Here is a 288,358-nt window from a genome sequence, read left to right as displayed (position 1 = left end):
ATTATTCATCCAACAAGCATTTAGGGCACTCCCACAAGCACCTACAATGCACCAGTAATGAGACCAGCTCTTTGGTAGGCACCTGTTGTACTTTCAGGAGAGATCCCAGGAGGCCTTTGCTGCTCAGGACCTTGGCTTAAAGCAGGCCAGTATGAAGGGAAGTATCCAAGACACTTGGCTGGTATCCTACCTACCCCCAGCACACGGGTCTTGCACCTAGATGATCCCAATAGCTCCATGTTGAGGTTGCGCTCCTTCACCTTGCCCCATACAGGCTATTTTCTATGCACTACCCAGAGGAGTCCCTTTAATGTAGATCAGATGCTATCACTTCTCTGCTGCCACCCTGCCATCTGACTCAATCATAAAAAAAAAACAAATACTTCCCATGGCCAACAATGCTACACAGTTGAACTGCCTATTACCTGTCCCTCCCCAGCACTCCCGTTCTCTGATGTGCCCTTCTCTCTCCTTGTCCTACTTTAACACCACCTACTAATGTGATGCATTCATTTATTATCTCTTTCCGTTTAGTAGATGACAACTAACCAGGCTAGAACTTTACTTTGGTCATTACTATATCCTCAGCACATACACCAGAACCAGGGACATGGCAATCATCCAATAACTAATTACTGAATTAACTAAGAGCCATTGAAGACTATATTAGTAAGGCAATGATAACAGACTTGAGCATGGCTGAGCCATCACTCTTCCTTCAGTGTGAAGAACAGACTGCAAATAAGAACATCCAAAAAGAGTCAGGGGGACCACTGGATGTGCAGGCTGGTACAGTGACCCGGGTGTGAGGAAGCCGTGGGCTGAGAAGAGAACTGGCAGCCAGCAGCAGCAAGATTTAGGGAGAGTACAGCTGGAGAGGTAGAAGCCAAACCAGGATGGTGCAGGGCTCAGGAATTAAAAAAAAAGGGGGGGGTGGATATAAATGAAGAATGCAGATTTAAGAATTCTTGAGGTCAGGTCAGATACATAATGAGAAATGACCATTGGCTTTAGCAATAAGAAGACTACTGATGACCACAACAAGGGTCGCTTCATTGGGTGGTGGAGGTAGAAGTCTGACGCCACTGTAGATAGGGAACAGGCAGGAAGCAGAGATCTCAAGGGCGTTCTATCCTTTCACAGCATGGGTGTGTCAGAAAGGAAGGAAATTCAGCAGAAGTTGAGCTGCTGTGTTGGAGGTAAGCATTCTTTTGGAGTTGGGAATGACTTGAGCACATTTAAGTCCATGTAGAAAGAAACAGGTGGAAGATGAAGAGGATCTGGGGAATACAGAAGCCATGTGATAGGACAGGGTCCCTATGGAGGCATGCAGAGCACAGGTCAAGGGAATGGCCTTCAAGAGGAGAACCAGGTCTTTCATTACAGAGGCAGGAATAGATGCTAGGTGGTGTGTATGTTTGGCAGTGGCGGGTACACAAGCCAACCTGGCTCATTCCTCCAGCCAACACGTATAGCTCAATGCCACAGACTCTATGCTGGAGACTGTGTTGCAGCTGGGGACGCAGGGCTAAGGAAGACACGTCCTCCAGAAATGACAGAGTAAGAGTTCCAAGATGCCATTTTCTCATTATTGCCTACTTTATCCTTCTTGTCCCAGATGGCCAGGGATCTTGAGTTTCAAGTTTAATCCCATTAGCCCCATGATTGCCATGTCCCTGGTTCTGGTGTATGTGCTGAGGATATAGTAATGACCAAAGTAAAGTTCTAGCCTGGTTAGTTGTCATCTACTAGACGGAAAGAGATAATAAATGAATGCATCACATTAGTAGGTGGTGTTAAAGTAATCCCAAAAGCCCATTAGCTTTGGTCCCAAATATGCTTCTGCTTCATATAATTGCTTCGCCCCATTCTGCCCCCTGCCATCATGTTTTCCTTATAGTAAATCCCCAGCCTACTGTCTGCTTTAACATTTTTACTCCAGGATTGCTCTGATGGTCTCTATAGAAATTTCCCATAACAAAGTAGTCCTAAGAAGAACTTCCATGATCCTGAGCCTCATCCAGTGCTCTATAGGCAGGGGGCACTTGTTGTTAACTATCGATGAAGGAGCAAATAAATTCATCAACTGCGTCTTCTAGTCTGACTGGTGGGTATCATCCACCAGCTGCCCTGGGAGATGGAAGGACCCGAGCTAGAGAAGCAGCTCCAGCCAGAGATGGATCCAAGTGTGAATCCAGCCCTGGCACAGGACAGCCTTGAGAGCTTGAGTTAACTCCTGATAGCAGCTCTGATGCCAACTTTCTTGCTTTAAAACTGGGCAAAAGAGTTCAAACTTTAGTTAAGTTATTTTAAGAATTGGCAAAGATACCAGAAATGGCCAACAAATGACCAATCTAGCCAGTAAGCGAAGAGATAAAAGCAAAAACAAGAAAATATCTTCAGCTATTAAGTAGGAGGGATGAGAAAAATGATAAAAATGTGTGTGAAGAGAAGTAGGTCCTCTTATGGATTGCTGGTGGGCGTCTAAGTAGCACAGTGTTTCTGGAGAGGATCTGGCAATAGCCACAAAATCACCTGTTTCAAAAGTTGCCCCAGGCGTTCTGGCTAAGACACAAGGATGGATGTGCAAAACTGTCTGTTTTAGAATTGCCTGCATTATAAACTCTGGAAACAACTAAACAGTTAAGAACTATAGAACATGAAAGGGATTCATAATATACTATTGACAGAAAAGGCATGCTATAAATCAGTACCAAGTAATTCCATTTTTGTTTCCAAATTTTGCATTTTCTAACACACACACACACACACACACACAAACTGATACAGAATTAGGTATATAATTACAAAGAGAAGTTCTCAGAATGTTCTGGAAAGTTATACACCCAAATATTAACAATGGATATCTTCTGGCAATGGTTCTCTCAAGAAAAATTGTAAGGCACTATTTTTGTTTACAAATGTATCCCTAACTTTATTTGCATACTTTTGTAATAATCATAATGAACCTTGTTATGAAATCAAAAATACTGTTTTGAAAATGAAAAACATCACATTTAAAACAATACAGTGCCTCGACTATCATGGGTGCCCATTAAATGTCAGCTATTTAAAATTCTTTAAAACAAGAATAGAGAGCAAAATTAGCTGACATCATCAGACCAAAATTATAGATTTGATCCTCTTGTCTCCATTCTCTGACCAAGTTGAAAATAGGCATTTGCGGATCCCTGGGTGGCTCAGTGGTTGAGCACCTGCCTTTGGCCCAGGGCGCGATCCTGGAGACCCGGGATGGAGCCTGCTTCTCCCTCCTCCTCTGTCTCTTCCTCTCTCTCTCTCTCTCTAATAAATAAATAAATAAATAGTAGAAAATTATAAAAAAAGAAAGAAAGAAAATATGCATTTGGGACGCCTGGGTGGCTCAGTGGTTGAGCATCTGCCTTCAGCTCAGGGCCTGATCCCAGGGTCCTGGGATTGAGTCCCACATTGGGCTCCCCGCAAGGAGTCTGCTTCTCCCTCTGCCTATGTCTCTACCTGTCTCTGTGTGTCTTTCATGAATAAACAAGTAAAATCTTAAAAAAAAAAGAAAATATGCATTTTTGATGATCTCATATCTCTGACATATAGCCCAGAGCCTGGCCCATGGGCAGTATGTGTAAACACAGGGAGTGAGAATAACTGAATGCACATCGTCCTATAGAAACAGGTCTTCAAAAAAAAATTAAAGAAAAAACAAAAAGAAACAGGTCTTCACAGGAATCTGGAAATCAAGAGAGAAAACAGTGGGATGACTATTTCCATCATGCCCAGTGCTATACCAGTTGCCCCATTTACGTATCACCTTTGATCTCACAGCACCTGATATCATTACCTCCCTCTCACAGATGAGGAAATGGGGCTCAAAGAGCCTCTGCCACCTGCAGGTGGTCACACAGCCAGCTATGGAGAAGGACTGACACCCTGCTCCCTCTGACTTGCTGACACCAGCCCTTTCCTCTGCCCCTCCAGCTTGGTCTGCCTCGCCTGCAGGTGAGTGCGTGAGTGGGGGTTAAAAATCAGCCTGGCCCTCCAGACGCTGCTGTCTTCAGGGTTTCAAGCTTTGGAGGTCCTGATGGCTTGGTGGCTCGCTGATGAGGAACCCAGACTGTAGAGAGCTCCCAACCCCCAGGTAATGGGGCGGAGCAGCAGCCCTCTTCGGATGAAGAGATTGAAAGAATTGTCATCCAATCCCCTAAATGATCCCTTTCCCCTCTCAGGAGATATAGCAACCAAAGAGACGTGGCAAAGAGAAGCAGTGGGCTTAGAAAGGTCAGTGATACTGAAAAGTCCAGAATCTTCCTCTATTAATGCCCTAATTGTTTTAATCACCCACTCTCGACTCAAACGTCAAACTTCATCTCTGCCTTTCTCCTCTCGCAGGTCACAGATGTTTAATATTCCTGACTAAGACATAATGAGCCTTTTTATGTCACTGTAATATTTGGTCTCTTTAAAACATGATTAGCTTCATCCATTGTGCAAGGCAGGGACGACTAGAAATTTGGGAGATGGGATTCCATTAGGCGGATATTATGACCAAGCCAAGCTGAAAGGGGAATTAAACCAGGTGGCAAAGTTCACTGGTGATAAACTACACCGACAGCCTGGGGTTGATTGTCTGTGAAACTTGGGTCAAAAAAAAAGTAAATCTCTGGGTTATAAAGGACTTTGAAAAGTTAAGATTTTCCAATTTTGTGAAAGCCTGCTTCCCAAATGAATATTTTCTTAATGTTCTAGTGTATGAAAACTTTTTAAAGAATAACTTCAGTCTATGGGCTTCTAAATTGCGGTCCCCATATTGAATGGTTCATTTGGCAAAAATAAGTTCACAAGTCAACGAGTAGGCAATTGCTCATAAAACATCAATGAAAAATGTAAAGTGCATTCTTCTGTTTTCGTGCAAAAAAGCATGAGGGTGCCCCTATCACCTTTCTCTTAGTTCTTGAAATAACTTATGTTGTCCCATGCTCAGGAAAAAACACACAATATCTTTAAAGCACCCCAACACACCGTGAAGCAAGGACTGATAACACCAAGCTAGACATACTCTGGGGCTCTTCATGGCAATTACTCAACTTGTACACATTTCATTCCAGACCTGTCACTTTGATTTCTACCTAGGAGTTCACTCTTGATTTTTGTCTCCCATTTTTTTCCATTGCATCAACGACCTTAAACTCGAGACACCCCATGAAGAGGAATTAGGACCATATCTGACATTCACTGTGAATTGCAAGTAGCAAATGCTATATAGTAACAGGCACAGAGAGGAGGAGTAAAGCATTTTTCTAATAATCAGCCTCTGCTTCTGTCAATTTACCAACATACTACTAATAATTAAATGTTCATAACAGTATTAGAAGGATAAATATTGAAGACTCGGCATCATGGAGATTTCAAGCCCACCCCACCATCATGGGCCAAACTACAAATCTGACTTACTTCACTTCTTAAATATGTTTTAATCCAGGGGCTCCTGGGTGGCTCAGTAGGTTAAGCATCTGCCTTCGGCTCAGGTCATGATCTCAGGGTCCTGGGATTGATCGAGCCCTTCATTGAGCTCCCCTCTGGGCAGGAAGCCTGCTTCTCCCTCTCCCTCTGACCCTCCCCCCTGCTTGTGTTCTCTCAAATAAATAAAGAAAATCTTTTAAAAATATATATTTTAACTCATCTGCTCTCTTTCTAGATTACTGCTGCTCGAGCTGACCCCTCCTCAGCTCTCAGCTACACAGTTTCTTCATGGGACCCTGAGCTAGTCTTCCGTCCCCATGCCAGGGCCCACCATGGGCTTCATTGTCCTATTATGGGTTCCCCATCATGAAATTCAACTCCCTCCACAAGCTGGCCATTTTCATCCCCTTCCTTCACACTTCCTCTCCCAAGGGTGAAGCTTTCTTCATGGCTCTGGAATTTTTGTGGCTGTGAGTTCACAGATCTCCAGCCTGGAAGGATGAGGGTGTGGAGTTTTATCTGAGGGAAACTGGCCTCCTGGAATCAGAATCTTTGTTTCCCTGATGCCTTGGGAGTTCTGGGGAACTCATAGAAGGAATGTGCTCCAAAACATGGAGTGGACTAGACTGTGGAATTTTGAAGATTATCATCTTCCTTCATACATCACAATATGGCAGTTATTCTACTGAGTACTATCTGTGTGTGTGTGTGTTTGTGTGTGTGTGTGTGTGTCCAATCGATGTAATCATTATTATTGATTTTGAATCATGCTATCTTATTGAATTATTTAACTGTTTTTAATTCATTTTAGGTTAATTGCCTTGAATTTTCCAGGCATATCATCATATTATATTTAAGTAGTGATTGTTTCACCTCTTCTTTTCAAATTCTGAGATATATATAACCTCTTTATCTTAACAACACATCTGGTATAATGAGAAATTATAGTCGTGATGGCATCCTTGTCTTTTTCCTGAATTTAGGAAGAATGTTTCAAGTGTTTCCTCATTCATACTGAAAATGCCTTTGGGACAAAAGCAATGTCATTTACTAAATTGGGAACAGTTTATTAAGTTATATTAAGTTTTTTAAAGTTAGGAATGGATATTCAATTTTGCCTAATTCAGCATCTAAGAAGATTATTATCAATTGTTTCCCTTAGATATATCAATATGATAGGTTAAATATATTTCTTATAGTGAACCAATCTTGATTATTGGAGTAAGTGCCATATAGTCATGCCACGCTTTTTTTTTTTCTAATGTGCTATTGAATTATTTCTTAAAATTTTATTTAGGGTTTTGTATTATCACATAGGGTCACAATTCATTGCTGGGGGATTTAAGCACATCTTGTGTGTTACTCCACTGGAAAGGAGTCTTCAAAGCTTGTTCCTGTTCTCTTCCAGATTTTCCCCATGTGCCTTTTCCCTTTGCTGATTTTGCCTTATGTCATTTTGCTGTAATAACTTACATTAATGTTTTGGTATCTGGCCTAAGGGAGACTGAGTTAGGGATGTATTTAATAGGGATTTTTTGAGATACATGTATGTGGTTTGCTATCACTGCCATTTACAGATAACTTATTGCTAGCCTTCCTGGTATATGAATAGCTTCTGGAAGCCTTCACTCATGCTCTGTGTTAACTCACCCTGCACAGCAACTTGAAGATGTAGAGTTTATTCATAATGGGAATGTGTCCTCTGGTCCCTGGCATGAGGCATATGCAGCTAGCTGTAGCAAAACTAGATTATCAATGTACACAGTCGGAAGTTTGATGGCGGAAAATTTTTCCAATCAACTGTGTACAATTAAAAGTTTGGTTCTTCTTGATGTCTAGTCAAAACAAGACTTCTCTCCTGCCAGCATTATGCTCAAATTCTCAGCAGGCATGATTATAAATGCACTGTACATGTTTTTCTTTTGTGATAGGAATTATTTTTTAAAAAAATGAATTTCTCCGAACCCCTGTGCATATAGAGTAGAAACCAGCCTTCAGAACTCTAAGTGGCAGGTGTCTCTGTGTGAGAAGTTGTGTCTTATGCATCACAATATATCAGATACCGTCTCACATTTCCAACACGTCTTGTCCTGATGAAGTCTGCTGGTTCCAGATGAAAGAGAACACAAACTTGTTAGTGACACAGCAAAGCAGCCTAAAGAAAGAGGAGACAAACTCCCACACATTCATCAGGAAGTCAATGGATGCAGAGTAAAAATAATTGCATTACACTATTAAGTAGCTCAGTACAGAGTAGTTGCAGTTTTTAAAAGCATTTGAATTGGTTTTGTGTACACCTTAATTTCAGATTCATTTTATATGTTTTAAGAATTAATGATCAAAGCAACATTCAGACCCATTGGGAAGTATCTTAGTAGAAGTAAAAAAAAAAATGGAACAAAGCAAAACTGACAGGATCTTCTTTTTTCTGATTTTCTTTTTAATTGAAGTATAGTTGATACACAATGTGGCCTTAGTTTCAGGCATATGACATAACAATTTGACAAAGACTGGCAGACTCTTTATGATGTCAAACTCTCTGATTACATCACAATGGGAATCAACACTCACAGTCAAGGTCATGAAGATATAGAACAGAACCCTGAGAGCCAAAAATATATACAAGACATGACAACTGAAGAGATAACACCAAGTATGAGAATCAGGACACTCCCCAGTGGGAAGCACAAGAAGAAGAGGGATGCAAATAAGGATGAGGGGGGGACACCATCTGTACAAGTGACAACATGAGCATGGGGTCAGTGGCAAGCTTGTGGACCTTGCTCAGCTCATGGACCTCAGTCCCTGATATCATCGCTTCTGATGGCCTGAGACAATGAGCTGTGTTTTCCTTCATGTCTGTTGGGCGCAGATACAACTGCTTTTCCAATAGCATGTTCATAGTAATAGGAAGAATCATATTATAAAGGAATACAAAGAATCAACCAAAACATAAAATGGACATAAAAGATACTTTTGAAACTAGTGTTTAAAGAAATCAAGAGCCAAACTGCTGTGATCTTGGGTGTCCTGTGAGATGTTGTATATATACACATATGCCCTATGTGGCTAGGTGCTGTTGCGGTCGTAAACCTTGTGTCATTAAGGGATACATCAAATAAACCAGTCGCTAAATAGGAAGGACTCCATGATTGGAGGTTTTGCATTGAGTATAATAAATGTCAATGCATGGCAAATACTGGGTACTACTCTTTTAACAGAAAATTCTATCAGAATTTTTTTACTTTTTGGGCAACTGACAACTATTTATGACCTTATTCAACAAAGTGAAACCAATTTTGGACTACTGTAGCCTGCCTTAAATGACACTCACAGTTGGTCATAATGAAAACACTGCTATGTTATGGAGAACAAAAGCCTCCACATGCTCTTCAAAAACATTTCAAAAATGGCACGAAATGTGCAATGGACGTTTCATTCCCTTATTCTGTTGAAGGAAAAGCTGCCTCCACTGTGCTGAGCTGATGACAGCTTTGGTATTCTGCTCCATTAAATGTTTTCCTTTCAGGTTTGAATTGTAGATGTGTTATTTTATATACACATGCCAACTTAGATTTTTCTCTAAAGAATTTAAGGTTGATAAGGTGGCCTGGTCATTGTAAAGCTCTTCAAGCCTTGCACATGAACAAAAAGATATTTAAAGGACTCTGACATACATTTCTGAAGATAGAAGAGAAATCTGAACACCAAGAAAATGTAAAAAGAAGAAGAAGAAGAAGAAGAAGAAGAAGAAGAAGAAGAAGAAAGAAGAAGAAGAAAGAAGAGAAAGAGAAAGAAGAAAGAAAGAAAGAAAGAAAGAAAGAAAGAAGAAAGAAAGAGAAAGAAAGAAAGAAAGAAGAAAGAAAGAAAGAAAGAAAGAAAGAAAGAAAGAAAAAGAAAGAAAGGAAAAACTGTATTCAAAAAGTTGATAAAGCTTTAATACACAATTTCAACTGTAATTTTAAAAGGCATAAAGGCATTTTGGAATGTTTCAATAAAACAAATAAGAAATCACAGGCTCCTGAATTGGATGTTTATGAAAGGTACATTCTTTTATCAACTTTAAAGTTATTTGCTAAGGAAATGAGAGGAAATTCAATTAAAAATTAATGGAAACTAAATGAAAATATGAGGGGGAAAAAGCACTAGAAATTAACCTGGCATTTAAAAGCAAATTATAATGAAAATAACATTTAGATCACACTAAATGTGGTAATTGTGACTCTTCTCATAGAAATAATGCATAAGCTCTTGGATTGTTTGATATTTTGATCAATGGAAGAGAGTGAATTGTCTGACTATATTAAGAAGATATTCAAATTTCTGGCTGATTTGAAACAAAGTGCTGACATCAGTGGAGTCAAATAAAATATCATAATCAAATTAAATCAAATCCAAATATACAATCACAAGAGCAAATTATTGACAAGCTGGCTAATGAATGTTAGGAAATCAAAGATGATTTAAGATTTAAGTGGTACAGAAGAAAACCTAAAATCCCCTGCAATCTTACAGAGAACCTATGGTAGAAATTAGATAGACTTTTCCCCCAAACTGATAACAATCCTAAAATCTATATGACATGAGCAACAACAGGTTGAGATGCTAACAAAGAACTTTTCTTAACTATGAATCAAAACTATTCTAATTCCCATGCTAGGAGATAGACTGAATAATCTCTCTACTGTCTCATTAGAAATTCTTAGAAAACTCTGGTCCTGGGAAGAGGCAATAAAAGAGCGTAAGCCCAAAATCTTAGGGAAAACATGTTCTAGAAGTGTGCCCAAAAGTTAACACGAAAAGTAGAGGTTTTTTTTTTTTTCCTGGGCTTTTTGAGATTATTTTGGATTTTATAGATTCTCAGTCTATATAATTTGTTTTCTCATTCTAACTAAATATTCAGTTTCAATCTGATTTTCTGCTCACAATTCTGTTCTTTAAAGAGAGTACCCAAAGTTGCATAATCACAGCCTCGCAAAACTTTAAGAGCAGTAATAACATCTGACACATAAAAACAACAGATCTGAAGATAGCATCAGTGAAGACATGTTTTTTGGGTAAAAATGTTGAGCCATTATTTAAACTTTAATACATCACAAACTACTTTTCTCATTGCTCCACTGTTCACAATCTCCCTCCTTCCTAAATAATTTGCAATCATTGACCTATATATGCTGTAACAAATACTAGCTGTAGGTCAATGGAAAAACGGGAAAAAGACAAATTGACTTCTCAGAGCTGGTTAACAACAAAACACAATGACATGACAAACTATGTTTTCTAAGCAAGGGCCACCAGGTAACTCTGCATTGTAGAGTGATGTCAAGATCTTTAGCTCAAAAAAAAAAAAAAAAAAAAAAAGATCTTTAGCTCATCATTCACAACTCTGAAACATCTGGCAAGTCCAGGAGAACTGCCCTGCTGAGACCAGGAGAGCAGCCCAATTGCTAGCCTATGGAATTACTATAAGCAAATGAAACATGTATTATTTTAAATAAGTATGTTATGGGGTGGTTTGTTACACAGCCAAAGCTGACTGACTCAAAATCTGCTCACAAAGCTCCTTATTCAAAAGACACCTAGCTGTAAGGGTAAGGAAGCTCTGCCCTCTTCCAACTCTGACCGTGAACCTGAACCACATCGCGGTTTTGAGCATGCCATGTCCTCTGTCTTGAATGCCTTTTTCCCTCCTCTCTGCTAGTGATCTCAAACATTTCAACCCTGCTGATATTGCCTTCTCTGTGATGTCTTCTGGTGACACAGGTAGTTAGCATTTCTCTTTCCCAGTGCTTCTAGTATATAACTCCATCATGCAGTCTGGCTCTTCTTCGTGTCTTTAGTAGCGAGCACAGAGGCAGCCATGCAATGCTCTTAGTGAACAAACAGCACTGCAATTAGTGAAATGAGAACTAAGAAAGACCTCATTTCAAATCCCAGCTTTACTACATACTAGCTTTATGACTTTAGCAAATAGACTTGGCTGGGTAGAACAGGAAGCCAGAATGGTGGAGTAAACGAGATGATGACTGTTTTCTCTCACAAAAGTAAGTCTGAGTGGGCCATCCCAGGCTCTGCTCGTGGCTCCACGGTAAGAAAGGGCTCAGACAGGAATGTCCACTTTCACCACTGTTACTCAGCAGAGTACTAGAAGTCCTAGCCTCAGAAATCAGACAACAAAAAGGAATAAAAGGCATTCAAATTGGCAAAGAAGGGAAGCCTGGGTGGCTCAGTGGTTGAGCATCTGCCTTCAGTTCAGGGCGTGTTTCTCATGAATAAATAAATAAAATCTTTTTTAAAAATTGGCTAAGAAGTCAAACTCTCACTCTTCACAGATGACATGATACGTTATGTGGAAAACCCAGAAGACTCCACCCTAAAATTGCTAGAACTCACAAAGGGATCCTGCAACATGACAGGATACAAAATCAATGCCTAGAAATCAGTTGCTCTTCCATGTGCTAACAATGAGACTGAAGAAAAGAAATTAAGGAATCGATCCTATTTACAATTGCATTAAAAACTAAGATATCTAGGAATAAGCCTAACCAAAGATGTAAAGGATCTATAGTCTAAAAACTACATAACACTTATGAAAGAAATTGGGGAAGACACAAAGAGATGGAAAAACATTCCATGCTCTTGGATTGAAAGAATAAATATTGTGAAAATATCTATGCTACTCAGAGCAATCTACATATACAATGCAATCCCTATCAAAATACCATCTACATTTTTCACAGAGCTGGAACAATAATCCCAAAATTTGTATGGAACCAGAAAATACCTTGAATAGCCAGAGGAATGTTGAAAAAGAAAACCAAAGCTGCGGTCATCACAATGCCTGACTTCAAGCTCTATTACAGAGCTGTGATCATCAAAACAGTATGATCTTGACACAAAAACAGATACATAGATCAATAGAACAGAATAGAGAACCCAGAAATGGATCTTCACTTTCATGGTCAACTAATCTTTGACAAAGCAGGAAATACTATCCAATGGAAAAAGGATAACCTCTTCAGTAAATGATGCTGGGAAAACTGGACAGCCATATGCAGAAGAATGAAACTGGTCCATTCTCTTACATCACACACAAAAATAAACTCAAAATGGATGAAAGACCTAAAAGTGAGACAGAAATCCATCAATATCTTAGAGGAGAACACAGGCAGCAATATCTTCGACCTTGGCTACAGCAACTTCTTGCTAGAAACATCTCTAAAGGCAAGGGAAACAAAAGCAAAAATGAACTATTGGGACTTCTTCAAGATAAAAAGCTTCAGCAAAAGAAACAGTCAATAAAAGCAAAAGAAACAGTTAATAAAACTAAAAGGAAACCTACAGAATGGTAGAAGATATTTGCAAATGACATATCAGACAAAGGGCGAGTATCCAAGATCTATAAAGAACTTATCAAATTCAACACCCAAAAAAACCAGATAATCCAGTCAAGAAATGGCCAGAGACCTGAACAGACATTTCTCCAAAGAAGACATACAAACAGCCAACAGACACAGGAAAAAATACTCAACATCACTTATCATCAGAGAAATATAAATCAAGACCACAAGGAGAAACCACCCTACACCAGTCAGAATGGCTAAAATTAACAAGACAGGAAACAAGAAACATTGGCAAGGATGTGGAGAAAGGGGAACCCTCTTACACTGTTGGTGGGAATGCAGCTACTCTGGAAAATAGTATGGAGGTTCCTCAAGAAGTTAAAAATAGAGCTACCCTAAGACCCAGCAATTGTACTACTGTATTTATGCCAAAGATACAAACATAGTGACCTGAAGGGGCACCTGCACCCCAATGTTCATAGCAGCAATGTCCACGATAGCCAAACCGTTTAAAGAGCTGAGATGTCCATTGACAGATGAATGGATAAAGAAGACAGAATATACAATGGAATATTACTCAGCCATCAGAAAAGATGAATACTTACCATTTACGTCGATATGGTTGGAACTGGAAGGTATTACGTAGAGTGAAATAAGTCAATCAGAGAAAGACAATTACATCGTTTCACTCATATATGGAATATAAGAAACAGCACAGAGGAGCATAGGAAAAGGGAGAAAAAACTGAATGGGAAGAAATCGGAGAGGGAGACAAGTCATGAGAGACTCTTAACTCTAAGAAACAAACTGAGGGTCATGAGAGGAGGTGGGTAGTGGGATGGGGTAACTGGAGGATGGGCATGAAGGACGCATGATGTGATGAGCACTGGGTACTATATGCAACTGATGGATTATTGAATTTTACATCTGAAACTAATGATGTACTATATGTCGGCTAATTGAATCTAAATTTTAAAAAGAGAAGGGCTCAGGCTTCCACCATTCCTTCCATCACACTTTGCTTGTGATTTCCATTCTCAAGCTCACCTCATGGTCCAAGACACCTCTAAATACTCCAACTATCACATTCTTGTCCCAATCCAGAAGGAAGATGTAAAGAAGCAGGAAAATGATGTTTCTCTGAGCTCAATTATCTCCTTTTAAAGATTTTCCCCCAAAACCTCAATCAACAATGTCTTCAATATGTCTTCTCAACCATTTTCACCCACAAGAGAATGGAACATGCACTTTCATAACTGAGTACATTGTCACCCACAGCAATACACAGAGGGCTTCTGCAATAAAAGATGAAAGGAACCTGGATATTTAGTAGGAAACTTGGGGTCTCTGCAACATTTTGGACCAGTCAGTTCACCTTTTTTGATCCTAAATTCCCTCATACGTACATCAGGAACAAGTCCCTTTCAAGGTAGCTGTATGGTTTTTGTGAGATGACTCTTGTGGAGGGTTTGCCCCACAGTAGCTGCTCAATAAATGGTAACTCTTCTTAGTGTGACTTTTTATGAAAATATGTTATTTACTATTTTTCTCTCAGTCCATTATATTTTAAATGCTTTAGAAATTCTGAGCCATCCAGGGCTGTTCTTTCTTTTCCCAATGCCAAACACAAGGCCTGGTATACTTGTTCAAATACCTGTTCAACGACAAATACCTGTTCAAATAAAGTCAAATAAAAATTAAGCATTGAAACTACATAGAAAGTATTTCCCAATAGCAAATGCTTACCTGGACAAATTGTGGCTCTGAATTTGGCAATAGGCTTTGCAGAGAGCAAGCTTGATAAAGGATTTTTTAAGCACAATCAGCCCTCAAATGGCCACTCAGCAAATGGATATTCAGTTACTATAAATCACTACTGTCGGCTACAGAGTCCTGAGAAACTCAAGTCAATAAGAATGTTTAATAAACAAGAAGTGTGTAGAAAATGAGCAGGAGATTATGGCCATCTTGGTAGTCTACAGAGGCTATTCCCTTCTCTATTCCCTCCTTAAAACTTAATGCCCTCTTGCCTCCAAATCCTCTACCTGTGAGATAGGTGAACCACTCTTGGCCTTTTTTTGGCTAACAATGGTCACAGAAACTGGAGGATTTACAACAATGAGCAAGAGAGGAAGACTTTTCTAGTATCCCATTGATAATGAAAAGTCCAAGCCCATGAGCCTAGTATCCCATTTGGTCTGGCCCATACCAGCCTTTCCAGAACTAGGCACTCTGCTAGTTTCTTGAGACATGCATTTTTTAAGTGATTTATTTATTTATTTGAGAGAAAGTCTGAGCAGAAGGGGTAGAGAAACTCAAGCAGACTTGGCACTGAGTACAGAGCCCAATGCAAGGTTCGGTCTCAGGACCCTTATATTATGATCCGAGCTAAAACCAAGAGTCCAACTGCACCACTCAGGCACCCATTAAGACATGCATTTAACCCACAAACAGCTGTAAGAAACAGGTGCTTCTTTCCATATTTTACTGATGAGAACATTGAGACTCAGAAATTACATGACAAATTAGTAAGGACCATCTAATTCCAAAAGATAGAAAAATCAGCTCAAATCAACTTACACTAAAAAATAAAAAAATTAAAAGTCTATGTAATTAGGAAGTCGAAGTGTAGGGTCAAGTTCAGGTAAAGCGAGATCCAGGAGTCCAATCACTGAATCAAGACTCTTTCTCAATTCCCAGCAAGCATTACTTGCCCTATCTTGGCTTTATTCTCAGAAAGTGTCTATCTCCACAGGGGCAGGATGGCCCCAGAAGCTCCATATTTACATGGTCCTTAAAGCTCAAGACACCGCGGAAAAAGAAGGCCTACTCCGTGATTTCACTGGCAAAACCTCACAGAGAAACCTGAGTCCAGTTTGACTCATGCATAGCCCTGAACTAAGCAATGTGGCCAGAGAACAGCCTAACTAGGTCCTTGGGACTGGGCAGGGGCTCAGTGACGTTAATCCCACACAAGCCATGTGGAATGAGCAAGATTTGGCTAGAATGAGAATGTGGTTATTCCCCAGAGACAGAAGGTAAATGCTGAGCTCATTTACACAAATCCCAGCCAGATAATAGAGTCAGTCTTTCATTCAGGTTTACCTTTCTCCAAAGCCCAGGGTTTTTAGTATAAAATTTGGATGTCAGATTAAAGATTTAAAAGCTACATGATTTTTAAATTAAATCCTATTTGTAGATGTTTGTTCTTACTAGACCATGTTACACATTTATGTACTGTTTCACTGAAGTCTTCACTATCATGAACTAAGACCACTCCTCAGGGTGGCCATTCTGAGGAGGAAGAAAGTGAGATTCAGGGGGACGAAGGCACCCAACCAAAGCCAACAGCTGGCAAATGAGAGATCTAGGATCATCTGTCTGTTTCTACCTGACCTTGCAGGTATAGAAACCCCACAAACCCCAGTGGACAATCCTCTCCCCAGGCCTGCTTGGCAGTAGATGGCGAGGTAGCTTAGGTGGGAATTCAGCACTTTCCCACTGCTAGAATCCATTCTAAGCAGGGTGAGAGGCTCATCAGACACTGTATCACCACCTCTGGTTGGAAGGCTAGTGAGGCTCCTTGGCCCACTGTGCAGAGTATGGGTCTGGGCCACTGACTTGATGGAGCCACATTTGACCAGTGGATTAAGTGCACTCTCATACGGCTTTCTGCCCTACTTGATCTCTAACTAAAACTAGAGCTCTATCCTACAGCCCCACCTGCTTGGGTGAAACCCCCGAGAGTCCCTCACTAGCCTCCATACAGGGCTTGAGTCCTAGGCTTCATGCTCCCAATGCCTGGCTAGGACCATGTTCCAAGTTGAGTTAATTTTCCAGAAATAGGGTCAGCCACCCCAGCTGATTCATCTCACTCCAGCACTGTGGCCAACTGATTGATTGCAAGAACAGCCCTACCCCTCTGAGTCTGCTTGTGTCTACACCGTTTACTATGCAGTTTGGCATCTTCTACCAAGAGGTGAAGTTTCTATGTCCCACCTCTCAAACCTGGGATGGCCTTGTGACTTGTTTTGGTCAGTGGAATGCAGCAAGAGTAATGTCAGGTGAGGTTCCTACCCAGGCCTCAAAAGGCTATCCTGATGGGAGGTGAGGGACCATGTGGGAAGGGGAGCCCTGGGTAAGCCAAAGCCATTCTACATTGGCCCATAGCAGCCAAATCCCTGTGAGTGATCCCAGAAGACATTAGTAGAGCTGCCTACATGAGCCATAGCTGATCACAGATGTGTGCATGAGCCCAGCTAAAACCAGAAGAAAAGTACAGCTGACCTCCAAACCCCTCAACAGCAATTAGTACATATGGCTTTAAGATGCTGAGTTTGGGAGAAGTTTGTTATACATTAGTAGTGAACTGATCCAACCCCCACAGACACATTGGGGCCACTCAGATTGGGCTGATGTTTCCACACCACTTTGAACCTAATCGAACATCTGGAAAAGTTTCCTTCCTCACCATGGACCATAGCATGCCCTGAAACCATTCACTTTCTCTCCCAGGCTCCCAGATGAGACCTTGGTACAGATACTGGTTGCCCCTGACCAAGTAATGATATGATATTCTAAATCCTAAATTGCCATCAATAGGGGACATGAAAAGAGCATAGGGGCACTTCAGGCCTATAAGGGATCACCATTCACTCAAATAAAGATGATTCACATCTGAAAACAATCCACAAGCAGTTGTCCCAATACTGTCTTTATCACGTATCAGCAGGTGTCAGATGAAAAAGTATCTACTTATCAGTCTGTTTCAAGCACCAAACTGGGAGACCCATGAGGACAGGACCACGTCTAGTTTCTCCATGGATCCCCAATACTAAGCTCTGCCTAGACCAGAGCAGGACACTTATACATTTCCCCCAAGAATGAATGGTACAAGGCAACAGATTCAAGTGCTAATCCAGTGGTTCAGATGTTACAGGATCAGGAAACTCAGTAGGTGGTTGGCATGTGCTAAGGGGTCAAAGACGAATGAATGAAGGAGTGTGTGCATCACATATGATGGATATGTACTATATATCCATCTGTGAACAGCCAGTCTGTCTGTCTGCTGATCCAGTCCTGCCTCTCCCTGACCATAGGCCTGTGGGCTCAAGCACCTTATTCTCATTGTCTCTGTTTTCTCACCATGAAGTAGACTTTAAGTCGGAGGATTTCCATGAGAATCAGAAGTGGTCATCGGGGTGCCTGGGTGGCTCAGTTGGTTAAGTGTCTGCCTTCAGCTCAAGTCATGATCCCAGGGTCCTGGTCTCGAGTCTTGCATTGGGTTCCCTGCTCAACAGGAAGTCTGCTTCTCCCTCTGGCCCTCTTCCTACCCGTGCTTGTTCTTTTGTTCTCTCTCTCTTTCTCTCTCTCTCTCTGTCTGTCTGTCTCTCTCTCTCTCTCTCCCCCACACACACACACATACACACACACACAAAGTAAATAAATAAAATCTTAAAAAAAAAGAAGTAATCATTGGTTCCTCCAATGAATGAGCATCAATCAAGGATCACAAGCAGGGCCCCCAGCACTAAGTGGCTCCAAGCCTGGGGCAGGAGCATCTTGGTAGGGGTGAGAGGGATAAACCTGTAAGCCACAAACACAGCATGCTCCAAGGAAGGGGAGCCACAACCAGAGTCCAGCAGACAAGCATTCACCAAAACCTCAGATGGGGCAGGGTCAAAGTGCACCCAGAAGCCTGTGATAAGAAAGCTGACCTTGGTCACCCTCTAAGCTCTAGCAAGGTGCCGGCATCTGTCTTCTATATTGGTTCTCATCTGTTATTTTCCACCTTTCACTCTGTGTGCTTCTCATTGACTTTTTTCACAGTCCATGGTGTTTTCCTATTACCTTGTTTCACAGCACTGCCCGGGTGCTCTAACCCGTGACCCCCGGTGACACTGGCTGAATAAGGCAGTGCATGTGAGCCTCAGTCCCCAGCTGTGTGTGATTGCTGTGGTCTGTAAGGTGGCTGGCCTGTGAGCCTCACTGGAGCCCTGTGTGCAAGGGGAACCACAGGCTCTGGGGTTTTTCCATCAGCTTTGAAAGCAGGTATGCCAGTGTTTGAATCTCAGCCCTGCCAACCCACCTCTCTGTGTGAAGTTGACCAATTTAACCTCCCTGACTCAATTTCCTTATTAGAATAAATGGAGACAGTAGCACCAATATAACTAGGCTTAAGAATTAAAGCTCTGGCTTATGAGCACCTCGTGTGTGCCTGTTTTGTTCTAAATACTTTCAATGTTTTAACAGCTTAATTCTTGTAATATCAACTCTTAGAGCTCCCATTTTGCAGGTGGAGAAAGTGAAGCAGAGAATAGTTACCTTACCCATGATAACATGCAGCTGTCCATCAAAAGCCAAGAGTTATACTCCAGAGGTACCAGAGCCCACACTACTAACCCTTCTTCATATACCACAGCCTTCTATATCAGGATTCAAAGAGTTAAGGTATGCAAAGATCATGGATTATGTCCAGCACATAGTAGGTATCCTAAAAATAGTAGTTATTTCCCAAGTCCCAAGGTACATGGTGGAAAAAAATTGCCTAAATTCAACTTAGATGAAATCTCAATCCATAGATGAGTGATATGAGAGCAAAGACAAAGATTATGATGACCCGGAGAGCTAACTTCTGGAGCAATGGTTCTTACCTAGGGGTGATGGGTGATTTTTGCACCCCAGAGCCAAAAGGGTATTTGGCAACATCTGGGAACATTCTGGCTGTCACAACGAGGGTGGAAATATTCCTGGAGTCTAATATGTATAGACCAATTATTTTGCTGATCATTTTACAACACACACAGGATAATCATCCACTAACTACTACAAAAAAAAAAAAAAGATTATCTGGCTCCAAATGCCAATCATATCAAGGTTGAAAAACTGTCCTCAAGCCCTGAGTCTGAACCATGTTCACTGTTGCAGGCTAATTGCTCAGTACCCATCCTCATATGGAGTAGCCACAGATAAATACTTATTAGGCAAATTCATACATAAACGAATTAGAGGATATATTTCCTCAGTTCTAAGATGCTACCAGTTGAACTTCATACCATCAATCTAACAGTGATTTTCCGGAGGGGAAATAGACAGCATACATTCACTATAAGATACACTCCCAAGTCAGAAATGTTAAAATCTGAGTGTGTGTGTGTGTGTGTGTGTGTGTGTGTGTGTGAATGTGCTTCTTAGAATTGAGTAAACAGAAAATATCCCTCATGTTAATAATACTGCAATCAAAGAAGAGACAATGTTTCCAATGTGGAGAAAGCCACCAAAACATAGTCTAAGATCCCATTAGAGTCTTGGTCACCCAACAAACAGCACATAAGAGTGTCAGGGTGGCAAGAAGATGTTATCTTGAGCCTCAAGTGCTCAGGCGAGATCTGGGTTGAAAATGATTATGGTCAATGTCTCAATTCAACAGGAGAGACGCCCATGATTGATTAGTGATGTCTGCACAGACATGGGAGGGGTGGTAATGTAATACGTGACACCAACCTGCTGCCAGAAGAAACCTACTATAGTCAAAGGAACAGTGGATTTTGAATTACACTAGATTTGAAGAGCTCTTCAGCTATGAAAAGCTATTTCCTTGCGTAGATCAGTCTACTTCTCTGAAACTCCATCCATCTTCCTATAAAATGTCTGCAATGCATCTTAGTTCCATTACATGGCTGTTTTGATTAGCTCTGTTGAGTATAATGAAAATGCTAATTATTTCAATGAGATTAGAATGCGATCATCTATTCTGTTGTTTATTAATCTGAAGTTCCAAGGTAATATCTATCTAGGAGCTGCTCTGTTTTCTATATTTCAAAACGCACACTGATATCATCCTGGATACCTCCTCACGGGCCATTAGTTAACAGTGTAGTGTGTTGTACAGTAGTTTGGGAGACATGCCTACATTGCTGAGGTTACACTATTTGAAGGAAGAGTTTTAGGCCATCCTTTAGGCTTGTCTCTGTCCTTTTTAATCTAGATACCAGGGATAGACATGACTTCTATAATAGGAAATTGACTACAGAATAAATTACTGGTCTAATAAATGTCCTTTGGGGGACAAAAGATCATCTGTCCACAGAAAAAGGAGGATGCACGAAAGAGCTCTCTTGACTAGTCTCTCCATGCACCTAGCGTCACCAGGCATGACTCTAGTATTCAAACTCTTGCGTAATCCTTGCCCTTGAACTTAAGCTTGTCCCGTGACTTCAGCCAATAGGATGTGGGAGAAAGTGATCCTGCCTGACTTCTGAGGCTGGGTCAGAAGAAACCTTGCCACTTCCTCTTTGGTTGCTTGGAACACTCATTCTCACAGAACCGGATTCCGTGTAAGCAGTTCGGTGACCATAATACTGCCATGATGTGAGGAAGCCCATGTCTCTACATGAAGAGAGAAGCCCATCCACCGCCAGGTCTTCTATCCATCCCAACCAGATGTGGGTGGAGATGCCACCTTGGATGTTTAGCCCATTTGAGTCTTCAAATGACTCTACCCCCAGCTGCCATCCGACTTCAACCATACCAAAGACCAGACCAGAACCGTTTAGTTGAGACCTGCTGATTCACAAAATCATGAGAGGTGATAACAAATTATCATTTTAAGTCACTAGCTGTTAGGGTAGTTCATTAGTTGGTAGTAGAAATCTAAAACAAGAACCATGTTGGTTGTTGCAGATCTGAGAAAGGCTGCCAAGATAAACTACTTATCTTTTTGCCTGGAGTAGGTCACATTCTGAGATAATGAAGGTTAGGACTTTAATATATCTAATATATCTTTGGGTGTAGAGGGGAAATAATTTAACCCATAGCAGTAGATAGAGATTTTTTTTTTTTGGCTGGAGTATAATATCCATGTAGAGGATTAACAGATAAAGCAAAAAGTTAAGTATCTGATCTTGGAAGAATCTGACAGCATGCTAAGGACTTTAGACTTTATGGTCAGAGAAATACAAAATGGTTTTAAGCAGAAAAGTCAGGTGATCAGACCTGGCTTTAGAATGGAAATCCATGCTAGCAACAAAAATTGGGTTAATTCAAGATAGGAAGCTGAGGCCAGTACCAGGGAAGAGGCTATTTCAAAAGTCAAGGTGAACCTCACACAGTACATAAAAATTAATTTGACATGGTTCATAAACCTAAATGTGAAAGGTAAAGCAATGAAGCTTCTAGAAGAAAACATGGGAGAATATCTTCATGACCTTTGGGTAGACAAAGCTTTCTTAAACATGCCACAAAAAGCACTAGCCATAAAAGAAAAGATTTATAAATGGGACTTCATTAAAATAAAGAACTTCTGTTCATCAAAAGACACCATTAGGAGAGTGATAAAACAAGCCAGGGACTGGGAGTTGATACTTGCACTACTTAAATGTGGAAAAGGACTCCTATCCGGAATATACAAATAACTCCTTCAAATCAAAGACTGAGGATTCAATGTAAAAAATGGACCAAATACACACACACACACACACACACACACACACACACACAAGTCTAGCACTAGAAAGTATTGGGGAAGATATGGAATAACTAGAGTTCTCCTCCATTGTTGGTAGGAATGTCAACTGGTTCAATTACTTTGGAAACAAATATTCTGGGACACCTGGGTGGCTCAGTCAGTTAAGCATCTGCCTTCGGCTCAGGTCATGATCCTGGGGTCCTGGGATCGAGCCCCACATTGGACGCCCGACTCAGCCAGGAGTCTGCTTCTCCCTCTCCCTCTGCTTGTGCATGTGCTCTCTCTCTCCCTCCCTCTCTCTCTCTCTCTCTCAAATAATTTTTTTAAAAAAAGAAAGAAATCTAGAAGATATTCTATGATCTAGAAATTTTACTCCTAGCTTTGTCCTTAAGAGAAATGAAAATCTGTTTCCACCAAAAGATAGGTGAAAGAATACTCATAATTTTATTCATAAAAACAAGTGAAGATAGTGGAAATAGATATAAATCTATTAGATATATAATATCTATCTATCTATCTATCTATCTATCTATCTATCTATCTATCCTACAGGCTGAATGTTAGCATCCCTCTGAAATTCATCTCATGAAATCTAATCCCCAGTGAAATGGTATCAGGAGGTGAGATCTTTAGGGGTAATTGGGTGATGAGGGTAGAGCTCCCATGAATGGGATTAGTGTCCTTATAAAAGAGACCCCAGAGAGTTCTCTTGCTGCTTCCACCTTGTGAGCACAGAGCAAAAAGACAGCTGTCCATGAACCAGGACGCGGTCCTTCCCCAGACACTGAAACCGCCAGCGCCTTGATCTCAGACCTCCAGCCTCCAGAACAGTGAGAAATAGTTTCAGTTGTTCATCAGCCACCCATCTGTGGTATTTTGTTACAGCAGCTAGAAGGAACTAAGAGAGTGGAATACTTCTTAGTAGTGAAAAATGAATCTACCGCCTAATACAACAAACTCGATTTATCTCACAGACATCATGGTGAGAAGAAAAAATATCTAGACCCAGAAACTGCATGCTGTATAATTCCATTTATAAGGCATTTGAGGGCAGGTGGAGGTGATCTTGACAGGGGTTGGGATAAGTGTGCCTTTGCTCACCATCCGAGATGGCACCAGGGAGCTGCCAGGTGCTGGACATCTCGGCCTTGACCTTGAGGTTACACAGGTGTAGTCACACATACATCTTCATCGAGGGACACACAGAGCCTGTGCCTTGCACTCCATGCAAGTAATACGTCTGTGATGGAGGAAGCAGGTGCAGGTGAGCCTGGGGGGAGCACGAAGGGGCAGGGTGGGGTGCGTGGGAGCACTCATGAGGGCTGCTGGGGACCCAGGAGAAGTGGGGCCCAGCACCCAGCAGATGGAAAGCAGCAAAGAGGAGGGGAGATGCACAGGCATCTCTTAGCCCAACTATGAGTGTGCAGGAGGGCGGGGAGAGGACAGGAAACACTCAGAGAGTCCAAAGGAAGCGGGACCTTCATCAGGCCCACAGTGATGGCCCAGATTTTGTTGGGGCCCATTTGTGGTCACATGAGGGAACCGGTCCAGAGAAAGGAGAGGGTCACGTGAGAGAGCCAGGGCGGCCCGTCACACCCACTGCAGGGAGGCTACCCATTTTGCCCGTTAAAATCTTTCCAGGTTTTTGTGATAAGGACCCAAAGTTTAAAAAAAAAAAAGAAAAGAAAATCACAGTGTCTGTTTGGCAAAAGGTGACAGAAAAGGCCCCAGAGTAGAAAAATAGCTGCTCTCGTCAAATCATCCTCCCAGACAGAAAAAAAGGTGGGCACTGGGGAGGTGGGGGCTGCTGTATGGAAACTGCATGAGGCTGCAATCTTTCAGGAGAAACGCTCTCCGGATCTGAAACCCACTTTATCACAACTGTCAAAACAGACTCAGGCAGTACATAATTTATAACCCTGGGGTGGCAGCTGGGGGGAAGAAGCCTAAAAGATTGGTTTATTTTTCTTATTAATATTTATTGGCCAAGAAACAGCTCTGCCCCCACTAGACCAGAATATGGGCTTCATTTGAAGCAGACACATTTGATTTGCGTCCGGGAGCCTCCACAGCTGGTGTTCAGGGCTGACTGGGGCAGAGACAGGTGGGTGACGCTCCCCATGGCGGTGGGGACTGAGAATCCAGAGAGGGAGAAAATGTGGGCCCTGCTGATGGCATTTGTCCGGGACAAGGACAGAGACAGGTGGAGATCAGAGCCTTGTGTGGCAGGAAATGAATGCGGCCAGCAGAGTGTGGGGCCGAGGGCCCGAGCCAGACCAGCTGCAGAGCACAGGGACACCGTGGCGGGGCTACACGTTGGAGGGCTGGTGGCACTTCAGTGAAATACGGAGGAAGGATGACCCAGGCAGAGGGAGCAGCACATGCAAAGGTCAGGTGGCATGAATGGATGCTCCTTTGGGAATTATCAGAATTGTCTCCCTTTAGGAACATTAAATAAATATATGATAAAAAAAATTAAAAACAGCCTCTTCCATTGATATTGGGGAAAAAACAGGAAGGAAGCAGATCAGAAAAACTGTCGATGCTGCTAGCTCCTCCCTAGAGGGCCCAGAGTGCAGGTGCGGAGAGGAGAGGGTTTAGACAACTGTGTCTGCAAGGCACCTCTGTAGGATGCGATGGGGAGGATGGGCTGGGGTGGGGGCAGCCGCCAGTTGCAGGGCATTGATGACATCTGGCCTTGAAATGAGGCTTGCAAACTGTCGGGTTCCATGCCTGCACAGAGCGGAGTCCATCACCCCCTGAGGGACCTGGTCTCAGCTGTCACAGATGGTGAGGGCAGGGTTCCTGTCATGGCAGGTGTTCCTGTCACAGCCCAACACAGGGAAAGAAAAGAGGTCCTGACAGAGAGCCCTGCCCAAGTGCCACCCCACATGGTCCAGCCTCAGACTCCAGGCCCCCGACTCCAAATCCAGGATTTTGCCCCCAACACTCCCTCTGCCCTAGCTTGACCCCACTCTTGATCATAAACCTTGGCCTTACAGAAAGAAGGAAGGGTGGAGGAGAGGAGGGGAAGCAGGGGAAGAGAGTACAGAAGGGAGGAGAGGACTGGGGTGGGGGTCTGTCCATCCCACCCAGCTGGGTGAGTTTGAATAAGTGACCTCCCCTCTGTGAGGCTGTGTCCAAATCTGTGGAAAAGAGGAAATCATGCCCATGTCATTAGGTGTTCATGGACTTAAGTGAAGTCATAATTACAAATACCACTGAGCACTTCTCATGTGTCAGGTATCGAGTGGGACCCTCTTCCAATTTATTTATTTATTTATTTATTTACCCTCCAGACCATCTTGTGAGGCAGACTTTATTGTACCCATTTTCCAGCAAGGAGAGTAAGGCCCTGAGTGTGTACAGCCATCTATCTCCCCAAGATGGCCTGGTGTCTAGACCCGAATGTTAACTAACAGGCTCCTTCTCTTTAAAAAAGTAGAGTAGAGGGGCGCAGTCAGTGAAGTCAGTGGCTTAGTCAGTGAAGTATCGGACTCTTGATTTCAGTTCAGGTCACGATCTCAGTGTCATGGGATCGACCCCTGCATCAGGCTCTGCGCTAAGCGTGGAGTCTGCTTGTCCCTCTCCCTCTCCCTCTGCCAATCCCACCCCACTCATGCTCTCACTCTTTCTCTCTCTAAAATAAAATTTTAAAAACTGAAAAAAAAAGTAGACGAGAAAATCAAACCAGTGAAAGAAAGAATGAAAGAAAGAAAGAAAGAAAGAAAGAAAGAAAGAAAGAAAGAAAGAAAGAAAGAAAAGAAGGGGAGAAGCCTATCCCTACAAACCCCACATCTAGAATTCTCTCCCTTAGCTCTTTCCTTCTCAGCTCATGCTACTTTCTTTTGCCTTTTTCATTTTTTCCTTTGCCAAGGAGTCAAGATGGCTAGAGGGAAGGCTTCTGTTTTTAGGTGTGGTTTTTGAGGAGAGCTTTTAGGCCATTGTTTTAGAAATCTTTTCTGGGAAAACTCACTCACTGAGAGAAGTCTTTCTTCGGAGCAAGAAAATTGCAAGGCAGTAATGGATTCTGATCTCATCAGCTCCCCAGGCTGGTCTCACTGATGGCCTCTCATCCCCCAAGCCTTCATACAAATGTTTCCCAGACCAGCCCCACCCCAGGACTCTGTGCTGTGACCACCAGGCTAACGGAATGTCTTTCCTGGTGGAAACCCCCATAGGAAGACCCCAAAGGAAAGAGTGAAGGATTTGGATCAGGACTGGGGTGCCAGCTGGAGAGAGGGACATGCCCCAAGAAGACCTGGGGGTACAGGGGGAGATATGGAGACTAGAGGGCACCCTCATGGTGCACACACCCACTCTGGTAGGTTGAACGGTGTCCCCAACAGATGTATGTCCACGTCCTGATCCCAGGTAACTGTGCAGTCACCTTACTGGGAAATAAAATCTTTGTAGAGGTAGTTAAGAATCTTGAGAGGTCATCCTGGGTTGAGGGTGGGTCTTGTGTCCCGTGACTTGTCCTCGGGGAGAAAGGAGAGGGATTTGAGACCCAGAGAGACACTGCGAGGAGACCACGTGAGCTGGAGGCAGAGCTAAGGGCCTCTCATCGACACGCTGAAGAAGGCTGAGAACTGCCAGAAGCTGCCAGAAGCCAGAGAGGCATGTCACGATGGCCTGGGCTGCCATCTTGATCCTGGACAGTTGGCTTCTGGAACTGTGAGAAAATGAATTTCTGTTGTTGGAAGCCTCCTGGTTTGTGCTGGTTGTTACATCAGCAGAGGAAACTAGTAACCCACCCCAGGGCCAGAGCCACGGGGATGCCCCGTTTGCCACAGGTCTGATTCCCTCACCACCAGGCGAGATGATGAGGCTGTTTGATCCTTTAGTGATAAATGTCGCTGCTCAGTGGCTTCACCTCAGAACTGCGAGCACAGCCCCCACGTCTCCCTGTTACATCCAGGGGGCTGTGCCAGTGGTCCACGGGGGCTCTGGAGCCAGCCCTGTCACTCCCCCCGCCGACCCCCCCGCTGCCCACCTGTGCTGTTGGCAAATGGCCCAGGCTGGGCCAGGGGCCTTGCTGCGGTTGAGAGAGCCACCCCTGGCCATGCAGCCCCCCCCGGCCCCGAGCTATGAGCCTCCCTCCAGGTCTGCACAGCCCCTCTGGAGTCCAGGAGGAACCACCAGGCCCCCGCTCCCCACGGACTCAGCTGTGGTCCCCCCCAGGGAGGAGACACCTCTGGGGGCTTGGCTCCCAGCTCAGCCTTCAGTGCAAACCTCCCTGCCCCCAAACCAACCACTTCTCCAGGCAAATATGCTCCAGCTGAATCAAATGCCCAAAGGCTTGAGAGCTCCTGGATCCAACAACCGTGTCCAGACCCTGGCCCAGCTTCCGCCATCCTGGGTCCCAGCAACACATGCTTTTCCTCCTGGCCACTCCTAAGTATCTGGAGAGCCGGACAAGCCATCATCGGCCAACGTCAATGGAAGATGATCTTGTGTGTGTTTCTTTGGGACTTTTCCCTATTCCAGGGAGAAAGTCCATTCTGCAGAGAAGGTGCTTTAGCTGCTGCCCCCCGACCCCAGCAGGTGCCGTCCCTCCGCCCAGGGCACCCTTCCCGCAGGGCCCCCTGGAGCTGTCACTCAGCACCCCTGCCTTTCCCCGCACCCCAGCCTGGCTCCTGCGCCCCTTCTCCCTGCTTCCTGCAGGCGGAGGAGCCCCACTCAGCAAGGCCCACGGCCTGGGCCAGAGGCACACAGGCAAAAGTGGAGGGCGAGGGCCGGAAGGCCCAGCCCGGGGTGGGCCCTGCCCTCTCAGTTCCCACACTGTGCCGGTGAAGGAGAAGCCGGGGGGAGCCCAGCTCTGGGCAAGGTTAGGGGACTTCTTGGAGGCGTGACAGCTGCCTGAGCTCAGGGAAGGGGCAGGGGTCCTGGGGCAGCAGGTAACACCCACCTGCCCATCAGAAGCCTGGGGGTGGGAGCCCTGAGATGACTGTGGAGCAAAAGGTGGCACATTAAGGCCAATGGCCCAAATCCATTCAGTTGTAAATAAAGTTTTATTGGGACACAGCCGGACACCTTCACTTACCTCGTATCTCTGGCCACATTCCTGCTCCAACGGCGGAGCTGAGTACTTGCAGCCGAGATCTTATGCCCCGGCCCCCAAGGCCTGAAGGATTTACTGCCTGGCCCTTTACCTAAAAGGGTTTGCAAGCCTGTTTAGAGTAAGAGCAAACACCTGTCCCGTTCATTCCTCCAACCGCCGGCCTGGCCTGGCTCAAACTCGAGGTCCCCGGGGGTGTTCCAGCCCAGGAGGCGGATGACTGCAGCCGTGGAGCATGCATTTTGTCCCCTCCCATGTGAGGCAAGACGTTCTGCGCCCCCTCTGGTGGAGGGAGGTGGTTGGTTTTATTCAGTAGTTTGGTTGGATGTTTCTCTTGCATGTTTGGACACCCCATGCCAGGACTTGGTGCAGCACACTATTATCCGAAGGGGCTGATGGGAAGCTCGGCTCTACCCTTCCTCAGAAAGGTTTGAGCAACACCAAGCTACGCACACTCCCTCAGGCCCTTGCACCTGCTACACCCTTGGTGTGATGGTTAATTTTCTGGGCTTACTTGACGGGCCCCTGTGTCCAGATTACACATTACTTCTAAGTGTGTCTGGGAAGGTGTTTCCAGAGGAGATTAGCCGTTGAATCCATAGCATAGATTGCTCCCCCGCAGCAGAATGGGCCACCATCATCCGGTCCCTCAAGGGCCAGCACAGAACAAAAGGCAGAGGAAGGAGGAATTCATCCCTCTTTTCTGCCTCACGATCTCAGCTGGGACATCTCATCTCATCGTCTCCTATCCTCAGACTGGGATTTACACCATCAGCCTCCTGAGTCTCAGGACTTCAGACTGAGACTAAATTATACCACTTGCTCACTGGGTCCCCAGCTTGCAGGTGGCAGATCATGGGACTCCTCAGCCCTCATAATCAAGTGAGCCAGTTCTTCATGATAAATCTGTGTGTGTGTGTGTGTATTGCCTGCTGGCTGTTCCTGTGGAGAACCCCAACTAATATGCCATGCAGCCTTGAGATGCAAGTTAGCAAAGGATGGGAACAAGGTTCAAAAAGATAGTGGTGAGGAGGACCACTGAAGGGATAGGGAAGAGAGAAGGTAGATCATGAACAAAATCCTGGCCAATCACCACTGCCTTGACTTGGATCATTGGCCCCATCCCTGAACCATCCTTAAACCACTCCAGCTCTCCTTTCTGGCTCCCTGACAGACAAAGACTGAGCCAGAGAGACAGAGGATATAGGGGTTGGGACTACTTAGTGCAGACCATGAGCTCTTGGAGCTGGGGAGGCAGTGTTCCCTGGAGGCGATTTGGTCTGAAACTGAGCCAAGGTGACAGGAGATACCAGGTACCAAGAGTGGAGGAGGGCTAATGGGGAGGGCTGTCCAAGCACAGACATGCCCCTCACTGGGGCAGAGGTAGGTGGCCATGGGACACAGCCCATTTTGCTGCAAGATACAAGTTTGCTCATGACCTAGTCCCTGCAAGGTCAGAAAACTCAGGCCAGGCTTCCCCTTGAAGAAAGAACCCAGTCCACCAGGTGATAATTCACCACAGAGTAGAAAGTCTAGAAGTAACCAGAGACCACAGGAGAGGAGGCTACATAGAGCGCCACCCTGGAAGACAGGTCGCAGAAAATGGTCTCAGTTGCCAGAAACCCAGGCTGAAAAGTCATCCACAGGTAACAGGTGGGAGACTGAGCATCATCCCCACTGCACCCCACAGTGTGGACATCCATGCTATGAAGCCCATCACCTTTCCCTGCTGTGCCCGATCTTTGCTGAACCTGGAGGAGAGTGGAGGAGCCCTGGGTGGCTGCCACCAAGGGGCACTGATTCCCCAGGCTGTCAACCGGCTGCCCCTGAACTCAGAGATGCACGGGGACTGGGGACGTTATCACATGGGCCTGAGGAGTCATGGCAGGTGCTCTGCAGGCAAAGATGGGATGCAGGGGGCAAGATGGCGGAAGAGTAGGGTCCCCAAATCACCTGTCTCCACCAAACTACCTAGAAAACCTTCAAATTATCCTGAAAATCTATGAATTCGGCCTGAGAATTAAAGAGAGACCAGCTGGAACGCTACAGTGAGAAGAGTTCGCGCTTCTATCAAGGTAGGAAGACGGGGAAAAAGAAATAAAGGAACAAAGGCCTCCAAGGGGGAGGGGCCCGCGAGGAGCCAGGCTGAGGCCGGGGCGAGTGTTCCCAGGACAGGAGAGCCCCGTCCCAGAGGAGCAGGAGCTGCACCGACCTTCCCGGGCGGAAAGGGGCTCGCGGGGAGGTGGAGCAGGACCCAGGAGGGCGGGGATGCCCTCGGGCTCCCGGGGACACTAACAGGCACCTGCGCCCCGGGGAGTGCGCCCCGAGCTCCCTAAGGGCTGCAGCGCGCACGGCGGGACCCGGAGCAGCTCGGGGGGCGGGAAGGGGAGCGGGCGGAGGGGGCTGCGGGGCGGGAGCAGCTCGGGGGGGCTCGGGCAGAGGAAGAGGCTCCGTGCGGAGGGGGCTGCGCGGTTCCAGGAGCAGCTCGGAGGGGCTCGGGGGCGGCTCCGCGGAGGGGGCTGCGGGGCAGGAGCGCGAATCCACCAGCGCAGGCTCCGGGAGCACAGGGCGCCGGGACACAGCCCAGGATCCGGCCTCCCCCGGGACAGGCAGAGGCCGGGAGGGCCCAGGACAGCAAGGACGCTCCTGACCCAGCTGAGCAGATCAGCGGCCCCGCCCCGGAGCCTCCAGGCCCTGCAGACGGAGTTCCTGCCGGAGCTGAATCCAGGTTTCCAGAGCTGCCCCGCCACTGGGGCTGTTCCTCCTGCGGCCTCACGGGGCAAACAACCCCCACTGAGCCCTGCACCAGGCAGGGGCACAGCAGCTCCCCCAACTGCTAACACCTGAAAATCAGCACAACAGGCCCCTCCCCCAGAAGACCAGCTAGACTGACTGACAACTTCCAGGGGAGCCAAGGGACTTAAAGTACACAGAATCAGAAGATACTCCCCCGTGGTTCTTTTTTTTTTTTTTTTTTCTTTTTGATTTGTTTCCTTCCCCCACCCCCCTTTTTTTCTCCTTTCTTTTTCTTTCTCTTCTTCTTCCCTTTTTTTTTTCGTTTTTTTTCTTCCTTTTTTTTCTCTTTCTCTTTTCTTTCCTTCTTTCTCTCCTCTCTTTTTCTCCTTTTCCCAATACAACTTGCTTTTGGCCACTCTGCACAGAGCAAAATGACTAGAAGGAAAACCTCACCTCAAAAGAAAGAATCAGAAACAGTCCTCTCTCCCACAGAGTTACAAAATCTGGATTACAATTCAATGTCAGAAAGCCAATTCAGAAGCACTATTATACAGCTACTGGTGGCTCTAGAAAAAAGTATAAAGGACTCAAGAGACTTCATGACTGCAGAATTTAGAGCTAATCAGGCAGAAATTAAAAATCAATTGAATGAGATGCAATCCAAACTAGAAGTCCTAACGACGAGGGTTAACGAGGTGGAAGAACGAGTGAGTGACATAGAAGACAAGTTGATAGCAAAGAGGGAAACTGAGGAAAAAAGAGACAAACAATTAAAAGACCATGAAGATAGATTAAGGGAAATAAACGACAGCCTGAGAAAGAAAAACCTACGTTTAATTGGGGTTCCCGAGGGCGCCGAAAGGGACAGAGGGCCAGAATATGTATTTGAACAAATTCTAGCTGAAAACTTTCCTAATCTGGGAAGGGAAACAGGCATTCAGATCCAGGAAATAGAGAGATCCCCCCCTAAAATCAATAAAAACCGTTCAACACCTTGACATTTAATAGTGAAGCTTGCAAATTCCAAAGATAAAGAGAAGATCCTTAAAGCAGCAAGAGACAAGAAATCCCTGACTTTTATGGGGAGGAGTATTAGGGTAACAGTAGACCTCTCCACAGAGACCTGGCAGGCCAGAAAGGGCTGGCAGGGTATATTCAGGGTCCTAAATGAGAAGAACATGCAACCAAGAATACTTTATCCAGCAAGGCTCTCATTCAAAATGGAAGGAGAGATAAAGAGCTTCCAAGACAGGCAGCAACTAAAAGAATATGTGACCTCCAAACCAGCTCTGCAAGAAATTTTAAGGGGGACTCTTAAAGTTCCCCTTTAAGAAGAAGTTCAGTGGAACAGTCCACAAAAACAAGGACTGAATAGATATCATGATGACACTAAACTCATATCTCTCAATAGTAACTCTGAACGTGAACGGGCTTAATGACCCCATCAAAAGGCGCAGGGTTTCAGACTGGATAAAAAAGCAGGACCCATCTATTTGCTGTCTACAAGAGACTCATTTTAGACAGAAGGACACCTACAGCCTGAAAATAAAAGGTTGGAGAACCATTTACCATTCGAATGGTCCTCAAAAGAAAGCAGGGGTAGTCATCCTTATATCAGATAAACTAAAATTTACCCCAAAGACTGTAGTGAGAGATGAAGAGGGACACTATATCATACTTCAAGGATCTATTCAACAAGAGGACTTAACAATCCTCAATATATATGCCCCGAATGTGGGAGCTGCCAAATATATAAATCAATTATTAACCAAAGTGAAGAAATACTTAGATAATAATACACTTATACTTGGTGACTTCAATCTAGCTCTTTCTATACTCGATAGGTCTTCTAAGCACAACATCTCCAAAGAAACGAGCTTTAAATGATACACTGGACCAGATGGATTTCACAGATATCTACAGAACTTTACATCCAAACTCAACTGAATACACATTCTTCTCAAGTGCGCATGGAACTTTCTCCAGAATAGACCACATATTGGGTCACAAATCGGGTCTGAACCGATACCAAAAGATTGGGATTGTCCCCTGCATATTCTCAGACCATAATGCCTTGAAATTAGAACTAAATCACAACAAGAAGTTTGGAAGGACCTCAAACACGTGGAGGTTAAGGACCATCCTGCTAAAAGATAAAAGGGTCAACCAGGAAATTAAGGAAGAATTAAAAAGATTCATGGAAACTAATGAGAATGAAGATACAACTGTTCAAAATCTTTGGGATGCAGCAAAAGCAGTCCTAAGGGGGAAATACATCGCAATACAAGCATCCATTCAAAAACTGGAAAGAACTCAAATACAAAAGCTAACCTTACACATAAAGGAGCTAGAGAAAAGACAGCAAATAGATCCTACACCCAAGAGAAGAAGGGAGTTAATAAAGATTCGAGCAGAACTCAACGAAATCGAGACCAGAAGAACTGTGGAACAGATCAACAGAACCAGGAGTTGGTTCTTTGAAAGAATTAATAAGATAGATAAACCATTAGCCAGCCTTATTAAAAAGAAGAGAGAGAAGACTCAAATTAATAAAATCATGAATGAGAAAGGAGAGATCACTACCAACACCAAGGAAATACAAACGATTTTAAAAACATATTATGAACAGCTATACGCCAATAAATTAGGCAATCTAGAAGAAATGGACGCATTCCTGGAAAGCCACAAACTACCAAAACTGGAACAGGAAGAAATAGAAAACCTGAACAGGCCAATAACCAGGGAGGAAATTGAAGCAGTCATCAAAAACCTCCCAAGACACAAGAGTCCAGGGCCAGATGGCTTCCCAGGGGAATTTTATCAAACGTTTAAAGAAGAAACCATACCTATTCTCCTAAAGCTGTTTGGAAAGATAGAAAGAGATGGAGTACTTCCAAATTCGTTATATGAGGCCAGCATCACCTTAATTCCAAAACCAGACAAAGACCCCACCAAAAAGGAGAATTACAGACCAATATCCCTGATGAACATGGATGCAAAAATTCTCAACAAGATACTGGCCAATAGGATCCAACAGTACATTAAGAAAATTATTCACCATGACCAAGTAGGATTTATCCCTGGGACACAAGGCTGGTTCAACACCCGTAAAACAATCAATGTGATTCATCATATCAGCAAGAGAAAAACCAAGAACCATATGATCCTCTCATTGGATGCAGAGAAAGCATTTGACAAAATACAGCATCCATTCCTGATCAAAACTCTTCAGAGTGTAGGGATAGAGGGAACTTTCCTCGACATCTTAAAAGCCATCTATGAAAAGCCCACAGCAAATATCATTCTCAATGGGGAAGCACTGGGAGCCTTTCCCCTAAGATCAGGAACAAGACAGGGATGTCCACTCTCACCACTGCTATTCAACATAGTACTGGAAGTCCTAGCTTCAGCAATCAGACAACAAAAAGACATTAAAGGCATTCAAATTGGCAAAGAAGAAGTCAAACTCTCCCTCTTCGCCGATGACATGATACTCTACATAGAAAACCCAAAAGTCTCCACCCCAAGATTGCTAGAACTCATACAGCAATTCGGTAGCGTGGCAGGATACAAAATCAATGCCCAGAAATCAATGGCATTTCTATACACTAACAATGAGACTGAAGAAAGAGAAATTAAGGAGTCAATCCCATTTACAATTGCACCCAAAAGCATAAGATACCTAGGAATAAACCTAACCAAAGAGGTAAAGGATCTATACCCTCAAAACTGTAGAACACTTCTGAAAGAAATTGAGGAAGACACAAAGAGATGGAAAAATATTCCATGCTCATGGATTGGTAGAATTAATATTGTGAAAATGTCAATGTTACCCAGGGCAATATACACGTTTAATGCAATCCCCATCAAAATACCATGGACTTTCTTCAGAGAGTTAGAACAAATTATTTTAAGATTTGTGTGGAATCAGAAAAGACCCCGAATAGCCAGGGGAATTTTAAAAAAGAAAACCATATCTGGGGGCATCACAATGCCAGATTTCAGGTTGTACTACAAAGCTGTGGTCATCAAGACAGTGTGGTACTGGCACAAAAACAGACACATAGATCAGTGGAACAGAATAGAGAATCCAGAAGTGGACCCTGAACTTTATGGGCAACTAATATTCGATAAAGGAGGAAAGACTATCCATTGGAAGAAAGACAGTCTCTTCAACAAATGGTGCTGGGAAAATTGGACATCCACATGCAGAAGAATGAAACTAGACCACTCTCTTTCACCATACACAAAGATAAACTCAAAATGGATGAAAGATCTAAATGTGAGACAAGATTCCATCAAAATCCTAGAGAAGAACACAGGCAACACCCTTTTTGAACTCGGCCATAGTAACTTCTTGCAAGATACATCCACGAAGGCAAAAGAAACAAAAGCAAAAATGAACTATTGGGACTTCATCAAGATAAGAAGCTTTTGCACAGCAAAGGATACAGTCAACAAAACTCAAAGACAACCTACAGAATGGGAGAAGATATTTGCAAATGACATATCAGATAAAGGGCTAGTTTCCAAGATCTATAAAGAACTTATTAAACTCAACACCAAAGAAACAAACAATCCAATCATGAAATGGGCAAAAGACATGAACAGAAATCTCACAGAGGAAGACATAGACATGGCCAACATGCATATGAGAAAATGCTCTGCATCACTTGCCATCAGGGAAATACAAATCAAAACCACAATGAGATCCCACCTCACACCAGTGAGAATGGGGCAAATTAACAAGGCAGGAAACAACAAATGTTGGAGAGGATGCGGAGAAAAGGGAACCCTCTTACACTGTTGGTGGGAATGTGAACTGGCGCAGCCACTCTGGAAAACCGTGTGGAGGTTCCTCAAAGAGTTAAAAATAGACCTGCCCTACGACCCAGCAATTGCACTGTTGGGGATTTACCCCAAAGATACAGATGTAATGAAATGCCGGGACACCTGCACCCCGATGTTTATAGCAGCAATGGCCACGATAGCCAAACTGTGGAAGGAGCCTCGGTGTCCAACGAAAGATGAATGGATAAAGAAGATGTGGTTTATGTATACAATGGAATATTACTCAGCTATTAGAAATGACAAATACCCACCATTTGCTTCAACGTGGATGGAACTGGAGGGTATTATGCTGAGTGAAGTAAGACATCGGAGAAGGACAAACATTATATGTTCTCATTCATTTGGGGAATATAAATAATAGTGAAAGGTAATATAAGGGAAGGGGGAAGAAATGTGTGGGAAATATCAGAAAGGGAGACAGAACGTAAAGACTGCTAACTCTGGGAAACGAACTAGGGGTGGTAGAAGGGGAGGAGGGCGGGGGGTGGGAGTGAATGGGTGACGGGCACTGGGGAATTATTCTGTATGTTAGTAAATTGAACACCAATAAAAAATAAATTAAAAAAATAAAAAGATGGGATGCAGCAAGAGAGGGTGACTGATGAGGTGCCCCCCCAGCTGGGGATCAGGGAACAGGTGCCTGATGAAGGGGCGATGGGGCATGTGTGAAGGACAGGGAAGAGGCGGCAAAAGAATCAGGATGGGAGGCGGCCTGCAGGAGGCAGGAGCTAGACTCTGGGGTGTCCCTTGTCAGAGAGACAGAGACAGAGGGGGAAGGAAGGGAGGAGAGAGGGTGGAGAAATGTAGAGGATTGACAGGAGCAGAAGGGGGGGGCGGGTGGGGGGATGGGGTAACTGGGTGATGGGCACTGAGGAGGGTACTAAATGGGATGAGCACTCGGTGTTATACTAAATATTGGCAAATTGAACTTCAATAAACAATACATAAATAAATAAAAATCAAATTAAATTTTTTAAAAAAAGAAAGAGCAGCACCCAAGTGGCTCAGTCCGTTGAGCACCTGCCACGAGCTCAGGTTATGATCCCAGGGTCCTGGGATCGAGCCCCACTTCGGGCTCCCTGCTCAGCAGGAAGCCTGCTTCTCCCTCTCCTCCCCGCTCGTGCTCTCTCACTATTTCTGTCTCACTCTCTCAAATAAATAAATAAATAAATAAATAAATAAATAAATAAATAAAATCTTTAAAAATAAGTTAATTAAAAATAAAAGAACAGGAATATGTGACTTTTGTGTCTCAAAGCTCAAAGCTTTCCCTCCCTGCCTCCCTCCTTCCTTCCTTTCTTGTCTTTCCTTCCTTCCTTCAGTGGCTTTGCCATAGAAAATCAGCACTTGGGTGTTTTCTAAAAGTTTTGGAGGGCATGCTGTGCCCTATGTTCGTTTATGCTGGAGACCAACGGGGTCGATGGGTGGGTGGCCTCCACGAGGGTGTGCAAGGAAGGACACACAGACACTCGGACTTGGTCCTGCACGGCCAACTCACACAGGGCCTCAGCACAGCATGTGCAGGATGAGGGTACTAAGGGGTCTGCAAAGGTCCAGGAGACCCACCTAGGGAGCAGGTGCCACCCTGGGGAGAAGCCCCCGCCTGTGCTCGCTGATCTGTGGTGACACAGCAGTGAGGCCTGGAGGCTGAGAGAGTCCCCTGAAAGCCCCAGCTCATCCAGCACGCTCCCAGGGGTCTTCAGTGGTCCAGGCTCACATCTACACGCTGTTACCCATAAATACGAGAGTGCTACAGATACAAATGACTTCCTATTTTGCTGACCCTCAAGTCCAAAGTAAATCATTTTCTTGCTTAACAATGGTCACCAGAGAAGGAAACTATAGAGGGTAAAATATAAAAAATATATTTTTATACCCTACAGGCAGGTTGAAACTGAGGTAGAACAAAGGAAAGTGCAGCTCCTGTGTATAAAAAGCCAAAACAAATTAAAGCAATAAATCTGGAACAATGACAGAAGGCAACTTAATAAGACTTTCCAACAAGGGTACATTCTGAACAAAGGCGCTCGCGCACGCATCTCCACCGCCACCGCCGCCTACCACTATCCTCAATACCATCAGCATCACCGCCTCAGGAGGGCAGAGGGGTGCGAAAGAAAGCGGAGTGAGAATTAGGGAGCTTGGAATGTTCCTCTTGATTTTCCTGATTGTCTTGTTCTGTCCAAACGCTGGGAAAATGCACAAATCCATTTTCTGGCCCGTAAAAGGTGAACAAGAATGACTGCTTTGTGGCTGTGCCAGACAGTTGGAAAATAAATTTTTGAAACCTCATAGGAGAAATATAACTTGTCTGTAAATACCAGGTGTTTTCATCAATATAATTGTTTATATCAGAATTGAAATCTGATAGCAGCAACGATAATAATAAAATAGCAGGTAACATTTACTAACCCATTTCTCTAAAGAGTATAAAACTCCATTTTATGGGTAAAGATAACAAGGTTCATAAATATTGTGACTTGTCAGGATTGGGGCCGCCATCTACGGTTGTACACATTGTGCACTGCACAGCTCTAAGGATGCCAATTATGTTGGTCATCATGGCCGTTTGGGACACGTCTTCAGCAGAGGGAGGTGGGAAGTGCTGAGAAACAGGCAGCATTTTGTTTTTATCAAAAAGGTGCAGCCGAGGGGCTGGTTGGGAGTTCATTGTAATTCTGACTCCAAAATGCATGTTCTTCCAGTGGACTTGAAATTTGAAAAAGAAACTGTGATCTTTTCCCAAACTAAATGATGTGGATTCTCAATAGCTTAAAACAGACCAAAGCCCTTGCTGCCCGCTCCTTCTTGCCTCAGCCGTCCCCAGGTAGGCGGTCCCTGCGCAGCAGGCTGGATTGCTGGGAGAAAGGTCTGGGTCCTCCCTGCGCACCACCACAGTAGGGATGGGGAAACAACAGGAGCCATGTGGGTGGAGCGTGGAGGACAGCCATGCATGAGATGCAACCAGAGAGTCATCATTTGCTACCATGGAGGAGGTGTGGCAGGTTGTGTTCCAAACAAACCAAGCCAGGCACCATTGGGAGGGGCTGCTTCTGCCCCAAAGAAAGGGCGCCTTCTCCTGAATCACAAAAAGCCATCCTATGGGTAGCTGGGTGCCTGGGGGGAAGGGAGGGAAGAGCACAGGGGAGCGGACAGGGACTCCTGTATTCACTTGCCAAACATGCCTCAGTGGTTAAGAGCCCAGGCCCTGCGGTCAGACTGCCCAGGACCAAAGCCTGGCTCTACCACCTACTAATTGATCTTGTAGGTACCAAGCTCTGTGACTCAGTTTCCCTCTCTTTAAAGTGAGATGAGAACACTGCTCTTTGTCGGGCTGAGGCTTGCATGAGCTAACGGGACGGAGACCGTGTATCCCAGGCTCACAAATGACATGGACCTTAGCTGGGTAAGGGAGTTGTGATGCAAGTCTGGGGACTCAGGTCAGGGCCTCAGGACAGAGCTGAGGCCACTACCTCCCCGACCCCAGCCCATAAAGCCTCTCCCCATCAGCCCCCTGCCCCTCTACAGTTTGGCCCCCGCACAGGCCGGTCACTTACTGTTCCCGCGTCTTGTCACTGCTCTCCTTGGCCCCCTCTCTCCCTTGTCCTGCTCCCAGATGCCTTGGCCCCACTCCCATCTTAGAAGGGTTTTGGAAGCAAAGACAAACCAGCTCAAATCCCGGTTCCACCATGTTCTAATCTGTCCACTATGACACCAACTGGACAAGAGGTTCCATCCTGGCAAGTGGGGCAGGCCAGCCCCCTTCATGCATAAAAGGCGGGTATGGGGCTGGAAGGTGCCTTCCTTCCCCCCTTAATGGCCACTCACCTCGGACCAACTCCTTAGCCTCACCCAGCCTCGGTTCCCTCACCTGAAAAATCAAGGAGGGATGCTAATGGCAGCTTCCCGAGGGGGCTGTGAGGATGGGCAAAGGAGAAGGATGGAAAGTATTAGAACAGGGCCAGGCACACTGCTGGTGCTGATCCAGTGCTATGGTCATTGTCACACATTGATACAAACAATGCACCGCTCCCCGAACCCATTCTCCTGTCTTCGGTGGCTTCTCATTATTCTACAAACAATTTCTGAGTCCTATTGCGTAGCTGACTCAGCTGTATTTCAGATGGGTAAGAGGATGGTCTTTGCCCGTACTGTCCCATTCTTAGTGGAGAAACAAAGTCCTGAGAAAACTCGGATACAATGCAGTCACTATCTCTGGCCTACTGCTCTTCCATGGCAGCTATAACAAGCCACCCAAACCCGGCGGCTTACAACAATAAACGCTTGCTCTGCGGGTGGACCATGGTTTAGCTGGTCTACACTGGGCGTGGCTGGGCTTGGCTTCGGGTTGCAGATCAGGTCCCAGTCTGCTCCGCACCATTCCCATCCTCCTTGGACCAGCAGCTGGCCAGGCCATACTGTTCTCCGTGACAGATCACAGTACAAGACGCGAGGCCAGCCGCGTGAGCACGCTTCAAAGCCTCCTCTCAGGAATCAGCCACTAACGTCCAATCCATTAAAGAAAGTCACACTGCTGAACCCTCGTCAGGGTGTAGGGAAGTACACTCGCTGCATCCACAGAGGTCTGAGCCAGAGCGTGGGTGTAGAGGGTGTGGGTGCCAACCATTGGCACCATGTCCTACGGGAATCTGGACTTTAATTCCTTCTGGACACAGTGGAGATGTGGAAGCAGAGGAAGAAAGATCATGCCAGTTTCATGGTAAAGGAGGGATTGCAGGCTGGAGGGTCTAGAAGCAGAAAGAACTCTTGCAGTCCACCCTCTGGGAGCTCCCAGCCTGACCTTTGTTAGCGTCAGAGGGATGAAGAGCAGGGATGAATTCGAGAAGCAGCTCATACTCCCTAATGCTGCGAGCCAGTCCCAAGTGTTTTCCGATAAATGAAAATAGCTCCCCTAGGTCACTCAATAGCTTCTGCAAGGTAGGTCAGGAGGGTGAAATGATTTTTCTAAGACTCCATTAGCAAGGATCAGACGACCACCAGGATGAGCTTTTCTTTTGATGTCCCACCAGCATGGCTTCCCTACACTGCAAATGCAAATTATTAGTTGCCATTTGAGAAGTCTTAATTATCTGGGTCCACTGGAAACCGTGTCAGTTATTTGAAACCCAGAGGTCGATAGCTCCGATCGATGCTGAGCCATTAAGGCACAGAGCACTCAGTGGAAACAGCCCCAGCTCCACACGAAGAACTCACAATGCCCGGGGCGCCTTCATTTTCTGAAAAGAGAACAGAAAACTTTTAAAGTTGGACAGTGCGGTCGCCAATGAAGCTGTAACCGCAGCTGTCAGGAGGGTACGAAATTAGATTAGGATGTTTCATCATAGATGGTTGGAAAGTTCTTGCCTTTTAGCCCCTTAGGAACTTATTTATTTTCAAGTTGAGCCCAATCTGGGGGTAGGAGGGGGTCCTTCACTCATCTTCCCTGTAACCCCATCTGATTCCAAAGCACCTCCCCAAGGAGGAGAGCTGGGCTCTGCCCTGATGCTGCTCCTATGCCCGGTGGCATGGTGAGCATCCCTCTTGGGTACCCTAATGTGACGCAGACATAGTGTGACCAAGCCAGTCTGCCTGCCATCTCCCCCAACTCAGAAAGCTGCACACCACCACAGGTGGTCACCAACAGGTGTCACCAACAATGGAAACAGTGTGGCACATAATAGAAGCTCAATGAACACTTATTGAGTGAGTGAACGCGTGAATGATCCTGGGGCAGTCATATAATCTCTCGGAGGCCACTTTCTCACCTATAAAGAAAGGCAACTAACAGACTTATTATCTCTAGGAGTTCCTAAATGGCCCCAAATGTGCAAAACCCCTAGCACAGTGCCTTCCTATTGAGCCAGGAGGCAGGCATCTGTGGGCAGTGGGGAGAGCGGGGGGTTTCTCAGAGCAAAGGACAAGCAGGGGATGGAAAGTGCCAGAGTTTCTCGAGCAGGCTTGCAACCAGCCAAGGATCCTATGGACAGAGACATGAGGCGCTCTCAGGGAAAGAAGCCCCAGAAAAGTAACAAGCTGCCAGGCTGAATATATGAGACCCACATGGGCAGCTCGTGATGCCGAAAAATAAAGAAAAATCATTACAACCGGTAGTGGGTCATAAATTACTTATGTGCTGCACGCAGTGTGGATGCTAGGGTTCCAGCCACCACACCTTCATTCCAGGGAGCACGATGGGAAATGGGTAAAGGCAGGAGCATTTCTAAAAGCCTATCCAACAACTTCTGTCACACGGCCAAAGCCAACCACAGGGTCAAGGAGAAATCTAATTTCTCAGCAGGCCACTGCTCCCACTAAAAAAAAGGGGAGATTCTTTTTTTGGGAGGAGGTTGCAAGATTTTCTTAAATTTATTTTTAAGTAATCTCTACACTCAATGTGGGGCTCGAATGCACAACTCTGAGATCAAGAGTCACATGCTCCCCCAAGTGAGCCAGCCAGGTGCCCCAAAGTGAGAATTTTCTTATTTTTTTTTAAGTAGGGAAGAAGGGGAGAATAGAAATGGGTAGGTGACCAGCAGACCCTGTCACAGGTGGCTCTTGCCAGGTAGCTCTTGCCATCATGCCTCTGGTGTGGTGAAGATGACCAGGATCAGAGTGGTGGGCCGGAAGGAAGGAAGGGATGCATGCAGGACAGTCAGGGCCAGGGTGGTAAGAGGGGTGTGCACCCAGGCTGCTCTGAGCCGGGGAGGACTCCAGGAGGGTCGGAACCACAGGCTGATGATAGCTGGCTGGCCCATCTTATTAGAATAGGGAGTAGGGGAGTAAGGGCGAGAAGAGAGCATGAGGCCAAGGGGAGGGGTCTGGGAGGCCGAGGTGCCAATCAGGGGAGCTGGGTTCAGGGGCAGGGCTTCAGCCCCACAGCTGGGGGACTTGGTCTGGTCAGGAAGCAGGACTGAAACGTCAGGGCTGGGGAAGCGTGAGCTCTGAGTCCAGGTGCCATGGTAAGAGAGCAGCATGGATTTAGAATCCATTATCTTCACTATAACGGAGTTTTTTAAATTTTACTTTTTTTTCATTTTTTAAATCTTTAAAACAAAATACTTAAAAAAAATAAAAATAATAAAAAATAAATACTTGAGTTCCTGCAATCTTAAAATAAGCTAATCACAAGTCCTACCGGCCAGCCCTCCTCTGAGCCTTGGAGCTGAGAGGCTCCTTCTGTCCTCCACTCCTCTGCCTCAGGCTGGCCCTCATCTCCTTGGCGCTGGACCATCCCCACTGCCTCCTGACTGGGATCCCTGCCTCGGGCTTCCTTGACCTCCAGGCCATCCTCCATGAACTACAGGAGTGAAGTTTCTAGAAGTGAGATCCTGGGTCTAGCCACACCGGGAGCTTGTTAGAAACGTTGACCTTCAGACTCTGCCCCAGATCTATGAATGGGGGCCTCCGACTTAAAGCAAGGTGTGAGAGGCACTGTGCTAACTACACACCCAACCATGGTGTCTCTGCAGAACCAGCACCTCTCTAGACCCTGAAAGACATGCCTTCCTCTCGGCCTTCCCACCCGCCTCTCCAGACTCATCTTTCCCCACTCACCGCTAGAACCTTCCACTCCAAGTACAGTGAGTTACCGATCATCCCCGAGATATTGTTGTCACAATCTCCCCATATGGCCCTCTCATCCATTCAGCTCTCATTAACCCATTCCTTCCATAAAGATGCATGAATGCTCTGGGCTCAGTGCGAGGATTAGGGAGCACATCTTCATGGAGCTTAGAGTCTCCACAACGAAGACACTCGAGAGGGAGGGCAGGTATTAAACTGTAATCAATTAATTATGCAGTGATTAATGATACCCCTGTGAGTGCTTTGCTGGAGAAGTTCTAGGTAATGAGAACACACAACGGGAGGCCCAACCTTGAAGATGCCTCTGAGGGTAGAAGACAGGCCCAGCAGAGGAAGAGTATATGCAACCATGATGGAAGCAGTCCAGGACTTGGGGGAAGAAAGTGGACAGGGGCCCAGAAGGCTCTCTAGATGGTCCCACGTGGCCTCAGAGGCCATGGTAAGGAAGTCGCTGGACGGAGACATGAAGCGTGCGTAACCGAAGCCCCAACCTCAGTTATCCCATCATTGGAATGACCAGGCTGAGCGTTCTAAAATGCCTCTCTGCAGGAAAAATTTGTAATTCTACATTATTCACAGAGGAGGTTCCAAGTAACTTGGGAGTTATCCCAGGTTTTCCTATGGTGACTACAAAATAGCAGCCATTGCTGCCTGTCACTTGGGTGGAAATATGGCCATATGTATGAAATTGATTTACTCCCCGAGAAAGGGGCATTAATCCAGCTGCAAATTCTCTCTGCGGGGACACGAGGCGGTAAATCTCAGCTGGCCGGCAGCAGGTCCGATTCAGCGTAAAATATAGCGCTTACATTGTGTGTATGTGTTTTGATAAAGGGAATTCTTTTTCAGATTCTTAATTGACGGTCACGTGTTCCCATCTAAAAGCCGTAGCACATGATGAGATCATAAACATGTGAAGCAAAGAAATGCCTTTTCCCTACCCTTATTGGTACTTCAAAATACGGAGTTCATTGAGCAAGACTCCTTACCTGTCGTCAGGACATTCCTGTGTTTTTGAGACTCAAAGGAAATTAAACCAATTAGAATAATTTATTGAACACCTGCTAAATGCAAGGTAGCTTTTGAAGAACAAGGAATAATAATTATTACTATTATTATGACTGTTGCTTATTGAATGGCTACCCTGCAGGGGGAACTGTCTAGAGCTCCCCTTTGTACATCCTTAAATAGCCCTGAAAGGCAGGCTGTCATCACCCCATGCTTGTCTTGAGGAGCAGGATGCTCGGGGGTGCCCTGCCCAGGGCTGCACAGGTAGAGAGCCAGCCTAGTGTCACCCTCCCCCGCATGTTCCCCACGACGTCACATAAACTAGACACAGTTCCCAAGCCTGACACCCCTCCTCGTGCGGCCCACGGACCGGAGGACACCTCCCTGCCCGCCGCCACCTCGCCGGTCCCCCTGCTGCTTCTGGGGCTCAAGAGGGAAAGCAGAACCCCCAGCCGGACGTGCTTTCCTTGAGCCGATGACGGTGGAATCCAGCTGCCTATCAAGGAGGAAATGAGGACGCCCAAGTAGGGAATTGGGGCCCACAAGAAGGTAGATGAAGTGTGAAAAAAGCTCTCCTTTTTATGCATTTATACATGAAAACATCAAAAACCCCACATCTGAGAGAGGCTGCATTTCCATTTGCAGAAGGAACAGCGGGGCGGAAAGTCGGCTGGAGGGTGGTCCCAGCCCCTCTGGGCGCCCAGCGCACCTGCTGGGCCCTGGAGGCCGCTCCCCACGCAAGGCCGGCCTGCCCCCCAGGCTGGGAGGGCTGTGGGCTCCCCGCCGCCCAGGACCGGGCGCCTCCCGCCCACGGGAGCATATTGAGCATATGCTCAATCTCTGAGCCACCCAGTCGTCCCATGTTGGACTCTTGATTTTGGTTTAAGTCATGATCTCAGGGGGATGCCTGGGTGACTGAGCAGTTGAGCATCTCCCTTTGGCCCAGGATGTGAACCTGGAGTCCCGGGATCGAGTCCCACATCGGGCTCCCTGCATGGAGCTGCTTCTTCCTCTGCCTGTGTCTCTGCCCCTCTCTGTGTGTGTGTGTGTGTGTGTCTCTCATGAATAAATAAAATCCTTAAAAAAAAAAAAAAAAAAGATGATCTCCGGGTGGTGAGATTGAGCCCGTCATCGGCTCGTGCTGAGCATGGAGTCTGCTTAAGATTCTCTCTCCCCTTCTCCCTCCTGCTCATGCACATATGTGTGTGTGCTCTCTCTCTCCCTAGAAGAAAAAAAAAAAAAAAAAAGATGATGGAAACATGGGAAGCCAGCTCAGAGGGACCCTCACTGGCCAGTCAGAAGCAGAGCGTGAAGATGGGAGTAACAGACTATAACCAGTAAGGTAACAGGAAGCCGCAAATCCATAGTGACATAAATGAATACACAAATACATTCATATTCGTACAAAATATGAATACACATTTTGAGTGTAACCTCCCCACAAAATGCGTATCACTTGCAGGGGCGAACTCGTTCACGGGAGCAGCTCTGGACATCCCATCCTACTGGAATATTAAAGCGACAGGACAAGTCAAAGCCATGCACACAGCGTCACTTCTGTGATAGTCTCACCAGAGGTGCACACCCTGGATCCGCTGGAGGGAGCCTCAGCCCGCCCGGAGGGACGTCTACAAGAGAGCTGGCCTTTGGTTCTCAAAAGGGTCAAGGCCATCAAGCTCAGGGACAGAAGAATTCCAAGGGCACCTGATGCTTAAAGCAACAGAAAGTCCTTTTGCCCCACAGGATGTTACTGGGACAACCCGGGAATTCCGGGAGAGGCCAAGGCCAGGTGGAAGTGAGGCATCGGGGCCAATGCATGGATTTTTGGCCTTGTTTCAAGAGATACCCGCTGAAGGCCTCACAGATGACAGTAGCAGGTCAGGGACAGACTCTCAGTGGTTCCAGAAATGTGCCCCATACTTCCAACCTTCTCTAAGTTTGCAGTTTCTGAAATAAAACAGAAGAAAAAGTGCACCAGTGGGGCCATGTGAAGGATTGTAAGGAGGCTGTGATGGAGGCAGGGAGGGGGCGACTGACGGCGGCTTCCTTCCTCCCATCCTCCTTCCCATCCATTCTTGTCACTCATCATTCATTTGCTCATTCACTCATTCACTCACAGAAATGGTCATGCCAGCGCTGCATGGAGCGACGGGTGATGGCGGGCAAAAACAAGAAAGATGAACTCCCTGCCTCCATGGCCCAGGGGTGTTGACGGTGGAATGGCAGCAATAAATGCAAAATTGTCAGCGCTTTAACGTTGAGGCAGGTGGAAATCCAAGAGAACTGTCTGGGTCAGGAAGGTGGAGACAGAAGCCCTGCGGAAGGAAGGACGGAATGACTGAGGGAGACTCTGTGTTAAGATTCTGCACTGCCCGGCAACGTGTGTCAGTCAGGCAGCCTGAGCTGCTGTAACAAATAGGCCCAAGGCCACGGAAGCCAAGGGAGCTGCTGTTTCCACCTCGGTCCTGGGCAGGGTGGGCCTGGCGGGGGGCTGCTTGGCTCCACACGAGATTTCAGGGCCGGTGCCTGCCCTCCCCCGCATGCCTGAAGCCAGCCACCCCCACAGCTGAGTTCTAGCTGGAGGAAAGCGGGGGTCAGGTGGCGGGAGGCAGACCGTTCCTGCCCAGAGGTTGGGCCCAGAGGTTGGGCCCAGGGGCTGTATGTACAGGTCACTTCCGTTTTCCCCCATCGGCTGGAGCTTTGTCCCATGGCCCACGGGAAATGAGACGCAGGATGGGGGTTAGTTAGCCCCACACCTGTCCTGTGAGTCTGGTTGCGGGTTGTTTCCAGAAGGAGGAGGAAGAGGGTTACCCCGACCCAGACCTCTGGCCCTGCTACGGAGTCTCTGCTTCCCCAGGTCTGGGGGCGCCAAGGAACAGACAGGTGGGTCTGTGATTAGGCAGGGAAAATGGGCAGAGTCTCCAGGATCTGGGGAGTGAGAGGACAACGCCCGGTGGTAGCATTATGTCAAGAACAGTGGCTCCCATCACCAGATCCCCAGGGAGCGCCAGTGGCCCTGTCACATATGCCTCCCCGCCCCCGGTCCCTCTCTCCAAACCAAGAAACACCAGGAGCTCAGGGCCTGACAACCCAGGCTCTGTCCCAGCATAACCCCTATTCCTGTGCGTCCTTGGGCAAGAGACTGGGTCTTTCTCATACCAGCTTGGTCAGTGGTGAAACAGGACCCCACGTATCTCTGTCTCTGGTGTGCAATGTATCACCCGACAACCCCTGGAACATGGGAGAAGCTTAAGAAGTGCAAGCACCAGCCCCGACCTGTGTACCTGTCATTCATGGTGTTGAGCCTGGGACCTCCTCCCTCCTCTCCCCCTCCCCCGGCCCCCTCTCTCACCTTTACCACATTGGGCCCCACTTTGTGCTTTTGCTTTCTGTTGGTAAACTTGTGTGCTTTAGGGCTCCTTGTCTCACCAAGTGACCATCCTCAGCCCTGCCGCAGGCCCGGCTCTACAGCTACTGGCTCGGAAGCCTCATTTTAACAGGATCGCTGCTGATGTGTGTGCTCGCAGACATGGAAGTTTGAGAAGTTGCCGCTGCCTCCCCAGCTGTTCCCAGCTGTCACCTCCTAGAACCTTCCCAACCTCCTGAGCAGAGGCCTGCCTGCCATCACCGTTTTACACGGGAGGACGTGCACACCGAGCCCAAGGAGCAGAGCAGGGCCTCTCACCTGGCCCCCTGCCTGCCCCCCAGGACCCTCTGGCACACCTTGGCCCGCCCTTCCGGCTCCACGGAGTGCGCACAAAGCTCAGTTGAGCTCCCTTCATGTTCCGATCCACCTCCCCAAAGCCCCCGCGACACAGAATTTAATATCACTGTGGGTCACCTCATCACCACCGCATGCAAGGTCACCAGGGGAACAGGAGAAATTAAAGAGATCAGCAAGGAAAATAATTACTGGGCTGAAAGACCTGATAATTGCCAAATGATTAAAGTTTGCAGAGAGCTGGAACTATGGAGATTGGCTAATTGATCTTCTTGACAAGGGTTAAGGAGCAGCACTACTACCTGTAGCAATAACAGCCGGGTGCTGGGCCCCGGAGGGAGAGGCGAGATTCTGTCCCCAAGGATGTGTGTCGTCACAGAGTTGCCAGTTGCATGTCTTCCCCCCATGCACCGATCCCTGGCAGCGCAGTGAGGCAGGGCAGGTGCAAGCTTGGGGGTCGGGACGACCGACTTTTGAATTGTCGTCATGCCCCTTACTGGCCGCGTAGCCCTGGGCAAGTTCCTATTCTGAGGCTCAGTGTTCTCTTCTATAAAATGGGTTTACTAATACGAGTATCACAAGGTCCTGGAAGTATTAAGTCACGGGTATGTTGAACCCAGGGGTGAGAGCCCAGTGAGGGCAGCACCTCCCTCAGTGGCACCGTTTTGCACCGTCTTCTGACCTTAGAAGCAGCACTGATGAAGAACGAAAGGGGAGTGGGTGAGTTCGGAGGGGAAAGCAGGGCCAACCCAACTCAGGGAAGTCCTGAGGATCATGCAAGCAGTCTCACTTCCTCCAGGAAGCCTTCCCTGGCTTCTCAGGGACGACTCACCAGTGCCGCCCCTCCAGGCTCGCTGGAGCAGATACAGTCTGAGTCAGATGCCCCCAGACCAGGCCACTACAGGGGCTGCTCCTCCAGCACAGAACAAGCCAGGGACCCCTCACCCGGTGCTTACACTCCCCCCCTGGCTCGTTCCAACACTTGCTCAGCCCCCAAATTACTGTCTATATCTTCTGAGCCCGGCCTTTTGGACTAATAACCGGTTTGGCTTCTCCAGGTCAGCCCTTTGGTGCTCCCTTTCTCTCCCCCACCCCCGCCCCCGCCCCCGAGTGTCTCTCTGTATGTCTCTGCATGTGTGTGTGTCTCTTTCTCTTTATTTGTGTCTCTGTTTGAGTGTGTCTCTCTGTCTTTGAGAGGTCTCACCTCTGCTCCCAAGCTCTCGGGAACCCCCAGTCTGGGTCCCCCAGCTCCATGGTGGAACAGTGAGATTTAAGGTACTCTATACCACCACCATGTCCCCCGGAAACCACCCATCACCACCTCAGCTCCAGCCTTGGGGGCGCCGCAGCCCCTGCTCTTTCTTCGGGGACTGAGAAGCCCACTGGACTTGGGATTTTTCAGGAACACAACGAAACCATCCGCCTCTGGTGTCAGAGGTCATGGGATATGAAATTCCCCCCATTTGTGCCTCTGAGATGCTGATACCAAAGACATACCTGCCTACCATGGGCTGATTATCCCACAGACTGTTGTCACAATAATCCCGGACTCCTGATCTTGGGCTCCCCACATATTCCAGCTAGGTGGGTGATTCCCACAGGCCTGTAACTCCCTTTTCAATACTCATTTTGTCATTTTTTTGGACGTATTTAACATGCACTTAATATTTACCAGCCAACATCCTAGTCTCAGTAAAAAACAAACAAATATGGGTCCCGTCCCTGTGGAACTTTCTTATCAGCGCCAGAAACAGATATTAATCAAGTAATCACACAAATCAAGGTCTCAGCACCGGTTCAAAGCCTCAGGAGTGCCCTGGGTGGAACCTGAAACTGGCCCTTGGACATGGAGTTTAGGAAGGAAGAGGTGGGCTGGTGCTTACTCCTGAGGCTTGTGTTGAGCGGAGGCAAGATCCGTCGATCTCTGCACCTGCCTTCCAGAACCTTAAAGGTTTACAGGGAGGCCTGCATGGAGTTCAGTCACATTACAATCCAAATGGTCTCAACACCACCTCACTCTCTGGGGGGCTGAATCCTTGGAACAGCTTCCACTATGGAAATGGGGGGCAGCACACACATTCCAAAGATGGGGCGGGGGTGAGGAGCCTGTGACTGCCCGGGTCCAGCTGACGGGTCAACCAGCTGTCCCGTCTTCTCGATGACCTAACCTCCTCCAACAGTTAGTTTGAAACCAACTTCAGGACATTTCCACTTATAAGGCCAGCACTTTCATAGGGTTCAACCTAAAAATTAGCATGATAAAGCCCCATGTCTTGTTATTCCAGCATTGAGTGATAAGCCAATACAAACGGATGTGCCCAAAGATCGAACCAAAAATTCTACCTGTTTGGGTTTTTCCTGTCCATTTGCGCACTTGTAACTTTTTAAAATAAAAGTGCACGCACACACAAAAACCTGATTTAACATCGACTTTCTCTCCTCTTGATTCCGTACATCCTGGATGTTGCAACCAGCACTGAGATTGAAATCGAAAGAGTGAGCTTGGAAATTCAAACCAGAGCTAAGCAAAAGAAAATAAATAAGTCCCTAAATGTGCCCGGGCTATTTCTGCTGATGTACCTTTTTCCTGACATTTACTGACACCCAGCACTTGATGGCTCTCTCCCTCCCGGCCCCTCCCAGCCCACCGTCAGCCAATTTAATGATGATGTATTAAAACTGTTGCTGACATAAGCAAGTGGGACTCCATGGCGACCGCTCGGGCTCCAGAGCAGATTTCCAGCAGAGATGAGCCACTGTGAAGGTCTCAGAGGGCCCCTCAGCCCCGGCCCTCAGCAAGCCTGGTGGGCACCAGGGGGCCCCCGTGCAAATTCTCGGAGGGAGGAGCATGCCTCTACCAATGGGCTTTCATGCATTCAAGTTGGCTTCTTATTTCTTCTTTTTTATTTTTATTTTTATTTTTATTTTTATTTATTTATTTATTTATTTATTTATTTATTTATTTATTTATTTATTTTTATTTCTTCTTTTTTAATGCCCACTTTCGTTCTCCTTGGGCGAGTAAAATGTTCAGTGCTCCTTTGACGGAGCTGATGCCATCGAGCAAGAAGTGGCCAGGGGCCTGGCTCTCGAGCTTGACCAAACCCTGGCCGTGCCCGGGGTCACTCGCCTGGTGCCAGACGCCCTGTGATGAGCTCTGCAGCCAGCAAGACGCCCCGGACCCTGGAAGCCGCCTCCGACTCAGTGCCGCCGCCCGGGGTCATCCCTCATCGTTACAGCCTGCTCGTCCTGCCCTCGGAAGCCCCGGCCTGGAAGCTTCTGAGAGGAGCCAGACTCTGGATTCCTGGATTGCTCCTAAGGCCCTGGCTGTTCCTTCTCATCAGACAAATGCTGCATGACGCCAAGCTCACCCTTCTTAAGATGCAAGGGGCTTTCTGAGAGGTGCCAGGGTGATGAGGCTTCGGGGCCTGGGCCGCAGAGGAGGGCATGGGGCTCAGTCCACGCATCCCTCCCCGACCTCCTGGCTGGGCCCTGGACGAGGGGTGCCGGGGACAGGGCAGGTGTCCTCCTGTCCCCTCCCAGCCCCCCGTACATGACAGGCCAGGGAGGGCAGGACAGTGGGCATCGAGCTGGGGCCGGGGGTCTGGGGGTGAGCCTGCTTCCCCTACTTCCAGCTCTGGGCCCTCGGCCTCTCAGGATTACCTGAGACAAGGAAAGCTCTCGGCCCAGTGCCTGGCTCGTAGCCAGGGCCGAACAAGTGTATCTAAGAAAACCCGAAGTCGGGCCCCATGTAGGTGAGAGGCCTGTGTCTCCCTGTTGTCTCTGCTCAGGAATCAGGCGATGCATCACCACCGTTTTCAAGACAGGACAAACACCCCAGAGTCCCCCTCGGGGGTTCTCAGCACCGGCTGGAGCCATGCTCAGCCTGACAGTGTGTCGGAGTCACTTAGGGAACTTGGGAAAAATACCCGGGACCTACGACGCAGAGCCTCCCAGGTGGAGCCCAGGCGTGTGCACCCGAACGGTCTACACTGTCAGTGGCTGTGTGGCGCCAGGACCGAGGACCCCACGCTCGAGGCTCAGATGGGAGTTCTGTGGCTTAACCCTGGCCTTGACCTGGGCCGGGAGGGCAGGCGTCTCTGATCTGTTACCCAGCTGCTGTCTCGGGGCCTTAGACCTTCCAGTCCTCTCCTTCCAAATGTGGGTTTCCCGCTCCCCCGCAGGCATCAGGAGGCTCCAGACACCGATGAAGGAGCAAGCCAAGCGCCTGGCCCTGCCCTTGCCCGGGACGGGCAGTGTGGAGTCCAGCAGGGAGGGGCCGCAAAGGCCTAGGGACTCCCCTGGGACATGTCTCAGGGCCCAGGACATGATTGCCACCTTCACATTCGAGAAGGGTCGTCAGGCAGAGAATTGCTGGATGGGTTTTCAGGGCCTAAAGGTTGATGGGTAGAAGCAGCAAGAAAGGGAGTGTTAGGTCAGTAGGAGGAAGTACTGATTTCCCCCTCTGATTCCCTGCCTCTTGGCTCTCTTCCCACATATGTGGGATGAGTGTGTGTTGCGTGCCATACCCGGTGCTGATGGCCGGAGGTGTACCTAGGGAGGAGAGACAGCCCCTACACCCCGGGAGCCCACCGTCCAGCCAGGACGACGGAGCACCCACTCGTCTGGGTTCCTCTAGCTCCCGTACCAGCTGTGCAGCAAGGAACAAGCTGCCTTGGTAGAGAGTGAGCTCCCTGTCAGTGGGGGCATGCAAGCAAAGGCGGAACAGTCGGTCAGTGCTGTTTCCAGAGGAGAGGGAGAGCGGGATGGCAGTCTTACAGTGAAGGTGGGACAGGATGATCACTCCCAAGGTGACATTCCCTTCCCCTTCACATGTCCCCATTGTGGCCATGACAGCTGCCTGGCAAGTAGACCTGGCCTCCCCATCCTTGAGAGCCGCTCGGCTGCTGTAGGAAACCCCCACCCCCGTCTTCATTGGTTCCTAATGGTTCCCACGCTCCCCCTTCGGCTGTGGAGCTCCGGTTCCGCTGGCAGGAGGAGCTGGACACCCTGACCCCCACCCTTTCTCCTCATCCACGCCCTGTCCCAGATGCGCAGGAGGCACAAGAGCCGTGCATTTGGGAGCAGGCCATGTGACAGCTCCCCGGGGACCAGCACCCGGGGGCACAGAGGCCAGGCCTCACCCTCCTGCAGGCAGTGCCCCCCCGAGGGACGGTCCCCCAGCTGCCACCAAACCGCACACCCACTCAGACAAGTGTCACCACCTGCTCCAACCACTGCCCTCCACCTGCCTCTGGTCACCGGCGACATCCCAAGGCCATTCTCGGATATTCTAACAAAGACAAGAAGTAAAAGCACAAGTGGGCAACGCTATGGTGCTCCCTCGTGCCCCGCGAAGACCTGGCTGCAGGCGTGAGCGGGTGACCCGCTCATGCGTGTCATCACCTCTCGGCTCTGAGCTAAGCAGCAGGGGCTGAACGGGCGGCCCCTCCCTCTTCCTTTTCTTTGTCCTTCGCTGGTTGTCGGCCAGGATGGTTTTTCTTTTTTTTTAACTGAGACATAGTTTACAGATACTAGTTACAGGTGTAGGCGCAAGTGATGAAACCATTACGCAGGACTACACGCTCACGGTGCTAAGTGTAGCCGCCATCTGTCACCCCATGGGGTGGTGACAATATCATTGACCCCATCCCCTAGGCTGTACTTTCCATCCCTGGGACACATTTACTTTTTTTTTTTTTTTTAAAGATTTTATTTATTCGTGAGAGACACAGAGAGAAAGAGAGGCAGAGACCCAGGCAGAGGGAGAAGCAGGCTCCATGCAGGGAGCCCGATGCGGGACTCGATCCCGGGACTCTGGGATCACACCCTGGGCTGAAGGCAGGCACTAAACCACTGAGCCACCCGGGGATCCCCCATATTTACCTTATAACTGGAAGTCCGCACTTCTTCGATCCCCTGACACCCCACCAGCCTATGGGAAAGGCCCAACTTATTCTCTGTATTTTTGAGTGTTTCTACTTTATGTTTGTGTGTTCATTTGTTTGGTTTTTTATTTATTTATTTTTAATTTTTAATTTTTTTGTTTGGTTTTTTAGATTCCACCCGCGAGTGAGGTCGTATGGCATCTGTCCCCCTCTGATTCCCCTCGGTCAGCCTCAGAGCCCCCGGTCCCACCGTGCTGTGGGGAAAGGCGACGTCCCTGCCAGGCCCCCGGGGAGCTCAGCAACAGGAGCCGACTTCGGCCCAGGTACCCGGGGCATCGATTTCTCTCTGCTGCTTTTAAATGATCCATATTTTGTGTAGCAGTGTGGATTTTGTTTTTTGTTTTTTTTGGCTTCTTTTATATGTGTTTGAATATTGTAAGACTCCTCGGGTCCCTTCCAAGGGGTAGAGAGACTATAAATGATAAATGAATAAACACATAAATAAGTAAAAAGGACACAAACGTCCTTTCCAAAGCATTTTTTTTGTTTTTTGTTTTCCCAAACCAGTGTTGCCTCCCTCCGTGGGTGTTCGCCCTTCGAGGCAAACGTGCGGCTCGGTGCCCTGACCACTTACGTCGCGGGCCTTTGCTCCGGCGGCAGGTGCGGGGCGCGGGGTACGCAGAGGTCACTGCCCGGGCCCGGGAAGGCCGCGGCTTCCATCCCTCACCCCCCGAGCGTGTGCACGTGTGCGGGGGCTGGGAGGGCACTTGTTCCCAGCTGGCCTTCCTTTTTTTTTTTTTTTTTTTTTTAATTTTTATTTATTTATGATAGTCACAGAGAGAGAAAGAGAGAGGCAGAGACACAGGCAGAGGGAGAAGCAGGCTCCATGCACCGGGAGCCCGACATGGGATTCGATCCCGGGTCTCCAGGATCGCGCCCTGGGCCAAAGGCAGGCGCCAAACCGCTGCGCCACCCAGGGATCCCCCAGCTGGCCTTCTGGGGAGGACAGGGGAGGGGTCTGGGAGCCGGGACACCCAAGGCCGGGGAGCCCCCAGACCTCCTGCACCTGCCCGTCAGGAGGCCCAAGGCCCGGGGACACCAGACGGAGACCGACACAGCCGGCCCCGGCCACTCGCCCCGGCGGGACACGGAGCCCGGAGCCAGGCTCCAGCAGGTGGAGGCCGAGAGGCAGCCACAGGCCGCGAGAAGGCCTTGCCCTTCCTCCTGTCTGGCCATCGGCCGAGGGGCAGGATGAGGAGGCCCCCTCTCAGCTGGACGGGCCGAGGGCCCCAGAGCCGCCAAGCCCGGGTGGGGGTGCAGGGGCTGGGCTCCAAGCCCTGCCTTCTTGTGGGCAGGGGACCCATCACCTCCGATACCACCCACCCTCCGTGCTGGGCTCACTGTGTCCTTGGCCTTGACCCAGCCTCCAGCTAAGAGGGCAGTCCTGGGCCTCCTCTGGAGTCTTCCCCCTCGGGACACCGCTGTGGCAATAGCGGATTCCCCAATGCAAGCCGGAGCCCCGAGAGACCCTCTCACTGTCATCGGGGCACCCCATGATAGAACCTTCCAGGAAGCTAGGAGGCCTCTACCTGAGGTCGCTCCCGACAAAGAAAACCCTGTGATGGGCATCCCGAGGGGGCTCAGTGGTTTAGCGCTGCCTTCGGCCCAGGGCGTGATCCCAGGGTCCCGGGATCGAGTCCCACATCAGGCTCCCTGCATGGAGCCTGCTTCTCCCTCTGCCCGTGTCTCTGCCTCTCTGTGTGTGTCTCTCATGAATGAATAAATAAAATCTTTAAAAAGAAAAAAAAAGAAAGCCCTGTGGTGACCAACGCTTAGGGTCCCTGGGCCTCGTGTAGGAAGGGGCCTCCGGGGTTGTCTAGTCCAGTGGCCGCGCAGCCTGGGCTCGTCCAGGGTGAGCACAGGAGAGCAGGGCCTTCACCAGGGAAGCTCCGATTTCAGTGCTCGCTCACATGGGTACGATTCTGCTTGGAGGAAGGGTTCTAGAACAGCTGGCCACGTGCAACCAGCTGTGAAGCGCGGGAACGGCTTCCCTGGCTGGAGGACGCAGGGAGCAGCTGTCTGAACTCCAGGTAGGAGAGCCCCATCACCCACCCACCCCCACCCCGGGTCAGAGCAGAGCCACTCGGGAACTCGTAAGCAAGGCGAGTGCAGATATTAAAATGGCACCTTGTCGCAGAGGCTGGAGGTCGCCAGGTTCTTCCTCTCCTCCTTCCTTCGGAGCCTTATTTCGGGCGCTCTGTTAAGAGACTGTCCCTCACGGCCAGGAGGGACCAAATTGCTAAGTGCTGGACAAGAAGAACGGAAGCAAAATGCCAGCTCAGGTTTCCAGGACGGTTGTGTGAGAGGAGCTGCCCTTGCTGGGACAGGTAGCCCCTGAGTGCTTCCTCTGCCTTCCGCGGCCGACCGGGAATGTGGGCGCAATGGCTAGAACTCTAGCAGCCACGTTGGTCTGTGAGGTGACTCAAGATGGAAAGTCCCTACTGAGGGTGGAGGAGGGGAAGGTTGAGAGCCTCACGGCCCTGCAGTCGTCACACCAGCCCCGCGTGCCTAGCTTCTTTGAGGACATCTTTTATGAGAAAGAAATACACTTTTATCATGTTTAAATCAGTTATTTGGGGGGCCTGGGTGGCTCAGCTGGTTAGGTTAAGCATCTGCCTTCGGCTCCAGTCATGACCCTGGGGTCCTGGGATGGAGGTCCCTGCTCAGCGGGGATCTGCTTCTCCCTCTCCCTCTGCTCCTCCCCCTGCTTGTGCTCTCTCTCTCTCTCTCTCTTTCACTATCTTGTTCTCTTGCTATCTCTCTCTCTTTCAAATAATAAATAAAATTTTTTTAAAAATCGGTTATTTGGGATTTTCTATTCTATACAACTAAATATTGGTTCCTAATGAGGAAGGTTAACTATTGGAGCATGTGGTCAAACGGACTTGCCAACTCTTTTGCCTCCCTGATGATCCAAGTCTAGAACCCGAGATGGTCCGTCTCCCTCTAGTCCCGCGTAGAGATGGGAGAAAAGAGAGAATGTCCCAATGTGCACAGTCTTCTAACAGAGGATCCCCCAGCTGGGAAAGTCCAGGGGAGCTCCTTCTCATGGGGGTATAAGGAGGGGGACACACGTTCCTCCGTGACACAGCCCTCCCTTCCTCTTGGGAAACCAAATCATTCTGCCACTGGACAACTGGTTGCTAGAAGCTTCCTTATCCCACTGAGCCGGGAAATCTTTCTGGGGGGTGATGCCTGCTGGGGATAAACTCTGTCGGCATCCACGCAGACACGCCTCATCTCTCCTGGAAGGGCCTGGGATGCTCCAGAACAAATGGAGAACCTAAACCGTACCATTGCCAGATGAACTATAGGACATCAGCTGAATTGGAGTCTCAGAGAAACAACGAACATTTTTTTTTTTTTTGGTAAATTATATCTCAAATATTGCAGAGGACACGCTTATACTTAAATCACTATTTGTTGCCTATCTGAAGTTCAAATTGGACAGGGGGCCTCCTGTATTTTTATTTGCTAAATCGGGCAGCCCTAGCCTAGAGGCACCAAATTTCCAGATCCTCAGATGGGCACACTCCAGGGTTGGAGGAAGGATGTCATGTGAAGAAAAATGCAGAGGCAGCTTATCTGTGGCTCCCCCACCCCGCCCCCCGCACTGCTGTCCTCTCCCCCTGCCCACGCTCCTCCCGGCTGAAGCCAACCAGGCCTTGCTCAGAAACCTGAGCCTCCCCTGTAGGCTCCACCAACCCCACAGTGGACGGTCGCCCCTGGCCACCCCCCTTTGGTGGCAGCCTTACCCCAATTTTGCCTCCCCTCAAGGTCAGCCAGACTGAGGGCAGAGCTGCGACTCTTCGTTCTCCAGGCTACAGAGAGTGGAGGGGGGCCGGCAGCAGGCGACCCAAGTCTGACCAAGCAGAGTGGGTCACCGAGCTTTTGCTGGGTGAGGGTGGCTCGCATCTTACCTGCAAGGACCCTGAGCATCCTAGACCCCGTGGACCAGCCAGTCCAGACCCAGCCCCGAGGGACAAGCCAGCTCCACCGCCTGGACTTTTCTGCTTACCGGAATCCGTAATTCCCTTTTGGCTGAAAGCTTGTTCTGGATTTTCCAGACACACGTGCGAAACAAAAGGCCCCTGATACACATCTCAAAAATCGGTGTAAGTGAGAATCCAAAGCACCTGCTCCATCCTCGTATGCAAAACGCTGGGTATGTTGCTGCCACTCAAAGATTTGGGGGCCCTTACCCTACATGGGGTTCCCGGGGGGCTCCCACTTAGCCCCCTCACAGCTCCCCGAGAGTCAGACCGCAGGGGTAGGGAGATGGTAATAATGGAGCCGCCAGCATCGACTTGGCACCGCAACTCCGAGTGGAGCTCTCCGTGTAGCCCACTCGACGGAGGGGGAGACAGGGGTTCACAGATGTGATCCCACCTGCCCACGGCAACGTCAAGAGACCTGAGGTGAGGATGGGGTTTCCCCAGGCAGTCTAGGTCCAGAGCCTGTGCTCTGCGTCTCAAGGGACACACGTCCTTGTGATGGCATCTCTAGCAGTCACGGAAGCCACGGGCGAGGAGTGTGCAAAAAGCACTGCTCTGGAAATCCTGGGGGGGGGGAGTTAGATCCGGGCCCCAGCCCTCTCCGCTCAAGAAAGGCCCACCTGCCCCCCTCTCCTCACCTCTGTGCGCTCCTCTCCCCTCTAGGGGCCTGAAAACCCGTCTCCCTGGATTGGCAACTTTGGTGCATGGGGAGGAGGCGGAGGGCAGGTAGGGGGTAGGAATGGTGCTTGCTCCCTGGTGCCCTGAGCTCGGGGCAGGAGCCCGTGTGGGAGCACACGGGTGGGTTGGCCTACCTTAGGGGGGTGCACTGGCCACCCGTGCAGACCAAGGCGGTGGGGGAAGATGCTCCTTTAGCCACAGAGACCCCCGCTCTGTGGACAGAGCCTCGCGGGCAGCAAGTGGCAGGAGTGTCTGGGGCTGGGTCCCTGGGCAGCCCGGGCTTTCTGAACTGGCCACTGCTGGACAAATGTCCCTCCACACTGGTCTCCAGGAACCAGGCTGAGCCAGGAGGGTTGAAGGAGGGACCTTGGCTGCAGGGCCATGTGTGGGGGTCCTTGCTTATCTCTCCCTGCATGCCCCTTAGATGATCCTGGAGTGGGGGGTGGTGAGAGCAAGCTTTGCATTCAAACAGGTGTTCCTCTCCAGGATTCTTGCTAGAGCCCTGGGCGGCCTCCAGGCGGCCCTTCATCCCCTTCCGCAGGGCGGTCAGCTGCCACTAAGACGTGGATCTTAGATGCTGCTCCCCCAGACTAAACCCCCAGGGGCCCTTCACTGCTTCAGAGTCAAGTTCTAGCTCCCTGGCAAGGCAGCCAGGTGTCCCTGGGCTTCTAGATGGGCCCCTACCCCACCCCAGCCCAGCCTCACGGCCTCCTCCTGCTATGCAGACCTGCTCGTATCCACTGCGCACTCCCCATCTCTCCACATCATGCTCTGCTCACGCTGCTCTGTGCCTGGCTTGGCCTCCATTCTCCCGCCTCAGCCAACGCCTCCCAACCCACGAGATGAAGCTCAAGCATTACCTCTTCCAGGAAGGCTTCCTGGTCCCGCCTTCCTGCTTTCTGCACCTGCCGCCAGGCTGATGGGATGCTCCTGGGTGTTCTCCTCGAAGGTCTTCTCTCTCTCTCTTTTTTTTTAAAGATGTTATTTATTTATTCATGAGAGACACACAGAGAGAGAGAGGCAGAGACACAGGCAGAGGGAGAAGCAGGCTCCCTGCAAGGAGCCCAATGTGGGACTTGATCCCGGGACCCCAGGATCACGCCTGAGCCCAAGGCAAGTTCTCAACCACTGAGTCACCCGGGGGGCCCCTGAAGGTCTTACCCTGCGGTCACTTGAGCCTTGCAGGTAGCCCTACTCCCTTTTTGCCTTGGCTGCTGGGATGCTCAAGAGCCCATCCCGGGCTTCATGGGGTGCGTGTTGCTCTCCAATCTCACCGTCCTCTGGCTGCATCTCATCATCTGGAGCCCACTTGCTCCCCTCTGGGCCCCCCCTACTTTCTCATCTCTTCCTTCTCTCCTCTTGTGCAGCCTGCATGCAGGAAACCGTCCCCAAACCCTTCTAGGTGGAGTGGCACCAGCAACAAAACAAGTGCGTAGAAATTACAGAAATCCACCTGCTTCTATGGATCCAATTACATTCCTAATAGGGACAATACATTTCTCCTGAGAGGCGAGGAGACGGTCGGTGGTATTTAAGGGAAATGAAAAACAAATTGCTCGGGCTCCTTCCTACAGTGCACCCGCCCCCTGCCAGGCGCTCTCCGCAGCAGCCTTAGACACCAGCAGGAGGTCCGCGCCAAGGGGTGGCCTGAGTCGGCCCACAGCTCCCCGCTTGTGAGTGGGGCCCGCACAGCCCGGGTCACAGCTGGGTGCCTGTGACCACACTCGGGGGCCTGGGACCGTGTCAGGGGTGCGGGGTGGCTTCCCGCTGCCGCCCTAGCAGATCTCCGCAAACCTAGTGGCTTGTCGCTGCGAGGCCCGATGCCCCGAAAGCCCGGGCTGAGGTGTCCCCCGGTCTCCCCGGCTACCATCGGGGCCCCCAGAGTTGCTGAGAAAGTTCTCGGGCAGAGAAGCAGTGGCCTTGCTCTTCCGGCCTCCGGAGGCCCCCTGCCTTCGAAGCTCCTGGCTCCAGCCTCTGATCTGTCCTCATGCTCACCCCTCCCCTCCTTCCTGTGACCCGGACACGCTGTCGCCTCTGCTCTGTCCCCCTGACCCTTGGGTTGACCGTGGGTCCCCCGGGCAGCCCAGGATCGCCTCCCCATCTCAAGGCCCTTGGCGGAATCATGCCTCGCAGGGTGATGGTCACAGTCCTGGGGACTGGAGTGTGGGTGTGTTGGGGGGCAGGGGGCCTGTGCCCCAAAGCCAGCCCCAGGAGGGGACTCGGGTGCCGATGGTGGATTGGGAGGTGACCCGGGAAGCGCTGGGGGAGAAGAGGAAGGAAGAGCAAGAGGAGGCCCAGGACGGCTGAGCTACTGAGTGGTAGGGCTCCGTCCCCTGGGACCCCCAAGAAATGGGGTGAAGCAGCCTCATCAGCTGAGGCTTCTCCTGAGGCAGGGGTGCTGTCCCGTGTTGGCTGCGGGAACCTCTGCCATCGGGCCTCCGTGCGGCGAGAGAAAGGGGACGTGTCCAGGGACCCTCCGTGTCCAGGGACCCGCCGCAGGGGGAGCAGAGCCCCAGAGGTCGGGGGGGAGCCTGGGACCCTGAGAGCCTGGGAGCCGGGGAGGAACTGCAGGGTGCGGGCGACACTGTAACCCCATGCCCCGGCCTTCAGGCTGGAAGCTGGCCGGTCTGTGGGCTTGAGCCTGAAGTGCAGTTGGATGCGACAGGTGTGTGGCGATCGCGGCTTTCCACGCGACACCCCCGGGGCTCCGACGCGCATGGCTCACCTAGAACCTTGTAGAAGCCCTAACTGCCCAGGGCGGTCGGGAGAGCGCAGACCTCGGAGCCGCGCTGGGGAGACAGACTGGGAGTGCAGCCCAATGGGTGGGGGGGGCCCTGACCTCTGGGTCCCCAGCCCCGGCCTTGGCTCTGCTCACCCTGGGGCCCCGGGGGCTCGGCAGAGGCTCCTGGCAGCCCAGGCCCTTCTGGATGTGCGGGTTTGGCCTCAGCCCTCTGGCCGGGGAGCTAGGGAGGGCAAGGCACATCTGTCCTTACGTGCCGGGCTGGCGGGGGCACCTGTCACTGTCCCTCACTTGCCACACGCAAGAGCCAGATGCCAGGAGCAGGGGCATGTGGCCCCACCCGGAGCTGGGGGACCTGGGAGGCGCGGACATGAGGTCCCCCCTGGATTTGGTCTGAGCGGCGTCCTACCCCCCGGGCCGAGCAGCACAGGCCCCACGTGGCTCCAGGGCTCCCCAAGTGGCCCCAGGGAAGGGGGCCCGGCTCGTAGCCCTGGGGACTGGCCTGGGGTGGACACCGAGGGGGCCGGCCCGGCGCCCCGCCGCCCCCGCCCCGGCCTCTCGACTCTGCTGCCGAGCGAGTATTTACAAAGCAGGTCGCAGGGAGCGCGCTGTCTAAAAATAGAAAGTCATTATGAGCAGACAAGGGTCTGTGCTCCACTGGGGACAGCTGGGACAGCTCGGTGGCCTTCTCTGTGCGCTGCTCCGCTTCCCTGCCAGGCCCCCTCCTCCTACCTCCCTACCCCCCGGGAGGGCTGGGGACCTGGGCCAGTTGGACCCCGTTAGCCTTTGATGCTCTCAAATCACCTCACGGGGTCGGGGCATCACTCCAGTTTGTCAGCCAAGGACACGGGGTGTCTGGGTGCAGGACTGTCCCCAAAGCAGGAAGCCCGGAGGCCTTAGAGCAGAGAGTGGTGGCGGGTGTGTCTTAGGGGGAGCATCCCTCGCACCGCACACAGCACGTCGTGTCCCCTGGGGCATCGACTGTGGGGACAGATGCCACGCGCCCTGGCACCTTGAAGGGACGCCAGGAAGGGGGGGGTCCCTTTCCTGGGGAGCCAACCCCGGGGAGCTTGGCCCCAGGTTGCTCCCAGGCTGCGCTCAGAGCTCTGCCCGCCCCCGACACCCCCACCCCCCCACACAGCCTGCCCGACACCTGCTGGTCCCAGAGGCACCGGCCTCCCTCGCCCTGCAGCCGCGGCCCGGGCGCTCCCAGGGAGGGCAGCCCTGGGCGAGAGGGCCGCCCCGACGCACATTCCTACCATGCCCGGCACAGCCCCTGCGGAATCTGGAGACGCTGAGGACCTGACCCCGAGTCCTCCCTCTGCAGCTCCCCCTCCTCGCAGCCCCTTCCCCTCCTTTCCCCTCTGAGTCCTGGAAACATCCCGCTGCAGATCTAGGCCTCACGGGCAAGCGCACTGGGCAGTGGCTGGTCCAAGGGCCACACGTGGGTGTCTGCCCCTCGCTCTGGCTGCCGCCCCTTCAGGGGTCCAGGCTGTGTGGGGACCTGCAGCCCAGCCTTTCCGTGATGAGCTCCTTGTCCTGGATTCCGACCCCCCCATGTCCCCAAGCCCAGCACCCCGTGAGCTCCTGCCCGGTGCCTGCTGGAGCCCTTCAGCGGTGGATGGAGGCCCAGCTCCCTCGGATGGGCAATTGCTTCTGGAGCCTTCTGAGCATGAAGCCATGGAGAGGGCCAGAGGCGGTGCTGGGCAAGGGCAAGGAGCGTCCCCAGCCCCGGGAGGTCCTGCCTCCGCAGCTGCAGCACCGGGCAGGACAGCTGCCAAGCAAAGCACAGGAACCAGAGACCTCCAGGGTGCCAGAGTGGTGGAGGTGGGGTGCTGGGTGGCCCTGGGGACAGAGGGTCAGATTAGGCCCTTACTTCGGTGGCGGTGTTTCTCCTGGCCCTAAGCAGGATCCAATGTGGCGAGGCGCCCCTTTCTCACCTGCAGAGGCTGCAGGGGCCAGGTGCCCCGGACAGGCTTGGGGGGCATCAGCCGGTCAATGAGGGGAAGGCAGGCGTCTCCCCTCCGAGTCCAGAGCTGCCGGGGACCCAGGAGTCCGGCGCAAGGGAAACTATTTGCGGCTGCGAGGTCCAATAACCATCGTATCCTGGTGCAGCCAGAGGGTTGCGTTGCCACGTTTTCTGGCTACCTTGTCTCCCTCACGCCACACAATGGCGAGTCGGGGGGATGCTCACTGCGGTGACCATGGATGTCAGAGGCCAACAGTTACCAGCTCCCCCGTGACCAAGGCAGGCTGGGTGCTGGGTGCAAGGGGACGGGGCAAGGGGTGCTGGGGCCACACCAGGGCTCGTGCCTGGGCCGAGCGGCTCTGTGACCCCGGCGGACTGCGGGTCACGCAGAGAGCGGGCTGACGCTGCGGATCATCTGCTCGATTACGAAAAGCCAGGAATTCAGGTATTTAAGGGGAGAGTTGGTTGGTAACAGATGAAAATAAGCCGAAGCACCGCGTGAGCCAAAGGAACCTTGTTGGCTGCGCAGAAGCAGAGGACCAGGCGTATCATTTAATACTGTTTAATGAAAAGAAGAATTTCTCAAGAGCATCTCCAGTTTGACCTCAATTATTCAGTATTATAGATTTGCAGGAAAAAAAGATCTGAGGGAAATAAATATTCCGTAATACAATTGCACCATTTGGTTTAAGATGGAGACATTAAGTCGTGGAAGGAACAGCTCACCCCAATCGAGGCTGCGCAGTCTGAGGGATGATTAATGCAACAAGTGTTTTTCACTATGAAAATAGCTTATGTTGCCCATTATGAGCTCGTATCTCTCCCCGTCCTGAGAGTTCAGGCCCAGAGGCCTACACGGCTCCTCGATCCTGGAATCTTCTGGATTTAAACCACCCCCAAGGATGCTCCGCAGACAGCGCTGAGGCCACGGGGGCCAGAAGTAGCTCGGGACTCAGCTGCCCCAGCTTTGCTGGCCTTCGGCTTCCCTCTTTTGAAAAGTTTGGATCTTGCTCTGTGATCATCTTTTTGGCATTTTGGAAATCATGAGCCTCCCGCCTGCAAAGGGAAGCAGATCCAGGCCCCTGTGTCTACGCGGTTTTGTTCCAGGGATGAGTCCTCTTTGGGCTGAAGCTGCAGGCCGCTGCCCCGGGTGGGGGGTGGGGGGTGGGGAAGTGGGGTTGGGGGGCTGGCTTTCGAGAATGAATTAGCACATCACAGCGCTTCGTTTTGGGGGACTTCATCCTGCATCTTGTTCACCAGAAACACTGCAGTAGGTAGAGAATCTAAACATTCTCTGGGGTTCTCTGGGTTCCTGTTTTTAGAAGATGTACCTGTGACCCTCCTGCCACCTCTCCTCCCTCCGTCCCTGAGCGGCTGAGGCGAGGCCCATCCTAGAGCCTGCACCCAGCACGGCTGCCCGGCAGCAGGTGCGCGGCCCGCGCTGCACGAGGGAACCAGCGGGCCACAGTTAACACTGTCCCTTCGTCCTGCCCGGGGCCCAACTGTATGGCCACCAACCCCACGCTTCTCAGAGTCTCCCGACAACAGTCCGGGGCCCTTAGAGATGAAAGCTCTAAGACTCAGCAGCCCGACGGGGAAGGAGAGAAGGCTGAGAAGGCCGGCCTGGCTCTGGAGGCCCGGCAGGGGAGGGGACGTCAGGGCCTGAAACCCAAGCGGCCAGACCTGGAAGAAATGGGCAGAGGAGCTACTGGCCCAGCGTCCTGCTTCTAGTGGGCTAGATGGTTGGGGGGCAGAGCCTGGCAAGCAGCTCCGGGTGGGGGGGGGGTCCCTGGAGAGAAGAGAGCCAAGAGGAGAGCTAGGGCTTGGGGGGCGGGGGAGCTGTGGCTCTGGAAGCATCGCAGGTGGGAGATGGAGGATGCACAGGGGAAACAGAGGCCAAAGCCTCCCTGAAGGGCCTCGGGGGTGAAGTTGGGGCTGGCGGGCAGCAGAGGCTGAACCCCGCACGCCAGGGACACTGCATGGGTGGCAGGGGGCTCCAGGCTCCCCTTGCTGCTGCCAGGGCAGGCGCTGTGATGGCGGCCTGATGTGGGGGCCTCGGCCTTCACCTGACCGGGCGTCTGCTTGTGTGCTGAGCGTGGGCGATGGGGGGAGCGTGGCCCTCAGGAGGTCACTGTCCCAGGAGGGGATGTGGATGTGATGGCTGAGGCCTTTCGCACCTGCAGAATGGGGAGGAGGGTGTCTACACCACAAGGGCCCGCGTGTGCACGTGTGTGTGTACTTGTGTGTTGGGGTGTTTCCACGGTAGTCATCAGCTGATACGTATCAAGCACTCACAGGGTGCGGGCCTCACTTGGACGGCCCCTTGGGAGGGAGACGCTACCTTCCCCGCGTTGTAGGGGCACTGAGGCACAGGGACTGGGCAGGGTGGTGGCCGGTTTCCAGCATCCCGGCCTCCTGGCGTTCACCCCCTCGTGGGTGTCGTCGCCTCCCACCGCAGCAGGGCTGGCGTGTCTGCCCCGGGGCCTGTGGGGAGGTGAGGCCCTGCCACTTCGGGGATTAGGGTGTAGACAGCTGTGGCTTCATCTCGTGGGCCGCTTGCTCACGTGGGGAGGCCGCGAGTGGCTCTGGGAGGGGCTCTCTGGCCCCAGCCCGCAGCGTGCAGGCCCAGGAGAGGCTGAGTGTTGGGGTCTCCAAACTTCTGAGCCTGGGAGGCCCCGCGGTGGGGACCCCGCTCCCGAGGCCGCTGCAGCAGGAAGGCCGGAGCCAGGGCGGCTCGGTCAAGGGCAGGCCCCGGACATGAGCGTGTGGCCAGGCTACCCGGGGCGGGACACAGGCCGTGGGGACGGCAACCCCTAGAAGTCACCGCTGAGCAGGGACGGGGAGGGGGGCTGAGCTCCTTCTGCTCAGAGCTTCGGACCCTCGATGCCCGGCACCTGCCCGGGGCGCTGCGCCCAAGGCCGCGGGTCACCAGCAGGAGCGGGGCCTCGGTGCAGGTGGCCCTGGGCCAGGCTGGCTTCGGGACCCAGCCAGCCCCGGATCGTCACCCCGAGCCTGGAGGGCAGCGGCCGGGGCTGGGGGCGCCGCTGGGGACAGGAGCCCCACGAGGAGCTCAGGCCAGCAGGCGCCCCAGCCCGAGGCTTCCTGGGCGGTTGGTGGGAGCTGCTCGCCCTTGGCTGCTCCCGGCCCGAGGGGCCCCGCGGGGACACCGCAGGCCCGGGCCGGTCCGGTCACCCGAGGGCAGTGTGTCCTGTGGGCGGCCCGCCCCGGAGCCAGGAGACCCGCGCCCACGGAGCCCCCGCCGCCTCCTCGCGCCCGGGCGCTCTGTGCCGCTGGCACCCTCCCCACCCCCACCCTGCTCCCGGGGAGCCCCGTGCCGCCGGGACCCCGTCCCCACCCCCAACCCGTGCTCCAGGAGCGCCCCGTGCCGCCGGCACCCCCTCCCCACTCTTGGGAAGCCCCGTGCCGCCGGCACCCCTCACCCCACCCCCTGCTCCTGGGGCGCTCTGTGCTGCCACCCTCCCCACCGCTCCACTCCTGGGAAGCCCCGTGCCGCTGGCACCCCCCCACCCCACTCCTGGGCAGCCCCTCTCCACCCCCCTGCTCCCGGGGCGCCCCGCGCCGCTGGCCCCCCCAGGGCTCCCTGCAGCTCCCTGCCCGCCTGCCCTGCTCACTGTGACCCCACTTCTTCTCTATCCCTCTGGGCCCCGCTCCCGTCTCTCCAGGTCGCAGAGGCCTGCGTCCCTGTCCAGGCCCCGGGTGGGGTGGGGGGTGGGGGTGGGGGTGGAGTGGGGGTGGGTGTGGGGAAGTTTCTCAGGGGCTCCGCTGCCAGAGTCTGCGCTCCCCAGCAGCCCCGCCGGGGGAGGACCATCGAGGGCCACCTGGAGTCGGGGTCCCCAGGGCTCACCCCGGGCCGGGCTAGCGGCATTCCCGCCTCCCCTCTGCGGTGGCCTGGGGGGGGGGTCCTCCACTGTCCCTCTGCCAGAAGAGGCACTGGGTCCCGCTGCTCTTCCGCTCAACACCCCCAAAGCCCCCATCAAGTAAAGCTGGGAGGTGGCCGCCACCCCAAGTTCACTGGAGGCTTCCCCGCCCTGCCCCCTGCTCGGTGCATGCTCGCCCCTGGCATCCCCGCTGCTCCTTGGCCTCCAAGCCCGTTGCCACCTCTGCATGGAGGGGGGGATGATGCGGCTCCTCTGTCCGCTCCTCTAGGTCCCCGCTGACTGTGACCTGGTCCTTCCTCTGCCGCACAGGGTAGCGTCTGACCCCCGCCCCTGACCCGTGACTTGGCTCTCATGGTCCTCACCAGTGCTGCGGCCAATGGCCTGTCCCCTGCCCTGGAAAGTGAGCGCCTGCAGGACGGCTCCCCAATGGCTCGGCAGTGCCCGGTGGAGGAGCGGCCTTGACAAGGCCTTGAGTGTAAGTCCGGGAGGCAGCACAGTAAGGGGCCAAAGTTCTGGGGGTGAGACAGGACAGGACTTGGGAAGCTGTGTCCCGGGGATTCTATTTGCAGGTTTAGGGCTAGTGTCCCTGACTCAGTGGGCCAAGGCTGCAAGCAACTGAGGGAGCTCAATTTTTTTTTCCCCATCTACAACAATCTGGCTTCTGTCCTAAAGTTCCTAATTGTTCAGTGAGTTTCACACAAAAGGGTCCCTGGAGCGGACTGTCACTGCCCGTGGGCGCCCACCTCCAAGGCCCTCCCCAACACCGGGCTCTCGGTCCCTGCACTTCTGAGACCCACCCTGTGCATCTGACCAATACGAGGGCGCGGCTGCTGGAGCAGAGAAGGCTTCGAGGCTGCATCACGAGAGGAGGAGGAAAAGCGAGCTTTCTCGGAGGTTATTCTGTGCTTAACACAATGCTCCCCCCATGGTACGGGGAATGCCTGGAGGAAATGCGTCTCCTGACGTGGGACAGTGACAGTTTCACGCCGCACAAGACATTGTCCCGAAATTCCAAGACTAGGAAACATGTTGTGTGAGCTTCTAGCAGAAGGAATGGCACATCCTCCCGGGGGCAGATTGAATTAAAATCCCAATGCACCAGTGTACGAAGAGAAGGAACCGAATAATACTGTCCACGGGGATTATGACCTTTATGCTCCCTAACAAATTACAGAGGCATGAAAATCGGCTTCCTTCCCTGGCAGTGCCACTCTGCTTCCTATAATTAACCTTTTATGTGACAGACGACTTTTGGCCTAACACGTCCCTATTTACCACTCCGTAACTGACACAGATAACTCGCTTTCAAATCTGGAATATGTATGGGCTCCGGGCTTCTTAACAGTGAGTCGCAGCCATACACGGTTCTCAAGTGTGCAAAATTTAGAGCTTGCTGACATAACAAGACTTTGTTTTTCTAGGTTTATAGTAAAGTGCAGGAGATTGAAATGGGCAGCCTTTATTAAGTAACACACAAGTCATCTGTTTGTTGTTGTTAGGAGACCACAAAATAAGATGGATTCTCTTTCCTTTTTTTTTAAAACAGGCTTTCCAAATTAAAAAGCATACCATTTTATAAAACATTTCACAGGACATATAATTGTGGGAAAAAAAATTTCAGGTGATTTTCAAGCTCCCAAGTGAATTCATGTACTGACTAGGCACGTTGGTGAGTTGACGATTCGTAGGCCGTCCAGAATTCGAAGGAAAGCCCCTGAAAGAGAGGAAAATGAAATATATTTGTATACATCAAGAAACTAATAATTATTTATGCTCTGTTGGGGATGGCAGGACGTAGGCAGAGGAAGGAGGCAAGCAGAAACTTGAAATAAGGATATTTATGGAAAACAAGGCAAAATAGAATTATAGAAACTTAAGAACATAAAATATTTGTGTTCAGCGAGGCAGATGAACGGTTGATCAGCATGAGGAGGATCAAGACACTTTCCATTGCATTTATGGGTCTGATTTCGGAATGGCAATGTTTTGTTTTACACAGAGCCTCTAATATCAAAATGTGAAATGGGTTAGTCCTTCCCTTCCTGTCACCTGAGATGAGACTCAACTTTCAGATATATTTACAAGTTTTTATTAACTGACACCAAAGAGTGTATTTTGATGTGCTACCCAGAATACAACTGTTATTACCAAGTGGTAATCAAGAGGGGAAAAAAGCCAACACAACCACAACAGAAGGAATGGCCAGGGCCAGGGGGCCAGGTGGGCCACTGGCCCAGGCTTCGGAGTGCGAGGATCGAGCCGCACAAACAATTTAAAGGCTAATTCTGCAAAAGGTAGACGTGAATGTAGCAAATCTACTAATGGGGGTATTGTCTGGTTAATCGACGCGGATGACATGAACAGTGTGCTGGGCTCGTTCTGGACCTTGGGGCCACCTACGGGCAGTTCCAAGTCAGGTGTTTGCCAATCGAGCGCCTGCAGCCCGTGCTCCCAGAGTGAGCAGAGGAAAGGGTTCTTTTGGCAAAAGAGAGGGAAGGTCCTGAGGAACCGGCAGGAGCTGGGACACAAGAGCACAGCAAAAGAGGATGAGGACCCCGTAAAGTCACACCACGGGCGCCTCGGAGCCGATGCGTGCAGGCTCAGGAGCGGAGGAAGCCCCCTCACCCCCGACAGTCTCAGGAAGGGCCCCGGGACCACCTCTGTCAGCTGTCCCTGTCCCCTCAGATGTCCCAGGAGCTGCTCCCACTGGGCCCGGCGCCCCCGGCTGCCCCCGCATCCACACGGGGATCCGACCCACCCTGTGCCACCCACCTCCCTCTGGGTGCTTTGACCCTTCCAAGCCCACTTGGGAGAGTTTTCGGTGTGGCACAGGTGCTAAGAGCTGACGGTACTGAACGCATGCAGCATGCAGAGTTCAAGTTTCCTTCAGAAGAGCATATTAAGTGATCCCAATACCTCTATGGGGAACAATACAGTAATATTCATAAAAAATGGAAAGGCTCAATGAACCTGCTTCCGAAATTCATTCCTATGACCCAAACCAACGAGTGCCGTCACACAGGCGTAGGGCTATGCTTTCTAGCACTCTTTAATGAGTGTAAAATACTGGAGTGAACTACACATCTGTCAATACTTGTTTAAATTGTAAATCATGTAACTACTATTCAGCCAATGAAAAGAAAACGGTAGCTTTATAGTTTAACGTGATAGAAAATGAATTCCAAGATATACTTGAGGGGGCGCCTGGGTGGCTCAGTCGGTTAAGCATCTGCCTATGGCTCAGATCATGATCCCAGGGTCCCGGGATCGAGCCAAGATATACTTGAAAAAGAAATGGGGCAGGAGTAGAAAACAGTACAGTTTTGTATGTAAAAAAAAATTAGAAAAGAAACACATGCTTTGCATCTGCACAGATGATCTCTGGCAAAATACACACACACAAACCCAACGCAAACAGCTGCCCTACGGATTTGGCACAGGGGTGGGAATGAAGACCGACTTTTCACTGTATACTCTGCTGCAGTTTTGGATTTTGTACCGAGCACGTGCACTACCTATTTCAAAAAGGACATATTTTGGCTTTCCAGCTTCACATTTCTTCCCAAGGAAAAAGCCAGTGGTTGCAGAAGTAACTGTCTCCTTTCCACTGAGAAACCAAACTAATAGTGCAAAGTGCCCCATGCTGGGATTTTACAAGTTACAGGTCGTCCCCTGCTCCTTCACCCACTGCCTCCCTCATTGGTCGCACACGCAACACCTCTCAGCTGCTGCTGCGGGCCAGGCTCGATGCTGGCGTCTGGATGCACAAGTCAAGTAAGACATGGTTCCGTGTTTAGAGAACCTCGTCTTGCAGTTGGTGAGAAAGGCACCTCAACAAGGAGGGGGGGCATCTAGCTCGGGGAAGGTCCCTCCAGCCCCGCTCACTTCCAAGGCATCTGCTCATTTATTCTGTTTCTGCATTTTCAGGCCTGTCAGGTTTGAGGAACTGGTGTTAGGCAGCAGACACGGAGGTGTGAGTAAGACCCAGATCCTGCCGGGAGTGGGGTCAAATGAGATCTTTATGTCTCTCTCTCTCCATCCGAATGACACCATTTAAGAACCAGTCAAACTCTCTCCAACTTCACCTCTAACTCCACCTGGTCAGGCCAAGGATGCCCTGATCCACTTTCCTGTACTATGGAGACCGTGAGCCACCTGCTTCATTTATTCCCTCGCGTGTTCGACTGCTTGTTCATGGACCCCTTCCCGGGTGTCAGACGTGGGACACACGCTAAAGAGGTCTATAGGGTGTGGGTGGAAAGCCCGATGAAGCCCGTTTCTGCAGAATTCAGGCAGCTGCAAGGGTTCTTGGCAGGGACTCACTACCCAGGCCTGATGTGGACACAGTCCCCGACAAAGGGGATGGGCTTCCAGGACAAGGGGAAGCTTCAGAGTTCAGCTCGAGGTTGGACAGATCATAACGCCTAGCTGTGCCATGAGCTGGGTGAGAGGGGTAGGGAAGCATGATTTCAGGCAGGGGACGACACACACACGAAAGCACAGAGAGGGATGCTCAGTGGCAAGGCTGGAGGGGCCTGGAGGTGGGACCAAGGCCACTCGGGGGCTTTGTGTGCAGAGCCAAGGAGCCCCAGCCCCACCCCGAAAGCCACGTGGGCCCATCACTGAAACTGAATCCCGTTGAGACTCAGCTTCAATCGGATGGGATTTTCCATTAGACACAAGGAAGATGCAATTTACATTTGAAAACGTTCTACAGCCTTTCTGAAAGATGGAAACAGAATCGAGGCAAAGTAGACTTTGTTATTTTAAATATAATGATAGGCTTTTTTCCTTTCTATCTGTACAAGACACTGAGTATCAATGTAAATAGTAGATATTTGCATAGAAAATAACAAACTTTATTATTAATATTCATTACCCAAACCCTATAAAGTGGCTGATATTTTGGTTAATTAGACTTTTGATTACATTTTTTTCTCCAAATTATTAGTTTTAGACTCTGGGATTCATTTCTCTGTACACAGTGACCAGAGGCACTGTCTAATTTTGAGTTAAACCAATGGAGCCAGACCAGCTGAACTGCAATCCTATTAACAGGAGTGGGGGCTTTGTTTTTGTTGGTTTTTTTGGTCTCTGCTAACTATTCCTAACCATCCCTGACACTGTGTGTTAGGAATCCTATTGATCCACTGACAATGTCACTCTCTCATATTCATTGACTTGCTGAACACTTACTCTGCTGAGAGGATAAAAGGTTAGGGCCCTAGTTTTTAAGACACTCTGTGTCTGGATAGCAGATCAATAGCCAGTGCAAACAGAGGTTTGTACAAAGTTCTTGTCAGAGCGGAGACCGACAAGGCACTTTCTCTGCCTAAGGGGATGGAGAAGGGCAAGCCAAGAGGTGAGGAGGATGTTAGAGTTGGAAATAGGGTCACTGTGTTTGAGCTTCTTTGCAGGATCTGTGAGACCCATCATTCTGTGCCCCGTGCCTCCCAGACGGCATCATCTGTTGCTATCTCTGATTACCTTAGTACAACCGATGTCTCCTAGATGATCCTACTTTCTTATAATTCCATGTTATCTACATAAAGCAACAAATAAGAGCGAGTACCTACATTAGTACTGGACGTGTTTCTACTCCTCCTACAGCAATCCTGAGGTAGCTAGCATTACCGTGCCATTTGGGGTGGGGAAAACTGCCATCTTGACCTCAGTTCATAGAGGCTGAATTACTTAACCAAGGTTATAAAGCTGGTAAATGACAGAGCTGGGATGCGAATGCTTCCTGGAATGCCTTCCCCTAGATGGTTATCTCCCTCTGGTGCTCATGCTCCTGCTGGCACTTGTCCCACCTCCAGCCACCCGCTGGCAGACAGGTCTGTCTTCCACGTGCCTGCACCTGTCCTACCAACTCCTTCCCTGCCCATCTCCCTGGTAGGCTGTTGTGTCTTCAAGGACAGGACTCTGTCATCAGCATTGTATTTTCAGTGTCTGCGGCACAGCAGATGTTACATCAATGTATCTGAATGGATACTGGTACTGATTCAACCCAGAATATCTTGGATAGAAGACGATTCAGAACCTAAATACAGTCAAAGAATCTCTCCAGGAAGGAATCTGGACCTGGGGAGGAACAGACAGAGGAGGGAATACTTCGCAATCGCAATGTGTTGATAATGCTGTGTTGCAGGAGTTACTTTCAGGGAGACCGGTAACATGAAGATTAGCCCCTGCTCATAAAGAGCCTTTGACCCTAAGAGGGAGTCAGTGCTAGTCCAGACCACGGCTAACGACGACTCTGGATTAAAGTGGATGGTTCAAAATTGGCTCTACTGGTTGCAGGGTGTGTGAGTTTTTTACATAAAGTGATCTCACGTTTTGAGGCTTAAGTGTCTTCCTTTGTAAAGTAGAGACGACACTTACCTTCTTGTAGTTCTGAGGAATCAGTGAAATCATTTATTGAGAGTGATGAGCTCATGCTTGGTCATAATGGCAACTTGTAACAACCTAAGTCATATGACATCCATACTAAAACGAGTAAGTATAAAGTAAGCATGTGGCTTCAGAGAGGGCAGACGTCTCATGGCCTGGTGTAACTGGTGAGGACGCCATGGAAGAGCGGGCACTGGGCCAAGCCCTACGGCGGGCAAGATTTCTGAGGGTGAAGGAACAGGGGCCAGCACGTGTAATTTGTCAGTCTACTGCTTCCAATCCATCCTGAATTACTGCCGTGTAAGGAAGGCCCACACTTAAATAGCACCCCCGGGGCCTCCTTTGTGTCTAGCACAGGACTCATGCTCAGTACATGTTGTAAAAGAAGCGAATCCCAAGGGGGTAGACAAAGGTTAGGGGAAAGATCTGGGAACTGCGTAATGTGCTCTGAGGGGCCGGAGAAGATGGCTCGTCCACAGCAGAGTCTTCTTGTTGAAATGGGAAGAAATAAGGCTTGGCAGGCTATGTGCCAAAAATGGGAAGCCCCTGGAAGCCAAGCAGGAGGATTCTTGTCTAATAGTATTCCTGGTGGTTCCTGAACTTTCTGGCTCACAATCCCTTTTTATAGTCCAATGGAGCTATGGATTCTTTAAAAAATGAAAATAAACATGGGGCATCTGGGTGGCTAAGTTGGTTAAACACCTGCCTTCAGCTCAGGTCATGATCCCAGGGTCCCAGGACTGAGCCCTGCATTGGGCTCCCTGCTTAGCGGAGAACCTGATTATCCCTCTCCTGCCCTCTCCCTCTGCTTGTACATGCTCTCTTGCTTTCTCCCTCTCAAATAAGTAAGTAAAATTTTTTTTTTAATAAACATAACATAGAACAATATTTCCTATGAATGGGCTCTGAAGACCATCTGAGGGTTTAACCTCTAGGGACCTATCTATAACCTCTTACTTAAGAAACCTAAATTATTATTCAATATGCTACTACTCCCCTCCAAAACTACTGAATAGGGATGGAAGTAGTGAAAACTTTCAATGTAATACAACATATTGAAAAAAATGCATGATGTGTCACATTCTCTTTCTGTGCATGGAAAGCCCCCGAGCCTCACCAAAAAAACTCAAAACCAAAAATCTTATTTTGGGCCATGAGAAAAGAAGGGAACCATTTTCTTCTTAACAGTAAGTTAATTATTTCAGGTTAATTTTGGCTATTGGAGGGGAAAACAGCTCAGGTACCCCCCCATACATATTAAATATGGATATTCATCTTGACAATTAAACTTCACATTACTGTTTCACTTTCCAGGTTGCAAAACACTCACAATCTTAGCTCACTCAATTCGCAGTAACAACTACATGAGCTAATAAGCATCACTCTCCCTGTGGTGATGGCCAAAGGCACACAGTCAGGGGCAGAGCTCAGATACAAATACTTTCAAAAAAGCAAGACTCTCTGGAATGTCAGGGCCTAACTAGTGTTTCTGATAGTTTAGAAAAACAAAAAACCGAAAAACAACAACAAGGATACCTTGAGACCAGACTAATGATACATTTCCTTCACATATTCCTAAATTAAAAAAAAAAAAAAAAACTTACGAAAATAATTTTATAAGACACACGTTAGAGTACTTGTCTTACAGAAGTAATAATTTGGTTTGCCAAATGCAGAAAGGACAGCAAAGCACACGCACAAAACCAGGCTCTCACAAGCCTAAGATAATTATTGTCAGAAATCTGCAGCATACCACTGCAGTTTTTCACCTATAAATATAGAGACAGTACACAGAGTCAGTTTTCAAGAAACTGGAGTCATATTATGCATTAGGCTGGGTAAACTGCTTTTGCTCCTTAATAGTTTGGACATTTTCCCCCGTTATTGACGAGGCTTCTATCTGGGTTGCAGAAAGGAATCCTGAGTATTAAGTGCGGTGGTGACCTGCACCTGTGCCCTCCGCAGGGTCGCTGCTGGTGCTGCTAATCGGAACCAGCGTGGGATATCCGCCATGTGACTTTAGATAAGCATGAAATTGTCTTCATCTCCCGTAACACATCACAGTAATTGGAACAAAAGGCGCTCACCTCTGCTTGCTCCTCGGGCACAACCTGTGTCTCTGACTTCCCACGATGGCTGACATTTCCTAACAAAAGAAAAGACCTTTTTACTCAAAGAGAAGGAAATCTCTTAAGACACAAAAATTACACATTTTACATAATCTACAATTAAAAAAAAAAACCTTAAGCCAAATGATTAAAGAATAACTTTATTAAATATTTGTCAGTTTTAAGAAGTGCCCTCAATTACTAACCACAGAATGTATTACAAACGACTAGTTATGAGGTTTTACATTTGTTTAATAGGGAAGAATCGGCCCCAATTAAACTGACTGAACTAAGGCTTTTTAGATTACTAAAACAAATTAAACTTTTTAAAATGAGAATTTAGGTGATCTTAAAACCTCTCTAAAATGGATAATGAAACTTGCCAAGTTGTAATCTCCCTGGTTTTATTAGTTATATTAAGATAAATTAAGTGAGATTAAAATCTTATTTGATTTATTTACCTTTGACAATGAAGACCGTTTAAGGGTTACACATCCTCAGCCTTGGCGAGTGCGACCTCAAATAGTCAAGTCAGAATGTCTTTAAAAGCTTTGTGCTTAGTGCTTCCAGCATGGAGCGAGGTGTTCATTAAGGTACCAAAATTCTCATAAAAAATCCAAAGTTGCACTAGTGAAAAAACGCTCAACAAGATGAAAACTGATCACATCTTTTTCAGAAAATCAGTAATTATTTTAAAACCAGTTTTTAAACAAGATTTGGTTTTGCGTCGTTTTAACGTGCTACTCACGCAGCGTGACACCATGTGGACTCTTTAAACAGCATTTAAATCTACGGTGAGTAGAGAATGGTACATTTAATTTTATACCATCTTTTAAGTCAGTTGTACAATGTTTAGTGTGACCCTTTTATGACAAGCGTTGTTAAATGAACTCTTTCCCTGTTTACAACTATTTATGAAGGCCTTTTTAAATAAGAGAAACATGAAATTGTTAGCTCACACACACGGAATTTCTTTCAAAAGTTTATTTAGTATCAAGCAAGAGAAGACTTTGCTCAACACTACAGAACATTTCAAGACTTGAGTTACAAAAGAATACCACATTATTTGCACTTGTAATTGGCTTCCCTTTTTACGCATGTTGGCAAGAGAAAAAAACTAGCATATGGCTGAAAGATAAAATAACTAAATTGCTATGGAAACCTTTAAAATGAAAGGTGAGGCTTATGTTAAAAGGATGGATTAACATATTTAGTAAACCTAGTTTTTTGTTTAACACTAGTTAATCAAAGTTATTTTTTTTTCCTTTTGATGACCTATTTTTTCATATACAGACTGGAAATAACAAAATTTTACATGTCTTTTTTTTTTTTTTTTTCTGCCCAGGTTGATGTTTCCACAAAGTAGTTTTAAAGTTCCATCCATTCAGATTTTAAGCATTTTGATTTATTTAAAAAGGGATTGTTCATAGAAAAACATTACTTTGAACAGTACACAGGACTGGTGGAGACTGGCTATTTCACAACACCAGACAGTACAATCAGTATCTGCCGTAGGGCTGGTCTCTGTAGACGCCCTTCGCGGTCCTCGCTGCAGGTGCCTTGTGTCTCGAGTTAGCCCAGTCCTCTTGCCCTAAAATCAGGAAGATGAATCACAATTAGATCATTGCCATGGATCCCACTGGCTTCATTTTTCAGAATCTAAGTTAACCCTGAACCAGGGTTATATTGAAGATATACATCCCTGATGTACTGGGGTGGGGGGAAACCAAGGGTATTTACTTAGAGAACAATTACAAACGTGATGGAAAATGGTCATCCCACTAACAAAACCTATCACTATGAGGAAAAAATGACTTTTGTATCTTAGATGGCAACCGACTTGGCAAGAACTTTCCTTCTGGTCACTGGTTTAACAAAAAAGCTCACAAGCTCAAACAGCAAACTGAACTGCCTTTTGCTAAACGGTAAGACATTTATGAATGGGAAAAGGGATCACTCAGATTTTTTTTAACAGCAAAAACAGAGAAAACACAGATAAAGGATTTGTGCAGGCAAAAGGAGACATGGGGATGGGCAGAGTGGAGGAGAATCCTGGTCACCACGTCTCCCAGGTCCTTCCACAGCCAAAGTGAAGAATGGAAGTCATGGTCAGGGGAAATGTGGCCTCAACAATACTTCCTGAATACCACATAAACATAATGACAGGATGTCAAGTTTCACTATCATCATACTAAATCCGTACCGGACAAGCGTACGAACAGCAGAAGGCACCCTGTCATCTAGATCTCCTGAAATTCAACACCTGTTCCATCTCAGCACTTTCAATGAGCCATCCAAAGTCTGACAACAAAGAGTTAACATCTCTGCTGCAACATACAGCAATTTAAAAGCCCGGTGTCCACCGAGACCAATTTAAAAAGGCTGTGAAGGAAAAATACTTAAAATGACCTGGTCTTTTGATACAAACATGCAATCAACGTCATCCCCTCAAGCTAACTTGCATCCATTTAAGTAGACAGCATTCAACAAACCAGAGTAGTTCTCTTAAGTGTTTGTTACAAATAACAACAATAACAACAACAAAAATATCCAAGGTGAGGTCATCACGGCTTGGGGCAGGTGATATAACAAAATGCACTTCAAAAGGAACACCGGAAAATGGTTTTTCAGTTATGTTCAGAGAAATGTCAGAACATCCATTAACCAGAATCCTGATTCACTTGCACTGGGTACTAGGCATTTATCAGAGCTTTGCAACTGATTGAAGCTTCCTGTTCTCTGATCTCTTTGCCCTCCGGCAAAGGAGCTTCTTAGTATCATGTTGCTGCTGCCAATTCTTTTAATTAAACCTGTCCTCCTTCTGCATATTGAGACTTTGGACATGGATTCCCCAGCATCTCTACCAGCTCCCACTGAAGTAAGCGGGGGCTTAGCTGTCTCCCCGGAAGCCGGAGAGCGCCTTACATCCCTTTCCTGGCTCAGTGCTTCTGTAACCTTTATGGAATGACTCCCACTGTAACGCTTTTGGAGGGTTTGGGATTGGAGATGAATTAAAATACGAAGATGGGGGTGGGCCAGTCCTTTGAGAGCTGCAGTCTCGACAGCTTCATTTCCCTCCACTGTCAAGAGGCAAAGACACTTCAAAAAGATCCGAGCTATCAAGTGTCTGCAGGCTGGCAAACGACTCTATAAATGAGAAAATCAGCACACGGCAATCAACCCAAACAGAGAATCTAAGTTGAGGATGTGAATCTAGGCAATCTTCTAAGAGTTTTTAGTCCTCTTTAAATATTAAATTTAAATCTTAGAGGAGTTTCCGAAAATAGCAAGATATGCACAGATGAGCCGGAAGGAGGCTGGTGTTAGAGTCAGAAGGTCTCCCCAGTTAGGATCCCGAAGGCGTTTCTACGACCACTAACCCGCTCCATTCCTGGCTCACGTCGCTCGGCCTAGTTACTCACCGTAGGAATCGTAGGCCTCCTCGCTGAGTCCATGTCCGTAATCATAGTAATCAGCACCACTGCAGTGAACAAAACACACACACACACACACACACACAAAAGATGAAAACAGGCCACAATATCATGACTGTGAGTTTAAATCCTATTCAGTGAAGTATCCTAAAACTTAGAAGAGACAGCTACCCCAGGGCAGGGCTACACACTGGAGGAAGGAACTCCCGCTGATGGCTGAGATCCGCCCCAGAAACCTCAGACCTTAGGAATCACCAAAGGTTTCCCACCCGAATACCTAATAAATGCGTCTGACACGTTAGCCACAGCAACTGGCCGGTGAGCACAGAGTGAGTGTCCCCTGTGCGTGACGGATCCGAGGCCTGCGTGTCGTGCAAGGGCAGGGTCTGCACAGACGGTGGGTGTGCGGTGGACAGCCTCACGCCCGGGGCCCGGCACCCTGGGAGGGGAGAGGAGGGAGAACCACGGGTCTGCCCGACGGAAGGGAGGCCAGGGCTCCCTTCCTCCTTAGCTCCTGCGGGCCCTGCCTCCCAGAAAACCCGCTGCGGTGTGACCTGCGGGCGTTGGGCCCTTTACACCAGGGACTGAGATCTGCTGTTCCGTTTGGCCGGCACCACGGCATTAGCGTCAGGAGGTCAGGGCGATGCCAGAGTCGTGGCCGGACAGCAGGGAGGCTCCCGGCCTCGCCGCGTCTGAGGATGGAGGCTGAGCATCTTTTCAGAGCACAGGCACAGCTACGTCCTTGTGTCCAGCATCCTTGAGATACTGGGGGGGCTGGAGGGAGCCTGTTACCACGGCCATGCTGCGGGGGATGTGACAACAGGCCACACACACACAGTGTATGTGAACCACCCGTGATTTTTTGTAGGAACAAACCTAGGGAAAATCTAGATTACTAAACCATGGCAGGCATAATTAGTTTATGATGCTATTTTGAGTAGCCAAGGAAGAGCTTCCACTCACCCTCTCAGGCTTTCCGCTTTCCCACTCTGCTTAATTTTGTAGGGAAACAATCATCCTGAATGTGTTATCTTGGATTGTCATGGAAATAAACATTCTCATTATTCCAACCTCATGCAATCAAGTAAGAAGTTCTAATCAAAATGGAAAATGATCCAGCTCGCTGCTTAACACCTTAGGAAGTTGCAAGATGAATAACAAAATCCACGGCGTGAGTGGTGCTGTGTGCCAGCTGCCGAGATCCCACGGAGTCCTCCCAGCAGCCCCTGGGGTGAGTGGAACTGTCATACCCATTTTAGAGACAAGGATGCTGCTGCAGATCGGAAAGCCAGGACGCCAGCCTATACCCTCACAGAGAACACACAGGTGTCACCCTTGTTGGTCAAACACGCCTGGCTTTCCTGCCGCGCTTCCTTCGTCAGGTGAGCGGTACCAGAGACTCCTGGCCTCTGCTGACTGTGGCACAGCACGGAGATCCTAGGAGGAAGCGGTAAGCAAGGGGGGCAGGTTCCTTTTTGCCTCAAGCATGTGCGGGTGACTCTTCACATCTGCTCCTCCTCCTGCCAGAAATGTTCTTCTTTCCTCTCCTTCCAAGCTCCCCGCTACTCAGTCTGTAGCCAAAATGCTTCCCAGTTTCCCAGAGTTAGGCTGGCTCCCGGGGCGGCACACCTTGCTTGCTTCTCGCCCTCCTCTGGCTGCCAGGCCCTCATTCTACGTGCACTGAGTGAGTCCACGGAGGAGTCGCATCACGCTGGCTTCCTGGAGAATGTGATGCTCCAGCAGTTCTGAGCAACCAACCAGGGGGGTGAAGCTGAGGTAGAGGTGCAGAGAAGGGGCAGGGGGGTGGCGGCAAGGGCCTTCCAGGCTGAGGGTACAGCACACAGGAGGCACAGATGCACCAGACAGCCTGAACAATTTGAGTGTCTACAGGCACTTCCATCACACAGAGTTAATAAGCACTGATAAAACGCTGAGGCTAGAATATTCCTCGGTACAAAATGCTTCCTCCATGTGCAAAATATAGGTCAGATCTTGTTATCCTGGTTTAATCACATCCTCACTAGTTAATTAAACATCGTGTAACATACTGGTTACGATGGGAGCTCTCTGGCACGGAGATAGAACATAAGCTCTCTGGAATGTGCCATTAAGCTCCTTGGCTTTTTAAATGTTGCCCAGGAAGAGAAGAGCCACTTCTACAAGCTGACCTAGTATATACCACGTGGAAACGTGCGATTTTCCTAAGGAGGCACCTGTAGCTACGGGGTTTTATAAAAAGGTCTCCAGGTTGAGAGCTGATGCTCCTCGGGAACGTGGCAGAGGGGCAGGGAGTATGAGAGGCAGGGCACTCTGCTCAGTGAGACCCTGCATATCTGCCTGAATGGTCACCCTTAATATCTCCCTCAAACTGCCCTCCGTGGGGATGAAACGGTTGAGGCTCGGTGAGGCTGAGCCACCTGCCCAGAGTCACACAGCCCAGAAGGGACAGTGTCTACGCTCAAAGCTCAGGATGCCACCACCCCCAGGTGCTGAAGACCTGTGCTGGCAGCGGACCGCTCACTGCAGCGGGGCCACCATACACAGGCGGTTCCTGTTCACTCTGACCTGCCCCAATACTGTTCCAGAATGTCTTATGTGCCCCCTCTGGGGCTTACAGGATCCCTCCTCGTGCTCAGAAGTCTAAGGATCCACATGAACTCACTGCCGTGTGGTCATGGTCAATTAGCGCCGCCTTACTTTGCTATCTGCTCTCAAGCTCCCTCTCTCCCTTTCAATAGTCCTAATTCTCTCTCGAGGCAGCAAACATACCTGTGGTGAGAAGGAAACACGAGGGACGAGCTAAAGAGGATCACAGAAACACTCACATTAAAAAATTAAAATCAGCAAAAACAATCAATATAAGAAATAATATTGCTTTCCTACCTTCTAAGGCTTTATAGCTTTAAATGTGAGAACTGCCTTTCAAGTAGAACATTTTTTTCATCTTGAGGACAGAAATTCAGCAACTAACCTCTTGATGAAATGTCAGTGTCAAATACTGGTCAAGACACTGGAGTCTGAACCGGGCCCCCACCTGCCGGGCTCCCTGGGAGAATAATCCCACTCACTGTCTTTGTGCTCCGGCCGTCAAACCCTGGGCCTGCTCTAGATGCTGCTCAGACCTGGGCGCCTTTGACATTCTTGATGGCTCGTGCACAGCATTTGGCCACAAAGTAGTCAGAATGACTTCTCATTTTGTTGAAAATAAAGTGGCTAATGTTTCACAGAAACTCAGCACTAAATTAAATGACCCTCAGTCCCCTTTCCAAAGGTCAGAAGTTACAGCATAATGGCTCCTTAGACAAATAAAAACCCCGATGTTCTTGAGAATTTTATCTGTTCCACAAAGTGAGTTACGTCTTCATGGGCCTAAACGAATTTCCTTTACGGAGACAGGTCCCCACTGTGTAACTCAAAGCTGTAAATGGCAGGCACTGAAGTTAACCAACAGAGAGGTCAAACAATTGCTTTTTGACCCAACCAAGTCTTTATTAAACGGACTGAACAGTAATGCACATCAGTATAGACTGGGCATTTGTCAGTGAAGTGCCCTAAAACCGTTCAGCATAAAAAAATCGGAGGCGAAGAATGTTTCCAATGAGTGGGAGGGTAAGAGGTAACATAATTTGGTCCAGCAACGGTCTGGTGATAAGACAATCTCAGTTTTGACAAGTGAAAACTTTAAACTGACATTTGCTATCATTTCACCCAGTTTCTGATTATTTATTGCAAGACTGTCATCAAGCCAGGAAGCTGGGAGCAGCTGAGCCCCATTCTCATACCTGTCAGTTCCACTGAATTGCTTTGCCAGCGCCTCATCTCGTGCACCTCAAATGTCTATTAGCCAAAGATGTGTCCTATTTCCCAAGGATAAACTAAAAACCCAACATACGGCAAAAGGGAAAAGACACTAAAAATCTCTTCACTTGTGCATACAACACGTAACATTAATACAGGTAAGAAAACACAGTAGGCCAAAGAGGCCTCAACTCCATCAAAATGGACCCAGGGAAGCTGCTCCCCGAACAGAGCAAGAGGGGACTGCTCTTATTGGTACTATGGCCACACCTGCCGGGGCCTTTTCTTCCTCCACGCTCCACCCCATCTCAGTGGTGGAAGGAAGTGCAAGGATGCAGTCTAACTCCTGGCTTTCCTGAAGGTTCTTGGTTCCATCGACCAGGACCAAGAAATGGCCCTCTGCACGGAGAGACAACACAGGGAGTAAGGAGCAAACTGTAGCCCTAGGATCAAGTCAAGCACTAGTTAGACCTTCTACTCTCCATTGACAGGGGTCCAAGAGGAGGACAGAAATTCTGAGTCCCCAGCTAACCCTGTCCCCGTGGGATTGAGAAGGCAACCTGACATCTGCCTGTCCCCTGTCCTTTCAATTTCTTCAAGACTCTCCACCAATTTCTACTTTAAAGTCACTGACACCAATCTCATTAGCCCCCTTGTTTATTTATGTCAGCTCAGCAAGTTCTAGAATACTAGGACTCCTAACGTCTTGCCCACCCACTGCTGTCTACCCACATCTCCTACCCAACTCTGCAATCCTTTCACCATGCCCCCTAAAATTCATGGCCCGCCACTGGCAAAACCCGCCATATAGTCAGAGTTTCTAGTTTGCTCAGGGCAAAGAAGGTTGTGCAGTCATTCTTTTCACTGGCTATTCCCTTTGCCTGGAATGCTCTAGTCTCCAGATATCTGTGTGGCATCACCTTTCTCAAGTCTTTGCTCAGATGATGCCATCTCAACAAGGCCTACTCAAGATCACGACTGTAATCCCCCTGGCTCTGGTAACCCGCGTCCACAGTACTCTGCTTTATTTTTTTCTACAGCATGTTTCACTTTCCATTATACTATCTACTTAGTTATTATATTTACTGTTTTCTCTCAGTAGAATGAGAATGTATGCTCTACAGGGAGGGCACTCGAGGCTGTTGTATTCAACAACATACCTCAAGTTCCTTTAGAACAATGCCTAGTACAAGGTAGATGCTCAGTAAAATTTGTCAAATACATGGACTTAATTACAACAAAATTACTGAAAAATTATGTGGCAAGGCAATGCAAGAAAGACAAAGTATTTGCAGTGAATAAAGGGGAACGAGACATGGCTCCTCTCGCCTTAATTCTAAAGGTGTAAGATGGACTCAAAGGACTTAATATTTTTCGGGTGTTGGATAGACTTGAAAAGTACAATTAAGAGGAAGCACTAAGCCCAAGTGTGGTCCTATATTTAGGAAATACTTTTGAGCACTTACTATCTGAAAGACACCATTCTGAAAAATGGAGATAAAGAAATAAACAAGGTGTGTTCTCTACTCTCAAGAAGGTAACAAAGATGAACAGGTACACTTCCACAGAACAGGGTATAGGTGTGGATGAGCATGGATGTGCGTTCAAAATACCTTGGGATCAATCAGAGTCATTTTATTGGGAGGTGAGAGAAAGGCATGCAGGTAACACATGCTTGGCTGAGGGGCTGAACGAGGAGGGAGGAAGTGACATTGTGAGTGGGGGTCAGACTACAAAGTAGTTCATGAACTCTCAAAAAAGGGGGAATTACTCTACTGGTTCACCTGGTACACACAGGTCTCTGACAGTGTGCGCCCCTGTGTATTTTTTCTCATTGAAGCTCATGGCAAATTGTTGAAGTAGGTATTATTCTATCTCTTTTATATATAATAAAATCTGAAGCTCTGAAAGTTACCTAAACTATCCAAGGATGAACATGAACAAGTAAGGCCCAAAGCTGTAAGTCAGGTCTGTCTGCAGCCACAGCAGATCTTTGTACAATGGGAGCTGCCTCTTCCTCCTCTATGATGCCAAGGAGTTTGGAGTTAATCCGTGTGAATCCTTTGGGCAGCAAAGTTAGGATGGTCTGTTTATTCTTGCCCCTAATCCTTTCCTCATCTCGTGTTATGTTCACAGCTCTCTGGGCACTTGGTACGCCCTTCAATGTAAATGAACAACTTGTGTCTTCAACTTCTGATTTTTTTCTTTTACAAAATTCTCTCTCTTCCCCTTAATCTTCTTAGTTTTTCCATCCTGGTCACCCTACTTAGGTTACCTCTGAAGTTTTGGGTTCTGTCTTCCATCCCAATCTATCATACTTGCTGGCACTTTGTCCTTTGGTGATACTCAATGGCCTTCTTTAACATTTAATCCCCGGCTAACCTAACCGGTTTGGCCTTTGTGGCTTCCATGTCTTTTTACCCACATGAAAGTTTAATTACTTATTTTACAATCACCTTCTATTCTTTGAGCTCTGTTCTGTCCAAATGTTAGTTTTTCAGTTTGCTGAGTCCAGTTTTTTTTTTTTTTTAATGTTTAGTATATATTGGATATATTTCATTTTTTTGATTTGAGATTCTCAGTTTGCTTGTCTGGGGATGTTACCTCCTGTTTAAAATAGCTTTCATCTGGTGATTGTGAAAAAGGGACAGGATATATGATTGGGTGGGATATGCAGTCATTTGTCTCCTGTGTCTGGAGCCCCTGGTTGCCCTACAGGGTGGCACTGTCTAAGGTCTGGCTTTGCCCGGCTCCAGCTGTAATTTGGGAATAAATACCACTACCCTGCACCGCAGAGCACCCCTCATGGCAGGGCCAAATGAGCCTGGCTGCTCCAAGTGCAGCTCTCCAATCAATTCTCCTGGTGCCCCTTCTTCACAGTCATTGGACCTCCCCATCACTGCAACACATATCTCTTCCACGGACGGGGCTTTGTTTCGTTTTGCTATCCCATAGATCTCCATCCATTTGCTTTCCCTTCCTCAGGAATCTGTCACTTCCTGGGATTCTGAAAGGGGAGAGTGAGTGGAACAGGTAGGTGTTCTTAGTCCATCCTCTTGATTCAATCTTCCTCGCTCTTTTAAAGTCCTTTTTGGTTTATAATGCATTATAGATTATCCCTTAATCCTCAAAGCCCCTGTCTGAAGCAGACATGATATTTAGTTCTACAGGTGAGAAAAATGAGGTTAGAAGATGGGAACTGTGTGTCCTCTGTCGTGCTGACTCCTAGCATGCAGCAGCATCCCCAAATCAAAGAGCAGAGAAAGACTAATATCAACACTAAGACACAGCACTGTCCATGTCTCAATCAAGAGTCTGTAATAAGGGTATGTTCTTGCGATGGTTGTGACAATTTTCTCGGGTGGGAGGTGAATCTGGAATTCATCCCAGAATTCATCTTTAGTGATTCTCTTCCAAAGTTACATTAGTAATTTCTGTGCTGTTCAAACTTAACATAAAAGGCTTGGTGTTTTTCTGGATTATTTTGGCCCATTCCTTTGAGATAAAATTTTATCTATAATCCTTTTGATAAAAATTAATATTTTAGCAGACATCTAGTCTGGCCCACATTCATTACCTGGCAGGACGAACTACGGGACTGGGCACATGTGGCCCAGGTAACAGCTCCAGACCAGCTGCCCCCAGTCTAGCGCCTCCAAGGTACTCAGAGCCTGTCATCCTCATGTAACTATTAGGAATTTTTACAGATAAAGCAGAATAAATGAAAAGTAATACTCAAAATGAAATTCTGGGAGTACTCTTGTTTTCCCATTATCACAGATAACTGAAATATCTGAAATCCTTCAGGATAAGTGGCTAAAAAACCCTCCAATCTGCTCTCAATGAGGGCCCTACGTCTCAGTCCTTTCATAACATTTAATAATATTTCCCCAGGAAGGTGCTGAATAAATGTTTCTGAACTGGGCTGCACGAGCCAGAGGGAAGACTTCTCGTTACTACCAACCGCTCTGCTACATTGGGCCCTTCCCTGGTGCTTGGTCATTCCAGCTCCTACAGGGGGCCGCTCTCTGAACTGCACTGCTGTCCTCTACGATGGGAGAGATGGCGGTAACGTGACTCCATTCCCATCTTCTATGTTCTGCCAAGTGTGTTGCAGATCTAAATGCAAGGCTGTTAATCTGCTGCCCTCTTCCCCTGAGGACTGCAAATTTGGACAAGGCAGCCTTGATGTGGGAGGGAGGCACGTGCCAGGCCCTCTCCCCACGCACACTTGGAGCTCACAGCATCCCACTGTGGGACAGACACAGGGTGATGACCCTTCTGCCCTCAGGGAGCTTATGGTGTGAGGACAATTCATTGGATGGGAAGGCTGTACAGGGTTAAACTGCTTTAGGGAACTTCCTTCATTCTTCTCTTGCTGCTGGATCCATCTCTAAGCTAACGCTCTCCCAGAGCAGCAATAGAATTTGCGTCTGCAAAATGGCCTAGAGCAGCGGTGTTCAAAGTATGGCCTGTGCACTCCTAAGAGCCCCTGCCATCCTACAGCGGGCCCACCAAGTCAAACTATTTTGACAAAAATAAGCCGATGCTATTCTTCTTTTTCACTGTGCTCACATTTCAAGCAGTGTGGTGGGTAAAACTGTCAGTGCTTTGGCAAGAACAAGGCAGCCGCACCAAAATATACTAGCAGTTAAATTAAGAAAAGTACTTTCATTGGAAAATGTCTTGATGAAGCAGTACAAATGACTAATTTTAATGAATCTCAACTGTTAAGTCCACACCTTTTGATGACTGCATGATGACACGAGTGTGCTTATGGGGGAGTTCCGCTGGCTGCAGCGTGGACTGAGCTTAGGCTCTGCGCACAGCACCTCGTCTATTTGCAAGAAGGAAGCGCGGACAGACCGTGGTTATGCAGATGTACGTATGTGGCAGATTTGTTCTCAAGAAAAACTGACAGTATTTGTTACCAATGATAGAATTCAAGGTTTCAGGTATACACTACAATTCTGAAACATTAGTATTTACCCCTATAAATAGGGGTGGATAGGAAGCCAGGACTTAAGGACATTCTCTGTTGAGACTGCGGGTGGTAATAATGAATATGATTTTTTTCTATTACACAAGGAAATGTGTTCCAGCGTTCTGAAAATATGCACAACTCAGTGAACCAGTATTTCTTAAATGACCCACATGTGATGTTTCCAAATCCACCAAGCATAAAATGAACAAAGGTATTTTAATGTAACTGAGTATGAAAAGTTTATTGACATGGTTTCAGAATCCACATTATAACTAACCTTAGGAAACTACCACCTGCCAAGCTTTGGTGTAGTATCAAAGAATATCCATAGTTACATGGAAAGCTGTCAAAATACTTTTTTTTCTCTTTTCCAGCTACATATTTGCTGTTCCAACTACTTCAACCAAAACAACATGTTACATCAGACTGAATACAGAGGTAGATATAAGAACCTAGCTAGCTTCTGTTAAACCAAATACTGAAGATATTTGCAAAAGTATAAAACAATGCCACAATTCTTACTAATTTTTGTCTTGGAAAACAGTGATTTTCCATAAAAATAGATTACTTAATGTTAACATTAAGTAATGGATTGCAACTGTTATATATTTCATGATTAATAAAGGTTTTTGAATGTTTCTGTTTTAATTTTACATATGATAAATGTTAAAAGATATGAGCCATACATACCAAGCCACCTGCAGCCCTTACTAATTTTTGAGAGTATAAAGTATAAAGGAGTCTGGAGCCCAAAACCTTTAACCACAGGCATAGGATACTTGCCTGTAGGAAGTATGAGGAAGGCAGAGTTACTATTATACACTTGCTGGAAGAATAATTCTTTTATCTGGAAAAATGTCTCACTGTGCATGTAACTATGGGGGAGGAAGGCTCACTCCCAGAGCTAGCCTGGGGGACAGAGCTCAATGTCACAACTGCAGCCCCAGATCTCACACATACCAGGATTAATAAACCAGGTCTTCCGGGCATTTGGCAAAAAGTCGGGGAGACTTAAGCTTCTTATGAGCAAGGCAGATACGTAGATCCCCCCAGACCCATTGGCATGGTTTTAACATGAGGGCAGTTTCAATCCCCTCACTGGTACATGTCACTTTCTATTGCCTAGAATCTAAGAAAACAGAGACAGATGCTGAGGTCTGAAATAAATTATTCTCTTTAGGAATTAAAAATTACATACATTTGCCAATAATTGGAATATTTAAATATTCAATTTAAATGGCCAGATATAATTTAGTTTCATCAGGGAATCCCTCTTTTTCTGAGAGGAAGGTTCAGTAATTCTATTAGCACAAAAACTTAAGGTCTGATTTTTGGAACTCGTAGACCTTTCACAGCTAACATCATTAACCTGACCATCAGATATTCCACTGCTCAGAAGACCCATCACAAGGCCTGCAGGGGAGGGAAAACAAAAGCAGACTTAAAAAATGATTTTGCAAGGTGCCCGGGTGATACAGTTGGTTAAGCCCTAGAATCTTGGTTTTGGCTCAGGTCATCATCCCAGGGTCTCTGGCTCTGTGCTCAGCAGGGCGTCTGCTGTGGTTCTCTCCCTCTGCTCCTCACCCCATTTGCACATGTGCACGCACACGCTCTCTCTCTCTCTTAAATAAATAAACCTTTAAAAATAATTTTACCGCGTTTCTTTAGCTCAGAAATTAGATTTGGCAAAAAAAGTAAGTGGAAAATGGGGCTTAAAACGATGGGGGGGGGGGGAGTTATTCCTGCCCCCTATTCAAACAACTAAGAATTTTTTTTTTAAATATTTTATTTATTTATTCATGAGAGAGAGAGAGAGAGGCAGAGACACAGACAGAGGGAGAAGCAGGCCCCATGCAGGGAGCCTGACGTGGGACTCGATCCCAGGTCTCCAGGATCAGGCCCTGGGCTGAAGGCAGCGCTAAACTGCTGAGCCACCCGGGCTGCCCAAAAACAACTAAGAATTAACATAAATTTCAGTTTACAATGGAATCCTATTTAAAATCCTATTTTAAAAATGGGTTGATACCAAATACATACACCATAAATATATTTTTTAAATTGTAACTGAAAATTTAAAAAATTTTTAAAATTTAAAAAAAATATTTTAAAAATAGGATTTTAAAGATTTATTTATTTATTTGAGAGCAACTGAACAGAGGGAGGAGCAGAGGGGGAAGGAGAGAGAATCCCCAGCAGACTCCCCACTGAGTGTGAAGCCCCACAGGGGACACGATCCCACAACCTTGAGATCATGACCTGAGGTGAAACCAGGAGTCTGGGGGATCCCTGGGTGGTGCAGCGGTTTAGCGCCTGCCTTTGGCCCGGGACGCGATTCTGGAGGCCCGGGATTGAATCCCCCATGGGGCTCCCAGTGCAGGGACCCTGCTTCTCCCTCTGCCTATGTCTCTGCCTCTCTCTTTCTCTCTCTCTCTCTCTGTGTGACTATCATAAATAAATTTAAAAAAAAAAAAAAAAAAGAAAGAAACCAGGAGTCCAACGCTAAACTGACCAAGCCACCCAGTCAGCCCTTAGAGACAAAACAGGATTTAAAAATGACAGATGAGAAAACCGAGGTTTTTCTTCTTCACTAATAGATTAATAATTTTTAAAAAATCAACAAAACTGGTTATACTGTAGTCTGCATTAGTCATCTTATTTTGTGAAACAGGCTATTACAATCTGAATTTTACTGTGACATGAATAGTAGCTTATGTTTCTGTAAATTCAGTAAGAAGAACACATTCACTGAACTTGGCGCAAGTCTTGTCCTTGTTCTGCTCTCCCTCGTAGGCAAACCGAGGCCTGCCCGCTGCAGGCCCAAGAGCACAGGCAGGCAGGGAGGGGGGGAGGGCCAGCCCTGCACACGGCAGCCCCCCTCCCAGGGCAGGCAACTTCTGGTTCTCAGGGTCTTGGCTCTGCCATGTGCAGCTGCTTTGAAGCAAATGCTCTGAGCCAAGCACTCCGGGCCTGCATTCCTTTAGTCACTCATGGATTCAATTAAAAAGAGGAAAAAATCACTACCTTCAAAAAGCTTATAGTCTAACGGGCGGGAGAGACAATAGACAGTTTGTATATAAACACTCCAGACACGGGGAGAAGAGCAACAGGAAGACAGAAACGCCAGGACTACAGCTGTTTCTTGACACGCTGCTCAGAGAACCCTCTTCGCCATGTAGTTCCGGGAGAAGCATCTTGAAGGCAATGAAGGAGGGACAGACACCACCTGGGGGAGCAGGATCCCTGGAGGGGGACTGTCAGGAGCAGGTGCAGAAGGTGGGTGCACTCTGGGACACCTAGGGGCCTGCAGGGCGGGGCGGAGGCGCAGAGGGCCTGGGCGGGGAGGCCAGGGAGAAGGAAGGTCACATAGGGTCACGGGCCACAGAGAGCCTTTGTTTCTGTTTATACCTCAAGTGAGATGGAAACTTACTGGAAGTTTCCCTGGCGTCAAGGAGAACTGGCACCGCCATTAACTGAGATGGGGCAGGTGTGGTAAGGCAGCAGGCCGGGGACACGCCAGATTTGAGCGGCTTCTCTGACCTCTGGGAAGGGAAAGCCCCAGGTCAGGAGACACGGCTGCACCGGACACGTCACCACATAAAAGGTACTTGCAACCCTGAGATGAAGAGCTCACTCAGGGACTACATGCGAATGCAGGGAGTGCAGTTTTGGGATTAAAAAGAATCCTTGGGCAGGTAGCTTACTGAGTTCCAGCTTCTAGAAGTGTCTGAAAACAAAGGGTGCCCCATGCAAACACCAAAGGAGGGAAGAATGAGTGAAGTGTCCGGCTCGCAGCTGCTGCTCAGGAAGGCACGGGGCAGCCGGGTGTCTGAGGAGAGGTGGCAATGGATGAGTAATAATTAAGGGAGTTCACGTCCACACAACACTTCTCACTGGCTTGTCACTTCGTCGGTGTGAAATAAACGGTGACTATTATTCCTAACCCTATTGTTGTAATTACGTTTGCAAAGCCTCATTTCAGACGTAACAATTGCTTTGTCAAATGAAAAGATTTTAAATGCTCACACAGGTTCGCCACAGAAACCAGAGACTGAGTTTGTCATCTGTAGCTGATCTTCCACTTCTCCACCGTGAAACGCTTCTAAATTGGCCCTCACTAGAAAGTCCAGGAACTCAGAGGTACTTCACCGAATCAAAGGGAAGAAATCGACCTTGAGAGATCATGTGGCCCATCCCCTGCCTTCGGGCTAAATTGTCTTAATCATCTGAGAGAAATGATTCCCTCTCAACTTTTCAAAGACTTCCAGAAATGAAGCCTGAATAACTTGCCACAGTAACACACTTGAACAGGCCTGCCAGAAAGTGCTTGTTTTATGTTTAACCTTAATCTCGCGTGAGACACTCAGGTTCTTTTTTCTTTCATTCTGTGCTCCACAGAGCTGGAAAGTACCACCTTCTGTGTAAGAAGGCTCAGGAAGATGGATCTGTAGACAAAGTGGCCAGGAACCCCTGAAGCAAGCCTAAGTTAAGGGAGGACCTACTTCAACAACCACGACTATCTGCAGCTTGCCTTTGGGCAGCCAGACACCAGAGGTTGCACGTAACAGTAATAACGGGCCACACCCACCCAATGTCTATTGTGAGCCACAGAGTGTGCAAGGTACTCCCCACAAATGACCTTTCATCTTTAAAATGAATTAGCCATTGGATATTATCTCTACTTTCAAAGTTTAGGTTCAAAGCAGTACCACTTTTCCACCATTTCAGATGAGAGAAACTCTCGTTACGCTGTCTCTTGAGAAAGATGATCTCAGTAGAAATTCATGAGATTCAGCTACCACCCTCATTGAACATTTGTTCAGCAGATATTTATGGAACATCATCTATGCCCCAGACATTGGGGATGCAGCAGTGAAACAGATTTGGTTTTTGTGATAAAATCCGTTTGTCTGGTGTGCAAATCAGACAGCGTAAGTGGGCAAAGAGATAAGGTGATAAATGAGACACCCAGAGCTCTAAAGGAACTTAGAGGCTGGGTGCCTGAGTCAGTTTTGGGGGACACAGGCATGCTTCCCAGAAGAAGATCTAAGCTGACACCTAGGAGAAGAGCCAGACAAGGAGGAGAAAAGCATTCCAAGCAGAACAAAGACATTCTATCTGGCTTGGTAATGAGAAAGCAGCCAATCAGAGACAGGAAATGACTGCTCTGAAGTCCGGCTCCTACAGCACCACAGAGTCAGGATTGAATCTAGTTACTGTCACCTCCCAGACAGACTCCACACCACTGGCTTATCACCACTATTTGTCTCCCATATTCTCAGAAAGATAGGAAATATATTTGGGTACTTTAAAAAAAAAAAAAGCCATGTAATTCTGAGAGACCAAGAGATGATGGATTTTAGCTCTCCCAGAGCCAAAAGCAAAAGCCAGAGAGCCTCTGGGGGTGCTGGACATGGGTCCTCCCAGTTGCATGGGTGTACACACAGGTAAGCATTCAAAGAAATCATATACTTCAGGTAGGTGTGAATTTATGTGCTTTGCTATATAGACATTATGTCTCAGGAGAAAGAGAAAAATCCTAAAGAACAAAAAACTATTTGCTAAAAGGTAAGAGTCGTTAGGCATTTGTCGTCTGTGTAGCTCACACATTTTTCCATTCTTTCCTATCAAGACTCCTTGTAAGACCGGGGGTGAGGTGCTAGTGATAAGGCATCAGCCCCCAAAACTTCTTTCTCAGACACTTCTGCAGGTGGCATAGAAGCAAACTTCCAGAGTGATGCTTCTGGGAAGTCTCCTACCAGAAGGCTGACTCAGCCAGGAGGTACAGCATTCTCCTCTTCTTCTTCCTCCTTTCTGTACAAACCCCAGTAGGATGGTTGGCACTAAAACAGGCATCTCGAGATGGGGAGGAGCCTCAGGACACAGGGTGGGGGAAAAGGAAGGAAGAGGCCTGGGTACTTAGTAACTGTAAAGATGTATCCCAGAAGTCTGCAGCTGCTTATGTTCTTACATAAGAGAAAATAAACCTCTCATTTGTTTGAGTTTATGGGTAATTCAGAGCTCATCCCAGTCCTAAAAGATAGAGCTCTGCATTCTGAAATAAGGGATGTTGAATATCTCTTTTTCTGATGCAGAGATATTCAACTATGCTTTCTTATTTGAACATCAAAACCGTCTGCTGTGCCACTTCTTTATCAAAAACCTGCTTAAAAGGTTGCAGATGGTTCTCCATAATTAAAAAAAAAGCAACAACTTCGAATTCTGATTAGATTCCAAGAAAGAGGAAAAAGTAAAAAGCAAAGAATTTGTTTACAGGAGTTATATCTGGTTCACATTGTGCCTTTTCTCTTCCTCCAACACCTCTGAGCTGTGCCTGCGAACAGGTCTGTGATGCTGTGTGCATGTTTCGCAGCAGCATACACTAATGCTGATGCTGTGATGTCCACGCACTGCTAACGTTACTTTCTTTAGCGATGTGTACCTTCACCTTCAAGCAGGTATCTTATCTTACTGTCATCATTTTGGAAGAGTGTCTAGAATTAATAGTTAAGAACCAGGCTTTGGAGTCGAACAAAAGTATTATCAGAAGCCAGGCTCCAGTATTTACTGTGTGTGTAAACTGAGGCACAGTTAATCCAATTTTCTCATTTGGAGACAGGTTTTTTTTTTTTTTTTTTTTTAAGATTTTATTTATTTATTCATGAGAGAGACACACACACACACACACACACACACACAGAGGCAGAGACACAGGCCGAGAGAGAAGCAGGCTCCATGCAGGGAGCCTGACGTGGGACTCGATCCTGGGTCTCCAGGATCACACCCCAGGCCGAAGGCAGCGCTAAACCACTAAGCCACTGGAGCTGCCTAGGAGACAGGTTTTAAAACTAAATCTTTCAATGGCTCAGTTGGTCAAGTGTCTGACTTTGGCTCAGCTCATGATCCCAGGGTCCTGGGTCCTCCACTTTGGGCTCCCTGCGTGGGGGGAGTCTGGTTGTCCCTCTGCCTTTCCTCCTGCTTGTATCTGTCTGTCTCTCTCAAATAAATAAATACGATCTTTAAAAAAAAAAAACTAAACTAAACCTTTCATAAGATTGTTATGAGGTTCATATAAGATCATGGAGTTCATACATACCTAAGGACAGTCGCTATTAATATCATTAGAGCAGAGGTTCTTTCTAAACCAGTAATAATTTTCTCAGAGTTCTTATTTTGATGTTACATGATTCATTTTTGCTTAGAGAGGATGTCACCTTCAGTGATACAACTCTAACAACAACAACTACAACAAAAACCCAAAACCCAATAGCTAATAGTTTCCTTCTGTTTGCACAGCACTCCACAATTTCATAACCTTATTTAACTTTCCAGAAGGTAAGTACTATTTTGCCCACTCCCTTTATTAATTAAATATAAGGTTTCATAAGGTTTACTGTTGGCTTGCTAAAATTCACACAACAGAGGACAGAGCTGAGATTCAAAGTTAGACCTTTTTTTTTTGACACAAGCTTCAATATTTGTATTATAGCTATTAATTGCAACAATGAATTACTTTTTCAGAAACATCAACATTTAGAACTAAGATTTCTTATGAATGAACACAAGAAAACAGACTCTTTTTATAACTTTCTTGGGCAAAAGAGGATATAAAAATTGTTACCAATTACGTACGTCAGCACTAGACATCCCAAGAAATTTTAATGAAAATTCTCTGTATGAAGCATCAAGATTGTGTATTAGAATGTGATAGAACATAACTGTCACCAAGGACTGGAGTTTTGAGGGAAGCCCTGCAAAGGCAAAGGGTCGGGGGCATGGGTCCCCAAGTCACAAGGATATTGGGAAGGTTGCTGAGAAGTAATTTCAAAAGAATGAAGTATGTACCTACAAGTTTAAAAAATATAAGATTTTTTTGGACAGCAAACAAAATGAAGGTTGGGTTTATGAGCCTATTTACTTGTATCTGTAAAGACCCAAATCCAACTACACTGCGAGCCAAGGCACATAATCTTCCAGTACTGGTTCCTCTGGCTCTTTCCATTGCATTCAAAATGGTCTATCAACATTTTATGAGCAGTTTACAGTATTTCGTGGCATCATTTGTTAATGGAATTGTTCATGGGATCTTGAATTTGTTTTTGCAGCCAGTCCTTCCATCTGTTATATGGAGGTATCTTTTGGAAGAGATTTCTGATACATTTGATAGTGGGGTATCAAAGCCATTATCTATTACTCCCAGAGAAATTTGATTGTGATTAGCAATACCGATGCATGTGAAATATTATGTGTGTGAATGTGGAAGGAACTTTTTATGGGACTGTCAGCATCCTTGTGAGATGATGTATGATTAGCAAATGGTTTTCTGTGTTTCTGGAGAATCTGGTAGACACTAACTTGCATCAATGTGCATAACAAATTATTCAGTCTCGCTCTTCAAATATGGAGAATTAAGATAATTTCAAGTACACTACCCATTAAAATTGTATTAAGAAATTCACATTGGAATACCTACTCTGTTTTAAAATTACCGATGTAAGTAAAATTCTCTACCTCCCCTTTTTAGTCAATAAACATTTATTGACCATTTTCTGTGTTAGGTGCTGTGCCAGGCAATGGGGGTGGGGGCATGACAGTGAAAAAACTTCAAGCAGACAGACATTGATCAGAGAAATTACTTCAATATAAAATTGCAGTCATGAAGGAAAATTGCTTAATATCATAAGAAAATATAATCATAGCACATTTGAAAAAAAAGCATTCAGCTGCAGTACGGAGAAATGACAGGAAAGCGGTTGCAGGTAGGGGGAGGGCAAACAGCAAGGAGGCTACAGGTATTCTAGAAGTAAGCAAGACATGGTGAACTTGGACCGGCGTGGCAGGTATGCAGAACAGCTTGGTCTAAGAGCCTGGTATTGGGGTCCACCACCAACTGGCCTCTACTGATCTTTCTCTGGACACTTCTGCACCCTCCAGCGGCCTGAGCCCCTCCAAGGACTGCTTATTAGCAGCGCAGGCCATTTCAGTGCCCTTCAGGGGACCACTCACAGGCTTCCTCCCTCCTCCCCCAGCTGGTTTGCCAGATGCCCAGTAAAACGGCCATCTATCACCAGTCACAGTTAAGTACATGACAACTAAACACCCACTCAGACTGGCAGCTTTGTAGCCAGTACTTTTTACACTGATGTTACTGGAGCCACCGTGGTTGCAGTCTGAATACATTACAGTTTATTCCTCTGTGTAAGGGCGTTTGGGTGGTTTCCAGGTTCTGGTTGTCATAAAGAAAGTTACTTTGAACATTGTTAAATAAAGCTTTTTCTGGATACATACTCTCATTTCTCTGGGATAAAACTATTACGAGTAGATTACTGGTTTTACAGGGTAGGTAAATGTTCAACATTTTTAAAGAAACTGCCAAACTTCTCATTGTTGTGCCATTTTATACATGTAGGAGTTCTAGTTGCTCTATAGCCTTACCAACATTTGGTGCTGTCAATGATTTTTGTTTTAGCCACTCTAGTGGGAGCCTAGTGGCATCCCACTGAGGTCTTCCCACCGAGGTCTTAATCTGCATTTGCATTTCCTTGATGAGCCATGACTCTGAGTACTTTGGCGTGTTCTTCATGGCCATTTGAATATTATACTTTTGTGAAATTTCTGGTCTAGGTTCTCGCATATTATAAAAATTGGGTTATGTCTTTTTTTAATGAATTGTACAGTTTATATAGGTTAGACAAAAGTCTTTTGTCAGATGTATGTGTTGCAAACATGTTTTCCTGACTGGCTTATTTATTTATTTTCTAATGATGTCCTCTGATTAGGAGATGTTTGAAGTTTTGATGAAGTCAAATTTCTAAATCTTTTCTTGATTTCTATTTTTTCAATATTTTCCTCTACATGCTTTATAAATTTAACTTTAACCTGAAATTATGAACCATCTCAAATTAATATTCGTAAATGGTGTGAGGTGTGTATGTGTGATCAAAGCTACGTTTATTTATACAAATATCTAATGGTTACAAGATTACTTACTGAAGACAGTTCTTTACCCACTGAATTGCTTTGGTGCTCCTAAAAGCAATTATGTGTGGGTCCATTTCTGGATTTTCACTGGCCTACTACCCACCCTTGTACAGTACCAGAATGGCTTCACTACGGGGCTTTTATAAGTCAGAAAAGTCAATATTCCAAACTTGTTCTTCATTATTATGACTGCTTTGGCTATTCTAGGTCCTCTGCATTTCTATATATTTTAGAACCACCTTGTCATTTTGTACCAAAAAGAACAAAGAGAAACCAAACCAAACCAAACCAAACAAACAAAAAACTGTAGAGGTTTTGATTGGAATTGTACTGAATTTGCAGTTAATTTCAGGGAGAGTCAACATCTTTATCAATATTGAGTCTTCCAAATGCAAAAACATGGGCTATGTATCTCCATTTGGTTGGCCTTCATTGCTTTCTGTAAGCAACGTTTTAGTAACAGTTGTCATTGCAGAGATCTTACACATTTTTGTTATAATTATCCTTAAGAATCCTCACACATCACTGGTGGAAATTTAAAATGGTAGAATCACTTTGAAAAAACAGTCGGGCAGTTTCTTAAAAAGTCAAACATAAAATTATCACTTGAGTCAGCAATTCCACTCCTAGATATCTACTCAAGGGAAATGAAAACACAAGCTCCACAGACTTACACATAAATGTTCACAGTAGCATCATTCGTAAGAGCTAAGCAATGAAAACAACAGTATGAGTCACCTAGTAAAAGTATAAACAAAATGCAGTGTACCCATAAGTGGATAAAACAGGAATAAAACAGGAATAAAATACCAATAGATGCTATGATGGGGATGAGCCTCAACAACATAGTGCTAAGTGAAAAACACTGATATAAAAGATGATATATTTTGATTACATCTAAATGAAATGCCCAGAAAATCTATAAAAACATAAACGAGATTAATGGTGATCTGGGGCTGGGGTTAGGAAAGGGTTTATTTGTAACAGGGATGAGGGAATTTACTGGAGTGATGAAAATGGATCAAAAAAAAAAAAAAAAGTTCCCAAATGGGATTGTGGTGACAGTCACACGACTCTGTAAACTTACAAAAAGTAATTAAAATTTCAATTTAAATGGTGAATTTTCCAGCATGTAAAATATATATCCATAAAGCTGTTTTTTTTAAGATTTTATTTATTTATTCATGACACACACACACATACACACACACACACACACACACACAGAGGCAGAGACACAGGCAGAGGGAGAAGCAGGCTCCCTGCAGGGAGCCCAATGTGGAACTCGATCCCAGGTCTCCAGGATCATACCCTGGGCTGAAGGCGGTGCCAAACCGCTGGGCCATCAGGGCTGCCCCATAAGACTGTTTAAAAAGGATCCCTAAGTAGTTTATGTTTTTTGACGCTATTGCGCACGGTCTCTGGGGGGTTGTCTACCACTTGCTAACTACTAGTCCGTGCAGATACAGGACTTGTGTACTGACTGCTTTACAACTGACAAGTTGATTAGTTTGGGTAGTTTTTTAGTGGGTCCCTTAGGGTTTTCAACCACCTGATCATGATATCAGTGAATAAAACAGTTTACTTCTTCCTTTTTCAATCCGCACGCCTATTGTTCCTTTTCACTCGCCTTCCTGCACAGGTCAGGCTGCTCAGCCCAAGGCAGAGTACAAGTGGAGTGTGAGCAACCCTGCTTTGTCCCAAGTCTTGGCAGGAAGGCCTGGAATGTTCCAGTGAAGAATGATGTTAGCTTGAGGGTCTATGTGTGTGTGTGTTCTGGTAGGTATCTTCTATCCAGTTGGGGAAAACTGCCCCATATTTCTCGTTTGCCCAGAATTCTATTTGTTATTAACCATCAATGTAGGTTAAATGTTGTCAAACATTCTCCCTGCATTTATGGAAAGGATCACATGATTGTTTTCCATTACTTAGTGTGGTGGATTACACGGATTCGCTTTCATGTATTATATAAATCTTGCATTGCTGAGATAGACTCTATTTGGTCATGATAAAGTATCCGATTTTTGATTTGCTATATATTTTGGTAAAGGCATTTGCAAGTATGATCATGAGGGATAATCTCCCCATCTCAAGATCTTTAATCACATCTGCAAAGTCCCTTCTGCCACGTAAGGGAACGTAACCATAGGTTATTGGATGAGGATGTGGATAGTTTTTAGAGCCATTATCCTGAAAACTAAAGCTATCACAGGCCAAGGTATCAGTGTGCACCGGCAACAGTCACCTGTGTCTTCACAGTTTTAAGTTTGCAAGCTCCTTCAATCATACGGAGACTACCAGGAAGAATTATTATAACACATTCTTGGACAGGTAAGACATTTTGCTCCAAGTTATTCAAACATACCTTATTCCAAAGGGAAATTTGAAGTTTCCTACTAGGCAATTTAAAATCACAAATTCAAATGGAAGAAGAGGGACTTTAAGAGTGCCGGAAGACACGAGACAGACTCCCATCAGAGGTCTTTTGCACAGACCACTGCTCCCACAGATGCCCCTCAGGCAAAGGCTGTTACTTCCTTCAAGTCTTCCATCACCTCCTTCAGGAAGCTGAGCACGACTGCCATACTTAAACATGAGCACCACTGGACTTTAAGCTCTACAAGGGCACGATCTTTACCCTTTTTATTCACCGATGCTTATCAAGTCCTGGGATACTTCTTGGAACACAGTAGGTACTCAATAGTTGTGTGCTGAATGAATGAATGGAAGAATAACAGAAATTCCAATATTGCATTTCTTTGGGAAACAAACATTTACTTAGCAACTATCTGCTAGGCACTGTGAAAAGTGCTTTATATATAACACCTCATTATATAACGCTTACTAGACAAGAAGAATGGTTCTCAATATTGGCTGCCCACTGAAATTATCTGTCGAGTTTAAAAACTTTCAGATAGCTGAGCTACACCAAAATCTAGATTAAAAATATTAAATAGAAGATCGGTTTGGGCACCTATTTTTTTTAAGACTGTATCAGTGACACTGCTACACAGCCAGGGTAAGAACAACATGCATTTTCATAGACTTTTTAATGCTATCAGGCCTCTTACTGTGTTTCCAGTAAAGAAAACAGATACAGACTTCTTCAATGGTATCCATTTAACTGAAAACCACAGATAGGTCAGTTCTCTGACCAGTACTGCACTAGGTATGGGGAGGAAGGACAAATACAAAGGGTCCTGGTACTGAGAGCTTCTCTGTATTAAAAGGAAACAGACTCTCAGTAGTCTAGTAGGGTACTGCTGGAGAGTGGAGGCAGTAAGAGTATTTTGAAAACAGAAGGCTGGCTTAGTGCTTGATAGAACGTGGAAGGGATGGGGCATGAAGAGTGGGTCAGGGAAGCTTGCTAGATAGGAAAACAACTGATTCAAGGAACTGCTGCTCTGCTGCAAGCAATGAGGTAAGGATGAAATATAAAGAAAGCAAATCATCCTGTTTGTGCCATTTTGGAAAAGTCTAAATAAAATTCCATGCAATTTTTATAGAAATACATAGCCTAGCCACAATGTCTTTAAAAGGTGTGAGTGAGGAAAATAGTTGAAGGAGCCACGAAGGAATTAAATTTACTCTCATACTTCATGCTTTGACACCTACTTCATGTGTTATTGAGCGAATTACCCACAATTCAATATAAGGTTAGACTGTATCCACGGGTGACCTGACATGAGGCTACAGACAAAATCAGGGCCAAATCAAGAGAAGCCTGGCTACCATAATGGCTTCTACTGAACAGGATGGTCCTCTCCCAATCCTTTAGTCTATCCTTTTTTAAAATTAATTGCTAGCACTAACAAATGTTGCTATTTTGGTAAGATTACAAACTGCCAAGGCAGATCACCATGCCCCTCTTGAGAAATCTTGTTTTTCAATTCACCATATATGTTTTTCATCTCTCTGTAATCATACTTTCCTTGATCATAAACTTCAGAAAATACCAGGGGTAATCGCTACCCCAGAGAAGCGCAAGCAGACTCCCCTGGAGTTGTATAACATATGGTACGTAACTGTATTATCTTTCCAAATTCAAAAATTCTAAATCTAAGACTCTTAGCCCCAAGGGTTTTAGATAATTACAGTAATGATAGCTAATGATAGCATTTACAATGTGCCAGAACTGTTCAAAGTGCCTTTCATATATTAACTCATTTAACTATAACAATCCTATGAGGTGCCTACTGTTACCACCACCCACGTTTTACAGATGCAGAACTGGAAGCGCAAGTTCAGTGATGGGACCCCAGCTGCCCTGCTGGCCAATGCAGAGCCATGATTCCAATCGAGGAGAATGGCCCTCCATCCTCATGGACCAAGTCTTGACTCGGCCTTCATTCAGGCACTGTTTCATGTCTTATTTTGGCCACAGTGATATAGATAGGTTTCCTCCCATACTGAAAAATGTCATATCTCTCTCCCTGAACTTTGCCACAAACTGTTTTTTTCTTTTTAAAAAGCCTTTAAACATACCTCTACTGCTAGGCACTCACTGTATAGTAAGTTCAGGCACTTGTTTGCTAATATTGAGTCAAAGGTTACAAGCACTTTTGAGATTCTTTTTTTTTTTTTAAAGATTTATTTATTTATTCATGATAGACACAGACTGAGAAAGAGAGGCAGAGACAGGCAGAGGGAGAAGCAGGCTCCTCACAGGGAGTCCGATGTGGGACTCGATCCCGCATCCTGGGATTAGACCTGAACCAAAGGCAGGTGCCCAACCGCTGAGCCACCCAGGCATCCCGCACTTTTAAGATTCTTGATGAACACTTGTAAATTACTCTCTGGAAGGAACATATCCCTTCCTGATGACAAATAGAGGAGGAAAATACAATCTATACCATATCTGAATCATTTCAGCCTCTAAAGTTATAAGTCCAGTAAATGAGGTTTGACTAGATGCTGAGAAATTCAAGCACCCTGACATTCTCTATTATAAATCATTCTTCACAAGTAACTTCAAGCTTTGACCTCAAGTCTGTGCTTCCAAACATGTTATGACTCTAAACAATATAAGTTAAATGAAGCCTTCAATACCTATTTCACAAATGGGGAATCAAAACGGCATGTATAATTTTATTCAGATTATTTGTTGGGATTTTACTGACTGGAGTCTTCCTCAGAAAAAGACTACAAGTTTCTCAATGCAGTGACAATACTCCTAACAGCAACAGGTGCACAGACAGGCAGGAGAGCAGAGTGCTCAGACTGTCTGGGCTCACATGCCAGCTCCAGCATTCATTTTCCACATCCCACAATGTCTGTGCCTCAGTTTCCTCATCTATAAAATGGGATAATAACAGCAACCCACTGCCATAAGGCTGTAAAGTACACCGTGTGTGGTGCCCAATCTGTGCTGCGTTAGTGAGTTTACTGAATTTTTGCTCTTTACATCACATCTGCCATTCCACTGAATCACAGTCTTAATAAATCAAATGTTGTCATCATTGCACAGATGAGAAAAGACTGGAACAAGTAATGCAGCCAAAATCATGCAGCTAAGGAAGTGATGGAGCTGGGATTCAAATCCAAGTTTGCCTGGTTTTATAGCCCATGGTGTTTTAAACTAAATCTTATCACAATTTTAAACCATACAGGGTTAGGAAAATTATCTTAAAAATTAATAAAAATAATTTTTTAAAGATCTTTTATTTATTTATTCATGAGAGAGAGAGATTGAGAGAGAGAGAGACAGAGAGGCAGAGACACAGGCAGAGGGAGAAGCAGGCTCCACACTGGGAGCCCGACGTGGGACTCGATCCTGGGTCTCCAGGATCAGGCCCTGGGCTGAAGGTGGTGCTAAACCGCTGGGCCATCGGGGCTGCCCCAATAAAAATACATTTTAAGGATGTGTGAGACATGGCAAAAGGAAACACGGTGTGTGTGTGGGGGCACTGTGCAGATCGCTTTATCTAACAGGCCTTAAAATTTTATAGTGAAGGCTTAAAATCTGGGTTTTAAGCAACACCCCAACTTTTGGGGAACCCTGTCGCATACTCTACATTTCAGCAGTGACCCTCCTTCCCTGTGCGTGCGCTCTGCAGCATCTGTCGCTGCTCTGAATGGCTGATCATAAGCACCGCTTTAGTCTTCTCAACGCTATTAAGCAGATGGCAGCGCTAAATCCAAATGATGTAGTACATCTCCCTGGTGGACTTTGTTTTCACATACTGCCATTATTCTGCAATTCCTCAGTGATAAATCTCATGTATTCTCAAGAACATGAAAGAGTGAACTGACAGTGGCAACTGATTTATTGCCACTAGCCTGTGTCTGCCCCACTCCTGTGTTCCTACGCACCCGTAAAGATCATGCATGAAGATTCCACATGGTGAATGCAAGAGGTGGGTATTCTCCACATTTATAGGGACAGGTTTTTTTTTTTTTAATTGTTGCCTCCAAGTTGAGCAGAAGAGCATGGGCTTGAGCTCTAAGAGGACTGGGTATGAGGCTTGACTTTGGACAGGCTCACATTCTCTGAGTCTCACTTTCCTTATTTGTTAAAGTAAGGCCTGACCATCTGAGAGGTTCTGGGGGATAAAACAAAACGGCAGGCATACGGACATCTGATACAGTAGTGAACACTTCCTAAGTACTCAACTGATATTTGATTTCTTCAAACTGTGCTAATAACTTAATGAATCTGGAAATTCTTTCTTCATTTTTTATTAATTTAATTCTAAGGAATTTTCTGCTGAAGCTATAAAACTTCTTGGCTTGCTTTCAGTACGGTCAAGGTTCAAATTTAGGAACTCCAAGGGAGGCCTGATCATGGCTCAGATTCACTGACCACCCTTCCCATTTCGGCAGTGGCACACTAACGGCTGGCAGTTACCCAGTCAACAAAGGCAGAGTGCAGCGTTGGCCACACTGCAGTCCCTCCTGGACCGCTGGCAGCACTTGTCACCCCTCTGCACCACTCAGCCTACCAGGACTTAACATTACTCTCTGTATTGACTTTATTTCCATTTCAATGCATCATAATTGAATTATAGCAATAAATAAAAAAATCATGTGCTTGACACACTAAGTATATTTTCCTAGTAACTTTAAAATCTATCATTAGAACTGTAAAAAAAAAAAAAAAGGTCTGCCTGTGTGCCATCTGAAACCATGCTGTGAGACATCAGTGGTAGGTGTGTGACTCCTGGAAAGACACTCCTATAACAGAAAGAAAATGGACTGAAATCAATAGTCACCAAGTGGGTAGACTTGGGCCACTTATTAAATCTTTCTCTGGGTGTCAGTGTCCTCAAGAATAAAATGGGGATGACCATTTCCACCTGTTGAGGTTAAAGTTAGTATCTGAGGAGACAGACATCACACACACATGCATCTGTCTTAGTGTAACCAATACTCTGCACTGGAGGGTCAGTGTGTAATGACGATCCTCAGTGCAATTCTTGTACCTGCCAACACTCCTGCCTGCTCCTCCCTTCCCCTTCCCCTTCTAGGCACTGGCTTCACCTTTTCACGACAGTCCTCCCTCCTTTCTTTCTTACCTCAGAGTCCTTGGCTGAGAATTACGGAAGCTATGGGTTTACAGTATAATTTGGGCTGGTATCTCTGCTTTTCACCAATGTCTACACAATACAGGCTGGATGTGTTTGTTTGTTGCCAGCTTACACGGCTCAGTTGGTGCTAAGAGGCATCATCAGTGGTTGTGCAGCAAGCAGACAAAATCCCAGAGGAGCAGACTAGGTAAAAGTATACTTGACAGAAATTTTACGAGGCAGAATTAACAATCTCTTAATCCATGCCAAACCATCACTGATTTTCAAAGTCCAAGACAGGCAACAATGACACCACATGGCAAATGTCTTCTGAAAAACAGTTTTACTGATGTTTAAACGGTGACAACTTAAGTTAAACAACAGGTCACCGTTTCCAAAATGGAAATTCCAAATCCTCTTCCAACCTCTGCAGTCGGCTCTTGAGAAGGCATTGCAGGACATACAATCCTAAAGCTGCCAACAGAAGCAACAGCAGCGAGGTGGCAGGCATATGGCAAGGTTAAATCGTGTCTCATTGCTTTCCTTGGAATAGCTTCTGGCTGCGTTCATCACCCTGCCTATCTGGATAAAGGGGTGAGGTGTTGTTTTACATTGCAATCCTTCAACTTCTGTGGGCGGGAAACTCACCGTGTTGTTGGGCGCTGCAAAAATTGGAGATAACTGTATAGAAAGAACATAGATGCTGAGTGCTAAACTCAACAGATACTCCAAAACCAGCAGCTATTATTCCTAATTCCTTTTTTTTTTTCTTCAGAAATTTTAAGTGCTTTCACAGAGATTTTGGAAGATGGAATGAAATATGTACTTGAAAGTACAGTCAAACCACAAAGCTCTTGGGAAACTGATAGGTCGTATTAAACTCATCTAGAAACTCACTATCCTCACCGCACAGCCATCCACTTATGCTCAGGGGTATTAACACTTTTTTGAAACGCTTTTTGTTCTACTTTCTTTGTGTTCACAGTAGGAAACAAATATTCCTTTGAGAATTTACAATTATTAGACACACATACTAAGATACTGTGATTTTTTAAGGAAAATTATAAGGTTGTAAACATGATGATAGAAAAATGATGATTACATTAAACCTCTTAATGTATTTTCTCCTCACATAGTTACCTTTTTGTGTGTAAGAGCACTTGGAATCCAGTCTCCCAGCAAACTTCCCAAATCCAATATAGTGTCATTACCTGTGGTCATCATGCTACCCAGCTGCAACTATTGTAGGATTATAAATAAAACATCCAATAAAGACTGAATTCTATTTAATTTACAACAAAATGGATATATTTACAAATGGTTTCTGAGAGTTGAAATTAGGACTTCTGTGAAGTCTCAAGTCATGTCAGGGCAGGGGCAGGTTTCTGAAGGCTGAGGCCATTTATCACCTGCTCATTTTATTCACCATAGTGACTCAGGAGGGGTGTCTAAAGAAATCAATCAATAACTATTTCTGAGCCAATGTATATTAGAACAATCCCAATATTATAAAGAATAGTTCGTATTTCTTTTCACAGCAATTGTGTTGACAGCTTGCTACTCATTAAATGTGTGAAGTTAGAGAAACAATGCTTTGTTTTATACTACAATATTAGCACTATCAAGGTCATTACAAAAATCAATGGGGAAATGTAGCTGAACTCTACCGAATCTTCTATCACTCTGCAGGGATTCTCATTTGTACTCTAATTTAAATACAAGGTATTTGAAAATTGGGAGAAAAAATTCCTAATTTGTAAAACCTCCTGAGAGAAACTGCTGTTTCTGCTACAAAACGGTGCCATAAAATGATTACAGCTTATAAAGTTTAAATGTCATTACTGAAAGGGACCCGTGCACACAGCAGGTAACAATGCCCAACGGCCAGCCATATATGGGCCTGCTGTCTTGCCCTATTTTGTTTTCAAGTGGGTTACCGCTGCTCAGTTTGCTAATCCCAGGCCATCCCAGGGGACGCAGCCTCCACAGGGTCCCCTCTCGCTTCTCATTCTCCCTGTAAATCACTTACTCACACATCCTTCCAGATCTTCTAGTGCCTTCCCTACGTGAATGAGAAGCAGAGTGATTTAGAACTGGGGAAGGAGGGCAGGAACTAGGATTTACTAGTACAATGTGCTAACTGCCTTACACACTGCCCTGCCTTACACACTCTGCTACCTTACACACCGCCCTAACTGCCTTACACACTGCCCTGCCTTACACATCACCCTGCCTTACACACTGCCCTGCCTTACACACTGCCCTAACTGCCTTACACACTGCCCTTCCTTAGCACACTATGCTACCTTACACACTGCCCTAACTGCCTTACACACTGCCCTAACTGCCTTACACACTGACCTGCCTTACACACTATGCTACCTTACACACTGCCCTGTGTGTAACTGCCTTACGCACTGCCCTAACTGCCTTACACACTGCCCTTCCTTAGCACACTATGCTACCTTACACACTGCCCTAACTGCCTTACACACTGCCCTAACTGCCTTACACACTGACCTGCCTTACACACTATGCTACCTTACACACTGCCCTGTGTGTAACTGCCTTACGCACTGCCCTAACTGCCTTACACACTGCCCTGCCTTACACACTATGCTACCTTACACACTGCCCTAACTGCCTTATACACCGCCCTGCCTTACACACTGCCCTAACTGCTTATACACCACCCTAACTGCCTTAGACACTGCCCTGTCTTATACACCACCCTAACTGCCTTATACACCACCCTAACTGCCTTATATACCACCCTCACTGCCTTACACACTGTCCTGCCTTACACACTGCCCTAACTGCCTTACACAACACCCTAACTGCCTTACACACCGCCCTGCCTTACACACCGCCCTAACTGCCTTACACACTGCTCTAACTGCCTTACACACCACCCTGCCTTACACACCATCCTAACTGCCTTATACACCACCCTAACTGCCTTACACACTGCCCTTCCTTACACACTGTCCTAACTGCCTTACACAAATTACCCTATTAATTCTCTCACGGAAAAGACACTATGGAGGACATGCTCCCCACATCCTGCAAACGTTCCCAGAGACTGTGGGCTTTCCTGTCTCATTCAACTTTCAGGCTGACCATCTAAAGAAGAAATAGAGGTCTACATTTTAGAAAGTGAGGCTTAGAGAGGTCAAATAACTTGCCCAAAGCCACATAACCAGCAAAAATTAAACTGGGGTCTAAATATAGGTTGGCCAGAAGATATCCAAAAGTTTTTGATAACACATCTGTATCAGAAAGAAAACCATTTTTGATCTTATTACTGCAACTGTTTATATGTAACACATGCACTAGAGTATTAACAGATTATATTTATATACAACACAAAACATGGAAATAGAAATTTTAAAAGATGAATATGGGTTGACCCTCCCTAATTTTCTTTCTGCACCTGGTGAGTTGACTTGCTTACCCCAAGGGGTAAGGGGGTGCCTTAATCAGGAGATACTACACTGTGCTGCTGTGCCAGAGAGTGAGCCAGAGTCTTTAACTCTGCATTATCCAAGAGAGATTTGTAATTTGACATTCTCTAGTAGCCAAAGAAAGGAAGAAAGAAAGAAAGAAAGAAAGAAAAAGAAAGGAAGGAAGGAAGGAAGGAAGAGAGAAAGAAAGAGAGAAAGAGAGAAAGAAAGAAAGAAGAAAGAAAAGAAAGAGAAAAAAGAAAAGAAAGAAAGAAAGAAAGAAAAAGAAAGAAAGAAAGAAAGAAAGAAAGAAAGAAAGAAAGAAAGAAAGAAAGAAAGAAAGAAAGAAAGAGGTAAAACTAATTTTAGTAATAGGGTTATTTTATATTCTTTATATCATGCTCAGTCTTGGACCCTGGTGTGTATCCTGCACGTCCGGCTCATCCCAATCTGCATGAGCCACATTTCAAGGTTCAACAGCCACATGAGCTAGTGGCTACCACGGTGGACAGTGCAGCTGAACCTCTGCTCATGCTCTTTCTTCCACACCATGATGTGTCAAAGAATATTTTCAGAATAGCTCTATACTCTCAAAGCAGACCAGGTAAAGAATTCTGCAGTAATACTGAACCTTACAACTATAGCACAGAATGGGCTTTCAAGTTCTGATTGAGAGAATTATTGAAGTACGAAATTAATTTTACAGAAACTGAAGTGTCAAAATCAAGGAATTGTAGATTACAGATCATTGAGTGCTACAAGGCATTATCTATTAGTGAATATTAAGGCTGCAGGCTCCTTGAGAGTGTGGCAGTTCAGCTATATGCTGAAAAGATCTAATGTAAAATGGGAAAAATAAGGCTCCTAATTTCATTAGTCCTGGTTTACAACATCAATACACAGCACAAATGAAATTTTAGGTTTGATTAAGGTAGTCCAAGTCTGATAAGGCAACCCTTCCAGTTCAGATGGAGGCCTAATTCCTATGGGCTTCTAAAGCATCACAAAGTATCAGATTTTTGAATACTGTATATGGGAAATACTAATAGGAATTCATTCCAGCCACTGAAATCAAAGCCACGACGAGACGAGAGTGGAGAGACAATGGGACAAAGGACAAAAAGAATGTGGGGCCAAGCTGAGTCTGGACCACTGCTCTGTCTTTTGAGTGTGGATGACCCACTTAACTTCTCTGAACCTGTATATAAGGGGATGACATGTTTAGACTTGAATTCTGCAACATTTCAGGGCATGTCAAGAGGGGAGACAGGATGAGAGCAGCAGGCACACAGTAAATGTACAACAGCTGAAGGTGGTGGTGGTGGTGATTTCCATGTTAATATTATCTGTTCCTAGAGAGGATTTGAAAGTTTGCTACCCTAACTGGTGTAGAGTGGATTTCTAATTCTGAGACACAGAGTGTTGTGTTTAAACCAGTGTTCTAATATGTGCATGTTATGGGCTGGATTGGGTCCCCCACTCAGAGCATATGTTGAAGCCCCACTTGCCTCCAGGACCTCCAAATGGGATTGTATTTGGAGACAGAGCCCTTAAAGAGGTGATTCAGTTAAAGTGAGGCTGCATGTGGGTCCTAATCCAATCTGACTGGCACCATCAGAAGAGAGGAAACGTGGACACATGTGGAGGTACCAGGGATGCACATGCACAGGGGAAGGACCACATGAGGCCACACAGAGGAGGTGCCATTCACAGGCCACAGGAAGAAGCCTCAGAAAACACCAAATCCACGAATACCTAGACTTTGGACTTCTACTAGCCTCTGTAACTGTGAGGAAATAAAATTCCGTTGCTTAAGCCACCTGGGCTGTGGTAATTTGTTACAGTAACTCTCGCAAACTCATACAGTGCACAGAACCATCTTTTCAGCCTGCCCCACAGTACAGCCACTTCCCTTGGGTTTACAGTGGACCGGCTGCTTCATGGCACCTGTGACGCTTGGTAGGGGTGAGTTAGGACATGTGCAGCCACAGACCTGGGTGCAAAGCCTGCTCCTCTGCTCATAAGTGGCGTGATCCTAGGCAAGTTCCCTAATTCTTATAAATCACAGTTTCCTTCTTCTGTGAAAAGACTGATGTTTATGTCACAGGTCATGAGGATTAAACGAATACTCAGCATACCTAACAAAGAGTGGCTTCTACATTTGTCAACGTGGGCAATTCTCATGTGATTCTCTGTCCTCCTTCAGGTGTGACGGGTTTCAACACTGAAAAGATCACTTCAAAGAAGGCAGACTGGCTGTCAGACAAGATGTCTCTTTAAGTGAGTCTTCCCTGACATTTAAAGGCCTTATAATGTACCAGCCTCTTAATTGGCCTCTGCCTCTCGGCTTACCATCTGCCTGTCCAGCCCCTCCACTGCCAAGAAATGACTCTGAATCCAAGCGGAAACGTAGCAGCCCTGGCCTGTAGCCCTTCCGGGCTCCGTAGTGCTCCTGCGTGCTGCCTGCAGCCCCGAGCCTCAGTGCCCCATAGGGACTGTGCCACCTCTCACCTTATCTCCCTCCCGTGCAGCACCCTTCCCAGCTCTACAGATGAAGTGCAGTTCCACCAGCACGGCCCGTACCCTGCCATTCCAGCTCTGTGAAATGCCCTTCCCTGTTCGTCCCCCTAGTGACTCCCACTCCCCTTTTGCTTTACTCAGTGAAATGTCCTCAGGATTCTCAGCCAGACTTTAGCACTGGCTTCTTCTGGAAATACTGAATTGTTCCTCAGACCTCTCAATGATAACATCACACTGCTTTTTGAGCGAATGTTTCCTTCTAGCCTATGAGTTTTTCAAAGAAAGGGTCTCTGTCTCAATAATCTTTGTATTCCAAACATCAAGCATGGAGCCCAACACAGATGGACATTTAGTAGTGCAGGCTGAATAAATGATTGAAGGAGTGAATGCTTGTGATCTAGCATATTAATAATGGTACCAACCATCATTATTATTATCATGATCACAGCTTAAAGTGGAAAGGCTATAAGCTTTCTAAGTCTGAGCTCACATTCTGGATTGGTCATTGACTTCTCTGGGCCCTCATCTCATCAACTGTAAAATAGAGATACATTAACCCCTGCTGTTACCATTCAAATTAGACATGTGAGTAAAGGTTCCATGTGGGATTTCTGGCAAATACTTCATCCTGTGCTCTGGGTTCCTTTTCTTCATCTCCACAGGGGTAACAGTGCCACATGCCTGATAAAGTGGCCTGGACACTTACATGCGATACTGTATGTGAAGTCCTGGCTAGCACCAGCTAGTACCAGTCCTCATAGGGTGTCCCAAGACTGTCAAGGATACAAACACAATGTGCCAGGCTTCCATTCCGAAAGACCAATTGAGAGTCCAAGTCTGAAGGTTCTTAATTGTTACAAGTTATATGAGAAAAATTCTGACATGAGCCAAAAAGAACCGTGTCAATCTTGGTACTAGAACTGCATAATGGTAGCTACTGATTCAAAGTTGCCTGGCACCATATGAGTTCAGAGGTGAATTTATACTTCATCAAAACAACCATACAGTCCATATTTTTTATGCTTAATAAAGACAATATTTTGTTTTGTATATATGTCTTTGTCTTCCACTTAGAATTTTGAACATAAAGGAAGAGGTTTCTAGGCATTTAGGAAAACATTCTGAACAGGAATAAACACTGATTTCATATATCAGTGAACATCAAGGTATATTACCACAAGAGGTAACTATCAAGCTCTGTTTTGCCTCTGATAACACTTATTTCTGGGTAAACACCTCTTTAGAAAATGAATTGGAGCTAACTCATTATTCACAAATAGGAATTTGAAATTGTTAGAAAACAGGATCACTGCTGCTAAGAAACAGAAACCTTATCTGAATGCCAAACAAAACTTCTGGGGCTTTCCACCTCAGGCACTGACAATGTAGGATATTTACATATTGCTGATGTGATTTTGGGCCTTAGGACTTGGATGGCCACAGACTTTGTAGACACTGTTCCTCCTTAGAATATATTGAACACTAAGTTAAATTTTTAGGGTAAAAAAAAAATTCAATTTTATTTTTCAAGTCTCATTATTTTAATACTATGATAAATTTGGGGGGAATAATATGTACTAGTTGGTTAAGACAGAGAGTGCTTCTCCAATTAAAAAAACAAAAAACAATGCAAACCAAGTCACATTACCCTTGCTGCCTGGTTATCCCCATTTCCCAGAGTACACATATGTGGATGGGCAAAAGTGGTTAACAGGGTAATCAGAGATCAACTCTTACCTTTGGGCAGGGGTGCTATAGCTGTTATCATAGGAATCATAACTCTGTTCATCATAAGCAGTGCCATATCCATCATCATAGTCCTAAAGTAAAACAGGAGAAGTACAAAGAAAGGTCAGAAAAGTTTCTGGAAAAAAAGGACCACTCTTCTTTTAGTGACTGTTTATTAATCCAGCTAACATTTAAATATATATCTAGGTATAGCGTAAAGAAAAATATAAAACTGATGTCAGTGAAAATGATGAGTAAGAACCTTCAAAATTTTCTCTACTACAGCAAAAAGAAACTGGCAAATATTGTCAGAATCAACATTTTCAAAACTCTGAAAATTAACAAAAGGTTTGCAGAGATCTAAGGAGCACTCATTTTTAAAAGCTTGTCTGAATCTTGGGTGAGCTCTGGGATGTTTTAATGAGTCCTTTTCCCACCCACCACTCCCAGCTCTGCAGGAGCCCTGACCACCAACAGCTGTAACCATAGTGGACCTCAGTAGGCTGGGAGCCACTGGAGGAAGCAGAGAAGGGTGGAGCTCTTTCAAAACCTCATTCTTAGAGGATTGCATTTGACGTGACTTGGAGCTCATTCAGTGCAAAAAGCCTTTTCCCTGGGGGTATTCAAAGAAAATAATCAGAGGCAATTATATAAGATTTCAGCTGCTTGAGGCAGTAGAGCAAACAACAGTCTAATCAAAAGCCAGTAAGAGAAGTGGGAGGATGAGATATCCATTTGCCCTTTAAATAGCTCTGACATACTCCTGGGAATCTAGAAGGCTGTGTGCCTGCACCGTACCAGGTAGATGCCCAGGGCAAACCTGGGAAGGCCTTGAACTCTCTCCTCAGGATGACCTGTAAGTACAACACAAGAAGGAAAGGCAAGGCCAAGGAAAGAGTTGTAAATCAACTGGCTGAGTCTTAACGACTTGTTCCAATATGATAAGGACTTAGTTTCCAGGCATTCAATAAAATCTCTGCCCAATCATTAGCTGACCACTAAGGTAAGAGGAGACACATGTCTGTGACAACACATAATAAACTTTACAATATTAGTTTGGAAAAGTCACTAAATATGAAAGAAAAACAAAAAATACTAGTAGGAAGGAGAATTTGACTTCTACAGTTGCTACATTAAATTAAATATCTCCAGTTAAAACAATTAAGTGATAGGGCAGCCCGGGTGGCTCAGTGGTTTAGCGCCACCTTCCACCCAGGGCCTGATCCTGGAGACCCAGGATCGAGTCCCACATCAGGCTCCCTGCATGGGGCCTGTTTCTCCCTCTGCTTGTGTCTCTGCCTCTCTCTCTCTCTGTCTCATGAATAAATAAAAAAAAATTAAAAATTAAGTGATATACAAAGAAACATGAAATATGATTCATACACAAGAAAAAAGTAATCAACAGAAACTGTCCCCAAGGAAGCTGAGACACTGGACTTACTAAGCAAAGACTTTAAATCAATTATTTGAAATATATTCAAGAAACTAAAGGGATATTCTGTGTCTAAAGAACTAAAATATGAGAATAATGCCTCACCAAATAGAGAATATATAGAAGATAATAAAGAATCCAAATAAATTCTTGAGTTTTAAAGTATAATAACTGAAATGAAAAATACACCAGAGAGGTTTAACAGCAGATACAACTAGGCAGAAGAGAGAATAAGTGAACCTGAAGGTAGATCAATTGAGGTTATCCAGTTTGAGGAAGAAGATACAAAAGGAAAAATGATAAGGAAAAATGAATAGTGTCTCAGAGACCTGTGGGATACCATCAAACATGAACATACACATAATGAGATACCCAGAAGGAGAGGAAAGTAAGGAGAAAAAAAGATTAAATAGAGAAATAATGGCTAAAAAATTCCTAAATTTGATGAAAACCTTTAATCTCCACATCCAAGAAGCTTAACCAATTTCATGTAGGGTAAGCTCAAAGAGACCCACATGTACATACAACATCATCAAAATGTTGAAAGACAAAGAGAGGATCTTAAGGCAGCAAGAGAGTAGTGGCTCATCATGTGCAATAGATCCTCAGTAAGATCAAAAACTAATTTCTCAAGAAAAAAACATGGAGGCCAAAGACAATGAGATTCCACATTCCAAGTACTAAAAGAAAAAGACTGTCAACTAAGAATTGTATAACCAGCAAAATTATCCTTCAAAATGGAAAAATTAATATATCCTTGGGTAAACAAAACCGAGAATTCATCAGTAGCAGAAATGTTCTACACGAAATACTAAAAGGAGTCCTTGAGGTAAAGTGAAAGGTCATTAAAAAGTAACTTGAATCCGTGAAACATGAAAAAGTAAATAACACTGACACAGCTACTTAGGGAAATACAAAACTATAAATACGTTTTTGCTGTAATTCCTTTTTTCCCTTATTTGATTTAAAAAACAACTGCATGCAATTGTATGCTGATAGGCTTCACACAATGTATGAAGCTGCAACTTGCATGACAGTAACAACACAAAGATGGGCAGGTAAGAACAGAGCTAAAGAGGAACAAAGTTTTTGTGTACTATTAAAATTAAGTTGATATAAGTTATGAAAAAGACTGACCTAAGTTAAAAAGTAAATTGTAATCTGTATGGCAGACTAAGAAAATAATTAAAAAAAAAAAAAAAAAAACAGGAAAAGAGAGGCGCCTGGATGGCTTAGTTGAGCATCCAAGTCTTGGTTTCAGCTCAAGTCAGGATTGCAGGGTTGTGAGGCTGAACCTGCATCAGGCTCTGCTTGAGATTTTCTCTCCCTCTCTTTTCCCCTGTACCCCTCACCCACTCATGCATATGTACTCTCTCTAAAATAAATAAATGAAATCTTAAAAAAAAAAAAAAAAAGAAAAAGAAATGACAATGGAGTTAAAGTGATGCAATAAAAAGTATCTAACAACAAAAGGAAATAGAAGGTACAAAAAAGACATAAGACACCATGGAAATATATATCCAAAGAGAACTACCATAGTTACATCAATATCAGACAAGACAGAGTTTAAGACAAAACTTATTACCAGAGTAAAAGCACATATAATGATTAAAAAAAGTCCATCAAGATGAAATTATAAAAATGTATGTATACATGTACACATACATAACAACAGACCTCAAAATACATGCAGCAAAAACTGACAGAATTACAGGAAGAAATAGACAATTCAAGAATAGTTGGGAACTTCAATATCACACTTCCAATAATAAAAAGAACACCTAAAAAAATTATTTAAAAACTAAAAAAAGAAACAGAAGATTTCAACAAAAGAAACCAATTATACCTAAGAGACACTCTACCCAGTAAGGTTGGAAAACACATCCTTCTCAATTATACATGGAACTTCCTCCTGGATAGATCATATATCTTCTCAATTCAAAATTTACTACAAAGCTAAGTAATCAAAACAGTAGAGATGCAGATCAACACAAGAGAACAGAAATAAACCCTTATGTTTATGGTTAATTCATTTCCAACAGGGCACCAAGACAATTTGGTGGTGAACAAAATAGTCTTTTCCATAGATGGTGTGGGAATAACTGGATACCCACATAAAAAAGAATGAAGCTTACACCATATACAAAAATTAATACAAAACGCATCATACATCTATGTATCCAAGCTAAAATTACACAACACTTCGAAGACAACACAGGTGTAAATCTTTGTGATTTTGGATTAGTCAGTAGTTTCTTAGATATACCAGCAAAAGCACAAACAGCCAAAGAAAATAAGGGCAAAATAGACTTCATCAAAATTAAAAACTTATGCATCAAAGTACATTATCAAGACAGTGAAAAGACTATCCATAGGATGGAAGAAAATATTTCCCAATCACATATGGTGATAATGGTCATATTCAGAATATATGAAGAGCTCTTACATCTCAACAACAAAAAACTCCAACAAGAGCAAAAGCCATCCTCCTGGTGCTACTGGAGATAGGCTTCAAACCAAGGACATTCTGCAGATGTAATAACAAGTGCACTACAGTTATTTTATTTTTTTAAAGATTTATTTATTCATGAGAGAGAGAGAGAGAGAGAGAGAAGCAGAGACACAGGCAGAGGGAGAAGCAGGTTCCATGCAGGGAGCCTGATGTGGGACTCAATACCATTTCTCCAGGATCATGCCCGGGCTGAAGGTGGCGCTAAAACACTGAGCCACTGGGGCTGCCCAACTACAGTTATTTTAAAAGCATTGTGGAATTCAAAAAGGTCCAAAGAAATGATCATTTTATAAGACTAAATTAAAGATATTGCAATGACATTTATGCCATGAAAGTATGAATCCTACCCTAAAACTGATTACCAAGTTTCTGGTGTTAGTCAATTACATAGTGACTTTGGATTGATTGGTATTTACTTAATATTTAAATGAGCCTAAATATAACACCTAGGTATTTTGAAACATTGGTATTACCAATGTTAATCAGTGTACTGATTAACACCAGATCTTAGTCAAGGGCTAAGATAACGGTTCTGAAGTTAGATGGGCTTCCATAATTTACTAACAATGATTTCATTAGTAAGGGTCATTCATATATCAGAATCTGTTTCTTTACTTGTGAATTGTGAATCCCTTAAGTTTTTTGAAGGGATGAGAAATTGTGTACACACACATATGTACACATTCCATAAAATGCCTGACATGTATTAAGAACTTTATGAAGGATAGCTCATATAACTATTATCCTAAAGCATTACCCACGAAGACATGGATTTCTAAAATAATACAACTAACAGATGAAGAATATCAGAAGCTACTGCCTGCAAGGGTATGAGCCAAATAACTAACTGGTTTTAAAGTGATTACCTTAGTTTGTTCTCTTTTACAAAGCATCTATGAAACATTAGACCTCGATTTATGTGGCTTAGGAAAACACAAATACCTAAATAGGAAGTTATATTATAATGATTTTCATTTTGTAAAGCAAATATCAATACCAAGAGATGGTACTGTTTCTGTAGGAAAAGGCTTATACATTTTGTACATGATCACCTAATTTTTTAAAAAATGTTCTTTCACAAAGGAGGAACTTAATATTTGTTGAAGAGCTACATGTCCAGTACTTTGAGCACAAGACAGAACAGCATATAAAAAGAATACTCAATAAATAGGGACAGAGGGAGAATAAAAGAATGTAAGAATACAATTAGCACACAGTATATAAACCCCAGTGTTCCTCCCAGTCACCACAGGCAGGTGACTAATGTGGTGATTTCCAATGACCAATGCAAGAAGGAGAAAGCTGTCGGATAGGATACATTCAAAACAACAATAAAATTGATGTGATTTGAATAATAAGTCCTATAATGCAGGTATTACCGATAATTCTGGTGAACTAATAAACTAAAAGAAGCTGGTGTTCCTAGTGGAAAGAATAATGTTAAGTTAAATTAAAAAAAAAATACAAACACAAAACACTTCCACTTGCCACCTACCCTGTTCCTGGCACTCTGTTAGACATGATGAATGGAAAAGGACCATCATCGTCTACTCTGGTGTGAGATGGCACAGGAGAGATGACAGATCATTAAAGAGATAATGGTAACGCGATATGGCAAATGCCATGGCAATGGTGAGCGCTGACGTGGCACAAACTTGCCCAAAGGGAAGCGGGAATGGAGAGGGAAGCCTCCCAGAAGTGCCAATGCTAGCACTTAGTTTCAAAAGCCGAGAAAAGCAAAAGCAGCTGTTGAAATGCATTAAAAATAAAAATCAGGCAGAATGAACAGCAGGTGCAAAACAGTAGAGGTACAGACATCTGAGCAGCCTTCCCATCCAGGGAAGCAAGCAGCTTGTTGTGGGTACACTGTAGGATGCAAGCGGAGGAGCAGAGAGTGAGGAGACTGAGTAAACTGAGTAATCCCATGAACCAGATCATGAACGGCCACGTTAAGGAGCATGGACTCAGATTCTGAATGACAAGATCCACCTCGTGGTTTCAAATTCTTCAATTTCAGAGAAGACCAAGGGTGAATCTGGAGGGCCAGACCTGCAACGAGGTCGTCCTGCTGCGCAGTGTGGCAATGCGGAGCTTGTGGTTCTTCAGTAATTTGTTAGGAGCCTGAAAAGAGTGTGGCTTCACCAAGTGGAGAAGTCTACTTCTAGGCCTAAAGAATCAAGATTGTAAATGAGTGGAACTTTCTTAAAGAACTAAAACGTTGGGCAGCCCTGGTGGCTCAGCGGTTTAGCGCCGCCTTCAGCCCGGGGTGTGATCCTGGAGACCAGGGATCGAGTCCCACGTTGGGCTCCCTGCGTGGAGCCTGCTTCTCCCTCTGCCTGTGTCTCTCTGCCTGTGTGTGTGTGTCTCTCTCTCTCTCTCTGTGCGCCTCTCATGAATAAATAAATAAAATCTTTAAAAAAAAGAAGAACTAAAACATTAAGTGCTATACTATTTTAACCCTACAGTTAGGTCATTCATTCCTTGTTCAATTATTCTGACAGATACGACAATGCTAGAAATTTACTTGAATTTTCAAATTGTTTAGGTCATTGAATTATTGACTTCCATATTCTTACACGGAAAATTTTAAAAGATTAAAATTGCAATTCTCACATAATTTCTTTCATGATGATTTCACAGGTGGCCTTGGCCATGGGGGCACACCTCCTCCCATTACAAAAATTGTCTGTTCGATGGACACTTGAAAAATACCAGGAAATGTGAAGAAGAGTGTGACAGGAGAGAAGGAGGAAAAGCTCAGTGTAGGTGCAAGTACATTTGTAAGTTTCCAGGAGGGAGTGGAGGGAATTCTTGTTGATCACTTGCTACTCTTTTGCAAGGCAGGAGAGGAGGTCATTGCAGACAACAACTGGGGGGTTTAATCAGAAAGGACTCAACATTAGTTTCCATGATGAAGGGCAGTGTAAGAGCCCCTCAACAGGAGGCTTCTTTGTTGGAGGACTGAGATCTGGGAATCAGCAGCTCTCTCTCACTCTCTCTCTTTTTTCTTCTTGAATGCTCTTAATGTTCCCAACTACTGGTTGCTTGTTTTCTTATGTATTTAATTTGATTTTGAGAAATTCCTCTTTGGATTTTTTTTTTTTTTTTCTGAGGCCAGAGCAGGAATTTTAATAGTGAATGCATTATTTGTTGTACGTTAACAAATAATTGAGTAGAATCATAAATCTAGTAGGGAGGAGATGTCACAGACTTAGTTCAATCACACAGCTAAGCAGAGAATCTACTCTAAAAAGCCTTCCAGAACCTGGGGTGGGGAACTCACTATGTCCCTGTTGGCAGTGCTCAGACATGTTGAACGATTTTCTTTACATTTGAAACCTTTGTGTAATTTCTCACATTTCTGTATTTTCTCCTAGAGAAAATTCTCCTTTGTGACACGGCCCAGTCAACATGTCAGCCTCATTTTTTTGACATGTGTCCTGAGCCTCAAGGGCAAAAATTATTTCCAGTCTACGGGCTGCTCCCGACAAGCCTCTGTGCTCGCCTCTCTGCCAGGGGAATATTTCACTGTAAGGCTCAAAGGACTCTCCTCTCCTCCTGTATCCTCCCAGTTCCATGAGACCAGAGTCTACCACATCCATGTGATGCCAACGATGGATCAGATATACACATCTCCATTACTGCATGGAAATGACTCTTGGCCTCTCCCACCACCACAAACACAGATTGTGTCTTGTTTATTGTTTCACACAGAATAAGAACAGTGCCTGGGGTATAGGAAGCGCTGCTCGATACATGGATGCTCACTCCACTGCTGGACTGAGTGTCTGCAGAGGAAAAAGCATGCCAGATCCACCCCCACCTGGTCCTGTCTCCTGCCCTGAGCATACCTTTGCATGTCAGTGCATTCCCCAGAGCCATGCCTCAGGTGACCCAAAGTGAAGAAAGTGGGCATTATGAATTGTTTGCTCTAAGAACCTAATGGATTTCCTCTGGAAGATGCTTAGGAGAGCTCCCTAACATTATTAAAATGCAGTGCAAAAAGATGTTTTATCTCCTTTGCTGCACTTTTAAAATAGGGTCCTGTACCTGTGAGTAGGGCAGTACAGATGATACACATCCCTAATAAAATGCTAAGAAACCACGAGTCTACACAAAGCTCTGAAGGCACCCTCGTCTGGGTAGAATCAGTGCTTCTCGCTTTCCCACCCCACTACCATTCCACCTGGCAGCAAATCTTTAGTTACCTCCTTGTAATCTCTGCATTCCCATGGTGGCTGTGCTACAATCATCCAGAAGTTCTCAGCTGGACTAGTACAATACTCTAACTCATCTCCCTGGAAGTGCTGGTGCTCCCTTATCTAAACCTTCCTCCACAATTATCCACTAAAATGTGAGTTGGAACCTGTTGCTTCCCTGTTTATAAACCTCCACTACCCACTGCTCCTGTTCCTACAAAATAAAGCCATGTGAGATTCTTAACTCTGGGAAACATACTGAGGGTGGCTGGAGGGGAGAGGGGTGGGGGGATGGGGTAGCTAGGTGACGGGCATTAAGGAGGGCACGGGATGTGATGAGCACCTGGGGTTATATGCAGCTGATGAATTACCAAACTCTACATCTGAAACTAAAATGTACTATATGTTGGCTAATTGAATTTAAATAAGTAAAAACAAATAAAGCACATATTGCCAAACCTCTCGCGGGCCTGCCTCAGCATCCCACCCAGACACCGTGCAGGGGAAGCTGTAGCACCTCGCTGCAGACCCTCGAGAAGCTTCACCGTTTCATGCTATAAATTCTCTGTACCTGCTGTTCCCTCTGATACCACCTTTTAGGTTTTCCACCAGAAGACCTCAGGCTGAAATTTCACTCCCTCATTTGTGCTTCCATGATACCTGATGACCTGCCTATACAAGAGACCTGGCATTACCCTCCTGCCTCCCATCTCACCCTTGAGTCGGTAAGGTCCTCAGGGGAAGGCCCTGGCCTTGCCTGTTTTTTTGTACGTATGCTCAACGGCTGGCACATCGGAGGCTCACAGTGACCTTGCTGAATGAACAAATGACAACAAGAACTAAGTACAGACCAAGTGGCAGGAAATACAGCAAAGCTTCTTTAAGATGAATGCAAATTGAGGAGATACTATAGGATCAGATGTAATATTTATTAAAATACTATAAATGTTGCTACTAAGACCTCACCTAAATTCTTCTGTCAAACATTACCAACGTTGCCTGTCCTCAGCAAAAAATTCTCTTTTAAAATTCTGTATTCTGTCTCTTAGACTCAGAATATTATGAACAACAGTGAACAAACAAAGACAGGAAATAAATGTGTACTGATATAAATTCTTGCCTCAGTAACAAAGACTTACTTATTCAACAGGCTACACCTCGGAGTTTTTATCTTTGACAGTGAAGTTGTCTATGTGGAATTTAAATGAGAGGGTGATTTGGACACTTGGTAGACTCTACAGCTACAGAAAGAGAAACATGTTCTCACACAGGTACAGTGTTCATTTGCCATTCCCGACCTATAAAACTCCAACTGACACATGGCCAAATACCAAAGAAATCTTGCTTTGAAAAGAAGAGATTTTCCAGGATAAAGGAAATAGCATGACCTATTTTTAATTCTATTTCTGTCATAAGTAAAATCAAGCATAACATTTGAGCTGGGAAAAGCCATTTTAAACAGAAGAATTTACAAAAGACAGTTATTTTAAAAATAATGTATCAGTTTTAAGTCCTTTTAAAAGGAAACAATTACCCTCTATAACATCTCACTTTAATTATGGTGATATTTGGTCATTTTGAAATACAAAAAGTTTCCATTTATAATATAACACTAAAATTTATTAAAATCTATAGTCTTGGGGTGTCTGGTGGTTTAGTCTATTAAGGGTCAGGTCATGATCTCAGGGTCCTGGGACTGAGCCTTCATCTGCTCTCTGCTCACAGGGAGTCTGCTTCTCCTTCCCCTGAAGCCCCTCCCCCTACTCATGCTAGCAGGCTCGCTCTCACTAATAAATAAAATCTTTTTAAAAAGTCTATACTCTTATAATGATTATTTTGAGTTTATAAAACAAACATTAAGCTAAAAACAGTCTTTTGAGAAATATATTTTCCCTCGGTTTTAAATAATATCCTTGTCAAGTATCACCAATGACCATGAATATATCATATAACCAAGTTGTTTTATAATTAAGGATAAAAATCACAATATTAATAATAATTCTAAATAAGAACATTTTCCATAATCATTTAAATAAAATATTAATTAGACAATTAAATCACATCCCTAGGTGTTTGTTTATAAGCTATAAGGAATGTATTAGGCAGCTTCTAGACTCCTACAAATTCTTTCTATCAGTCTTTGGAGTCTGAGGCCTGTGTTCAAATTCCAGCTCTGCTTCTTACTAGCTGTGTGGCTTTGGGAAAATCAACCTAACCTCCTCAAAGCTCAATTTTATAATTTGCCAAATGGGAAGCATAATCCATAAATCATCAATGGTTGTGTATGGATTAACCAAAAAGTATGTATGAAAGCTGCTTGACACAACACCTGCCCAATAAAGGGGGATTTATTTAAAGATCTATCCCTTTTAACACTCTCAAATTATTAGGCCAGAGAAATATCAGAGCTATCCAGGTATTTGTCTTTTATAAAATGTGATACATTCTTAAAACTGTCTAAAATTGCAAGGTCCGCATGTCCATTCAGCCACTGCTAGTACGAACTGCCGTGGTTTCGTGGTTTCGGATGAAAAAGTGGCTGCCCCCATCAGCTGTGATTCTATCCACAAGTGAACACAGCTTGTGAAAACACAGTCATGTCAGTTATTCACAGAATGACTTCTCTCCTCTCAGTTCGTACCTGAGACAGAATTAGATTCGTTTGAATCTGACAAGGTGCTCAGAAATACAATAAACAAAAATCAGATAACAAAGGGGTTAACCCAGAAATTTCACAAACAAGAGAAGGAAAAACTGTATACAGAAAATTAAAGAAAACCAAATTCAACCAGAAATCCCATGAAGATGGAAGAAAGGGATTCGAATTACTAAATTGTATTCAGGTCACATTATGCACATCATGCGAAAGATTTTTACATCAATTTTTCCAATTTCCAAAGGAGGTGGGCATTTGTTGAATGCCTACTACTTGCCAGGCACTGCTCTAAGCACTGGGGATATTGTCCTGAACAACCAAACCACATCCTTCTTCCCGTGAGGCTGACATTCTGTTGGGAAAGCAGACAGAGAAAACCAAGCATCACAAAGACAGTACCACATGAACACAGAAGAGGTGGGGAGGCAGCGGAGAAGCCTTAAGCAAGGACTCTACATACAAAAGTGAATGAAGGGAGAAGAAATGGGTAGGAAATATCAGAAAGGGAGACAGAACATAAAGACTCCTAACTCTGGGAAACGAACTAGGGGTGGTGGAAGGGGAGGAGGGCGGGGGGTAGGGGTGAATGGGTGACGGGCACTGAGGGGGGCACTTGACGGGATGAGCACTGGGTGTTATTCTGTATGTTGGCAAATTGAACACCAATAAAAAATAAATTTATTATTAAAAAAATGAAAATAAAAAAATAAAAGAAAAAGAAAACAAAAACAAAAAGTGAATGAAGGAGCCATTTATGCAGATTTGTTTAAGGGGAAGGGGGATATTTCAGGCAGAAGGAGCAGCAAGCACAAAGGTCCTGAGGTAGAGACAGCAAGATGGAGTGGAGTGAGCCAGAGGGAGGACAGGTGCCAGGTCATCTGGGGCCTGCCAGGCTTGAAGTGAAAGAAGTGGTCCCTAGAAAATTCAGTGCCTCATGAAAGTTTCTGTATTGTCTAGGATTTGTCTTCCTGCTTCATTTAACTTGACTGCGACACTGTTTCTTCCTTCATCGGCATCTAATCTGCTGAAAACCATTTACTCAGTTCTTTTTTGTATTTTATAGTTCTATTTTGTATTTTATCTGTTTTCTGTATTTCTATATTTCCTATTTTCCTATATTTTCTATATTTCCTAGTTCTCTGCTTGAACTCATCTTTTAGTTTCGGATCATAAAGAACATATAAAGTTTGTATCTGCTATTTGAATCTACTGTCTCTAGTTTTTTCTTAGTTTTTTCTTATGGTGGCTTCAACTTGTACTTACATATGAAAAATTACAGAAAGAATTTAAAGCCTACACTGAGTTATTTCTCCAGAGAGAATCTATATTTGCTTTGGGTGGGAGGCTAGGACAATGAGCAACTCCAGCTTAGCCTTGGCCCACGAGGGACAGGGACTTCCTGGGTGAGTGCTTTTCTGAGCTCCAATGCAAAGCCTAGGGGGGTTATCAACCCTCTGCAACCAAATCTGGGAGCTTTAAACTTCACCTTTTTTTTTTTTTTTAACTTTTCCAAACTCCAGATTTTTTTAATGCTCAACTACCTTCTCTGCTATTTCTTCAGGAACTGGCAAAAGCCCTCACAGGGTTCCACCAGAGAATGAAGCCCGATGCCCTACGGCACCCCCTCTGTACAAAGTGAATTCACTTCTCTCCTAAGCATCTACAAAGGCGGTACTTTCATAGCATCATTTTCTATATTCCATGAATCAGATGAGGAAGCCCAGTTGAGGAAGGCTGCCCCAAGGGAAAAACCAGTGAGAAATGCTGAGCTTAACCTCTTTGGCTCCCCTTTTCTTTAAGATGCTGGACAGTATTTGTTTTGTTTTGGTTGTGCTTTGTTACCTCTTACACTTTCAAATATGTTTTCTTGGGACGCCTGGGTGGCTCAGTCAGTGAAGCGCCTGCCTTCAGCTCAGGTCATGATCCCGGGGTCCCGGGGTCGAGCCCCACAGTGGACTCCCTGCCCAATGAGGAGTCTGCTTCACCCTCTGCCTCTGCCCCTCCCCCATCATGCCTGCTCCTGCACTCTCTCTCTCAAATAAATACATAAAATAAAAATCTTTTTTTTTTTAAAGATGTTTTCTTTGTTGTTTTTGTTTCACCTCTCCTAGTTGCTCTCTGCTCGAAGATGTGGGGCAGATTCTCATCAATGGAGTCTCCCTGAGAACAGGGGCTTCACCTGTCTTTTCTGCTACCCTTGTCCTCCAGTCCCTGGCAGGAGGAAGCATTCAATAAGTCCTTTCTGGATGAATGGATGAATAATGAATGATCAACAGTTATGGATTCATTCGGTCACTCTTCCCATGAGAAGACGGCCCCTCAGTGAATGACAGCAGGAGGGAGGCACCAAGTGACTCTGTGTCACCAGGAAGAAGGGACCCCTGCCCCACAAAAACGCACACCAGACACACAGTGCACAGGTTTCTCTACAAGTAAAACATAAGCCCAGATTATCAGAGTTATACTGTTAAGACTAAGATTACTCCTTGCTTAGCTTTTAGACTAAGAAAGCTTCGGATCATCACCTGGTCTAAGGGCAGGCATGCTCGCAGGAAGATGGGACTGTTCTGTGAGAAACAAGAGTATCGGGTCTGTCTAGTATGGCCTTCTTCATAAATAAACTGGCCATATTTCAAAACCCTTTATCCAAGTACAAAAGAAGGCACAAAATGGTACAGCCCTGAGTGTGCTGCTCAGCAAATGTTCACCAAGTAAGCAGAGCTATGTAACCAGTGCTCAGATCAAGCTCCAGAACACCCCCACACACACACATTGGAGGCATCCCTGGGACCTGTCCTCAGCTACTACCACCCCCCAGAAATAACCACTATCCTCACTCTCAACACCATCAACTTGCTGTTGAGCTTTACATAAATGGAATCAGGGTAACCACTACTCTGTGCCAGCACAGTGCTTGTGCAATCTGTCCATCTTGTCCTGTGTAGCAACAGCTGGTTCCCTTTTGCTGCCTGAAAGCACTGGTCTGTATCTTCATATTGCAACTTGTTTATCCACCCCTGTTTTGATGGATATTTTGCTTTTTTTCTAGTTTTTGCCCACTTGGCTCTCATACCAGTCTTGTGATGCACCTATGTATGCTCCTCTGTTGAGCAGTTCCCAGGAGTAGCATTACTGGGCCTTTGGGAAGCATGTGTTCAGTTTTAACAGGGGGTATCAAGTATTTTTCTGAAGTCATTCTATCAGTCTGTGTTCCAACAGCAGCAGATGAGAATTCCTATTGTACCCCATTCTAGTTAAAACTGGAAATTATCTTTTTAATTTTAACTGTTTTCATGGGTGTGGACAGTCCTGGATATTTGCTCTTCATATAAAGTAATCCCCACTTGGCCAAGATTTAGCTCTCTGTGCTTGTAGTTGCCTACAGTCCACCACAGCCCAGAAGCAGATGGCCTTCCTGGTGACCCCTTGTCAGAAGGTCAACGGTAGCTTAACTGCTAACGCCACATGCCGGCATCATTCCCCTCACTCCATCTGGTCACATGGACCTTCCATCACCTCACATCCTCACAAGAAGAAGGGTGAACACAGCACAGTAAGATATTTTGAGATAAAGAATGACCACATTCACATAAATTTTATTATAATACATCGCAATAACTGTTCTATTTTCTTATTGTTGTTGCTAACCTCTTCCTGTGCCTCATTCCTACATTAAACTTTATCATGAGTATGTGTGTATAGGAAAAACACATAGTGACTATATTGTTGAGCACTACCTGAGGTTTCAGGCATGCCCTGGAGGTTCTGGAACAGATCTGCCCAGACAAAGAGGGGCTACTGTATTAATGTCTGGGGCTCATTTTACAAGGGTCTGCCATGAGAGACAAAGCTACTCGGTAAACTGAAGAATTAGATTTCTGAGCCAAAACCAAAATTACTTATATACCACTTTTTACATGTCAGGCAGTATTTTAAATACTTTCTTTTTTTTTTTTTTTTAAGATTTAGTTATTTGAAAGAGAGTGTGTGAGTGGGGAGAGGGGCAGGGGGGAAGAGAGAGACTCCTCAAGCAGGCTCCCTGCTGAGCATGGAGCCCTCAACTTGGTGGTGGTAGGGGTGGGGGTGGGGGGCTTGATCCAGGCTCCATCCTACAACCTGAAGAACATGACCTGAGGCGAAACCAAGAGCCAGGTGTTTAACCAACTGAGCCACCCAGGCACCCCTAAATACTTTCCGTATGTTAATTTGTTTAATCTTCATAACACTATGTGTTAAATAAGTACTAATATCTCCATTTAAGAATTGAGGACTGAGGCATAAAGCAGATAAGCAATTCACCCAAAATTACACAGCAATTAAAGACACAGCAAAGATCTGAATCTAGTCAGTCTGATTCCTCCCTTTGCTTGTAACTATGGTGATAAATATATTGCTTATCCCCTAAAAAACAGAGGGTCAAACCCTATCCTGTAATCAACTCCCCAGGAGACAGACAATGCCGGTCTTGGAGGACATATCTGGATGGCCAGCTGGCCTTCCTCTTGTGTTACCCAATCTGACAATGTGGTTTTATTTTAAACTGCTTTAGCCCTGAAATATCTTTCAAGGTTCCACATCCTCTTACATACCTTACACTCTGCTAACTAGAAAAGCAAAAGCATAAAGATGATAATGAACCTTGTCAATACAACAGTAGTGTCACACCTCTAAGGGCTATGCCCACATACGCCAGCCCCTCCCAGAGGTCTATGCCTGTGAAGAGCAGCATGTTGGGACCTCAGGGAAAGCCTTCCAGCTCTTCCTGCCTAAGCTGCTAGCACCTTTCCCTGCTTGGTTTGCTGTCTCCTCTAGGTCTTTCCACATTGTGTCAAGCAGCTAATCTTCCTTCATTGATCCTCCTGAAATATTCTGTGTGTAAGTCAATTACAGGTGTTCTTATGCTAAATTGTGTTTTTTTTTTTCTGTATCAAGAAATCAAATATTAATTACTTACTATATGCTAGGCCCTGTGGATAAAAAGGCATGGTACCTTTTACCAATAACTTAAAATGTAAGGGAAATAATTCTATAAATAAAGGGAGTGACCACACTCTTCTAAGAAAAGTATCTTAAGTAGGGTGTATATTCATGGATCCAACAGAGAACAACCACCTGAAACAGACAGGTCATTATGGAAGGATTCAAAGTGAGGATGATAGCAGTGTTTCTTCCTAGACCCTGATCTGCTTGATGGCAAGGACTGAGCTCCAAGAACACTAGTTAATGTCCAAGGAGATAAAACTAAGATGGCAGGTTCTTGTAGGGGATCCACTAGAGGGCTATTCCAATGGTTCTCAAGTCCTCTCCCTGCCTCAGCCTTATTTCACCTGAGGGACATGACACCTCTATCACGGTAGCTCAGACACAACCGTCATCGCTCACTCCCTGCAACGGGCAAGCCTCATTACAGAAACAATGTTCTAGGGCATGTTCTCCATGTCCTAGAGACAACACTGTCATTCCATAGGGCTCCATGCTCTTAAACAAAACACTTTTCTGGTTGTTCTGTTTAAAGTACAGAGAAGAAAAAACAACCTCTAAATACATAAATTTAAAACCTGAAATCATTTCTTAAAGTTCTACGTTTCCAAAATAGGTCAACCTTTCAAGCAATTTAGGAAAGAGATCAACTTGTGACAGTCCTGATAGACATTTCAAGTAAATTGCATGTGGCTCTTATTCTTGCTTCTAGTAAAATGGATGTAAAAAATTATAGAACCTTCATCTTTTTATCTAAAATAAAAAGGTGTCCCTAGGCTTTTCAATTCCCATTTAAAATGCATTTTCATAAATAACCTTTTTACAATCTGTACTCTGTTTTAATTAAATTTCTCACTATGGAAAACAAGATAATTGAAACAATTTAGAGATTAGTTAACTGTCAAAAAAATTATGCCAGTAGTCACTGCATTGGGAAAATTTGCCATCGGTACAACCCCCTTCTGTAATTAAAGTCCCCAAATTCACTATATAATCAAAACCAGGTGAGCTCACAAAAGAAAGAGGATCATGACTTCACTGAGTCTTCTAAACAAAATCTACATTATAGAATTACATGTACATTTACGAAATATATTTGGATTTCCCTAAAGGCCTTCATGGATGTTTCCAGTCACTGAAAATTTGGAAGAGTTGGTTCTTCTGGCAAAGGAGTCAACGGCAGTCCCTGTAGGGGCATGTTTTGGAGGAGGACACTGAGAACAGGAGGAGCAGTGTTGTTCTTAAAGCACATTTCATCTTCCACAGAGAAGGAGCCATGATGCCGGAGAAGAGACAGGAGAGGCCTGTCTGCTTGTGAAACCCAAGGTTTAGATTTCCGCTCCCATTCAAAACTGGCTGTGACTTTTTATTTTTTCTAAAGATTTTATTTATTCATTCATGAGAGATGCAGAGAGAGAGAGGCACAGACACAGGCAGAGGGAGAAGCAGGCTCCCTGCAGGGAGCCCCATGCGGGACTCGATCCCAGGACCCCAAGGCAAAGGCAGGTGCTCAACCACTGAGCCACCCGGGCATCCCCTGGCTGTGACATTTTAAAACACAGAATAAGTTAACAAATGGCAGATGTCCTAGGAGGAAACAGCCCTTGGGGCTGTAGTGGGAGTGTCTTGAGACGCTCCATCTCCACACCTGACACCGTGCACCGGGGGCAGAGCAGGGCTCCAGGAGAGCCCTCATCCACCTGGCAGTCCCTCGCCTCTGGCAAGTGGGCAGCACTGCACCACGTGGATGAGGCAGGATGATCCCACTTTCCCCTCACTACACATCTCAGCTGGATCCTCAGGGCATACCAAGTACCTGCAGAGCTTCCACATTCTGATGAAGGTATACCACTTCTAGAATGTCCTACCATATTTATGTTTAAAGGGGATCAACCCATCTGCTTGGCCTCGAAAGCTTACAGTGATTACACACGAAGTTATCAGGGGACCTCCCCGAGTGGCACGTACTCCCTATGAAGAAAGAGATGCGCAGCACGGTCATAATTAAATGAGTTAGAAAATAGTATGATTAAAATTTCCAAGGCAACTCGAGTTTATATATCTTGAATGGTAAGTATGCATTTGAAAAGAAACCTCATTTTTTTAAAAGATTTTATTTATTTATTTATGAGAGACAGAGAGAGACAGAGACATAGGCAGAGGGAGAAGCAGGCTCCATGCAGGGAGCCTGATGCGGGACTCGATCCCTGGTCTCCAGGATCACACCCCAGGCTGAAGGCAGCGCTAAACCTCTGGGCCACCAGGGCTGCCCAAGAAATCTCATTTTTAAAACATTTTTCAAAACTTCTGTTCTAGAATTCAACAGACTCAGAGCCACACGCTCACTTTCACTTCTAGTTTGTTTCTCTCATTAAAATTTAGTTTGCTTTGTTTATTCTGTAAGTTTCTTTTCAGTATCAAGATTTCTATCTGATGAAATGTAGTTCCTTATTAGAAAAAAAACATCTCTAGGGTGACAGTGAGAACCAAGACAGCTTCAGAAAACAATCAGAGAATTCTCAAGTTGGAAGAGAAGTTAGGACCCTGGCCTAACCTGCTCCTTCACTAGGTGAAGTACCATCAGCACCTCACAGCAACCAAAGTCCAAAAGGGTTAAATAATTTGCATAAGAAAGAAAGGTGATATTGACAAGAAGGGGAATAAAAAACCAGCCATTTCACCTCTCAGAATAACATTTCTTTATTAAATTGTATTGTCTTTCACATTTATTAGTTCACTAAATGAGCCATGTTATGTTGCTAAAATTGGTGCTAGAGACTCAATTTCACTTCAGTAAGTATATTCAACATGCACGAGACACATGGAACGACACAATTAGCTGGTAAGAAAGGCTACCCTCCACGTTTATTTAATTAATTAATTAATTAATTAATTAATTAATTTATTTATTTAAATTTATTTTTTATTGGTGTTCAATTTGCCAACATATAGAATAACACCCAGTGCTCATCCCGTCAAGTGCCCCCTCAGTGCCTGTCACCCAGTCACCCCCACCCCCACCCACCTCCCCGTCCACCACCCCTAGTTCATTTCCCAGAGTTAGGAGTCTTCCATGTTCTGTCTCCCTCCCTGATATTTCCCACTCATTTTTTCTCCTTTCCCCTTTATTCCCTTTCACTATTTTTTATGTTCCCCAAATGAATGAGACCATATAATGTTTGTCCTTCTCCGATTGACTTATTTCACTCAGCATAATACCCTCCAGTTCCATCCACGTTGAAGCACATGTTTATTGTCTCTAAAAGGTCAGGCCCTGTGATAGGCTCTGGGCAAACAGAGATGAGAGGAGGTGAGGGGAAAGGGGAAGGGAGAGGATGGGGAATGGAAGGGAGGGGAGGGGAAGGAAGGGGAGGAGAGGGGAGAGAAGAGAGGAGCAGAAGAGCTGGCATGGACAAAACAAGAAAGGTGCTCCAAGAGAGCGGATAGCACATTTTAGGCGACAGGGCATTCAGGTCCCTGCTGTGTTGAAGGAACGACAGGTCAACAGGATGTGAAACGATCACTGGGGGACAGCAGAGGGTTAGGAGGCTGAACAGTCAGACAGGACTTCAGGCCTTCAGATGTCACTCAGAAGAATCTCAAGCTTTCCTTCTAGAATTCTAAACTAGTTCTTCTGTTCTGGAGCTGGAATTGAAACACTAGAAAGTGCTCTAGAAGTAGTGTGAAGGGAAGGACGCAGAGCCAGGACAGGGCTGTGAGCAAGGGCGTGAGTCAGTAGGCCACGGCAATCACCCACATGTCTGTCTGCACATCCATCCATCCATCCGTCCGTCCGTCCATCTCAACAACCAGTATTTACTGAAACACTGTTGTATGTCGGGTGGTAGGAACAGTCGAGCCAACCAGATGGAAAGCGGGTGACAGCTGAGACGTGGGGACAAACATCGCAGACAGGTGCAGCCGGGGAGAAGGGCAGGGAGGACACGGTCACACCCACGGGCTGGACGCAGCGAGGGAGACCTGGGTGGCTCCGAGGACGAGGATGACAAGCGCCTTCCCCCAGGCTGGGCTGGCCTGAGGAGCTGGAGGCCAAATAGCCTCGCAGACGTGCCAGGGCTTGGTGGGCTTGTGATCACAGACCACGGTCCCCGCCTCTGCGAGCGGCTCGGACGGTGCCTGGGGTGCCAGGGACAGAAGGACACGGAAGCGGGTACTGGAGGGCACGCAGCGGAGAGGCCGGAGTTAGGGAGTTAGGTCTAGTCGTTATGAACAAAATCATGAGAACGGACAACGTTTTTCAGAGACAGTAAAAGATAGTGCTTGGAGACCATGCATCTATTTTGGTTGGTTTTTTTCTGCATGTCGAGCCTAAAGGGATTTATCAAAAATGGTTTCATTTTAGAAATTCATATGTAAATTGGGCTCTGCCAGGAAGCATCAAACATGTCTTTCTGTGTAATTACACCAACATTTTGAATTGTTAAAGTGCTCTCATTGAATGTATTCTGGGTTATGCTAATTACTTTGTCAGTTATTTAATTATTTGGACACAAGTAATGAATCAATGTCATTTTGGGGAAGAGGTACTTCTTGTTCTCAAAAAAGAGATGAGAAGTTACAGTAATTATGTCTAATTTTACGAAGTTAAAAGTGGAGCAGAAGGTCCCAATTTATACGCAAATGGTTGAAAACATATCCATTATCTGTTTTCTTCTTTCCTGGAAAAAAAGCTAATCATGTTGAATTGTCTTGTTTCCTTAGAGTTATTCTTACAAGACAAGCATTCAGTGACGGGAGGATCTGTTCTCCCCGACGGCAAGCCTGTTGCACGCACACGGCTACTGTGTGTCACCTGTCCTCTCCTAACACTCATCTCACGGACCAACAGATTTATTTGCTAACAGATGTTCTTCTCAAGGACACATGCTCAGGGAGTATTTTGTGACAGTGACTGTGATGAAGAACAGTTGGCTCAGATGACATTATAAATGATCAAATATCTTCACAAACACACCTTGAGAAAAATCAGTCAAATTTCAATAGGCACATTTTGACAAGGAAATACCTTCAAATTATCAGGCTTTCTCACTGGGGCTAATCAAGCATATTCTTATAACGGGCATACTGTAACTGCTTACCAACAATTGTAACACAAACCACTCATTGAGTTTTTGAGCCTAACGCTATGCTGGAATACCTTCAGGTTAGTGCACATGCTCTGAAGCATATGGAGTATTTTAAGGCTTAAAACGTGTACGTTCGCAGCTGTGGCAGGATCTGAAGGAATAGGATGTTACTCTCTTTTTTGTTTAAATAAGCAACTGATACAATTTTTGTCTTTTATTCTGGAAATAATGTCTTCAGATAATAAATGTTAAATGGCAGTTAAAATGAAAGGTAAATTGAATTGGTTAGATACAACCAAACAAGTTCATAGAAATAAAGCATTTATCACTATGAATGTATTTCACGGAGGATCTTTAAAAATTACACTTCTGAGTTCCAAGGAATGACAAGTCTTTTTTAGAGTTACAGATGCTCTGAAACTCTTAAAGAAATAGTTTTTCTTTTTGCTAATAAATATAACAAATTGCCATTTATTACTTTTAAAAGTCCAAACCCCATTCTGTTCTTCCTGATTATTCTCAATTTCCATTTATCTAGCTTAAAACCAGCGGATGATTACAGGACAAGGGACCACAGGGGTCATCTAATGCAATCTCCGGTCACCCCTTTCATGCTCCTGAGGAGGGCAACATGCGGTACCCACTGCATTTTTCTCCAAACATGAGAAGAGCCTATAATCTCAGCCACTAGAGCACAGTTTTTAATAAAGCCCTGACTGCTCAAGATAGAATACAGGCCTTGAATTCTGAAGCCCACATCTGCTCCTTCTTCATCAGCCACGTGACTTTAGGCAAGACACTTAACTGTCCCAGCCTTCAATTCTCATTTGTATGATAGGATCATAACATCTCACTGAGTGGCTATGAGAAGAACATGAGAGAACATATATCAAACTGCCTCATGGAGAGTAGTTTCTCATTAAATAGTACATCATTCTGGAAAGTTCGTTCTTATACTGAGATGAGATTTACATTGCTCTACTACTTTCAGGAGCTACACAGAATTAGTCTGATCTCTTTATAACCTGTAACTGCCCTTTGAACATGAGAAGACAAGGATAACTAAGACAAGATGTTTTTTTCAAATGCCAACTATCATACTGCTTCCCACCGGATGATTACAGTAATGACTTGGGACGTTTTCATTAGGAAAACTTACCAGGTCTCTAATCCAGTGAAGATTTACTAAATGCATATAATGTGCCAGAAATGATGCTACTGGCTAGAGATACAGTGTTTTTCCCTAGAAGTTTATAATCTTGTGAGAAACAGATGTATATTAATGATTGCACTATACAGTTATATGCTCATAATTAACTTATACATAAACTGCTAAATGAGTAAAAATGAAAACCACACGGGAGACATCTGGGGTGGGTTCTCCACACATGGCAGTTTTTCCAAACTCAGTATTGAGAGCATTCATTCATTCATTCATTCACCAAACACTTATTAAAAACCTATGTGCCAGATGTTATAGTAGGTGCCGGGAATATAGAGGTAGATGGCAAGCAAGCGATCAATATCCTCAAGGAGTTTAGAAACTACTATATGATCGTTCTGGTTCAATGGGATAATTATTTTAAAGATCAACTTCCACTTTCTCACTTGCCACATGAATAGATAACTATTTTGTAGGGGTTACAAGATCCCAGGCTTTCTAAGTTGGAAATCTTTCAGTACACCCACCTAATCTAATGTCCTACAAACACACAACACATTTTTAAAAGTTTCTTTTAAGTTTGGGTTTTCCCCTTCCCGTGCTCCAAAGCTAAGCAGCTTGTGTGAATAATCTTCAGGATTTCAAACAGTTAGGACTAATGACCAATGTCTGGAAATATGCCAGACACTGCAAAGTTATATTTAGAAGGGCTGGAAGTAAAAAATTAAATTCAAATTGGGTCAGGAAATGAAGGTGAGGTCAAAAGAGCACACCTGTGAGGCAGAGCTACTGAGGCAAGTTGGGGGGGGGGGGGGAGACTGTGTCTCCTCCTCACACTAGTTCCCAACACTGTTTGCTATATACAGTGTTCAGCTACATGAAGCGTTCGCTATAACACTGTAGAGGGCTTGCAAAATGCTAGGTGAAGTGGGGAAAAGCCTTGTTCTTGGCTATTAGTTTTATTTTATTTTTTTTAATTTTTATTTATTTATGATAATCACAGAGAGAGAGAGAGAGAGAGAGCGAGAGGCAGAGACACAGGCAGAGGGAGAAGCAGGCTCCACGCACCGGGAGCCCGATGTGGGATTCAATCCCGGGTCTCCAGGATTGCGCCCTGGGCCAAAGGCAGGCGCTAAACCGCTGCGCCACCCAGGGATCCCTTGGCTATTAGTTTTAATCAATCTTTCTAGGTGTAACAGATACAAATCAAGAGGGAAAGGTATAGCACATAATCCAAACGCTTTGTGACAATAATTTAACTTGGGGAAGAGTGACCACTGAACAGTGCAGGAGTAGGAGCAGTCAATCCCATGCAGTTGAAAATCTGCATATAACATTTGACTACCCAAAAGCCTAACTACTAATAAATGGCCTCCTGCTAACCAGAAGTCTTACCAATAACATAGTTGATTAACACGTTTTATATGTTATATGTATTATATACTATCCTCTTATAATAAGATAACCCAGAAAAAAGAAAATCTTGGGCAGCCCGGGTGGCTCAGCAGTTTAGCGCCTGCCTTTGGCCCAGGGCATGATCCTGGGGACCCGGGATCGAGTCCCATGTCGAGCTTCCTGCATGGAGCCTGCTTCTCCCTCTGCCTGTGTCTCTGCCTCTCTCTCTCTATCTCTCTCTCTCTCTCCTCTCTGTGTTTCTCATGAATAAATAAAATAAAATCTTAAAAAAAAAAAGAAAAAATCTTAAGACAATCCTAAGGAAGATAAAATACATGTATAGTACTGTACTATTATCAGAAAAAATCCATACAGGTGGACCCATGCAGTTTGAATTCGTGTAGTTCAAGAGTCAACCATATTCCTTTTGTGTCCTACTCTACCACCTAGAGCACACTCAGAAAGCAGTCATGTGTGTAGGAGTTGTTATATGAATGTGACAAAATTGCCAATGTTGCACATCAGATGAATTCAAATAAGGATAGCAGGAGGGAGAGGTAAGATGGTGGAAGACCTGGGGTCCTCATTTCATCTGGTCCCCCAAATTTAGCTAGATAACTATCAAACTATCCTGAACACCTATGAATTCATTCTAATATGTAAAGAAAGAATGGCTGGAACTCTACCAATAGAAAAGTGACCATTTTTTGCAAGGCAGGAGAATGGAGAAGAGAAGCAGAGGGGATATATGGGAAGAGTAACTGAGGGAGAGGGAGCCTCTGCAGGCCAATGCAGAAAAGTGATCCAGCCCTAGAGTGGAAAAATCAGGACTTTTAGAGACCTGCTCCTGTGAGAGACTTCCCTGCCTCAAAGGTGTTCAGGTGTGAAACAGGACGGAATCACAGGAGGGGGACAGTGGGGTCTCAAATGAGGATGGCAAACACGGCCGTTGGTTACTTGAAGGCAACACTGCAGGGTGGCAGGAAGAGGACCCCATGTTGGAATTGTGGCCACAGTGACAGTGACAGTGCCTGGAAGAGTGCCAGGTAAGTGTGGGACCCAAACAGGGAAGGCTACATTCTCTCTGAAGGTCTCAAACCCTGCCTGCTCCTGAAAGGACACACGGATTCTGCTGCATGGCTGCTGCCCATTTTCCATGGTAGACGGTGGAAGGGCAAGTAAATTAACTCAACAGAATTCTTTCCAAATCAATTGCTTTAATGCCTTTCCCATCATTTATCAATAAAAAGCAGAGCTACAAATAGATTAAAACAACAACAACAACAACATCTTAAATTTCTCCCCTCTTTCCTCCCCTGGACTTGAACCTTCCAGGAAATGGTTATTTGTATTCACCTAATTTCATCCTAGACTCACTAGTATACACCTAGCAAGAGAGGACACGTGTGTATTGTTCACACAGTGGGAATTCAATCCATCTTGTTGAATGGAAAGGTGAATTAATGTATGGAGAGAAGGTAACTGCTCTTTCTGAAATGTGACAGTGAAGCCAGACAAGCACTTCATGTGACTCGTACCATACTGATGGTGTAGTAGGGCTGAGGATCCGGCTTTTCCGCACACTCTGCTTGACAGTTACGGCAATGCCATCTAGCCAGACCTACATTAATCCAAACCTAAGAGAACTCAAAGTAAGCCCAGCTGGAAAACAGCAGGCATGGGGCCTACCTGGAAGAAACTGAACAGCTCTTTCTTCCCTTTGCAGCCTCTGCTATCCTCAAGAGACTCTGCATTTGTGGAAGAGCGTGAGGCGTGATTATTATTGTCAGCTTGGTCAAAATATTAGGACATAGGAACATGTCAGACCGTATGAAAAACAAGGAGAAGGGATAGAGGCCACATCTTTCCTCAGCTGAATAGCAAAATGTGAAAGTATTATGGGATTTAGTTATTTACTTGGTTCCCGGGATCCATTCTCTGCCATTCATTGAGAGAGGGAAGCTAGCCATCCTTGTCCCTCCAGGAGTCCCAGTGTAGGTGGGAGAGAGACATGGGACTCCAATAGCAGTGCTCAATATGGCAGCTCTACCTCCTCTGAGTTTCCCTGGGGATAGCTGACCTAGGTGGACAAGGACAAACAGGAAGTGTATGAGGTGAGACTCTGGGCAGAGAGAGCAGCAAAAACAAAGGTCTGGAAGCCCGAGAGGACACAGCATACTCAGGGAATTACACAAGGTCCAGTACAAAAACTTTGATCTTTCCAGTGGCTGCTGCTGAAGACAACGTTCTCTGCGGTCCAGAGAATGAAGGCAGCCTTCCAGACACCAGGCAGAGAGGCACCAAGCACTCAGCAAGAGATCTCCCCAACGTGAAACATGAAAACCCATCGGAACTTGCACTTCAGCCCATCACTGCTTCCCTCTGACAACAGTTCATGTACAGTTTCTTGAAGACTTTCAATTACTAATATGAAACATCTACCCTGCACTTATTTTCTTTATTTATGTTAAATTCAAAAGTCACAGGAAGAATCCCAGGGCGCTTGTATGCTTGTTCAAGAACTCCTCTGCCCTTTCCCTCCACCCAGTTTCCACGGATATATTTTCTTTCTCTTACGTTCAGTTAAGTCTATGAACCGTATCAAAGACTTATTGAATGGTAAATGGAAACACTGACTGATTTGCATTAACATAAAAAACTGGGAACTTTTGTTTTCTTCACTGAAAAAAAATTCAACTAAGAATCCACATTCAGCAGCAGCACTTAAGAGGAAAACACTTCAGGGTAAAAACAACTTGGCATCTGTAGGTGATTCTTTTTTAAATGACTGAATTACTCAGAGGCAACCTGGAGTGGAACATGAACGAATGTTACATTAAAACCTGTTAGAGCTTGATAATATGTCTCCTTGATCCTGGGCTCGAACCTCCCACCACCCAAATGCATCTTCCCTATCTTAGATGTAAGCTACTTGATGAAAGAGGCTATTTCTTTCTCATTTTTTATGCTTCTCATATCACACCTTATTTAGCACTCAATAAATGTTTGCTGAACTAAGGTGGAATATTTGAGAATAACAGCAAGTAAGGGCAGGTACTTGGTTACAACATCCAATGCTATGTATGTATGGACTGGCTCGATCAGATCAGCACAGCTGCTGTGTGACCTGACTTGACTTACATAATCTCCATAGGTCTCTTGTGTTGGGGGTGGTGGTGGAGGTCTGTACCCAGTTGGGGGAACTCCTCTTGCTCTGGGAGTGAGAAGTCCTCTTCCCCGACTCACTGGCCCTCGGGTGGAAAGGACTCCCCTGGAAGCTGGCGTCCCTCGTGGTACACCAACTCCAACTGGCCGGGTGGTGACTCCTCCCCTTCCCCTGCAAGCAAGAAGGTCAAGTTAGCAATATTCATCATATTCTCTACCATTCCATGGTTCACATGAATTTATATTTCAGAAAAATCAACGTTCCATATTTCTGTAAAGAGAAATAAGGAAATCATATGCAAAGTGAAAACTAAAACAAGTGAGAAACAACTACATAGCAAAAGGAATTTAAGTCATTTCGGTGGCTTATCCAGCAGCAATAAATAAAATAACAACAAAGAAACCCCAAGACTCAATTTCTGGCTAAGAGAGAGTAGGAAGCTATGACACGTGGGAAGGCTGCAGCACCTACTGAGGATCTCTCTGTGATGCCAGGTCAGGCTCACAACCAACCTTCATGCCAGCACTATGAAGTGGGCTGTATCTGCTTGTCTGTGGACAAGGAAACCGAGGCTACAGAGATCTTCAAACCGAGGACACACCACTAGCAAAGCTAGGGACCAAAGCATACATCAGAGTTCCATGAAAGAGAAAATTAAATGTACCTTCCCAAATAATGTACTGAACATTTAGTAATTTAAAATACCATTCTTAAGTTAAATAAACACAGATACTTTCTGAAGTAGAATTCAGCATATTTATGTATTTCTAACATAAAATATAAGATTTCAAGTCAGAGAGGAAGGAAGAAAGGAGCTGTATCAAGAAGAGCTCAACATAAGCAAAAACTTGAGAAAATGTGCAAGGCTTATGAAGAAATGAAGATGGAAAAATGCAGCTACACCACAGAATAAAGATTTGGCGTGATCCACCTGCCACAACATCCCCCAAATAAGGAGAACTGTCACAGATAATGTGGATGCCTACATGTCTTCTTCAGTTTGATTGGGATAACAAATACCTAGCTAAAAACAGAGAAAATTATCAAAACCAAAAGCTGTTTCTTTGAACGGATCAATATAATTGATAAACATCTCGGTATGCTAAACAAGAAAAATAAACAATATCAGAAATGAAATTGGGGTCCTCACTACTGACTGAAAGGGCATTAAAGGATATAAAGAAGATTACAAACTCAAGGCCTATAAATTTGTTAACTTAGATGAATTTCACTAATTCCTTGAAATATACAAATGACCAAATCCAAACCCCACAAATGGGGAATTAAGCAACTGGAATAAAGTTCTATTAAAGAACTTCAGTGAAAAAGTAATTACTAACCTTTCAAAACAAAAAAGCACCAGGGTCCCTGGGTAGCTCAGTCAGTTATGAACCCGACTCTTGATTTCAGCTCAGGTCATGATATTGGGGTTGTAAGATCGAGCCCCACATTAGGCTCCATACTGGCCATGGAGCCTGCTTAAGGTTCTGCCTCCCACTCTGCCCCCCTCCACCCCTCTATTAAAAAAAAAAAAAAAAAAAAAAGAAAAGAAAATAAAAGAAAAAAAAAGAAAAGAAAAGAAAAGCACCAAGCCCAGATGGTTTCACTGGTCAATTCTTTTATATATTAGTCTAGGGAAGATGCCAAGGGACTGGCCTAGCTGATATCTGACCTCCCCAGGAAGGGACATGTCATCCAAAGGGGAAAAAGGATGAGGCCTCCTAATAACCAAAGACATTATGAAATGAAACAAAACAAAACAAAACAAAATCCACATCTTTCCAAGAACAAAGGTGCACAATTCCTCAATAATAGTAGCGAATTAAATCCAACAATATATTTAAAAGGTATATACCATGACCAAGTGGGATTTATTCCAGGTATGTAAGGCTGGTTCAACATTAGCAAACAAATGTGACCTACTACATCAACAGGCTTAGGGGGAAAAAAAATCATATAATCATAAAGAGCAGAAAAAAACATCTAACAAAATACAACATCATTCATGATAAAAATTCTCGACAAAGCAGGAATAGAGGAAAATATCTCCAAGTTGAAACAAAGATCTACAAAAACCTACAACTACTATCATACTGAAAGGTAAGAAACTGGATGCTTCCCCCTTATGACTGGGAATAAGGTAAGGATGGCCATTCTTACTACTCCTATTCAAATTTTACTGGAAGTCCTAATTCAGTAAGAAAAGGGAATAAAACTTGTAAGATTGTGGAAGAAAAAATAAAATTTTATTTACAGGTGACATCATTTCCATGTAAAAATTCCCAAAGAATTAATCAGAACAAAATAAAACAAAGCAAGCAAACAAATAAAAACTCCTAGATCTTATTGCACAAACCAAGGTCTCAGAATACAGACAATAACTCAACAATATATATCATACAACAGCAATGGACAACTAAAATTTGAAATTAAAAGATAATTTAACAGTATTTGTTTTGGCAAGATATATACTAAAATTGTAATAATACCGAGAAGATTAGCAGAGTCTCTGCTCAAGGACAACATATCAATTTGTGAAGTATTTCATATTTCCCTATGCATGTCGGCGGGGGTGGAGGGGCAAGGGGCCTTTGGGAAATCTCTGTACCTTCCTCTCCATTTTGTTGTGAACCTAAAATTGCTGTAGAAAAAAAAAAGTCTTTAAAAAAATACACAATAAAAAAATTAAAAATACAAAGTAATGATAACATTTATTAAAGCAAGGAAATAAATGAAATGTTTTGGTACAAATCTAACAAAATCTAACTGTACAACTAACTATTCTATGTAGAAAACCATAAAACTCTGATGAAATAAATCAAAGGAGAAATATCCCATGCTTAACGTTTATTACAGTCAATACTGTTCAGTTGTCAATTCTTCTCATCTTGACCTACAGACTCAATATAATCCCAATCAAAATCCCAGAGAAATACTTTGTAGACTGACGAACATATTCTAGAGCGTATATAGAAATGCAAAAGAGCCACAACAGACAACTTAATACTGAAGAAGAAAATTCTAGATGACTCACAGCATCTGACTTATTATGAAGCTACAGTAATCAAGGTAATAAGTATTGATGGAAAAAATATACACACAGAACAGTAGAACAAAAGAGAGAGCCCTGAAATTGATTCATAGAAATGTAGTCAAGGAACTACTGACAAAGAAGCAAAGACAATTCAATGAAATAGTGCTGGAACAAACAGACTTCTATGTGTGCCACAAAAAGAAAAAAAAAAGAAACAGAAAAGAACCTAGACATATCTTTCACAAAAGTTAACTCAAAATGGATTTTAGACTTAATATAAAATATAAGACTTATAGAAGAAAATTCAGAAGAAATCAAGAAATCGGTGTGACTTTGGTTTGATGATGAGGTTTTTTTTTTTTTTTTAAGATTTTATTTATTTATTCATGAGAGAGAGAGAGAGAGAGAGAGGCAGAGACACAGGCAGAGGGAGTAGCAGGCTCCCTGCAGGGAGGTCAATGTGGGACTTGATCCTGGGTCTCCAGGATCAGGCCCTGCCTGGGCTGAAGGCAGCGCTAAACCGCTGAGCCACCTGGGCTGCCCTGATGATGAGTTTTAGATACAACATATAAAACGTAATCCATGAGCTAAAAATTGGTAAGCAGGACTTTCTTAAAGACTTCTCTGAGTAAAAAAAAAAAAAGACTTCTCTGAGAAGGACACTGTTAAAAGATGAAGAGACAGGTCACAGAAAAGGAGAAAATACTTGCAAAACATATATCTGATTAAAAAAAAAAACTTGTATCCAAAATATACAAAGAACTTTTAAAACTCAACAATAAGAAAATCCAATTTAAAAATGGGCAAAGGAACACACCGCTCACTGGAGAAGCTATACAGAATGGCAAATAACCAAAGGAAAAAATGTTCTATATCATTTGTCATTAGGGAATTGCAAATTAAATTATATTAGAATAACTAAATCAAAAGAAATTGCAAATTATAATCTATTAGAATAACTAAAATCAAAAGAAACTGAATATACCAACTGATGGCAAGGATGTGAAGAACAAGGTGCTCTCATTCGTTGCCGGTGGGCATGCAAAAGAGTACAGTCCCTTAGAAGGATAGTTTGGCACTTTCTTACAAAGCCAACCACGATATTATCATCCAACCCAGCAACTGTATTCCTAGGTATTTACTCACATGATTCAAAAACTTACTTGCACATGAAAGTTTGTTGAAGCTTTATGCACCGTGCCTAAAACCACCAATATATCGATATCTTTAAGGGATGAATGGGTAAGCAGGCTGGGGTGCATGCATATAATGGAATAATATTTGGCAATGAAGAGAAATGAGCTCATAAACCAGGAAAAGACATGGATGAACCTAAATGTATGTTTCTAAGTGAAAGAAGCCAATCTCAAAAGGCTACACACTGTATGACTCTAATTATAGGACGTACTGGGAAAGAAAAAAACTAGTGATGAGTTTAAAAAAAAAAAAAAAAGAACGCATGGTTGACACAGGTTGAGGGGAGGAGTGAACCGATAAAGCCATGGGAACACGGGAGGGGAACAAAACTATTCTGCAGGGTGCTGAAATGGTGGATATGTGACACAAAGCATTTGTCAACACCCAACAGCACAAAGAGTGAACTTTAATGTATGCAAACTAAAAATATATATATATATATATATTATTTAGGAAATTGAGGGCTTCTAAGATGGAATGCTAAATGTGACAAAGCATTTTACCTGTATGAAAAACATATACAACACTTTTATGAAGTTGAGAGGTAAAATAAATTTAGAAAAGAGTGCAGCTTATAAGGCTAAAGGCAAAAGAATGGCATATAAGCACTGCTCTAGGTGATACGCTTACTTCTCATGAGGAGGGATGCAGGTACATGTAATGATTCTGATACACTCTATACGTACCCTGGAATCAAGCAATTAAATGGATGGTGTTGGAGTGACGGTTACAGATAAGCGAGGGGAAGAGGCTAGAATGAACACTATGGTCATGGATTGGAATCGGAGACATCAGTATGAACTCTTGATCCATTTACTCTGGGTACAGGTGGTCACACATAGAAACATGTGCAGATATGGCTTAGCAGCATACATATGCTTCCTCACTCTGTTAGCTGACAGGGCCTAGAAGCGAGGACATACCAGCAGCAAGGAGCAGAACCCGCATTCAGATCTTGGTCTCTCCCACCCTCCAATGAAAGGAACCAAGGCTCCTCGGAGAAATGGCAGTGTCCAGGACTAGAGCAGGAAGTGTGCAAGATGATGCTAGGGCAACTTATAGAGCAGCAAGTAAGGAAGTGCTCAAAAATAGATAAAGAAATGAATGTAAAATAACCAATAAAAATTTTTTGAGGGTATGTGGAAGGAGCAGGGGAGCCAACTCAAAGAACACCCAGTAACCAAAGCTAAAACAACTTGAGTAAAAAGAATAAGCATTACTGAATTTTAACCCACTGTATACAATGAATAAACACCCATAAGTCCACACTAACATAAACAAATGATTGAAATAATAAGTTGGAGAGAAGAGAAAAAATATTCCAATAATTTATGCAGGTATTCGATCCTTCGTGGGGGGAAAAAAGTGAGGAAACCTGACAAATATGACTTCAGCCAGGTTACCAAGGCAAGATCAGCTGCACTGAGTCCTGTGGACAATATGGATCCTTGACACAATGTGATGAAAATGACACTTCACCTTTGTGGGGTTTGTTCCCCAAACCTTTAACCCCAGGCTAATCTTGAGAAAAACATTAGACCCATCCCAAATGGGGGACATCTTACAAAAAACCTGACCAGTACTTCTCCAAACTTTAAGGCCATCGAAAAGATGCAAGTTCTAAGACTTCCACCCTTAGGTAACTTGTATTATTCCTTTTATAAGAATTGTAAATTAGGTCTGTTTTTGTTCATCGTAGGCCATAAAAATTGGTTTAGTGAACATGCTGGTCAAGAGAAAGGACACTGGAGTCAGACCTGAATTCAGTTATTCACTACACTTGTCTTAACTTCTGCCTTCCAGTTAACACTCAAGCTAATCAAGTCTGAACTTTCCAAACCAGTTCCTCCAGAGTGAAGTGGGTTATACAAACTGTTTCTTAGCGGTACTGTGTAGGAAAAATGACACAGGACACAGAAAGTACCTAACAATTCATGCAAATTTCAATCATTCTGAATTGCAATGACAGACACTGTAATTTCTAGTCTTACTCCTCTTTTTATCTCCGGGATATATCTAGAAACATCTTCAACATGATTAGAGAAGAGAGTAGTTTCTCCTTACAGTACAACCTATTCCTATGTGATATTTCAGTTAATCTGTGTTTATTCAAACTAAAGCTCCTGCTTCCTCATCTAATACCCCATCCCCGCCATCCAAGGCACTATATAGACCACAGAATATTTAGCGTGTTTTCTGAATCTATAAATTTAAGTCTTCCAAAAAATTGAAAGACATAAATTTGTATACTCAAGAAGCTCACAATTCTTTCCCAGCATCATCAACACTGTTTGGTTATGTGCCCTCTGGGTATATGGAATCATACTAAAGTGTCTGTTACAGAATTTCAGACAAGTATTCTGATATATGTAGCTCTAGATACTTATCTATGAAAGATCCTTTAAAGATTCCTTTTTAAGTGTTTGAAATTCCATGAGAATTGTGTGAAACAGCAGTTACTTTAAAGGACACTCTGGCGAGAGGAAGACATGGGGGCAAGTAGCAGGCTAACATAAAAATCCGATCATCCTGCCAAGTATCCACTGAGTGCTACGAACGAAGTTCAGGGTAAAATTTAACAGCTAGACTGAAAACATGGGGACAAGTAGAGAAAAAAAAATGTCTGTTAGATGAGATGATGATAATCAGTGGGAATTCATTATTCTTTTTACTTCAAAAATTGATTCAAATTAATAAAATTAGGTTGCCACACTGTTGAGAATGAGGCTAATGGGAAAGCAGGAAGATCACACACATGAATATTAAGCTCCATAAGCAGATGAATAGGTGTGACGGTCACAGTTCTGTTTGCATTCTTCAGCAGCGAGACCCTGATTCCTGGTTTGAAACTCAGATATGGAAATAATCTAGAAAGGTCTGTGAACAGGCACTTTCATGGGAATAATGCTTTAAGTGACTGAATACAAAGTTACTGATTAATCAAGAACCAATTATTTACAGACTGACAGAGGATTTAGGATGTGATGAAAAAGTACAGGCTTTGAGTTCCAACATTCCCATATTCAGATCTGCTCTGTCACTTGGTTGCTGAGACTCAGTTTTCTACCTGTAAAATGGCCTCAATAATACCCAGCTCTTGCAAGACGGCCGTGAAGGTTACACATGGCAGTATAAAGTGCCTACCCCAACACAGGCACTTTGCAAGCGGTATTATTACACAGTCCTCCATTTGGAATCTGTCCTGACACCTTCCTTGGGCTGCTTATTGGAGAACGAAAGAAAGAAGAGATGGAAGGTACAGCTCATGTCAGTTCTCATCACAGTTAGCAAAAGCACCTTTCTGTACACTCCATACATTTGGCAGCAATAATGCAGATTGGGAGAGAAAGAGCATAAACATATACGACTACACTGTTTGGCTTTTGTGTATAAATATTATGAGGAGCAAATAGCATAGGGTGAAACAATGAATTTGGTGGCAGAAGCCCTGAATGCTCGAGCCAGCCTGGCATCATTAACTGAGTGAGACCCACAGCTGATCGCTGGGTACCGGAGGGAGCCGGTGGCAGGGTCTTAGCGTGGTACCACCAGTAGCACAGCGGGAAGCACAGCTTCCAGAGAGCTGAGGCCCACGCCCTGGTGCACTCACCACCTGAGGGGCAATTATCTCTCCTACAGACTCCCTAACAAAGTCATGGGCAACTTTGCTTCATCTCTGTGGTTTTCTGTGACAGAAGCTTAATCACTCAGAGACCTTTCCTTCTTGCCAGGGATTGACAAGTGAATGAGAGGCTCAATGCAAGCAAACGTGAACGCAGCCTCAGTAATAACCCCTCAGAACGTGCAAAAGAAATCATCAGAGACAACGAGGACCAAAGAAAGCCCTTACTCTTAGCACCTTTAGAGATGATCTGAAATGTGGTTCTAGCGCAGCACGTCCCCAGTTCTGCATCCTCATCACCCAGGCCCTGTGTCAGGGCAGAGCCGGGAATTGGCAGGTCTGGGGTGGGGACTGCCATCCTATATTTCCAACAACCTCTCGAGTGCTGCTGCCCCTGTTTTGACCCAGAATTTAGCAGACGTGTTATGAAACCCAGTTGCTACTACTTTTCTTCATTCTGTGATCCATCCGGTCTCCAACACAATTAAAAAAAAAATTTCATGAGCAACTGTTTCATTATCCTACATTGTAGAGAGCATAAAATAAATCCAAGGCAATTTGTTTCTTCTCTAAGAAGCTGCCAACTAGTTATTGGTAAAATTACTGACAGTGTAGGACAGTGTGTGAGAAGCACAACCTCTTATAAAGTGCAAGAAATGTACGAATTGTCACTGTCCTGCCAGCGATGTACCCCCCGATGACAGCGACCTCACTCCTTACTATGAAGCCTGTCACTGTCTCCCAATTCTGATCATTAGCATGCTTTTACCTTTCTTCTTCATTTAAAAATAAAAGTCGCAAAAGTCTTTATTATTTCTAACTAACAGCTCTATTGCAGCCTTTGCAACTACACAGGACTAGCCTCCCTCTCTCATAACAAGGTCGCTGTAGTAAAGGACTTTAAGAGAGATGTATACTTTGCCCAGGGTCCTCCATAAGAATTCAAGTTGTGGTGTGGGATCATTTTGAGTAATGGGTAAAGGAATCATGGAACAGTTGGGCCTGAATGGGACATGATAAAAATAAGGCTGGGTTCAGATTAGCATATGCCCACTGTCCTATTTCCATTTTACAGTCAAGGAAACCAAGGCTTAGCACTGAGAGAAACTCCCAGAGGCCCTACAGCTGAAAAGAGCCAGGGGACTGATTTCTCCACACAGCCACATGCTAATTCCAAGCAAAGACTTCCTGTCTTTTCTGCTTTCCAGTCTCTGCCCCTCTGCTCGGGATAACTTCCCTCCAACACTATCCTGCCTGATACCCACGTGCCCCATTCAAAATGATTTTCACCCTCATTTCTATTTCCATTCCACTTGTCTTCACATCCCCCAGCCCCTATTTATGCCATTCTGCCATAATTACTTGTTTCTCTTTCACTTCTTAAACTCCCTGATGTCAAAATGATGACTTAGCCATCTCTGTAACTTCAATCCCTGTCACAGAAAGAGCTCAAAGAAACTCTGTGACATTAAATGACCTAACAGCAGGAACAGACTGACTGATTTTCAAAGAGGAAGAAATATGTTAAAGCTTCTGAAAACCAGGGTGTGGTGGGAGGAGATTCCCACTGCACATGAACACACTCGTTGGATTCCATCTGCCCCAAACTGTCTCAGCTCATCAATAGATCTTGTTTAACGTTATTGTTGGGAAAAATCAATTGTCAAAATCTTCCACCCATTGGTACTGAGGCTTGCAGGAGGGCCGAGAACATTCATCTGGCCTTATGCTGCACTTGACGTGTGCATAGTTGGCCAAGCTGTAACCAGGAGAACCACGCTCAGCTGCCCTTCTTACCTGCCTGTCCCTGGCTGCTTCTGAATCACAAGGGTTTGTCGGAAGTTCTTACACTACTTGCAACATTATTTGCCTTGGTTTTTGTCTTCCCAAAGCCTATTAAAATGATCTTAAAAGAAATGACACATTTTCTCCTCGTTTCCCCTAATTCACTCTAGGATGGCCACTCACTGATAGCCATCAGGGAGCCCTGGTTCAGAGAGCCAGTGGATCCTGAGGAAGGAGGCAGGAGCTTGGCGGAAGGAATCCAGTGTGCCTTATGGCAAGAAAAGCAGAGAAACTCATTTCCTAGGAAAGTCCTCTACTACACTCTGCCTGGGAAGTGGGGCACACATGTCATGTACCATGCTTAGATTTTTATTAAATCAGAAGGGAGGAGTATGACCTCTGTTCTAATAGTTTGGTGGTACAATGTCCTGAGAAGGTAAGTCCAATAGGGAATCAAATAATTTAAGTTACATCCCAAGACAGGGTTGTTGTTATTTTTTAGTTGAAAATGTCTATGACGTGGACTAGTAGAAAAAGAAATATCTTGTCATTTTCCTATATCCACCCTTTCCTTAATAATAAAAAAAGAACACTTTTTAAATATAGATTGGTAGGTTAATACAAATCATATTATATACTGGTGAAATATTTATGACCCTTCTATTAACTATTCAGTTTTCCTGACAACATTTCTCATAACCTCATACATTATGGGGAAAATATATTATTTTCAATCACTACAACAATCATTAGCATCTGTGATATCACTTATGATCAACTTTAAAAAAAGAGTAAGTGAAATCATGTGAAGATCAATGTGGATGAGGACATGTAAATGGCAGTGTCCTGTGACCCCATGTTTGAGAAGTTTTGTAGTGCCCTGTAGGCAAAGGAATTGTGGCTACTTATTGTTTAATAGAGCAACTGCTAAAATAGCAGTTTTACAAAGATAAGTCAGTGGAGCACAATCTAATATTGAAACTACAAACAATTACCTTAAGTGGAGAGCTCGAGCGGCATCTACAAGATGCTGAGGACTGTGGGGGTCCTGGGAAATGCTGCAGCACCCCAGCACCTTGGCATGTAGTTTGGGAAATGTCACCATAAGATTTAATGTGGAATTTCAGTCCACAAAAGAGAAGAGAGAAAAGGAGAGGTAAAATATTTACAGAAATCAGAGGTGAAAATTTCCCCAATTTAACGAAAGCTTATAAGAAGCCTTGAGTGACTGTGTCAGCTTCGTGTCCTTGGTCAAAACCACCACATCCAGCACCCAGTACCGATGAACATGCATTCAGTACTCAGAAAGACTGGCTTCATTTGCTGGGTCCATTCCTCCTCCTGCTGCTTCTGGTCTCAAATGCAGGGAGGTAAGACTGCCCGCTTCCTGGGAGCAAGGGGGAATGGCCAGAGGAAAGGGGGACAAGCAGGAAGGCAACAGGGAACAAGCCAGCTGTTCTGAAGAAGGGATGGAGGGGAGCATCTTCGCAGGTTCAAGACAGCCTAGCCCAGAGTGCTAGACAGCAGGGCAGGGTGGAGAGGACCTGCCCGAAGCGTGCTGCCTGGAGGGGCCTCAACTCTACGATCCCTTCTCTCCTGGGGTCTATGCGAAGGGCCAGGGAGGCTGTTTCAAGGCAGCGTTTCTGGAGGCACCACACAGGACAGACTACAAGTCAGGAAATTCCTTACCTCCTGTGCTAAAAAAGGTCTAAGTTTAGTTCTCTCACTTGAAACTGAAATGAAAGGTTTTATTAAAACACATATTACTTCCACTGCAGGATTTAATTTTAGGTCATTTACATCTTTTAGCAGAAAGTATCCTGAAGTGGTAATGGTGGGGGACATTCTTGAAGACTCCAGTAATAACCTGTTCCACTCTGAAATTCCCAAATGCTGATAATCATGTGACTATTGCCACAAAGCTAATGCCCTAGGACATTCAGTCAGTCCACTTCGAACTACATTAACACAAAATGTTATAAGTGATCGACACGTGATCAGAAAGAGCCTGACAGATTTGCCATTGTACCATATTCGCTTAACAATGATTTACTGAGTGATTCCTTTATGCCAGATCCTAGAGACACAAGAGCCCTTAGGGGTTTACATTATAATGAGGAGTAGCCAATGAAAATGTGAACAAATGGGATCCCTGGGTGAAGCAGCGGTTTGGCGCCTGCTTTGGCCCAGGGCGTGATCCTGGCGACCCTGGATCGAATCCCATGTCGGGCTCCCGGTGCATGGAGCCTGCTTCTCCCTCTGCCTATGTCTCTGCCTCTCTCTTTCTCTCTCTGTGACTATAATAAATAAATAAAAAATTTTAAAAAATGTGAACAAATAAAAAAGGTAGACTTCAGCATGATAAATGCTGTACCCCAGCTTTGGGACTCGGGGATGATCACTCTCCACGAGGGGACCAGGAAGGCTCGCCGGACATGGTGCCTGTGTCTGCCTATGACGTGACGCCCAAACAAAGCGTCCTGAGGTGGGGTGGGTGTCAAGTGCTCTACCCAGTGCTGAGCACTAACCAGCCACACTCCACCACAAGCCGAGACACGGTTGCCTCACAGAATGTCACCTGTCAAGGCAGTGGAAAGGCTTTCAAGGGCAAGCAATGTACACACTGTCATTAAGAGGAATAATTTTTCACCTGGATGGACTGAGGTGTTTCTCCAGATTCTCTAAAAACCAGAAAGCTTCTGCCTTCCTCATCTGGTCATAGCCTAACATTTTCCACTTAATTTAAAACTTGACAATGAAATGAGACATAGTCTTCAGTCAAAATGGCAGATCTGGTTTAAGGAACAGAGCATCCCCTAAAAAGTGCCCTGAGCAGCAGCACCGGGTGCACTCCCTTCTCTACGCTGTCCATCCAGGATATCCATTCCGTGAATGCTGCCTTCTTTAGAAAAAGGGCCTTTGCAGATGTATCAGGTAAGCATCTTGAGGTGGGGAGAGTGCCCTGGATCATCCAGGTGGGCCCTAAATACTGCCCCATGTGAGAGGAAAGTGAACTGAGATTAAAGATAGACGTGACAGAAATCAACATGCAGACGGATAGGGAGACCAGAGAGGTACGGCCACAGGTCAAGGCGGGCTGGCACCTGGAGCTGCAAGGGGCCAGGAAGGATTCTCCTCTACAAGGGGAACACCATGAACACCTTGATCATGCCCTGGCCGATACTGATTTTGGACATCTAGCCCCCAGAATTGATAAATATTGTTTAAAGTCACAAATTTGTAGTAATTCATCCCAGCAGCCATAGCATGCTAACGCAGCAAGTAAGCGCGATTGACCCTTGAACAACACAAGTTTGAACTGCATGGGTCCACTTTCATGTGGATTTTTTTCAGTAAATACAGTACAGTAGTGTAAATGTATTTTCTCCTCCTCGTGAATTTCTTAATAACATTTTCTTTTATCTACCTTATCTTATTGTAATAATACAGCATTTAATACACACAACATAAAAATAGGTGTTAATCAGTGGTATTACCAGTAAGGCTTCTAGTCAACAGTAGGCTATGAGTAGTTAAGTTTTGGGGGAGCCAAAAGTTATACATGGGTCAGTACCCCACCCACCACAATGATTAAGGGTCAACTGTAATTTCTTATGATTTAAAGTAAATATAATGGTAGAAGAAATGAAAAGGAAAGGGATTTACCATTTAATGAATACCTAAATAAATTATTTCATTAAACCATCAACAGCAACCCCATTATTCTTAGCCTTTTTTTTTTTTTAATAGAGAAAACCCACTTGGTACCATGACCGGACCTATTTATTTTATATTACAATATCACCTACCTGTAATTGCTCTCATTGACAATGCACTGGTCAGCAACACTCAATGAGAAAACTGACTTTTTACTCCCTCAAATGAACTTGGAGATATAAAAGACTGCTATTTTAAATAATTTCATGCAAAATTCTATCTGAAGAAATATATATAGTCACCAGTGAAAAATCTGTTACTTTTTTCTACTAAATTCTGTGGGATGCAAAGATTAAAAAATTAAAAATAATTTTCAAATGAATCTGAGAGAGTCATATCTCAATATATGGGTTTGCTTAAATTGTCTTATGAACTCATTAAAACATTTTTCATCTTAAAAGTAGTCGTCAATCCAAAAACAGAAAAAAAAGTTCTATGTACCTGGACCAGCTGGGTTTTCAGATAGAATAGAGCATTCACAGTAAATAAAATGACAACAGGCTTTTGGATACTCACTTGGTGCCTGACATTGCACTTAACACTGGAGATGTGGCAAAGAACTAGCCTAATCTGGTCCTCTAAGGGGAAGGCACATGCCACCAAGACCTCAACTGCATATCAATGCTATTACTTTAAAAGAAGCTATTTAAACAATTAAAAAATTAATGTTAGAGTGAAAAATAAACTTGTCTATAGTCATTAGCCAATAAGTGGTACAGGTTCTAGTTAAACCCAGGAATATCTCTGTTCAAACAAAGTGAATCCCCTTAATTACGACATCTTAATGTCTGAATATATTCTTACAGGCTTTATATTGATATTGATACACTGATAGAGCTGCTTGATTATTAATAAAGGAGACATTAAAACTGATGACATTAAGACTGTTGCCTATTCTAACAACTAAAAAAGTAAGTCAATTAATTACACCTACCTGGTTATTGCTGGGGTTGGTACACCTCTTGTACGCAAGGTGGGTTTCCCTCGAACAACTGGTACATCAGCATTTTCTGAACCACCATTCAAATATGTTAATTCCTGGAGCTGTGCTTGCCTGATTTCATCATTATAGTCCTACATAAAAGACAGAAGATAGCATAATTCACCTCATGTGAAAAATACAAAAGTATTTAGGACAAGAATAAAACAATTTTTAATAGAAAGGGCAAGGAAAACAGTTGAATTAATAAAGTAAGATTTGAGTTTGTTGAAATGAAAATGCATCAACAGATTGTTATTAAAAAGGGGGGAAAAACAGTATTTTCCCCCAAACTAAAATTTTCTACAATCAGCCATTACTCCTTCTGCTGGGCATACTTTCCAAGTGAGATATTTATAATAAAATTAAAATACCATATACAGACATGGCATTGTTATTTACAACTCAATTCAACTAGTAATTACTGAGCATCTGTGAAATGCCAACTAACAGAACCAAAGGAGCAAGCCAGGATCCCTGCAGCCAAGGAGCTCACAATCAAGCATAGGAGAAAGACATACATATAACATGATAGCTTAACTGAAATTAAAAACCAAATGTACACATTTTTCTTGTACATTTCCATTTGGTTATTATACTAGAAACATGCACCATTTTCAAAACTGAATACATCTTATTCTTGGAAACTTGCTCTTTTTTATGTTACATTATTGTTTAAATATTCAACTGAGAAACCCTGGGAGTCATCCTTGATTCTCCTTGATTGATCCTTTCCTGAATATCTCCAACCCCATTCAATAGTCATCAAGAAAGGAATGTAAAAAATAAAAGTGTGATCTGTTTCACAATAAAAGGAAAGTTCAGGTCTAAATGGCAAAAAGGAATGTCATCTAACTTAGCTGTGGGCAGCTGCTATAGAGCAGATTCTCTACAAGTGTCATCTAAGGATGGGTGTGAACTAGTTACCAGAAGAGGGGCAGTAGAGTACTCTAGATAGAGAAAAAAAGCATTTTTTAAGACCCAAAGAAACGGGACGTAGGGAACTGGAAGAAGTGCTATGTGGCTGAATTATAAGAAGGACCTCTGTGTGTGTGTGTGTGTGTGTGTGTGTGTGTGTGTGTGGTGAGCGGGTGGGGAGATAGTAGGGGGGATGGTCTCAAAGTGGAGTGGGTAGCAGAAACCAAATTTGTAAACAAAGCCTTAAGTCATTTTAAATATAACTTTAAAGGTTTAGAATTAAGGGTACTAAAAAGCACTCAATAGCTTTAAGGAGGAGAGTTGCATATCTAGGTTTGTGTTTTAGAAATATTATAAACAATTGTATGCCATCAAATTAGGTAACTAAGATGATAGAATGACATGTATGAATTCCTAAAAAGACACAAACTACCAATACTGACTCAAGAAGAAACAGAAAATTTGACAGATAAACCAAGAGACTAAATTAGTACTTTATAAATGTCCTGCAAAGAAAAGTGTAGGCCCACAAGACTTTAACGGTGATTTCTACAATTAATGAAGAATTAGTGATAATCCTTCACAAACTTCCAAAAAAATGAATGAAGAGGGAGCATTTTCTCATTCTTTCTATAAAGCCAGTAGGTCTGGGTACCACAACAGACAAAAACATTACAAGAAAAGAAACCTTTAGATAAATATCTCTGTGAGGACAGATACAAAAGCTCTCAAAAAAATTAGGAAGCCAAACCCAAGAGCATAAACAAAATAAAAGGGGGAAATATACACACAAAGAAAGTAAAACATATCAGAATTGCTAAATTGGTTTAAAATCAAATGTCAATTAATGTAATACCATAAAAATAAAGAACAAAACATGATCATTTTAATACAGAAAAAAACCACTTGTGAGATGAATCCAATATATTTTAATGATAGAAACACTCAACAAACTAGGAAAACCCATAGTTAACATCATATTTAATAGTAAAAAAAGTAAAAGAATCATCCTAAGATAAGGTTAACAAGACAAGGATGTCTACTCTCACCGCTTCTACCCAACACTTACTTGAGGTTCTAGTCAGGACAATTATGTAAGAAAAAGAAATAAATGGTCTTCAGGTTAGAAGGGAAGCACCAAATAATCTTTATTCATAGATGACATAATCCTGTATATATAAAATCACAAAGAATCCACAAAAACATCAATAGAGTTAATAATCACATTACACAAGGCTGCACAATATAATGATATCAATACACCAAAATCAGGGCAGCCCTGGTGGCTCAGCGTTTTAGTGCTGCCCTCGGCCCAGGGCCTGATCCTGGAGACCCAGGATCGAGTCCCACGTCGGGCTCCCTGCATGGCGCCTGCTTCTCCCTCTGTCTGTGTCTCTGCCTCTCTCTCTCTTTCTCTCTATGTCTCTCATAAATAAATAAAATCTTAAAAAAATACACCAAAATCAATTTTATTTCTTTATACTAATAATGAACAATACAAAAATAAAATTAGGAAAATAATTCCACTTAGAGTAGCATCATAAAGAACAGCATACTTAGAAATAATTAACAAAATAAGAGCAAGATTTGTACGCTAAAAACTACAAAATAGTGTTGGAAGGAATTTTTCAAAATCTAGGTAAATGGAAAGATATCCAATATTCAAGGGCAGAAGGACCTAATATTGTTATGATGACAATATCCCTGCCCTACTCTCCCACCTCCCAGACTGATCTAGAGTCAAGGAAATCTCTATCAAAATTCCAGCGGGCTTTTTTGCTAAAATCATCTGAAAACCCAAGTGATTTATATATCCAGAACAATTTTAAGAAAGAACAAAGTTGGAGGACTAATATATTGCCACTTCAAAACTTACCACAAAGCCATAGTAACAAAGACTGTGTAGTACTGGCTTAAAGAGTAGACATAAAGATCCATAAAATAGAATTGGGAGCCCAGGCATAGTTACTATAGATGGATGTTCTAACAGTCTCTCTAACAAGTGGTACTATAATAACAAGGAGAACACTGAAGATAATGGAAGCTTTATACTGTGCTGGTGGCAATGAAAAATGGTCTAGCCACTTGGGAAAACCAGTTAGCACTGCCTCAAAAATGTTAAACAAACAAACAAACAAACAAAAAGTTAAAGAGAGCTACCATATAACCTAGTATTTCCACTCCTCGGTCATACCCAAGAAAGCGAGAACATACGTCCACCCAAAAATCTGTACGTGAACGTTCACAGCAGCATTCTTTATAACAGCCAAAAAATGGAAATGACCCCAACCAAAGTCCTCAACTAATAATGAAAGGACAAATAAGACATGGTATATCCATACAATAGAATATCATCCAGCAATGAAAAACAACTTGAATGAACCCTGAAAACAGTATGCTAACAGAAAGAAGGCAGGACAAAAGACTATACATATTGTTCTGATTTATACAAAATGTCAAAAACAGGCAAGTCCATAGAGAGAGATTACTGGTGGCATGAGACAGAAAAGTGAGGGACAGTAGGGGACTGGAATGGAATGTACTTGCTTACAGATACGGGGCTGCTCTGGGGGATGATGAAAGTCTAAAACAGATTATGGTGATGGCTGCATAACTGTAAATGCATAATTAGTCAGTGAACTATATACCTTAAATGGGTGAACTGTAGGGTATGTGAATTATATCTCCATAAAGGATGTGTAAAAAGCAAATAAATAAATAAATAAATAAATAAATTAGTGGTTGAATAGGGAGAAAGATGAATGGGGAGTCATGTTCATTAAGAGGTTTACTTGGGGAGTAATAAAAATGGTCCTAGGTTATGGTGACAGCTGCAGAATTCTATGAATACACAAAAAGCTCCTGAATTGTATACTTCATAGGAGTGAATTTTGTTATGTGATTTATATCTCCATAAATATATTAAATGGAAAAAAAAAACACACTCAAGGCAGAAATTCCAGATGGAAGCTTGTAATTCCCGTATATGGTAAAGATGACCTGGAGTAGGGAAGTGGCAGGAAGTATGAGGAAAGGTAGACTTGGCACTGTTTAAAATGTTTAATTTTATTAGAAGTGGTGATATCCTAGATCAGCAGGGGGAGGGTATATTGGCAAAGTCAAGAAAGTCAGTGGGCATCTGGAAAATAAGAAGGATCAGTAACAGTGATACTGTGTTGTAATCAGTTTTGTACAGTTGTGTTGTAATCAGTTTTGTTGAGGTTGAATCCATGATGGTCTATGACATATTAGAATTGAGGTATCTCATAGCAATGACACATAATAATTGGAAATTTAGAAGTTAAAAATACGTAAACAGAAGTGGACAAGGAAAAGGTTCTGTTGGCCCTACACAGCACGGAGCAGGGCCTGGAGTCAAGACTGGCCCCTGGGTGATTACCTCTAAACCTACTGAGGGGATTAGTGGGGAACCTTTGTTTTGGCTCAAGAAATGGGGTGGTGTGGTGGACTGTGAGAAGCTGAGGTCAGGTCCACAGGTGCCATATGTGTACATGACTGCTCCCCAGTAAAAATGCTGTGCACTGCGGCACAGGTGAGCCTCACTGGGTAGCAACCTCTCATGTGTTGTCACACATCACTGCTAGGAGAATTAAATGTGCCCTTGTGTAACTCCCCCAGGAATGGACATCTGAAAGCCTAGGCCAGACTTTACTTGGTCTTTGCCCTGTGTTCTTGTTCTTGATGATTTTGATCTATAACCTTTTGTTGAAATAAACCATATCACAGTGTATAACAGATTTTCTGAGTCCTGTGGGTCCTTCGGGAGAATTACTGAGCCTGACGGTGGTTATGTGGACAGACCTCTAGCAAGAATTCCTCCGTACACAAATGGGTTGCTTGGGGCAGATTCTGGAGCTAGAGAAGGGCTCTGGGTATCGACATAAAGTCACAGAAGAAAAGCCACATGGGGGAGACAGGAAATGGGTGGCAAGCAGCTGGGAAGGACACAAAGGTCATCCTCCTGTGAAAGCCACCAGGAGCCAGTGCTACCTTCACATTCCGTCAGGCAGCCAGGTACTAGTCCCGTGGGACTCAACAGTAAAGCCAATCCTGACTTGGGGAACAGTAGTTCTGGCAAGGGTGCAGCTGGCATCCATCTCGAGGGAATGGAGAGGGAGTGGGGTTAAGTCACAGATACAGCACAGGCAGGCGGGTCTTCCAGCTGTGAGGCTCTGCCAAGAGGAAGAGGAGGACAGATGCCTGAGTGGGAAGGATGCTCTTAGGATAGAAGAAACAAGCCCCCTGAGTGTGAATAAAGGTTCAGGGGCAATAGTTTTCTTAATTATTTAGAGTTAAAAATATGAAATATACTTAGTACATTTATAAAAAAAAAAAATCTGCTATCTCTTCCTTACTTTTCGAAAGCCAAATGTAAAGAAGGATTTGAAGCCTGCAGTGGAAGGCACTGTGGAATGAATAAGAAAAGTAGCATGAACACCAGCTGAAAAGGAAGTCAAAAGGAAGCTGGAAACCATAATAAGCAAACACTTGCAGAGGAAGGGGAAGGGAAGGAAAATAAAGACAAATTTAACCAGCCATGAGATTAGTGGGAAAGGCACAGGACCAGGAGTCTAGATTTTCCTGCATATAGAGGTGCTTTCTCTAACTTATTTAGGGTATTACAGTCTCAAAAGAATCATCGGAATCTATCATTATTTCAACCTCTCTAAAACAAGCCTATTAATATGTTCCTTACCATTTTACTAAAAATGTGTGAAGATTAATAAATTATTTGTAAAGCACATGCTAAATAAAATGTGCTACATATTTGCCCTGTTGAGAAGTGCTAGGAGGTGTGACACAAAATTGCATGTGGTTCAAAAATAGATTCATGGAAAAAGAACACAGCATCCAAAAATACCATTAAAAATTTTAAAAGGAAAAAAAATTTTAAAAGGAGAAAGAAACTGCTCTTGTTACAATGGTATCACAAAAATTAGAATGAAAGTACATTTTAAACATCATCTTTGTAAAACTACACTTTCAAGAAGATGAATTGTGTAGTTAGAAATAAATTATGGAATCTTAGTCAACACATCTCGGTTAAGCCTGGATTTAACCAATTAATTAGACTTATCAGCTTTGTGATGTTAGACAATTTTGTAAACCATTAAGTGACTGTTTCAGTCAGGTAGAACTATTGATATAAATCACCATAGTTATAATTTTCTTGGGTCTTTAATATGATTATTTTAAATCAAGAGGGAAAGTAAGTTATGTATGCTAGCATACACTAAATGATAATTCTATACTTTAAACTAGTTATTAGTAAATTATAATTTTAACTCCTATCAGAAAAGTGAAACTATTATCACATTAATTCTTCAATTGTGAAGAGCGGAAAAGTGATCAGAATTCTAATTACACAGGTACACATGGGATTCTTCTGTCCAGTAACTTTAGTACATATTTAAATGTCTTAGCTAGAGAATGAGAAAAAAGTTTTCAAATGAAATCATTAAAAATAATTCATTGAAATTTAGTGGATTCTCTGCCAAGAATGTCCTGTTCAGATATATCTGCCCAAATATGCCAATGATTTTGTCAAAGGTTAACCCTGGGATCAATGTTTATACTACTGTCTATAGGAAATAATATAAATGTTCATTATTTGAAGACTGATTACATAAATTCTAAAACATGCATATAATGAAATATTATGCAGGCACTGAAAAGAATGAAGGGAAATTTTGCACATGCTCATATGGTCAGAGGTACAAAATAATATAAGATTTTAAGATGGGCAGCCCCAGTGGCGCAGAGGTTTGGCGCCGCCTGCAGCCCGGGGTGTGATCCTGGAGACCCGGGATTGAGTCCCACATCAGGCTCCCTGCATGGTGCCTGCTTCTCCCTCTGCCTGTGTCTCTGCCTCTCTCTCTCTCTAGCTGTGTCTCTATGAATAAATAAATAAAATTAAAAAAAAAAAAAAAGATTTTAAGAAAAGTAATGTAGAAAAAAAAAAAAAAGAAGAAGAAGAAAGAAAAGTAATGTAGGCCAGCCCGGGTGGCTCAGCGGTTTAGTGCTGCCTTCAGCCCAGGGCCTGATCCTGGAGACCCAGGATCGAGTCCCACATCGGGCTCCCTGCATGGAACCTGCTTCTCCCTCTGCATGTGTCTCTGCCTCTCTCTCTGTGTCTCTCATAAATAAATAAATAAAATCTTAAAAAAAAAAAAGTAATGTAATGAGAGAATACGGGATGTGTAGTTCAGCTAAACAAGGAGCTTAGCAAAGCCTTTCCATATAAAGCAACAATAAAAGTTGTCCACATAGTTAACTATGTTGGGACTCTCAGAACTGACTGAAGTTATATAATAAATTGAAAATACAGTAAATTTATTCATGTTAGGTAGGAAAAGTGGGAGTCTGGGCATTTTGTGTGGGGGTGCTGCTCTCCCAACTCCCCAGCCTGATGATGTGTCAGTTCCACTACAAGGAAAGCCAAGAAAACTCAGAGTCTGCAGCAGGAGGGAAGTTCACTTAATCTGGAATAAAGTATGAAAAGCCCCCATGCCCAGCAGCACTGTCACTATCAGTAACAATTTTGGTAGCAAATAAATAGAAGTCCAGAGAATCAGCAAGCCTAACATTCAAGTTTTGGGTGGGGCAAGGAACAGTCTGGCACACTACCCAGAAGCCTCACTGCCATGGAGTATGCCTTGGTACACTCTCTGCACATCTCTGCTGCTTGGAGGGCTATGCACACAGACAGCAAAAACTGGAGAGCTTAAAGCTTTCCACATGTCCTTCCCTGACAGTGACTCTACATGTGCAAAGGAGATGAAGGGATTAAGACCTAGGTCACAAGTAAAGGCCAGGACAGATTGACAACTAACTAGCCTGTGGGTACTCCCCCACAATTCCATTAGCAGAGGGCAGAAGCCTTATTAACACAGGTGTGTGAGCACAGCTTGACTAATCGCTGGTGATGTCTGAGCAATCCTGACACAGAGGGCACACCCATCAGGCCATGCTTAAAATAAAAGTGAGAAGGAAAAAAATTAAAAAGCTGGAAATCATGAAATAGACAGACTTTGCAGATTTAGTCCAACTAAATTACTAAAGAAACGAAGAGAAAAAAAAAAAAACCTGCAACAACAACACTTGGAGACTAAAATGAATCAGAATGCAAATGTGCTATGTTATCTGAAGTGTGGAGTTTTCAAAAACAAGTCTTCAGAAGAGACATGCAAAGAAACAAGGAAATATGACCCATATACAGAGAAAAGAAAGGAAAGGGAATGAAAGGGAAGGAAGAAAAGAAAGGAAGAAAGGAAAGGAAGAAAGAAAAGAAAGAAAAAAAGAAAAGAAAAGAAAAGAAAAGAAAAGAAAAGAAAAGAAAAGAAAAGAAAAGAAAAGAAAGAAAAGAAAAGAAAGAAAATGAACAAGCAAGCAGTAAGAATAAACTGTCTTGGAGAGGGCCCAGATACTGGACTGACATAAAAAGAGACTTAGAAAAAAAGAAAAGAAAGCAAAGCAACTACAATGAAAATTAACCAAAGGAGCTCAACAACAGATTTGAGATGGCAAAAGAATGAGTCTGCAAACTTAAGGATAAGCTGATTAAAATTACCCAGTCAGGAACAGAGAAGAAAGTATGAAGAGAAAGGAGCCTCAGCGATGTGTAGGGCACCATCAGGTGTACCAACATATGAATCATGGGAATCCAGGACTGATGGGAGAGAGGAGAAAGAAAATGGCAAAAAAAAAAAAAAAAAAAAAAAAAATCTTAAAGAAACAATGGCTGAAAACATCCCACATATGTTTTTTTTTTTTTTAAAGATTTTATTTATTTATTCATGATAGTCACAGAGAGAGAGAGAGAGAGGCAGAGACACAGGCAGAGAGAGAAGCGGGCTCCATGCAGGGAGCCCGATGTGGGATTCGATCCCGGGTCTCCAGGATTGCGCCCTGGGCCAAAGGCAGGCGCCAAACCGCTGCGCCACCCAGGGATCCCCCCACATATGTTTTTTAAGAAAAATGTATACCTATGGACCCACAAAGCATAGTGAGCAAGGAGGATAAGCATACGACATCATAGTCAAATTAATGAAAATGAAAGACAAAGTCCTGGCAGCAGCAAGATAAAAGCAACAGAGCATGTACAGAACAATAAAATCAGTAATGACTCTTGTCATCAAAAACAATGAAGGCCAGAAAGCAGCAGACTGGCCTTCTACCACCTGAAAAAAAGACTGACAACCAGGAATTATATAAACTATCTTTTAGAATGTAAGTGAAATAAAGACAATCTGAGAAAAACAAAATTATTATTATTTTTTTTTAGTAGTCCTTTGGGCTGAAATGAGGTAGCATCATACGGCAACTCTATCCACAGAGAGACGAAGGGCACCAGAAATGGTAAATATGCAGATTAACACAAAAAATATAAAAATATTGAACTACAAGCCAGAATCCCTCATGATTAAAGACGTCAAGATCCTCAACAAACTATTAGTAAATCAAATCTAGCAACATGTAATAGGGATTTCACATAGGAATGCAAGGTTGGCTTAACATCTGAAAATCAACTAATGCAATACACTATTATTCACCAAAGGGGAGAAAGAAAAAAGGAGCCAAATCGCTTGATTATTTCAATGGACCAAAAAAAAGAAAAGAGGCAAAATCCAAAATACTGCTTCACGATAAAACTCTCAACACCCAGGAATAGAAAAGAACTCCTTCCACAAGGTAAAGGGTAGCAAGGAAAATCTTACAGCTGACATCATACTTAATGGTGAAAGACTAAAAGCAACAAGCAAAGACATTCCATCTTCACCACTCCAGATCAGCAATGCATTCAAAGTTCTGGGCAGTGTATAAGGGAACAATAAAATAAAAAATTAAACACAGTAAAATTTGAAATGAAGAAGTAAAACTTACTTAATTCACAGATAACATGAGACTGTATGTGATAAACCCAGGTAAGTCGATAAAAGCCAAAACAACACACTAGAACTAATGGCTCAACAGGTCACAAGATACAAGATCAGCATAAAAAAAAATCAACTTAATTTCCCTACTCTGGTAAAACCATCTGAAATGAAGTGTTTTTTGAAGATTTATTTATTTATTTAAGAGGGAAAGAGAGAGAGAAAGAGCATGAGTGGGATAGGTACAGGGCAAGGGAGAGAGAATCTCAAGCAGAGTCCATGCTGAGTGCAGAGCCCATAAAAGGCTTGCTCTCACAATCCTGAGCTCACCGCCTGAGCTGAAACCAAGAGTCAGATGCTCAACTGACTAGGCCATTCACCCCTGAAAATGAAATTTTAAAAGTTCCATTCACAATAGTATCAAAAAATGTATAAAATTTAGAAATTTAACAAAAGAAGTATAAGATTGGCACCCCAAAAACTAAAAAACACTGCTGAAAGAAACAAAAAGTATCTGTTAAGTAAAGACACTTTGTATTCATGGACTGGAAAACTAAATATTGTTAAGATGGAAATTATGCCCAAATTGAGCTACAGATTAAATCCTCTGTCAAATCCTCAGAGGCTTTTTGGTAGAAATTGGCAAGCTGATCTGAAATCTATGTAGAAGTGCATAGGAGCCAGAATAGCCAAAACAATTTTGAAATAGAACTTTTTCTTTGAAAAAGAATCAATAACCTGGATTTCAAACCAAATTGCTAGAACGCTAAAGCAATTAAGAGCATGACACTGGCAGGAGAACAGGTATATAAATCAATGGAACAGAACCGAGAAGCCAGAAACAAATCTACACATTTATGTTCCGTTGATTTTTAACAGTGGTGCTGCAGTTCAATAGAAGGACAGACTTGTCAACATACGGTGCTGGGACAACTGGCTACATATCTGTATAGGAAAAGATAAATCCAGATACTAACTTCACACCATATATAAAAATTAACTTAAAATCGATCACACATTGGGACGCCTGGGTGGCTCAGTGGTTGAACGTCTGCCTTCGGCTTGGGGCGTGATCCTGCAATCCCGGGACCAAGTCCCAGATCAGGCTCCTTGCATGGAGCCTGCTTCTCCTGTCTCTGTCTTTCTCTCTGCCTCTCATGAATAAATAAATAAAATCTTAAAAAAAAAATTGATCACAGATTTAAATGACAGAACTAATACTATAAAAAATATAAAGAAAACAGAGCAGAAAATCTTTGTGACCCTGGGTTAAGCAATGGAGTTCTGGCCAGCCAGACTCAAAACAAGAGAAGTCAGCATGTCTTGGAGGAGTGTAAAGGGAATGGGGTGGGAGGTCCTGTGGCAGCCTACATGGCTAGGTCAGCACTCCCTAGTCCACACTGAATGACCATTCAGACATTAAACCTCTCCTTAGTCTCGTCAGAATGGCAATTTTATAATCATTTGTATGAATATCTGATTCTTATCTGTCTCTCCCATTATACAGACTCAATACGGGCAGAAAAAAGAATGTCTTTTATTAGTTCCCATGTATCTATCACATAGAAAGCACTCAAATACTTTGTTTCTAAACTAAATGAGTAGGGGCACCTGGGTGGCTCAGTTGGTTGGGTGTCCAACTCTTGATTTCAGCTCGGGTCATGATCTCAGGGTTGTGATATCGAAACCCTCATCAGGCTCTGTGCTGGTGTGGAACCTGCTTAAGATTCTCTCACTCCCTCTCCTTCTGACCCCCCAGCCCCTCTCTCTTCTCTCTAAAAAGTAAAACAAAACAAAACAAAAAACTAACTAAATAAATGGATCAACATGTTGGCTTGAGGGAATTAAGGAAGTTTAACCATTTTCAGCTCTCAAGTAAAATGTCTTAATACAATCCCATGTCTTGGTTTTTCTAAGGCAATCATGATTTAAAATATCCTTTCCCTGGAAATTCAAATTCAAGTTTCCCTGGAAATTCAGTTTTCCTCCCCGATAATATAGTCATGATACATGTGCTGCAATATGTAAGTCAATCTACTAGACCAAACCCAGATTGCTAAAGACAATCTGACCTCAGGCAGCTATTTGGCAGTTGTGACAGTTTCTCTAAATAAATTGTCTAAAGAGCCAAAGTGTTCAATGTTTTAGTTTTTTTTTTTAATCTAGTATATGCAAATTATATAAAAGACCTAAATTAACTTTCATAATGGAGGTAGGGATACACTCTCTTTAAATTATCACATTCTTTATAATGTCAAAGTGTCTGCAAAGGGTTAAAATAGAATAGCAATTGTTACATTAACAAAGCATAAAACACCTGGTAGAAACCAGCTAACTATCTGCCCAGTGTCCTTCTTCCCTGTGCTCCTCATGCTTGTGTCTGTCATCATAGTTACCATGCTATACTGAAATCATTGGCTTATGCTTTTCTATTCCCCTACACTACATACACTCCTCAAGGGTAGGGACTGCTTTTATGCATGTCTGCTGGTCCAACACCACACACAATGCTTGCTGCATGGAAGGCACGAACGTGTTTATATTGGAGAACAATGGATTTGTAGATGATTTTAGTGTTACAAAAAACTTAGGACTTGTGAGTCCCAAAACTTGAACTAGTGATTGTGCCCCTCAACTTTCTTGGCCATGTAGCCTTACCAGTACTAATGTCTCTAAAACTCTCTTGCCTCATATATAATGAAAGAAAAATGCCAACTCACAGGGACACTTTTAAGAAAGTGCTGTGCAAATAATAATTACTGATAAGAATTAATAAGGATTAACATAAAGGAAGGACTTTGAAGTAAAAATTAACTATCAAGGAAAATTGTACTAACAGGAATGAGGAACTTTTTGATTTCTTCCAGTGCATGTCCCATCCGGGCATATGCTTCTGCTGGCGGAGCGAAGACTTCAATGAGAACATGGAGGTCATCGTTGAGGTGGAAGTACTTTGCTTCTCCACTTTTCCTCAACTCTTCTTCCTGAAGAAAGAAAAAACACACTTAGAAGTGTGTCTTTATAGAGAAAAGAAACAGAAACACTACACAGAGCTGAGCCGGCATGCAGTTGTCACAGAAGGTTCACCCAACCAATGGCAGGCACCACTCTGAGGACTCTGATCCTACCATTCCCACCTTCTATGAAAACTCTGAAGGCTTCATGCTGCTGTTGGAGTAAGTCTCAACTCCTGCCTCTGGCCTAGTAGGAGATGCTCTGCTGGATGCTCTCACTGCTCTGTCTCCCCTGTCCCTGCAGCTCGACCCCTGCCAGGTGCCGTTCAGACCCTTGGTCAGACTGACTCATCTCCTAAGCTCCCTCTACACTGGTTACGCTGAGTATCTGTGATGCTGCCACAAAGTATTTTCACCATCCAATTATCTAAAATACCTATTCCTCACTTGACTAGTATCTAATTTCCCTCACTGGAAGTGATCACAATGGAACAAAAACCACAACTGTCTTCTTTGGTGCTCATTCTTCTTGTCTAGAAAAGTGCTTGGTATACAGTTGATGCTCAACAAAATACCTTTGAGTGAACAGGTAAACGTTATTTACTTATTTCTATGTTCATTTGCTCATTCATCTACTGATTCAAAAAAAACATTTCTACATGTCAGGCACAGTATCTGAGGAATAACTGAATAAAATAAATGAAAGATTTTATGATATGACTTTACATAATTATGATACACATTAAAAACTTTTTTTGTTTGTTTACAGAATAAAATTTGGGGGAAAAATAGGAGGAAAAAACCTAGCTCAGTCAACAAGACACAAATAAGTTTGGTCCATTATCTTTTCCTAACTAGCATTCATTATAGTGGCAAATGATAGAACCTGCGTCTTTTAAAGTCTTTTTTTTTTTTTTCCAACATTCAAATCAGACAGGTTAAGATGAGTAGAGTGATTTCCAAAATGGGGGACACCTTCCAAGCCTCTCCAAAATACCAACCCCTTGAACTCCTGGCAGCAACACTTTAATTCCACCACAAGCCAAGAGGTCAAAGAGGCACAAGCACTCTTGACTCCAGCGTTTAAGACTTCAACTTCTGTTACTTCACTGCTTTGATTTCTTATAAAGAAAAGAGAGATCTCCATTTAGAGCATGACAAGGACATGGGGTTCTGAGTAGATATACCCAAATATTAGTCATGCCAGCACGAGGTGTGTGTGTTTAGACAGATAAAATGTAATCCAACCCTTAATCTGCAAAATCAATTTGGTGTTAACTTAAGTATATTAATGCAGGAACATTGAGAAGAGTAAAAGGACCAACGTTATGTAAATGGCTGGCAAAGGAGGTCGTGTACATACTGCCCAGCGCACTGCCTGACATGTGGCAGGACTCAGTAAGTGCTCGTTCCCTTCCCATTTACAGAAAGTAGGTCAGAAACTGTAGGGAAAGGAGGAAAATGTTTGAAGCAAGGAGAGCAAATATAAACCTCCACAACATCCTCTGTATTTCCTTCACATATATGAAGCATGATTCTTTCAGGCCAACTGTAGACAATTTGTTCTAATCAGAACACTTTCCATCACTTGGTCTGATACTCTGCCTTTCATAGCTGAAGTTTTAAACACCGAATTTCATGTTCAACAGTTCACTTTTGAAAGTATGAATTACTGACATAAACATTGCACCTTATCCTACTACAGTATCACAGTAACGACACTAATGAGAGTCCGTAACCATGACTCACAGCGCAGCCCTGCCACTGCTACCCCAGATGGAAATAGAATAGAGGCTTTCTGGGATCCCTGGGTGGCTCAGCGGTTTAACACCTGCCTTCAGCCCAGGGCATGGTCCTGGAGTCCTAGGATCGAGTCCCATATTGGGCTCCCTGCATGGAGCCTGCTTCTCCCTCTGCCTGTGTCTCTGCTCTCTCTCTGTCTCTCATGAATATTTTTTGTAAAAATCTTAAAAAAAAAAAAAAAAAAAAAGAATAGAGGCTTTCTCATCCCAGCCTGCTGCCACACACTTCCACAGAGCGAGGTGCTTCCCTAGCTTGTGTCCTGGGCTAATGGGGACAGGCAACGTGGTGTTTGGGGAAGAACACAGACTTTGTTCCACTTTCAAATCCCCAAATCAACATTTACTGTATAATTTCAGACAGGTCACTTTATCATCTTGAAGGTGATTTTAAGAGCAGAATAACAGTATAGTATCTACTGTTCTTAGGGTTGTTGTAATAATAAAGGAGTTATCAGAATAGTAATTAGAAGTTATTAGTAATATAAAGGAGTTGTAGTAAAAACGAAGTTTCATGTTTAAAGACACAAAAAGTCTTCAGAATTATGCATAGTACATAATAAACACTCAATAAATAATGAATACAGCATTAATTATTCTACTATTCCATAATATAGAAGATAAGAACAAAACAGCTAGCATGCTTGGCACAAACTGAAGGCTTAACAGACCATAGCATTATAGTGATTATTATGCTACATAACCAGCTGATACAAGTCAGTAATGACTCCCATAATTTCATCAATGCAGAAAATACAAGAATAAAATGAAATATGGTCTCATTAGAATTTAGATAGTGAACACTTTGAAAAGCTAAAAGATGAGATTTTAATACTAAGTAATGGAAATCTCTTTAGAAATAAACATTATTAACTGAGAATATCTGCAGACTGCAAGGATTGACAGAAATCAGCATTCAAGAGTTCGGGCGGTGAGGACCCATCTGCAGTAGGGATGTCTACCAGTGGCACCCATTTATGTAGCAAACCTGTTGCTTGAATTACCACCTGTGGTGACATCAGTGAAATGCTTCTGAAGGTGGAACTGATGGCTATGTGTGGCAGAGGCCAGCACCCAGTATGATGGGCCAGAGGAAAACAAGGCAGGTAGAGTTATTGCTTACTGTACTGAAGAGTTTTAAAAACTCAATGACAGACTCAAGACCTGACATTATGAGGTTAAATCTCAAAGAGCCAGAAGTAGCCTAAAAAGTTTACTGCTTATGGCCACAGGCTGATGGAGCCAACAGATGCAGAGTTGAAGCCTATGTGCTGCTGAATGACAATACGGACTGCCCACCACCACTGCTGTGAGATTTAGGAAAATGTCTGAAGAACAGTGAAGTTCTGAGAATGGATTGGCAATACCTGGGAGGATTCAAATAACCCTTAGTAAGCCCTACTGGGACATCCACATTGGCAGAAGCCTGTTTGGTAAGGCTTTTCCCACCATGTTTTGAATAGCCAAGGTAGTTCCTTGAAAGGAGGTGACAATTCTCAGGCTATTTTTTAAATTTATATTTATTATTATTATTATTATTATATATTTATATTATATTTATTTTTATTTTTTTAAGATTTTATTTATTTGAGAGAGCGAGAGAGCAGAGAGAACAAGCATGTGTGTATGCACAAGTGGGTGGGGAGGGGCAGAGGGAGAGGGAGAAGTAGGCTCCCCATGGAGGAGGGGGTCTGACTTGGAACTTGATCCCAGGACCCTGGGACCATGACCTAAGCCAAAGGCAGACACTTAATCAACTGAGCCCCCCAGGTGCCCCAATTCTCATGCTTTCTTACTGATTCTCCAGATCACCTCCTGGCCTAGGACCAGACCCTAGCTTGCCCTATGGATGCAGAGAGTAAGGAAGCTAGGGATAACTGTGAACACCTCCTTGTGTCCATGTAACACTTCCGCCTTGCCCTCCCAACAAGGATCTGGGGCCTTTTACTGGAGCGACTATACACTGAGAAGAAGAAATGCCCAGAAAGCCTGAGGTTGAGCAAACTTGACTCTGAGCAAATGCTGCTCTACTGAGGGCCACTGATGACAGGGGGTCTACAGAGTCAAGAGATAAAAGACTTCTGATCCTATCCCTTCACAGCAGGCTCAACAGACTATAACCCCAAAATGTATGCTACTTCCCCAGTTTCTGGGTGTCTTGATGGAATGGAAATGATCATCTACTTACAGAGTCCCTGTATTGATTCTCAGACCCACATGGTCAAGGGCAGAGAACGAGAGGATTAATAAAGGGCTGGTAAGTGGCCTAAGAAAGCAGCCTATGGAGTGCCTAAGACAAGGGGGTGCCCCGCTCCATGAGAAGCAGGCGCTCGGTGACCAGGTAGACAAAGGGACTCATTTGAGCAGATGTCAAAGCACCTCATTCCCCAGCCACCTCAGTGCTAACTCAAGGAACTCGAACAAAGCGTCTATGGTGACAGGCAGAGAGGTCATATATTACTTCACGTCAGACTCCCCTCAAAAAGGATTCTCGGCTACTGAACTGCTCAATGCCCAATATGTCAACGCAGGGACAGCCCTTAAAAATGACAACAAGGGCAGCCTGGGTGGCTCAGCAGTTTAGCCCCGCCTTCAGCCCAGGGCATGATCCTGGAGACACGGGATCAAGTACTATGTCAGGCTCCCTGCGTGGGGCCTGCTTCTCCCTCTGCCTGTGTCTCTGCCTCTCTCTCTCTCTCTCTGTCTCTCATGAATAAATAAATAAAAATGTTTAAAAAAATGACAACATAATCTGGAAAAAACACCAAGCGCTAAGAACAAAGTGATAATATTTAGAATCCTTTTCATTAAAGGGATAGCTAGGCACTTGCTATTACTTGGACATACAATCTAGCTAAAGACTTGCCTTCCCTGCTTCCTCTATCTGTGGATGCCCTCATCCCTGCCACTATATGCCATGAAATGTTGCTTCTAACCAAAGAAACTCCCTTAACAACAAAATAACAAACAAAATAAATAGTATGTTGATGAATTTCACTGGTCATATCATGTGCCTGGTGACCAGATGACCTTACTGAAGACCTTATTAAGCTATCAGGAAGGATGGGTCATTTTCCTAGAAGATACACAAAATTTCTGACCAACTGAACAATATATGATTCCATTTCCTCCAACTTCCAGAAGAGATGAGTCAGAGAATCAAAAGTAACACCATTTGAGACAGCAATGCTTGCTAACCTAACCTGGCCATGCATTAGAATCATTTCACACCCACTGAAAATACATTTTGAGATTCTATCCTAAAAATGTTGTATGGGAATCTATATTTTTAAACAGCCTTCCCTATGAGAGTGATACGTAGCCCTGTTCTAATCAAATAATTTAACTTCCCTGATTAACCCAGATAATATACTCAGGTTCTCTAAATCTCATTTTTTTACATGGAAAATATTATGTATCTTTCATCATTTTTCCAAGAATAACACAGAGTAATGCACTCACAGTGGCTGTTTGACAAACGGCAGCCATTTTTTATTATAAAAGCCTTTGTTTAGATGGACTTTTTTGAGAGGAGGCTAGATTTTGTCTAAATAACTTTCTTGTCTGACACAATCATTGTTCAACATTTCATGGAAAGTGACCACTGAATGTGGGTTTGGTTTCTAGTAACATCAATCTTTTCACGGTGACAGAGCAACAAAATGACAATGGAGAACAATGTGAGCGATAGCACATTATGAAATGTGAAAATCTCTTTCAGAAGTGGTATATTTAAGAAAGTGATCAATAAAAATAACAGTAATTTTAGCTTATTAAAAAAAAAAAAAAGAGGCAGTTGGAGGGAATACAGCCAAGTAGAACAACTGTGTGTTAGAATCCTAAGCCATTATTAAAACATTTCAAATCAATTTTCACTTGACAAAATGTAAAGGGTATCAAATGAAGGGCAAAAAGAGCAAATCAGAGTGTATATTATATAAACTCAACTATTTGAAATAAAGGCATAGAAAAAAGGCCCCCAGGAACTCATCTAAGATGCAAACAGTGTCAATGAGACCGCGGATAACTTTTATTTCTCTTTGTGGTAATTTTGGTATCGCTGTACTTGCTATAAGGTATTGCTTCTACAGTTGAAACCACAGGCACTGCTATTTCATTTTACAAATGAAGGCAATAGTTACAGACGTACAGTGTATGACATCATATAATCTGAAACTGGCCCAAGTGACTCACTTTTCCACACAGGACTACAAACTCATTGCCTTATATAATATTATCATATAATGTCATTTGCGATCCTAGCTAGCTCTTACATAATTTATATTAATACAATGGATAATCTAAGAGTACATTAGATAACTTGTCTCCAAAGTAGCCATTGTCTATGATGAATGTTACCTTTGCTTTGTCTCGCATGGAACCTTTCCCAAGGATGGACATTTTTGTCAAGGTTTCTTCTTGTAAACGCTTCAGAGAATTGCCACGGGGACCCAAAAGTTTCCCCACAAAGTTGAACTAGGGAAAAAACAAACAAACCAAATTTGTAACATTCATATCTGAAAGGAATTTATCAATCTTGAATGCCAGTAAACACTATAGTATGCTACACATCACTGGTTAATGGCAAAAACTTAAATTCCTACTATATGTATCACACAGTACAGTTTTCCACAAATCACATAAAACAGGGCTAAACATTATAAAGTAAAAACCAATCATTTCAATGACAGCTAGATTTCACAAATTATAAATTAAGCTTATTCCCAGAATGCATAGGTTGCTATCCTGACAATTTTAACACACATTCGACATCAACCCTGAACAGGGTTAGGACGAGGATACTGGTGGGAAAGATGTAATGTGCTCTAGGCTGGTCATTATGGAACATCTGGGTCCTTCCACCTAGGTCAGCACTCAAGCCTTAGTGAGTCAACCAGGAAGCACACTGGCCTAGATGACTTCTCAAGCATCTCTTCTAAAATATCTATCTCTTCTAAAATAACTAGGTATGGAAATGTTGACAAATTATTTAGTCTTAATTCTTAGGGTTCTTTATTTAACAAGCAGAGCAGAAATGAATTCATAAAGGGTATGGGACTCTGAGGCGACATTGCCATGATTTTAAAACCTGGCTTTTCCACTTACCAACTGAGTAACCCAGTAACCCAGCTTGTAACTGGATTACCTGACCTCTCTGTACCATGGGCTTGTCTGTAAAATGAGAACGGCGAAAGACAACTACATACCCCCATAAGGCTGTGAGGGGGATTAAATGGGTCCATGTAAATAAATCAGAACAATGCTTAGCACAGAATAGACAATAAATATATCTTGAATGAAAGGATTATTATTATGAATTTCACACAACTTTTAAAAGCCTTATAATAATTAAGGTAAGTCACAAATACTTTTTGTTCACAGAAAGAAAGTCAGCCCTATTGACCAGGAGAAACACTGTTCTCCTTGGCAAAATTCCTGATTACAAACTTATACAGCTGCTCTTTTGGTATCAGCAATCCTCCATGATCTATGCTACTGCTGTGCTGTTGCTGTTTTTAAGAGAAAACTGTTCCTCAATTTCTCCATGGTAATTGAAGAAATTTTCTTAAAATATGAACTTTTTAAAAATCAAAATGGTATTTTTTCCTTGCCTACTTTTGTCTTCAACGAAAACTCAAATATCTATAGTATTTTTAACCTTCACATGTATTTTTTGTTTTTAAGATTTAATGTTGATTACTTTTTAAAAATATAGAAATGATACGTATAGAGTTAACAATAGCAAATAATACAACATAGGAAAAAAAATCAGTGTTTCCTCCTACCCATCTCTGCTTTATCTTCCTGGAAATTCTATTATTTGGCTATTGGGACCTCCTGAGTTGGAACTCTAAATTTCTCTTACTTTTCTTCTTTCTCTTTCACCTTCTCACTCTATTTTACTTTCTGGGAGATTTAAGTATATTTCCTACATATCTATTGATTTTTTTTTTTACTTCTGCTATCAAATGTTTAACTACTAATAGTATTTTCTTATATTTGTTCTTTCTTATAGCACTTTAAAAATATTTTATGGAGGTGATATAAATTCTTATATCTCTGAGGATATCCATGGAAGTGCCCTCCCAACCCTGCCCCAACTTGGAGTTTATAATATCTACTTCTTCCAACAGATTCACGTTTTGTGAATTGGTCTCTGTCTCTTTCTACATTATGGGCTTTCCTCCAGTGACCAGTAATCCCTTGCTTCCTGCTTTTAAAAATTTAAGGTTGAGGCTCCAAAACATTACCTGGAAGTACTGCTTTCCTCCATGGGATTTGACAACTGGACTTGACAATTCACTTTAAGATGGCAGGCCAGTTTTTTTCAACATAAGTTAGTCAAATATCAGTATCTGTTTCTCTTCCCTTGGCCTAGGTAAGCATTACCCTGAATAGGTAAGCATTACCCTGAATAGGAATTCCCCAATCTCCCAGCAGGAGGTATCAGCCTGGCTGTTGGAATGCTGGGATTCCCACTGGTAGGTATGCGCACCTTTATTTAAGGGAAAAAATACCCTCATTGTCCGTGTGGCATCTCTGGCCCTCAGTTGTATCTATCTGGGTCTTAGAGCCCAAAGCTTCTCTGTTCAACCCCTTCAGGAAATCTCTAGCCTGCTATAGGTTGAGAGGGCAGATGCCTGGTTTTATCAGCCAGGAAGAGCCTCCAGTAGTCTAACCACTTTCTCATACAAACATTGACCCAGGTCTCCTTTTCTTCAGTTCTGCCCAACACTCCACCTTCTCCATAACTGGCAGTGTGACCAGGGCTATTCCTTAGCCTTCCCAGTCCTCAGGAGGCCAAGTCGTGGCTTACCAGAGCCCTCACACTGAAGGGTTATCAGAAGGTTAAGGCACACCAGGTAAGTGCTTAGCACTGGGACATGCTGAATTTACCCCAAGCCCATGCTCCTGAAAAACAGTGATGGTGACAACCTCAGGCCCTTTCCATTCCTGGGAATGGCTCACTACAAAGAACTACTCCTCCCCACGTGACTTAGAGCTGTGGATGACCCTCTGTTCACCTATGACAAGGCCAGACACAGACCCCCTAAGTCTGCATTCTTTGTCCCAAGAAACATTAGCTGATGTGTTTGTCCCCACTGATCAAACACAAAATGTCCACTAACCTGAGCTGATCACACTTCAAGCAAGTTCTCTCTTTTCTCAGGCCCGTGACTGTGACCCACTAGCAACCTGGGCAATCCTCCAAGGGCCTTCCACTTCAGGCGCCAGCTTCAGGGCCAGTGTTCGCTCATCCACTACCCCATGATGTCGCCCCGTCCAGCTCCTCGCTCCTCCCACGTCCCCAACCCACGTTCCTGGCCCTGCCTGCTCCCAGTAAAAGCAAAGCCTTTGCCGTCTGACTGGTCTCACCAGGCTCAGAACTATTCCTTATTATACGTCCCCCTTCCTGCTCTTGTAATGACACTTTCAAATAAAGATTTTCCTTAACCTAAGTCAGGATCTGTTTTTTTGATGGACAACTCTATCCATAAAATAAGAATGTAATACATTTTAACTTTCATTTTTATTAGTATTTCATTTGTGCATAGATTTGAAGAAAAGGTGAAAGTGTTATTTTAAAGACGAATGATATTTTTCCAGATGTCAATTATTATATTACAAATATATTATCATATTACAAATGTTACAATTGCAAATAGGAAACTTTACAAAGCTGGTAAACCAACATAGAGTTTTCACTGCATAATGTATAAGATCCCATAATGATGTTCTGTGTTGGTAAAGACCAAATGCTTTTCTGGACTGGCTTTGATTTAAACTATATTTATGACAAGACCCTGTTCCTCCGGCAACAACTACACTTAGGCTTGTTCATTGCATAAACAATGGAATCTCAAGAACATGTCACTGTCTCCACTAAAAGGTCCCCTTAATTGGGTGTTCACCAAAAAGTTGGTTAGTCAACAAAGGGATGCTTTATTGAATTCCAACTCAACCCTAAAACTGAACTCCCTGTGCCAGCGCAGCTACAAGCGTTACCTCCAGAGCTCCTCATTTCAGTGAGCGGCCCTGAAGGTGGTGCCCTGACTCGAGCCAGAAATCTGACAGTCACTCCATGAGGGTAGTGACGAGGACTTTTGAGTTCACTATTTCAACACCTGTGCAAGGAGAGCATTTTTTAAAAAGACGTTATTTATTTATCAGAGAGAGAGAAACAGAGATAGCGAGAGTAAAGTAGGGAGGAGAGGGAGAAGCAGGCCCCCCACTGAGCAGGGAGCCAGATGCGGGGCTCAGTCCCAGGACCCTGCAATCATGACTTGAGTTGAAGGCAGATCTTTAAGCGGCTGAGCCACCAGGTACCCCAAGACAGTGTTTAATGAATGCTCAGCGGCCTTACTGTGTCTTCTCGATTTCACTTCCTCAGTGTCTCTCACACAGTCTATTTCTCTGCAGTCACATCACAAGCCCCAGCCACCATCCTTGCTCACCTCGCCCACCACAGAATTCTTTCACCCAATCGACCTCTATCTCCTCAATCAGCACAGAGCTCTTCACACAAAGGTCACTTTGGTACATCTCTGATTAAAATATAAGTCCCAACTACCTTCAGAATGAAGTGCCGATGTCCTGACACTCTTGCAGGAGGCCCCTCCTGCCCTGGCTTTTGCCCACATCTCTGCCTTCACTGTTCTCCTGCTTTTGACTTCAGTCATCGGACTTGCTGCAGTTTCTCAAAACTGCCATGTTCCAAGAACTACCCATTTCAGCTCAGATGTAGAACTGAGAAGAACATTATTCTAGCCCTTTAAGGCAAGAAGAGAGCTGGGCAGAAGGCAGGCTAAAGCCCAAGTCCCAGGGCAAACAGCAACCACAGCGGGCAGAGTTCAAGCACCTGCAGGGAGCCAGGAGAGTTAAAGAGCATTTGCTTATCTGGGGTGGGCTCACAGGAGAGCACTAAGCCCTAAAAGCCACAGCGTTAGAGAAGAGACACAGGCAGAGGGAGAAGCAGGCTCCCTGAGGGGAGCCCGACGTGGGACTCGATCCCAGGTCTCCAGGATCACACCCTGGGCTGAAGGCGGTGCTAAACCACTGAGCCACCCGGGCTGCCCCTTTTAGAGGTCTTCCGTGCAGGAATTCAACACTCCCGCCCCTGACCCCCATATGCTCACAGGGAAGATCAGGAACAGGAGGACTCCTGAGGCCACTTCCCTGGGAAGCCACTGCTGAGATGGCTCATGTCCATGCCCTCATCACCCACCTGAACAAAAGCTTCATCTGCAGGAGCAAGGACGAAAACCACTTTGCTTCTTTGTCTTTTAAAGTACTGACAAGGTCAACAAAACATGTAGTCAGATCAGGTTCTAGCCCTCGGTAGTGTTCTTACTACTCCAACACTGGCGAAGCAGTGAGCTTGCTCTGGGTGCCGAGGGGAAAACAGAAAGAGATGATGCCCCTGCCCCAACGGAGTTTCACGTTCCAGTGGTGAGAGCCAGGTGACCAGCACCATGCTGACTAACCTGCAGTGAGCACCCGTGGAGGTGGACAAAAGCAACCATATCCTGTGCAAGGGTGTGGGGACAGAGTATTTCCTGTCCTAAAGAGCAAGTGCAAAAGCCCTGAGCACAAAGTAGCTTCTGAGAAACCAGAAGCTGGCAGCCTGAGGGCAGCAGAGTGAGTCAGGGCTGGGAAGGAAGACAATAAAAGACAGAAACCCAGTGGGCCTCCTAGGCCACAGTCAAGAATCTGGATTTCATTCTGAGTTTAAAATATAGATGTAATCTGGATGGTTTCCTTTTCCCTTTGTATTGTGGTCACTGCTTAACTGTTCCCTGTTGATGTGAATGAACTCACTCCTTCAACAATGGCAAATCTTCACACTGAAAGAAGAGTGAGCTCCAGGGTGCCAAGGCCCTGCTCACAGCTTGTTCCTGGTGCCTCTCAGCAGCCTGAGCCATGCTCACCCTTTCTCCTCCTGCCTTTCAGGTGACACCAAGCCATATCTTAAGATACTTTAAGATGCCTTTTAGGCTTGATTCCTGAGAATATATGTTTTCCTCAACTCTGAGCTCAACATCTTAATTCCCATCTCTACTCTTTTTTTTTTTTTTTTAAGATTTTATGTATTTATTCATGAGAGACACAGAGAGAAAGAGGCAGAGACATAGAGGGAGAAGCAAGCTCCCTGCAGAGAGCCCGATGTGGGACTCCATCACAGGACCCTGGGATCATGCCCTAAGCAGAAGGTAGATGCTCAACCACTGAGCCACCCAGGAGTCCCCTCATCTCCACTCTTAACACACTGCTACACACGCAGTAATGCTTAACAACAACAACAGCAAAGTACTGAATCAACAGAAGGGAAAGAATAAGCTCATGGGTCTAGGCCTCTAGCCTCCTGGCTGTTGTCACTTTATTCTGAGAAAGCCATAGCTGTATCAGCTGTACCCCAAATATATAGCATTCTTTGGCACAAGATGAAAATAATTCCAAAGTGTGAAGTCCTGTCCGTGGTGGAGTCCCTTCCACTCACTGTGACAAACATGCGCACCAGTGTTATAAGATCTTCCCTGACCATAACTTAACTTTCTAATGCTCACTACACCTCCGCTGTTTTTCTTAAATGCACTTTACTATTTTGTCACCAAATGAAATCCTGGGATAAACCTGACAGTTGCTAAAAGCAACCCCTTTGGTCCACAACGGCCCTTCTCCTCCTCACAGACCTGCCACTCTGACCCTAAAACCCTGGCCTGCAGCCCACACCTGCACGCGGAGGTCATTTCACATGCCCTGCCTGACCCGGCAGTGAGAAAAGCAGCACTCAACAGTTATGCCATAATGCTATCCTGGTTATCTATCCATGACTATATATAACAAACTAACCCAAAACCTGACGGCTTTAAACAATAACCATTGATTTATTTGCTCACAATCCAGCAATCTGAGCACTGCAGGGAGACCCACTCCCAAGATGGCTTGTTCCCACGTCTCTTACACTGATGTGGCTGATAGCTGGGGTCCTCAGTTCTTGGTTTCATCGAGTGTCCCCCACCTGGGTATCCGGGGCTTCCACTTATCATGGTGGCCTCAAGGTGGCAGAGCTTTTTCCTGGCACGTGGCTTCCAAGATCAGAAAACCAGAAGCTGCCTGGTCCCCTTAAAGCACATGCCCAGAAGCCATCAGCTCTGCTGTAAGCATTTAGTGGATGGGAGCCACAAGGCCAGGACAGACTCAAGGGTCGGGCAGGGAGTGATCGCTGGGGGCAGAGCACCAGCCAAATAACAAGGACTAAGCAGTCATTTGGCAAAAGTTAAGTATTCATAGTCTCAAACATCAGAGCCTTTTCTAGGCCTAGCAGTGTACCTGCCTGCGTATTTTCCTTAAGGGGGACACGGGTTGTGACTCTCTGAGGCCAGAGACCCTGTCTCATTCATCTGTTCAACAACTCAACAGCTGCCTACAACAGCACTTAGCCTCTAACAACAGGCAAGCAGTATCTCATGCATTCAAAGAGAATGATGAATGTCAATCAAAATTAATGTCCAGAGTATACCATCACTACCCAAGGGTTTAATATAGTTTAATTAACTTAAAGAAAACCTAGAGTATACCACACACATACAGATGGAAGGCAGCACATTTCTGGTATATGGGTCCTAACTGGCCAACAGCATCTTGTAACTGAGTGTCTATAAAATCTAAATGTTCATTAAAATGCTTAAAAAGACATCCGAGAAAAACTACAAAATAACAGGATACTGTTTTTTTGTTTTTGTTTTTTGTTTTTTTTTTACAGGATACTGTTATTACTAAACTACCCACAGGGTAGTTTAGTAATACAGAGATGGGTCTGAAGAAGGATACAAGATACAAAAGAGAGGATATAGAGAATTTTTTAATGCTTGGATACAGTATGAAGTATATATCTCATTAATTTAAAAGTTAAGAAGATGTAACAGGGGAAGGAAGCCAAAGGGAGTTGTTCACCAGTGAAGACAAACGCAAATGCACCCTTGGGTCACTGACTCAAGTGTGCCAAGACTTTCCATTAGGCAGCAAAGAATTACCCCACCACTGGCTCCTACACTTCTCACAGACATATAAATACACACACACGTAAAATGGTGTATGTAAGTATGTGTATTTTTACATGTAGGGATAAACTCATTTATTTTAAATTCTGTATCTATCATGGGGTAATATTTCAATACTTAGGGCAAAAGATTCATCATTAATGATACTGGACATAGGGAAATATAGTTCCAGTTTGAGAAGATTCTTCTTGTCAGATCTAACTGGATCACAGCTTTTACTTTGGACAAGGCACAGGGGAAGGATCAGCACCTCCATTTTCCTCGTTCATTTTGAGTGTATGTGTAGAACTTTAATTCACAGTTTCTTTTGCAATAATCTGTGTCCATTTAAAGGTAAGTTTAAGTAAAACTAGCTGATGTAGCCCACGAATCCATACCAGGCACGTATCGCAGCTATATGCCCTAATATACTGAAAGCAAATTGAGACCTTCTGCACTGTGGAATCCACCCCTTTACCAGAAGATATGGTCTCAGCGTGAAGACCTGTACGGCACTGACAAGAACCCTGTAATGGAACCAGCATTCATCTAGGTACTTAATACTAAGTCTAATTTCTTGAATTAACAGCATGGATTCTGGAGCCAGATTTCTGGGATTCAAACTCCTGTTACTTAGTAACTATGTAACCCTTAGCAAGTTACTTCTCTATTCTTTAGTTTTTTCATATGTGAACAAGAGATAATCATTGCCTCCTACAGCTGTAAAGATTAAATTAGTACATGTAAGATTCTGACACAAGGAAAACCATAAGCTATGTATATACTTTGTAACAGAACTTCTACCAAGCGTTTCTAACACCAAATATACTGTTGTGCATACATCCCTCTTTGGAAAACATCACCCAACCATTTGCCTTCACCTTACCAGGGAAAGAGAATTAAACCCTCAGAGAACACATTTTGTTCATGATCTCCACACTGTGATCCCTGCCCAAGGGCAAGAATGGAATGGAAAGAGTAAATGAGATCTGTCTTACCGGCCTTCACTTGAAAGGAAAAGACCAGATCATCACTTTTTTTTTTAGCTCCATGGGCCTTTTTAGATTCTAATAACTTAACCACTATCCCAGTAGTTAAATAAATCCACATTTTAGTTGGTATTCAGAATACTGATCTTATTTGAAGTAAACCAATGTCATAAATGCCAAACTCGAAACAACAGTAAACCTAATAACAGACTCAGGACCATGGCATCCACATGAAATGGAGTGGGTGCTTCAGAACTATGCTTGTTTCCTGGCAGAGCTATCAACTGAGTCAAGCTTTGGGTTACTGACAATAACTTTCATGGTTCTGATAATCACCTCCACATAGATAAATTTCCTAAGAATAAGTAATTTCAAACTTGGGTTTAAATCAATCATTCCTAAATTTTAAGAGGAATTTTAGAAAAGGAGACCGTCCACAGGGCACCTTCCAGTATATATTCTAGTTGTTTGATCATCTCCACGCCAGGGCTCCCTCCCTCATATAAAATTCTGATGCCCAAGTATAACACTAGAGGCTTTCCAGACTAGTTGTCACCATTCCAGTGACTGCTACAACCTACTCTTCCCCATAATTAAATCATTCTGGCCCAATAGTTACTCTGCCCAGCCCTCTGATCTCTACTTGTTAACATTTTGAACTTACGCTTAAGGACTAAATTTAATTCCATCTGTAATTCTTTCTCCAAATTTCTCTCTTTAAATTCTTGTAGCGTCTGTCTATCTCTCTTATGGTAATTCAGTATATACCCTGCATTATTTACTGAAATGTACTTTGTTTCTCCTATTAGAGGAGCAATCCTTTGAGAGTAATTGGGATCCATATTTGATTCATCATTTTTCCTACATAACAGATTCTCAAGAAATATTTGTGGAATTAAAGTTTATTTTATGCCAAATGAAATGGCAGTAGTCAACACAGTTTTTTTTTTTAATTTTTATTTATTTATGATAGTCACACAGAGAGAGAGAGAGAGAGGCAGAGACACAGGCAGAGGGAGAAGCAGGCTCCATGCACCGGGAGCCTGACGTGGGATTCGATCCCGGGTCTCCAGGATCGCGCCCTGGGCCAAAGGCAGGCGCTAAACCACTACGCCACCCAGGGATCCCAGTCAACACAGTTTTTATTGATTTTCTTTGCTGCACAAATTATTGTGACCTATTAAAGCTACAGATAAATATAATTATTTAAGTTTATTAATTTGCCAACCACGAATCACTAAGCATTATTGGTAGTAGTGGAGATTATTTGGTGTTGCCACATCGATTGTAATTTTAAATAGTATCTACTTCCAAATGGCAAACGGCTCAACTTATTTAGACATCAGCAACTCTAAAAATCAATGGAGTGTATAAAGAACTTCTCCAGAAGATGATATGGGCAAAATCCATACATGCAGGCATACACAAATAATGTACAATGTGAAACAATCTACATTTTCTACCTCTATTTGCTCAAGGCTGGAATCTATTCTTTGGGTGGGTAGATGACAAAACAAATTTAAAAAGCAAACTATGCAATAATGAGTTTGAAACTCCTAGACTACAACAGTCTGGCTGGGAGGGTAGGAAACTGAAGGCAAGAAATTGATCTAGACAAGAGCCTGTTGCAGAAGATAGGTGAGGGGTGACACTATAAATTAAGGAGTGGTAATGGGATGCAGACACAGAGATAAATGGTAATTAACTGAGGCAGTAGAAATAATAAATGTGTAAGTCTCAGTATCTCAAGAATGAAGGAGAAGCTAGTAGACAAAAATCACACTCTGATTTCAGGCATGGGCACTTAGGTACATGTCCTGTCATTCAGTGAAATACGAAACACAGAAAAAGGTCTAAGTTTGCCAAGAAGAGGAGGAATGAAGGTCTTAAAATTTGGTTATATCTGTTTCAGGAACATAAATAAATTCTCCAGAAACATAAATTTTTTCAGGAACCCCTCATTTTATGCCTGGCTGTTTTGGGAGTCCACTTAACAAATCTAAAACTAGGTTTAAGTGCTACTTTCTGGGTCAATAATCAAGAATTTTAGAGAGAATAAGGGAAAAGTCACAACATATGATTTAAAATTCCTTCATACGAAAAAATAAAATAAAATAAAATAAAATAAAATAAAATAAAATAAATAAAATAAAATAAAATAAAATTCCTTCATACAGGCACCTCGGTGGCTCAGCAGTTGAGCATCCGCCTTTGGCTCAGACTGTAATCCCAGGGTCCTGTGATCAAGTCCCGCATTGGGCTTCCTGCAGAGAGCCTGCTTATCCCTCTGCCTATGTCCCGGCCTTCTGTGTGTCTCTCATGAATGAATGAATGAATGAATAATCTTTAAAAAATAAAATTCCTTCATAAAATTTTTGAAAGTAAAAAAAATTTTTTTTGAAAGTTATATTTATAAATACCAATTTTTTAATTGTCATGACACCAGCATATGTCAGAAGATCACAATAGAGGGAAAAGAGCCTCTGCAGACTTGTCCTTCCATCTCTACTTACAATCACATGGCCCTCGGTTCCCTGTGACAAGTGGGCTGTAGAGGCCCCGGGAGACAGCTGACCTGGATGGTACAAGGTCAAACAATGGCCTCACAGGTCATTATGTCCCTTGAGGTTCCAGAGTCCAGAGTGGCCTTCCAACTTCATCATGGGGTCCCAAAAGTTAATGCATGCCAGGAGGGACACTGATAGCAACCTACCACAAACTCATGTGTTTTAAAGTGACTATTTTTAGTATCAGGGTTCCTTGATACCAACAAATTCCAAAATCGCCACTAGCCACCAACATTGATTTTGGTAATGGCACTTACATATCAAGAACTAACATATAAGTATATTATCACTTTTTTTTCTATAGGAAAACTATCAACTCGACACCAAAAATAAACATTTTCACATAAAGCCTCTGGAAAAAATATTATATGCCTCTGAAAATCAATTAGGAGTCACAGAAAAGGCAAGTGTTTACATCCCAATATAACTGTCAAAATATTTACTACTGTGGGAAATTTTAAAACGCAACAAGATTTCTATAGAATAAGTTTCTACCCCATAGTAAATTCGGATTTTTACTTCTCTGCAACATGCGACAAGGGAAAAATGCAAACCAATTTTTAAAAAGAAAATTTCCCTGACCTTTCATTTCAACTCCAGGAGGGAACATGTTTCTTTAAGTATTTCTCTCTTCTCCCTCTCAAACACCCTTAACCTAAGACCTTCTGTGAAATAGCAAATACAACAAATTTAAAATATGTACCTAATAGGAAAACATTCAATGTAACAAATCATGTTGATTAACATGATGTTACTTGAAAATAGTGTGCATGTATTAGAATGCTTGGGGATTAACTAACAACTACCAAATTAAGAAAATTAAAAAATCTAACTTAAACTCCTAACTGAAACGGACAGAATTTAACCCATACACTAAATCTTAACGATCATAGCACAGAGGTTTCTCCCAAATTAACAATGTCGGGACCATTTTTCCCCTAAATGGAAATCTTTTTTTATCCCAATTATAAAAGTTGCACCAAATTCTTGAACATTAAAGTACCAGAACAGGTAAAGCAGAAAGAGGCACATAATCCTACCCTCCAGAGAGTAACTACTCTTGAGTCAAGTTGTTTTCCCCCCACATAATTGTCCAACTAGGATATTATCTGCTTTATATGTTGCTTTTTCCTTTTTTACTCAACACTGTAGCAGACGTGTGTAACTGTGTAACGCTACACAGAGATGTAATGTATTTCATTTCATCTCTCAGCCTGCTTTTCCAAATGGCACACACAAGTCTTCCCCCCAGCAGGATGGTGCATGCAGCTGAGCCCTCCTTCTGAAACAGTTTCCAACACTCACACACCTGGGGAAGCCCGCCTCATCCTCCAATACAGCCCTCACATCACCTCCTGCTCCACCTCTGCGGCCCTCACCAGCCAACCCTACCCCACACTCTGCTCCCCTATCACTTTATCTATCACTACTCTGTAACAATCTGCACAAACTTTTGAATTTACCCTGTTTAGCCAAATAAAATGGCTTGTCATTTCTCAACTGCCCTCAGCCCTGTGTCTCTCTGTCATGGCCATCCTTTAGCCTCACCCTGACTTCTGACCTGAGCCCAGTGAGCTCCTTCAGAGACAGCCACCTTGGAGAAGGCTTCTTTCAGAATGTCAATATGATCCTTCTGTCTTCCTAGAGCACCCTAACCTTGAACTTCTCATGCTATAATATAGAGGTTAAGGTGTTCATCTGCACTCCCCACAAAACAGATCTTCCTGTGACAAAGGAACATGTCTTAATCACTTCTGTTTTCTCAGTAAATATGAGGTATATGAATAGGTGGATGGATTCAATGATGTATGAAACAGTAAAAAAAAAAAGTGAATATAAAACCTAAACCACAAAGGATCTATCAGTTCCAATGTTGACTTGGCACTTACATTGTATCCAGCCACGGCTCAGAACCAAGAGTAAGAGTTTATCCAAAGGAAAACTCTAGATAACAACTTCTACAGCTTTAAGTCTTAAAAAACACCCCATAAAACAGTGTTTACTTTGAGTTTCACACTTTACAAGTTCTGACATATAACTCAAGAGCGTGAATGTGCCTTAGCTCTAAAAACTAAAAAACCCATGTTCAGTGCTGTCCACTGAAACAGTGTTAGAAGTGGTTCATTAAGAGAAAATATTCAGTTAATAGAAATCTTATTATTGGATGGAGTTTCACAAACAGCATTTCTCTCTTGCCCCAGAAGCTGAAGGTATATAGTCCCTGACACATCAAGCTGCCCTCCACCCACTGCCACTCCAGAGGGCCACATCACCAGCTCCCTCCAGTTTGTTCTACTAACACCAAAGTGAAAGCTTGTTCTTAGAACTGGTACAAGTGCTGGATTAGCCTTTACAAAAGTCTGGCTTGAAACTCCCATGCTCAGTTATGCTAAGCAGAAATATCTTTTTTAGAATTCTGAAAGCAGTGGACTTCTAAGAAGCCTACTTCAGATATTATAAGTACTTGAAATAGACTCTGCTCTCTGTTAGACACAGAAATTATAATTTGTCTTCCCCTACTCTCATCAAAGCTGACAGTGAAAAACAATATTTGAGATTTTATCTCATGTACTTTTATTCATATACTTTATTTCATATAATCACTCATATATACAAAGTATTAATCCCAAATTAATCATCTACTAGACTGTAAACTATTTAAAGACAGGGAGAGTAGAGTGTTCATCTTTCTATCTACTGCATATTGTGCATATAAGTGTATTGAGCCTAGTGAACGATTTACAAAGGTTTCCATAAGCCATGCTTTATTTAGTAATGAGTCTATGAAATGTTCACAACATAGTTTTCTCTTTACTAAAACTGTGTATTTTCAGTTCTGCAAGCATGGCTGAGTAGGCTTCTAACAGGATGGCCATCTACAGATAACAACTATAAACTCTTAAACTCTAAACAAATTACAAAAATCAATTGTCTGAAGCCTTTGGAGAATGTTCAAAAACAAGGAGATTCTGGAAGTGAGTTAAGACTTGGAAAAAAAAAAAAAAAAGACTTGGAAGACTGAGCCTGGGCAAACTTCACTGGTTTTAGAGTTTTTAGCCTGAGTGGCAGAGCCTGAGGCAACCAAAATGCCGACACATGAGGGAGGGATACTAGGAAAGACAGTCAGAGACAGGAGCCTCCAGTTTGCGTAAAAAATCCACCCAAATATCTGGCTGACCCCAGGACCCTGTCTGTCAAAAACAAATGCAAAAGTCAAACTAAGAAAAGAACTGAACTGAGACTACTCTAGGAGTCTGTAGTCTGAATCCAAAATCGCCAACATTCCTCAAAAAGCAGAACAGAATTCAGACTCCTGACATTACAATGCTCACTACGCCCAGGATACAATCCAAAATTACTCAACAAGCAAAAAGTGGAACACTATGACTCATTATCAAGACACAAGTTAATCAGTTCAAGTCAAATCCAAGTTGACTGGGATTTTAGAAGTAGAGATTTTAAAGCACCTATTTTAACTGCACTCAATGACAAAATAATTTAACACCTGTAATGACTGAAGTAGAAAATTCCAGCAGGGAAATTTTTTTTTCACATACACATATTTACATATGAATCAAATAATAAATTCTGAACAGAGCATTACAATATCTGATATAAAAAAATTATCTGATAGGCTTAACAGAAAAATAAAGATAACATAAGAGATAATCCATGAATTGAAGATACAGAAGTAGAAATCCGATCTGAAGATTGCGGCTGGAAGAGGGTAACCTAATAAGAAAAGAGATACAGGAACCATTCTGAGAATATCAAAAAGTTGAACATATGTGTAACTGGTCTCCAAAGGTGGGGAGAGAAAGGGTCATAAAAAGTATTAGGAAAAGTAATAGGTAAAATGCTACGATGAAACAAGACAAATCCCTTATGGGGGGTGTGTGGGGAACTACAAAAGATCAAACAGGAAATCTGATTAGTGCCATGTCAATTAGAGACTTTGAACTCATCAGCAAACTTAAGGCCCAGAGGGCTTCACTGGTGAATTCTATCAAATACTGAAGACAGAACAGCACCAAAATAACATACATTCCTTACGGTTAAAAAAAAAGGAAAGGAACAATTCTTACTCTATGAATCTAGCATAGCACTAATATCAAAATATGACAAAGATGTTATATGTGAAAAAAAAATTATTGTCCATGAACATAGATGCATTTGAATCCAACAATATAATAGAGATGATAATCAGTACGGTTTAAACCAGGAATGGAAAGCTGGTTTAATTTAGACAAATCAATCAATAAAATTTACTATATTAACAGTGTAAAGAAGTAACCTTCTGTATTAATTTAAATAGATGCAGAAAAGGCATTCAACAGAATTCACCACCCAGTCAGGATCAAATGTCTCAGCAAAACTGAGGTAAAGGAGACTTCGCCATCTAACAAAGAGAGGTTTGTTAATGCTTTCCACTCTGGGAACAAGGAAAAAAGTCCTAATCTCACCACTTGTACTCAAATATTGCACAGAGATACTATCCAAAACAATAATGCAAGCTAAATAAATTAAGAAGCATAAAAACTGGAAAGAAGTAAACTGTTTATATAGGTGATAAGACTATGTACATAGCATATTCTAAGTAATCTATAGAACCACTCAAGAAAACAAGTGAATTTAACAAAGCAACAGAATACAAGGTCAATATATAAAATTTTATATTAGAAGGAAAAAATTAGAAAATAAAAATTTTAGATATCCATTGTACAATACTATCACAAAATAGAATATTTAAGGATGAATTTAACACAAACAAGTAAGACTTTTACCCTGAAAAGGATAAAATGCTGATGATAGAAATTAAAAATCTCTAAATGGAAAGCTATATCACGTCAAGGAAGAGAAGATTCAATGTTGTCAAGATGCCATATCTCAATAAATTAATCAACACAAAGCAGCTGCAATCATCTCAGTACAATGTTTTGTGAAAATTAATAAAATAATTCTTAAATTGACACGGAATTAAAAAGGATATCTATCCAAACAATCTTGAAAAAGGACAAAGTTGAAGGGACTACATCACTTAACTTCATGTCTTATTATAAAAAGCTCCAGTAATGAAGATAGTATGTAGTAGCATAAGGATCCAGAATTAGAAGAATGAAACAAAAACGAACATCCAAACAACAGACCTTTGCTTACACAGTCATGTAATTTTCATCAAAGGTACCAATAACATCAATGAGAGGAAAACATCTTTCAACAAATGGTACTGGAAAAACTGGATATCCGCATGGAGAGAAAATAAATTTTGACCCTCTGCATCACAACATACACAAAAAAAAGCAATTTGATATGTATCACGGGCCTAAAAGTAAAAGCTATACTGGCAAAGCTTTTAGAGGAACACAGGAGACTAGCTTTATAACTTATAAGCAACTCTAGCATTTCTTTGAAGCTGGCAAGGATTTGTTAGTTGACAGAAGGTAATAATAGTAAAAGGAAAGAAAAACCTGATATGTTAGACAGACATCATGAAATTAAAAACTTCTACAGATCACACGACGCTATGAAGAAAATAACAGAAAAGCCACAGACTGAGCCAAATATTCACAAAACACATCTAACAAAAGACTTATAGCTGAGATATGTAAAACAGCTCCTACATCTATGATGAGAAGCCATACAGCCCATTTACAAATAGGCAAAGGACCTAAAAAGACACTTCAAAACAGAAGATACAGGAGTGGCCAGTCAGTACATGAAATGAACACATCACTTCTCATCAGAGAAATGCTAATGAACACCACAGGAAAATACCAATATATGATCACAATGGTTAAAATTCAACAGATTGAGAACATCAGACACTGATGAAGATAGAGAGCCACTACAACTGGCTTGCACTGTTCCTGGAAATGCAACAAGGTACAATCACTTTGGGAGAAAGTATGGCAATTTCTTGTAAAATTAAATACACAGCAAGTTAAATCTTAAGTACTCATTGAAAAGAAAAACATAACTCCAAAAAATGTATGAAAATGTGTGAAAACCTGTATGAAAATGTTCACAGCAATTTAATGTATAGTAACTCCAAACTGAAAATTGCCCTAGAAATGAATAAATAAATTGTGGTATACTCGAGCAATGGACTACTAGTCAGCATTCAAAAGAAACAAACTGCCGATGTATATACAGCAGTATGCATAAATCATGTACATAAGCACTCAGAAGAAAGAAAAATGGGATAAAAAGAGTATCAATGTATCATCATGTCAAATCTAAAATGACCAAGATTTTAGAACTAGATGGAGACCTTAAAGCACCTATTGTCATCCTGCTCAATGATATCACACTTGAATAAATAGAATATTTTTCTGGAACAGGTAATATTTTGAACATTTATGTGCCTACGCCCTATGCTAAGCATTTAATATGGATAACCTTATTTAATTCTTAACAATCCAACCTCATCTGATGAAGAAATTAAAGTAGAAAGAAGTCACATAGGTTGTCCAAAGCCCCATCACTAGGATGACTCAGAAGTATAATTCTTTAGGACTCCCTAACACTAAAGTCAATCAGAAAAGAGAGGATCACGAAATAAGTTTTTAAGTTTTAATTAACTGTGAAAGTATATCTGTGTTGGTGTGAGGTGTGGGAGGGCTATGCTATGGGAAAACACCTCGAGACAATATCAAACAGAATATAAATTCCACCTCTGCTCCCTTGTGATGGGGTTTGCCAAGCCTGCAGACCTCACTGTCTTACCTTAGGGAACTGCTTTACAGGGATTAACACTTTCTGTCCCAGCTTCATGTTCTTATTAATCACCACATCGATGTACTTTTCTTCATCCTTGCCTTCTCCTTTTTGAAACTTTTCTATTTCTGTGGAGGAAAAAAGATAACCGTGAAGTGCATGACTTAGAACCCCAGAGGCTGGGAGTTCTTGCTTGGCTCTACTGAGGCACGAAATCAAATACAGAAATGGGGACTATGAGATCAACATGAGTTTTTTGAGTAAAGACGTATTTCCCATTTTATCAATCATTCTTCGCCAGTACAGTAGGAAAAAAGGCAGGTGCTATGGCTCTGCAAAGTCAAGTCTCAACAGCCCATGCTACTGGAGGGAACAGTGAGCCAGCTGAAAAACAGACACCAACAAAAATAAGTTTCTTGGGGCCTTCTGGAATCCCAGGAAAAGGCTGCTCAAACCGCTAAGAAAAGCCCGAAAGTATTCTCTGTTCAGTGTAACAAAGTCCTGACATCCCTATCCATCAGCTCTGCTGGGCTCTCTGAGGCTTACATCTGCAGGAATTGATTCTTTGAGATGGCATTAAAAGCCCTAGACAATGTTCTGTCAGTTGACCTCCCCAACCAAATCTACCCTCCCCACAGGTGACACGGATCAACTACACACTCACGTCTTCGCGAATGTTCTCTTCTCTGCTTGTAATGTTATTATTTCAATTTTATACATCTCCTTCAAGAACCACATCAAATACTATTTTTTATGTGTGACTATCCCTCTCGCCAATGGGGCAGGAAGGAAGGAATCAATCACTTTCACCTTGATATTCACTCTGAAAACACTTTCTGTACAACTCTAATCCTAATTCCCAATGTGATGGTCTTAGGAGGTGGGGGCTCTAAGGAGGTGATTAGGTCATGACAGTGCAGCCCTCATGAAAAGGATTAGTGCCTTATAGAAAAGACCCCACGGAGCCCTTTCATCCCTTCTGCCATATGAGGACACAGCAAGAAGACTGCCACCTATGAACCAGAACCATGAACCACACGGGCCCTCGTGTGACACCACATGCCTCGTATAGGCACGTTAATCTTCAATTTCTAGGCTCCAAAAGTGTAGAAATAAATTTCTGTTGTTCATAAGGATCCCAGTCTGTGCTATTCTGCTACAGCAGCCCAAGTGGATCAAGATACTTTCCCACCAGAATGTAAATTTCTCTTAGGTAAAAAGCTGTTTCTTCCTTCAACAAACAGGTACCACGAAGCACACACTGGGTACACCTTCCCAATCTCAGAAAATTTCAGATGCTGTTTCCTCACACAGTTGCCTGTAGCATTTGGCTGTGTAAGAGGTACACAAACAGGCGCTCGGATGAGTGCTGAACAAATGTGTATGTGCACTGCTCCTTCCACGGACGGACCACGGGGTACGCACGTTCAAGGAAGGGAGCCCCAGCATGGAGAGAACCCAAAGGTGATGTCACTTGTATAAAGGGGCACACGTACTCATTTGTTTTGCTTGTTGGGCTAGGAATACCTAAGAATTTAATATATGCCACAGTCACAACATAATTCAATCCTCACAAGAGACGGCAAACAAGAAGTCCAAATAGGTTACTTTGCTAATAAATAACAGAGGTAGGATTTACCTCCAGGCTTGTCTGACTGTAAAGACAGTGTGCCACTGCAAGTCTCTCCCACCATTTTTTTTTTATGCCATGTAAGACAGGAAATAAGATTTTCATGGCACCTTAGGATAAGGTGACTTAACGTGGAGGCTTCAGTTACCACTAAAGAGCCTGGTGGCACTGATGCCTTCCCTCCTCCATCCATCTACCCCTTCATTCCACTCTTGAGCACTAAAACCTCAACTGTCTTGCATGTATTCAAGTTGAACCTGATCTCTCTCCTCCACAGTGACAGCCTTGACACCTATCATGATAGTCCTGAATAAAGTCTTCCTTACCATTTTAACAAGTGTCAGAATAACTTTTTTCTTTAACAATGCATGGTTAAAAAAAAAAAAGTCAGTATCTATGTGGGGTGTAATGAAAAATATATATTTGGTCTTTGTTCCAGACTCCTGGCATGGACCTCCTAAAACCCTACCCTACCCTACAAGTTTCCTGAGAGATAGGAGTGCACTTTATCATTCCTAACAACCCCTTTCAACCATACTGGCCTTCATGCTAATGAGATGACTCTTAGAGGAAGAGGGAGCTGGTTGCCAGAAAAACCAACCATGTGAAAAATCAAGCAAGTGCCAAGCTGGCACATTCAGCACTCCCACCTGTGGGGAGAGAAGAGGAGCTCGAAACTGAGTTCAGTCATCAACAACCAATGATTGTTGGTAATCAATTTTGCCCACATAATGAAGACCCCACAAAACCCCCTCAACAAGAATCTGGAGAGCTTCTGGGCTGGTGATCACATCCAAGTGCTGGGAGGGTAGTGTGCCTAGAGAGGGCATGGAAGCTCCACATCCTTCCAACACCTTGCCTTTGCATCCCTCTTCTGTTTGACTGTTACTGACTTACATCCTTTATAACTAACCATGGTAAGCAGAGTGCTTTCCTGAGTCCGGTGAGTCACTCTAGCAAATTATCAAACCTGAGGAATGAGTTGTGGAACCCCCAAACTCGCAGCTCATCGGACAGCAGTGTGAGCAGCCCGGACACCCCATCTGCAGCTGATGCCTGAAGTGAGGGCAGTCTTGTGGGGCACAGCCCTCTTTCTGTGGGGTCTACCCTACCTGCAGGAGTCGCAGTCAGAACTGAACTAGCTCAAACTTCTGGACACCCAGTTGGTGCTGGAGAACTGGTTGGTGTCAGGAGACACTACACAAAAGGCATTACAAGTGACGAGGAGGAAGATGAAGGCAAGCAGGAGAGGCCCTGAAGATAGTACTAAACTTCCAAATAAACTAATTGATAATTCCATCTGCTTTCTTGTATTATCCTAGTTTCAGATCCAGAAAACAGATTCTAAATAGGATCTGTATAGGACATTAAAATGTACATTAAAATTGAAGGATGTGAAATGCAAAATTTTACTTAGATAATTCTCGTTATTGTTGAAAAATCTTTTAAGAGTCTTTTTAATTTTGATTTTTTCCTATAAAAGTGAAATATATACATGGTAAAAATTTAAAACAGTATAACAGGATATAAAATTTTTTAAAAGGTTTCTCCTACCCCCATACTCTCCAGAGGCAATGATTATTACAATATCATATACTCTTTCAGAAGTTATCCATGAATACACAAGTGCATGTTCGCATGCACGCGCGCACACACACACACACACACAGGATTTAAAAACTGGAACTAATGGTGTAAATGAGCTAAACTAGTTTTGTTTTCCTTAGTAAAGAACAATAAGTCACATCTCATCTGCTCCATCAAGTATGACAATTCATGACTTCAGCTTTAATTAGAAGAAAATTAATTCCACATTTTTATTTATGCATTTATGCTCTAATTGGAAATGCCTTTAGCATACAGAATTCAACAAAATTAGATATACTGAAACTTTGTAGAATGAAAAAAAAGAACTTTTAATGCACAGAAGTATTTGTTAAAATAAGTGTAATTACCTATTTTCAAATAACACTGCATTTTTATGATTTTTGAGCACTCATCACATATGCACAATATATAACTCCATAATCAGCATTCAAATGTTATTCCTTGAATCAGTGACAGTAAGCATTTTAAGTAACATATAAAATCATAAAGATCAAAAAATTAGAAGAAAATTATGTATGTTACAATATATTACATTAAAGTTTGAGATTATACCTATGATTTGGAAAAGGAAAATAAAAATAAAAAAATATATGATACCTCATTTCATCTCTAGACAGTCAACTGTGAAAATCTTACGTTGCTAAAATATCTTGTTGCCTTAAGTAAGCTTTGAATTATGTTCAGATATAATATATCACTGTTTAAGATCTATTTGAAAATTGTGAAAGCCTGATGCCACGCTACAAGTGTGTTGGTTTGCATGTACTGAACCTAACACACTACACAGCAATAAGAGGAAGCCCCGATCCCATGCCTGAGGTCAAACACATCCAGCTTAAATCATGGCTACTAGACTTTTCCCAGGCCTTCCAGCTACAAAATTCAAAACTGGTCAAAACTTTTGTGGATGTTTCTTAGACACTATTCATTCAATCAACAACTTTGTACTTTCCACTTGATTGAGGATCATAAGAAGTTTGATGTTTTCATGAAGTCCCACAAAATACAATGCAAAAAAGCAGGGGGACTGCACAAGAGATGTACGAATTCATGAAACAGCTTTCTGGCATTTATGCCTGTCCCTAACTGGGCATTTCATTTCCAAAACCCACGTGACCACCTCTCTGATCTTCTCTAGGGAAGGGAAGATGCTTGACACCACCAAGGTGGATGTAACCTCTTAGTTAACTGCAGCCAGTGAAGGCCAACCACAGAGAAAATCCAATCAGGTTTCTGAGGTCGAATGCATGAGGGATTTGACTTTGACTAATCCCCAGATTACATTTTGTTACCACACAGTTCAATGTACCAATGCCATCTCCCAGCTCAGAAATAATAAGCAAATGTGTGATTAGGGTTTAGATAATGCAGGGGATTAGAACGTTATATTTGCAAACCATGGACATCAAATTTCTGTCAGCCCAGAAACTAGTGTCAATTACAATGTCTTTTTTATTTGTCCATTTCTTTTTTGTTTTTGACTTGGGCATGTACAGAGCTTCCTAAGCAATGGCCACTTACCTTTGTATTTTAGCCCATCAAACATAGTAAAATCCACTAATCCTCTAAAAACCAGCCAAATCACCTTTGGATTTACACCGAGTTAAATTTTCAGTATTTATTTAACATATTAAATAATTTGAGTACTGTAAATTTTCATTAAAGATGCTTAAGATCAGTGTGCCTGGGGGCTTGTTCGGTTAAGCAGACTCTTGATTTTGGCTCAGGTCATGATCTCAGGGCTGTGGAATCAAGCCTCACATCAGGTTCTATGCTCAGGGGGGAGTCAGCTTGATGATTTCTCTCCTTCTCCCTCTGCCATCCCCCTGCTCGCTCTCTCTCTCTCTCTCTCAAATAAATAATCTTTTTAAAAATGCTTATATTCTCTCATAGAATCAAGTACATCGAAACTGATATTTTCCTTTTGCTGAGCAACTCCATTTCTATAAATTTACCCTACACACAGACTTAAGTATAAAATATTATGTACAAAGTTATCCATTTATAGCACTGTCTTTAATAGCAAAACACTGAAAATCATCTAAATGTCTATTAACAGGAACCTGTTTACAGAAGCTAGGGCACACCTGCACTATGAAACAGCACACAGCTACTTTATAAGATCAAGAACTCTTTATCTTCTGATAGAAAACGATCTCCACCAGAATCACTGTTTACACACACACACACACACGCACACACACACACACAGTGTCAAACAGTGAACAATATATGTTCATATTCACTTGTATATGCATAGAAAATTTCTCTCTACTTATATATAAAAAACTAGTAACAGTGGTAACTAGCAGACATGAGGGAATCAGTAGACAATAAGCAGGACTGAATCTTTTATGTTGTTTTAAATTTTTGAAACATGAATATCTTATCCATTTAAATTACATAAAATTAAATTTTAAGCACTTTATACAATTTTTGAAAATATGGAGACAGAATAGAATAAAAATTTATACAGAAATTTATACATGCTTATATTATGCATCTTGGCTAGTAATCCAGAGCTTTAATGTCTCTTGATCATTCATTTTAAGTTCTTCATTCAATGTACTATTTTACTGAAACTGCAATGGGAAATTTACCTAGGCTGCTTATCTTACTTGAAGCAACAGATAGGTTTCTGAAAATGACATGTAAAACATTTTAATTTGAGAATCTGGTAATATTTTAAACGCAGTGAGGTTCACTTGGATGAGCAGTGAGGATTGGCACCAACCCAAAAGTGCTGACTGGGTTTTGATATGTTGAGGAAATATATAAGGTGCTGGGAACAGAATATAGGGAATGTGTGCACGGAAACAGACAAATATTATAACGCACACAGTGCTGCAGGAAAGGGACTAACAGCTCTGGAATTTGGACAATTATTTGAAAAGCTAGAAAGTATGTGCTACAGGGTAAGGAATGGAGTTTGTCAGGCAGAGAAATGATGAATTCTTCACTGAAGGTAAGTAGCCTCGTGTAACACCAGTGCTCATTCGATTAGTCAGACTGTGCAGTTGATAGATGGAGTTTTACTAAGATAGCATAATCTATTTTTCCCTTTTCTCTTCAAACAGTACAAAATGGAATAGATGAGACAAGTAATGACGACAAGATCCTGCCATCACAGAGCCCGTTAGGGAACAAGCTTAGGCATGAACTCAATTTCCTGACTGTGTCTTGGGCTCCTGAAGAAAGATGGAACAGGTTCAGGGTGAGAGGAGGGGTAGTTCTCTTGGGCCACCACAGAGAAGAAGTGAGGACAAAAACATAAAGAGGCAAGCCAGGTTCTTAAGATCAAAACTGAGATCCTAACAGTTGAGTAACAACAGGGAGCTACTAAAGGTGGTTAGCTGGGGTGTGCTGTGATGGGAGACATCCTTAAGGAAAGGCAATCTGGCAGCTAAGGTGTAAGTAACACGGATGGGATGTGGGGGGTTGGGGGCTGGGGCAAGTTAAAACACAGCTAGATAATAAAACAGTCTGTCGGGATAAACAACAACTGTGAGACGGCACCAGACAGCTTGTTTATAGTTGATGTGGACAGAAGACAAATGAGGAAGCCGTCAGAGGCAAAGCCTTCATATTTAGAGCAAGCATCAAGCCTACTGAGTATCCAATCAGAGAGAACACACAGGACACACCTGTCCTCCTGTCACCATCCTATTCTCTAGCCCACAACACCCACCTTTGTCCACAGGTTCTAAAGCACAACGTCCACCATGCCATATGTAGGCTTTTGAACTTGTTCTCTAAGACTGGAATATGGGCTTTTGGCCTTGAGGTGTCTTCTCTTTGGTGTCTCCAACTAAATTCTACTCCCGGAAGGGCTGTCCTTAAATTTCCAGATGAGTTAACCAAAAGAACACAGCACCTATGCTTACCATAGGGCTAACCTCCTACTGTCTGATTTCTCCCACAGACTGTCAGCTACCCCTTTCATGGTGCCTGGCATGTGGTGAGGGCTCCCAGGGACATGCTGTGAGAGGCTGGATGGTGAAAACTCATTACAAACACACATGCTTATAGCCTTACCTTTTATTCAGTCTTTTTGCTGCTTTATCTCACACGATCCTGACAATATTCCAGGATCAGTGAGTATTATTCACATTGCACACATGAGAGAAGTTGGAAAATGTGTTTCTAAAAGTCACAGAGATTGCAAGCAATATTACAGAGACTCAAACTCAGGACTCTGAATACAGCACACTTTGCCAACACGTTCCATCCACAGGTCGTTAAAACATTTTGTCTAGCTAACAGCCAATCAGGCTTGTAGCACAGCGTTTCCATAAAGGAGAAAAACACATTCTTTAACAAAACAGGTCAATGAAAGAATGCATTAATGAACCAACACGTTCCTATGCTGAGCCCACATGGAATTTATCTTTTAGGTCAAAAACTGTTAGTGAGAAACCCTGATATTCTGCAACTCTGCTTATACCTACAGCCTCTGTTCTTCCCCTGGGTTTGAATGATCCAACAAACAGGACTCCAGAAGTAGACAATGGCATTCAAACTCCGTAATCTGAAGAGGATGTAATTAAGGGCCTGCATATCAAAGGTGCAGAGAAGCTAGGTTCATAGCAACAAAGAATGATGTAGCACTCTCAGGTTAGCCAGGAAGGGAGGTGTTACTGCCCCAAGACATGAGCCCAAAGGAACAAGACAAGGCAAAGAAAGAGGCTGCGTGTAGTGAGGGTGGCCTGACAGGGTCTTAGACTCCCGTGGAAGGAAGCAGACAACTCATTATATTAGGTTACATTCCCTGTAACCTAACAGGGAAGAAGCCAGAGAGAACATGCCCTCAGATCTCACTTCTCCCTCCGGAGGATCCTCCCGAGGATCCTCTGCTGGGGCCTCCCACTAGGCAGTTCAGATGCAACTACAAGGCAGAGGCAGAAGTGTCTGCTAAGACAGCCTCATGCATCCACATCAGCCTCCTGGGTGCAGAGCAGAGCAGAGAGGGTAGACAGAGGACCTGGGAAGGCAAAAAGCAGCTCCCTAGGCCTCCATCTCTGGTAAACCAAAGGAGTCTTCAAAGAATTTCTGATACCTCCTTTACACACAGAACTTTCCATCTGTGAGCTTACCACATGGATCACACAGCAAAATACTGAAAAGTAATGACAATTGTTTCAGAGGTCACTCATACCAGTACTGACTAGGTAATTACTGTCATTACCTAGTGATTCACCAGGTACAGGGCTCTGTGTTGGACTTATAGTCTCTCTTTATCCTACCAAATCTATGATCTATCATGTCCATTTCACAGAATAAGACCAGAGGATTCAAATGTTTAACAAGTTTGGTAAGTTAGGTAACAAGGACTCAAGTCAGGATTGACATCAAGGTATATCTAATGTCAAAGCCCATCTTACTAGCTGTTTAAAAGCTACTTTGGGGGCACCTGGGTGGCTCAGTTGGTTAGGCATCCAACTCTTGATTTTGGCTCAGAGTCATGATCTCAAGGTCATGGCATTGGGACTGCCTTGGGCTCTGCACTGTGTGTGGAGTCTGCTTGAGATTCTCTCTCTCCCTCTCCCTCTGGTCCTTCCCCACTCACTCTTTCTCTCTAAATAAATAAATAAATACATGCATGCATGACACTTAGTAAAAATTCACTTAAAAGGGTCATAAAAATGTAGGTAAGTACCACCAATTAGCAAAATTAAGTCTGAGTGGGGACAGAAATCTAGTCAGTAGACCCCCTTTCCAAGCACCTTAACCCTCTATAACTGATCAGAGAGGACAGGGCTCAGCCGGGATCTACAGTAACAAGAAGCCCAGATAAGGAGGAGAATAATCACATGCTCAATATTCAGAAATCTATTTCAAAATAATACAACAGCCCAGTTGGAAAATTTAAACTGATCTTAAAAGATATATAAATAGTGTTCAAAGCCACTATAAATTCTATTTGACAGATTACTAAAATGTTACTGTGGCTGCTGGTCTGAAAAGAAATTTTTAACCTCCAACATGACAAATGTTTTCACTAAGGAATTACTTTATTTAAGCAATCCAAACCTAACTGAATACCTATTAGATTCAAACCAGAGCTGAATACACTAAAACCTGCCCAGACTAGATTGATTCATACAGCTCATGATCTTGCAAATAATCTTCCATAAACAGAAATAAATGGCACAGCAGAGTAGAGATGCATATCACTGTCTAATAAGGATGAACAGACTCACCATAAATACACACACATATACCATCCAGGAAGCGGGACACAGTCGATACTCTAAATATTAAGGATGCTTGGAAGTAAACTATTTTTTATAAAGACAGCAAATATTTAGGCACAAATATCCTTAAATATACATACAACACATAAGACAAAAACATACACACAAAGAAAGAAAGTCGAACTTCTCCAGGAAGGAAGAAAGATTGATAAAGAGGAAGGGAAGAATTAATTCTATCCATCATAGATAATTAACAAAAATATAGCAATAATATAGGTTGCCAGAATTTATTTACTATCTTCTAGGTACTTAATCTTTATAACATTGTAGCGAAGTAGCTGTTGTACAGAAAGGGAACAGTTGCTTGGAGGCATCCAGGAACTCAGCTGAGGTCCCACAGTCACCCTCGATTCAGGACCCCAACCATGGTTCATCTCTTCCTAAAGTAACGCTCCCTCTGGTTTCTTGGTACTACTGTAGTACAGGGATCTTATTTTGGTGAGAAAAAGAGTTTTGGATTATTTCATTTTTGCAGAAAGTCACCAAGCTATTGAAAGTATCAAAAGAAACCATGTTTATCACATTGCTTTAAAAATTATAATGCATAGAATATAGGCCAGTATTACCTCATATAGTACTTAATTTGCAATGATTTACTTACAAGTATCTCATTATAGAATGGATTTCAAAAAGAATTTGTGAAAGCTATATAATACTTTTTTCTTTAAAGCTATATAATTCTAAAGAAAAGCTATATGATTCTAAAGGATCAAATCCAGATAACTAAAAAATTCTGAGCACTACTCAGAATTATTATAAACATTTTGTCAAATTCTTTTTACGGAAAAAAAATGCTTCCAATTTACTGCACCTTAATTTCCCTTTAAATATATGCAGTCGTTCACCAAACAAAGGGCATCATGGCAGAAAAAAAGAGCAATACAAAGATACCTAGCATGATCACTCAATGCCTCAAGGAGAAAGACTCAAAGACCTTCAGAAATAAGTAGGTTACTGGATCTGGATACAAAATTCTATCAATTTTCAAAATAAACTTCTAATTGCAAAAGGTTTCCGCTCCCTGCCCCAAATTTTAAAACAATAAAGACCAAAGCATATGAATCAGAGCTGAGAAGCTCCCTAAAACTTGCAGGAGGTACCTAACAAGTTGAACAGTTCCTATACACGGGACACTCTACTGGGGCTCTACCTACAATTAGTCCTCACGACTTCTCAGATGATGGCGCAGAAATTATCATCCTCTTTTCTCTTATATCTGCTCAGTGGCAGAGCTGACGCTGGACTGCAGGATTAGGGACTCTCAAAGGCTTTGCTTCATCTCCAAATTACCATACAACTTTGAATTCAAAACTGAACCTTTGAGCCAACAGGTGAGCACAACAGATTAAATTCCACCTCCAATAAATCAATAGACTTTTACAGGAATGGTCCATCGACTGCATTTTTGGAATGCACACTATTTACTGAGAAATATAACAGAAGCAACAGAGGGAGTTAATAACATAATAAATGTACAACAGGTTCAAACTCATTTCCAGCATGCTGTTATGTAGACTGATGAAGACAACAAATGACCAGGGTGCGCAGGTTCACCCATGGCTCTACCAGTTCTAATGGTGAATGTTGGCAAATTCTCTTCTATTGACCTATTTTCATCTGGTAGTAAAGAAAGTTCAGAAGTATTTACTGGCATTGGCTGCAAAGAATGGTTCACCTTCTACTTAAATCACGCAAACAAGACCTGTAACAAGAAGATGGACCGAGAAGGTGATGAAATTTGGCTAGGAGTTCTTGCCTTCCCAAACAGGCCAATCCAAGGCAGTTCCAAATGCTTCAGTATTATTCTGGATAGAACCCATTTACATTTGTCCAATGAAGATTCAGTAAACCCACAGATTAAATGCAGACAACATTGCAAAAGGTTAATTCAAGTCAATAATGATTTAAGTTGGTAACTACTGAAAGGAGGGATGGGAATAACTACTAAAGACTGAAAAAAGGAAAATCTGCTTTTTTAGTTATACCTGCCTGAGGGTTACACCACATTTCTCACTTTTAATTGCAAACATCATTAAGTATACTGCAAAAGACCAGCTATCTTAAACAATTATCAGGCTCCAGAGGTCACCAATTAGAACCCTGCAAGGATTTGAATTAAAAAAGGTTTTATGATTAGGTGAAGTAATGATCCAAGAAAGAGATTAGTTCTGTTCCGACTGTACTCATTATAAAACCCATTTCCTTTGTGTGAAGATTCAGTGTCTTTCTCATTTATCCTGCTGGCATTACCACACTTGGAGATAGAAATATGACTGTACTAATGATATCCTATAACAACCATATAATGCAAGCATTTTACTCTCTATTACTTTCATATCTAATAAGATTACCAATGAATATTTTCTATTGGTTAGATATACAAAATACAAACTCCACAGCTATGATGGACTATTCAAAATAAATTCAAAGCAGGATATAATCATGTGATGGCTAGACAGACATTTTTAGGCCAGTTTCATAATCATAATCACTCCCTATTTATACAGCAAAAAGAGTAATTGGGGGGGAAAGATCCTTAAGATGTTAAATCATATTTTTCATAAGCTGATACAGGGTCACTTTTATAAAAAGAACACTAAAAACAAATAGCACAACCAAGGACTGCAACTAGATCCCAAAGAATACATCTACTCCGATACTATACAAAACATGTGTCAACAAAACCATTAGATATGCTAGTAAAATGAAGACAGCTTAAAAGAAAAAGCACAAACATAGCTTAATATGAATACAAACATACAAGGTGCCTAAAAATACTATACTTCCCTCATAACTCCATGTTTTTCTAAGCTACCTGGAAAGTGGCAAACAGGCATAAAACACTTTTTTAAAACAAAATACAATAATGGCAGAGACAAAAATTTTGTCACCCAGATTCAATCATCATAGAAGTTAAGACACTGATAAAAAAAAAATCAATTTGGAAACACTTTAGAGTCCCAGCCTCTGAGGACTGGAACACGCCAACACAGATACATACAGTTCACTGAAAATGAGAACAAGCTTTCCACACCAACGTAAAGCTGGAAAGAGTTACCCACACGAGGTCATTCTCCAGCTACATTTTGTGCATGGCTCCTCCTTGTAAGTCAGATGCTGTCTTTTCACAGTGGACATTCCCACTGGGGATTTTCTTTAAGGTATTTGTCAAGCTGGGTATAGAACTTCACATTCTAAACCAAGATGTATGTTAAAATCATCTAGGGATCTTACAAAAAAACCCCAAAGATGCTAAGGCCAGTCAGCTTCATTCGTTTTCATTCTATCCTTCAACCATAAAGAATTTAGTTAAACAATTATGCAGGCTAGTGAGTTCTACTTGTCAAATCTCCTAACAATCGACTGATTTATTTTAAGGCTGAATATACAGATTACTTGTTACTTTACAGGACTGACCCACATGGCCTGTCTGGGCAAATGAGACAGAATCAAAGGATGGCATACAGGGCTTTACTTTGACTAAAGCTAGCAATTAGTATCTTACGCTGATGTCTGACAGGCTTCTATTCTCTTGTCTTCAACACTGGAGGTGGGAAAATTTGTTGTTCTAGTCTACAAATGAGTTAACAATCTAAAATGAGAACACTAAGGAGAACAGCATGGCCAGCAATCCAGAGAAGTGTTCCCCTGCCCCATTTTCAAGAATTTAACCAATTTGTATAGCAACTGTGGGCCACAGTACATCAACAGATACACAGTGGATCTGAAATAATAGTAATTCATGGAAGAGGGAGGAGGAATGATTAGGGGAAGAAAGTCTAAGAATACTGTGTAAAGCAAGAAATAATGGGAAAAAGTAGAAAAGTGCTATCTAGGAAAACCAGCCAAAGTAACTTAAAATGCTTATCCTAAAGGATAAATGATTCATGAAAAATAAAAACATATGTATAAATATTTCTATATATCATATAAGAGGGATTAGATTTGGTCAGTCAGAAGGGCAGTGGCACAGTTAGAGAGATGAAGATGCTAATAACAGCATCCAAGGTGAACTAGTGATCTTAAGATTTAACTGGGTGGGCCCAGTCTGTGCTGGTCAGGACTCTGTAGGTGAACTTAAAATCTTATTATCTGTCTGCCTGACTAGTCCTTACACACGCAAAATCACATTAATCATCATAATAGCCCCAGTACCTAGTTCCACATCATAAATTCAACATGCATTCAAAATATATTTATTGAGTGAATGATAGAGAATGATGGTATTCTTCATGTAAGACTTGATGAACTTTTAAGAATGCCCGCAGGTGTGAATGAACCAAGTGAAAGGCGCCTATACTCTCACTTATATAAACAAACTGCTTTGTAAGCTGTGGTCTCTTGGTCTGCAAAGGGGATGTTCCAGAGGAGGAGAGCCTGTGGGGGCGTCAATCTTCCCATTTTGCCTCCAGTTCCCGGCAGCATGCCCCATGCCATTTCCAAATTCCAGCAGTGACAGTGACTCCCTCACCTTCCCAGAGCCACACTCACCACACTTCCTCAGCAAGCCAGGACCCTCTGCTCAGATGTCTGGGTCCTGGCTCCGGAGCTCCCTTTTCAAGCTCCCTGAATAACCACACTGACTGGGCCTCCCCCCATCCCCCCCACTCCTGCTCCATGGAGTGCTTCCTCCCAGGTTCTTCCTCTCTTCCCCGTGCCCTAAGGGTGAGGGTCCATGGCAGTACCTGTATTAGTCTGTGTCACTTCTGTATCCACACTTGCTTTGCCAGCCACCAGGCACCTGCCTAACCAATTCTTTACAGCAAATCCTCTCTATGAAAATAGCCGATGTGATTTCTGTTTACCTGACTGATAGCCCGTTATGGCAAATTCTTGGAAGTGCAGTGGAAAGTACCCAAGAATTAGCAGGCTGGGAATCTTAAGTGCTCTGTGCCAGGTCCCATGCTAGGTCCTCAAGGGTCCCAGTGGAGCACAAGCCAGGCAGAGAATGGCAGGGAGCACAGGTGCTGGAGGGGCGGCCTGCACTGGACCACCAGAGCATTTCTGGTAAGTCCCTTAGCCTCACTGAACCCTCATTTCTTCATGTATAAGAATGGGGGAGAAACCTAGGCTTTTCAGACCTGTCCCCAACACCTGGGATTGGGAGTCACTAATCTAATGGCACTGAGCCTCTTCTAATTTGATTCTTCTATTTCCACAGTGCTTGAAAACTCAATTAAATTTTAGACCAGTGATTTATTAATGGTAATAAGGCCCTAAAGCAAAGGCCAGACAGCTTTCCTGGGCATACAGCGTACTTACGTAGCATCTCTTTTAACTGCGGAGAGCGCAATCTTACTTCCTTGGCCTCAAAGAGGTCGTTGACAGCGCAGAGCAGCGGCAAGCAAAGCACAAGCACAGCTTATTTGTTCTCACCCACCCCCCACCCCATCTATACCATAATGATCACATCAAAGTTGGGAAAAATGGCATCTATGTAATGACATTAGCATAGATGTTCTCTGTACAATGGAACCATAATGAATATCCTGGAGGCTGAATTATCTGAGCTAAATTTCTGATTTCCCCTGTGAAAAGCACAAAAACACAATATAATCTGGGAATATGCAACTGCAGGTGATGTTTACCTTGAGAAGCATACCTATCAGCATTCTAATTTGAGTAACATAGAGTAAATTTCTATGAATATATAACCATTCAACACATTATTCAGAGGGAAAGTGTTTATCATCTTCAAAACATTTGCTATTCCAAGAACTAATTAAGTTTACAAACTGTGTTGTGAATACCAGAAGGCAGTAGATGTACAAATCATATTGTTAATTATGCCTCTGACAAAGAAACTGTATCACAGGTATTACATACAAATGCTACAACCAGCCAAGTCCTTTAAATTCCATGATCTCAAGTTTGCGAACAAATAAAGCCAAAGTATGAGCATAAAATGAATGTAAAATTAAGTTGCTTAGAGGAAAATTCAAAAATAGCCCTAAGTGAATGCTTAATCGAGTTATTTGTCACCTGTTTTTGCTTATGGCACTCCCAGAACAGCATATTAACCTACAGCCTCCAGACAAGCACAACTGTCTAGTTTTTTGACACCTGCAATAAGAGAGTATAAATTAATGATGATACAGAAAGAAGAGCTTAATATAGTGAGACCTGAAGTGATAAAAAACTAATAAAAACACGGGATCAAATCGCAGACCAGCACTTACATACAGTATGACATTGGAAAAAAAAGAAAAAAGAAAAAAAAAAGTCAGAGGGCTCTCGGTCCCCTTAATTATCAATTAGGAATATTGACACCTACTCCTGAGGTCATGAGGACTAATCATAGACATCACGTGCCATGCCTCAACACCGCACATAGCCAATTCTAGCCTCCCACACATTCTATATTTCTGCATGTTAATGTGAGCAGAGGTATATATGAAGAGAAGGCTAATAAAACTTCAATGACAAGTTTAAGTATTAATATAATTAGAACTAGAGATAAAGATTTCCAGAGAGATTAGAGTCATAATAAGTCCTGACTCCTCCTGATTATTCTGCAGTCAGCAAACCAAGCAGCTGGTACAGATGCCACCACTGGGAAGGACCTGGACAGGGTAAAACGGGGGCAGTTTCAACGTGAAGCTGGAGATGCCTAAACGCTGCTGCCTGGACTCAACTGGGACAAATGGTCTACTTGGGTGAGTGTCTTACCCTCCCTGAAACTCTACCTGTAGCACAGGGGCCACCTATTATCTCACTTGGCAGAGGTGGACATTAAATGAGGCCACGTAGAAGATGACACTCAGACAACCTGCAAGAGCTGCTCAAGCATCATGGGAATGGAGGCAAGGACCATGGCAAGCCCTGTCCAGGAGGCTACCTCGCAGGGCAGAAGGCAGCTGCAGACCACAGGTCCCAAGGGCGGCCTTTCCAACTGCACGTACACGAGGCTGCCGGGTTAGCCTTCTCTGTCCTATTGTGGTGTGGCCAGCTCTCTAAGCTCGGACGGAGGAAAAACACATCTGCTTCCCTCCAAAGAGCAGTGGAGGTGGTATGCCGGGCAGAGGAACGGTTCCCAAGAACAGCGAAGAGAACAGAGGATTGGCACAGTATCTACAGAAAACTGTGCCTCTGGGGTGATCTAACAAGGGAAGTGTTCTGTAACAGTATAGACAGGTGTATCTCCACACAACACTGACTGCCTACTACGTCATTCCTCGCCTAGAAGCATGTCACACACTCATGCCACATGTACACAGGGACTATCCAGAAGGCAGGCAGAACCACACAGACCAGTACTGACCAAGAGAACTTCCTGTGACGAGGAAAATGAACATCCACAGGGTACAACACAGTGGTCACAGGCCACATGTGGCTACTGAGGCACTTGAAATGTGCCTAGTCTGACTGAATTTTTCATCTTATTTCATTTTAATTGATTAAAACTTTAACAGCTTCAAGTGGCTAGAAGTTCCCACAGCATGGATCTAGAATACAGCTAAAAACTAAAAAAGTAAGTGAAAGGGCATGTGATCCGCAGAAAGGGATGGCATGATGTCCAAATATTTATTTAATTAATTGATTTATTAATTAATTTATTATTATTATTATTTAAGATTTATTTATTTATTTATGATAGAGAGAGAGAGAGAGAGAGAGAGAGAGAGGCAGAGACACAGGAGGAGGGAGAAGCAGGCTCCATGCCGGGAGCCCGACGTGGGACTCGATTCCGGGACTCCAGGATTGCGCCCTGGGCCAAAGGCAGGCGCTAAACCACTGAGCCACCCAGGGATCCCCTTTATTTTTTTTATTTAACAACAATTTACTGAGAACAACACACTGCAAAGACTCCCAGAAAATACCTAGATAGAAAGGACTCTGGGGACAGGCAGCTCAATAAATGGTGTCTATGTTACTGTACAGCGTCATGATGTTGACCCTATTCTCAAAAAGTACACATGTGTGGATACTCACAGCGCAAAGTATAAACTGTAAGCACTTCACGAAAAGTACAAATGAAATATTACAAAATTTAAAGGAGGTGATAAACATTTCTAGGTCCAAGATCAAGAGGAACTTCAGCATAAGCAGTATGTTAGCAGAGCCTAAAGGAGTGGCCCTGGGTGTGTGCAGGGGTATCCTACGCATGCATGGGGAGCCGGAAGAGCAAAACTTTGTGGGTATATCTATGGTAATGTCCGCAAAGGCTATGAGGCAACAGAGTCACAAAAGCATAAGGTGCAAAGAAGGGAGGGGGGTGTCTGGTGACAGAGCTGAAAACGAAAAGGCAGGCAGAGTGCAGGCAGGTCAGCAAGGGCGTGCAGCGCTACACTAAGCAGCAGCTCCTAGGAAGCCTGGGGCACTCACGCTGGGTGGGAGCAGCGAGACCTTCTGTGGTTCAGGCGAGAAACTGCATCCTGCAGCAGTGCCCGATGGCTGTTCTGTTCTGATGATTCTGCGTTAAGGCCAAACTACTTTAATAAACAAAGATGCCTCAAAAAGGCTGTACAGGAATGAAAAGGTGTGATAAAGAAAGAGTGGGTTCTGAGACCTCTGTAGGCCTCTATCTGGTAACTACCCACATCAGAATAGGGGAGCAAATTAAAAATGTCAACAATTCAGGCAAAAAGTACAAGGTGTGCTGGTATGCACTTTAATGAAAAAAACTCACATATCTATGTTAAACCTAAGGCCAGAGGTTGAAGACTGCAGAAAGTGAGTGTCCCCAAACAGCAGCACCCCAAAATGGCTTCTTGTGACTATAAAGTCATTTTACTCTGAGACTAAAAACACGAAGGAAAATTCTGTCATACAGTAACTACAAAAGAAGAAACAAACTAAAAGAAATCCATACAATTTCCTACAAGACAGGATGAAATGATAAACCACACTTTCAGACATCTAGTAAACAGGTATAAATCTTACTGAAGGATGGGGAGAAATGTACGATTTCAAACTTCTGGTCCTCTAATCTACTTGTAGCTCAAATCTCTTGAATTCATTCTACCTCCCCCAAATGCATTCAGATCTTTTAAACATTTTCTGATACTGTTTCAGTTTCTTGCTCAACAGCTACATGTGGTTCTTCTCAAAATGGCTTTTACCACTCACAGAAATAATATGTTAACAGGGGACATTTTTTGCCCGAGACAAGAACCACGTCATGACTGATATTTCATGTGGACTTTTAAAACTCTTAAATGCCAGGCATCACACCTTTTAAATGCTCATGAGTCATCAATCAGATATATTCAAAGGCCCGAAATTCTAAGAAGGAAAATAATGCAAAATAAAGGGGGCAGGGCTCCAAAAATCAGCCAATGCTGTTTATGTCTATTTTATAGACATAAATAAATGTTTGTTCAGCCATACACTACACTGCATATGGTGCAAGCAGAGAAAGATATGAAGGCCAGCTTTATTGAGAGGCTCCTGAATATCAGACAAGAATATTTTAGGCATTTTTAAATAACTTGTCTTAATTAATCTTTGAGGGAGGTAACAAACACAGGAGGGTCTTTTCTTGCCTATCAAGGCAGTAAGTGGAGGTAACAGGTACTGAATCTACATCAGATTAATGATCCATGTTTTCAGCTATAGCAATAGCATTACATTCTTCGATAAGATTTTTTTTAAGATAATTATTTATTTATTCATGAGAGACACAGAGAGAGAGAGAGAGAGAGGCAGAGACAGGGGCAAGAGGGAGAAGCAGGCTCCCTGCAGGGAGCCCCGATGTGGAACTTGATCCTAGGACCCCAGGATCACGCCCTAAACCAAAGGCAGGCACTCAACCACTGAGCCACCCAGGTGTCCCTTCAATGAGAATATTTAATCCAAGTTCAATATACTTAATATAAGCTTCTACTAATTCCTTGTTAAATCATTTTACTCATCTTCCCAAAGCACTCATGCCATGCTACTTTGCAGAATTTATCACAATTGTTTAGCTCTGTCTTAATCATGGCTAACTTCCACCACTCAGGACAGTGCCTTGGATGTATCAAGTACTAGACAAATAAATGAATACATTGGCCTCAATGACTCTAAGATATGAGTTCGCTGTTGATTTTTGCCACCAAGTTAACTGACCCTTAGCAAACTACAAGTTTTCTGAGATTTCTTTTCCATTTCTTCCGGGAAATATTTTCTGAACTCTCTACCTCTTCCCACCCCACTGCAGCCAACCACTACCTATGATTGGGACTAACAGCCCTTGAGATAGGGGCAGGGTGACATTTGCTTCCTTTCCAGACAATTCCTCTTCTGAGGGGCTCTGTTCTTGTCCATTCTGAAACCTACTCTTATCATCCTCCACTGGCCCTATGAGCTCTGACGTTCAAGTTCTGTTGGTTAGTCAGGGTCAGTTTCCATTCTTTGGAAATAAGAGGACTGTGAGTGACACCACGTGAAGCACAGTGTCCTCCACGTAGAAAAGTCTCCAATAATATCACTTCTTTTTATCTAATCAATTGAAAAAAAGCAGATTAAAACCAAACTTCTATAGGATCCTGGCTTATCATACCTCACAATGAACCGCATTTCTCTCACTAGGATCTGTACCACTTTCGACTGAACTTTTATCTCTTCTTGAAATCCTTTTATTCGTGTTTTTAGGGCTAAGTCTGACCTACCTCAGCAGCTGCAGTGATTTTCTGAGATCAGTGATAAACTCTCTTTAGTTAAGGGATGCAGTATCATTAAATACAACAAAAATCTGATTTTCTGTGAAAAAAAATCCTGAAGGTAATTGTAGCCAATATATAACAGATTTAACTCCATCATAAAACTAACGAAGGTAAACTTTACGTTAAATGTAACAAATATCTTCTATTTCATGTTAACTTTGTGGAAGTGTAAGTAGGATAAGGACTCTAGGAAGGAAGAATGCCAGATAAAAGGAAGCTGATTTAAAAAATTTTTATTGCCACCTAATACAAAAAAGTGTCTTTGATCAAATAAAAATCCAAGTAAATCTCCTCCACCAGGCAAGGCTAAAAACTCAGGAAGAAGAAGTAAGATAAATGAGCTTAAGACACTCTGATGTGTTTCTAGAGTAAAAATTAATAGTGTTTAAAAATGCAATGAAAGTAAAAGCTAAGATGCATAGATACCGTGCCATAACAAAAACATGACCTGCCGGCTATGTACCATATCTAAGATTTTATATCTTCAAAAAGAGGAAATTATAAAGAAAGACAAAGTTACAGATAAGAGTGGCAATTTCCATTTTGTATAATGGGACACAGACATATACAGCCAAGTGCATTAGGAGGTTTAATAGCATCAAGGGAGATTTGTAGAAAGGCTGAGTCAAAAATAGGTGGAAGTAGATTTAAGCAACATCCCCAACACTTAGCTCTGTGACATTGGTCAAAATGATTAATCTGATATGTTATTTCTTTATTGGCAAAATGTAGACAATGATGCCCACTATGCAGTACTGTTAGAAGCAACTAAAAGAAAATAAATACAAATGATGCCTGACAGCCAGTAGACACTATTACCTACTGTTATATTTTTACACTTTTAAGTGATAGCCACTCCCCCACAAAAAAAAAAAAAAAGAAAGAAAAAACCCACACTGAAAATACCTACTTTTCCCAAATGAAATCTGCAATGCTCTTTGTTCTCCTGCACATCTCTCACCTGTGCCACTAAAATCTAAGGCACCAAAACTGACCTGTGGCTGTATGGTGAGAGAAATAGGAAAAGTCAGTCGATTCTAAAAGGAGTAACAACAAACTGACCCAGTCTGACCTAGATCTAACCCAAATTTACAATAATGAGGATTCTTTCAAAGGATGATACCCAGTCTTGATCAGGACAGAGGAGGACAGGGAGGTAAGAGTGCGCTTCGCTGACAGCAGCCACCACGGGTACCAGTACACGTCCCCTCCCCACTCCAGAAGGTGAGCTCACAGGAGATGAACACTTTTCTTTCTTCTGCAGCCTTTATATCACAGAGTAAGTGCTCAATATATTTCAGATGACTAAATGAATCAGTGATGAACATATGTGTACTTATTATATTCAAAAAAGAAGAAGAAAACCAATCTTCACTCATTAGTTCAAAATCATTTCACTCATCTATTTACTGAATGCCTTTCACATGCCTGAGGTCACGCTGGCTGCAGAGCTCTTCCAGAAACAAGACAGACAGAGTTCCAGTGATCAAAAAACTGAAAGACCAACAAAGGCAGACATTAGGGGGATAATGACAGCAAAGGGTGCTGGGCATCCTGACAGGTGCATGCACAGGCTAAGAAAGACGTTAGCAGAAGAGCTCAATCCAGTCTACTTCAGGGTCAGAGGAGGCACGTGGAAGTGAAGACTTGTTGAAAGATTTTCAACACGAGAATTATGTGCTCTGCTCTGTTACAAGCTGGCTGCCTGAAGGAAGATGGTCGGCTAGGTTGAGGGACACCCAGCAAGGCGGTGGTCCACTCAGGACACGCATCAACTCCAAAATCCCCAGAGAAAGTATATTTTATGTACTAAGGCTTTAATCCCTCCAAATAATGCAATATGGATAGACCATAACCAGGTTTTTTTCATCTTTGGGTTTGTGAACATCTTGAAGCCCCCTCATTCCGTTCATATAGAGCCATGCAATATCCTTAAATGAGCACATTAGCCTAAGAGTTGGACCACAAACCACAGGGCAAAACAAAGAAAAGGGTGTTGGGTGCCACAGTGATTTAGTGCCAAAGGACAGGGCTGCTTCCTATTTTACCATCATATATAAATTATCTGATAGTGACCTAATTATTCACAGAATAATATATTTTTGAGAAGTCAGATGGAATAGCACCCCAAAAACAGCTAATCTCTAGCCTTATGACCTCAGATAAGTTACTTATCTACTCGGTTACAACGATCTTCACTTGTACTTTTCATGGGTTGTTAAAAAACCTAAGTTTAGTGCATAAAGAAAACCTATTAGGGCAGCCTGGGGGGGCTCAGCGGTTTAGCGCCGCCTTCAGCCCAGGGCCTGATCCTGGAGACCTGGGATCGAGTCCCACGTCGAGCCCCACATTGAGCTCCACATTGAACCCCACATTGAGCCCCATGTCAGGCTACCTGCATGGAGCCTGCTTCTCCCTCTGCCTGTGTCTCTGCCTCTCTCTCTCTCTCTCTCTCTCTCTCCCTGTGTCTCTCATGAATGAATAAATAAAAATCTTTAAAAAAAAAAAACCTACTACCCACAGTACTTGACACAGAGGAGACATGAATAAATGCTGCCTTTAGATACACTTACATGAAAGCCTATCATCAATTTCTTCACTGGTACAGACGTGGCCTGATACCCTCAGAAATCACCCACCTTCCCCTCCGCACCCCAGCCCGAGAGAGGCGCTTTCGGGGATGCTGCGGGCTTTAGCAGGCCACAGAGATGCTGACGTTAGGGGTAACGGGGCTGACTTCACGCAGAAAGGAAACATGTACACATGTTGGAAGCCTGCAAAACAGCCATTCAGATGAAGCATAAAGAGGAAAGAAGGGCACGGCGGGGGGGGGGGGGGGGGGGGGTGCTCCGCTGGGATCCTGAGAGCCCCACCCACCCTTTTCAGAAATACCCTGAGAAAGCTCCCTTTAGGACTCCCGGAGCACTTCTGGCTCATACAGACGGTGGCATTTCCTGGGCTTAGGCTAAATCCCCCTTCCACCAGTGCTCATCTTAGGGACTTAACCAAAAGCAGGTGGCAGAGGTGGCCCTCTGGGACTTCCAGGGCTGGGTCACAGGGGCCTGGGCAGGAGGCACCGCTCAGGGACACTCCCTCTGGGAACCCCGCTGCGGGGGCTAAGCAGCCCTGCTGGGACCAGGCTGTGGGTAGGCTGGGGGTCACCCCCACCCCAGGCCGAGCTCGGCCACCAGCACCCAGCGGCCCCCGCCGCCCCGCTCAGGCCCTCTGCTCCTGCCACCCTGGCCGCCGTCTCACCGCCACCCCAGGGGAGCTCCTAAGCGAGAGCCACCCCCGCTGAATCCGGTCGCCCCCCAGAACCATGTGCACTACCAGCGCACCCCCTCGAGCCCCCATAAGGCTGGGGGGCAACAGCACGAATATGCCAGGCTGTGCAGCTTCCAAGCTAAGGGAGCCACCTGCCTAAGTATTAACCAGCCTCCTCCATGTCCAATTTGGCAGATTTAAAACAAGAACAACAACAACAAACCCACAAAAAACCCTGGTACTTGTTTAAAAGAAAAAATGACTTGTGAAGGGTTTTCTGATTTGTCTTCTAGATAAGCTTTCTCTCTGTTACCATGACCTTTCTGTTCGCGCCAGTTCTCTTCCTCCCATTTCAGCTTCCACGCTCACGTCTGTGGGTGTCTACAGTTAACGTGCCCTCAGCTCCATCCCCAACCTGGCCCTAGCTCATCTGCAGGGTCTACCCTGCCTTCCCTGGAAAGGAATGTCTCTGCAGCTCCTATTTACATTTCAAAAGGAATATTTACTTGCTTAAACTATGCTTCGTAAAATATTTAAAATACCAGGCATCTAGGCTTAAATGCATCATCTATATACTGCAGTGATTCAATTCTGAAGTTCTCTAATCACCTTTCTGAGGCAAAAATAGGCTGTCTACACACTGCTCTTGTCCCAACCCTCACTCATCCGGTTATGAGCATCTTCATCTCGCCCAGGTGCCATGGACTGTGCATCCACTGGGAAAAGCCTTAGACCTGAAGGCACTCTGCCTTGGTCAGAACAGACTGATAAAGACAAAATCATGATACAACCTGATAAGGGATATATGAAATCACAAAGGACCAACAAATACTATGGTGGTGTAACTGCTGTCTGTTGGCACAAATTCAGTAAGGAGGCAAGGTCACCTTTCTGACTGATACAACACACTAACCAAGACTAAACTCATACTGTACTTCCTCCAGTTGGAGCTCCAGTATTTCCTGGGGTGCTAAAGGTAATTCCCTGCTTAAATTTCAAAGCCTAGCAGGCTGAGGCACAGCTGACACCCAAGCTGTAGACAGCATTAGGATAACATGGCTTCCTACTTAACATGGACAAAAGTTGGAAGACCACAAAATAATTTTTGAGCCAATCAGAAAGCTAAGGTACAAAATTAGGTGAACTGAATTCTAAACGGTGGCAAGCTCCTCCAAGGAGAGATGGGACCCAAGAAATGCTTTATCCTTGACAAAGCATATAAGTGGCAGCCATAAATAAAAGTATTAAGATAACACTTGAAATTTCAACAAATTATAGAGGCTGACTATGAACTAGCATGATAGTTTAAAATGCATGGGAAAACACACCCACTCACCAGCTACCCCCACAGGCCTCCACTGGGTGCTCGAGACCAGGGCAGAGCAGGAGACTTCAAGGATGGTTTCTGGGTGGGACAAGCAATGACTACATGCCAGTGGGAGGCAGAAAATATAAAAACCCTGCTGTATTCCAGACCCTTCTCTCACAAAGGGCAAAGTCATCTACCACTAAGGCAGGGTAAATAACCCTCACAATGCAGTTGAAGGGTTAGAAGCAAGATCATAGCTCACTAGAGAGGGTGGGGGTGAGCAGAACCCACTGCAGAAGATATTAAAAATCTGTTTTAAAACAAACAAAACAAAATATGCAAATAAACAAAACCTGCCCCAACACAGGTACTATATTGACAGCAGGCAAATATGCATCTGCTACCAGAGGAAGGACAGGAAACAAGATTGACGAAGATCGTGCACTGAAACAAGACTACTAAAGCTTGTATTTGAAAGAAAAATGTCTCAATTCAATGACCTAAGCTTCCATTTGAAGAAATCAGAAAATGAAGAGCAAACTAAGCCTAGGCAAGCAAAGGAAGGAAATAATAAAGAGCAAATATCAATGAAATTACAAAACTAAATCAATGAAACCAAAAGCTAATTATTTAAGAAGCTCAATATTGATATGTTATAATTTATTTATCATAATAAAAATAGTAAGCCTTTAGCCAGACTGATCAAGAAAAAAAAGTGAAGACTAAGTACCAATATCAGGAATAAGAATGACATCACCAAAGATGATATATTCATTAAAAGGATAAGAAAATATTGTAAATAGTTTTACATCGATAAATTTTATAATTTCAGTGAAATGGACAATTTCCTTAAGACATAAATACCAAAGATCACTCAAGAAGAAAAAGATAACATGAATAAATTTCTACCTATTAAAGAAACTGAATTCATAGCTTAAAAATGTCTCACAGATAAAATTCTAGGCCCAAATAGTTTCACTGGTAAATTCTACTAAACACATAAGGCAAAAATAATACCAAATGTACACATACTCTTCCAAAGTATAGAGGAAGTGTGGACACTTCCAAACTCATTTCATTAGCCTAAAACAAATATCAGACAAAGATTTTAGAAGAAAACTACGTATCGATCTCTCTAATGAAGAATGAAAAAGTCCTTAACAAAATATTGACAAGTTGAATTTAGCAATAGCTAAATACTAGAATACAGGATCACCAAATGTGGATCATTTCAAGAAGATAAAGCCTTAACACTGGAAAATAATTTAGTGTTATTCACTATATCAACGAACTGGAAAAAGAAAAAGTCATATGAATATCGAAATAGATTTAGAAGAAATATTTTTTTAATTTTATTTTTATTTTTTGTTTTTAAGTAGGCTGCACACCTAACATGGAACCCAACCTGGGGCTTGAACTCACAACCCTGAGATCAAGAGCCGAGCTGAGATCAAGAGCTGGAGTTTAACCAATCAAGCCACCTAGGTGCCCCTAGAAGAAGCATTTTAAAATATTAAACCTTCATTATGATAAATATTCTACGTAAAATGAGAAGAAAACTGCCTCAATCTGGTAAATAACATCTATTAAGAATCTACAGAGGGATCCCTGGGTGGCGCAGCAGTTTAGCGCCTGCCTTTGGCCCAGGGCGCGATCCTGGAGACCCGGGATCGAATCCCACATCAGGCTCCCGGTGCATGGAGCCTGCTTCTCCCTCTGCCTATGTCTCTGCCTTTCTCTCTCTCTCTCTGTGACTATCATAAATAAATAAAAATTTAAAAAAAAATCTACAGATAACATCACAATTGATGGTGCAAGACTGATTATTCCCAAGATCAGGAACAAAATAATGTCCTCTTTCATCACATCTGCTCACTTATTTGGGGGTAGTGGGGACAAGAAATAATCCTTGGTAGTCCAATAAGATAAGAAGAAGAATAAAAATAATTCAGACTGGAAAGGGAAAAGTGAAACTTCCTTTATTCACAAAGTGATCCAGAAAATCCCAAGGGTTCTACAACAAAGCAATTAGAACTACTAAGTAAGTTTAGCTAAATTGGTGGATATAGGGCACTATAAAACAACTATAATTCTAGGTACAAGCATGCATGGACACACACAAACACACAAAAATAACATTTTAATAGCATCAAAAAAATGAAATAAAGATTTTTAACAAAATGTATGGAAGACTGATACATCATTAATAGGGGTATGTGGGTGGCTCAGTCAGTTAAGCATCTGCCTTCAGCTCAAGAGATCAAGCATCTGCCTTCAGCTCATGTCACGAGCTCACGCTCCTGGGATCCAGTCTCACATCTGGTTCCCTGATCAATGGGGAGTCTGCTTCTCTCTCTCTCTCTCTGCCCCTCCCCTTACTTGTGTCCACTCCCTCTCTCACCTTCCCTCCCCCTCAAATAAATAAAATCTTTAAAATACAACACGCTGTTAGAAATTTTAAAAGATCCAAATAAATGAAGATATATATTACATCCACAGGTCAGAAGACTCACATTGTTAAGATGCCAATTCTCCCAAATTTGATTTATGAATTTAATCCAATTCCCTATCAAAATCCCAGTAATTTTTCTGTAGAATGATAAGCTCATTTAAAAATGTATATGGCATGATTTTTGACAAAGATTTAAAGGCAGTTCAGTAGAGAAAGATTGTCATTTCAACAAATTGTGCTAGAACAATTTAGATATACATAAGCAAACCAACTAATCTCATGCTTGCCATATACAAAAAATAACTGGATACAGAACAGAAAACTATATATTCTATTTCTACTTCCACTGATACATCTTAACTCTTTCTCCATACACAGAGCTTTCTCTAAGTGCATTAATTCAATAGATATACAAATACTTTTAATTATGGTTAAAAAGTAAATGAAAAATGTATTTTTACAAATTTAACATATACAAAGTTCAGTAGTAAAAAAATATAGGGCAAAGTACTGCAACTCACAGGTCTTGTGCTAACAATCCTGTATATTTATTCAGCAAAATCCCCTACTCAAAATGTTTTTGTATGTACTACATCATATTACTGTATCATAGCATCCTTGGTTTTCAACAATTGGTCATCAGCACTTCACTGGTACTTCCAGTCTTGAGATTTATTTATCAGATCACTAATCTATATGTTTGTCAAATAATTTAGGGAAAATATAAATATTAAAACCTGTCCTTGTAAAATTAGTGTGACTTTTCCTATTACCAAAATATTCTTAAATGTATGAATTAATTACAAAACAGCCCAATTTATTACATTATGATAGTAGTTTATAGAGTAAACAATTACTAAAATAAACAGCTAGAACAACACCTAGCAATGTGTGAATAGCTATTGGCGAAGAAACTTAAATCTATTCACGGAATAAGACATTCTAGAGTCCCTGCAAATGTATTAAGCATTATCCTAGATGTGAAACAAGGTCTCACAAATCCAAGTTTCCCACCTTTTTCGTCTAAGGCCCCCTTTAGACTTAGACTCATACAAATATTTAAGAACCTCAGAGAGCTTTCTGTCTACATGTCATAATCTATTAATATCTACCTTATTCTAAATTAAAACTGAGAAACTTTAAAATATTTATTAATTTAAAAATAACAGAAATAAGTTACACTTGAACATAAAAATGTATTTTCATGGAAATAACTGCAGTTTCCAGAAAAAGAGAAAATCAGCAAGAAAAATGGCACCATTTTACTTCTGAACATTTCTTTCATGTCCATCTCATAAAAAGACAGCTGAATTCTCTTGTCTCTTCTATGTTTCAGCTATCACATGTTGTGAGAGCTTCTGAAAAAATTCCACACAGGCATGCATCTGGAAAAAGGAGATGTCTTTCCAGACAATGGTGGATATTCTCTGTACACTACAACTCAATGAGCACTAATTTCTTAAAGGTGAGTTGCAATAAGGAATCTGAAACTGTATCAATGAAGTTTCTGTACTCTGTTAAATTATAACCCATTTGGTCTATCCTGTCCTGGAACAAATCCTTACTCATGCGTGACTTTGTAATATCATACATGATCATTTGAAAAATACTGGCTTTTTATGTAGATCTTCCAAATGCAAACACATTTCATTTACAATATTTAAGAAGCACATTTGTTTATATCACTACTCTCACCAGATTCTTTAAGTATTAGAAAGCAGTTAAGCCTGTGCTTGAAATGTCCAAAATCTAATTTTCATTTGAAAGCTCAAATTTTGTCACTGACAACAAATATTATGAGCTACTTAATTTGAAGTAAAGGCTCATTTCATTCATTTTTGAGAAAAAGTCTGTAAAGTACTCCAATTTGAATAACCTTTACTTACCTGTTAATGTCAATCTTTCTTCTGAGGAAAAATGGATTTTTATGAAAAAGTGGCTAGTTCAGCTAACAACTCAAACAACCACACAAGTGTCTTTCCTCGAGACAACTATTTACTACTACAGTATCCATAAGAAGTATCATACATGGGCTTCCCTTTTTGTGAGAAGGAATATTAAAAATAAATGTATCCCAAGGGTGACATTTGAGAGCATTAACAATTTCTACTGCTCTAATAAGAGCATTCTTAAGTGAAACTGACTTTTTTTTTTTTTTTCATGCCAGCACCTGGTTGTGGTGAAAGATAAAATTACTTTAAGTACAGTTTGGTGCCACTGTCTTGATACTTGTGCTAAGGGGCCACGAACTGTACCTGCATTACTTTTGCATTACCAGTGAAAATGTTAACAGTGAAAAAGGCAAAAATACCCCTTTCTTGGGAAAAATTCTTTTGACCTCACAGACCCCCTTTCAGGGATTCCCTGGACCACACTTTTGAGAACTATCATACTAATCTACTGATGAAACTAAATCAACTCTCCCTAGGGTCTCCAGCCAACAGGACCACTGACTTTTATCTCTTGGGGCTCTCTGGTCCTTAGCTTTATAACCAAATCAATTTTCTTATAAGTTGAAACTGAAATACACACACACACATACACACACACCCCATGTACCTTTACCCAGACTAAATATTTACCTGCATGAAAATAAAGCTTAGCTAACTGAATGTATGAATTCCAGTTCATTTTCCTCATCTTGCCTTTTTTTTTTTTTTTTTTTTTTGGAAAGGGAAACGTTCTCGTTTTTTCTAAAACTCAAAGAATTCTCTCTAGGTAAGTAACAGTGGTTGGAGACAATGTAATGAGCCTGTCCCTGCATGGGAGAAGGTAGGGAGGCTCTCAAACTACCCAAGGGCTGGGGAGAAAGCACTTCTCACTCCTAGGGCAACATGGAGCCCGGATAGCTCAGTCGGTAGAGCATCAGACTAGGGCAACATGGAAAGAAAGGGGCTCATTCCAAAGGGGGAGGGTGGTAAGGTAAGTCCATGCAGATAACATTAGTTCATTTACATTATTGGGTTAACTAGAAATCCAGAGGTCAGCTTGGAAACTAAGGGAAAGCAGGGAAGAAACTCAACATATATGAATACATTAGCATGTACTGAACACTTACTGGGACTCGCCCATTGTGGTTTCATGATGGCATTTAAAGCTCATGACTGTATTTCACAAAGCTAGTGAGTCACAGGCCGGTCAAACACAACTGCATATGCCACGTCCAAAGCCCATGGTGACTCACACTTTTAGAAATAAGATTTTTGTATGGAAAGATGTGTCAAATTCCCAGTAATAATTTTATTTAGAACAGGGTTAGAAAACTTTCTGTGAAAGGTCAGAAGGTAGATATTTTAGGTTTTGCAAGTCATAATTAAGTCTGTTAGACCTCTTCAATTCCATCATAGCACAAAACCTACAGTGAAATTATAGGCAATGGATAAATGCACAAATATGACTGTATTCTAATAAGGCTATTTATGGACACTGAAATTTGAATTTCATGTAACTTTTACACGTTAAGAAATATATTTTTCAACCATTCTTAGCTAGTGAGTCTTAAAAAAGCCAGATCTGGCTGACAGGCTGAAGACTGCCAATCCTGATTTAGAATATATCCTATTCACAGGATGGAGTCTGCTGTTAAGTATTTTATAAAATTCAAATATATTACTTACACATTCTTCATGTCTTCAAAACATTTTTTTAGCTTTCCTCATATTTTAAGCTAATGATAGATATATAAAAGTATCAGAAGCCAGAAAAAAAAATGAACTTTATTTCTAGTTGCGATGACTTATTTAACAAGAAGATACTTTTGTATTAAATCTATTCACTGTATTCACTATTGTGATCAGTTTCTGCTCAGAAGAATACTTACATTACATGTTTATATTTTAAAAAATGAAATTGAACAAATGTTTTAAAATATTTGCAAAAGCATACAATCCATTCTTCAGTTTTGGGATGCCAACTTTTTAGTCACTTGATTGAAAAACTCCCAATCAGAAACTCTTGAACAATCAAGAGGAGTATTTACTCCACTGAGTTATTATAAGAATTATAAGAATTAACATGAGTTAATGAACTAAGGACAGTACTAGCACACAGCATATATTTAATGAATATTATCTGATATTGTGCTTACAAAACAGCAAAATCAAAGGCAACATTCTAAAGGAATTGAACTAGGTTCAATTTTTTTGATACATTAAGAAGTTCATTGCAGTGTTATTTATAACAACAGGGAAAACTGGAAATCATTTCTGTGAAATGAAATATTCGGTACACTACTAAGTATCTACAAAATGAATTATAGAGCTTTTAAAAAATTTAAGAAAAAAAGCAAAATTTTACATTTTAAAAGAAGGTTCTGATTCTGGCTTCAATTAGAGTGGAACTCAGCACATTATACCAGGTATCTCCCAGAAATGTGACCAAAACCTGGACAGAGTGCATAAAGCAGTCATCTAAAGGACTTTCAAAGCAAATGGCAGGAGAACAGGGGAAAGAAACCAGAAGCAAAGGACAATCCACCCAGTGATTAATGCCTTTTTTGTTTTCCTATTTCTCCCATCCTGGACTTAAAGGCAGCCCAAAATTTGGAATTCCGCACCAGTGATGGACAGAGAAAGCTCCAAGAACAACCTTCGCTTTCTGGTTGGGGGAGCAGGAGAGCAAGCTCCAAGGATCAGAGGAGGCTGGGAAAATCCTCCAAGTAGGCCTGGTTTTCTAGGCTGTTGATCCTTTCTCTCCTGTCCCTGCTACCAGGCCATCCCACAGCAGGGAGGCCTTCCTCATCCCCATCCCCACCCTGCTTACACCTAGTTCAGGCATCACCAGCTCCTGGAAAGCCGTCTCTTATATCTGCTCTGGGTTCCGTGTGTCTCTGTGCTCCAAGGAAGCCCTCTGCTGAGGTCCCTGCTACAGGGGGCAGTCCCTTTGACCCCACTCACCCGGAAATGCCCTAGTTTGGACCTCAAGGAACTGACCGTTCGCTGGATATCTGCCCTTTGTTTTCTTCACTGTGTCAATCCTCCTGCTGTAAGTCAAGTTCTGCCAGAGGAGGGTCTTGGCCACATTACAGGGGACCTCATGCCAAGAACAAGGCCAGTATGTGGAAGGCAGGAAGTTAAGTGAATAAATGGGCATTCCCAAATTGTCTTCCTTTTTGATTACAAAATATCGTCAAACACTGACATTTTCAAACCCTGAATACTACACAGGCACACACAGGGTCCTACAGCTTGATATTTAAGGACTTTTTCATAGTAGTCAACATGAGGACCTCCTGTACAAGCCACCAGCCAGGCTCCTAGTAAAAATTCTTATTTTTAAACAATTCTTTCTTAATTTGAACGAAGCTTGAGAAAATAAGAAGACATTGTGGCTCCTGCAAATTATCAAATTATGTTAAATTTTCTCAATAATTACTTTATCTCAATTATATTTATATTGTTCTATTAGAAGTTTAAATGTGGCCACTCTGATTTTTTGCCAGATAAGTGCTTTCTCACCTGGGCCTCTATGATTTGGTTTTGGATTCCATCTACTCTCACAACACTACCTGCCACTTCAGTGCTAGTGACCTCACACCATCTTCACTGGGTCAGACCTCTTTCGTGGCACCAGACCCAACATGGACTGAGTACTTCCTGTGCCTAAGACACTTAACCATAATTATTTAATCTTTGCAACAACCCAGAGGGAAGTCCAGACATTCCCACCGTAAGAGGGGGTCTACAGCCGAGCTGAGCTGAGCTTTGATCCCATAGATACGTACTGCCCTGCCCAGCTACCAGAGGTCCGCCCTGCACTCACCTTGACTCACTTCCCTGTCCCCCTCACCTGCCTGCATTCCTCAACTTTGAAAGTGGCGGTACTGTACACTATGGGTTCTTTTTGAGAACTGATGAAGATAAAATGTTAAAAAATATTTGTTTTGTTCTAAAATACCATTTAAAATAAGTATACCGGGCAGCCGCCTCCAACCCCAAGTGTGATCCTGGAGACCCGGGATCGAGTCCCATGTCGGGCTCCCTGCATGGAGCCTGCTTCTCCCTCTGCCTGTGTCTCTGCCTCTCTCTCTCTCTCTCTCTCTCTCTCTCTGTGTGTCTCTCATGAATAAACAAATAAAGATCATTTAAAATAAAATAAAATAAGTATACCTACCATGTGCACATAGCATATATTACATAAATATTAGATACACAAATAAAATCCTATGCTAAGTGCCATTTGTTTCTAATACCATTACTGTCATCGCCTATTTTAATGATTTGTGTTTGAAGGTACTACACAAAGAAGTAGTTTTTTTTTTTTTTCCACAAAGAAGTAGTTTTAAAAATTCCAACACAAACACACAAAAAACCAGAGAACATTTATCCATTATTCACTATTAATGTTGGCAGACACGGAAATTCAGAATTTCTACCCCCAGGGACACTTGGCTTTTCTCAATAATGTGCCCTCAGTCTGCTCCCTGGCTTTCCTCCTAACACCTGATTACACAATACCTTAGTCACATACTTTTATATCATTCAACTTTTCAAAGCTAATTATAAAATATGTGGAATCCCACACCTGTGTATCAATAGCCCTGGTGTACTTGGTGATGCTGAAGCACTTTGGCTTTGTGTTACAGTTTACAAACTGAAAGTCTTTCTCATTCTTCCATCTTAGCAACCATTATCTTCACTTTAGAGGTGAGGAAGCAGAGGGTAGAGGGGAGAAGTAATTTACCTGAGTCACAGGTTCAAAGATGGGCTCTACGCCCACAAAGCTAGTGAGTCACAGGATGGTCAAAAACTACATATGCCACGTCCAAAGCCCGTGGTGACTCACACATGTATGCAGGCGTGGAGGCAGGGAGGGCAGGTACTTTCTTGCATGTAACATCTCTGTAACCACAACACTGCACTTAACAAAGACTAGCCAATTCCCTACAGTGAAAAGCTACAAACCCAAATTATAGCCAACATGTCAAAAATAACAAGACATGTTGTTTTTTCGGAGCTGGAGAGGTCATCAAAACCGAAGTCACTGTCCGGGGACTGTAAGGCACTTCTCCATGCACAGAAAGAAGTCATTAGCTTCTCCCTCCCAAGTAAGAACCCCAATCTTCCCCAGATACAAATACAAGTCATGATGCACAGGGAAGGGTTGGAGCCTTGCTAAGTGCTCTACAACCGTGAAATGTTAAGCTACTTCTGCATCTACCTCAGATCACAGCTGAGACCTGTATACAGGCAGCACGTCACGGGAAAGAGAGCAGTGGGTAGTCCAGAGCCAGGAAAGGCACACATGTCGGGACCACACAGCAGGGCAACAGGGCACTGTGACAGATAGGCAGCGTGTCCCTCGGTCACCAAGTGGACCCGAATCCTGCTCTCTGCCCAGCATGAGACAGAGGGAAATGGAACAGAAACAGGCCCTGATCCTGTGGGGGACTACTGCCTGGTAAGGGGGGCGGACTTCGTCAAGCAGGAGAGAAGGGGCTGGATGGAATTAACAAAGAAGAAGTCCTGTGAGTATATTACTAGCTGTGATGTGGTGATGATAACAAGTTAGAATAGCTGCTCCGTGTTCTGGCTGGCCATCCACGACCGGCCTCTGCACATGACATCTCCTCTCATTTTCAGAATAGAGAACACTCAAAAACGTTACCTTATCTAATGCACAATAACAATCAGCATTGCTGGGACCTGAACCCACAGTTAGCTGAGCACAGTTAACTTCCACTCAGAAACATTGATTAAGCACCAGGTATGATCAGGAACTAACCATACACTGAGTCCCCAGTAATAATCAAGACACGTCCTCTGTCCGTAGAAGTTACACTGCTACACAATTCAAGTCACGATGCTGATTGGAGCCTCTCGCTGAACATGGGCTCCTTCCAGACTCCCAATCAGATATGAAATTCACACCGTGAACACCAATAGTCCTGGTCCTCGTCTTGCTCTATTTCTCAACCTTACTGTTTTTCTTTTCTTTCTTTTTCTTTTTATTTTTTTAAGATTTTCATTTATTTGAGAAAGAGAGAACATGAGCAGGGTGGGGAGGGACAGAGGGAGAAGCAGACTCCTCGCTGAGCAGGGAGGCCGATGGAAGGCTTGACCCCAGGACCCTGAGCTGAAGGCAGACACTTAACCGACTAAGCCACCCAGGTGCCCCTCAACTCTCTCTATTGTTGGGGATGGTATAATTTTTTGAAAAGATGCCTAGCACTAGGCTGACACTTGCTATCCTTAACCTTCTCTAATCTCTAGATGCTGAATCTAAATAGCAGTTTAAAAAGGACAGAGGGGAGCATAATTAAATAGTTTTTTTTTAAGTTTTTTTTTTTTTTTCTTTAATAGGTTGAATTTGGAATAGGTCTCTGGACTTCTTATCTTTGCCGGGCTTCAGGATCAAGTCACAATAAGAAAAGTATTTTCATAGCCTAATCATGGAGAGAAACATGATGTCTCCTGAAACCCAATATGTATACCTAATAAAGCTGATTATTCAATAGTTTGGCAATAACAATGAAAAGATCCATCAATGTACTTCCCTCTTAGTTCTTTTCTGAGATCAATATGGTAATAATCTCTCCTTAGCGAAGCATGATCGGTATGAACAAATGTATGAGTTAAAATTAAATACGTAAAACTAAATACACAACTTTCTGTAGAACTACATAGCTATTTTCTATATATGTATTTATATACTATAGGTATTCTTCTCAAGATTAAATACATATTTACACACATACACACGCCAGCTATTCATGTGCACACAAAGTAACCATTTCTGAAAATAAGGCACAATTTTTTAGCATTGATTTTTTAAAAGCTACCATTTTTGAAGCACTTCTATGTGACAAAGTTCAACAATGTTAAAACAATCCTTTAAACCTAAAAATTATAAAGACTCCTCTAGTTACTTTTAGGGCACTGTCCATGTTCCATCTGTTCGTACAGATACTAAAATGGAATTCAGGCACGCTGATCCTTCTCTCCCTTCCTTAGGGCAGCCATCCACCCAGAATTTCTCACCACCCTAGACCTACTGTGGTCTCTCTGGGATCCCTGAGTCCATGGTGTTATCCATTGCCCCCTCTTGCCCGTCAGTTCAATCCCAAATATGCCATTTCTGTGAAGTCTCCTTCCAAACATACCCGTGAGTTACAGCCCCCAGGGCTCCCCCAGCAGCTGGGCCACACTCCTTTCAGGACCTTCCCACCTCCATCCAGCTCCTGCAGCATCTAATACAACAGGTATTTAACAAATTCACTTATTCCACAAACATTTAAAGCCTACTATGTGCCGGGAAATCAACACTGAGCAAAGAAAGACACACTTATCCTCTTGAATCTCAAATGTTAAATATATTAACCACCGCTGACAAAAGATGTCAAATGTTAATTATCCTTAGACATTACATGGTAAAGTATTTAAATGATTTAAAATGTTGAGAAAATTAAAGACAAACATAAAAGAATATAGGAAGAAAATCTGTTTTACAAAGATCTAAAAGTTTGAGATCAAAACACCAGATAGAAAAGAAAAATCTTTTTATACAAATTAGCTTAAACCATCCTCTTCTAGAAAAAAAGGGAATAAAAGAGAACTAACTTGCTTTTCTTTCATCAGAGATACTTCTGAAAATAAGTATTTGTGTGCAGTATGATTCAGGTTAGATCAGATCTGGTAACAGTATTTCTGCAAATCTCTTTCTGTCACAATTAATCATGTCAACTTATAATAAATATATACCATGTAAGAATGGAGTTTGCTACATATAGGTAAACATCACCGTTACTATTCAAACTTCATATACTGAAAACATCTGGTAGATGAAACACAAGACATACGTTCCTAAGTATGCACAGATTACCTATAAACAACTATTAACATGCCTTTCTGAGGGAGCTGAGAAACTCATTCAGTTGTGCACAGATCACTTAACTCTTCTCACTTAGGAAACAGAGGAAGGACATGTTCCTTGCCTATGAGCAAACCTCTGCTTCCTGGGAGGAGTCCACACCTCTGATCTCCCCATCACCACAAAGAGGAGCTCAGACAAGAACCTAGGGCAAGTGGCCTTCTTGTAGACAAATGAGCCTACCACTCCTTTACTAGTCCTTCACCCAGAATGTTCACTGACCATTTTCTGCATGCCAAGCACTGTTTTGACTATGTGGCATCAGCAGCAAATAACACAAAGCCCTGCCTCATGGAGCTTATGACCTGCAAGGGGTGATGCCTTTAGAGAGAAAAATAAAGCATCATACATGGTACTGGACAGGGACTTGACTTTCACCGACTTCTTCATTCGCTTCTCAAACCATGAGGTTGGCGTGCTGACCGTGAGCCAGGACAGCCTGTGGACAGTGAGACAGACGGCTAAGTGGAATGAATGCATGAACCACATTTCTCAGGGATGCTGCCCTTTACTCTCTGGGCCCAGGGTCCAGGGTGGTTTAGTGCCTGGCAAAGGTCAGTAACAAAGATCCCATGAAGAACTCAGGAGCTCAGGCCTCTGGTGGTGATGCAAGGATCCTGGCATATCTTTGTAAGCTATACATTTTGAGTGCCTAGGCAAATGAAAAAAATGTATACGCAAACCAGGGATGCCCACCAATCCTGTACACCTTACAGTCTATTAAGAATCCCAAGTGAAGTAACAGATGAAAATCTTTATCTTTGGTAAAAGCCCTGTAAAATGCTTTCATATGCCATCATCGTCATCATCTTTACCATTATCATCTGGTCCAATTTATGTTTGATTATATCATTGGGGAACGGCTAATATTCTAGAAATTAACTTCTACCAAAAAGATTAAGTTACCGCATGGAACCTTACATGAAAACACTTCCTGCAAGAAGCAGAGCAAGAGTTTGGATGGAAATGGTAGTGGCAACTAAGCAAGTGACCAAATAGAAAACAAACCCCTACAATCTCCACACAAACTGGCCATCGGGTGAGGCGACCCCAGCTGTGACCCATTCCCCTCATTCACACCTCCTAACCTGCTCTCCTGGCGGGCATGCTCTCCTCCAACCCAGCACACAGCTGGCAAACTCTTACTCATCCTTCCAGGTCCAACGTAAAAAGCAGCACCTCTGTGGTTTTTCTCATCCCATCCAGGCTAATTTGGGGTTTTCTGGTCGGCATTCATTCATTCAGTGTCTCTTACTGAATACCTACTATGTGTCTGTCCCTGTCGGAGGTGTTGGAGCCACAGCAATGAGGAGACACACTGTCCACATGCACTTTCTGTGCCAACACAGAGGGAAAGATGACAAATGGGTGACAAGTCAGGTGGGAAAGGGGTGCTCAAAAAAAGGAGACCTGAGCAAGGAGGATAACCGAGTGGGGGAGAAGTCACTGTCCGTGCAGCATTCCCCACAGTGTAGACAGTTCTACAGCCCACGAGCCCACAGCCCTCTGCCAACACTAATTGTGAAAAAGTAACACAAGAGTGGCAGCTACCACCTACCAGGCAAGGAGAGCTTCCCAGGTCGGCAGGTTTCTTTGTCACCATCACCCGCGGAGCTATATGCCACGTTATACCCCAGCGGAGGACATCCAGGCAGTGAGGGCTGACAGTACTGGCCCAGGACACAGAGTCAGCAAGCAGGAGCGACAAGGCAGGTTTGAATGGAAGAAATCTGACCCCAGAGGCCTCATTCTTAGTCACAATCCAGTACCGTCTTCCCAAATACTGGACACGCGAAGTCATCTTACATCAAAACAAATGGCAAATGTGCATTTGTGCCCTACTACACACCTAGAAATGGCTTGTCCTGGCCCCCGAACACACAGTCTAACAGCCCTGGACAGGGAGCGAGAACGAGCAGGACACACACGCCAAGCTCTCCTGCGAGAGACAGCAGGAATCCCGGCACCTGAACATCATACCTTTCCAGCACAGCGCATTCATGAAATCATTTAAATTCAGAGCATGAATCTGCTTCATAGACTGCATACTATTTAGTTTCAAAAAAGAATTCGCTTCCAAGATTCTCAAGCACAGAAAGCGGCCTCCACCCCGCCGCACAGCCACGATGGCAGTGCTTTCCTCGGCGGCCCACAGTGCGACGGCGGCTGCAGGCCAGAGGGCAGCGGAGGCCGTGCAAGTGCACTGGGGCAGCTGACTGCCTTTACCTGCCACGGTCCCTCACGCTTCGGGGCCGCTGCCGCACAGCGATGCAACTATAGTAACGACCGGTTTGAGAAGACGTTTTCCGACAGGTCTGACCATCGTGCCACATGTTTAAAAGAGCGAAAAGGGTCCATAAGATATGATCAGCAACTTTCAAACATAAGCCAGGTGAGAAGAGGACTGGATTAGTAAATACAACATTTTAATAGAGAAGACCATCGGTTCTGACCTTTCTTTTCACTGGAAAAGGAGTACAGAGAGGGAGGGAGAGAGGCAGGGAGGATGGAGAATCTAGACATGCTAGGGGAACAGGAAAAAGGATCTTGTCCCAGGAACAAGCACAGGAAGAGCAACAAAGCAACCCCATGACTTAATGCACTTTCTTTTCTAAATGATTGGATGGAAAGAGCTATATGAGAAAGAAAGTATAAACACTGGCTAAGTACCTGCTACCTGCCAGGCACTAGTCAGACTCTCGATAAATATTTCATTTGCCACCCTGACCTTCTCATCTCCCGACAGCGCCACTAGTGAGCAGTGCTTTCCCGCTCTGCAGGGGTGAAATAACTTGCACGCACCCTCAGAGCTGCAGCTGGACCAGAGCACATTTGATATCTTCTCTCCCAGACTAGCACTTGCCCTAACAATGAAATCAGAATCTCAAATAACAAGCTTTCTTTTTTTATATAACAAGCTTTCTAAAGCTGCTCCTCCCCTATCTCAAAGCACAACACACACAAACTCACACACACACACAAACTAAAAAAAAAAAAAAAAAAAAAAAAGAAAGGAGAGACGGAGAAAAGTGGGGGGAAGGATGGGGCGCACCATGGGTGTGTAAGGACAACTGGGAACATAAGGGATAGAGAAACATCTCAGAGGAATACGAGGTTTCTCCCAGAAACCGGTCCAGGAAGCAAGAGCTCAGGTTTGCCTTCCCTCTTCATCAGTATTAAGCCTTATAAATCAAACTATTTCCTATTTCCCAGGGAAACACTCTAACACTCTTTATAACTCTACTGCAGATTTTATCAGATGCAAATCCAAACACTACATACACCATTGCTAACTATCTTTCTCTACGTCCTATGGACAACTTTAGCTACTATAAGTTCATCAGCCCAACAGGTCACCCTGAACTTCTATGTTAATGTAATACAATGTCAATACTCAGCTTTTTAGTTTAGTAAAGTATGCTCCCAAGATCAAGTAATCACAAAAGGTAACAGGCCAGGAGCCTCCAAAAATGCTTTCTACTTAGCATCTTCCCTATATAACCAGGACCAAGGCAGACCATATAAATTTTCCTGGCAGTTGAATCACTATATTGCACACCCGAAACTTGTACAATACTGTATGTTAATTATACTAGAGTTGAAAACTTAACTAATTTTTTAAAAAGAAATCTATTAAGAATGAACGATTTAAAAAATATGATTCAGAGGGCCTCATCTACACATATGTAACACATACTACTCACTGGCAGAAAGTTTAAATGGTACAACTCATCTATGAATCAATTTGATGATGTGGGTCAAGACCTTTACTTTACAATGTTGATAAAGTCTGACCTACTGATCTAACTTCTGGGAAAATGTCCTCAAGAAATTATCTGAATGGCCAATGCAGACTTATGTGCAGAGAAGGCACTGAGGGGGTTCATTGAAGACCTACTACGTTCCAGATAGGGTGGGTACACAGACCTTGCCTTCAAGGAGCTTATCCTACACACGTAGGAAGGAAATCCCAGTCCACTGGGAAAGACTAGCAGAGGGAGGCAGGAAGGGACAGCCAGAGAACCCAAGCCAGAGAACCCAAGCCAGAGGTAAGAGTGGGGGGCAAACAGGTTTCCCCTCGGTGGGAACACCTCAGCTGAATCCCTAAGAATAGAAATGAGTTGATAATAAGCACATAAAAGGGAAAAGGGCATTTCTGTTAAATAAAACACAGCACACAAGAAGGCCTTCAAAAGAGCATGTGGCTTTCATGAATCAGACAAGAAATCCAGTGCACTAGCAACCTCAGGACCCAAGAGGGGAGGACGGAACAAGAAAGGAGACTGGAGACCAAAGTGAGGGTCAATACCATCCTGAGAAATTAAGATTTTTTTTCTTTATGAATTTTTTTACAAGAAAGGAGACTGGAGACCAAAGTGAGGGTCAATACCATCCTGAGAAATTAAGATTTTTTTTCTTTATGAATTTTTTTATTGGAGTTCAATTTGCCAACATATAGCATATCACCCAGTGCTCATCCCGTCAAGTGCCCCCCTCAGTGCCCATCACCCAGTCACCCCAACCCCCCGCCCACCTCCCTTTCCACCAGCCTTTGTTCATTTCCCAGAGTTAAGAGTTTCTCATGTTCTGTCTCCCTCACTGATATTTTCACTCATTTTCTCTCCTTTCCCCTTTATTCCCTTTCACTATTTTCTATATTCCCCAAATGAATGAGACCATATAATGTTTGTCCTTCCCCGACTGACTTATTTCACTCGGCATAATACCCTCAGTTCCATCCACGTCAAAGCAAATAGTGGGCATTTGTCGTTTCTAATGGCTGAGGAATATTCCACTGTATAAGTAGACCGCATCTTCTGCAGTGAAAAGCCGAAACACCTACACCCCAATGTTTACAGCAGCAATGTCCACAATAGCCAAACTGTGGAAGGAGCCTCGGTGCCCATTGAAAGATGAATGGATAAAGAAGAAATTAAGATTTTATCTGAAGATATTAAGTACCAGTGAAAACTTTTAAACAAAGGAATGACTGTTTAAAAAGATTTGCATTTTTCACTGCTTCCTTTTAAGATGCAAATCTTAATAAGAGAACACCACTAGTGGTAAGGAAGCAGATTCGGGCTATCACGGTAATCTAGGCAACAAGAGAAACGGACAAGGCAATAGGACAGACAATTCCAAATTATAATTCCCAAAACTGGAAATGCTCACTAGTGAAGAATCAGCTAAGTATAGGGAATACATAGCCATGAAAAACAGCGTTTCCAACTCTGCAACGACCTAAGAAAATGATTACGGTAGAACAGCAAACCAAAGACTAAAATCTAAAATTCCAAATGGAGAAGGAAGCTATCTAAAATATTGACAATGACTAAATGCTTTCACGGAGTGCAACAATTTTTTTTTTTAAGATTTTATTTATTTATTCATGACAGACACACACAGAGAGAGGCAGAGACACAGGCAGAGGGAGAAGCAGGCTCCCTGCAGGGAGCCTGATGAGGAACTCGATCCCAGGACCCCAGGATCATGACCTGAGTCAAAGGCAGATGCTCCACACCCAAGCCACTTGGGCATCCCACAGAGGGCAACTTTTTAAAGAAAATTTTTATACTTTCTACTATTCTTTCCAAAATAAGCAATCATTTATCAGACGCGTAAAGAGAACTTTCCATTCACAAGGCACATGTGCGGGAGCTAGTTATGTATGCAGTGGTCTGTAAAACACACATGATCCCTGGCAACATGAAACTTATAGTCCAGTACAGACCCTATTTATTAACATAAAATTATTCAATTTTAAATTTAAATGCAAAAGCAGAGGAAGAACGGAGTGTCCTGAACTCATTTATCAGTTTTAATAGACTTTTGGTAGATTGCTTATCATCTTCTATAAAAGATAATGTCATCTATAAAATATAGTTAATCATACTTCTTCCTTTCCAATCTGGATGCCAATGCCTTTTATTTCATTTTCTTGCCTAGCTACCCTGGCTAGCACCTCCAGAATAATGGTTGAATAGTAGGAGTGAAAGCAGACAGCTTTGCTTCTTCCTAGTATTAAGGGAAAAGCCTTTCACAATTATCATATCACCTGTGGGTTTTTCATACATGTTCTTTATTATCAGAGTTGGAAGTTCCCTTCTATTCCTAGTTTGCTTTTATCATGAAAAGGTTAGAATTTATCAAATGCTTTTCCTGTGTCTATTAAGATGATTTTGTGTGTTTTTTTGTCCTGTATCCCATTGATGGTATATTAACTGATTTTTCAATGCTAAACCAACCTTGCATTCCTAGGAGAAATCCTATCTGATTATGGTGTATTATGCTTTTTATATGTTGCTGGATTTGGTTTGCTGGTATTTTAAGGATTTTTGTGTCTATATTCATAACAGATACTGGCCTGAGTTTTCTTGTGATGTTTTGGTCTGATTTTAGAATAAAGGTAATACTGGTCTCAGAACGAATTGGAAAGTAACTATTTTTTTGGAAGAGTTTGTCAGGAATTTGTATGAATTATCTTTTAAATGTTTAGTAGGATTTGCCAGTAAAGCCATCTGGACCTGGGCTTTTTTCAGTGAGTAATTTTTATTTTCTAATTCATTTCTTCACCATTCTATTAATATTTTCTACTTCTTCTTGAGTCAGTGTTGGTGGTTCAGGTGCTTCTAGGAATTTGCCCATTTCAGCCAAGTCCTCTAACTCATGGACATACAGTTGCTAACAGTGCGTCCTTACAATCCCTATGGTTTCTGTAAATTCAGTAGAATGACCCCTTTTTCATTCCTGATTTTAGTCATTTGAATCTCCTCCCTCTTCTTCTAGACAATGTAGCTAAAGTTAGATTTTGGTGAACTTTTCAGAAAATCATCTTCTGGTCTGTGGATTTTCTCTATTATTTATTTTCTTTTTGATAATTTCCATTCCAATGTGTATTATTAGCAGACATCTATAGAACACGTTCCCTTGACAGTAGCAGAAATTAGATTTTTCTTAAGCCACATGGAACATCTCAAGTACAAATCAATCTGTATTATTTCCTTCCTCCTACTTATTTTTTTCAAAAATTTTAAAAGACATTATTTGAGAGAATAAGCATGTGAGACAGAGAGTGAGAAAAGCATATGTACATGAACAGAGGAAGGGCAAAGGGAGAAGTAGACTCCTCATTGAATAGGGAGCCTGGCCCAGGGCTCGATCACAGGATTCTAGGATCATGACCTGAGCTGAGCCACTCAGGCACCCCTATTCTCCTTATTTTAGATGTAATTTGCTTCTTTCCACAGAGTGTTAAGATGAAGGTTAGGAAACTTATTTGAGATTTATCTTCATTTTTAGTATAGGTATTTACAGCTATAAATTTGCCTCTAAGTGCTGCTTTAACTGTACCCCATAAATTCTGCTATGTTGTGTCTTCCTTCATCTCAAAGTATTTTCTAATTCTTCTTGTGATTTTTTGTGTGGCTCGTTACAGGGTGTCTACTAATTTCCACATATTTGTGAATTCTCCAAATTTCTTTGTTATTTCTACTCTCATCAGAAAAAGGAAAGCATCCTTTGCATAATTTCAATCCTTTAGAATTGACTAAGGCTTGCTTTATGGACCTACATATGATCTGTCCTGGAGAATGTTCCATCTGACTTAAGAAAATTGTTTCTGCGGTTGTCAATGGAACGTGTTCTACAGGTGTCTGCTAAGTCCAGTCAGCCTATAATGCTGTTTAGGTCTTTACTTACTGATCTTTTATCTAGTTGTATCCATTACTGTACAAGTGTATTGAAGTCTCCAGCTATTATTGTTAAGGAAATCATAATTATTTAAGAACATTCTATTAGTTTCCTATTGTCACTGTAACAAATTATCACAAATTTATTTGCTTGAAACAACATGAACACATTAGCTTATAATTCTGGAACTTAAAAGTCTAAAATGGGTCTGTAAGGAAGCACGTCTTATAGAGGCTCCAAGGGAGAGTTCTGTCCCACTGTCTTCTAGAGGCTGCCAGCATTCCATGGCTTGTGGCCACATCACTACGATCGCTGCTTCCCCTGCCACGTGCCTCCTCTTGGACTCTGAGTCCTCCTCCACATCTGTTTTATAAGGACCAGTGAGATTCACTGGGGCCCACTGAGAACATCCATAATAATCTCTCTACCTCAAGATCCTTAATAATATTTGCAACGTCCCTTTTGCCACACAAGGAAGCATTTGCAAGTTCTGGGGCTTAGGATGTACACATATTTGGAGAACACTGTTCAGCTCAACACAAACATTAATTGAAACAAATTGCTAAATCAAGTTCTAGTGTGCTCCATGTCCCTGAGCTCACCAGGGTCAGTATAAACCAAGCACCTCTTAGCCCCACCTTTGAATATATAATCTTGTGTTCTTTGGGCATTCTTTAACAGTTTAATTACTACATCAGTTATGTTTAGTTTCTTTTCTCCATATTTTCCTCATATTTTATGGAATTATTTCAAGTGATCATGCTGAAAATGCAGGACTGAAGCAAAAATCTGTCAATAACATACACCTTTTATGGCAAAGCAAAAAGAGCACAGGTCTTGAGTCAAAACAGAGTTTGGTTCCAATCCTGCCCTTCACCTTTGTCAGGCCCAGTTTTGTTATAAAATGGGGGCGTTAATATCTATCTGTAAAAGGCTGTTGCAGAGATTATAAATAAAGTGATGCATGAAACAACATGGAAAACATATGGGAAGCAGTGACTAAGGAGGAGCTTAATAAACACTCGCTAAGGCTGGAATGGTCCATAGACAGATAAGTAGTAGAAGGGTAGAGGGGAGGGAAGAGAAGTTGTCAAGTCAGCCAATTAACTACCTGGTCATTCCGACACATGACCCAAACAATCTTTGACAAATACCCTGACAGGTACTCTGAGTACTACCCAGTAACAACTTCAGTATGATGATGAGCTCCGTAAGATTCTTACATCTTAATCCACTGTAACTGGGAAGCAGACTGACAAAATCCAAAGCACTCAGTTACAAGCTAGCCAGGTACTTTTTCTCCCTGTAAAGTGGAATTTATGTCTTTTATCTCAGAGACTTGTACTAAGAATTGAGGAAAAATATTGTCTGTAAATCTGCTGGCACATAGCAAGAACTCAATAAATAACAGCTCATTATTATTAACAATTATGTGACACCGACAAGTTACTTAATAACTCCAGAACCCCTGATGTATAATTCGAGATACTATCCTAAAACATGAAAATCCCTAAAACTAGGCTGCAGATGTACTTGGTACCTGGTTAAACATCAGTGTTCTGAGATCTCCTTGAATCCCTCCGTGGCAGAAAGAAACATCTCCCTCAAAGACATCCACACATCCTCACCTCCAGAACCTGTGAATGTTAACTTGCACGGGAACGGTAAACTACATAGTCGCAGATAGAACTAAGGTTGTTAATCATCAAATCGTAAAATAGGGAGATTATTCTGGATTGTCCAGGTAAACCCAAGATAACTACAAGGAATCTCACAAACAGATGAGACAAGCAGGAGAGAAAGGCCTACAGGGGACGGCAGCATGGAAAGGACCCAGCCTGACGCTACTGGCTTCGGGGTGAGAGGAAGGGGCCAGGCACCCAGGGCTGTGGGCAGCCTCCTGCAGCAGGAAAGGTTAGGGAACCATTTCTCCCCTGGAGTCTCCAGAAAGGGGCACAGCCCTACTGACTGACAGCCTGACTTCAGCCCAGTGAGAACCATTCCAGACCCCTGCCTTTCAGAACCGTAAGATAATAAAGCCACTGAATTCCTGCCAACTGTTACAGTAGCCCTAGAACACAGATAGCCTCTCTCCCTTCCAGATTTTCAGTTTTATTGTAAATAAGTCACAAACAACATCTGAATCCGAAAACTAAAAAAGGAAAAAGCAAACGGTTTTTGTTTTCTCTACACAGATGAACCTCATCTTAAATCTCTTAGGAAAATCACTTCTTTCTGAACTATACTGATGTGCGATCTAAACGGTGCTTGATTCGTGGACTTTGCCATAAAGAACTTAAGATATTAATCAATATAAACGGATTCATTACAATTTCAGAACAATGGTGTTAATAAAATAATTAAGATATAACCCATTCCCTAGAAGTATGGTGTTAAAGAAGCAGCCAACTCAAGAGAAGCCTTTATTATTCAAAACTAAGGCAAGACATGGTACATATTTCCCTCGGGCATACTAGCTTCAAGTATACCATATGTTAAGTTTCAAGGCAAGTTTATGGTTTGAAACCTATTTTGCATGTTGTGGTTTTGTTTAATCAGAAGAAATACTGCTTCTCTGACTTAGATGTACTAACAGCGGAGGCCAATATTCTTTCACTCCAAACAAGGACCCCCAAATCAAGGTACTTAGAAAAGCTTATTATTGACATTTTTCAAACCGATGGCAAAACCATTCTGGAAAAGGGCTTTCAAGGGTCACTCAAGTAGAAAGTGACAACCTGAGATTGTAAATTAAGACCTGGTGCTTCATGAATTCCTAGTATGTTCTGCAGACAAAAGAGCTAATATGCAAAGATTCAGTGACACACCCAAATCTCTGGAGGACGCCAAGGATCCTCGCTGTCCCCCCAAAAACTGTAATGTCACCACCAGTGAAAAAGACCGTCCATGAACTCCTCTGGGCCTCCACAGTGGCCCAAGCACTAGGAGGCGACACTTCCAGGACAGGTAGAGGATAAGAATATAGCATTGGATGAGAGGACCTTAAAAGGCTTTTCTCCTGGAATTTGCCTTTTTTGCCCATTTTTACCACCTGCCTATTGCATTAAGAAAACCACACAGCTCTACTCATCGGGATATGAGGCCCCTGCCAACCCATTCTGAAGACCAAACAAGAACTAGGGTCCAACGTAAGGGGCGGTAGCATGAAGCAGATGACGAGTCTGCTCCTCCCTAAGCCCTAAGGAAAGGAGGAGCAGCAAGTTCCTGTGTCACAGGTCTGTGGCCCCGGTTCTCTAACAGTGAGGGGGTCTCCCCCTGCTGCACACATACATCCCCAGGGAACCTGTGAGCCACAGCTCTCCCGGACGCAGCAGGATTCATCTTCTGGATGGACTGCAGACCCACCCTTACTGCGGATTGTACCAACACTAATCAAACATACACAAAGAAAGCAGCCATTTCAGCATGTGTTTGGTGGTGAGAATTAAAAGCCACAAAGCATTTCACTTAAATTTAAGCTCTACTGGGAAAGCATGAACCTGGACCTTCCAGTCAATCTGGAAGACGTGTGGTTGTGAACAAGAGAGCAACGAGGAGCCAGGCAGCTCTGCACACAAACAAGCCTGGGCTAACCTGATGGGTCCACCAACCACTTCAAACTATTACCAGCTCAGGGTTCAAGAAGCCTACCCAGATCCGGTTTTGCTTAAGCGTTACTCGCAGTGACAAACTTTTTAAGATTCCTACTTGAAAAGAAATGCATGACATGCACACACAAAAAGCTTTCAAAGCACACAGCTTCATGTGTAATTTATACTGATGGACTCACACCCCCTTTACGAAGTCAGAAAAGGAAACACTGGAAGGGCTCTTCTCCTTTGCCCAGGACTCCAGGGTCCATGCGGCCACAAGGTCTCTTTGTCCTTTTCTCCTTTGAATCTGCACTGTCCCCGAGGGATCTCCTCCTCCACCGTGGCTTCAAATACACGCCGATGCAGCCCTAGCGCGATCAGACGTCTAGGAATATCACGTATAATTCTGAACTCACGTACTTCACTTTTCAACCTGTATTGTGCAACATCCCAAATGATCTTTACCGAAACACATAGTTGACTGACCATGTCCTTCCCCTGCCTTCTATCTGTCAACTGTGCTCCAAATTTTAAAGTACATTCATACTGCCAGCTGTTTACAGGCCCTGCACATTCTAGTCCCTGCCTATGGCCCAACCCCACTTCTCAATACATTCCTGCTTCCACTTTATACTCCAGACAAGCTAATAGAAGGCGCTTTCACATGTATGGTTCATTCAACAACAATTGAGCGCCTACTGCGTGTGAGGCACTATTCTGAGCACTGGAGATTCGACAGCCTGGAGCGTCTGTTCTATACCATCTTAAGGGAGGTCAGTCACTAAATCCTCACAATAAGTTTGGGAGGTCGGCAGTACTGCGCCTCCTTGAACGTACAAGGAGCTGGGTTTAGAGAGGTGAAGGTATATGTCCGGTAATTCTTAAAAGACAAAGCCTGAGTCCCAGACTCAAGGATCATGCCTATACTACCAGGGTGCACACACCCCCCACAATGGCCTGAGAAATGGGGAGTCTCTCAAAATCAGTAGCTGGAAACTCAAATAAAATGAAAACACTGTTTTTCCATGTTTCTTCTATCCAACCAGAGATCATGAATTCATTGCCCTAATGCATAGAAGAATATGAGACTAACTGACTCCTCATTCTACAAACATTACTGAGAGAACCCACGATCACCCAGGCACCGTGCTGGGCACTAGGGAAGGAATCAAAGACAATGAGTCACATTTCCCGCCTAAAGGAACTTGGATTCTCATGGGAGAAATAACTCCCAACAAATCATTGTCATATAGAGTGCCATAAATGCAAGGTTGGCTGCAAAGAGGAGGGAGGGCTCTCCAGCAGGTGCTGGGTACACATCAGGGGAAGAGAGCAGGAGCCCACTCCAAGCACCCCACATGCCTAGTAAGAGGTCCTGCACCCACATAAATGCCCACAGTCAATGCTGAGGAAACAGACTCCGAGAAGTCAACTGACTCATGTCACAGGTATGTCACCCTTTGCAGCCCAGAATGTCTCTCCTGCTCCCCCAGGCCCAGGTCAGTCCCTCTTCCCTCCCCAAGTCAGTGCCACAGGACCCTGCACTTGTCTTTGCTGCAGCGCTTACCATCTGCAGTATAAATAAATGTCTTTGAATTTGACCGCTTCCCCACTGAGCTGAAACAATTCCTTCAGCAGGAAAAGAGCATGATCCAGCCCTGTGTCTCATCACTTAGCCCCACTGAGGAGCACGATCCTTTCAGGGTAAGAACTGATCACCCTCCAGTCCAGGAGGAAAGGCAGCGGAGAAACACACAGGCTGCCAGTTCTCTCCCAAAGCGTCTCTGAAAATTGAGATTTCCCAAAAGAGTAAAAGTCTGAAGTCTCATTAGCAGAGTTTGCTGCTCCTGTGACATCTCACCGATTGTCCAAGCCCAAACCCTATTTTCTGCTATGACTCCTTTACTGGAAGTGACGTGGCGCTCTAACAAAGACTGGGGAAGAACTGACATGCAGCCTTCTAACTGACTGCTTCCAGAGCTGGGTATCGAGGCTGTCCCCGGTAGCTGTGCGGGGAGGTCACAAGATGCCAGCACTTTACAGAGTTTCTCATAATCATTTTACAGATAGAGAAACTGAGGCTCACAGAGCTTATTATCACCAAGAGTAAAACCCCCTAGTTACCACTGATAAGCAAAACCCTGGCAGGTCAAAGGAAACTGAAAGAAAGTACAATATAGAATACAGGCAATTGACTGTTAAAAGACACATGACTTTTTTCTTGTCCCTGTGGTCTTCTAAGTCCTTGTAGACCAAACAGCTGCAGGGCAGGGAGCTTGGGTTTCCATCTGTTCTGAGCTGATGGTACACTTCATGATGGGCAACGTGTCCACAGACAGTGCTTTCCTCCTATGTGTCTGAGTGCGTGAGAGACGCACAGACACCGAGGTTATAGCTTCCTCACGACAGTACTTCCCCTACGTAAAAACAACAAAACAGTAAAAAGCAATAACGCTCATTAACCAAATCAAAATCTTAGAAGGCAGCTCAGGACATGGGAGACAAGAGCCAGGTGGGGGGCAGGAGACCCGCGCAGCTTCCCTTTTCCCACCAGACCAGGACTTTCCACAGAACCATGAGGTGTCTGGGACACAGAAGGTTAAAGCCACCTTTCTGAAGTCTTGAGAAAGGACTGAGGGCAACCTCATGCTTTTCTGACAAGCAGCTTGCCAACAAACAGAACAACTGCTTACCAACACGCTGACAATTGACTTTTGAATTCGGGGAATTAAAAAAAAAATGTAAGCAATAACTAAAAGTCTGATTTATTTTAGAGTCTTCAGAGACACTCTAAATTGATTTAATTTGCATCTTTATGCTCACGCTTTTGCTATCTGCAATACTCTGGTGCTGCACATTACCTGGATTGCTGTCAGTGTGCATTGACAACAGGCAGCCCTTCCTAATGACACGCTTTTCCCTGAGAATAGGTTCACTCCCTCATAAAATCCATTCGTCACTGCCATAATGAAGTCCCTCTTTCGAATAAATTAGAGCAATAAATTACATAAAGAAAATTGTGAAGAAACAAACCTATTTTGAGACAATGAAAGGAGTATAATTTTGAGGTTTCTCACCCAATCGACTGGTGCTGAGTTCTGCTTTCAGGGAAGACTACACGGAACAGGGGCTACGCTAAACCAGAGCACAGGCCCCGCGTGACGCCTGCACATTACGGCTCTGTCTTGAGCTACATCTACATTAAGAAAAAGGTAACCATTTTACAACAGTGAGATAAGCACCCTCGAGACATTTATGAAATTATTTTTCCACTACTTTGCATCTTGTGCATATTATGCTTTTAAAAGACTCACATCTTGCAAATTAGGTCCTCAACACATCGACAAGGCGTAAGAAACGGGTATCCAAAAGATCCACATAAGAGGAATGAGTGGTCTGCAACAGAAACAACTAACAATTATCATTAATCCACTCATCCAAAGGGGACAACTCTGTGCCCTCATGTGGATGGCTTCGGAAAACAGAGACAAGGCCTGGTCCCTGCCCCCTGGTAGCTGACAGCAGGGAAGGGCAAGCAGACTAGGTGCTCTAGTTTCTCTAACTGAAGTGTTGTCAGGACACAACCATATACGTTTGTCTCCACACGGTCTCTGGCTGCTTTTTGGCTCCATGGTGAGTCGAGTAGAATGCACAGCCCACAAAATATCCACTCCTGGCCTCCTAAGGAAGTCTGCTGGCCCACAAGGAGCTGCACATGAGGACAAGGGTAATACCCCGCGGACACACACCCACCTCCCACTCTGTCCAGTGAAAGGGCCCAGGGGCAATGATAAACCAGCAGCCCAGATCTCGATGCCGAAAGATCATTCCACACTGTGAGAAACCCTGTGCCTTGGAAGAAATGGCTGGTTTCAGAGCCATGACAGAGTAAGTACAAGATGTGCCTAAAACAAAATGCTGTTAGGAAGTTTAAAAAAAAAAAAAAAAAAAAGACTCAAAAGACATATGGGAGGCCCTGTCAACAAGACCCAGGAGTCAGGATAAAGAGCTCCCCAGTGGCCAAATCTGAGGCAATTTGTCAATTTATATACTGTGACAGTAGAGCATCATCACCAGTTGAATCAAGAACTTACACGGACAGATGACAGCTGGAGGGAGGGGAGAGGGAGGAGGAAGGACAGAACGATGAACACATACCCTCCAGGAGAACGTCAAGCAATCAGTGTAGACGCAGTCAACAAGAAGATCACCATTTTACAGCCAACACAGTAATAATTCAGCTAAGAAACATTAATGGGTGCTAAAGTCCGTGAGGGAGAGTTTATAATGAGGAGCAGAGCACTTACAAGGCCCTTAAGGTAGTAGCCTCCCCACCAAAGTACAAATGACTTGCACGAGGAAGAGTCTCTTGGCAGTGGAGCCACCGGCGGGACTTAACCAAGCACCCAAACTCGACCTCATCGGGAACAGGACAGAGCAACACTGATACGGCGCACCTCCTCCTCCGAGGTCCTGAAGAGGACACACTGTCACCTCTGTGGCACACCTGCCAAAAGGGCACACATGTGACTCCAATATTAAGGAAACAGAGAACCCGAATGGAGGGACCTTCTACCAAAACAACTGGTCCCTGTGGTCACCGAAACAGCACAACATAAAAGGTAGAGGAAGGCAGAGGAGCCCTTCCAGACTGAGCCTCCAAGGCCCCCAAGACCCCCAAGGCCCCCAAGCTGCATGCGCTGCGGGATCCTGAGCTGGAGACTCTAAGAGACAAAGCGGGAGCAAATGGCAAGCTGAGCTCATGGACTGTAGATGGGATAACAGTAGGAAACAACAATTAACTTCCTAAATTTGATCGCTGTTATCTATGACTGCAGTTATGTAAGAAAAGGTCCTTATTCTGAGAAAATACACAGCACGGTGTTTTATGTTCCGAGAGGCCCGGGGGTGACACAGGCACCTTACCCCCCAAAGTGTCAGGAACATACATAAATACAAGAGAGGATAAAGCCAGCGTGGGAAAATACGAACCACTGGTGAGTCCAGACAAATGGGCCTGTGGGGTCGCAGCACTACTCTTTCAACTCTTTTAAAATCGGCTCCAAATACAAGTTTTTAATCCCAGGAATAAGAAACAAAGGTCCTCACAGGGGGAAGGGGAAGGAAAGAGAAGCAGAGAACCACAACGGGATGAGGATACGAGGGGCACGACGGGGGTCAGGGGGTCGGGCATCATCGGGGTGTCAGGAGAGCCTGTGTCCCCACCCAAGTCCTCTTCCCTCCTGTGGGGGCAGGGGGAGTTCTGCGTCCCTCCAAGTCCTCTCCAAGGAGCACCCATAAGCTGGCCACTCTCTGAGCCCCAGAACCTCCCTCACTCCTCCTCCCACCACAGCGCTCACACACTCCAGAATCATCCCCTCTACATGTTTATCTCCCTCCCTGGATCGCAGGTTGCTGGATAAAAAATGTGAAATGAAGATAGTGATGAGGGTGGCAGCAGCCACTAGGCCTGTGCTTACGACACACCCCCCATGACCGACACAGCCAAAGATTCCAACTGGGCTTCATTTTTTAAATTTTTTAAATAACAATTTTACAGTCATGGAAACTGATGCTGAGCAGGGTTCCTGTATCAAGGTCACCACACGGAACGGGAGAGTTGAGATGGGGACTTAAACATGTCTCATTAAAAACCGTCCCTAAGGGGTCCCTGGGTGGCTGACCTGCCTTTGGCTCAGGGTGTGATCCTGGAGTCCCAGGATCAATTCCCGCATCAGGCTCCCTGCCTTGAGCCTGCTTCTCCCTCTGCCTGTGTCTCTGCCTCTCTCTCTCTCTCTCTCTCTCTCTCTCTCTCTCTGTGTCTCTCATGAATAAATAAATAAAATCTTAAAAAAAAAAAAAAAACCCGTCCCTAAGCTCTCCCTTGGACCACACTGTCTGCACCTCATTCCAGCGTTTGTAGTTAGCAGTGGCCTGCAGTTGGGAGGCAAACAAACGGTGAAAGGGGTTTCTCTAAGTACTTTGTCCACGTTTGCTGAGCATCCCAAACTCAGAGCAAGGAGCGGACGAGGTGCAAGGTAGAAGAAGAAAGCCAGCCCTAAAACAACTGCCAGCAGATAATCTCGCAGGTAGAGAAGAAGGGCTGAGGTAGGAAATTCCAATATAAAAGATGCCATTTGGGCAGCCCAGGTGGCTCAGCGGTTTAGCGCCCGCCTTCAGCCCAGGGCCTGATCCTAGAGACCTGGGATCAAGTCCCACATCGGGTTCCCTGCATGGGGCCTGCTTCTCCCTATGCCTGTGTCTCTGCCTCTCTCTCTCTCTCTCTCTCTCTCTCTGTGTCTCTCATGAATAAATAAAATCTTTAAAAAAAATTTGCTTTTAAAAAAATAAATAAATAATAAAAGATGCTATTTTAGGCACGAGATAAGTACAGTGTGAACTCACGTTTGATGGACTATGTCTTATACATTAAAAACATAAAGTAAAACTAACTAGATATAAAGTCATGGCCATTCCCCCCTAACGGCCTCTGAGGCAGGCATCACTGCCTTGGCAGGTAAAGAAACACAGAACGCACAGCTACACCGAGCAGTGCAGGGACTTCACCAATCGGAGCTGGATAAATGAATAAAATGAGAGAAACCTCGGTATGCATCCTGGAAGGTGTATGGACTCCATCCCATATCCTGCTCTACTGAAATTACTAAAAAATGCAATCGTGGCTTTATCCAAAATTCCTCCCAGGTTTGGACGTGGTACTGATGGGGCCCCTGGCCCCGGGAGGAAGCAGGAACTCCTGCACCAGCTACAAAGCTCTGGTTACTATCGCTTGCCTCCTCGGACAAATCCAAGATTTTGACTCCTATGCTCCAATGCAAACAACAGGACTAGAATTTTCCCCCACGGAATGAACAAATCTGTGGCCAGCAGCCGTCCATCAGACTATCCTGACACTTACCTTGAGGACAGTTCTCAGTTCAACGCTTTGGGGGTATGTTTTCTTTAGGGACAGTAAGCCCCAGACCATGACCTCGCACACGCCTGCCCACCCTGTTACCTCCACCGGCTTCTCTGCAGTGAGAACAGACCAATGTCACCGGCGGTCGCCAGGCCCGAGGCAGCAAGGGGAGCAAGCGCCTGGCAGCAGCACCGGGCATACCTGAAGCCCTGAGACGGTGCCTGCGGATGGACGTGAGGCCTCTCTGCGGATGCGGGGGAGAGCTACGGACTACACCTGTTAGGATCAGAAATGCCAAAGGCCACTGCGGTTCCACCAGATGCTAGGCGCGGTTTCAGCTCCGGCGACCGAGGGCAACCAGCTGTGCGCAGCGCCACCTCGTGGAGCCAGAGCAGAGCACACGGGCCACCAAGGGACGCGCCGGGCTCCTCCCGGGGCCTGCTCCCCATCTCCCTGCTCCCCATCTCCCTGCAACCCATCTGGGGGGGCTCGGCCCAACAGGGACACCAAACGCGCTGCTCTCACATCCTCAGCTCCTTATCGTAACAAGAAGAACATCAGTGAGTCGCCACCAACACCTTTTCAAGTCCTTAAAATAGCAGCAGGGGCTGATTGGTGAAAAATTATGGAAATGTAGAAAAATTATGGAAATGTACAGCTTACCAATTCAGAGCAAGAGATCTTGTGCTTGTGGAGAGGAGCTGCTGAGCGCCCAGCTATGCTCTGAGAGGTACCTTGAGCCTTGAGCAGCACGGTGACAGTCACTGCCTGGGTCTGACTGCGGAGGCTTCCTACCACTGGGTCTGCCCTTTAAGTATTTCCTGGAATGGAAAACTAAACTCATTCTAATAACAAAAAAAAAAACCCACCCTGAGAACTGAAGCCAGAGGATTAAAGTTACTGTCCATTTTATGTCTGGAGAGTGATGCCACCACACACGGGTCCGAGGCCATCGTGTACAAAGAGCAGGTGATGTTTACAAAGCATCCGTCAGGTGTTAGACACTGTACTCATCTCATGCCTCAAACAACAGCCCTACAAAGGAGGTATAAATGTTCCCATTTCAAAGATGGGAAACCCAGAATCCCAGAAATGAGTAATTTATCTAGGCTCACACTACAAAGTCTTCGCCTCCCATAATCACATGGCTCCTCCTGTAGCAGCCCTTCCCTTGTGAGGTAACACCATTCCCCACGTCCACGCCACCACCACACCTTCCATGCTGCCACTGGTCACAGAGTTCCTGCCCTCCTTTGGTCGGGCCATTGTCTACACCTCTGCACAGTCCGCCCTACATAGACCACCTGTCCAATACCGAGCAATTAACTTTAAGAGCTGCGTGGCAGAGAATTTCTCTCCGAAGTCAAAGATGAAAATCCAGCCAGAGTGAAAGCTTCCACCTCCACCTGGTGCTCACAGGTAAAGCGTCTACTGTCTGGGAAGTAGGCAGGTGAGGATTTGAATCCTGGTTTACCATTTAGCTGACCTTAGGCAAATAATTTGTCCTTCACGCCCTCACTTTTTTCACATGTAAAATAAGGTAAAATGATTTACTCTTTTAACCCTGTGAGAAAAATTAAATGCAATAATGCACATAAAGCATCTAACCCAGGAAAAGCTCTTGATAAATGATAACTATCACTATTAGCAAATGCAAGGTGAGGGTATTCAACCCCCCATCCCCATCCCAAGCCCACTACCATCAGAGAGCCAAAACCATTGTCTGTTCGGAATATGTTCTTTTATGTTCTTGGCACTATTTCCCCCCACTTTTTGAGCCTATTTTTAGAAAATGGAGAATTTCTAAACATACAATAAATGGACTAAAAATCCCTGATATCATCCTTTCAACCAACTGCTTCTATGATCAAACACAGTATTTATAAAAAGCTCTTTGCCTCTGAGAGGTTCCTTCAAGACACACAGAGCTTTTGTCTTAGTGACTGTCCACAAAGTCTTCCTATTTTCTCCTTAACCACTGAAATACACATAATTAAAAACACTTTACCTTGAATGCCTACTGAAGACTGAAAAGCTACTGGAGAACATAGGAAAAAAAGTGAACTTGCCTTTTCTGGTAAAACACATTTTAGGGGGACCTCTTTTAAAATTTCATCATCACCAGTGGAAATTCCTAATTGGCTTCTACTATAATAAAACTTTTATTCGGAAACACTGTCGACTTCTGTCCTTTTGTCTGTTTTCTTAAAGTATCCTATCAAAACACCACAGGCTCAATTTAAAATTTCAGCCTATTTAAAGTTGTGCACCTTGACTGGGCAAGTTGCTTTACATTTTTGAGTCTCAGAGGAGTCATTTGAAAAAACAAAAGAGGCAGGCAGGGTATAAAACCACCTACCTTGCAAGATCTTTGTGAGGATTAGAGATAATGCATAGGAAGCACCTGGCACAAAGGGGCCCTCAATTTGGCAGCTTTTATCATAATCATTATCCCCAATGCTCAGGAACACTTCTATTTTTTGGTAAAAAAAAAAACATAAACCATCCTATCTTCACTCAGTAAGAATGATGACAACAAGCAAAAAAAGGCTCTTGTGATATCAAAGCCTCTGCTGGCATTCATTCAGTCTGCAATCCCAGTTGCTCCTCTGGTTGCACCCACCTCCTTTGGGTGTCTGTCTGCCATCTGAGATTGCAGATTAACTCCTTCGGGTAAGAAGGCTTATTTGCCATAGAACAAGGGCTTCAAATTTCTGGTTTTAATCTGTCAGTAGGAATGTAGGGAAGGAGAGCTAATTGTATTAGAGCATCCTGGCTTAATCAGTTCCTTGGAAGAAGAAAAGTAAATAGACATCTGATTCAAAGCAGACCTGCTAACATCTGTCTCCCGGAGGAGGGCCCCCCGCAGTCCTACCACATGTAAAGATCACCGCAGCCTTCTGCTCCAGGTCTCACCCTGCATCTCACTTAGTGCCTCTTACATCTGTGTCATCACTGCCCACGTCAGCTGCCCTACAGCCACAGCACTATCTGAGTCTTCCACCTCTGTGAAAATTACAACACAACACTGAAATGAAGACCAGAGTTGAAGGTGCAAGAGCTACGTGCGGGCCAGAGTTACACGAGGTGCTCAAGACAGAGACATGGAAGCCCAGGCTGCGCCCGCCCAGAAGCTGACACTCTCCCACGGAAGACAGAGGTCCAAAGAATGTAGGGTGAGGACAATCACACCATCAGAGAGGTTCACACTGGCTGCTCTGGGGAAAAATGAGCCATCTAAATCCATTTGGAGGGGATGATGTGGTCACAGGAAATCCCTTACAGCAGAAATTCCAAGGGCAAGGTACAAAAAGGGATGTGATATAACTTGCCTTTCAATTCCAGCCATTAACTGGCATCCCAGCTGGACCCGATCCCTCTGTGGGCCAGGGTGGTTCGGGAAGGAGCAAAGCTTGCACCTTCCTTCACTGGGACATTTGGCAAGTACGTCACCCTGGGTAAGTCACTTTAGCTACTGGAGTCTCAGTTTCTCCAACTGAAACATTGGGCCGATAACCTCTACATTTCTGGGCTGTGAGAGTATTCAGATTGCAGACAAGACCCAGCACAGAGTAGAACCCAGGCTGGCTGAGTTAAACCATCTGGCCACTCAGCACTTCAAATGGACAGCTGAAGGATAGTTGAAGACATTCTTAGGAAAGAAGAGGGCACTGATAAACTTGACACTCATTCCCCAATGACCATATATGAGAACACTCACTTCTCAGAAGCAGAGCCTATGTTCTGGCCCCACAACCTCCAGGACCCAGCCCCATCACCTGGCATGGCAGGTTATAAACAAACATGTCACTGATGACCAAATACCAAAACACTGTAACCCACAATCACTGGATCACTTCAAATCATAACACACTGCAGGAAACTCAGAAATGGTTTACCGAAACATGTGAGGCATCCCATCCGCTGTCTTATGAAAAACAAACAAAAACTCTGGAAAACCTAAGAAAACAATTAAAAACTGAAAAGCCACATCCTCCTTTGGATGGAACAGAGAATCACACACTACATCTAAATATAATTCTGCAATTTCCATTCTCATTTGTCTCTCTTACTCTACACGTCTGACAACATTCAAGCAAATCACAAATGTTTTCCAAAAGCAGTCACCAAAAATGAAACTTTAAGCCGTCAGGTTTTGTTGAACAAAGAGACGCAGCACACATGGGGCTAAGTAACGATGCTCCCTTTATACATTTTTACCCCTCACATATATCCTGAGTAATGCTGAGTACTGGTATTAGAAAAACTGATGTAAGATGAAAAATTATTATTTTGAAATACCAACAGAGAACTTTATCAATCTGGGTACAAACAGACCACCTTAATCTTGAACTCTTTGCTCCACTTCCTCTTGCAACCAACCACTAACTATAACTTGGCAGTGAACCAGCCACCAATCCATATATTATATCAGATAATTAAAAATACAGGGTTATGTAATCTTATTTAATGGTTACTTGGCTTGGATTGAAAACCATCCAAAGGCAGTACCAGAGAGCTGGATTAAATTATAATGCATAAGACAATTCTAAAGATGTTTTTAGTAAGAGTCAGCACATCCCCCCCTAGCAAATATAATACAAAACATGGGACGCTACTTTCATCTCCAATTAACCTCCTTGGCAAGAAACGGCAACGTCAATTCACTCTGGGAGAAGGCATGGGAGTGGGAGAAAGGGCTGATACCAAGGCCTACCTTCTTTGATTCAGTTTTAACAGCAAGCAAACATTAATCATTACATTTGGTGGAGAAACAAAAGTACTTAGTATTTGGAAGGCTGGGGGGGGGGGGTTAGCCTGAGAAAATAAAAAGTCAGCAACTAACGCCCGTTGTGAAACACAAGCCTGGAAAAAGTATAAAAGCTGACCTGTATTAGCACGGGAGCATATATCTTGACGTCATCCCAGCTCAAGTTCTTACTTAAAGATTACTAGAAACAAAATAATTCAGCTAGGGGGTTGATCAATGTTTACAACTACTGAATTTAAAAAAAAAAAAAACGGCAACACCTCATTTATAAACTGTTTCATTATCATAATGTGTTGATTACAAAAGTAATAAACTGGTCACAGGAGGGCTTTAATTCAAAAGTGCCTCTTGGCCGGAGCATTAAAATCCTGCAGGATAAATCTGCTACCAATGCTTGTTTCTTCAAAAAGACCACTAATCAAGTATAGAAAGAAACTTTTTTAGAAAAATCAAGACAAGTCGACCAGAAACAAGCATATTAATGCTACTGATTTCTGCGGGGTTTTAAATTAGCATGTGCTAAGTGTTTTATTCTATCTTTGCAGGAAGGCTTAAGTAACAAGAACACTGGCCTTAGGAGTTGCAAGACCTGAGTTCCAATTAAATCTCAGTTGCCCACAAGCTTGAGTAGCTGGGTTCCTCAGCTGCCTCCCCAGAAAAATGGAGATATCGTGTCGATCTGATAAGAGTGCAAGTGTTAGACAGGAACTGGGCATCATGTACCGTAAGGAGCCTCGGAAACTTGCACACACTCCACGAAAACATAAGGTATTGCATTCACCGCGGACCATCACCACTGTACAAGTTAGTGCCGGAACGCTAATGCATTGAAGTTCAGAATAAACTCTGAAAAAAAAAAGAGTTTCTTTGCAAGGCAAAGAGTCAAAACTGTAGCTAAATAAGACTAAAAATGCTTTACTATAGCCAATAACAAGATGGTAATCAGATTCAAAATCAAAGCTTTCTAATTAACCCTTCAAATTCAGACTTGAGACACTTAAAAATGCTCTTGTAATTCTGAAGTTACATAATTGAGCACGATTAGTATTTTAAATGATAGGGCTTTGCATTCTGGATATCAGCTTATAATTTAAGGGCAAAACATTTCAGTCTGAAGTAATCTAAATTAACAGTAAAGAGAGCATCCACCTAGCACCTTTTCCTTCTTTCATAGAACTGTTCAATGTGAAAAATGCATTTCTTACCCAAGTCACATTTTTTATGGAAAAGTAAGGTAATCAGATTTAACATCTAAAAAAAAAAATACTAAATGGCAACATTGTCCAATATCTGTTCTAAGTAACTAGAGGCCATTAATGCTAGGAGAAACATAGAAACCAAAGGAATGTTTAACGTGTTAGCAACACAGTACTATGGCAATATGGCACAGAGGAAAAAAAAAAAATTCTAAGTTTCAAAATAAGATAACTCATCACACTTTTAAGCTGTTTCCTTAACTGAATACAACATAACTTTGTCAGCTTCTTTATTAAAAAACAACGCACTTGATTCCACAATCTAGAATACTGCTAATGCCACTGATCTCACACAACGTACAAAGAAATTTCTTTCACAGAAATGACAGCCCAGCAGGCAACAAAAGATATATGTAAATCATGAAGAGCAAGGAGTACAAACCTAACTGCAGAACTGTTCAGAAGAGCATGGGAACAAAGCTCAAAGTTCTTTTTCTCTGATTTAAGAATGTAAGCCCATTACTTTTTCACAAGCCCACTTTATTAAAGAAATTAAAAAAAAAAAAAAAGCCTGCAATTGAAATGGGAAAGCTCTGTAAACAGATTTCTGCTCAACCATTCAAACAGCATGCACGCTTCAAATTCTTGGAGACACCGAGCCTCTCCGCTACCACCATCAGCGGACAACACACCCTACTCCGAAGAACTGGCTGGAACAGCCGAATGCTGGAGGCTGCTGTTTTAAAAAATAGATATCTATATACAGATAGAATATGTCTGCCTCATCTTTCACTTCCAACAATAAAAGAGCCAGAGCCAGCATTGAGATCAGCAGAGCCGATTTAACTCGGGAACCACAAACTGTCACTGCACTGAGTGATTCAGGCAAAAGGTAACAGATCTGACCAGATAATGTTTCTGCCATCACCCAGAGAGGGGAAACACACACACACACACACACACACACACACACACACAAAACAGACCAGTGGCCCCCAAACCCATCTTGATCCGAAACACGGATTAACGGATACAGAAGGAAGTGAGGACTGCTCCTGGGAAGGGAGGCTTGATTTACCATCCATCCCAGATTACTCAGGAGGCTGGAGGGAGAGAACGAGCCAGGAAATCCTGTCCCGGGCAGGCACGCCTCCATAGGTCCCTGGATCCCCGGCGCCCCGTACTTTGCAGGACTGTTCACACCCTGAACCGGCGGGGGCAGCGCTGAAATGGCACAGGCAGCAAAGACTCCTTGCCTGGTCTTCCCGATCCCTAAGCGGCCAGCCCCCAGGGAGGGCGACCCCCCCTCCCCCGGAGCTTCCCAAAGAGAAGCCAAGCAAGCCAAGAAGGGGGCAACTGCGTGGGCCTCTTCTCTCCCACCAACCCCTCCGAGGGCCAGCTTGCCAGCCTCGGCAGGAGCTGCCCGGCCCCGGGGAGGGCGGACCACCTGCCAGGGTGGCTCCAGCCTCGGCGTGGGGGGAGGAGGAGGAGGAGGAGGAGGAGGAGGAGGAGGAGGAGGAGGAGGAGGAGGAGAGGAGCCGGGCTCGGCCACGCGGACCGCGGGGTCCCTCTACTCCGAGATGCCCTGACCCCAAACCTCCCCCACAAGGTCCTCAAACTTCACCAACAATCCAAGCACCTGTTCCCTTCTTCACCTCGTGTGCATTTCATCCCCTCACATCCTTCCATTTTGCTCCAGCTCTTTTCTCTCCAGTTCCCTGGACAACTCGAGCGCGCTATAGGGTCCCCGAGTCCCTCACAAACTCCCCTCCAATGAGATCCTTCAACCCCCGCCCCCCGCGCCCCGCGCCCCGGCCAAGCCCTCGGACGCGGGCCGACGCGCACCCGCAAGCGCCCCTCGGGTCCCCTCGCGTCCCCGGGGGGCTTCAAGCCGCATCCGAGCGCCCCAGCCTGTGCGCCCCCCGCCCGCGCCGGCCCCCCAAGGGCGCATGGGCTCCCGCCCCCGCAGGCGCCCCACGTCGCCCCAGGTCCCCACCCAGCCGCCCCCAGCTCGCCCCCGGGGCCCCCGCCCGCCCCAGGTCGGCCCCCCGAGCGCCGCGCTTCCCTCCCCGCCCCCGCCCCCCGCGCACCCCAACGGCCCCGGGCGACGGTTGGGGCCGGCCGGCGTGCGCCCTCACCTTGGTTCACCAGCCGCAGAGCGTGCGTGAAGGAGGGGTCCAGGGAGTCCTTCTCCGCCATCAGCTCCGGCAGGTACTTCTCCTCCATGCTCGCCGGCCGCCGGGCCCCCGCACCCCCCGACCCCGCCCGCGCCCCAGCGGCGCGCAACCCGGGCCCGGCGCGGCGGCCGGGGCGCGGCGGAGCCAAGCCGGGAGGTCGGCCCGGAGGCGGCGGCAGGGGGACGCGCGGGCAAGGGGTGGGGGCCGGTCCCGGGTGGCCCCCGCCGCCCCGCAGCGGGCCGAGCAGCAGCGGCGCGGGCCCTGGGCGAGCCTGCAGCGCTCCCGGGCGAGCCCCGCTCCGCCGCCACCCGCTCGCCGCGCGCCGCCCCGCGCTCTCCCCGAGCCCGGCCCGCGCCCCGCCCGCCGCGCCTGCGCCTGCGCGCCCCGCCCCGCCCCGCCCCCGCCCCGCCCCCGCCCCCGCCTCGGGGGTCCCCGCAAGGGCGTCCCGGCGCCTCCCGCGGTGCGCGCGCCCCGCTCCGGCCCCCCGGGCGCGATCGGGAAACTGAGGCCCGGGGGAGCGGGCGCGCGGCCCGCCCAAGGTCAGCCGCGGGGGTGCCCGGGGAGAGGTCGGGGAGGGCGGCCGGGGCTCGCCCCACGCGGCTCCCGGGACCCCCCTAACCCATCCCCGCTGTGCGCACCGAGCTGGGGGGCGCGCCCAGGTGCGGGACCGTCGCGCGACGGCGCGTGCCCTTCAGGGCGGCTTCGTCACCTGCTGGTCTCCCTCCCCTCCCACAACCCATAACCGCCGCGCCCGGGGAGGAGGACAGCCTGGCCCGAGCTCGTGGGGAGAGTCCCCCGTGGGGAGAGTCCCCCAGGGGCACGTGCGAGCCATAGCCTCTGCCCCTTACCCCCCTTCCCCTGCGCGCGTGGAGTAAATGCCCCCCAAGCCCCCCCCCCATCCCCCAGCAGGCCAAGGACTCTGAGCCTGTCCTGCCTCGCTGTCCTGGCCCCAGTGTCACCTTCCCCACCCCACCCCACCGCACCCCCACAGCTTTCCAAGATTTCCCCGGCACAGTGGTCAGTGCAGCATGCTCCCCCTCCCCACCCCTGCGCCAGGTCCCTCCCGGTTCACAGGTGTAATTCTGTAGGTTCATGACACCAGGAGCATCTCAGGGGCAGAGCTAGGGGCTGGGGGGACCTGGTGACTTTGGGACAAGTGTGAGGGCACCAGAGATGTTTCTTGAAGGAACAAACCGGGGGAAGGCCAACTGCCTGGAGCAGACCCTTCCTCTGGAGCGCAGGAAGTCCTCCACAGCCAGAGATGCTGAGAGTGGAAACCAAGGAGCACCAACCGGCTCTAAGTCCCAGCCCCCAGGACCCACTGCCCTCAAGCACAAGCACCCCATCTCCCTCCCCCGCCCCAGACTGCTGAGGCTCCCAGCTAAGTGCCATTCCAGAGTTCCCAGTAAGAATCTTCTTCATGGCTCTCTTCGGTCTGAACTCTCAAGAGGCAGTCAAATGATAGGTTAAGTGTGTGGCCTCTGGGACCCCGCGGCCTGGATTTGCAATTATGGCTCTGCTGCTCACTAGCTATGACGCTTCTGTGCCTCAGTCTCCCCGTCTGTAAAGTAGAGACGAGAATGCAACCGATTTCATAACAGAGCCATGAGGGCAGCTCATAATGAATTCCCCACAAACATCTCCAGCACATGGTGAGTGCTTATGGCTCTTCTCCTGGTCTTCCCAAATCTCTCCTTCCCCTCAGCTGCATCTCCCAAGAGCACTTAGCAAACACCACCCCGTGGGATCCTCACTGCAGGACACGCTGAGTGAAGGACCTGGGACCCCAGGGCTCAGTTTCTGCCCCCAGGGCCCAGAGTGGGGCTCCTGGGGCAGCGACACGGATAATTGCGGCATCCCCCATTCCCTACCCCCCCACCTCTGACTCTGTGGGACCTTGGCTAATTCACTAATGTGAGCTTCGGAGACCACATTTCCAAAACCAGGCACATGCCTGCAGCCCTGGAGGGCAGTTGGAAGGATTCGTGGGCCCGTGTTTTCTCCTATAGCATCGGAATGGAAGGCACACACCTCTAGCTTATGTTCCTGCACCACAGGGCCTACATTCCAGGGCATGAGGCCCTGATGGCCACATGTGAAGGAGGAAGGGAGAAGGGGAGTTCTGGGATGTCAGTGAGCCCCAGGGGAGGAGAGTGAGGGGACCAGATACTGGACACTCCACTGCTCTCTCCCCACTTGGTCTTACAGTCTCCTTTCCACTCAGCCCCTTCGCCCCAGTAACAGGCCGCCCTTTGAGTAATCGCTGTTTTCATTAAGCATGAAGTGCCAGGCTCTTTCATTCACTGTTTTCAGTTTTCCCAGCAACCTGTAGGTTGCTAGGATACTATTAATCACCACTTGCAAATGAGGAAACTGAGGCTCAGAGCAGTTGGATACTTTGCCTAAGTCCCACGGGTGTCGGTAAGGCATCCTAGACTCATAGACCCTAGGGCGTCCTCCCTCCCTCCCCAGTTTTCCCCTCCCAGGTATCAGTGTGTGACACTGGTGACGGGCTCCAGCCCTCCTCCAGCAGCAGGGTTGGCAGAGAAGTCTCGCCGGCAGCTGGGGAGGAGGGCTGTACACCAGGAAGCTGACAGCCAAGGCACTGAATCTTCTGCTCCGGACCCTCCTTCTCTCAGAACCTTCCAAGAAAGCAGGTGCCCAGCACCATGAGTACCCACATGGGCTCCTCCAGGGAGGAAGGAGACGAATGTCTCTGTGAGATGCTCAGGAAATTGTTTCCACCCACCAACCTGGCCGAGCTGCTGGCTGTGGGGCCCGCTCTGCACCTTGCCGCAGACCCTGTAGGCCTTCATGAGACGGCCACTCCTGAGGGCACTAACCCTCAGATCCCTTTGATGATAAGAGGGTCTGATGTTGGGAGAGGTTCTGATTATTTTGCAAGCAGTTGCAGATAGTACTCAAACTCAGGTCTTCTGACTTTCAGGCCAGGGGTCTCTCCAGGCACACACCAGTATTTGCTGAGGACACGTCAAGTGCAGGGACCGCTCTGGGTACGGGGGACGAGCCGTGAACAAAACAGACTTCCACAAAGCCGCTCCAGGCTGGGGCACTGGGGGCCACCTCTTCCATCTGCATACTTTGCATCTGACCTGGAGTGGAGGCCCTCAGCTGTACTAAGAAACTCTGGTCCCCTTTTCTCCTGGCGCTTGTACATCTGGGATTCACCTCCCAGGCCCAGAGATAGAGAGGGGCACTCCTAAAACCGACCTCATCAAGTGTCACCATCCCCACGTCATCTCAGGAGCTGCCCTGCCTGCGGTTCCACAGCAAGCCCCGCTAGTTCCCACCACCCACCACCATGGCTGTCTCTCAGAACCCCCAGCTAGCTCCCACCTGCCCCCACGCTCCTGTTGGTGTAGACAAGTACCTCCTAGCCTCTCAGACATTGCCACAGCACCCACATGCATCAGAGGATACACAACAGCGGAGGGTTGTCATGTTTGTCACCAGTTGGCTGTTCCTACTGCAAGCATCCTATTCCTTTGGTTTAAAAAAGGTGAGCCCTATTCCAGATCCCCCAAGAATCTGCAGTGCCATGGGTGGGGAAGTTGAAATCTGGACCAAGAGCCAGAGAGGCCTCAGTTTCTCCTGCTTACGAGCTGTGTGATCTTGAGTCAGGTACCTGCTGTCTCTGGGCACCGGGAGAAGAAATCCAAACCTCCCAACGTGATGGCAAAGCAGAAGCAGAAGGCTCATCATGACTACTAAGTGACCGCGCTGACAGCTTTTGACTCTCCCTCCTCCCCACCCCACCAGCCCTGTCGCAGCTCCTGTGCACACAGCACGCCCTGGGGGCCGGTCGTCTGCGGACCCCTCTGCCTCCACAGCCCTCGCGCCGGGCTGGGCGGTCCGTGAGCAGCAAGCCTTTGACACCTGCTCCAGTCCATTCTCCCAAAACACAGCCTCTGACAGCACCACTTGCCAGCTACCTGAGACAAATGAGTTTGTCATGTAAGACAAGCACCAAAAGATGGCACAGCCTTACCTAGAAATCAGTCATTTATGTGTCAGGGAGAAAGGCACCAAGAATGTTTGCTCTGATGCCTGGCTCCAGACTGAAATGCATTTTCAAACCCTGAGTAGACTAAAAAAGGCTTAAGACAGGGGGAGGAGGTCCCCAAAGTTGGGAGCCTCGCAAAGTTCAAAGGCCAGCCATAAATCAGGAATGCCTTCCCGGAGGACCAGCGAGTGCGCTGGTGGCTCCCCCCTGCTGTACTCCCTCCACCCGCGCCCCCCTCCTGCCTTCAGGGTGCAGAAATACTCAGCTGGCAGGAGCCACAGGGAGCAGCTAGCCCACCAGTCACAGGGTTTTAGAGGTGAAGACACAGTTGCCCAGAACATTTAAGTGACTCGAAGGTAGTAAGAGGAGAACTGGACACACACACACACACACACACACACACGCACACACACGCACACGCACACACACGCCCATGCACACTCACTCTCCACCCATGTCTAAGGATAAATGGAATGGGACCTTTCAGCTCAGTCGCTCGCATCCTGAGGACAGTTATCTGTGTCTGTGCCCATGTTCCCCCAAAGTCAGTTCCCTCCTCTGGCTGTTGGGGATATGGAGACCCCAGGCCTTGTCCACACTCTCCCCTCCGCAGGCAGCGAGCCCTGCGGGCTGGGCCTTGCAGCCGCTGATAAAACCACAGCATCGCGCACCCGCCCCCTGGTGGCCAAGTGCGGAAGTGCATCCCCCTAAAAGTTGCTGTTGAACCAGGCTCCTAAGCCCTGGGGTCGGAGCTGGAGGCACCAAAAGGGAATCACACACAGGATTTAACTCCTTCCCGGGAAAGAGGAGAGCGAAGCATTTCCTTAGGTGAAAGAGACTGAAACAGGGAATGTAAAGAAACAGAGGAAAAGGAAGGGAGAAATGGAGAAGATGGAAGGAAGGGGAAGGAAGGACATAGGATATGGGAGGAGAGCACAAGGGAATAGGAAAGCTCACACGAGGGGTGTTTCTCTATGCTAGGCCTCTTTCCGTTTCAAAGATAAGCACTTGAGGCAACAGTCATGGAAAATAAGACTTGTCATGTCCAGGGTCAGCACGTCATGACCAGTCAAGGGGGTACAGACGGGCCTGGTCACCACCACTGGTTGGCTTTGTAATTGATTGACCCCATCGCTGCCTGGCTTTGTAATCCTTCCAAAAATCCAACTCTGTCTCTGTCTCTATTTCTGAGCTTGTAAAGGAGTAGCTGCTAGTTGTTGTTCTCGTCCTGTTTTATTGAGATTTGATGAGAACAATAAAGATTTGCAGAGAAAAACCCTGAAAAGTGCTCTGAGTTCTGGGGCATAACCATCACAGAAGTGTGTTTTATTGTTTCCCTCTGTGCGGCAGCAGCCTTCTATCCCAGGCTTTCTGGACTAAAAGGTGATATGTGATGTTGGGCTGCCAACGCACTTGCTATATTTCAACAATGCATCAAATTATCACAACCTCTGGTGCTCTGTAAGATGCTGTGATTTGAAAGCCGCCGTTGAAATGTAAAATATTATTGCCACAGCAGTAAAAAGATCCATGTCCATCTCCTAACCCACTCTTTCTTGTCAGCGTGCACAGAGTTGCCCACAAAACAATTCGAGCCACATTAGGCAGAAGACTTTACGATAAACCCGCACATGTCTGGGTTCGGCACAGGGATCAAACAAAGCATTTTTGGAAGTGTCAAGTCAGTGTCCCGTCAGCCCCTCAAGGGGGTGATGACATTTGTCGAGGCCACTGCAAAGCGAACACATCCAGGCCACACTTTAAAATGCCCGTATCAAAAAAAATAATAATAATAAATAAAAATAAAATAAAATAAAATAAAATAAAATAAAATAAAATAAAATAATAAAATAAAAAAGTAAAATGCCCATATTTGCTTGGGCTTTTCTGTAGTTTAAAAAATGAAGAGCTGATCTTAACAAAAAATGGCTGTGGGAAGAAGAAGGGACATGAAGTTGAGGTTCTGTACTCGTGTCTGCTGAATTGCACGAGAAAACAACTCAAAACAGAAGTGAACTGTCATCCGGAACCCGTGGGCTTCCCCCCAAAGTGGCTCTATGGACTTTATTCTTTGGGTTCTCTCTAGCATGGTCCTGGCTTCCCCGCACGCAACCTTCATCACTACCGTGTGGATTTGAACCGGCTGGGTATACACCTCAAAATCCTTTGCTTGCTGCTCATGGGAGAGCAGGGAAGGATGCCAGGTACACGCGGGCAATCTCGATTCACTGGAGCCAGCCTGGGATGGCAGCTGGTATGTGGGGGCCCGGGGGGATGTTCCAGCTTCCTCTGGCAAATCGTAGCCTGAGAATCCGTTCTCTCGAGGTTTCCTAGCCACACTCGCTGGTAGCAGCCCCGCAAAGCTACAGCAGCTTAGAGGTACGAACCACAGTGGCCTGTGCACAGGTCTACACCGCAACTTGCCCTGGAGCCTGTGATGGTTGAGGCCACCAGTTGAGGGAGCAAACACAACGGAGGGCTTTGTATAAAGCTGCCTCTTTTGACCTCTATCCACCCACTTATAAAACAAAGACAGCATCACTCCCCACAAACCGTTCCTTTAAGATCACTGTGAGGTAAATGTATATAAAGTGCTCCACACAGCGTCTGGCACCTGATGAGGACAATGGGTGGTGTAGACGTAAAGTTACACAGAAATACAAGGAGGGCCACATGGGCTATTTTAAATTTTCTAGTGGCCACATTGACAAGGTGAAAGGAGATCTGTAAAGTTCATTTTCATAAGGTCGTTTATTTAACCCCCTAAATCCAGATTACTATTTCAGCATGTTATCGATACCTTTATGATTTTATTTATTTATTCATGAGAGACACAGAGAGCGAGGCAGAGACACAGGCAGAAGGAGAAGCAGGCTCCCTGCAGGGAGCCCGACGTGGGACTCGATCCCGGGACTCCAGGATCACGCCTTGGGCCGAAGGCAGGCGCTAAACCTCTGAGCCACCCAGGGATCCCCAATACATTTATAATATTAACGAGGTATTTTACAATCCCTTTCTCCTAAGTTTTTGAAATCTGGTGTATACGTTGCGCCTCCAGCCCTTCCCAATCCAGATGCAAAAGGGTGAAAGTAAGATGCCGTCCTGCCAAAACTATAAAGATGCATTTCGTGGAAGAAGACCTTGCGCCGCTTCCATTTTTAAGATTCAAATTCATTTAAAATGGAATACCATTAGCACCAGTTCTTCACAAATACTAGCCCCAAATCAAGGGCTCATCAGCCCCAAGTGGGTAGTGGCTACGGTCCTGGGTGACGCAGATTAGAAGAGGTTTAAGGGGCACAAAACAGAAGGCCCAGCTGCCAGCGCTCAACCAAAGAGATGTGCCCTGGTCTCTCCCCACATGGAGTCTGAGATCGGCCACCCAAGACTGATGTGACAGCTGGGAGCTATTATCAGTGTGCCGGGCCCCTTCCATTTTTCTGCATCACCCACCTTAGGGTGTCAGGATGGGATGTCCCCACCCCTCCCTGGACTTCTGCCCTCCTTCCAGGGAGGAAAAAGCAATATGATCATTAGCTGTTCAGTTGCATTAGAAGCCCCACGTCATGGCCCTTGCTTACGTATCCTTGGCCAGAACTGTCTCACACACAGCCGCCCTTATTTGCCCAGGACCGAGCTGGTAAATATAGTGTGTTTTACCCACGTACAAAAGTGGAGTTCCTCAGTAAGGAATAGGGACCAGGGGACTTTGGAGAGGCCCCCATCAGGGGCGACACCTGCCGTTATCATCTCTAATACTACCAACCTTCACAAAGAATCCTTAAAGGAATAAAATAAGAAGAGAGAGGGTAGGGATGTCTCTTCCTTTACCCCTTTAGGGTGGATGCAGTAGAAGCAAATGTTTTGAGCATCTGAGTGTGAACCAAGTATATGGCAAGGCTCGCAGAGGAAAAGGAAGGGTGGCACAGAAGCCACTGCCCCACGCTTCTGGCAAGAAATACTTGGGCTCGGTTCAAGCGGAGGGCTGCTGGGTGTAGCGGTTACAGACGTGGTCTACAGAGCCAGCTTCTCTCTGGCTGTGTGACCTTGAGCTGCCTGATGTCTTGTGCTTGTTTTCTCCATCGTAGAAACGGGATTACCGTGGCACCTACCTCATCAGAGTATTAAGAGGATGGAGTTAGCGAATATTTGAATGTGCTTAAAACAGGACCGGGCACATACTATGCACATCATCAACGTTCTTTAAATAGAATCATCTCAGCTCTGTAAACAAGTTTTGGTTAATTGATCTCAGGGTTCAGTACGGGTCCTGAGACCCTGTTCTCCCTCGGGGGCTGAGAGCAAATCAAAACTGTGTCTGTCTGTCCAGGAATAAAAGAAAAAAAAATGATCAAGTCAGCAAAATCAAGAGGTCCATCCACTGGCATAAAAGTCACTGAGATCCACTGTTCGGCTTTCTGGGTTTTTTGTTTGTTCGTTTGTTTTTTTGGGTCTTACGGACAAAACAAAGCTCTACCAATATTCTCAACCACCAAAGAAGGACTTAGTGGACTGGAAATGACTTCCTACCTCCTCCCTGACTAGCTTGGATGTGTGACGTGGCCAAGATCTGCGGCCTTCCTCTGAGCCTCCATTGCCCCATCTGTGAAATGGGGCCGCTAACTTGTGCGTCAAACATCCCTTCAAGCACACAGGAGTTTCTCAGGGAATGCAAGTGGTTTCCTTCCACCTTCTGTCTTTGAAAGTCTGCAAACCATGAGAAAAGTTTGGGAGAGAACTAGTTTGGGAGACTGAATTTTACAGACAGGCTCAGTTACTCAAGCATGAACAAATTTGAAGCCAAGCGCACAGCAGGGTTTGTTTGTTTAACTAAGCCTTGCGCAGGGGAGCTCCTTGCCTGCTCTGATCCGAAGGCTCTGTGTGGTTTTGCTCTGACTGTTTTGCTTTGGGCTCATACCTCAGAGGCGTGGTGGGAAGACCATGGGTGCAGACCTTGGAGCTCAACCTGCCAACTCCTTTAACAAGCGACAACTTGGGGGCAGCCCCTGTGGCCCAGTGGTTTAGCACCACCCTCAGCCCAGGGCGTGATCCTGGAGACCCAGGATCGAGACCCACATTGTGCTCCTTGCATGGAGCCTCTTCTCCTTCTCCTTGTCTCTGCCTCTCTCTCTCTCTCTGTCTCTCATGAATAAATAAATAAAATCTTAAAAAAAAAAAAAAGCAACAACTTGGGATCCCTGGGTGGCTCAGCAGTTAAAGGTGCCTGCCTTCAGCTCAGGGTGTGGTCCTGGAGTCCCAGGATCGAGTCCCACACTGTGCTCCCTGCATGGAGCCTACTTCTCCCTCTGCCTGTGTCTCTGCCTCTCTCTCTCTCCCTCTGTGTCTCTCATGAATAAATAAATAAGACCTTAAAAACAAAAAAACAAGTGACAACTTCTCTTTCTTTTCTATCATTGAAGGGTATTTTCATTTCTGAGAAGTCAAGACCACAGGCTTAACTTCTATAAGCCTCAGTTTCCTTAATTGTAAGTATTGACCTGCCTTACAGACACATTGAGGTCGATGAACCAATATCACGTTCATAAATGGCCTGGCACACGGTGGGGGCTTGGTGAATGAATGGTTATCGCTATAGTAAGTGCATGTGCCCCTTGATAGAAAATTAGGCTTCTCGTCAAATCAAGCAGGCTCCATAAAGTGGGCGAAGAAAAAAAAAATCTACAGAAATTACTGCTTTCACTGGTGATTTATTTTCTAGATTTCCTGAACTACAGAGTGGAATAGAACATTACACTCCAAAGAAATGATGCCACCTCTGCTGAAGAAGCTGTCAGGTTTTAATGGCATGAGGACAATTTACTTCAAGTCAGGTCCAAGTAGCTGCTCGATGCTGGAGAAGTTGCTTCCAAGCAGATCTTTAAAAATTGGCTGAGGATCTGGGGCTGCGTGCAGAGCAGTTAACTCACTGAGTAGTTTCTGCAAGACGTCAAGTTGGCTCTCGTAACAGGCCCCTCGAATTAGCCCAAGAGCCCTTATGACAAACACGGCTCTGATTAAAAGATTAATGTGGTCGTATGCTGCACTTGCTTCTTTGCCTTTCATAAAAGTTATCTGTCCTTTCAAAATAGCTTTTATTTTACTCTTCTTCCTCCCCACCCCCAAAGCCCAGAATCTTGTCCTCCTTCAGTGTTCTCTCTCATCGAGTGTCCTCTCCATTATTCCAGAGGCCCGGAGGCCACTGCCCTCTCCTTCAGCCCCACACGATGACTCTCTGAGCAGTTCCTGTGGACTTCCTCTCCTGAATGTCCCCAGAGTCCCCCGCTTCTCCATCCATCCCTGCCCTGCACTCTCCACAGAAGCCTCCTGCCCTCTAGCCTTGAACCTGTCCCTCACTTGCTCTGCCGCCCAGGCTGATCTTTACCCGTTTGAGTCTGGTCATTTCTTTCTGGCTGAAAACCTGGCAGTGGTCTCCACTGCTGTTGGTTCTGATGAAGACCAAAATCCTTTATACAGCCACACGGAAAGGCCTGTGTGATTTGGCCCTGCCTACTTTTCGAGTGTCTTCTCACTCCAGCTACAATGATCTATGGGTTTGGGGGAATGTACATGAATTCATTGAATAGATGCTCCATAACTTACAATGGCTTCCTTTTGCTGCAAACATCCCTCTGACTCTGACTGTTAACCCATGTCCCATCCTCCCCTCTGACTCTGACTGTTAACCCGTGTCTCATCCTCTCCTCTGACTCTAATTGTTAACCTGTGTCCCATCCTCCCCTCTGACTCTGACTCTGTTAACCCATGTCCCATCCTCCCCTCTGACTTTGATGTTAACCTGTGTCCCATCCTCCCCTCTGACTCTGTTAACCCATGTCCTATCCTCCCCTCTGACTCTGACTCTGTTAACCTATGTCCCACCCTCCCCTCTGACTCTGTTGACCCACATCCCTTCCTTTCCTTTCCTCTTCTTTGTACCCACAGCCCAAAAGCTCTTCTGTGGCTGGCCTCTCCCAGTGGGGGCTGCAAAGGAGGTATGGTTCACGTTCTGTTCCCCCCACCAGAACATCCTGGTGGAGGACTAAAACAGATCCAACCAACACTCCATAGCCTCAGTCTATCAGAGCATCACATGCACATACGCACACATACACACACACACAATGCTCCCCAGACTATCACAGCCAAGCCAGTGCCTGGACACTCAACAAGCTCTTGGTAAATCAGTGTGGCCAGAGATAGAGCAGCTGTTTCTGAGAACACATCTCCCCACCAGTTCATAACACTTTTGTGTTCCTTTTCCTTCATCTCTTTATTGATCAGTGTTTATTGAGTATATACAATCACGTGTCAGTTACAGTTTCAGGCTTTGGAACAGGGATCCTGCCTTCGAAAAGTATAGAGTCTAGTGTAGGAGACAGATATGCTACTTGCTAGCTCTATGACCGTAAGGAAGTCACTTATACTCCTTGTGCCCCAGTTCTGTTTTACCTATGAACTGACAACATGAACATCCCTCTTGCAGCACTGTTTTTTTTTAAAGATTTTATTTATTTATTCATGAGAGACACACACAGAGAGAGAGAGAGAGGCAGAGACACAGGCAGAGGGAGAAGCAGGCTCCATGCAGGGAGCCTGACATGGGATTCAATCCCAGGACCCCAGGATCACACCCTGGGCCAAAGGCAGCACTATACTGCAGAGCCACCTGGGCTGCCCTCGCAGCACTGTTATGGACTGAAAGTATCATATGTCCATTGCTGACTTCATAAGGCTGACATGAGCTATAATGAGATAGTACAAGAAAAGTGTTTAGAAGAGTATTGGGGTAGTGTCTTCACTATATAACAGTTTTGTGTTATTGTTATTATGTGAACAAAGACATGTAGAACTGCAAGTTGTACCAGTTCTCTGAAGGAGAGGAGATGGAGCCATGAGGAAGAATGACAGGGGGATCTCATCTAGGTGGAGCAATCAGGGAGGCCCCTTGACAGGGGTAACTGTTAAGATGTGAAGGAGTCAGCTGTGAGAATTAGCAGAGCCAGAGGGCTTGGGTCTGGGATGTAACAGAACCAATATGGCACACAGATCTGGTTCAAATGTCTTCTCTTTAGCTCCACATGGTGTGTCCTCAGGCAAGCCTCATCACCTCTTTGAGACTCGGTTTTAGTGATAAGGTCATGAAGGTGATAGTAACAAAGAAAACAATGTCAGTGTGGTAGATTTTAAGTAACAGAACTCACATAGGTCGCAAGCAGGGAGTCTTACACGTGGTAGGCATTTAATAAATGCTGGTTGCATCTGCTCCCCAAGCCAATCTTCCTCCAAAACGAACGATTGCCTTCTTGGGACCATTCACATAACCAGTAAGTCGGACTTGGAAGTCATGCCAATCTAACTGCAGACCCTGGGTCTTTCCCCCTTCACCACTCTGTTAAAGCTCAGACCACTGCAACAGCTAACACGTGGCTGGAACAGCAATTCTAACTCAGGCCTTTTTCATGAATTCTCTCTTGTGTCTATGAAGAGGATTCCATGCTTTCCCCCCATCTTACAGGGGAGAGGGGACCTGAGGATGTAGCAGTTTGAAGCTCTGTCCAGCTTGAAGCTCTGTCCAGTAGGCTGTCCAGAGCGTCTTCAGCCTGTTTTCCATGCCCCTGCCCTGTGCATAGACTTCCTTCCAGGGAGCAGACGTGGAAGGGGGTATTCTCTTGCGTTCTCAGGCTCTCTCCATTCATTAGGCTGAATCCCACTCTTGATTACTGTTCCCCTCTTTAAGGAGGTTCTGGTTTGCTTGAGGCTACAGTGATCTGAGCAGCACTGGAAAAATCGGGGCCTTGGCTGTGTTTAGTCCTACACGTCTTCTTGTTTACTTGTGACAGATTCATCTTTCCAAAGGGCTGAAATGGTGCCTGCCTCTCTCTCTTCCTTGCCTGCATCTCCTGTTATCCACTGCGTAGGTCCGGGGACCTGCTAAATCAGCAAGTCTTGACAACACTAGATGAGGGGGTGGAGAGCAAGGAGAGAAGAATTGTCTCCATGATTCCAAAGGAGTGAATGGCACTATTTCTTCATAGCTGGAAGTAGTGCTGGATAATCTCTCAATTAAAACAGTACCTTTTCTGGGATCCCTGGGTGGCGCAGCGGTTTAGTGCCTGCCTTTGGCCCAGGGCGCGATCCTGGAGACCCGGGATCAAATCCCACATCGGGCTCCCGGTGCATGGAGCCTGCTTCTCTCTGCCTATGTCTCCGCCTCTCTCTCTCTCTCTCTCTCTCTCAATGTGTGACTATCATAAATAAATAAAAATTAAAAAAAAAAAAAACAGTACCTTTTCTGAGGAAGACACATTTCCTGAAATAAGAGTTAGGACACATTTCTGAGAATGGAGGACGAAGAGGCCACAACTTTGGGCTGTTAGGATTGGGTTGGTGGGGAGAAGTTGGAATTAGCATTTTGGGCGGTATCTACCAAAGGCTAATGTTGTTGCCATTTCACAGATTTAGAAATTGAGGCCAAAGCTCATTCAGCTTCTAAGCCACTGGAGGCTTTGAACGAAATGGTGAAACCCTTTCCCCCCTGAGAATCATCACTTCGTGTGCTCACAGCTGGTCTTGCCAGGTCCAGTGTAAGCCTTCTGTGGCCCATATAACTGATCATTTGAGCTTCGGTCTGTGTAAGACCATGATTTCTCATCACATTCCAGAGCCCAGCCCAGACTCTGACCTCCCTGTGAAAGCATCCATTTCATGATGAAATTGTCTACTTGTTCTTGGCACCCCGGAGAGTGGGCTGCATTACTGTCTGTTTCATGTTTGTGCTCCAGCATCTGGGACAGCCACGTTCTCCTGCTCTTGTCCTACATTCCAAAGGATCACTTTTCCTGTTCCCCAACCCACACCATGGCCTCCTCATTCCCTGGATCTTCCCACTCATACTGGAGAACTCACCTTGACAACATGCCCTTCCAGCATGAGGTTCCCCTCTGCTGGGCCCCCAGAGCTCTGGCTTCCTTATGGTATGGTGACCTCTTCCAAACACTCATTCGTCACCCCCACCAGCCTGTTTTCCCAGAGCCCTGGGACCATAGGTGATCAATAAATGTTAGCTGGGTAGATGAACAAAATGACTCATCATTTTTGTAGCCATGAGTTTGTGATAAGTCTTTCCATGTTAATCTGTTAAAAAAAATTTTTTTTAAACATGAGTTTAACATGTGCCACTTAAGCCATCTGCATACATTATATTTGATATATTATTCTGGACTGATATGCTCTGAGATGTAGTTGTTTCAGGAAAACTCCTTTTGGATAACTAGTTTTAGCATACAGGCAAAAAAAAAAAAAAAAAGCCTATAGCTAGTATCTAGAAAATTTTAAGGAAGTGAAGGTGGGGAGAGCTTCATATATAGGGCATTCTTTTCCTGTACTCATGAGAAGTGTCAAGTTTCTCAGCTAAAAGTTTGAAAGTGTGTTAAATTACTTAATTTTTACATGTCAGGTCCAGAAGACCAATTATTTTTTTAAAAAATGAAATCTACATCCATTTTAATAACTGAATTCCATAGGAGTCCAAATCTTGTTTTTTTTCTCCTGTAACTGGTATTCAGGAAATCCATGTTATAATGTCTACCTCCACGATGATCGGAGTCTGTTTCAGTCCTTTATTCATTCATCCATTCAGCAAATCATTGGATCACTCTCTGTTAAGCACTAAGGAGCTCCAGGGGGATGGCCCCAGTCTCCAGCAGCTACATTCTCTGCTCCTCCTCTAGGGAAAACAAATCTTACACCAATAAGGTCGCATGTCAAGATGGAAACTACACTTGTGATAAGTGCTCTGAATGAGGAACAGCGGGTGACCCACTGAAATCAGGTGGTCAGAAAAGTGACAGCTAGAGGGAGATCACTCTGTCCTGCATCCTCATTCTGCAGATGAGGAGATGGAGACCTGAGCATTTTGACTTTCAGGGAAGGTCAGGGACAGAGATAAGGTAGATGAAGGTATACTCTTCCCAAAGCCCAAGATTTCCCCACTAGTCACAGCCTTACTTAATTGGTTCATCTTCACAAACACAGAATAAGGCTAGGTTATTTCTGAGAATCTTTCTACCTCCAGCAGTCTGTGATCTTATTTGATTAAATCCACTCACATAGATGCCTTTGAATATTTCCTTTCTTTCTGGTCTCGTTATGAACCATTGGCGAAAACCAATCATGGTGATTCCATTGGGGGAATTATTTTCATACCCATGCTCTTTCTTTTTTTTATGTTTTCTCATAATATCTAAAAACGGCTTTTTTCTCACACAACATAATTTTACTCTGAAATGGAACTTTGCGCTAGCAGGTACAGACACAAAACAATTGATTGAAGATTAACAAGGGTGAAATTTGGGGGAAGGAAAGATATAGCCAGATCATCCATACTTATTTTAATATCTATGTAATCAGAATCTATATGCAAAAGACATTTTCTGAAATAGTCTAAAATAATCTCTGTTTCATCAGATGGTAGTGTCAATAGAACAAAGTCTCATCCCAGAGTAAGTTCTCTTCAATCTGCAATTAATTAAGCAAAGGGACAAATTATACTTAAAGATCTGTTGAAAGGATAGGAACACCATTATTTTTCTAATACAAAGTCCTTTTCCCATAATGCATCTGACCCCTCTTTTTTCCCTCTATAATACTTGATTGCAAAGAAATTCTTAAAATAGGCAGAGTCCTCATTATAGAAGTCTAGTTGTCTCTGGAATATGTCTGAAATCCCCAAATACTGTCTTCTCCATTTCTCCACAAGCTGTTCTCTGAGCTTTCCCCATGCTGGTTCCATTCTTTCTAAGGCTTTGTTTTAAATTGGGCAGAAATTCCCTGGTAGAGGTAACTCACATTTTCCTCCATTTCTCCCTTCCTTTGATCCTCCACCCCCTCTCCACTTTCCCCAAATATCAAAACACTTCAGCAGAGTGCTGAAGTGGAGTTTGGGACACCACTGGCATCTTTGCACGGAGCTGACAAAGCACCCGCAGACTCCGGACAATTCCAGGGCCCCTGCTGGTCTAGACAACAGGACAGCCATGGCGGGTGGGTCTTCTTTGTCTCTTCACAGTGTGTAGAACAGCATCTGATGCCCTCTGGTTGCTCAAACAGTGAATAGAACTGAATTAAAACTAGACTTGCCAGCTGAGGATCATGGAATTTGAATCAGGTTTTACTGTGCTAAGATGGCTTATGGGGAAATATTTATTCAAGTGGGAATAAGGCTTTTCTTTTCATGGTGTGAAAACAGGTGTTGGGCAGATACGGATTCAAATCCAAATTTTTCTTCATAGCAGTGGTGGGACCTTGGACAAATCATCTCACTCACATGGCCTCGGGGTCTTCATCTTAAAATAGGGATAATCATACTCCATTGGATTGCTGAGCAAATAAGAGGTGAGTTCATCAGGTCTCCTGGGGGGTCTGATGCATAGTAGGTGCCCCCTTCGTGTCCATAAGCATCAACAGCATCATCACCTCCACCACCTGGAGGGTGTGTTGTGAGTCATGACTTGAGGATTGGCATTGTTCTCAAATACAAACTTGCTGAATAATCAAAATTCCACCAGCTAATGTGTTAAGCACCTGCTCTACCCACACAGGTTTGCTGTTATGTAGGATTCAAGAAAAAACTAAGACGGGGCTCTCACCATCAGGGAAGTAACTATTATGTTTGAATAGGTCATTTAATCCATCTCATTACTTGGTAACAAACTGGGCCAGCTGTGAACTCCCCTGGATGCAAATGGAAAGAAGAGTTTAAACAGTTTATTCCAACAACCTGCCTTGTCTGCCTGGATCACTGGAGAAGAAATAAGAACATTTTTTTCTTTGTCTACATGGCCCACTGCCAAATTAGATAGGGCAAGAAACCCAACAATCAGTTTTCCATTTCCTTACAGATTTAAAATCTACCATCAGAGTGATGCACCTTTGGGTGGAATATTGGATGAACTAGGAATCAAAGCTGTCTGCAAATTCCCTATGTTTATGAATGCATACTAAAAAAATGAATGAGTGAACATGCAGTGTACATAATTCTGGACTTTACTACTAACCATGTCCATTGGTATCACTCATTCAAGCACACGTTCAGCTAACATCAATTGAGCACTTGCTATGCATCAGGCATCATGCAAGGTACCTAACCCAAGTATGGCAGATCCATACACCAAACCTGTAAGGTGGTTACCATGATTCCCATTGTCCAGATGAGGAAACTGAGGGTCGAGGGGGTAAAATGATTTAACTGTGCTTCTTCCATTATAAGGGTCGGAGCCCAGTTCCAATTCCCAATAGTACTCATGTAAACAATAATTACCATATTTATTAAGAAGCTCAAGGGAATTCCAAATTATACCTCCTGCAGTTTTCCACATTTCATTTCATTTCAGCCTGTTGCAAGGCTCAAAGACCTTTCCTATCCTACGTCACACCCAACCGGACAAAAAAAATCATGTTGCTTTTACCTTCAAATTCAATGCAGAATTGACCACTTCTCGTGACCCTTCTTCAGACTGTAGGTGGGTTCCTATGGGTCTCCAGACTGCTCTGGCCGCTGTCACCCTGGCTGGTGGCAGGCAGCTACGGTCTCTGGAGTCGGTGCTCTCCTGCCCCTGGCATTTGCTCAGGCAGGTGTTATTCACACCTACCGGTAGTTTTCACTTTATGACATACTGTATGGTTTAGGTGTGGCTTTTGCCTCTGAGTGCCTTTCCTCTCCCTCCAGAATGAGGTCATCAATCTTCTCGATTCTCTGATGTATTATTCCCAGTGCCAGCTGCATAGTATGTGCTCAGCAAACACATGTCAAATAAAAGAATAAAGGTTGGATTTGGGTGTTATTCAATGGCATCAAAATGACAAAATGGCCAAGGAATGCAGGGACATCTGAATCTAGGCCAGCCGTAGACTTCTTTCCCAGTGAGGTCTGTAGGAAGATATGTACGTAAGAAACAATGCAAGGCAAAAATTAGTGTAATATTTTATTGCCAGCTGACCTGGACACTGACCCCCAAAGGAACATTCTAGAATGCTGAGCTAGACCAATGGCCTCAAGTGGGGGCCTAAGAGGCCTTCTACCTCTTCATCTTCAAGCCAGGTTTCCAGTCTTAGCCCCTTTGACCATACCTGGAAGTCAAAGAAAGAGAGTGTCTTAGTATTTCTGCTGTGAGTATAAGAGAAGAGAGGGCAACAGAATCCCAAACAATAAGGAGAGGGGATCACACCCATGTCCTGATATTTAGGGTGCAATAAATCAGCAACCTGGAATCTGACCAGTCCAATTAGTGTAGCTTCTTCCTGGAAAGAGGGTGGGGCATATCAGAGCACCCTGCCCTTTGTCATGTCTTGGACATCAGGCTGTACATACACAGTCATTACTGCTTCTTTACATGCTATCGACCTATATGCATGTTCCTGAGTGACCACACTACTGCAGTGTACATACAGCCTGGTCACCCAGATGCCCCAGGTGCCCCACAGCCCTGTGGAAGGACTGGATGCAAAACAATTGTGCTAACACCAGACCTAGTTCCCTTCCAGGCCCTTGACCTGGGATTGTGCCAGTAGCTTCAGACTGAACGCATGAACTTCAGTCTAGCTGCCTCAGACAAGGCGACTGGCTACAATGCTGCTCCAGGAGCTTTGGTATATAGAAAATGACCCCAAACTTATTTTTTTAATTTTATTTATTTATTCATGAGAGACACAGAACACGAGAGAGAGAGGCAGAGACACAGGCAGAGGGAGAAACAGGCTTCATGCAGGGAGCCTGACTTGGGACTCGATCCGGGACCCAGGGATCACAACCTGGGCTGAAGGTGGCGCTAAACTGCAGAGCCACCCGGGCTGCCCATGAGCCCAAACTTATAATTTTATTTCATGACTCTGTGGATTGGCCAGGCTCTGGTGTATAGATCTTTCTGGGGTCTCTCCTATAGGCAGAGTCGGATGTCAGCTGGGGCGGCAGACACCTAAAGGCTGGACATCCAGGATGGCTCACTAACGTGGCTGTCAGATGATGGTGGATGTTAGGCAGCACCTCCTCTGCGACTGACAAGTGAAGCACTGGCACGTGGCTTCTCCACTTGGCTTTAGCTTCTCCATCAGGGTGGCTTATTCCAACAGTGAGCATGCCAAGAATGAGCATCCTAAAGAGGTCCAAGTGGAGCTTAAAGGCTTCTTAGAATCTAGCCACAGAAGTTCTAGAATATCACATGTGCTGCATCTTGTGACTGAAACAAGTCACTCAGGCCAAGCAGATTCAGGAAGATGGGTGGTAATCCGCACCTCTTGATGTGAGAAGCTGCATGCACACACAGGGAGGGATGGGATTGACAGGGGCCCATCTTAGAAACTGTCTATCCCAGGTGTCCTCCCTGGAATGATCAAAGAAAGCAGGCAGGGTGCCCTTGCATAGGAACCAAGGAGACAGACTGGGTCCTAAGATACAGGAGGAGAGGCAGCATTGGAGTTCTGAGGTTTCTTATTAAATTTTTAGAAAGAATTTATCTATTTGAGACAGAGAGCGCAAGAGAGAGAGAGAGCGAGAAAGCATGAGCAGAGGGAGGGGCTGAAGGAGAAGCAGACTCCTCGCTGAGAAGGGAGCCCAATGCAGGACTCCATCCCAGGACCCCGAGATCGTGACCTAAGCCAAAGGCAGATGCTTAACCAACTGAGCCACCCAGGCACCCCTGGAGATTCAAGTTTTTAAGTGAAAACATCTTAGCCTCCAAGTGAAGGCAGCAGATCAAAGTAGGGCACAGAGGGGAGTGGCCTGGAGTTGAAGGTACTGGGTACATGGGGAGACAGAGGGATAATCAGGCTCCCAAGCCTCCAGGCCAGCTGCCTTAGGCTTCCTTCCCATCAGTTGGTAAAATGATAAGAGATAGATTCAAACAAATGCAAGAGTCTCCAACAAGAGCTTGATACTGAAATGTTCATCCTGCACAGAACATTAGGGGGGGCTCCTATAGGGCTGAAGAATAAGAGTTTTCTGTTGGTGGAATCCAGTTAGCATACACCCCTCAAGGCAAAGGAAGTACACTAATTTGATCAGTGTAGATAACCCAAAAGAAAAAAAAAAGATTTAATTAGAAGGGAAATCTGATCAAGCAGCCCCATATCCTCGGTGGGCCTCCATCACGCATACTGGTGCTCCCAACTGGGGTACTCAACAGTGTGCTGGGCAGGACACAGCAAAACACAGATGTCCTGCTAGGGTAGGAGTTGTGTCTGATAGTAACATATCTAACATTGTTATTAGCTTAAAACACACACACACAGTGAGATCCTTTGGTCTAGTGAGCAAACTTTGACTTGCTCAGATAAAAGTTGAAATTTCGAAGACATTCCCCACTTTGGAGGGTGGCCTGGTCCTGAGCCAGAAGATTGCCCTTAAGAGGGATTTCAGGGGGCACGTTTGGGAGGTGCCTCTCTCAGTGGGTGGGGCCCTGGCTGCTGCCTCCCCCTCAACCAGCTAACCCAGTTTAACAAACATTTCAGGGCTGGCTGGAGGCAGCACTGCAAAGTGGTTACAAACAGAGCTGCTCCCTTCCCTAGTGGGGTGACCTAGGGTGACCTATTACCAGCTGATCTGACACCTCTGAACCTCAGCTTTGTTTTCATCTTTCCTTAGTCTGGGGTTAGCAGCAGCTCCTGCTTGACAGGCTGTAGTGAAGGCTGAATAGTAATTAGATCGATAAATACAAATAATAGTTATTATTATATTCTAGGAAAATAACATTATGCTCTGAGCCTTTGCATGTGTTGGTCTTCATGGCCCAGAGTCAGTCTCTGCATCATATCCCTGGGGAAGAATTCTGTGACCTCCACCTGCCTACCTTGTCTCCCCCAAGGACATTCAGGACAGGGATTCTTTCCTCTGGGCGACCCCAGTCCTTGGGCTTTCATAGCACCTGCAGAACTCAGAACAGTAATTACTTAACACACACACACACACACACACACACACACACTCAATTATCTTGAGCCCTGAGCTTCAGGATGCAGGGGACTCTGTCTTTGAGAGTCAGTGCAGCATAATGGCGAAGAAGCTTAGGAAACACACTACCTGAGTTCTAATCTTGCCTCTGCCTCTTTTTAGCCCTTTGACCTTGGACAAGTTACTTAACCTGTGCCTCGGTTTCCTCACTCATAAGGATGGAGACAAGACAATGGTAGCAACAGCACTGTGCTAGACTGGGGCAGCCTGGGTCACATTCTACTGGGGTCCTCTGCCCCCTGTCAGACTGGGTTTGGGATGCATGGCACTCTGGAATTCCCTACCCAAGCAGGCACTAACCCATCCACCTGCTGGGCCCCTAGGACTGCTTCCCTGGCCTGCTCTCCTGAGGGCAGACAGTGCTACAAGAACTCCGAGGCCTAGGGGTTGGCTGCTGTTTGGGAGAAGTTTCTAAACTGAGTTTGAACTTGAGATTATGGATCCGGAGAGAAGGGGATGGGGAGCTCCCTCTGTATGTTGACCTCAGTCCTCAGGAAGCCGTGTGCCGTGTGATTCCACCGTTCCCACAGCTGCAAAATCTTCATTAAAGTTTATCAAACTCATAAACGCCTATTGCGAGTAGAGGGTGTGTGTGCATGTGGGTGTGTGTGCCTCGCAGAAACGAGGAGGGAGCTTGCTGTCACATTGGGCTCAGCGTAGCATAGGAGAGACAGCAAGAGGTCTAAGAGGCTGAAGGAGCTCTATGGAAGGGAGGCTCTTGGACTTCACAGAAATCACACTGGCAAGTGAGGGATCTCACGGGCTGGATGGAGAAGGACACTGCAGGAGTCCGTGGCTGCCACGTGAGTAACAAGAAGAGACAAGCCAGTGCAAACTCACTGTCATTCTGGGCCCTTGCAGTGGGGAAGAGGACACAGCAGCACCTTGGGACAGTGCGGACTGATTGGATAATGACAGAGACGGGGGACGGCTGCAGGTGGCTCCGAGATGGGAACCCTGGAAAGAGGGATGGTCTAGGCAGAGAGGGAGCCTCATCATGATGGATTTCCTCGGTCTGTCGCTTCTCACTGGGGTCTCTGCTTCCTGAAACAGATGCTGGGTCACATTCGTCTCCGAGTTTCCAGGGTCTATTACAGTGCCTGACGGCATCAAGGCACTAATAAATGTTTGTTGAATGAACAAACTAATGGAGATGTTTTTGCATATAAAACACAGTATGTTGCTTAAAAATTCAATTTGCGCTCAGCTTTGCAGATGCACATCTGTTTGAATAGTTGGTTATTTTAATTACAGTCAGCTTTTTCTATGCAGCATTTATGAAGTGGACTGTGGCAGTAATATAATTAAACTAATCAGCATAGAAAGCTAAATAGGATTATCCGAGGGAGATTTTGACCCTCAATTATGGGATACAGCTACCACCGTTCCCGACCAGATTAAAAGGCAGTGTGGTCCAGTGGGATGATCACATCCCGTGGACAAACCACCCAGGTTTCAAATCCTCGCTCTGTCCCTCACTATCTGTGTGAAGTTGGGCAAGAATCAAATTCTTCCTCTGTTATATGAGGGAAGCAATACCCACTTCCTGGGATGTGAGGCTTATGAGGGTTGGCACGAGTATATAAGAGGAAGATTCAGTAGGATTACTCTAATGTCAGACAATGCTATTCTTGAATTCAAATCTGTCATCACTGTGGATTCGAGGTGAGGGCAGTTGCTTTAGGACTCAGCTCCCACTCAGATTCCAACTACCGTGAATAATGGGAAGCTTGACTCTGCCTGGCTTTAATCCAAATCCCGTGACCCAGTGTTCATCTAGATTCAGTATGAAGTCTGATCGTAAGTACTGAAACAATATTTAATATCAGCCCATTGTGCCACTGAGTTCTGCCATAATCTGTTTTCAGATTTGCTGAAGTTTTCTTTTCGATTTTATCAGCAATTATTTCAAATGAAATTGGCACCCGACAATTGGATTACTGAATCGTTGATTCTCATATCCTGGTAGACAGTAAAAAAGCAAATGCAATTTTCGCCAGTTACCTGTCAACTATTCCATGTTGCCATAGGGAAAAGAGGCTTTGGCCTAGAGAGACGGATGCAGGGGAGCTTCCAGCCTCAGAAAAAGGATCTGAATGGATGAGAAAGCTGGATTCGAGCTCCTGCTACGAACATGGCTTCATGTTTGTAAGACAGGACGTGAAGGCTTTTATATATCAGATCCTTATTGTTTTCACGGTGCATATTCATATTAATCAAACTTCCCACCACGAATAATAATGTATGCTCATATACTAAATGTCAATCCTTTAAAATGACATTTTAGCATGTCCTATTCTGTAAATAATTATTCGAGCAAAATAGGTCAGATGAAGGGTGGGACATTAGGGCCAGAGAGAACCAGATTTAATTCTTCGTCCAGCACAAAGGTGCGGTTGGGGAAGGTCACTCAAAGGACACGGCCACCAGCTGACCTGTAAGTTGGACCCCAACAATCGGAAACTCCTCACCCCTTCCCCTGTCCTTGGAATGTGTATTCCACTGGCCTCCCCAGCTCCCAGAAGCTGCCCCCAAGGACACAGCTTGGAGATAGTGATGTGGTATTGAGACCTCCGGGATGGTCTACATGACAACTCATTTAAGGCCTCTATATAAGCTTTGAAGATTTGGCCAGTGAGCATGAAGATCTACTCATCTTGCAGCACCCAAGAGAGCCTCAAATCTGTCATCACTGTGGACTCGAGGTGAGGGCAGTTGCTATAAGACTCAGCTCCCACTGAGTAAGTTCTCTTGCTTATTCGACGTCTTGCCTCCCCAACTAGAATGGCCCGCTTCTCTCTTCTGTGTCCTCCTGTCCATATGGGGGCTCGTTTCAGATCACACTCACAAGCTCCAGAGGAGGTTCCCAACCAACAGATGCTTCATTGGAAGATAGAAATTACAAGACTTTTCTAGTAACCCTGTTATAAAGATTAAAAGAGGTGGTTATATACAGGAATGTCCCAGTCTTTCTCAGTTTTTGCCTCTTTTACAGATGTAGCTCATCTAGGCATCTATTTGGTAAGTTATACTCTTCATTGATCCCAAGTAGGGTAGAATGTACTATTATTCTCAGTTATTTGCTTTTTCCCCATAAGAGAATAATACATCCTCACTGTTGCCTGAGTCTTTGAATGTGAAAACCCATGGAAGAGACTTGAATTCAGTCTGCAGCATTGAGTAAAACATTGTAACTCATGAGGTTTGGCCGTAAGGGGGTGTTTGTTGACAGTAAATGCTGACTAATACACTGTTTTGGGGGCAGACGATTGAAGAAGACAGACACGGTTTCCTGCTTCACAGAAATTACAATGTAAGAAATAGAGCAGCTATTAAACAAGTAGTTCCAATAAACTCTTCAGGTCTCCATGATGGGCAAGGGAGGACCTGCGGAGCTAAGAGCAGGAGACCTCATCCCACTTATGGGGTCAGTGGCCACAGAGGAGGCCACAGCCTGAGCCATTTATTCTCTTGTCTAAGAGCTGTGCTGTTGTAGATCTCCTGGTTGGTAAAATAAGGCCTCTTAAGGCACCTGGGTGGCTCAGTCATTAAGCATCCAGTTCTTGATTTCAGCTAATGTTCTGACCTCAGCATCCTGGGATGGAGCCCTGCGTTGGGCACCACATTCAGAAAGGAATCTGCTTGAGATTCTCTTTCCCTCTTCTCCTGCCCCTCCATACCCCTCCTCAAATAAATAAATAAGTCTTAAACTAATAATGGCCTCTCAAAGATGTCAAGATGTCTAAATCCCCCCCAGAATCTGTGAATAAACATGTTACACAGCAAGGGAATTAAGATTGCAGATAGTCGAGAATGCTAACCGGCAGACCTTCAAGGAAGGAAAGTACCCTGGATGATGTGGGTGGGCGCCATGCAATCCCAAGGGTCCTTGAGAGAGGGAGAAGGAGGCCTGGGAGTGGTGGTCGGAATCAGAGAGACCCTGGATGAGGCTACACTGCTGGCTTGGAATGTGAGGAAGCAGCTGTAAGCCAAGGAAATTGAAGAAGCCGCCAGCAGCTGTAGAGGCAAGACATGACTCTCCCCCGAGCCTCGAGAAGGAATGTAGCCCACAGATGCCGTGATCTCAGCCCAGCGAGACCCAGGTCAGGCTTCTGACCCTCCAGAACTAGAAGATCATAAGTATTGTTTTAAGCCACTAGGTTTGTGGTAACTTGTTCTAGCAGCAAGGAGAAACACATCCAGATCCAGCTCTCTCGTCTGGAGCCTTTGGTTCCTGAGGGATGACTCCCCATCTCCTCTACAATGTGCCTTCTTGTCTCTGAGCCCTCCTAGAGGAGTCAGTCTAATGTGCCTTCAACACCAACACTACTGGCATCAGAGGAGCCACGCGGGGTGGGAGCTATCACCTCAATATCATTTCTGATGGTGGCACCCAGATGGGGTGTCACTGGGTATAGGAGATACAAGGGTCCACAGAGGGTGTTGGGAGCAAGGTACCGGCAATCCACACAGATGTGGAAATTCCAAAGATAGGCAAAATGAGGTATTGACGTCATCCTGAACTAAAAGAAAGAGGAGCAGTGGTCTGGGACTTCAATGGAAAGGAATGCACTTCATAAGGTGACATGAAGAAAAGCAGATGTTTGGTAATAAGATGTTTGTCCGGACGTACAGACGGGCTACTCAGATAACATCTATCTCTGCCAATAACGCTTTTTCTGGGAAACACCCATCCCCACCCCCAGTTTGATTCTTCTCTTGTAGTTAAGGGAGGGCAAAATCTTCTCTTGAGTCCACACCTGGACTCAAGGCTCTTGATGGCCTTCAGCTCAGAATCATTTGCATCCAAAGGGGCACATTGGGGGAGGGGCTGTCCTGAGCCCCATCAAGGGTCACCAGTCCATCCCTCATGTGACAGTTGTGTGGCTAGGTTTGAAAGAAGGGGAGCATCTTGCCTGAAGAGCGGAGCCTGAGGCAAGTGGGCTGGCCCCAGTGTCCTCACTGCACACTGGCCTCTGCCACTTAAAGCTGGTGCAAACAGGGTCCGCAACTCACCCTTCAAAGCCAACCTTGGTGCTACAGGATAGTAATTCTCCAAAAAAGAATGTGGGGGAGGGGGAGCCAGGAGGTCGCAGACACCTTACCTGTCTGCAGGGCAGCAGGAGGAGGATAAATTCCTTCTGAGCCTTGGAAATATGGGGCAGGGTGCCTACCTTGGGGGGGGGAGGGGATGTTGCCTTTTGTAAAAGAACTCCAGGGGAGACAGGCAGGATGGGATTCCAGCGAGAAGCCCCCAGAGACATGCCCTCGCCCTGCAGCCACCTTGCACCGCCTGCCTCCAAGGTGGCATCCAACCCCGAGCTCCCAGCCTTGGTGAGCAGTGGTACAGGAAGGTCACGCTCCCTGACGAGCATCTTTAAAGCTTAGGGTATTCTCTTCCCCTGGACCTCCCCACCCTCCCTTTTGCCACATCAGCAGGAGCAGCTTTCAACTTTGTGCTTTGTCACTCTAGTCTTTGTACCGTCCCCTCCTCTATCCCAAGCCACTGGGAGATATATTTGTCTTACTTCAAAACAGCCCGAGCAGTCAGTGGCCGTTGGGTGAAAGGCACCACGCTAGGGATGAGCTCATTTGTGAGCAGCCCGCTCTGAGGTTCGGATCTGGCGGGCCCAGCACCAGCCTGAGCCTCCTGCGGCTTCCCGTCAGCCTGCTGGGCTGTCCTTGCCCTGCTGTCTGCCGTCTCCACCTCTCCCTTCTGTAGAAGAAAGGCTCAGAGTGGCTCCATTACTGTGAGGCTGGGACAAAAGTCAGTGATCATCGTACCTGGGCTCCAAAGGGCTCTCTCCGAGCCTCTGAAAGCCTCAATGCAGCCTCTGTAGACCTCTGTGATGTTTCTGCCAGGGAGCAGGCTGTGTTTAGGATCTGGAGAACTGAATGGAAAACATGCAATTAGCATACACCTCCACTCTTTGGGGTCCCAGCCAAATCTCCCTCCACCCCACCCCCCACACCAAATACCAATAATAGATTTAAGAAGTTTTACTTAGCTCTGGAAAAATAACAATTATGGCCTTATTATCTTGTTTTGGGGTAAGACAAATTCTTTTGCGGGGTGGAAGGGAGGGTCTAGCTGAGGACAGATGACAGCAGTGGCAGGTTGTTCCCCAGAGACCGCAGGGAATTTCAATAAAGCAGGCCCTCGGTGTTGAGGACCCAACTTGGAAAGGTCAATGGCGCTGGTTTTGATATCACTGTGTCTGTTTGCTGTTTTGCATTCATGGCCTTTCCCAATGTCTCATTTTCCTTCTTTTCCTGTGTTGGCTGCGTGAGAGGAAAGAAGACAGACGGAAGGACCCAGCAGGGCCCCCATTCCTTCTCACCTGAACAAAGTCTCTGGTGCAAGGGGGATTGTTTCAGATTGGTCAATTGCAACTGAAAAAAAAAAAAAGTTCTGACTTTTTTAGGGAGGGATGTGGATACCATTCAGGGATGAAAAAGAAGAATGGGATTTTTTTTTTTTTTCTAGATGTTTGAAGTTAAAAACAAACAAATTCAGGTTTCTTGATTGTTTAGGTGAGGGGAAAGGTGGGGGGCTGGAGAAGTTACTTGAGTCCTGGATGTTGTAAATGATTAGGAAATTACTTTTTATTTTAGAATGTGGTTCTTTTCAAGGTATTATCCCAGACACTCATAATATAAATGGTCATCTTCTCTATTTCGTTAAGATCATACTGGGATATGGAGGAGAGGGTTCCATCCCCATACGGGGCCTCATTTATAAGGTTCCTTTAGCCTTAGAGGGAAGGTGGAGGGAGAAAAGCTCTGTTGAATGCCCTTGTGCTGGCAAAATTGGTTGACATGGGCACAGGACTCTCCGTTGTCTGCCCAGAGCGGTTGAGTACGTCCCCGGGCCTGCGTGGTGAGGGAAGGGGTGGATGAACTAGATCCAGGCGCAGTCTGTAGGGTGTGTTAAGTCAGCGCCTCCAACAGCAGCTGCCCTGACACAGTCCACTGACAATTCCACGGTTCCTGGCAGCCTCTCTGTCTGGCTCCGACTGACTTCTCTCACCGCCTCGTTGAGGTTTACTAGTAAACTCTTGAGTCTCTCTCCCCAACCATCCTCGGAGTCCAAAAATAGATTCTCCTCCCCGGTGCTACAGTTACCTACTACTGGGTCACATATTATGTAAAAACTTAATAGTGAAAACAGCTGTCATTTTACTCTACCTTATAATTTGGTGGCTCAGGAATTCCTGCAGGACTCAGCTGGGAGAGTCTTCTCTTCCACGTGGCTTTGACGGTGGTCACTAGGTGACGTTCGCTTGGCAGATGGGCTCTCCTCGGGGATTCCCTGGCATGCCCAGTGCTCAATGGGGACAGCTGGAGGACTGGGTTCCACTAAACTGTTTTTGGTGGAGTGTCCCCTCATGGTCCCTCCAGCACGGTGGTCTTAGGGTGCTCAAACTCTTCACAGGGCCATGGCTATGTACCTCTTGTGTAAACTCCACAAAAGGTCAAGTCTAACCACCACCACCACCCCCTTGAAGATGGGCTACTAGCCTTAATGCTTTGCTTCTAATGAATGGAAGTAATGGAGTGTGACATCCAGGGCTAGGTCAGAAAAGGTGGTACACTTTCCCCCTGGCTCACTCTCTTGGCCTTGGAGTACTGGGCTGAAATATGCAAGTCTGGTGACCCTGAAGCTGCCACGCTGGAGAGAATAGGCAAAGACACTACAGACTGTTGAGAGATGCCAAAAGGCCTCAAGCTGTGCTGGTTCCCAGATGTTCCAGTCTCCCCAGCCTGGGTGCCAGCCCCTGTGAGAGAACCTTCCAATCAGTCCAGCCCCCGGCCTTTGAGTCATCAGCGTGGCGAGTGGAGATGAGCATTCTGAGCATTCTTCACTGTGTTATGTAGGAATTTCTGGCCTTCAAAATCCATAAGCATAACAAATGGTTGCTGGACATCAGGAAGATTTTGTATAACTTGTTTTGTAGTGAAACTAACTGGAACAGAGACAACCCGGGGACCCAAGAGTAGGTGCTCCAGTTAAGAAGAGGGAGACTTCCTAGTCTTTTATGGCCTGGCTTTGGACCATAGTCACCTCTTCTGTACTTTATTGGCCCACGCAGTTGCGACATTCAATGGGAGATGACACAGTACCCACCTCTTGGGGGCAGGAAGGTAACAATTTGCAGCCATATCTTTGATATCTCTACAACCAGTGTTCATCATCTCAATAAATGACAACAGCTTCTACCCAACTGTTCAAGCCAAAAACCTGAGACTCGTTCTTCATCCCTCCCTTCTCGTCCCCTCCAAATCCAATCCACCAGCAGTCAGCAAATCTGGGTGAGTCTCCCTCCAAAGTATTTGCAAATTTATCCATGTCTCTCCCTCTCTCTCCTGCCCTAGTCAGAGCCCCCAATGTCTCATGCATGGAGATTCATGAGATTCAGGGCTTCCTGCAGACCCTCTGCTCCACTCTTGTTCCTCTATGGTGTTATCCACACGTTACCAGAGGAATCTTTTCAAACAATATGAGTTGAATCCTGTCATTGCCCTACTGAAAGCCCTCAGTGACTTGCCACTATAGTTATGGGGACAGAAATGATCCGCTCCTTCCTTCCACCTGTATGTAATCCCATCCATGTCCTTCTACTCCAACTCATGAGGCTCATGCCAAACATCTGCCCACCCCAGAGTCATTTTGTGTGTTGTTATCTTTGCTGGGAATCTTTTTTCCTAGGTTGTTTGTGTGTCTAGTTCCTTCTTGACCTGTAGGGCATTGCTTAAATGTCACCATATCAGTAGGACCCGCCCTGACCACGCCAGCCAAGAATGTCCACTTCCACCTCCCTTTTGTATAATTCCCTCTCTACATCTTATTCTTTCTGTTGTTTATGTAGTGGAATTGGAATTTACACACAACTCAGAAGCGCAAAAATGATAATTTCTTCTCTGTAGGTGATCTCATCTTGCCCCAGAGCCTTCCTCGTTCTAGCTGTTGGAGACAGTAATGGGTAGTGGGTGGTGGAGAGAATACAAACTCAGTTCCTTCTCATCAAAAACAGTCTAAAACAGCCCCTACGGGTAAATTCAGCCTCTTGGGAAAATACCCCATCCATTGTAGGTCTACTCTCTCTGAGAACTATTCCTCCCTTTTACTGTTCACTCTCCATTCATCTTCCCACACACTGTCCAGGTACCCAGGGACACTCTGTTTTCCCAGTATAGGGTTTCCCCACCATCTAGAGGCAAAGCATTCCCATGAAAACTTCTGTAAGACAAAATGACGTGAAGCAAAGAAGCAATTATCATTCATTTATAGGGAAAATGTTTTGAGCATTTCCAGACCAAAAAAATAACCTCCTTGGTCTTTTACCTACGGACACATCTCGCCAACAGATGCACGAAGTAAATGGAGATAAAGCACAGGTGCTCATGGACACAATTCAAAGTTCCAGGGTGGATGCCGAGATGCTGCATATAGTTCCCGGGTAAGGAACAGGATGCCCCTGCCCTCCCTGTCTGCTGCAGCCTGTGTAAGGCACCCCACTGAGCCCCAAGGTCATTCTTTGAGTGGTAACCTGGAACCCTCTAATCCCTGGAAGGGGATGGCCTCTCCTTCTCCACCCTTTTCCATATTCTCAAACTGAAGAAAGGCTTTAAAATTACTCATGTAGGGGTGCCGTTGTGGCTCAGTTGGTTAAGCACCCAACTCTTAATTTTGGCTCAGATCTTTGCTATTTTATTTTTTATTATTATTATTTTTTTTGAGGATAGCTAAAGTGCATTATTTATTTATTTTTAATTTTTTTATTTTAAATTCAATTAGCCGACATATAGTACATAATTAGTTTCAGATGCAGAGTTCAATGATTCATCAGCGGCATATAACACCCAGTGCTCATCTCATCCCTCAGTTACCCCATCCCCGCACCCACCTCCCCTCCAGCCACCCTCAGTTTGTTTCCTAGAGTTAAGGGTCTCTCATGGTTGTTCTCCTTCTCCGATGACGCTCCATTCAGTTTTTGAACTGGAGGGTTCAAACTAAGTCAATCAGAGAAAGAAAATCATATGGTTCCACTCACATGGGGAATATAAGAAACAGTGTAGAGGATCTTAGGGGGAAGGAGGGAAAACTGAATGGGCTCAGGTCTTGATCTCAGGGTCTTGAATCAAGCTCCTGGTTGGGCTCTGTGCTCAGCGGACAGTTGGCTTGTCCCTCCCCACATGATTGCTCTCTCTCTCTCAAATAAATAAATAAATAAATAAATAAATAAATAAATAACTCTTTAAATAAAATAAAATTACTCCTGTAAACCCCAAGTACTATAAAAACATGGGAAACCGTTCATATCAGTATATTCTTTGTTTCTCCAAAGGGAGAGAAAAGAGAGGTAGATTCTCGGGAACAGAGACTGGTTCCAAGAGCTTCCTTCTAGTCCCTTCTTTTTTTTTTTTTATTTTTTTTTTAGGTTTTTTAAAAATTTATTTTTTGAAAGTTAATATGTGCACAAAAGGAAACTGAAAAACACAAGAAGCAAAGAACAAAGTCATCCATAATCACAAGCAGTTTACAGTTTGACTTCTAGGCCTTCAAAGAAAGAGTCTCATCTCTGGGCTTGAAAAAAGCCAAAACTGAGTGTCTGGAGAGCAGGAGCCGGGAGGCGGGGGCATCAGAGATCCGCCTGCAGGAGGGAAAACGGGGCATTAAGGAACCGGGGAAGTCACAGAATTTCAGAGTTCAGAAGGACCTGTGAAGTGACCCGGGCCTGACGTTTCCAAACCAGAGCCTGGGAGCAGGCGATGCTTGCAGTTCCCGGGCAGGTGGCTCTGGAGTGTCTCCCAGCCCCGGGTCCCTTTTCAATGGAAACATTCCTACCATTCCATTCTTTATGCTTCCTTTCTGCATGAGATTTTGCTTGAAACGTGGGTTCTGCTGTTGCTGCGTGAAATGTGCAGAGCCCCCCCCCTCACCCTGCCCTTCCCATCGCCCTTGTGCAGGGGAGGGAGGGAGGGAAGTTCTAGAGAGAGCGCAGGCCTCCCAGGCACACAGCTGGTTGGAGGCAACAAAGAGACCTGAAGCTGGCACCTGCCTTTAGTGCCCAGAAGGGAACAAGCCAGGTAAGTCCATTCTGGTCCGAATATGCTAGCATTACCTGCGGCCATGGAGGTATTTCCTGAGTCAGAGAGCAGGTGGCCCGGTAGGACCCCACTGGCTTCCCTGGCGCTGACCCCCACCTCATCTCGATCAACATCCCTGGGACAGGACCAGGATGCTTCAATTGTTTATGATCGCAGGGGAGGAAGGTTTGACAGGGAGAGAAGAATACCTCTTCATACATTTGCATCAAAATGCTCTCCAACCTTTTACTCCAGAGCTGCCTTTGTTTGCCCAAGAGCTCTGTTATCAACTTTCGATAAATCTGGCAGTCATGCACTTCATTTGCATATGCCCACGTGGGCTTTATAACATTTTCTAGGTTGTCATGACATTCAGAGAGGTGAGGCAGGAGCAGTCCGCTCCTTGAGCCTTCCTCTCCTCCTCTGGGCTGATGACCCAGTTTAGGTGTGGGTGCAGGATGGGTGTCAGAGGGGCTACCATTCACTGAGCAAGTGCGAGAATCAGGCACTGCCGGCCCCAGGTGCCTGCGGACACATCTGCAATCCTTGCCAAAGCCCTAAGAGGCGAGTATCTATTAGTCAGAATAGGCAAGGATCTGCTGCAGTAATGCATGAACCTTGACAGCTCAGCAGCTACATGCAGGGAAAGTGTATGGGTCATGCAGATCCAGCCCAGGTTGCAAAATGGATGCTCAAGGAGTAGGGGTAGGGGGTGTCTCTCTGGTCTGTAGCAAGGTATCTCTTACGGGCTGTAAAATCAAACCCATCTTGCTCCCTCTGGATTGATTCATTTCTCCTTATTTATGGGCTAGAACACACAAAACATTCATAGCTTTCCAAGTAATGAAACTTGGACCCTATTTCTTGGGAAATAATGCAGTGGCCTTATGATGGTAGGAGGAAGGCAGCCCCCTCTTGCCCAGGTTTATTTATTTATTTATTTATTCACTCATTCATTCATTCATTCATTCATTCATTTAAGAGTTTACTTATTTACTTTTGAGAGATACAGAGAGAGGCAGAGACATAGGCAGAGAGAGAAGCAGCCTCCCTATGGGGAGCCTGATGCAGGACTCGATCCCAGGATCCCGGGATCATGACCTGAGCCAAAGGCAGATGCTCAACTGGTGGGCCACCCAGATGTCCCCCTTCCCAGGTTTAAATTATAATGCACTGGACATTGTGAATGGAATTAAAGAGTATCACACAGCAATTCCTTCTTTTCCTTACCTTAGAACTCTCATTTCACCCCACCACAAATATAGCTGTTTCATGAAAAATGGTAGTACTGATTTCATATGCGTGACATATCTTGAGGTGGGGAAAGCAAGCACTTATGGCGTAAATATAGAGTTTAGTAGGTTTGGTAAAAGTTTTATTATTAGTTATAAACAATCAGGTTTAATGAAGCAATACATCTGCTCATAAAAAGTACGATTATTAGGATTGCAGACAAAACATTCCCACTCACAGAAGGCCTAATGGAATGAAAACAGTAATTGCCATGCCAAAAATATTGTTAAGTGTTAAAATTGACACCGGGAAAATGAAACACTTTGCTTAATTTTTGATAACATTACATGTTGAGACATGACATGCCTGGCATTTCGATTGACACAAAACCTTGTTTTTTAGCTCAAACGCATTTCCTGTGTTCACACTCTGCTATGCAATGTGATTTCCTGGAGTTTGGCCTGGCTCCAGCAGATCGCAGAGTACCACA

General features: G+C 44.3%; 1 protein-coding gene, 3 long non-coding RNA genes and 1 other non-coding gene across 25 annotated transcripts; 4 read left to right on the top strand and 1 right to left on the bottom strand.

Moving 5' to 3' along the window:
- Positions 1–68,893: 68,893 nt before the first annotated feature.
- Positions 68,894–254,636, bottom strand: KHDRBS3 (KH RNA binding domain containing, signal transduction associated 3). 20 transcript variants are annotated; one of them, XR_012006862.1, is made up of 14 exons: positions 254,480–254,636; positions 191,153–191,271; positions 173,189–173,305; positions 166,914–167,060; positions 154,220–154,359; positions 139,906–140,101; positions 124,418–124,492; positions 113,351–113,433; positions 82,155–82,184; positions 79,663–79,824; positions 79,374–79,432; positions 77,393–77,542; positions 75,931–75,989; positions 68,894–69,164 (listed from the first exon to the last, which is right to left on the bottom strand). XR_012006862.1 is itself a non-coding variant. In XM_072774603.1 (12 exons), the coding sequence occupies exons 1-12, from the start codon at positions 254,565–254,567 to the stop codon at positions 77,451–77,453; spliced, it is 1,308 nt and encodes a 435-aa protein (XP_072630704.1). In that variant the 5' UTR covers positions 254,568–254,636; the 3' UTR covers positions 76,921–77,450. The 20 variants fall into 20 exon arrangements, 12 of the variants coding, with proteins under 12 accessions (XP_072630710.1, XP_072630712.1, XP_072630704.1 ...); XR_012006865.1 differs by lacking the exon at positions 254,480–254,636 and adding an exon at positions 253,420–253,576; XR_012006867.1 differs by lacking the exon at positions 254,480–254,636 and adding an exon at positions 247,038–247,062.
- LOC140603884 (uncharacterized) lies at positions 112,715–130,383 on the top strand. 2 transcript variants are annotated; one of them, XR_012006872.1, is made up of 6 exons: positions 112,715–112,796; positions 119,926–120,047; positions 120,663–121,639; positions 122,085–122,209; positions 122,635–122,755; positions 130,233–130,383. It is a non-coding gene; the product is annotated as an uncharacterized lncRNA (long non-coding RNA). The 2 variants fall into 2 exon arrangements; XR_012006871.1 differs by lacking the exon at positions 130,233–130,383 and adding an exon at positions 125,702–126,163.
- On the top strand, positions 132,759–134,918 carry LOC140603885 (uncharacterized). The gene is made up of 3 exons (XR_012006873.1): positions 132,759–133,035; positions 133,843–134,284; positions 134,746–134,918. It is a non-coding gene; the product is annotated as an uncharacterized lncRNA (long non-coding RNA).
- Positions 142,380–142,484, top strand: LOC140604399 (U6 spliceosomal RNA). Its single transcript, XR_012007302.1, has one exon. It is a non-coding gene; the product is annotated as a U6 spliceosomal RNA (small nuclear RNA).
- LOC140603883 (uncharacterized) lies at positions 254,398–264,578 on the top strand. Its single transcript, XR_012006870.1, has 3 exons — positions 254,398–254,552; positions 263,963–264,028; positions 264,262–264,578. It is a non-coding gene; the product is annotated as an uncharacterized lncRNA (long non-coding RNA).
- Positions 264,579–288,358: the final 23,780 nt, after the last annotated feature.

The sequence above is a fragment of the Canis lupus genome, chromosome 14, assembly GCF_048164855.1.
Source record: "Canis lupus baileyi chromosome 14, mCanLup2.hap1, whole genome shotgun sequence".
Lineage (NCBI taxonomy): Eukaryota > Metazoa > Chordata > Mammalia > Carnivora > Canidae > Canis > Canis lupus.
Note: the sequence above shows the minus strand (reverse complement) of the source record. Positions and strands in the feature narration are given on the sequence as shown.

Coding starts and splice junctions, on each gene's coding strand:
- KHDRBS3 (XM_072774603.1), bottom strand. CDS start 254,567: ATGGAGGAGAAGTACCTGCCGGAGCTGATGGCGGAGAAGGACTCCCTG. Junction 140,102..154,219: donor CCAACCCCAGCAATAACCAG/GTAGGTGTAATT, acceptor TCTTGCTTGCAG/GGGAAGGGGAGGAGTCACCA. Junction 82,185..113,350: donor TATAGCACCCCTGCCCAAAG/GTAAGAGTTGAT, acceptor GATCCTCTTTAG/CTCGTCCCTCGTGTTTCCTT.